The sequence below is a fragment of the Podarcis muralis genome, chromosome 4, assembly GCF_964188315.1.
Source record: "Podarcis muralis chromosome 4, rPodMur119.hap1.1, whole genome shotgun sequence".
NCBI lineage: Eukaryota > Metazoa > Chordata > Lepidosauria > Squamata > Lacertidae > Podarcis > Podarcis muralis.
In genome coordinates, this window is record NC_135658.1 from 50992454 (window position 1) to 51280811 (window position 288358).

Here is a 288358-nt window from a genome sequence, read left to right on the forward strand (position 1 = left end):
ATGATTTAGCAAGATAAAACTTAAAATGTAACAGTATTTCTTTATACCGTATGTGTTTGGTTTATTTCGTTTATTAGTAAAATATAATGTAAAAAAGGAAAGTAAGCAACAAGTTAACTTTAAGTGCCAGAATAAGAGTATCAATTTTTTTTCCAAATATCTGTATCAACTGCATCATGCTGCCTTTCTTGTAAGCGACTTTGTAAACTGAGTTTTTTAAAACCCCAAATAAATAGAAACAACTTGTGTGGACATAAAATGATTCCTAAATGCAAGCACATGCTTGTAACAAATTTATTTAAGTATGTACAGAGAGATTTCTTTCAGCTCTTGACAAAAACTGCCAAGGGAGCACTGATCCAACACACACAAGCTGTTTATCATCTTTAACAAGCTTGTTCTCTACGATATACATGAAAGATCTAACTACTGTTGCAAATGGACAACCAACAAATAGTATTAAATAGTCTGGTTGGGGGAAGTGGGGAACAGACCCCTTTAGGGAAGCATCCAACATCACATAAACGGAATTTCAATTGTGTGACAGGACTTCCCCTTCTTCTCTGCTCATACCCTCCCTGCCCACCCCCCACCCAAAATCTGCTACAGAGGGCATCTAGGTTAGGAACCTTAAAGAGGCTGTGCTGCTTTTTATTCTTCATTAAAAGGAACAGATGGTCTTCTACATCAAATTTATATTTATATACTGAAAGTGATTCAAGCTGTTCTTTAATTAATTAAATAACATTTGCACCCAGCCTTTCCCTTAAAAAAAAGAACAAAAACCTAACAATTAAATTAAAAAGAAATGTAATTAACATAAGAAGGCTCCCTATGACAAAACTCAAAAAATCAAGCCATTTAATGGGGGCAGGATGCTCCAATGTTGTTGGACTTCCATCAGCCCCAGCCAGCACAGCCAAAAATCAGGGATGGTGAGATTTGTATTTCCACAACAGTGGGAGGGAAACAGCACTTCTATGACTGCTGTATAACAATTTTTGGTTTCCTCCTCTTTGTGCCATTTATAATTTACAGGTTTCTAATGAATGGGTTTCGACTTATTCTACGAAAAAGAGTAGTGGAACTACACATTGGAACTAAAAGTGCTATATCTCATGTCTAACGGGATAACTGAAGCTACTAACGCACCTTATACTGAAGCCCTGAAAAAAGTAAGACAAACACATCCACATAACAAGCATCTTTTATGTTCCTTACTTCAATCACAAATATCTATAAGCAAATTGATGACTTACCTTTAAGAAAATTGGAACAGAGAGACCCTGGAATCTCCGCATAAGCTCAGACTCAGCACTTGGAACATTATGAGCAGCTGTCACCTCATACTGGTGACATAGGCTGGTTCTGGGAATCTGCGGGCCTTCACTAATGTCTACAAAGTCGCCTAACCTGATTGAAAGCAAAAACAAAGAAAGATTAATAACTTTAAATTTTTTTTAAGTGTATTTCCCCCCCAAAAAACATTTGTCTCATTTACTGCAAAACAAAAGCCCTGCCAATGCGATGCACCAATAGTCAGTAGATTTCAGAACTGTTATTTTAGAAAACCTGATGTTGTTTATAGGTGAAGCTGTTTATGGGAGGAACTAAGAAGTATATGTGCTATTATTTGTGTCACCTGCATTGACAGAGGAGATGCATCGTTTAGGACCCCAAAAGGGAAGGTACCAGATTATTGTGGTAACACCATAATAAACCTAGCCTATGGAATCTAGTAAATAGGACAACTGACATGTAGCAGTTTGATTTTTAAAAGTCAGTTTAAGGCATTTTGAACATTCTAGGCAGAAAAAGTCAAAGCCCGAGAGCTCCCTATCCTGTAAGCAGAACTTTGCTCTTGGAACTCTAGATCCAACTCACAAGTACTGAATACAGTGGTACCTTGGGTTACAGATGCTTCAGGTTACAGACTCCGCTAACCCAGAAATAGTACCTCGGGTTAAGAACTTTGCCTCAGGATGAGAAAGGAAATCGTGCAGCGGCAGCGGGAGGCCCCATTAGCTAAAGTGGTACCTCAGCTTAAGAACAGTTTCAGATTAAGAACGGGCCTCCAGAACAAATTAAGTTCTTAACCCGAGGTACCACTGTATTACATACAAACACATTTAAAATGTGATTCATTTCTATGCTGCTCTTCAATGTAAAATATCCCCACAGAGTCTCACTCCATGACTAGAATACGACTGAAAGCTGTTAAACAAGTTGCCTATTGGTACCTTCATTGTATCTGGGAAAGTTCAAATCATTTTTGTGACTTGATGACAGGTAGCTCACGGTTACAAGGAATCCTAGCGTGCAAGCGCGCGCGCTCTCTCTATATATATATAATCCTAGTTATGAAACAAAAGCAAACAGGATTTTGCTCACCTGTGCAATTTTACTATTCTTTCAGAGTTCTGTGAAGCTTGCTGTTCAATTAACTCCCTTTTGTACCTACAGAACCAGAAAAGAGGCTCATAACTCAACATCACAAGGCATAAAGTGGAAGATCATAACCAAACTGGAAGAATACACATTATGCCACACTTCTTTGCATATTCATAACCTTATATTTTCCTTTCTAACTACTAGGTTCAACCGCCCTCTTTCCGAGGAGTTCTTCTCAAGGAATTGCCAAAAGAGCATCTTTCTTACAGTCTGCCAGTCCTAGGTAAGCAGTAGAAGACGGCTTCCTTCTGTTAACTACTCAAATCCACAACAAACAGTGACAGTGGAGTTAACTCAGATACATTACAAGCTCCACAATATATATTATATATAATATTATATAATATATATTTAGGCATTATAGATACCTATACGTTCAGGCTTAAGCACATTGTTTCTCTTAGACAACACATCTCCCTTTACTTATATTCATTAACACTCTTTGTAGTAGATTAATTTAGACTATCTACTACACAGCAAAAAAATAAGTTACATATGTAAGCTCTCTCACAGATATGCATGGCATATATGGCTGCTTGGTTGACCTGAGTTGTTCCACATTCCTTTAATTACCAGCAACAGACTGTAGTGCCATCTAGTGGCAAAAATGATGAAAAACTTCAGGTCAGTACCTTAGTAACTGAAAATTAACATTACAGTGGTACCTCGGGTTACATATGCTTCAGGTTACATACGCTTCAGATTACAGACTCTGCCAACCCAGAAATATTACCTCGGGTAAAGAACTTTGCTTCAGGATGAGAACAGAAATCGTGCTCCGGTGGCGCAGCGGCAGCGGGAGGCCCCATTAGCTAAAGTGGTGCTTCAGGTTAAGAACAGTTTCAGGTTAAGAACGAACCTCCGGAACGAATTAAGTACTTAACCCGAAGTACCACTGTACAGTCCTGTTTACGAACAATTCAATTTACGAACTCCACAAAACCAGAAGTAGTGTCCCGGTTTGAGAACTTTACCTCGGTCAAAGAACAGAATCCAAACGGTGGAAGGGCACTGGCGGTGGAAGGCCTCATTAGGGAAAGCATGCCTCGGTTTAAGAACGGTTTCAGTTTAAGAACGTACTTCCGGAACGGATTAAGTTCGTAAACCGAGGTACCACTGCAATCGTTTAATGTAACCAATTGGACCAGCTTTAAAACTCACTTAAATTACATATAAAACTTATCTCGTGAAATACAATACACAATTTCAGCAGAAGATACGGGTGGCCTGCTTTTAAAAAACATGTGCTATTAAACATAATATGGTAATACTGACTTGTTATGCTGAAAAATTTCAAGTGCCACTTTTGCATCAACATCCAGCATTTCAAACGGAAGGTCTTTATGAATTAGCTTGTTAACGTCTTTTGTAAGAGAATGGAGACTTTCCTTGGAAAAGAAGAAAAAAATGTATGTATACACAGATCAACAAGACAAGAAAATACAGAATGAAAATTAGCTCAGATGACTGAAATCCATGCCATGTAAGGGTTAGCCCTCACCCTCCAGTGGATTTTCCAAGGCCAAACCAATTGGGATAAGTCTTGCCTATGCTCAGCCTTGGAGTAAGACAAGACGATGCAATATATGGACAACAGATAGTAAATATTAACTGTTCCCGGTGATTTTTCCTTGTTGTAATGTTTCATTCCCCCACCCCACCCCATAGACTGTAAAATTATTTAGCTTCTTTGGTTTTACAGCCACCCATGAAAAGTGCTCTCACTACTTTACTTCCACATAAGGCAAATAGTAGTTACTCTGGAACCAGCCTGAAACTGCATTTACGGATTAAATAATAGACCAGAGCTTTCCAAACTCTTCATGTTGGTGACATGCTTTTTAGATATGCATCATTTCGCGACATGGTAATTCAGTTTTACTAGCAAACCGGAGGTTAAACTAACCCCTTTCGAGCCCCGGGAGGAGCGTGGGGAGCGTTCGCACGACACACCTACACACTGCAGCCGACACAAACGTGTTGTGACACGACAGTTCAGTAAGCTCTGTAATAGACCTTCTCTATTATACAAGCTCTTGCATGGGAAGGTCAATCTCAGTTTATCAAGACTAATTTGTAGTTAATTAATTCTCATTTTCACTGTTGAAACGAATACAAATAAAAGGGGAGGAATCATTTCTAGAGAATCATTTTTACTGTGCACACTACAAAATGAGGCATAGCTATTTTGATCTTTATCTGGAGGCCTTTTCGTTGCCGCATTTATTTAGCTGTGTGCAAAAATGGTCTAAAAATCAATTTCTTTTAATGCTTAGAAGCATAGAATTGGAAGGGACCACAAGGGTTATCCTTGGGTCCAACCCCCTGCAATGCAGGAATCTTCTTTCTAACATGGGGCTTGAACCCACTACCCTGAGATTTTAAATTTCATGCTCTACTGACTGAGCTATCCACAGGGTTATCACTAATTAGAGAAAATACCACAGCAGTAACAGGAATAGGTGAGCCTCCCTATTCATCACAAGGTAACAGCCTTTCTCAGCTTACTCCAACTGCCCTCAGTCCCAGCCTCTATGCTCAATGGCCAGAGATGATGAAACTTCTGGTCTAAACTGCCTGGAGGTTGGGGAAAGATTGCAGTTTAGCATCCGACCAGTACATTTGTGTTTCCTTACATATACATACACACACTTCCTGTACGTGCACATACACAATACCCTGTACACAATATACTGCTACCCTTGTATACCCTATATATTCCTGTACACAATATACTGCTTTCCTTACACCAGGGGTCAGCAACCTTTTTCAGCCGTGGGCCTGTCCACCGTCCCTCAGACCATGCGGTGGGCCGGACTATATTTTGAAGAAGAAGAAAAAATGAACGAATTCCTATGCCCCACAAATAACCCAGAGATGCATTTTAAATAAAAGGACACATTCTACTCATGTAAAAACACGCTGATTCCCGGACCGTCCACAGACTGGATTTAGAAGGCGATTGAGCCGCATCTGGCCCACGGGCCTTAGGTTGCCTACCCCTGCCTTACACAATATAATACAAATGCTTGAGTAATTCCAGATGCCTGGTTTTGCTCAATTACAAGTATGCTGGAAAAGGACTAGCCTAAATAAAGTTTTGCCAATGCCAACCTAAATATCCCCAAGATGTGACTCCAAGCCTGAATGGATCTACAGGAGACTTCTGTGAACAGAAGAGCTTCTGGAATTCATGGATGGCACTGAGATCCAATAAAAGATCCCATGCGCTGAAGAGAAATAAGCATTTTTCACCTATTTCTTATTCCACCCTGCAACCTTCTGTGGGAGGTTTGGAACAGATTTTCAGGGAATGAGAGACAAGAGATGGAAGATGGAAATAGGCAAAAGTCATCTTTTCTGGTGGGAGCAAACTCAGGGTGGACTCCAACAATGCATAAGCAGCTTTCCTCTCACCTCTTCCTCTCCTCCGTCTTGAAGAATCCTATGTGTCCCCAAGATTTGTTTCAGAGGGTCCCACAATCCTCCAGAGCAGATTTTAAGGGCATGAAGAAGAGGAAAGGAGAGGAAGGGGAAATCCCAATGCACAAACAGAACTCTCTTCTGCTTTGGAACAGGCAATGTTGGATACAAGCTTTAGGATCCTAGCCAATGTCTATTGGACAGTATTTGCTGGCAAGTAGATCTGTGTTTGGTGAAAATTTCCCCTGTATTTTGTAACACTGAATAACCAAATATCCCCCAAATAAAGAGTACACTGGAACATGTCTAGGGAATCGTCATACTTACAGAAGTTGGTTTCCAGTCGTCCAGCCTGCTGTCCAAGATTACATCGTAGCAAAAAGCTCCCGATATCACTGCATGGCAAGTCAAGATCCAAAAGAAAATGAGTAATTTTTGAAGTTAAGTCTGAACTAAACCTATTTTGCAATCCTAATGGTAGCCAACATATGGGGCTTCCTACAGTATCGGAATGCTCTTATACATGTTTATGGTGCAGCCAATGTGGAATATTGGGTATGATTATGGTTGCACCATCTAAAATGGGTAGTGATAGACTAGAGTAGGAAAAGAGGAGAACAACCACAATGATTTATAGGGGTTGGGGCATTTTCTTTACAGGAAAGATAAATAAAACCTGGGTGGGTATTAAGGTCAACCTCTGACACCCTGCTCTGAGTTTCACCACCTTCTGGTGACTGGAGAAAAGGGTTTACACTTGCACTTCATCTTTGGAAGTCCTTTTTCAGAGAGGTTCTCCCAGTGTCAATGTTGTTCTCTTTTCAGCAAAGGTGAAAGCATTTTTATCTGCTCAGACCTTTTCGATTTTCTACATTTTTTATCAGAGGTAAGTTACACTGAGAATCCATGAAGTTGACTAACAGTAGATTCCAAACAGCTAAGTAGTATTTCACCATTCAACTTTTAACTAACTTACAGAATTGTCTGCTACAAGATATGGCAATGGCCATTAATGATGCAAACAGATAAGAATTATTTGATCCATTTGCGAAACAGGTTTTCTCTTTCCCCAAATCTCCTCACACAGGGCAAGGGGCCACTACAGGGCTGAGGAGAGGATGGGGAAGTCCACTCATACGAGATTAGAATTACTCTAAATTACCAAAGCTTTTGAAATGCATAAATTAAGCAGACCTTTAATCAAAGAACCTTCTACATGTGTTCCAATATACAATTGATCAACTTTCAAGAACAGTAAGTTTGCAACAGCAAAACATGTACCTGGCACTTCCGGAGCTCTAACAAGAGTGACAGGGTATTCATCTTTAAAGGCCTGTTCTAATACACAGCCCAGCATCATAGCACAAGAGCGCCAATAGGCCTGCAACAAAGGATTTCAAACAAACTTTATTTATTCTAACATCATGCCATGCCAGTTCAGTTCAAGTGAAAACAAAGTGTAAAAGTTTCAAAATATGCAAGAAGACAGCTGCTAATATTAATGGATATCTCTCCACCTCACTTCTGACATAAAGTTTGCTTGTGGTAGAGAAGTGGAAATGTGAGGAATGGAGCTGTCCTCCATTTTCATGTACTGTGTAGGACTAGTAATCGTTGAAAGATATGAAGCCCTCTAGAGCAGAGCCACACGTACAAGATTTTTCTAGAAATTGTTTGCTATATGGTAGGATCCAGATTTCCCATTAGAGGAATGGCCAGATTCTTTCCATTTTTGGAAGGCACCAAGATCCAACAGAGACTCTCTGATAGAGGAAAAGGAGAAAGCGACCTTCAATGGTTCCTCCTTTTTCCTGTCTCCTCAAGCTGCTTCCCACACTATTATAGAGGGTCTCACAATTTTCTGGAGAGCTTTCCAGGACACACAGGGTAAAGGAGAAATTGGGGGAGTTTCCTTCCCTGCCTTCCTCTTTCAGAGTAAAATAGAATTTCACAGAGCTATTCTGGATTCAACCGTTATTGGCCTGCATTTCTTACTGTTCTACTATAAACAAGAAGAGCATTGCTTATGCAGTTATGTGGAAAGAGATATAAATGTACTACAGAAGTGTGTGATTTAAATATAAAAGAAAACCAGGAAGCCAAATATTTTGAATAATACATAAAGAGTAACCATGTATGACTATGTAGCAATTATTTTCTGCCCTCATCTTTGTGCTTGTATTCAACAAACAAGATTCAAATCCTTCTCTTACTTAGGTTTTATTCGAAAAAAGCTTCAACTCAAAGGGAAGAAAACACTGAAGAAAAATGGTACAAACATACTTTGTTCACCTCCTCCGGATCCTCACTTTTGAAAGTAAGAAACTGAATTTCACAGGAGTGAGTCAAAGGCCTGTACATATCCCAGATTTGTCCATCTACAAGGGCAAGTACCGATCTTTTACTGTGCCATTCACTTAAATCTAGGAAAGGAGAAAAAGTACAAAAAGTACAGCAAAATAATAGTGATAGTATAGTTGTACTTTGTTTACAATAATCAGCCAGACAATAAACCATCAATTAAAAAAGAGTGAGCAGCAGCGGCATTCTCCATGGACCAGCTGTTGCTCAGCCTTTACTGTCAGACACTATCAGAGCTCAAAAACATTTGGGATAACAGAAGAGAAAAGAGAGGAACTAGTCAGCCTATTTATTTTTTTAGATCATCTTGTAGAATGTTGTAAAGAAATTGGATGGATGGAGCATACTTCTCCTTCTTAGCTTGTTAGGAATTCCTGATAGATGTGAAATTAAAAATCAGGCAGGCATCCTTTTGATGGCCAGGGAAAGGTGGAACTAACAATGTTGGAGATTAACAAGGGTGGGAAACCACTGGACCTCAGCCTAATTTTGAAAACCACCTGGAAGGGATCATTCAAGTCCTTGGAAGAGCAGTCTGCCTCCCCACACAAGCAACCTGTTGGGCAGGGAAGAATAGGATTCAGGAGAGAAAGACTGAACACCTGAAAGTGAGAGACAGAAAGAGTGGCTCTGTCTTCCATTGGCAGGTTACTCCTAAAGGAATGGGGGCCCATGAAAGGGGGGGGGACCTCTACTCTCAACATACCAGGTTGCTAGGCCCCATTAATAGATGATAAAATATAAAGGGGTGGGAGTAACCTATGGAGGGAGAGATTTCTGAATTGGATACAGGAGCAACTGGGTAATGGATCTGATTGTACTACCTTTGGAACAGTGAACTAGATTTACTTAAAAAAGGAACATTTATCACAAGGACATTCTTCTTCATATAAAATTAGCTGATGCACTGTCCGTCTTTTAAAAAGTGTGGTTTTGATTTGCCATTTGGCTTAAGGGTGACATAACTACAGCCCTCCATTTGCAAGTACTTACGCATAGCACAAGTGTAAGGAGTGGAAAGCCCTTTGTTCATTATTAAAAAAGTGCCTGGATTAGGTTTGCCAACATATTTAACTTCAATCTTCTCAATTCGTGGATAAAGTGACAATTGTCTCTCTTTCTCTTTTGTGAAGAGCTCACTGCGCATCTGAGCAATCTCAGCTACTGAGAGTTGAGGAGCGGGAGCTGTTGAAACAAGCCCTGAAAATAAAATAAGTCTCATCAAACAGCATATTGCTTCATTTTAGTAAACAAAACAATCCCATGCCAAAACAGTTCCTTGGAAGCAAGCTCTAAGGATCTAAGTGGAATAGTAGATAATTTATATATTATCAAAAAATGTTGCAGTAAACAAGATTTTGACAAGTTTTGAAACTATTAGGTAAGTTCATTACTCACCATCAATATCTATAATGAATAATCAGCATAAGAAAAAAGTACTTCATATATTCAGAAGTTCAAACATGTTCTTTAAATATACAATCCTATTAGACCTTACCAACAAGTCGGATCTAAAAGCAATACTGCTGTGCCAGTATTCAGGGGCCTTTCCACACATCCATATTTTCATAGCTAGAACTAACTTGATCCAGCTTAATAGCCTTATCACCACATGCTACATTAGGGAGAGAGCTATCAGTGTTGTACAGGAAATTACTATTAATATGTTCACTGCTGTAACTAAAGGAAGGGAGGAAATTTTCATCATGGTGTAGTGGTTATAGTATTGAACTAGTACTGAGGAGAACTAGTTTTGAATCCTCACTCACGTCATGAAGCTCACTTGGTGACCATGGGCAAGACACACTGCCCAACCTAACCTACCATACAGGGCTGTTGTGAGCATAATTGGGAAAGGAGAAGTATGTACCGGCTTGAGCTCTTTCGAAGAAATACATAAAATACATTTCAAAGTCCAAAAAATGGTGCAGGAGTTACGGCAAACCCTTTAAAAGTTGTGGGATGGAATAATCACAGTGTTTTTCCTCCTCCCACTTTAACACAAAACAAAAGGCATTTTTTAAAAAGGCAGGCGTGTCCCTGTAAATGTTTAGGGTGCCGCTATTATCTGTCCACTAATATATATGCCAGTCAAATTATTCATACCATACAAAAAGGATGGGCCCTGCTCACAGCACAAAGATTCTGCATACTGCACAAGAGCACGCCACAAAAGTGCCCTACCCCAGCAGCACACACTGCCCTAACCACAAATCAGACTTCCTTTTCGTCCTATTGAAACTTAGCAAAACATAAGGTTTACCAAGCTGCAATATCTCTGGAGAGAGAGAGAGGAAGAGGAAGGACCACGGCGCTACCCACAAAGAGCAAAACTGGATCCAAAGCTCACAGCCTCTGAACTCGTTATGAACCTTCAGGGTTCAGCTTGGAATACATGAGGCGCCTACCTCATTTGGCTTAAAAATTAAAGATACAACCAGGCCCCAGCGTGCAAAAAAAAATCATGCTTCCGAAGGGCAAAGGGGTGAGTGGGAAACCAGCATTCCTTCACTTGGGAAAGCAAAGCACTGCAGTTCCCCATGTGCTGAAATGGACCGTGCAAATCACTTGGGAATGGAAAGGGGCAACATTTCTCTCCCCACACCCGCCAGCCTGACCCAGCCATTCCCTGGCGCACTCACTCCGGCTGCAGCCTCGCCACAGTCCGCGGCTCCTCCAAAGAGAAGCCATCGCCAGGCGGATCCTTCGCCCCTCGAAGCCCGGCGCAAGCGGAGCACCAACAGTCGTCGCCTTCCGGAAAACAGCGGCTGCGAAACAAAGGTTCCGCCTCTCTTTCCCAGCGCGGCTCGTGACGGCTCCCCCCCTCCCCCCCCTCCCCCCGCAGCTTCTGGAAACGGCCCCTCGTGGGCTATGCGTTTGGAAGGAGCGGGCTGAGGCGCCTGCTCCTCTCTCGCCTGCTCGAGCGATTCTTTCAGCCCGTTTTGTCAGCTGCAGGTGGACAGGCAGAAATGCAAGAGGTGTAGCAATGGGCAGAGCTACTATGCCTATTTCTGTCCGCTGTGCAGCTGCTGCAAGGAAACTGGGCAGGAGACGGAGGGGTTGCAAACGGACCCTTTCTCTGTTCATACAGTGATCACCACCAACCAGGCGCCTTGGCACCCGCAAAGGCTTCCGCGGATGCCTCAGGTGCCCTAAACTGACGCTGAGCTTTCTTTAAAAAGAAAAAGTATGTCTCTAACCCTAGAAAGTTATAGGGCAAAATGGGCAGGTACCATCTAAGTCGGGCATCCCCAACCTGTGGCCCTCCAGATGTTTTAGCCTACAACTCCTATGATCCCTAGCTAACAGGACCAGTGGTCAGTGGTGATGGGAACTGTAGTCCAAAACATCTGGAGGGCCAAAGGTTGGGGGTGCCTGATCTAAGTCATTTCTGTGAAATATGAGTGTGTGTGTGTGGCTTGGCCACTTTGTGTAATTTTCCAGGTACTGGGGGATGCTGCCTATTGCTATTCAACAGCGACAGTGTTTGTGGAAATCGCCACAATATTGATTTTACATGCACAACTAGGACTAGCAGAACATAGCTGACATCCCATGGTAAGCACAAGGAGCATCAAGAGCAGCTGTCTCTAGTTTTGTGTTGTGCCAAGCTCCCCATGGCAGCCATTTCGTGTAATGCCATTTTCCCCAACAGCTATTTTGCGACTGGCGCCCCCAGCATTCAGTCAACCCCTGGCATATATTATATCAGCACTGACTGGTTTGTAGAGCTACCCCCTTGTGCCCCACCATCACCACCAAAAAAACACAGCACTGGTGGGGGGGGCACCAAATTTTGGCATCACACAGGGTGCTGCTGGAATTTGAGATCCCAAGGTCTGCCACTGTACATAGTGTGAATGTCTGCAAGGACAAAACCTTTGTACGTAGAGCTGTACATATGAAAACTTCCATGCTGCGAAGCCGGGCGGGGGGCGGGAACACATGCCCCAACCACCCCGCTTCGGAACGCTGCTCCATGTTATCCAGAGCATGAAGCAACTAGAAAGGGTAAAAATAAATATTCGGATGTAAATTCAAGCAGTTACATCTGACTTCTGCATTGTCACACGCAGCAAGTGAGATGACACCATTAATTGGATCGACTGCGCTGGACAGTTTTCGATACTGGAAGCAGTTTTTCAGATTGCACACAACTCTGTCAGACAAAGGCAATGTACTCATTAGCAGTTTAAAAGACAATGAGGTCATCCCATCCCGACCCACACAGCATTTAAATTTGCTTTTTAACATTGCTGTACATACCAGATAGGGGGGTGAGGATTTCTTCACCCGATGTGCATTACCTGATTGGTTGCCCTGCACCAAATTCCAATGGAGCTGTCATCTCATGCATAATGACTGTCTCAAATGTACACACTTCAGCTTAACTGTGGCTTAAGTTTTCAGATCAGATGATAGCTAGTTTGAGGGGAAACACATCTAAACACAGTAAACTACAGGATACATATGGATTGTGGCTAACATAATGTGTACTTGGCTTCAAACCCCAGTGGTGGGAGCGCATTGCAGCTGGAATAAATGTGCAGAGCCTTAGTTTAGGAGACCAAAATAAACATTGAAGATGCTAGATAATTGGCCTGATCATTATCCAGTTACAAAGGATTCCTGCTCAGTGCTGTTGGCATGGAGATATCCTAGACTAAATCAAAGATGGCATTCTAATGTCTTGTATGGTGTCACAAATGGAATATACTCAAAGTCATAATAATAATAATAATAATAATAATAATAATAATAATAATAATAATAATGATGATGATGTATTTATATCCCGCCCATCTGGTTGGGTTTCCCCAGCCACTCTGGGCAGCTCCCAAGAGAATATTAAAAACACGATAAAACATCACACAATAAGAAACAACTTCTAAAGGAATCTGAACACTGGGAAGATGGATAATCTTTGTGACAAGTGATATTGGATGTATATATTTTTTTCCATAGAGGAAGAGGTTTAGAATGATTTGCAGACTGAGTAGTCGGCTCATAACTCATCAAATTCAGATGATCAATAGAAACTCTGGTTATCTTGCCCAGAAAAGAGTTAATCTTATTTGGGACTTTGGGAGCTGATTCATGCTACTATCTTGGAGATGTTAACCCACCATATTGTGACTCTTCCATCTAATGCTTTGAAGGGAAATTCATATCATAACATTATTTTTTTTACTATTTTGCAGGACCTGGTAACTGTGTTACCATATGGAGACTTTTTCACAGGATCCTTTTTGCCATGTTATATATTGAGGTGCAGATCATTTGAAAATGCTTGTAAGAACCATCTTGGCCGACCTCGTTCAAATAAATGAAAGTTACTTGTGGTTTTAACAATAATTATGGATTCTCAAAAGTGTATCCACATTCCGTGAGGCTAATTCCTGTCACCCTCATTCCTCAACTTAACTTTTGACCACTCTAGTATGCTGGTTCAATGTTTCAAGAGTTTGAGAAGGGAGGGATTCCTGTTCTGTCTATAGATGAGGCACATCCTCAACAGGAGCCCACAAACAGCTGTCCAGAAGTTTTAGCTAACATTGCTAAGGAAGTTCTGCCCAAATGGTGCTCACATATGGACCTCACCCTGGATGAGAGGAGAAATGCTGAAGTATGGTGTAGTAAATCGGTGACAGCCTATATATACCAAGCTTGCAATCTTAACAAATAAAATTCATTCGGTTCTTACAATTGTTTAGGAGGAGCAGGCTCCATTTGGGTAACATCTAATTTTGTGCTTGTGCTAAAGTAGCAGCTTTTTTTCTTTCTTTTGCTGCTAGAAGGCTCCATTTTAGAAGTTGTTGCTGGTCTTAATTTCATTTCAGAAAAACACCTTAGAACACTTAAATGCTTTCATCAAGTTCCACTGAGCTTATCCTGCTTGTGACATCATACACGGCCTCAGAATTCCATGTTTGCTTTTAACCTAAGTTATCTCCATGCCAACAGCAGTGACCAGTAAACTTCTGAAACATAACCATCAGCCTGCCTTTCCAGCAACTGGGACATTTCCTTTTGCTTTTTTATATTAAAGTGTGATGGAAGAGTTCTGTGTTAGCTGGAAGCATTTTATGGACATTTCATTTCTCAACCCAACTCCAGTTGCTGTTGCTGCTGCTTTCTGTTTGGTATAAATAACAGTCTCTAAGAGGAAGATTATGAGAATCTATGAAATTGATCAGAGAGTGTGTCTGGATCAACCATGGTGAGGTTATGTGTTTAATTGAGGTAGTTAAAAAGATAGGCTTCTGCACTTGCTAAGGAACAATGGATGCTTCTTAAAGGACTGAATTCCTGCTCCTTAAGGATGGAGGCCATTTTTTTTGTATTTTGTTTCTTTCTGATAATGAGGATACAGCCAGCAAGATTGGGGCACAAGCATATGTATGTGTGTGTGTAAATCTTGCTGGCTGTATTTTCTTTTTGTTTGTGTGTGTGTGCACGCGCGTTATCTCCCCACCCTTTGCATTCCACTTTCCCTCTCCATTTCCCTCTCACCTTTCTCCTCCTTCTCCATTCTTCTTTCTGTCAGACTCATCTAGGGACAAATGTCTATTAAGACCAGGCTGGGAAGAGACTATACCTATAAAGATGTGGCATTCATTCTTTTGGATAAAAGTTGGTAGATCCACTGCTGGATTAAACTCCCTTCCTATTAATCATGGATAATGAGACCTTTCAAGTAGAGCTATATTTTTCTTCATCTCTTACAAAATTCCAGCCCCAATTCTGGAAGCTGTTTTGGATTCCAGAGCATTTTCTTTTTATGGAAATTACCCTTTCAGTCATTATCTTTTTTTTCTCACCTTTTGATTTGACTGCATGCCATGAGCCAAAGGAAGCCAATGCTTGCCCTAAAGACCACTTCTTCACAACTTCCATGAGATAGAACTGTTTTTGAAATTTTGGCTGCATGTCACACCAGTGTGGTGTAGTGGTTAAGAGTGGTAGTCACGTAATCTGGGTAACCGGGTTCGAGTCTCCGCTCCTCCACATGCAGCTGCTGGGTGACCTTGGGCCAGTCACACTTCTTTGAAGTCTCTCAGCCCCACTCACCTCACAGAGTGTTTGTTGTGGGGGAGGAAGGGAAAGGAGAATGTTAGCCGCTTTGAGACTCCTGATGGGGAGTGAAAGGCGGGATATCAAATCCAAACTCCTCCTCCTCTTCTTCTTCTTCTTCTTCTTCTTCTTATTTTATGTCCTGGACAACACTGAGGTGTTTTGTTTGTTTTTTATGAAGGACAAAGCTGCAATCATCTGTGGAGCAATTATAAATTGGCCTTTTTGTAGATGATGGAGAGATGTAACGTCTTGGATGGCAAAAGACAAACAGCCACACCAGCAGAAAAATTGATATCGTTCTTAGAGACATTGTTTCATTTCCCCCCCCAGCACACTTTCATTTAGGCATGCACCTCTTAATTCCATGGTACAAATTATCCTGGTTTCACTTCCTTTTTCATGGTTAAGAGTTTGTTTCGAATACTGTAGTTTGTTTTCATTATATATTTGGATTATATTATAACAATTGTAATGTTTGGAGATTTTGAATTTCTTTAATTAAAAAATAGAACTTGTTTTTTCTTTTCATAGACTTTTATTTTTGTGGGGGGGGGGATTAATTTGACATTCCCTCTCATGCGCATACACAAACAGTTGTTCATTATATTTGCTTTTTACCTTAGATTCGTATGCAGAAATTCTCCAAACACAATAATCTGTAAAATGACCAAGTTCCCACAGCCTTTGATCAGTTTGGCTGGTACCACAGTTGGCATATTTGACTAACCTCATAACAAAAGTCAGCCACTGATGACATGATGGAGACCACAATAGGAACCAAAATGGCATGGTTTGATATTTTAATGTGTAGCTAGGGAAGGAATGGCCTGCTAGTCTATGGTCTCAGGAACAGGAATAGATAGCTCAACATTTCAAGTATCCATTGGATCCATGCTGGGTAAAGATGATGGCACCTCAGGTGTTTGCAGGCAACAAGTAAATATCTTTATGAGGACAAATTCAGACAGTGACATCTCTCGTCCTATATAGTGTCCTTTCACCACTACCCCCAGGTTATCTCTCATGGCACACCAGGACAGACCCATCAGGGATCATAGCCTCAGCTCTCTTTTGCTCCTCCTCCTCTGCTGTTCTTTCCTAGCCTCTGGCTTTCTGTAATAAAGAGCCTAGTTCTCCAAATGTATGCATTTAAATAAATATAATCAGCTTTCCCGAACGTGCATTTTTATACCTTCTTTTCATGAATGTATAGAGTTTCATGCACACTTTACCCTACCACATGCATTTTTGTAGAGAACTGCATTGCCAAATTTGGAGATGTGTGAATTTCAAAGAATGGTTGGTCGTCTTTTCGCTGATGTATTGTTTTGGAACGTGTGAAATAGGCAGGTTGACCTTTAAATGTGAACTGAATCAAATTTCTCCCTCAAGGTTTATCTACTCCATAGAAGGCAGATGGGTAGCCTGTGGCCCCTGGCTCAATTTCATGTGGCCCCTGGCCCAATTTCATGTATATGGAAAAGAGGGAAGAACAAGGGGAAAAGAGATAGCACAAAGGGAGAGAATAGCGGGTGGCAGAAAGTTGGAGAGGAAGGAGTGACAAAAAGAGAGAAAGTGAAGAGGTTGGGCGGGGAGAGAAAAGGGGGTGCCTAACCCAGTTTTGGCTCTGAGAAGTTAACCCCAGGGGAACGGTGCCCTCGACAGAGAAGAGATTGCCCCCAATGAGAAGAACAAACATTGTTCTTTTGTTATCATTTAGTGCAGGAACACCCAATAGCAGTGAATTTCCTTTATTTCTCATCCAGGCCAAATCTTTTTCAAGTGGCAGACAATTGATGGCTTTAGGCATTTTGCCAAAACCTGATTCTTTAGCAAGGCCTTGAGCTGAAAAACTTTTCTTTCCTCGCTATGAATAGGTTAAGGCTGTTTTCCTTTCTCTCTTAAGTTCTGGGGTTTTATTAGTTGCTTTCAGCAGAGAGGGATAATTATTGTTTGGGGATTTTGTGCATGTGTTTCAATCGCTCTCCAGAGCAGGCTTTGAGGGTGTGCAGAAGCACATAGGCTGGAGGAGAGGCAGATGAATTCCCATTGCACAGGAAAAACCCTGTTTGTGCAGTGTTGGATTCCACCCTGTTTATATCTTATGTTGTTAAAATATTAACATAGAAACTTATTCATAATTAAATTATTGATTAAAATGGATTAAAGCACTTTGTTGCTCTAGTACAGGGGTGACCAATGTGGTGCCATCAAGATGCTGATGGACTACAACTCCCATCATCCCTGACTACTGGCTGGGGCTGATGAGAGTTGCAGTCTGTCAACATCAGGAGGATGCCATGGTGGCTATCCATGCTCTCTAGCACAACATACTCACTTTAGAGAAGAAACTTAGAGAAGTATTGAGGAAATGAATGAAAATGTGGGGAATGAGCAAATCAAACACTCTGCAAGCAAATCAGGATGCTCAATAAAGACCAGATATAGTCTAACTTCAGGCTTTGTGCAAGCAAATTGGGATGAACACTCAATGAACAAGTCATTGGGAGGAGCCTTGTAAGACAACTGTACTGTTACAGTATGTGATGGCCACCAATTTGGATGGCTTTAAAAAAGGATCAGACAAATTCATTAAGAAAGCTGTTGATGGTTACTAGCCAGAATGGCTCTGCTCTACTTCCACAGCTGGAGGCAGCAATGCTTCTGAATACCAGTTGAGGCATACTTGGGGGGGGGGGGGGATATGCTCTTGTGTTCAGACCCTTATTGCAGGTTTCAAACTGGCATCTTGGGTGGCCACTATGGAAATAGGATGCTCAACTAGATGGGCCATTGGCCCGATGATGCAGCTGGCTCTTCTTATGCTCCTAAAATGAGATATGTTCTCATGTTGCATTAATATAGCACGGGACTGAATCCAGCACCATCAGTCAATGCAGCACAGTGCACTTCAACTAGTGCCAGCACATGGCAAAGCTGGACAGCTGCCTCCCAAGAGCTGATGTTTGGAGAGTTAACTGAAGTGTGTTTCTGACATGTTAAAATCCCTAGCCCGTTTCTGATGCAATCCTGACCATGCCTACTCAGATATTGATGTCAGTGGAGCTTACTGCTAGGTGACTGAGGTTAGGATTGCAGCCGCAGTCTTCCAGGACCAGGGAATCCACTCTTGCTTTCTTTATTGAAGGACCACACACACACAGACACAGACACACACAAAGGAAAGGAAACTGGTGGTGTTCTAGGCAATAGGTATGAGATCATTTTGATGCAAGATGGGCCATCAAAGGGTTGCCTGGCGGGATGTACTAAGAGGAACAGCAAGAATGCTCACTGGAAACAATGGGATACAACTGAAGGTGCACAGGGGATAATGGGAGCTCCTGATCGTTTGTTTCAATAGATAACCTGTTGCTTTCTTTATGGGCCTTAGAAAAGGGGGGCTGACCTTTGGCCAGAAACCGTCTTTCAGCCTACCTCACAGGGATGTGAGGCAAAAATGTAAAGGGAGAAAGCATGTACACCACCTTGGAGAAAAGCTGGGCTATAACGACATAAATGAAGATGTGCTAGATAAAAATTAAGCCCCCACTGAACTGTAATACCCGATGGAATGGGAGGCTAGACGCCGCGTGGGGCAGCGGTGAAGAGTGTCGGGCTAAGATATGGGCGGCGGCGAGGGTTCAAATCCCCACTCGGCCATGAAGCTCCCTGGGCCAGTCACTGCCTCTCAGCCAACCTCCCTCGCAGGGTTGTTGGGGAGATTTAATGAGGAGCAGGAGAACCACGTGCGCCACCTCGAGCTCCTTCTAGAAAAGGGGGGTCTGTCGATGCAATAAGGAAATCTGGTACGGGCTTGTTGTCCTGCAAAGAGGCAAAAAGCTCTCTCTCTCCAGCGCCTTCAAAAAGCAGCGCGATCCCTTCCCTCTCCTCGGCTGCTTCTGGCCGCCCCTTCTGCTGAGAAGTTGCTGAGAAGAGTTAAAGGCAACGCCCGTCGATGTGCAAAGGAGAGGGGGGCAGAGGGGCGAGGGAGGGGAGGCTGAGCAGCTCGGGCCCGTCCCTCTCCGCCTAGGACCCAGCGGAAACCCCTGCCCATCTCCCCGGCTGGACGGGAGAGGCGCCGTCCCCCTCCCCTGCTCGAGGGGCCCGGGCGGAGGGAGGGAGGGTGGAGCCGGAGAACGCGACCGCCCCCCCCCACCCCGTCCAGCTGCGTCGCCAGGCTCTCTTTCCCCGCCCCCGGCCCCTTCCCTCGTGGGGGCGAAAGGAAAAGCGGCGAGCCAGCTGTTGCTGCGAAGATGGCGAGCCGCCGCGTCTTCTGGCTGCTCTTCTGGCACTTGGGCTTCCTGGGCTGTAAGTCGCTTCTCTGTCTTGGCCTCTCCTTCCCCGTAGGGCAGCGGCTCTCCCTCTTTCTCTCCTGGGGCGAGAGGGCGCTTAGCTCGCCTGGAAACCCCCAAGTCCTTCCTCGCCGCCGCGCAGCCAAGTTCGCCGCCGCCTTGCGAGGAGCATCTGGTTGTTTTTTCCAGGGAGCGACGCCAGCAAGTGGCTCGCTCTCTTTTCGCTTACAAAAGGTCCACCTCCTCCTGGTAGGGAAGCGCAACCTCGCCTCTCCCGGCTTCTCTGGTCTGTCTCCTCTTTCTGGCTGACTCTTCCTACTAGGCGGTACTGCCGCGAAGCAGAGGACGGGGCTCGCCCTCCCCCGCCCCAGCCGCCGCTCGATTTGATTTGATTAGCGAGGCCGGCTGGAAACGCGCGGCGGCCCCAGGAGGCAGGCGCACGCGGCGGGGAAGCCGAGGCTTAAAGCGGAGCGGCGCCTGCTGGGGGTCTGTTAACCAGGCAGGGCCGCAGGAGGGCAGCGGGGTCAGCTGGTGTCAATTCCCAACGCGCGCTTTAATTGAGAACGCTGCAATCTTAGGATGCTCATTTGCCCAAAGCGTTTAAGGTGCATGGGCGTCTCCCTTCACACCTGCCTTGCTTCTAAGCCTGTATGAGAATTGGTTGGAAGGAGACTGCTGGGCACACCTGCTGTGGAGTGAGACCCGTGGAATCTGGGGAAAGATAGCTATTATGAAGGAGGAGTTTGGGGTATTTGGGAGATGGGGACCAGGGGCTCTCCACAAGTGCTTTTGTCCGCCAACTCCCATGAGCCACAGCCAACATCACCTGTGGTCAGGACTGTTGGGAGTTGCAAGGGCCTCAGTTTCCCCAGCCCTAGTCTAAAGTGTGTGTTGAAAGTGGTTGAAAGCCTTGCTAAGCAGTTTTGAGACATAGAAATCTGGCTTTATTTTTAAGTGGGATTTCTACTTTGTTTAGGAGAGGGGAAATCCTCTGCATTTTTACTTGTGAGTTGGCTCACCTGAGCTCAGTGGGACTAAGTTCTGAGGCAACATGCCTAGGATCTGGCTATATATAAGACTTACTCCAGGCTTCCTCAGCCTCAGCCCTCCAGCTAGCAGTGGTCAGGGATGATGGGAATTGTAGTCTCAAAACATCTGGAGGGCTGAGGCTGAGGAAGCCTGACTTATTCCCATGGAAGATTGCAGCTGTGACATACAATCCTTAAGACTGGATTCACTCCGCTGATTACTGTGGACTCACAGTGTTTTCAGTGCTGGGTTGTAAATCCATATTCACACAAATTGAAGCCCAGATGTGAACAACTGGAGTGGGGGGAAGCTGTGAAAAGCACGGTCAGGGGAACTAACTTCACTGTACTCTAAGACTGTAAAGTAAGCACACCTGAAGTTCCACTGAGTTCAGTGGTGCTTTCTCCCAAGTACGAATAGGATTCTGCAGCCATGCACCATGAACCGAAACATCTCACTTGGGACTAAACCTAGAGTTTAATGGTACCTGCTGTCTGATAAATGTGCCTTAGGCAGTTGACTTGGAAGTAAAATACATTGAACAAGTGGGCTGTACATTGGTTGTATATTGTGTGAAGAAATACAAAAGAGACTCGTGGGCTTGGCAACTATATTATTTATTACTTGACCTAAACCACTGAGCCTTGGGCTTGCCGATCAGAAGGTCGGCGGTTTGAATCCCCGCGATGGGGTGAGCTCCCGTTGCTTGGTCCTAGCTCCTGCCAACCTAGTAGTTCGAAAGCACATCAAAGTGCAAGTACAGTGGTACCTCGGGTTAAGTACTTAATTCGTTCCGGAGGTCCGTTCTTAACCTGAAACTGTTCTTAACCTGGAGCACCACTTGAGCTAATGGGGCGTCCTGCTGCCTCCGTGCCGCCAGAGTACGATTTCTGTTCTCATCCTGAAGCAAAGTTCTTAACCTGAAGCACTATTTTTGGGTTAGCGGAGTCTGTAACCTGAAACGTATGTAACCTGAAGCGTATGTAATCTGAGGTACCACTGTAGATAAATAGGTACTGCTCCAGCGGGAAGGTAAATGGTGTTTCTGTGCGCTGCTCTGGTTTGCCAGAAGCAGCTTGGTCATGCTGGCCACATGACCCGGAAGCTGTCTGTGGACAAACGACGGCTCCCTTGGCCAGTAAAGCAAGATGAGTGCCGCAACCCCAGAGTCGTCCACGACTGGACTTAATGGTCAGGGGTCCCTTTATCTTTACTAAAGGAATTGTTGGAAAAAATTGCAAAAGGAAAGGTGCACAAAGTGAGATTTTGATGTGCCTGAAACTGAAACTTTTAAGAGACTTAATTTTTTATGTCGCAATTCACAAGATTATTCAAAATGATTTGTGTGCTAAAGCATTTTCTTTTGTGTTTCAGAAAGATAATCAAGCATTGTTGTGATACTTAATCTTGCAATTTAAAATAAATTCAGCAGTTTCAGATTCTGTGCTTTTTATCTTTTCTAGAAGAAACCTGTTTTTGAAAATTGAAGTTAGCCATTTGGGGGAGAGTTGCATGTAGTTAGTCTTGCCTAGGGTTCAAAATAACCTGGCACCAGCACATTAAAGCACATTCAAAGCACATTATTTCCCTCACAGAATTATGGACCCTGTAATTTACTCCTCACAGAGCAATTCCCAGCAACCATTAACAAACAACAGTGCCCCAAAGGACTGGTCTTCAACTCGTGGGTCACAGCCTGATCCAAGGTGGGTTGCAACAGGAGCACTACCACCCTGCAAATGTATGGTAAAAGATTAAGAAATGGGTCCCCAAGTGCATGTTTGGGTTAAAAGTCGGTCCTAGGTCTGAAAATATTGAAGATATGTTTTAAAGGTATAACAACATCTTCAAACATCCACATCAAACTGGTTAAGGAATCAAAACATTCATTCCTTTCTTAGGAGGGTTATGAAACATATGGGGGGTTGTTTTGTTTTTATTTTTCTTTAAAAAAGATTGTCAGAGCCCCTGAAAGCAAAAGTAGCAAGCATGAAAACAATCAAAAGCATGCCCTCAAAGATTATGTTTTCTCTTGATAAATATAACTTCAATGAAGATAAGAGGGGGGAAGTGGAGAAAAATGCCCCACCCAAGAACTGTGTTGAACACAGATAGGTGAAGCCAAACCACACAGCTGTGAAAACAATGTGTATTGAAATATGTCGGATATCTGACTAGTATGCTTGTTAAGCTTTAATTCCCGGCAGATTTGGTACTTTGTACTTGTACACTGTAGTGATTTCAAATTGATGTGATTATTGGAAGATTTGATATGTTTCCTGTTTTGATGGCTTAATATAATTTTAGAAATTGTTCCCCGTCTGCATTTCCCCTGTCCCAAGATCCTTCCATAAATCAGGATTACAACTATCAATGAAAGATATCTTCCTCAAAGCATTTTTAACACAAGATGCAAATTACTTTGATATTGTGTTGGGAACTGATTTTAATCTCAATTAAGCTTTGTATAGTAAAGAATTGTTCCAGAGCTATCCAAAGTTTATAAGCTCAAATTGTACTGTTATGAATCTATGGGTGCAAGACACCCTGAATTCTGGATTAAGTTGGTGTTAGAATTTAATTAAGGTTGGGCTGTAGGAACAGGGAAGTAGCAAGACCTGTGTGTGTTTTAAGATGTGTGTTAGCTGCTATTAATCCTCTGGAATTAGCGTATGCGGAGAGACAATTAACCTAGGCAAAGTACAGAAGTTGTGTATCAGCCACCCTCTTTAATCCAAGGCAATCAAAACAAAGTTAGTTTTGTTTGAGGCAATAACCTGGGGGGTAATGATCCATTAGCACAACAAAGCATCAAAGAACTAGGCGTAAGAATGCAAAGACCAGGGTTTAGGTTAGCAAGCGCATAACAGGTGGGATGTGGCAGGGCAGGGATGATGCTGCTGCCTTTGGAAGAAGCTGGCGTCCACTTGGGATGTGATGTTTGAAACCTCCACAGCAGGCACTGGTTTTATATGTGCGTAAATAAACCATATATCATAAAGACACCACACTGGAATGCATCCACTGTGAAACTTGAAACTCCTAGAGCTGTATCCGGCTAAGTTCTACTCAGAGCTGTTGTTGGCATCTGTCTGTCTCAGGAGACAATGGAGTGTGCCTCCGAAGGTGAAGTCAAACCACTGGAGAATCACAGAAATTAATGGACTTGCTACTACTATTTTTAAGAATGCTACCAACTTGATGGACACTTTCAAATCCTGCCACATATTTACAGAAAAGCCAGGCTGGTAGTTGCCAGGGACGTGGATAAATTGCATTGACAAGCCGTTAACTCTCAACCTCCAGTTTTTCAACTGTAAGAAATGATATGGATGATGGTAATGATAATAATAATAATGGTTGTCAAATACTGCACACTTAAAAGTGCTACATAAATGGTAAGCCAGGATAAGTCTTGCTACATTTGACTGCACTGTAAAGTGCAAATCTCTTCTGCTTTGTTGAGAAGCTTCATGGGCTCTCTTAAATACTAATCCTGAATCTGAACAAAGAAAAGTTCTCAGCATTTTTTCTGTTGCCCAGTTTTGTTGCAAAGCTGAGGTAATGCAATCTGCTGCAGTTTCCTGAGTCTAAAGCCCTGCAGAAAAAAAGCCACGAAGGTTGGGGTTCTTCTTCTTTGTAAGATCCTGGGTCAGCGTGCTAATATTCATGAATGGTTTTTCTACTTTACTGCCTTTGTAAGAGCTTGGAGCAGAGAGCTGCATAGCAACGGAGGCTTCCTTAGAGATTCACCTTCAGCGGCAGGCTCTTCCTTTTGTATAAAAGAAGGGAAGTGAAAAATGCAACAGTTGAGGCCACTTAAAAGTAGCACCGTTAACCCAACAAATGAGGTACAGAGCAAAATGCCGTGCTGCTGTGTGTTTTCCTGTTTGCCTTGCCATTGTTCTGTGTCATCTGTATCCTATCTGCCCTGTGTGCGTTTGCTTTTTGTATAAACAGTTGTTTTTAAAAAGACCTAAATAAGGGCTTGAGTTGAAAGTTTGCAATTGTTAGCTTACTACAAAAGGTGCCAGTTGATCTTTATCAAACAAACATTGCTTTCTGTTTTTAAATTATTATTATTATTTTTAAAAAAGGAAGATTACATGACATTGTTTTTGCATTATTATGTAAAACTTTAAGGGTTTAATTCTAGATTCCAACAGTAGTTCAGGGCACTGCAATGCCTGCAGAAGGCAAGCTGTAGCTCCACACTGGCTCACATGCTTTGTAAGGACGTAGTCCAATGCTCAGTCCCCCCATACGTCTCGTTCAAGGATAGCTAATGTGGCTTCCTCAGAAGTTGGCAGCAGGACCCGATGGTCAGGGTTGATGGGAGTTGTGCTCCAACAATGCTTGGCAGGCCACATGTTCCCAATCCCTGATGTAGTGGGTGACATATTGGTTGCTTAGTTATTTTATTATTAATTACATTTCTATACTGCCCTTCATCCAAAGATCACAGGATGGTTTACAATAAAAAAATGCAAAAAGCACATACAATAAACAAACAAACACAACAATAACAACAACACCCACAGTGTAAAAGGCCCTAGATTGTTTAATTAGCCAAAGGCCTGGAAAAAGAGGAATGTTTTTGCCTGGCACCTAAAGATATGTAGCGAGGCTTTGAGAGTCAGCTTGGCTGCAGTCTGTTTTGGAATTGATAAATTACTGGCTACCAGTGCACCAACAATATCTGAAGGGCCCCGGGTTGGCTAGCTTTGCTCTAGTTCATGGGTAGGCAAACTAAGGCCCGGGGGCCGAATCCGGCCCAATCGCCTTCTAAATCCAGCCTGTGGATGGTCCAGGAATCAGCGTGTTTTTACATGAGTAGAATGTGTCCTTTTATTTAAAATGCATCTCTGGATTATTTGTGGGGTCTGTCTGGTGTTTTTACATGAGTAGAATGTGTGCTTTTATTCAAAATGCATCTCAGGGTTATTTGTGGGGCATAGGAATTTGTTCATTCCCCCCCCCCCAAGAAAATATAGTCTGGCCCCCCACAAGGTCTGAAGGACAGTGCACCAGCCCCCTGCTGAAAAAGTTTGCTGACCCCCTGCTCTAGTTAAAGCATCTTCCATGGTGTAGCTGTAGAAGAGATGTCTGGTGGGTTGCTGCCTCTGAAGAAGCTGTTCTGGGTTTGATGTTTCCAATGGTCTGAGCAGTATAACGTGTACTGAGTCCAGTGTACTGTGTATGGAAGCCAGAGAGCCTGTGTGCCAGATGGCTTCCATAATCTAGTCAAAGGGTTTCATCAAATACTGCTGTTCCACTAGCACAGCAGACTACCCTAATGGGACTTTTCTCTCCTTTTCTTCAGTTTCCCATGCACCATCAAAATCTGCTCCAAGGAATTGGAGAACTCCCTGCCCCAGAGCTGAATATGAGGTTGTGCAGAGGAAAGTACAAGTAGCATTCTGCACACGCGCGCGCACACACACAAACGCACAAATAGTATCTGGGAGGTGTAGCAATCATGGCAGTGTGTAGGATGGCTGTAGTCAAATGAGGAAGTAGTTCTTATATCCGTAGCAGTTGTACAGGTGAGGAAATTCTGGCCACTCTATCTTTCCCTAGCACATCATGCACCAACACAAAATTATTTCCTCTACACAATTATCGTATACATGATACATGTGTTGTACAAAGGTGCAACAGGGTTTGCAATCTTAGTGGATCTTGCATTCCTGTAAAAAAAATTAAAGACATGATGCATTTTAGTTTTGCAGCCATTTGGACAACATTTGCATTTTTAGGCTTCATAAATTGGCAGCGTTTCCAACAATTTTGTTGCTATGGAAATAAACTCTGTGCAGCTCTTACAATAGCAGTGTAAGTCGATTATTTGTGAGACACTAAGCTTTTTTTAAGACGCTTGACCCCCATTTTCCTATTCATTGCCAAGAAACAGAAGAGGCAGCAAAAATCTCAAGCCTGGTTCAAAGTTAAGTTTGGGCATTTTTATCCTGTTGATGCTTACAAAAAGAAACTGAAAAAATATTTATTCAATTTATAAATCAAAAGCATTATGGGAAGAAAAAGGATATTTGTGCAGAATCTTCAAAGTTTTCTGTTACTGAATTGTGTCCTTAATTCATAGATGTATGTAGTAATATTGTGCTCAAGGAACTCAGTGCAACTCGCACTGAAAGCAAGTGGTTAATGAGGTTGGATAGGTCTTGAAATTTTAGTTTCTCATTTCACCTCCCCCCCCCCCCCCCCCGATTCCATCTTAAATTCAGTTCACCACATTCCTATATCAGTTTGTGGTGATGGTGTTTGTTTTTAAATTCTCTTGAAAATATGTCTTTATTTTAGTGCATATTTCTCTTAATATGCACTTTGCATGCAATTTTGCCTAAGGGTGTCTTTTTCTTTGACGTTTTCACTAATGTAATGCATTTTATGTACGCTTCCCCCTGATACGCACATTTTTAATACACTTTTTTGGGGTTGATGAACTGCCTTGCAAAATTTGCAGGACTGTGAATTACAAAGGATAGCTGTGCTTCAGTTTACTTGCTCTTTTGGGAAGTGAGAATTGGGTAGATCCAGATTAAAATCCAAACCAAACTGAATTTCTTCCCCATCCTAGTGGTTGATAATGTGTGCTGGTAAAGGTCCAAGTCTGCAAGAACAGTGTGCATACATCTCAGGTCCAGGATGCTTTTTAAATACATATATTTAAAAATGTGTTACCTTACATGTGATTTTGTGTGTGCATGTATTGCATTCAGAAAGGTGGTTCATGTGAGGTCTGCCCTACTGGATTCACAAAAAAACAAAACATTTGTTTTAGCTTTGAAAAGTTCTAGTCAAAATTTCCCCACCCCACCTTTTGTCTGAGCTTTCTTTTTTATTTAATTCTCAGTGATGTGTATAAGGAGTCTTTCAGTTAACGTTTTTATAAATGTCTCTGTTCAGAATTCTGGAACACATTCACAGTTCCTAAAAATGTTTCCAAAGTAACTGAAGACAAGGGTGAAAGTTTGCATGCATCTGTTTTTTCTCCTGAAAATGGCAAACAGTAAACTATTTCAAGGGGGGGGGGGGCGGGGAACAGTACTTACTAGCAACCAGCAAAAACAGTAGTAGAAAAAATGCTGACTTTTGAAATATATGTATATTTATTTCCCTCTAATTATACTGCCTATATTATTTAATAGCAGCGGTGGTAAGACTAACTATAAATTGCATAGTGGAAACACACATTTTATTTAATGCACAAACACATGCATACATTTCCTAGATTATTTATTAGTTTAAATCAAAGTAGAAAAATGGTGGGGAAGGGGTAGCCAGAAAAAGGTTTCATAACTTTAGATGAAAACGTGTAGTCATCTTTAGAAGCAGTAAGCTTTAGATGAATTGTGGGTATGTATTCAAAAAGCCTTATGCATGCAGCCCAGATTGGTTTCAGTGGGACTGAAATGAAACAAACTTGGCCTGGCTCCAACAGAGCTGTTAGCACACTCAGATGCAGAGTGTCATTAGAGGGAGTGCTTATATTAATATTCCATGTGGAATCACCACACTTGGTATGGTCTGACCTGTAAATGGGAGCGAATCGTAATATTTATGGAAGGGATCTGAAATGCAGCCCCCTAAATTGAAAGGTTCTCAAGACTTTCACCATCCCTATTGGATAATCCTCAGTCTTCCCTGAAAAGACCAGAGAATATCATTTCCAGTTGCACAACTTGGCTGCGCAACTTAGAATCATTGTTGAGCTGTAGTCATAACATGAAAATTATAACCTTCCCCTCCCTCTGCCTTCTTTGGCTGGTTGAAGTATTGATGTTGAGGATTGCGCGAAAGGATGTTGTAGTGCAACAGTACAAAAAACTGCTTATCCCTGGTGTTGCTCAGCTGAAACCTGAGTGATTCTTTTAAGGGCAATTTACGTTTCATCCGATCTGATGTTTAAATACTATAATCCAGAACTGCACCTAGAGTTAAAATACAGTGTACATTTGGCACTGATGCAGGTGTATGGAAATAAGAGTTGCACTTGTAGATTAAAAGAAGAAAAGGACTCTGAAATACATTTGCACATGCATGGTTAAAAAAAACTTAACTAGTTAGTTTGATCTCCTTTGCAGGCAACATGATTTAAGCAAACAGCCCAACTGTATGACTGCAGAGGACATTTATTTAATTTTAAAAAAACAACAACACAGTGAATGGACATTGCAATGTAAAGGATTTCTTTTTCATTTCAGATAATAAAGCGTATGGAATCGTCGTAGAGACAGACACGAAAGATGTTACAGCAAACGAATTTGAGGGTACAGTATGTGTATGACTGTGTACGTCTTATATCAATGGATAAGTGAAAGTCCTGAGATGAATTTTAAAAGGCTGTTTGATAAAAGTGCAGTGGAGTGATGCAATGGATACAGGAGCAACAAAATGAAGTTGGATTGTATATGAAAAAAAAGTAATCCCATATGTCCCCCTCAACTGAGTGTCCCCAAATCTATTCTATTCCCAAGCCTCCGGAGCAGATTTTGTGTGCATGTGCGGGGGGGGGGGGGTTTCAGAGAGAGAAGAGCAGGAAGAACTTTGGTTGCATAAGCAGAAGTCCTTGCATAAACAGGGTGACTTTGTTACATACAAACCTGTGGGTGCTTCCAGACAGGTGTTTGGTGTGAAACTGATGTTTCAAGTTTTTTGCAATGTCTGTACAACATCATTGGCATCAAAATGACAGCTTGTACTTCTCCCTATTTATAAGAGTTGCTTTTCCTGGGGCAAATCCAAAAATACTTTTTTAAAAAAACTAACAACATACGGTTGAGATTTCAGAACAACCCTTTTTCGCAGCCCATCAGATCCAGCAGAACTTAACAGTTTTTAAAGTTCCATTGATTTTAATGGGTGAAATTGCAAGATATGCTTAACCCCATCAGTTGAAACCATTGGGATTTGATAGTGCTTGACATGGACCATATTGTAACCACTTTGGGTAAGTGTCAACAGACGAGTCCATACCATTGTTCTTTGGGAGCATCCCACAAATTACAGAAAAGATTTCTAAGATTAGAATATTAAGAATCCAACCAATTTCTGGGGAGGGGGGCAGCCATTGGGAAGGCCCTAGATTTTTCTATGTCCCACCAAACTGTCCACTACTGAATTTACTTTGCTGGAATATTCAGATTCAGTTTGGCTTTTCTTTTTTGGAGTGTGTTGCTTTTTGTCCTTCTAGGCAACATGCACTGGGGACTCATGGTGACTGCTTGCTTCCAATGCTCTGGAGCCCAGGGAAAAGGGACTCTCAGAACTCTGTAATGGAGGCATGTTACTCCTCCCGCCTTAGGGGAGAAACCATTTAGAAACACCCTCTTTTATGTTCTGAATTTCAAGTGATCTAATTTTCTAATCATATAACTTTTTTTTTAAAAAAAATATATCACTATACACCTCTTCTTGATTTTAACCCACTCTGCCTAATGTCACTTAAAATTGTTATACAATACTGGTAAATGGATTCTTTGCGTTTGTGTGAGAGAAAGTGAGGCACGAATGCATTTTACAGGGCAAATTGGGGGGGGATTCATTAATTATTGGACATTAATTATAAGGACCTATGCTTAGGACCTACGGTTTCTGAAACTTTTGAAATACAAACAAAAGAACTGGTTCAAGCTGTGAACCTAGGGGGTAGGAAATACGAAGGCTTGGCTCCAGGCCTTCTGTACACATACTATTAATATTCTCTACCAGTGCACAGCCACAGTCAGTGTTCTTTAGGGTCACAATTCATGCAGTGTAAAGGTAAAACCGTACAGACTTGGCTGTTGCCCTTCGTGAATGGAATGTGCCCCTGGGAACGCTTCCAGAATCGTATGCAACATGCACTGCAGGGATGGGGGAACTTTTTCAACTTGGGGGCCACATTTCCTGCTGGGCAGCCTTCCAGGGGCCAGATGCCAGTGATGGGCAGGGCCAGAGGCAAAAGTGAACAGAGTGACAAATGTGAATTCTGTACTTGTACAGTAGGCTAGCTTCTTCACACACTCACATCCCCCCCCCCCGTCCTCTATTTGTACAAGCAAGAGGCATAACCAGAATTAAAGAACTTACTCTAGCCCAGCAAAAACAGTGAAGGAAGGTGTGAAGCAGGGCTGACAAGGGGTGTGGCCTGGGGTGTGAGGGTGTGGCTAGGGAGGGTGTGTGAGTTGAGGAGAATCCCATGGGCCAGATGCAGAGGTGTGGAGGGTCATATGTGGCTGCAGGTCTGAGGTTCCCCACCTATCATAGACAGACTCCATTGCAGATGTGCATGGATTCATTGACAGAGAAGTCAATATGAAAAGCTAGGCGATGACTCTAAAATCACAAGATGCCTTTAATATAATGAGAAGAAGCTATAAAGGGAATGTGTACTTGCAATGCATGGAACTCTGTACACAACCCTGTAGAGCTTTGGGTTATTGTCAGAATCATGTGCTTTGAGTCTGTTTTAACAATTAATCTCTGAACAAATGTTTTCTCGCTCTCTCTTTCTGTATTTTTCTTTTCATTTCCCACCCATGTGTGTATATCTCTCTGCATGTTTTGTTTTGTTTGAGTATCTTTATTGGCTGTTCTGCTGTGGACTGCCAAGAAAGGTCACTTGGCATCGTTTAGGCTGTTATCCCCTTCCACAGCATTTCCCCTTGCCAGAACAAAATGGGAACTAGTACGGTGTGCCAACTGTAACAAATATAGACGACCTGATGTGAAATAAAGAACATGGGTCCTCTGTGGAAGAGTCAGTAATTGTGTTAGTCTGATCGTTTTCTGAGTTAGTGGCTTTGCATTTGCTGTGATTGATTTGAAAGATACTACCGTAAAGCCACACTTAACGTTTGTCCCATGTTTTCTTCTATTTGTCCCATGATTTCTAGACACAGGTCTAATGAGTTTTTCTTTCATTCTGCTGCTTTCCCTGGGAAAACCCACTGTTTACTGCTGAATCAGAACAAACATCAATCCACAGAAAACCTTATTGATGTTTGTTCTGATTCAGCAGTAAACTGCAGGTTTTCATGGGGAAAGTGGTGGAGCAAAAGAAAAACCTCCCAGACTTATTCCTAGAAATCATATTACAAACAGAAGTGAAGATGAATCATTAGACATAATACTTCCTCTTGACAGTTTCTTTCTTTGTCTTTTCTGGATCTATTTGTTATTGTTTTTTCAGAAATATTTCCATCTGTCCTTATCCACATTCCATTTTATCTTTATTGCCAATTCTCTCATCCACACCCTTCTCAGATTTGCATTTTTGTTTTTCTTCTTGAGTGACCACCCATGTCAGCTATTCATTCGTGTGTGTGTGTGTGTGTGTGTATCCATCCCCCTGTCATCTACAGTTTTGTGCTTTTATCTTTCTCCCCTTACAAATATAAAAGTTTTCCCCCCTTGGAGAAATGCCAGGGAGAAACCATCTTTGAAAAGGTTTGTCTTTAAAATTAGGCTGCATGAACAAGAGCAAAATAGCTTCCCCACTGTGCAGATTTGAAATTCTGAAATCCCATATCCCTCCTCTCGTTTTTAATTCTATAATATTAGCAATATGAGAACCAGCCAAATAAAATACTTGTAAGAATAGAACACAGTGGTCTCGTAACTTTCTTTCTTAAAAGCATAATAAAACATTAAGAAAAGACTACTTGCTGCAGGCATTTCAGGAAAGACACCACCTATTCCGCTCAATCAGAACTTCGGAAACAAAAGCATTTCCACTGCTTTGCTGTGGAAGTCTGTCATATGAATGTTGTTTATGATTTCCTGGAGCAGGATAAGAGCCCATCATTAGAACTTCTTTTAACATGCTTTTGAAATGCAACAAATGTTCTTTTGGGTGGAGTAATATGGGGCTTACATGCACATTGCATGAGCAATATGGGGTTACATCTAATTGATTGAGAAAGTTTCCAAAACGGCCACAACAGTGCGTGTGTGAATAAAGTGTCCTGCTACAATTTGCAGGCATCAGTAATATAACACAATAGCTGGCCAATTTTACCACCTAACCTTGTAGCTGCTTTTATGCTCAGAATATGTAATTGCAAAGTCAGTAAGTATGCCTTTCATTCTTATTCTTTGAACATTTGCAACATGGAAAGTTGTAGGCGTGAATGAAGAAATGAGACTGTACATGGAATTAGACTTTAATTATAGGGAGCCAGGCCGGGCCACTGCTGGTACCTGCCGCCACTGCTGGTACCTGCCACTGTACACATACATCATGTGTGCATAAACAGGGAGGAAAAACTGTTGGGTACAAGATCATCTCCCACAATTACCTTTGCAGGTTAAGACATTGTGGGTTTTTTCCACACTAATAAACCACAGCCAGGAATCCAAGAACCTTGGCTTCACATCATAGTTTGTTTGGAGTCAAGCAAACTAAATTTCTTGGTTCTGACATAATCCTAAACCAGGGATTGTGGTTTGTTGCTCCTGCTTGTGCTAGGAGAGGGAGCAAACTGGGAGCTATCTGCATGTTCACATTACACATTAACCATGGTTTACCATCATGTGTGAACACAGCTAATCAGGGCTGACCCAAGACATTTTGGTTCCTGAGGTGAAGCACAAAATAGTGCCCCTTCCCTGCCTGGGAAGAAGTGGGGAGTGAAGCTGTATATTAGGAACAAGGGGTGAATAAAGATCTACATGTGATCCTTTTCTTGAAGGCCAGATCTGCTGCTGTCGATTCTGCTACCTGAGGTGATTGCCTCACCTTGCCTCATGGATGGGCCAGTCCTGCTGCCAATGAATTCCTTCAAATTCCTTGCTTCTTAAGTATCAATCAGCCTTTAGAGATGAATAATCATTATGGTCTTAGTGAGAAAGATGAAGACTGTAAAATGCTTGATGATTCACAACTTGTTTAGTGCTCTTGATGTTTAGCTTTTCTGATGTTTAGCAATTGCTTGGCTTCTTTGGATTTATTTTTGTACTACTGTAAACTTAGGGGCGCCTCTCATCCCACATGTTGTGTTTATACAGTGGTACCTCAGGTTAAGTACTTAATTCATTCCGGAGGTCCGTTTTTAACCTGAAACTGTTCTTAACCTGAAGCACCACTTTAGTTAACAGGCCTCCTGTTGCTGCTGCACCGCTGGAGCACAATTTCTGTTCTCATCCTGAAGCAAAGTTCTTAACCCGAGGTACTATTTCTGGGTTAGCGGAGTCTGTAACCTGAAGTGTATGTAACCTGAAGCGTATGTAACCTGAGGTACCACTGTATATGGATTCCTTTCTGTAAAATTCCCATGCCACCTGCAGAATCTGAAAGGCTTGGGTCCAGATATCTTAAGAGTTATGCACCAAAATCCCGAATAGGTGCACACTTTGGGCATGATGAGAAGTTTGTGCATTCTGTACTCCAGTGTATACACACAAAATGTATATGGACTGTTAATCTGTAGAGTCATTCTACAAAAGTTAGTTCTGAAAGTGTGCCAGTTGTTTGTAGTGTATTCCAACTCAGAGCAGAAACAATGACGTATTTTCCCCTCTGCAGAGGCATTTCTAAGCTGTAAACACAATGAAGGGAAGGAAACTACGAGAGTAGAATGGAAAAAAATTACCAAAACTGGAGTTACATTTGTCTACTTTGAAGGTTCCTTTGTTGGTAAGAAAATGCTTACATTTATGTTTGTGTGTGTGTGTGTTTACTGTGCTGCTGAGGGCTTGTGTCCTTCATGTGAAATGCTCCCATGTTCAGGATTGCATGGAGAAATCACAGGATGTACATGGATTTATTTTTTACTGTTCTAACCAATTCTCCTCCCAAGAAGGTCAAGATGACGTACATTGTTCTTTCCTTCCATTTTATCTTCGCTCAACCCTGTGAGTTAAGTTAAGCTAGGAGTTGCCAGCTGGCCCAAGGTCACCCAGCAAGCTTCAAAGCTGAATGGGCATTTGAACCCGAGTCTCATGGATTGAGCTTGTAGCTCTAGCAGCCATTTCCATGACTGTGAATCAACTGTAGAAATAGCTGCTGCCTACTTTGCTGAACAAGAGGATAGCCTGTTTGGCTCACATGTTCCTTTTAGTCATAGGCACATTTCTTAATAGATAAATCAAATAAAATTGATTTGACTGCCTGACGTAAGATTTATTTAATTAAGTGACATTCCCTATATGTGTGTGTGTTTGTGTGTGGAGTAACTAGTTAACAGAACATACATATTGCATTCTGCTGTTGTAGAGTTCCTGTGTGTCACTGAAAATCTCCCATCCTTTGTTTCAAGGGTTGCTCAAACACTTGAAAGGCAAAGTCGCACATATGTGGCTTTCCTCCATTTTCCATTCGTGTTCCTGACTGTCCTGACTAACCCTTCTTCAAACAGCTAACATCCACACTCAAGCATCCCATTCCATCTGTAGCTTGGCTTACTCTGTCTTGTAGTGTTGTCTGCTGTTGTAACAGTTTTGAGGGAGAAATGAGAAAAAGCATGCATCTCATGTGTGAACCTGCCTTTAAGTCACAAATTAGGTCTTGCACAAAATGGCTCCTCTGCTTTCAGTGGTGTCATTTTGAGTACGCTCTGAGCATCTGTATGGGGGAGAGAATGGGGTGGGAAATCGGGGGATGAGGAATTAAAGGGGGGCACTGCCAGCAGTCACAGCCCTGTAGCAGCAACCACAAAACGTCCTGATAGCCACTAGCTGCTATTTTGCTCTAACAATTTCCCCCCAGAAAAGGAGTTATATGATTAGGATATATAGCAGGAGTTGCCAACTCAGTGCCTGGGAGCCATGGCATCCACAAAGGCCTTCATTTGGATTAATAATGGCATTGATAATAAACAGGGTACTTGTGTCTTTAACAGCTGTATGACTGATAGTGGCTGATAGTTCTCATTTGAAAACATTCTGCTGCAACATATGAAAGCTTGCAATGTATCGAAATTGCATGTGAAATATGTGTTTGAGACACCAAATCCCTTAATAAACTAGCTCATATGAATGGAGTGTTGGAAGGTCTTAGGGAGAAAATAAATATCGTGGGGAATGGCAGGTAGAGAGCCAGGTAGAGAATGGCAGGTAGAGAGCCACTGGCATTGTATTCTGGAAAACCAGTCTTTTTTCCCTAATTGTTTTATACATTTATAAAGCAAACTTGAGGAAGTTCCTTTCTAGCCATTGCTCTCTGTCTTGATTGTTTTGCAGGTGATTTTAAAAAGCGAGGAGAAAGAGTGCAATCAAGCATCCGCATTAAAAATGTGACTAGAAAGGATTCTGGGAAATACCGTTGTGAAATTAGTGCATCCACGGAACATGGACAACAAATAGGGGAAGTTATAGTCTCTCTCTTAGTGTTGGGTAAGAATCTAAACAAAGCTATTTTGAGGTAACACTATTCAGTAGTACATTTCTTCTTACATTTTGTTTGCCACCCGATTACAGAAGGGGTACAATAAAATATCCAGTTTTGTCTGTGTGTGTGTGTGTGTGTGTGTGTGTGTGTGTGGTCTTTAAAAGAAACCCCCTGTAAAAATAATGTTTCATTTTATATCATCTTACTGTTATCTGAAATGTACACATCCATTGGGCCTGGGATAATTTTTGTTAAATTAATGGTATGAACCAGACTTTAAAGCCAACCTTTTTGTAAAGAGATAAGTAGCTGGGAACTAATTTTAGACATTCTGAAATAGATTATTTAAAATGTATGAATGGGGTTGTATCCAGAGTGGACTCACTGAAAATACATGATTAAGTTCATTGATTTCAGTGGGTCTGCTCTGAGGAGTAGTATTTAGATGTTAGTTTGATACAACCGATTATATTTTATCTCTAGTTGTGGAAGAGAAAGTCTGGACATAATGCACCTCAGATCAGTATTTTGTTTACAACTAAATTGTTTTAGTTTGCTGATTCATTGTTAAAAAATCTTGAGCACTGGCTTACATCAAACTTCCGTCGGACAATGCCAGAGGCGAGGAACAGTATGCATACAATGTGATCCATAAACCACTCAGTCCAGCTGCCTTTATTAGAGCAACTTGTGAGCAAATAGGCAGGTTTAGCCATTCAGATATTTTACTTTGAAACATATCATGTCATTTCCTAGTCCCACCAGCTCCTCCTGCTTGTGAAGTGCCCAGCTCAGCTATGACGGGGACAGTAGTGGAGCTACGCTGTAAAGAAAACAATGGTGTTCCTGCGTCAAAGTACAGATGGTATAGGAATGGCGTTCTTTTGCCGGAAAGCCCAGCATTGCGGAGCATTAAAAAAGAGAGACTTCCTTATATCATGAATGCTACAACTGGAACTCTGGTTAGTGAACCTCTGCTCAATACCACTTATCATTGGACTTTACTTAGCCCAAGAAAAGGCTTAACATTCTACTGAGGAAATTCAACATAGTATCAGGACCCTACTGTGTGGTTTTGGGGTTTTTTGCCTCACAGTTGCATAGAGATATAGTAAATAGGAGCTCTTTCAGTCACCTTGCATCCTACACATTGTATATCTTTTGATATATAGCTCAGAACCAGTATGATGCGTTGCTGATTCACCCATAGGATGATAAAATAGATTGACGAGTATGAGAAAATGTTAGGAAAATGGGATATATTTTACAAAGCGGAGATATGTACTTATCTCACCAAATGTCTGCTGCAGTAACTGAATTGGCTCATCCACGCTTCTGTTTGTCTGATGATTTCTAAGCATGGGTCCAAGAGGTTTTTCTTTTGTTTACTGCTGAATTGGAACAAATGTCAATCTGCAGAAAACCCAACTGATGTTTGATCCATGAGCACTTCTTATTTCTGCTACACCCCAATTTTCAGAACTGTTTCATTTCTCTCTCCTCCCCCTAAAAAGGTTGAAAGCAGTTTGGCCAAAAATATTGGTGTGCTGGCACTGCTTTGGCCACCCTCTCCCATCCCTTAGATCAGTTGTCACCGTCAGACTGGACAGTCATTTTGCATTCTGGAAAACTGTGACATACACTCATTGGTTTTCAAACAGCTTAGTTCTCGAACATTTTGGCTCCTGAACATCACAAACCTGAAAGTGACTGTTCCAGTTTGCAAACTATTTTTGGAAGCCAAATGTCTGACGGGGCTTCTGCGGCTTCCGATTGGCCGCAGGAGCTTCCTGTAGCCAATCAGATGCCACATTTGGGTTTCAGAACGTTTTGGAAATCGAACGGACTTCTGGAACGGATTCCGTTCGACTTCCAAGGTACGACTGTATTCTAAATCCACTTCATTGATGATGTTGGTGATGATGATGATGATGATGATGATAATGCAATGGAAATGTTGTCTCAGTTTTGACTGCTCACTCCCATTTTTTTTTTAAAGCTGGAATATTCTACTTCTTTCTCTCTTTTTTACACCAGCTATTCAATTCTGTTTCAAAGAATGACACTGGAGAGTACTACTGTGAAGCTGACAATAAAGTTGGACAGCCTCAGAAATGTTCTGTAAAGCGAATGCAAGTTGGTAAATGTCAAATTCCAATGTGACCAACCAACCTTGAGATGAGAATGTCTTAATTACAAGACAGAGTTAGGAAACTAAAAAGTGTTAGTTCACCTTCCAGCTTCAAACTCGGTTATGTGGCACATAAGGCCCAGTTTGGATGATTAATAAAAAGAGAAAATATTTTAAGCAAAAAAATACGTTTTACAGGACACTGCCACAATTTAAAGTAAGTTTTCTTGAAAAAATATACCGGGGGGGGGGGGACCCAAGAGGGCGGCCTGCACCTAAACCGTTCCCTTAAATAGGCTAGGAGTAAACCCCTGCCTCTGATTGGCTTAGCTGGCGCTGTCTCCCCCAGCTGTGCCACAAGATGGCGGCCTCCACAGATCCAAGTGGTCAGTGTGGCACCATTTTTAGAAAGAAGGATCCAGGGTAGTGAGGACTGCAACTTGAAATGCCTTTAGATGCACCTTTGCAAATGGAAACACAGGGAGCATATAATATTTTCACTAACTTCAGTTCTTGGACCAGCTGTGTAGAGTGATTATCTGGCCATAGTTATTATAGTTTAACAAACAGTCGCTCTTCCCAGGGCTCTACCATGCCCTATTTGAGAGTGTATATATATCATGAATATTGCCTTCTATACTCAACCTCCAATTTGAAATTATATTTGTTTTGCTTTCCATGCTAGATGACCTTAATGTAGGTGGCATCATAGCTGCGGTGGTCATTGTGGCTTTGATAATAGCTTCCTGTGGTCTCGGGGTATATTATGCACAAAAGAAGGGCTACTTTTCAAGTAAGTGAAACTTCTTCCTTCCCGGATTGATCAGCAAGTTCCCGTGCTTAAATATTTGTGAACTGTGTGTGGTTGTGGGCCGGCAGAAGCCAAGGTGGTTTCGGAGCAGAGCTAGCACACATGGAAGGGGGTGATAGGAAGGAGGGTGGTGGAAGGGGGCGATAGGAAAAGGGGGTGATAGGAAAATAAAAGGAAAAACAACTTTAGCCTTGGAAATAACAGCAGAACCAGCTGCCAGAAAGCAGTACTTCTGGCCTGCGTTGAAAGCTAATGTTTTTTCCATGTGGATGGATAATGAACAGTTCCTGTAAATAAAAGATGCTGCCTTTGTAATAACAGAGAGTTGGAGTCAGCGTTGCATGTTCTGTTTTCAACCCAGTTTTTATTAGAGGGTGGGTAGAGAACTTATGATATACAATCTTCTGAGTCTTTATTGGAAGGCTCTAATTTTTTTAACCTTTAAGCTGGTGGCAAAATGTCTAAATACAGTGGTGCCTCGCAAGACGAAATTAATTCGTTCCGCGAGTTTTGTCGTCTTGCAATTTTTTTCGTCTTGCGAAGCACGGTGTCGGGAAAGTTTTGGAAAAGCTTCAAAAATCACCAAAGTCTTTAAAAACCTCAAAAAAGGCTACCACACCACGTTCTATGAGTCACTCCTCGAAGTCAAGTCGCAACTGTATTAACGGTGTTAAGAAAAAGTAAACAAACTTGCAAGACGTTTACGTCTTGCGAAGCAAGCCCATAGGGAAAATCGTCTTGCGAAGCAGCTCAAAAAACAAAAAACCCTTTCGTCTAGCGAGTTTTTTGTCTTGTGAGGCATTCATCTTGCGAGGTACCACTGTATTGCAATTTCCCTCAGCAAATCTAGAATTGCTTTCTGACACCCCCCCCCCCCCCGCTTTTAACAACCTTGGGTATTTTACATCTGTAACTGTTCAGTTTGTGGTGAGATTCTGCTAAGTTTGATCCAGCCTATCGAAATTAATGCTCCTAACTTAGTCATGTTGATTAATTTCAGTGACTGTACTCTGTGAGTAAAACTTAGCTGACTCCCTAGAGCCAGCCCACCCATGAGGCAGGGTGAAGCAGCTGCCTCAGGTGGCAGAAGCACAAAAGGCAGCGTCCCGCCTGCCCCACCACTTCTGGTACTTGCTGTTGCCGCTTGTCTACCCTGCCCCTGGGTGGAGAAGATGAGTGTCAAAGCATTGTGGAATGCTTTTCCTTTTGCTAAGTGTTGGCCAGGATGGTGTTCCACCACCGATGGAAATTGGACGGGGGGCACCGCGGCAGGGGGACAAGAGGGGCACATTCCCATTTTGCCTCAGGTGGCAAAATGGGACAGGCTGCCCCTGTGACTACCATTCAATAACAAACAGTCATGGATTGGAGTACACTAAATCTTAATCTACACTAGACTGCAGAATTTTACCTCAATGGATTTTTCACATGGTGTTGAATTTAGGTACCATTTAAAGCCAAGATACCTGCAGCCAGTTCAGGCATCACTGAAACAGGCTGGGACACCTTTGTTGGCAAATGCTCCTGGGGGGGGGGGGATGGCAGACCCCCTGTACCTCCAAGCATCTCCCAGTAGGCACGTCTCTGGAATGGCATGTCCCTTCACTCCAGAGTGCCCCTCTGTGCCACTTCTCATATGAAAAGTGCACACAAGTCTTCTGGCATCACACAGCAAGAAGATAGAAACATCCGTAGATCTAAACTACGCTTTAGTCACAATATATACAGAGAATCCATAATCACGTCTGTGCCCTCCAAACTCTGACAGAAACAGAAAGAATACAGCAAAAGCGAAAGTACAGTCCAATAACACTCTCAGACGGAAGAGATAAGACAGTCTTCCGTTCCCACACTCTTCTCAGACATCTCATGTGATTTATACTAATCACACTAGTAAAATCCTAACAACCTATTCCCATGGTCTTCCTTCATGCCAGTTGGCCTATAACCGTATGGAAGATCCACATGGGAAATGAGATCAATGCAGCTCCCCAACAAAGAGATTTCTACCTGGCAATATTCACATGGAAAGGAAATTGTTGTTTTCACAATGGTTGCTGTTCTCTGTATCTGATGTTACTGGCGCAGTGTGGGACTGAAGCCTGGGACTCCCAGCTGCTGCTGAAGTTGTATATGAGGTGGTCTTAATGCAACCGAGTCAGGTTTAGTACGTTTCCACAGCCATTGTAAAAAGCCATCAGCACACAGAAAAGACAGCACAGTTTCTCATGGGTTCATTTGCGATATGCAACGAAATATATTTCAGTTGTCTAAAAGTCAGTCAGTACATGTAGACAATATTTCAGTAAAAGCTCAAGCACCATGGTTTCTGCCCTGTTATATCACATTGCTGATTTTTGGATGCAAGTTTTGATATGAAATTTCTGCAGAATTTGATTAGCCAGCTCCCTCTGCTGGGTAACAATGAGAGTGCATCTCCCTGTCCCCAAAATATTTCTTTCTTTCTTTAAAATAAAAGTTTTATTTCCCCAGAATCAGGGTTCATCCACATTCCTCTTTGCCCCGTGATTTCTAGGCATGGGTTTGAGAGGTTTTTCTTTCGCTAGGAAAACCCGCTGTTTACAGCTGAATCGGAACAAACATCAATCCACAGAAAACCCAATTGACGCTTGTTCCTATTCTGCAGTAAACCACGAGGGACAAAAATAGCCATCTAACTGAACAGTGAGCTGTAAGATAGGACAATTTTTTGTCCTAGGAGCAATTAAGAGGAAGTCAGGCATCTTCAGATCCCACTTAGACCAAATAATTAAGTAGTAATTTATTGACCATATATTACTTAGTAATTTAGCAACAAATGATTACTTAGGAATTTCTTGGCAACTTATTTTGTAAGTCGTCTTGACAAATTATTTTGTATTGCCCTATGTACTGTGGAATTCTTTTTTAAATATAATGAACTGACATGGCTTCCTTTCTATCATTTATAGAGTGCAAGCATGGTCTACAAAGAATTGTTTTAGAATCTTTATTTTGTTCACACATGCAGCAATCTAGTGAGGCACTTTGTGGGGCAGAGGAGGGAGTGACTGAACTTCTAGTCACAAGGCCACATCAGATCAGACAGCGAAGTAAACTACAGATCACATAATATAATTAGCTTCAAATTATTTAACCACATCTTTCTCACAGAGAAAGGAGGAAAAACATAACCAAACTACATAAAAGGTGGGTGGATGTATGGAAAAACCCTGCTTTAAATGGTCTTAAATATAACTTTTATTAACACTTAGCTGGGTGATCTGATTGGGAATATCTGGAAAACCTGATGTTTGTCTGAAAGTAAATCTCTGCAAGATCAGAAGGAAATATGTGATCATATATTTATGGCAGTTGTTCCAGAGACTGGTGTAAAGTGTGCAGTTAGGCAGTGTGAAGTATGGAGAATGACACTTGCTTATCTTTCTTTTCCTGTTTTTTTTATCCCCCAGAAGCACATTCTTCAGCGTAAGTATATTTACTTACCTTTCTGTTTGCCACTTTTGAACAGCTGAAACATTGACTAGAGTTGCAAATATTGATCCAAGGATCAGTAGTTCTGCACTATTGTGCAGAATCCCTTGCATTAGTTATATCAGGTCGGATCCAAACTTCTCCTTCCATCCACAGGTGATTTTTGATCCTGGATGGAAGGATCCTTCTGACAGTAGAGGGCGAGGAGGCAACTTTTGCCAATCCCCCTCCAGCGCCATCTCCCACACTGTTTCGCTTGTATGTCTGTCTGTTACAACTCCCTAAAGCATTGCCTCAGAAAGCACAAGGGGCTGTAGGGGGTGTGGGGGGAAAACTCTGTTTCCCCCTTTTGCTAGCCGGAGCAAAATCTGGATCCAAGCCATTTCATTTCCTAGCCTATAATACCTAAACCTGGGCTCAGTTGGCTAATATTTTAAGAGGGTTCCAGTCGCCCATTGGCTGCTAATTTGAAGAAGCAATAATGAGGCCTTGAACAGTCTTCCCTATAAAGGATTGCACCATAGAACCAGAGTTGAAAAGGACCCCGAGGGTCATCTAGTCCAACCCCCTTCTCTGAGCAGACTCACTGAAACCAGTGGATCAGATTTAAATGAGTGTATTCTCAGTAGAACTAAATACTGTATACATTCAGTACTTCCCTATGTATATATGCCGATGTTTTCTTTGTTAATAAGAACACAGTGCAACAGCTACTTTACAAGGTTGGTAAAGCAATATCGTCTATATTTTGAAACCCATGTAACAGACGTATCTGGATAAAATTACTTATGTTTAAATAAAAAATAAAAGGTAAAGGTAAAGGTACCCCTGCCTGTACGGGCCAGTCTTGACAGACTCTAGGGTTGTGCGCCCATCTCACTTAAGAGGCCGGGGGCCAGCGCTGTCCGGAGACACTTCCGGGTCACGGGGCCAGCGTGACAAAGCTGCATCTGGCGAGCCAGAGCCGCACACGGAAACGCCGTTTACCTTCCCGCCAGTAAGCGGTCCCTATTTATCTACTTGCAGCCGGGGGTGCTTTCGAACTGCTAGGTTGGCAGGCGCTGGGACTGAGCAACGGGAGCGCACCCTGCTGCGGGGATTCGAACCGCCGACCTTTCGATCGGCAAGCCCTAGGCGCTGAGGCTTTTACCCACAGCGCCACCCGCGTCCCCTAAATAAAAAATAGTATAGGGTTTAATTCAATTATAATATGATTTATAATGTGATCTTGTGGGTATTGCTTCGGTAACAGTCAGACAAAAATTAATTTAACGTTAAGCCCCAAATTTAGAAATAATACGATTAATTGACTTCTTACATGCAGGCAATTTCCCTGTGATGGGGAGCCTGTGGCCCTCCAGTTCTTGTTGGGATTCTATACTCTCACTGTCCCTGAACCATTGGCCATGCAGGCTGGGGATACTGGGAGTTGGAATCCAATAGCATCTGCAGAGCCACAGTTTCCCTTATCCTTGCTCTAAGCTCTGAATCAAACTTTAAAAAAAAACAAAAACCAAGCAAATTCAGTAGAAACATGAATGTATGGAAAACAAAACTCTATACAAGTAATGTGCATGAAATGCCCAGATAAAACAGTATACTTTCTCCCACTTTTGTTTTGCTAGCAGGAAGAACAAAGCTGCAAACAGTGAAAAGGTGAGCATTCTGTATCCATGCGGTAGTGGTACTGGCAAGATTAATTCACCCATTATGTCTGCTTCAGGAAGGGTGGATATAATGTACTTTCTCATGCCACAACTCTAAAGTACAGAACGGCTAAGAGCACAGCTATTCACCCAGACAACATGGTAAACTGGACTGCACCAATTCAGATGCAGGGAGCAAGGAGGGAATTATCTCTGAACGTTCTTCCGTATAAAAGTGTCCCATAAAAAGGTGGCTAGCATATTAGGGAAGAAAACTATGCTTGGCTACTATTTACAGAAAGTTGTTTTGAATTATGTCCCGCATAATGTCCCATCTGACCTGGCAGAGAATAGCAAGAGATGCATCAGGTTATTTCTGTTGGCATCTTACTCAGCTGTACGCTCCTCTATACATTATACCGGTAGTTATGGAAAGGAGCATTTGCCAGAAAGAGGCTATTTCCAGCAGTCTTGTTACATACTGAATACATACCAGCTCTCAGGAAGGTGCGTCTCCATCTAGTGGCAAGTTCATGAATTTCTATAGCCTTACCCAGATTGCATATTAAATACTGTTGTTTTCCCCCACTCCTGACAACCTTTAGGATCAGTGTTAACACACAAAGCAGTGGTAGATGGCAGCCATACTAAAGTTTTTCACACTGCATGACACCGTGAGAGCTGGCTAGATAGGATGGTTTTCACCAAACTCCCTTCTACATATAAGATCAAGGGGAGGGAGGGACTTCAGTGGGAATCAGTCTGTATACATGGAGGAAGCTTTGTTGTTATTTTTTACCATCATAATGACAGCATAGAACCACTGAAATGGCAACAAGCTTAGGATACAGTCCACATTGAGGTTTATTCAGCTGATCTTATGCTCAGGTGGGGATGCGTAGATTAGAGTGTTTGCTTCACATGTGAGTCAGCTTGTGGAGTTCTTTTCACAATGATATGGATGACACAGAAAACTGCTAAACCAGGGGTGGATAACCTGCGGTTCTGCAGTTGTTGCTGGACTTCAGCTCCCATCAGCCATGCGGATGGAAGTTGTAGTCCAACATTTGGAGGGCCGCAGGGGACCTTCCAGATGTCTCGGACTCCAATTCCCATCAGCATCAGCCAACATTGCCCATAGTTAGGGATAGCTGGAGTTTGCACCATGTTTGCTACTCCTGCTGTAATGCTATATAGGGTGCTTTAATAATTATTGGTGGTGAATGGATATTAGTACAAAACCTCCTACTGCAACTATCTGAATTATCTCAACAGTTCTTCTTTCTGTTCCTTAGGATTTCAAGCACACCAAGTCCTTTGTTATTTAAAAGAAACCCACCCTCTGAGGAACACCAAATGAGCATTTGCTGGAGCCAGAATATCAAAGGGATGCTTGGACTCTATTATAGAAATATTAAGAGTGGTACATGCAAAAAATAAACCAATGGCAAAGCCAAGGCACTATTGCTAAAAACTGAAGACACACGATTGTCAAAAGTTGTTTTAACGTAGTTTGATAGTGCTTTTCTAACCTGGTGGTTGTAGATTACGCAATTGTAAGGGGTTTCTTACTGTGTAATGTCCCCAAAAGGATAGGAGAGGAGGTGATGAAGTGCACAATTCTAGTCGCCACATCTCAAAAAGGATACCATGCAACTGGAAAAGGTGCAACCAAAAGATCAAAGGACTGGAACAACTCCTCTATGAGGAAAGGTGACAGATTAATAAAATTGTTGAGGAAGTGGCTGAAGTACCCCCCCCCCCCGTAACTCCAGAACTTTTGTGCCATCCAGTGAAGGTAACCAGAGAGTCTGAACAGAGAAAAGGAAATAGTTCTTTACACTATACATAGCTAACTTGTGGGTTTTGCTGAGTGCAACTAGTTTTGATGTCTTCAAAAGGGAGCTATACAAACTCATAGATGATAAGAGTTAGAATTGGCTATATACACTTTTATGATGCCAGTTGCTTGGGAGTAAGTGGAGAGGACAATTGCCTTCATGTCTTCCTTGTGGGCTACCTAGAGGTGTCTGGCTGGTGACTTTGGGAAACAAGATACTGGATTATATGAAGCCAGCCCTCTAGGAAGAACTGTCAGGAGTAAGTAGCCTGATCTGGTCATTACTGCCCTTGGCTCCTTTGGGAAGGGCAGGATATAAATTTAGTTTATTTTGGGCTGGGGCATAGATGCCTCTAAGGAAGATTTGTCCTATTCTCCATTGTGCAGGTCAAGACAACTGCAACTGCTACCATACTTGTTAATGTTAAGGGTGTAATTCTACCATCAAGCGGGCTGTGGGAAGAACTGTGCAGTAGGAACAGTCTTGACTTGTTGACCTTATTTTCTCTACTCCTGCATTCTGGTCCAGGATAGCTAGAGCCTCAAAAGACATCATGTGTAGAGTGAGTGAGGATTTTTCCTTGTTCTAGAGTAGAAGATCTACATGTGATGTCTTGCCCTATAAACAACTTTATTCCAGCCTGCTTGTAAGCTATCTTTAAAGGCCTAAATGGCAGAAAGGCCATATGAATCAATCAAATAAAGAGCTCTGCAGTTTAAGAGCTTTTTACTCATAATTTTTGTGGAACATGATAGGTTCCACAGCCAAGATCAGAATAATATTGTTCAAAGCCGTTTTTGCCTCCACTATTTAAATGTCGTGACTCTTTCAGTCTATCTAAACAATAACAAAATTATGCAGGTATAGGTCTGTTGAAGTGTAGTGCATTCTTACCACTGCTCATTTTTCTCCCCTTAAACCCTATTTATGATTTATTTTCTGAAGACTGTACATTTTGCCTGAGAAGAAATCCTTTTCACCACTCAATGCTAATGAGTGCCTTAATGTTTTTTTTATATAAAAATCTCTTGGATGGCATTATAAATAAATCACATATGCTTTGTTACTAGTGTGATCATGATGCTGATGTTTAAGACAAAACATGGGTATGAATGTTAGGTTTCTTAAATAAAAAAAAGCAAGACAAATTCCTAAGCCGGATTCTTATCTCCACCCAAGAACCTTAAACCTCACAGCTGGCTATAATTTCTTGCCCTAACTTCGTTGTGTCAACATTGTTAGCCTCACCATATTATAAGTATCTTATTAGAGATGTGAGAAATGTGATTACTACTCCTAGGCTAGAGATGGGGAGCTTGTGATGCTTTAGTTGTTGCTGGATTGTTGCTGGACCCAAGACAGCATGGCCAATGGGCATAGATGGGAGCTGTAGTAATGCAACGAAGTCCACAGGTTCCCCATGCTTCCTACAAGCATTAATAGTGTAATGTGATGCTTTTTGTTTCAAGGATAAAAACCTTGTATAGGAAAACCTTAGATCCAAGTATATGCAGTCAATTCTGATCAATGAAGTAATCAATTACCTGCATTATACGCATGACTACGACTAATTGTCAAAGGTGGGCCAAAGCTTCAGGTACTATTTACACAATTTTCCTGTGTAAACTACTCAATTATTTCAAATTTCTTTCCCAATATAGCAACTATTTTCAAGCACATTTGCTTGTACCAGTTGGTGTGGACTTTTCAGTTATTAATTTATTTTTTAACGCCACCACCAAACTTTCAAGAACAAGTATGGAGGTACAAACATTTACCATTAATCATGTGTCCCTCCAACCCTGTACACATTTCCTTAGAAGCAAATCCTACTCATTTCAGTGGCCTCCATTAAGTAAAAGCAAATATTATATAAGGGTGCCAGTCAACAGTAAATCAATGAAAGGCAAAGAAACTACCGTAACTTAAAACATTTTATATATTATTTCAACTATTTGAGGAATTTTATTTTGACAAATATAGTCTATTCAATAGTCTGATAGACCACATTTTCCATCTACAGTATTATATTGACAGGCTCCTGACTCTGCTTGTATGAAAGAAATGAGCAGTGTTAAATGAAATTAATTATTGAATCACCCTGTATTTCAATTCACTGAGTGATAACACTTATGTAACCAAGTGGAAACAACCACATACTCAGAATGTGCTGGTACCTCTTCTTGTAACTCCAGGTTTTTTTGAAGCACAAAACCCTTGAGTCCACCCCCTAAATCTGCCAGCAATACCAAAAGAATACAACTGTTGACATAGAAGCTGAAAATGGGGTGGGAATGGAATGGCTAGAAAAATATGATGGGAGAAAAGGATAATAAAAACACTAAAGCTGTTTTTGAATAGCCTTGGGACTGGAAAGCAGAAAGCATGCTGGCTTCTGCTACTGGCCAGAAGACCTAGGGCCCCTAGGAAGCTGCCCCCACCCTGCCTATGAGGAATAGCATCATGGTAAGAAGATGACTCACCTAGTCCTATCCACTAGCCAGAGGAGGAGGTGCAAGGCACTTGCCCTCCATCCACTGAAGAATATTCAGCTCCAACCACCCAGTTGCCCTGCAAAAGCAAGGGGACCTCATCCCCTTGGTCAAAGGAACAAGAGCTACCAATTTCATTTCAAGCAAGAACACCAGCAAGAGAAGACCAACCTGACTTGAACTGGATAGAAGTGCCCTCTTACAGCTCACCCTTTTCATCTGGCCTTGGAAAACTATCTTCTACCTTTCCCTGCTCCTACTCGCCTTTCCATGTGTGTGTTCTTTTAGTCTGTAAACCTGATGGCAGGGACAGTCTCTTTTTATTGAAGTGAGCCACTTTGGGAGACTGTTATTGTCTGAGAGGGGGATAAAAGCAGTAAATAATATTAAAGGGGCAGAAGCAATATTTTAATACAGCTGAGACTGGGCATCAACTATGTCTGCTGCCTAATCCTGAAGGAGGAAAAACCCAAAACTGCCCAAAGAAGTCTGAGAATGAAGAATGCAGACTGATTGTTGGAGGAAAACAAGGTGAGGGACAGTGGAATGAAGCTATCTTTCCAATGAGCAAACAAGGCACAGATTTACATTCAACAGAATTCAAATATTCACATTTGAACACTGAACTGTTTATTTAAATTACAACCGCGGGCCTATTCAACACCTCCAGCCACATTGCTGCTGCTTGTGTACTTGCTATCACATCACTTCTGCTCCTCTTCAAATTTGGGCTCTGTCATATGGGAAAAATGAAAGGAAGTGTCAGTTTATTTTCAAAGTGAAGTTTTCTAAATAGATAGTTTTACAACTCGATTCTATTGTCAATTTGCCAGAAATTAAGAACTGCAGCTTTAGCTACACAAATCTGCAAGAGAGGAGAGGGCCCATCAGCACTCTTGGAGCATAACACTTATTCCTTTTTAAATGCAGGTTCTCCACAGATGAACAGAGTCTACTTCAGTGTAAATGGTGCAAAAGCCACACTTGCTTCCAAGGCAAGTTCCTACTACATGTAAATATTAGCTGCTTTACAAAGAGATGCATAGAGAGTATATGTATAGTTTATTGTTGTTGTTTCAGCCATCATTTCCCACAGGGGAAATATATACACTAATGCAATATTGAGGAACAACATCAACCAAAATATCTATTTATATTAAAATATACATGTAACAACAACAACAATTTAATACACAAAATAATATACCAAAGGTTAAGAAATGATAAAAAATTAAAATACAAATGGTTCAAGGAATTAATAATTAAAATCATCCAGTTGCATAAACCCAGAAAACCAATAGGAACTAAATTGTTTAAAAATAAAGACATTACACTGTCTTTTTGCTTGTTGATCTCAAATTTAAAAACAATGTATGAATGCATAACGTTATTACTGGAAACAGAACCGACTGCTAAGATTACTATGTAGAGAACAAGAATACGAATGTATCGCCATAACATACATACATATATATATACATAAACACACACACACAGACTCTCACCAGTTTACTGAAATATGTCTAAAAGCTAATCCTGAATATATATCGTAAGTCCCATCCCACAAAAGTATGCTTAAAAATATGTGAAAATATCTGTGGTTACTGACTGCAACCAGTTAGTAAAGGTTTTTTTAAATCACTTATTTTATTTAACATGGCATTTCTAATATTTCAATTATCCACTCTCACATTTTTACATTACTAAACGAGTCATAAAACTTAAAAGCTTACCCTGAAATTTGAATTCTGGAAATTTGGTCATATCTCCACCACCATACACCCGCTGGAGCTTGACCATTTGTTCATGCAAGTTTTTTTCATATTCTGGACCAGCATCAACAGGGCCACCAGTTTTCCTACAAATGCAAGAGTTAATTGAGCTTTGTTAAAACCTCAAAAAAGGCTACCACACCGCGTGCTATGAGTTGCTCCTCGAAGTCAAGTCGCAACTGTATTAATGGTTTTAAGAAAAAGGAAACAAACTTGCAAGACGTTTTTGTCTTGCGAAGCAAGCCCATAGGGAAAATCGTCTTGCGAAGCAGCTCAAAAAACAAAAAACCCTTTCCTCTAGCGAGTTTTCCGTCTTGCAAGGCATTCGTCTTGCGAGGTACCACTGTAATGAGTTTTCACACTACGTGAATTGTAACCCTTGTTACAGTTACAATAACTTGTTACAGAGTACCATAATTTTAAGAAATGTTATTACAAAATGACGAATGATTCCATAGGCGAGAGACAGCAATGTGTAGAGGTGAGAGTATTTGACTTAGATCAGGGTGGTCCAACACGAGGCCCTTGAGGCCTTTTTGGGTGGCCTCGGGTGACACCTCCTGCAGCCCTTGAGCTGTCTTCCCAAAGCAAGGTGCTGGGCTTTGGGAAGGAGGTGTGAGGGCTCTGACGGGATCCTAGGGTCCTCTCTCTTCCTTCCTAAAGTCTACCTGGTACTTTCCCAGCTTTGGAAAGGCAGTGTGAGGTGTGTGTTTGTGTCAAATTTTGCTCTTATTCCATGCCCCCACATGACAAGAGTGTGCAGCCCCCGGGTTCTATGCGGAAGTATGCTTGTGCCCTACTTGGTATGAAAAGTTGGACCACCCTGACTTACATCAAGGAGCCCTAAATTCAAATCCCACTCAACCCTTATGCTGACTGGGTGACCAGGAACTGATCATATACACACACAGCTACTTTAGCCTACCTTCTAGAATGGTTGTGAAAATAAAATTGGAGGAGGATCATGCGGTCTTGGAGTAATTTCACAAAGAACATATAAATCAGGGATGTGATGTTGGGATTACAACTCCCATTGTCCCTGCTGGTTGGCCACAAAATATAAATATAAAACAAAACTAGGCATTGGTTGCATGATAGTTTTATAAGGTGGCCAATACTGTGACTGATGTTAAAAAATGCCAGAAAATGGCATGGGTTTGTATTCAGTTTACATGCGTTATGGAAACTATTTACCAACACCCTTCTGTGGAAGTCACTGAAGTCTAAAAGACAGAACAAAAATCTCAAACTGGAAAGGAGGCAGGAGCCAGAAAATCTTCCTTTTGATATTAGCACAGCTGCAGCAAAGCAAATATAAGCAGCTGCCCACAATGGAAGAGCATGGGGAAGATTTTCAGCCAGGTGCTATGGGTTTTTTGGGGTGGTAGTGGTCGAGGGTGGGTTAAGCTTTATTATTTAGAGCAACAACTCTGGTTAAGAGTGTCAGACTATGACCAAGGGGACCCAGAGCAAATTCATGCTCAAATCTTAAAACTCATTGGGGTAACCTTAGGCCAGTCACAATCTCTCTAATGTACCTCACAAGGATGTTGGGAACATGGAAGGTGAGGAATAACCATGTATACTGCCTTTAACTCACTGGAGAAAAAGTGAGATATAAAATGGGATTAATAAGTATGGCTTAATTTTCCCCCTACATATCACAGGGGAAAATGTTTCATTGCTGGGAAAACTAAATCCTATAGCAATAATACAGACAGCACAACTTTCATATTTGTACTTTATTGTTTACCTGATAATTTGTGAACTTTGTGGAACAGCAAATGTTCAATGTTGAATAACTTCAGCATCCCATGAACAGTTGCTATGACTGACTATAGCAACAACTGTGCTAGGTATGCAAGACCATTATGTGGGAAATAGCATTCTGTTGCTTTTATTATATGTCAGGTAACAAGTTCAAATAACAAGCTGTGTGGAAAATTGAATCTAAATCATGCCTGCAAACAAATGAAGTGGGACTCACAGAGAGCCCCTCTGGTGCTGTGTGTCACTGATTAGACAGTTGGCACTGAAAGCATGCCTTCAAAGGGGTTTGCATTCAGTACTGAGAGCAAGTGCCCTCAAATGGAGGCCCTCTAATGCAGCTGATCAACAAGTCCTGAATGCAAAGAAAAAAATTGGAAGCTCACTTTAAGCTGCCAGTTGTTCTTTTGCAACCATATTCTTACTTGCTCTGCAGCAAACTTCACATATAATGTTACGAATACTGTGGACGGCATTGTCATGTTCAATTAGGACCCCTGCCAGTCCTAACTGGCCCTTGCCTGCAGGTTCCTGGTGTCTCCTTTTATATATTTAAGAAGATTTACGCTCTTCCTTTCAATCTAAAAGATTTTTAGAGGCAGCTTAAAAGACATTGTACAACTCAATGTAGGAGGAGCTGCTAAGGGATATCAATTACAATATCATACTATGGACTAAAGGAATTTTAGGCTACAGCCCTAATATGATGTATATTATGTGGAGGAGGAATGGAGTGCTCTGTCCATTCTCTGTGCCCAGCATAGAAATACCACAGGCTCCTGGAGGAGAGACAGAGCTCTCCATAGCTCCCACCAGGCAAGTAACTTTTGAGAACTTATTCAAAAGTCTAATTTATGTCTCTGATTTAAAGCTTTAGATGAATTTACTCAACAGTTACCATATATTGCAGAACTTGATTACTTTCCACAAGCAAACAATTAACGTAAGAAATACATTTATATCCATATATACTTCATAGCAGGCTGTTATTACTGGGAGTCAAGTACTGTCCAAGAACCAACTTCCAACAATATAAAAATTAAATGGAAAATTATCAGAATGCCCACAAGATAATCAAATGACTGGAGCCTTGAAATTCTGCATTTACTACATTCACTTACTGGCTCTTTGTGTTATATTCTCTGATCTTGTCCAAAAAGAGTTTCTGCACAGGATCAAGTTCCTTTGCCTTATTAAAAGCAATGGCCGAAAAGCCGATGTTTCTATGCAAGTGGAAGGAGATTGCGGAACGGAGAACAGAAGAAAACCTGAAGAGCTGTTTGAGAATCATGATGTATTTGTAGAAGTTTCAGCTAGAAAGACAAAAGGATCTATCAGTTACATCTTACATACTTCTATTCCTATCTGAACCTCCCAACAGGGAGTTCCACTGGGGAAGCCCACTTTCAAGTTTCAGCTGATTGTGACACCACAGTAGTTTCGACCAGACGGAGGGCATTCTGAGTTAGCACTGCACCATTTTGTGGCAGGGGTGCAATGGAATATGTACTGATTTTTTGTTTTGTTTAATGTTTCAATATTTCTTTCTGAAACTATCTGGTGACAAGCAGCATATAAGATTTGATGAAGAATTTGTAAGATGCTTGACACTATGACAAATAACCTAGTCCAGAGGTATAGAACCTTTTCCAGCCTGAGGGCCACATTAACAAATGGGCAACCTTCTGAGGATGGGTGAGGCAGAGGTTAAAAGGGGGCAAAGTTAGAAGTATAAGTGGGCAAAGCAATAAAAGCAACCCTTAACCTAATATAACACACTAAAACACGACTCTGGGGTTGGCTGAGGGAGCCGGCGTACAGCTTCCGGGTCATGTGGCCAGCATGACTAAGCCGCTTCTGGACAACCAGAGCAGCGCACGGAAACGCTGTTTACCTTCCTGCCGGAGCGGTACCTATTTATCTACTTGCACTTTGACGTGCTTTCAAACTGCTAGGTTGGCAGGAGCAGGGACCGAGCAATGGGAGCTCACCCCATCATGGGGATTCGAACCACCGACCTTCCGAGTGGCAAGTCCTAGGCTCTGTGGTTTAACCCACAGCACCACCTGTGTCCCTTATAGAACACTCTACATTCCAACAATGGATACATCAGGTTTCCTTAGTTTATGGACACAATCCAGCCAGCCAAAACCATTTGAAAGGGTGTGGAGCAGGTCCAGTGATGGGTGTTGGCTGGGAAAGAGTACTCAGGGCCAGATGGGCCTCATTTGACACCTCCCTGCTCCCCAGGCTCAAGGTTCCCCACCTTCATCCAGCCAAAGTTAATGGGAAAAGTTAAATTTCCAGCAGACTGCTCCCCCATGCCCATTAATTTGAATGGAACATTTCCACCACAGCTCCTTATTCTAATGGCTAAAATGAAACATTTTTAGCTTTTAAAAACAATTGATGAATAGAAGTTATGAAGTTCTTTTCTTGCACTCTCCTGACTCAAGCAATACACTTTTAAAAATCCATAACCGCTTCTTAAGGGTACTTAAGTCAGGGGCGCCCACCCCATGCATTTGTATACACACAGAGAGAAGCTGGATGCCTCAATGGCACCCCTCTGGAGGCTTCACCTGGGGCAAAAAAGTGGCTAGCCCCTCCCTCCCCCAATAGCTATGGCTTTGCTTAAGTAAACATCTCAGTCTAGACTAGACTATGCTCATGTGCAGAGTGACATTCTGGTTCTTCTCAGGGATAGCGTTGTTTGGGGGCAGTTGCAGGTGGGGGACTAGGTCAGAAAGAGAGTACCAAGAAAGAGCTACAAGCAGAGGCTGGGCAACAGGAGCATTTGGTCTAGAAACCTCCCAGGGCGGCAGCATTGTCGGGCATCTGACAAGGCCCACTTTAGAACAGGGGTGTGGGCGCACTGTCAATCCCGATCCTGCTGCTGCCTTTCCTTGCCTGTTCATCTGTCCTCTTAACAGGATGCAGACCATGACAAGAAGGAGAAACCAGACTCAGCCATCCACCACCCGCTTCTCCTTTCTCAAATTGGGCCCGGAGGGAACGCAAAAGCGAATGGACAGTTCTGACCGCGGGGGGAAATGCATCCACACGCAGAGAGCATCCTTTATAAGCTAACCCCCACCTCCCAAAAATCCCTGGGGAATCAGCACTGGTCCGTCCTTGCCCAATCTAGTCTAACCCAGATAGGCTGGCCTCCTGGAGGTCCCGTAAAGCTCCCGGTCGACCCATGAAAGTACTGCAACTCTTCAGGGGAGCTGCGCTTATGGTTGATTTGCTGCCTTTCACCCTCCTGAGATACCCCAGAAGCCTGCTAATTCAAAGGCCCGGGAGGGCGGTTAAACGCGGGTTAAGCTCGAAGGCGGTTTCACACCGACTGAGGCGAACCACCAAGGCCCAGGAGAACGCACCCGCCCGCTCGGCCTCCTCACCGCCGCGCTCTCTCCCGTCCGGATTCAACCCCGCAGAGGAACCGCCGGTCACCTTGCCAGAGCCCGCAGTCACAGGGAGGGCCTGACTCGGCCCCGCCTCCAACAGGCGCAAAGAGCTTCGGGAGTTTTCTCTTTTGAACCCCCGGCCTTTCGACACAATTCTAGGCCGCCTCGCCGTACTTAAGCCTCAGATTCCCTTGCACCGGCCCTTCATAAAAGAGAAAGCAAGCCCGTTGAAAGGGGGGGGGGGGGAAAGCGCCTCAGAAACAGCGACGTACCTCCTTTGCTTCCCGTCCCCGCTTCACCGGAAACGGATGGATTCACTTCCGGCTTCAAGTAGGCGGGTGGGAAAAGAGCAAAAGCTAGTTTGAGTTTGACTGAGGCGCTTTCCTCGGGAGGCGGCGGCGGCAGTTTCGCAAGGGACGCCGGGAGTTGTAGTTTTCGCCCCGACGCGGAGGGGGGGATTGTGTGTGTGTGCGCTTTTCCCCCGCCAGGGCCCCGCGCGCAGCCTTCTCTGCCCGAGTGTGAGCGCGCTGCGGCCTTCTTCCCGCAGGGGCGGCGTGAGGGGCTCCGGTGGGGCTGATTCAGCCGCCGCGGCTGGAAAGTTTTTTTTTCCTTTAAAAAAAAAAGGCGCGGGGAGGGGAAGCGGCGGGCGCTGCTCCGCCTGCTTTGGCGGGTTAGCGGGGTTTTGCGTTTTGTTTTTTGTGTGACGGAGGCTGAGGTGGCGGCGGCTGGTAAGTCCTGAGGCGCGAGACTTCGGGGCGCGCGGCTGGAAAGGGAGGGCGGGGGAGAAAGGGAAGCGCCTCGCGCTGTATCCGGGGGGGAAGGGGGGGTCTCGTGGCTTCCTCGCTTCTTGTGTTTTGTTTCCGTTTTCTGCCCCGCGCGGCGCGAGCCTCATTTCCGTTCCGAGTTCAAACAACAAGGAGGCGCCGCCGCGGGCGGAAGGGAGAGGAAGGCCTGGGCTGAGGCGGGATGGAGCCCTGCGCGCCTCAAGGGCCTCCTCGCCGCCATCGCCACCGCGGCGGCGCCCTTTCCTCTCCTCCTCTTCTCAAACGGCGGGGCGGGAAAGAGAGACGTCCCCGCTCCCCCTGCTCGTCATCCGCCATGGAAGAGGCCGCCTTCGCTTCCCTTGGGAAAGAGACGGGCCCGGCGGCGGCGGCGGCGGCGGGAGGAGCCGGCGGACATTTCGGGACCCTTCCCGCCGCCTCGCTCAGCCGCCGCCCCCTTCCCTCACTCCGTGTAACCTGGCGGGGTCATCTCGGCCGTTCGGCCTCCTGTCAAACGTCGAAGAGGTTATTTCAAAAGGAAGGAACATCACAATAACTTCATCTATCTCTCTCCATGTGTATCTGAAGTGTGTACATGCGACAGCGAGGGTTATTCTGTGCGTGCCTTAATATGCAAATAAAAGGTACCAGAGATTAGATCAGGAGATCATGTAGCTCAGTTGGTTGGAGCAGGATAAAGTACGGGACGGCTACATATTCCTGCATTGCAGGGAGGATCCTTAGGGTCCCTTCCAATTCTGCGTTTCTAGGATTAGGTCTCTTCATAGATGTTTTGTTACATTAAGTGAAGCAGGCAGTACTGGCACCTGCTGAGATGCAATATTTCATTTTTGGAACGAATGAAAATATCTTGATCAGTGGCTTGTATCCTACTATGAAGTATACAGCATCCACCTTGCCCCGGTGCAGTTCCGTATGCACTAGTGTATACAGACTTCGAAAAGTGTTCCACCAATAAAACAGGAACTTACTTCCCTGTAGGTGTGTTTTAACATTGGAATGTTTTTACTCTTTTTTAAGCAATACCTTAGTTTGACATCATTATGTTTACTTTGGAACCACGATTATGTGACTGCAGGAAGAGATGGTCCAGGAACAAATAATCATAGTGTTTTGTTTTTGTTTTCAAGTGGCAATTAGAGCAGTGTGCATAACTAGAAACAAATTGCTTACTTTATTAAGAATATCTGTGTTCTTGCCCCGAAATGTGAAGGTTTTTACCACTTTAGCTATAATTAAATCATACTGTGATCATTTCCCCAAATCTTGCAGCAACTTATATTAAATGAAATAACATCTTGAAAGTCCTCAGCTTCTTGAAAGTTATATTTTCCAGTTTTCTTTGGAGAAAGATCCACCTGTGGCAAAGTTAATAATATAAAGTCTAATGATAAATAGTGTATCACTTCAGTGTTTCAGACAGAAACTGCTTCAAGCTGACTTCTAGACATTACTCATAATTCATAAGTTGCATGTCCTGCCTCTGAATTCAGCAGAGGAATGGAAAGATGAAAGGAAACGAATGATTAGCCTGCATTTGAGATTTACAGCAAGTTGAAAAAGCACTATTTTAAAAGAGACATCTGTTTTATACTGTATAAGCCTTTTTTTTAAAAAAAAGGATATGAATCCACAAGCTACCAAACATCAGAATAATTTTAATGACAGTGTTATTTTGATATATTAGTGGTCTTAACCATTAGCTCAGCACCCAGTTGAAATCTTGCTCCATATTTATGGCTTTGGATTGTGCCCTAAACCACCTATGCAGAAACCCCACTTGACCAATAGATCGTATTTTCAAGTGAAAAGTAAATGAATGAATAAAGTGTACTTATTTTGAACCTGTTATTTCTATTTGTATGTAATGTGTAAAAACAAACAGACACATTTTATTTTGCAGATTGCCTCTTGAAACATTTCAGCCATGACTAAAAGAGAAGCAGAAGAACTGATAGAAATAGAAATTGATGGAACAGAGAAACAAGAGTGCACTGAAGAAAGGTATATAATTTGAGTCCATAGGAGTGCATGCATGTATTGCTGTTTTGGGTTTTTTTGGAGCTGCATTTCAAATTCAGGAAAGAGAGCCGAGTGTTTACTGTACATCCAGTTTAGAGTGTTGCAGTAGAAGAACAGTGGCTAATCTGCTGTTTGTGGGGGCCCAATGCATCCATCCAAGCAAATTTTTCTGCCCAAACCCCACTGAATTTGGTATCAAAAAGTTAATAAAGACATTTCTGGGAAGGCAAATATTTAAATCCCAGCACCCTGATATTGATGCAAATCACCCACTCCCCAGTCATCAGATTGTTCATTTAATTAACAGGGAGGAGCAGTAATGCCCATCTTGAGCTGATCTGCGGGGGGGGGGGGGCGTTGTGCATGTTCATGTGAGTGTTGGGTGGCCATCTTCACCATCTTCATCACTGGCATGTGGCCCATGAAAGGTTGGCAAAGGGTGAATGCAGCCCTTGGGCTGAATCAGATTAGCCCGCCTGGGATAGAATGTTGCCATAAAGAGTCCACAGAAAGTGTCTAGCTGTAATTCAGTAACCCAAAGCGTTTTTCTTACGTTGGGTTCTATACGTTAAAATTCACCCACTTTGTGATACGTGTCTTGCAGTTCCCTTGATATCTTTCCATTTGTGTATCTTTGTTATAGCTATTATCTTGATCCCAGTTGTACTCTGCTAAAAAATTAGCAGATTTCCTAGGATTTTTTCATTAATTGCATGATTAGTCAGGTAGTATTCAGATATGACAATGACCTAGATGTCATTGCAACTTGGCATCAACAGTAAGATTCTTCCCACTCCCCACTATAGTCATGGTTTCTATGTCCCAATGCATTTTCAGTTCAGTGCAAGTTCAGATCACTGCAGAAAAAACACACAGAGCAGTTAAGGGAGTTCAAATCCGGCTTCAGATATGTACTCAAAAGTTGTTCCATTTTAAAACTTTCCAAATGATGTTCATGTCTCTTACTGGAATGTTTAGCACTAGCACATTCTAACAGTAGTTTTTGTTCAAATACAAGACCCCTTTTAAACTCTTTTGTTTTCAGCATTGTTGAGCAAACTTACACCACTGCAGAATTTGTGAGTCAGGCTATTGATATCAATGAACCGGTTGGAAATCTTAAGAAACTACTGGAACCAAGACTTCAATGTTCTTTGGAAGCACATGAAATCTGCCTACAGGATATACAGGTATAGCAAAAGCATTACAGTTAAAAGTTTTAATATAAAGGATGGCCTATACTGAGTAGGACTCCTTTGATCTTCTGCCTACATTTTCTATTGGCGGTTTTATTCTTGTATATATTTATCAATATTAATTGATTGGAACGCATTGCATAGAATATAATTATCTCTACCAGGGGATGCACATCAGTCAAGACTAAAACGGACATAGATACTTGGCCACCTTTTCATTTAACTCAACAAAACTTTACCTCTGTATCATATCTAGCATATTTTTCAACAACTGAGACTTTTGTTTAGATCAGAGTTTTTGAGTAAGTAAGTTATAACCAGATAAACATATTCAAGCTACAATTCGTTCAGGAAAACAAAATAGATTCAGGTTTATAAGCAAATATGGGAATGCTCAATTATAACAAGTAAGCTGGCCTGCCTTTTAGGTGATACATGCTAGAGGGCAGGGTAGAGCTGCAAAGAGACTGGTTTAGCCTAAATAACTGTTTTGAAAGGCGAGTCCTGTCTTTGCTGTTGAAAACACACAGTTTCTCTCTCAGGAGACAAAACTAGCCCCTGCCTGTAAAATAAAACCTTGCAATTTTCTAGGGATTTCCCCCCCATATAATTTTATATGGATAATTGCAATATATATATATAATGTTAAATAATATGTGTGTTTGAGGAGCAGGAAAGAAACGGCTATCTGGAAACACACCGGCCATATCCTCAGAAATATTAACTGAGTGGTCTAGAACAACAAAGCATGATCGAAGATATTGCAGAGCATACTTCCAATTGTGTTCAATAGGCCTCCCAAAACAAAGTCTGGAGATCATATCTTTGATGCATGTTCAACACTGTGGTTTCAAAAGTGCTGTATGATAAGGGCGTGTGATGTATCTACATACCATTATGGTGACCCATCAGGTGTTGTGTGGGAAGGATTCCACGAGAGAGGAAGGCCACTGAAGACAACCATGGAGCCCTATCCACCTGGAAAATCCCCCCGAGGGTGTTCTCCCATCAACTGTCCTGTCCTGATTGTTGTGAACAAACCCATAATAATAAGTTGACTACCTTTCTTTTAATTTCTATTTATCAAGCTGGATCCAGATCGTAGTCTTTTTGATCAAGGTGTCAAGACAGATGGAACAGTGCAGCTTAGTGTCCAAGTAATATCAAGGCAAGGTAAAAAACTAATTCTGTAGATTTATGATGTTTCCTGCATCTGGTGGAGATGTATGTTAAAAACAGTAGTATTTAGTGGCAGGGTTGGTATGCAGCCCTTGTTATTGACCTACAGTAATAGCTTTTTCTGTTCAAATATTATTTCTCAATGGTTGGATGTAAATATACACATTACAGCTTAGTTATTGTGAACTTACTACACAGGGTAAACTTTCATAGTAATACATGTCAGTGAGCAGATAAGAATGATTAATCTGGAAAATTGGTTTCCTTTTAGTGATTTGAAGGACTTTGTAGACTTGCAAATGCTTTTGCACAGCTTATTGATTATATAGATGTTGATGCTTAACCCTGCATATGATTTTTTAAATGATGAAACTATAAGGTCAAAGTCGATATTGGGAGCTAGTGGGTAGAAAATGAGATAAAGTAAAAGTTGGTGAGCTGAGTTTGTATTTCACAAAATATTAATGAATAGCATTTTTTAGAATTTTAAATGTTAAAGTGATGACAGTATTGGAATGAAGCCTTTAAAATTGAAGTTAAAATGCCATTTATAAAGATTTAATTTTTAAGAGGGCTCTGAAATAAAATTATTTGCTCACTGGTTAATGTATGATTGCTGTTATTAATTGCCTTCTACATATGTCCCAAGGCAATGTGCAAAATATAATAAAAACAGGACTGTATAGTTAACCATTTATCAGAACAGTATGGAGCAGAACAGAACAAATTAATCGAGTTCCAATTCAATACAATATAAAGAATTGGAACACGATTAATTTGTTCTGTTCCACTTTGTGTAGTTTGCATTTTGTGTGGTGTTTTCTCAATTCTCTTTCTCTGTACAGGAATAGAACCAAAGTTAAACATCCTTGAAATTGTAAAGCCAGTAGAAACTGTTGAGGTCGTGATTGATCCAGATGCCCACCATACGGAAACTGAGGCACACCTTGTTGAAGAAGCTCAAGTGATAACACTGGATGGAACGAAACATATTACCACCATCTCTGATGAAACATCTGAACAAGTAACTCGTTGGGCTGCAGCATTAGAAGGCTACCGAAAAGAGCAGGAACGTCTAGGAATACCCTATGGTAATAAATTATATACAATGGCACATGTATATCTTTATGGTTCTTTTCTCTATCTCCCCCTCCATTTGCAGATAGTTCTGCTTAGATGTCTGATTTGTAATAATGACAAAGTGATGTTGAATAAATATGGTGCACATTCAGTTTCTACTGTGAACGTTTCATGTTGCCAGTTCAGCATCATTGCCAAGGGAATGCCATATAAGCAGGGGGAATTCATAACCTCTTGTGCTGAGGTTTAGATTTGCATTTTCTCTGATCTCTGATGTATGCAGTAGTTCAGAGAAGGGGAATAAGCTGTGATAATATAATTATTTTCTAATTGTCAAACTGTAGTAGCTAAACATTTCTTTGAGAGATTGGTTTGGACCTTGTGATCATCATCTGAGGCCCTTCTTTGTGTGCCTCCTCCATGAGAGGTCTGGAGGGTCAGAAAACAAGAGTGGACCTTTTCTGCCATGGCTCCTTATTTGTGGAATGCTCCCCCCTAGGAGGCTTGCCTTTCACCTTCATTACATATCTTTAGGCACCAGGCGAAAACATTTCTCTGTAACCAGATGTTTAGCTGATTAATATTCTATGGCCTTTTAAATGCTTGTGGGAGCAGGGTTATTGGTTTGTTTTTGGTTGATTTGTATTTTGCGTTCTCATTTTTATGTTGTGAACTGCCCTGTGATCTTCAGATGAATGGTGGTGTACAAATTTAGTAATCAATCAATCAATCAATCAATCAATCCCTGAAGCACTGGATAGTTCATGTCATTCAGAGTAGACCACACTAGTAGAGAGTTGGATTGACTTGGCAGTCTGGTTCAGATGTAACACTAAATCTTAGTTTTACCATTACAAGGATAAGCAAGTGTGAGCCTTGGGGTTGTTTACTCTCCTTTCTTCCTGTATATAGAAGGGGAGGAAGTTTGAAAGTTTAATGTCACTAGAGTTTAACATTACCTCAGAATATGTGATATTGTAGTTTATTCCAGTGACACCTAGTTCAGACATACCAGGATCACACTCGCTTCAGATCCTGGTGTGTTGACCAACTGTGGATAGAATAAAATATATTTTCTTATATTTGGACATAAAGAGGAATGGCAATTTGTTCAAAACCATGCCAAGAAGCTTTACATTTTCCTCCTTTCGCATGGAAAGGGGAGACTGACGCAGTCGGAAGCGCTTTGTTGTGACATCTGAAGTTAGCAGCTATCAGTCATCTCCATAAATTTATATGTTCAACATAATGATGTAGTCATGGATCTTTGAAAAAAGACTACACAAGTCCATGAGTTACCACTATGTCTCTGAAAATGGTTGTCATAATAAAGCTATTTTCTGAAAACTTGATACTTAGTTAAGTATAGATCTGAAAGTAATTGGAAAGTAAGATTTTAATAGATAATATATCAGAATTCCTTTTCTTTATTATTGCTTCAGCTGCATGAACCTGCCATCTGTTGGGCTTTTATGTTCATTTTAAGAATACTTTGTTTGAATGTATGCTGATGATGGTCTAACATAGCCTGTTGCAAGATTGGGAAAAATAAGTAGAATATTTCTCTTCTTTCCTAGATCCAGTACAGTGGTCAACTGACCAGGTACTGCACTGGGTAGTATGGGTGATGAAGGAGTTCAGCATGACAGACATAGATCTCAATACTCTTAGCATTCCTGGGAGAGAGTTGTGCAGCCTCAGTCAAGAGGACTTCTTCCAGAGGGTCCCTCGGGGAGAAATCCTTTGGAGCCACCTGGAACTTCTTCGAAAATGTATGTGAGTTTTCTCAACAAGTATCTTGTTTGATTTTTTAAAATAAAGGTTTTTAAATAAAAAGTCTACATCATGGCAGTCCTAGTTACCAAGTAATGTATGCATTCAGTCAGTCACTATGACTTAAAATGCTACTGACACTTTAGGGCTCTGTGCACATAAGCACAATTCAAATTGTAAGGGTTCTGTATGTATCAGCTTCTAGACACGGATAATTTAAACACTATAGCAGTTTAGTTTTCTCAAGATGCAAGTATTCTTAGCATCAGGAGAAGAGTTACTGATAATTTAAAGTAAGATTTAAATCATTCTTCAATCTCTATCAGAATCTAAGTGCTTCTATACTTCCTACCCCTCTTTTAGTTAAAAATATATATGAGGCAACAGAAGGTAATTATTTAAAATTACCAGATATGAAAGAAATGCGAAATGCAGAATTGCCTATAAATCTAATAACATTATAAATTTTATAGATGTGTATTTCTTTTTTCCTTTCCCTGCATGGCTTTTAGACTTCAAGCATGTTCCTAATTCTTATATTCTTTATAAAATTAGCACTTTCCTTTGTTCTTTCCTTATTTTTTCAAGTGGAAATGTTGCCAAAGTTTAGTATTTAATATTTTTCTTGTATATCCAGATGTGCTGGCTAGCCAAGAACACTCTGGAGAAATAGCTACAGTTACTATTGATCAACGTAAGTTGTCATTCTATGATTTTGTTTTAAAGAAATAGTATTCTCAACAGAGTCGTATCATAGTCTGTATAAAAATGCTTGAACTTGGAAGCTGATCCTTAACCTTTTAAAGATGGAATCAAATTGAAATTAAGAACATTTGTCTCTAATGGTGCATTTGCACTGGCACCTGACCAGTGAACCAGGAGGTCTATTGCGAGGTTTATTCCCATTGCTGTGGGGCTTTAATATTGAGCAGTAGTTCAATATTAAATTATTCCTGGATTATCTAGCAGCAGCTTACTGGCGTTTCCCATGGGATACTTTAAAAAGAGAGTGCAAACATTTTGGGAGTAGAGAGTAATAAGGTCTGTCCTCTTGGGCAGAGCGAGTTTGGTAAGGTTATTATTTCTATGGTGCTTTCACCCACAGTTCTCTACTTTTATTGGAAAAGACTTTGGATAGTTGTTATTTTCTTCTTAGTTTGGGAGCAAATAAAGAGGAGCAACAAAAGTTTTATTGAAGTGGCACTACGAAAGGTACAGAAGCTTCAGTATCAAGCTCACCTGTTTGCTTTTCTTGGCTAGTAGAAGCAGAATACAGTCGTATCTTGGTTGTTGAATGCCTTGTGACTTGAACGTTTTGGCTCCCGAACGCTGCAGACCCAGAAGTGCGTATTCTGGATTGCAAATGTTCTTTGGAACCTGAACATCCAATGCGGCTTCCGCAGCCAATCGGAAGCCATGCATTGGTTTTCAAACCTTTTCAGAAGTCGAACAGACTTCTGAAATGGATTCCGTTCGAGAACCAAGGTGTGACTGTACATGCAAAATCAGAAGGTATTTGCATAGGGTAGTCCCAAAATTTGGGGTAACATTGATGCATACTTCAGATTTGTGGTGGCAGAGCCCTCAAGCTTTTCAATAAAAATACAAAAATGATAGTATAGACTGGGGTGGGGAATAGGATTTGGCTGGCAGGCGAGATGCTATGCTCCCCCATCCTCCACAGGACACTTTGACGGCTGACTGGGGCTGACTGCTATCACATCACCTGACATCAACATGATATCAGGTGACCCTGTTTCAAAGAAAAGAATCAGGAGCAGGCTCTTAAGAGTGGAGGCTCAGTGGTCTGCAGAAAGAACCAGAATTTTTAGGAATACTCTATGGTAATAAATTACATGCTGTGGCACATATATATATCTTTGTAGTTATCTCTCTCTTCCCTCCAAATAGACTTGAACTCAAGCTGGGTTGCAGAAGGTGATACTTGCTGAAAGAAGCTTGCTCACTGATACTGTCTTAACTCCATTTGGGATAAGCTGGAGTCTGCAGACTCTTGAGTACCCCTTATCCCAGCAGGGTTCTCAGTCAGTGCTGATTGGCACCAACTGCAAACTTAGCTTTTGTATGAGGCAGGTGGCCATGACTTTGGTATACCAGCTTTATGGGCCCAATAACGAACCTAGGTGGGCCTGATTTGGCCCATGAGTCAAAGGTTCCCCCTCTACAGACTAGTTGACAATCTGTCACTACTTCACAACTCAGAAATTCATTTTGTGTGTAATACAAACTCTTTAATTACACAGAGATTGGTCTCCCTAGTTATGCAGACCAACTGAAAGATTTGCTGTGCCAAAAATTGCTGTTTCTGATGCAGCATTGTAACTAATAATAATAAAAAATGAAAATACTTTGGTGTTCCAGACATATTTCTGTAGGGAACTAACTCTTATCACAAATGTTTATTTCCAAGTGCCAGGCAATGACACCATTTTTCAGATGACTTATTGATAATGCTGTTGGACGTTATCTAGTCTTTGGTTATAGAAAGGCTGAATAAAGCTGTTTGTATACTCTTCAGAGAAAATATTAAAACTATTCTATCTCCAGTTCAATATCCTTTCATCTGTATAGTGCAGATTACTGGAGCTAAAGTTTAAGAAAATGATCTCATAATGTAAATTCACCAGCATTTGTAATATTTTATTACATGTTCCTCTGTTCTTTAACTAGCTCATATGATTATATTCCGTGTCAAATGTCTGTAATATATTAGGCTGTTCCTGTGTCTTGGTGTCTGACATGGGAATTTCTTCTTATGCATCTAATACCCATTTTTAATCTTATGGGTATATAATCATATGTTTTCTTTGTAGCTGTGCAGATTATTCCAGCATCTGTACAGCCTGCTACTCCAACCACTATTAAAGTCATCAACAGCAGTGCAAAGACAGCAAAAGTGCAGAGAGCACCAAGGATTTCTGGAGAAGATAGAAGTTCACCTGGGAACAGAACAGGTATTTTCTTTTAACTAAAACCAAAGATTTTAAGTATCCGTATAGTATGAGTACTCCAGTCCATAGAGAGACTGTAGAATTTGTTAGTATCTTAGAAGAACAAAGGTCAGTTTTATTTGAATGAGCAAAGTTCCTATTTCTTAAAATAATTTATCTCAACCTGAAGACTCTTGGAGGGAGAACCATCAAGACAGAAAAAATAACGATTTCATAGCTGGTAGATAAAATAATGCCCATCTTGTGCAACAGAGAGAATAGACACAACAAAAATAGATTTTAAAATTTACATTAATGAAAGATACAAACTCCATAAAGCTATTTTTAAAATAAGGTTGGGATATGAGGTTTTTAATACACGTGTATTGATTGCAGATTTGCTTCAGGTTTAGGGTAATTTTTCTACAATAGTAGGGTAATAGGACCCATTAAAATGGAACACAATGTGAGCAAGCTTTCAAGTTAAACTTCTTTTTAATCAGTCAGGATATTTACTTTATCTTGAATATATTTTATGTTTAATTTCTTACCCCAAGGAGTTAAGCTTACTGGAAGGCTTATTCACTTAAAACATTTTAGTCTATTTCACAAGTGAGGCTCATAATGAGATGAAAAACATGGTTTTATATTTCCTTTTTAATCATTTCATTTTCAATAGGAAACAATGGCCAGATCCAACTCTGGCAATTTTTGCTTGAGCTTCTGACTGACAAAGATGCTCGAGACTGCATTTCATGGGTTGGCGATGAAGGAGAGTTCAAACTAAATCAACCAGAGCTAGTTGCACAGAAATGGGGACAGCGTAAAAATAAGCCTACTATGAACTATGAGAAACTCAGCCGTGCTTTACGGTAAGTTAAGAACATAAGAACTGCTTATGAGTCTGATTCTAACAGTAACTCCCAGTTGCCCACGAAACTTCACAAACAGAGCATGAAGGTGATGGATTTCCTGTTGTTTGTCCCTGGCATGTGGTATTCTAAGGTACGCTGCTTTTGAATATTCAGGTTCCATTTACATTCCATGAATTTTCTAATTCCCTTTTAAACTTAATGGCCATATCCACATCCTGTGGTAGCACATCCTGTGGTAGCAAATTCTTTATGTTATGTGAAGAAGTACTTCCTTTGGTCTGTCTTAAATCCAGTGTCAATTTAATTAATTAAATTGAATACTGCTCATCATATTGATTTAGACAATACTTTAAAGTGGCTTCCCCTTCTGAATGTGTGGACTTCAGTGAACTATTAACTTTAATTAACTGCATGCTGTCACATATATTAACTCTGCTTTATAGCCAGCTAAATACTCTAGGAAAGTCAGCTGAAGGCAAAATTTAACTATTGGCGGCTATTCAGTGTAATAAGGCTATATGTCTAGATGTTGAAAGTTTAACTAAAACCCATAATCCCTCAGCTTCCAATAGTGAATACACATTATTATTTTCCACAAAACTATAATGACAATGTACATGCAGCCCATCTCCTGACTGTGTATCCATGTTGTCCTATCACAAGCATGGTGATTCTGTTGTGCATTCAGTGGTGTTGAACTCCACAAGACCCAGTTTCATGCACAAAGCAATGGCAAAGTAGATTCTTTCTGCTGCATAGGTTAAATTGAGCAAACAAATATGCAAGGCTGCATATATCAGAAGACCCATTTGCACTGACTGTTGGTTTCTCTAGGTGATAAGAAAGTAGGCTCACGTGTCCCTCTGAAGCCTCCATTCAGATAGACATTCTCAAACAGTTGAGGCTGCACTGTAATTCAGGGCCTACAAAAGGAAAATAAGTTTGTGATGGTCTGCAAAGTCATCCTTACATTTTGCCACCTTCGAGATCTTGTTAGATGTGAGGCAAGGGACGTGCTTTAAGTTAGAAAGGCAGCTTATTTTTCCCTTTATCAAATTTTATAGTTATCATCCGTGTTAGTTATCATCAGTTACTTTTTCAAGGAATTTTTGTTCCCTTTTTTCTAAATGAAGGTATTACTACGATGGAGACATGATCTGCAAAGTGCAAGGCAAGAGGTTTGTATACAAATTTGTCTGTGACTTGAAGACTCTCATTGGGTACAGCGCAGCAGAGTTGAACCGGTTGGTCACAGAGTGTGAACAAAAGAAACTGGCAAAGATGCAACTCCATGGTATTGCACAACCCGTCACAGCAGTTGCACTGGCTACGGCATCTCTGCAAACAGAAAAAGATAACTGAGTACCAGGACCTAAAAGCTTGGGAGCATGAGGCCTTTCTTGTATATTGAGCAGTTTCTGGTCCTAAAATGGGAGCTACTTCATTCCTTGGCAGTTCAATATGATGCATGGTTTTTCTACGGAGAACTGAGACTCCCACAAATTTGGATCTTTTTCACGTAAAGGTATATATTTCATGTATGTTAAAGGCACTCCAGATTCTTCAGCATGAAGACAGACATGATGTGACAAGTTGCTGGATCGGTAAGAGAGCTCACAATTGGTTGGTGCCATGTTATGCCATACTATTTGTCCAGCGTTTCGAGAAATTGAAGCATATTTACACGATGTAAACCTGTCAATATTTTGAATTTAGTTCTCTGCACTTCCATTTCTAAGCTACCAAATTAAAAGTAATGCATTTCCAGAGGTAAGGCAGCTACTCTTAACCATGCTCATTATCTAAGCATGTCAGGCTGTAAAAAACACACTGAAAAGTACCATGCTCCTAAGATGATTTCTCATCGCAAAAGAAGTGTACTATAGGCAGAATTGGGAGATCACTGCTGAAGAGAAATCCAAATTTAAGTCCAGCAAGGTCAAAAACCAATTATGAGTATTTTGATAAAATATGTAGATAACGTGTATTTGAGGGAAAGTGCTTAACTATCTTGAGAGACATTGCTAAGCTTAATGTCTGGCACAAAAAAGTTTTCCACATTTTTCCTATTACGAGATTAAAAACTTGAAATGCTGTCTCTCATCCAAAGAATAGGTTTTGCTTTGTTTTAATCTACACTGCAGAGTATATCAGCTGATTCTGCTTATACTTGCAGTGTAGCTGACTTTGATCTGAAGACTTAAGTTAATCACAGAGAGAAGCCCCTACCTGTTGAGAAATAAAATGTAATCTGCAGGTAAATTGATAAGAAGTTTGACTTCTCAATGTTATATAGACCTCTGTATTAAAATACAGAAAAATGCAGTTTTCTTTAAATTACTTAAATTTCCAAGCTGTTGTTATGGAAAGAAAAGGGTGTGTATCACTCATAGTTAATTAATTTGATAACATTTTTTAAAAGATAACCAAATTAAATCTAGATGAGCTTATGCTATTTTTCTTCGTCTTCCCTTTGTTTGGTATAAATATCCCTTTGTTCTGAATGTAGGCTTTTTGTTGAATAATCACAATTAGAAGAACAAACTCGTTTGAAGTTGTGGTTTCACTTAACAATCAGTGAAAGTGCAGATGTTAAACAGGGCCTTCATCTGTAAGAGCAAATCACTTACAGTAAAAAGCACTGAACATAAAATGTAGCTTAGTCTTGGGAATGTAAGATTGTAGCTGTAGTTACAGCTCGACTCATTTGCTTATTTTCAGACTGCTTAGAAACGTAGAAGATATTCTGGTATTTAAACATCATTAGGCAAAGAAAGTGTTTAAACCTTTGGATGACATTTAATGTTTCTGATGGCCGGTTAAGTCCATTGACTCCAGTGGGACTTGTATTTAACATTACAGGATTGCAGTTTGTTACACTAATATTTTATGCTGTTAGTCAAGCTGGTTAAGAATATGTTTTCTCTCAAAGTCTGAATGATAATTATGGTAAGTGAAAAAACCCACTTTAATCATATATCAAGACTTTGAACTCTCCTATGCATCACTGGAGCCATTAGTCCATAGCTGGGGTGGGAAGGGGAGGGGAGAGAAGCTGCATTCCTAAAAATAAGGGTTTGGACATTTTATGTAGTGCTAAGTAAGACAAGCAACATAACTTACATTACTAGTTCATATGCATCTCTTTAAGATGTGTTTGAAATGTACAGGCATCTAATTTTTCCCTGTAAAAGAAGGCCACCGGTAAACCTTGGGATAGACAAGGGTGACCACAAATTACATATATTAATGCTGTCATAAATATACTCTCAGCTATGCACATAATTGCACATAACAGAATAAGCCATATTAGTAAACATGGCACATGGCCTTTTATTATATATACATTGCATTTGTTTTCTGAATTTTAAAATTTCATTATACTTCCTTTGTAAGTTTGCTGCACTTCTTGTAATATTTTCCCCATGTATAGAGTACTGATGTGTTTTAAAAACAGTACATACGTGTCAGATTTATTGTGGGGACAATCTGTGACTAATCGAGGTCTTCAGTAAGGTATGGATTATTGTATGTCAAATAGCATTGTGTGGCTGTCAGAAGAAAAATATAGAAGGTATATTCCCAATTTTTTGTAAAATGGAGGGGTTTTTGCATACATTTTTACTCTTTAAGGACACATATTCTGCTAATTATGTATTTCTTTTGTGTTGAATTTTACATAAAACAATTATTTTCTATTTTTACTCTAAAATATTTGTGCATAAAATTGTCAATATAGTAAAGTAAGAAAATAAAATTTTACACAACAAAATGTTTTGTCTTCTGTACATTCACAAAGTGTATATAACTTTTTGCAGTGTTTTCTTAGTAAATTTAGTAGATGTGACATGTAGTAGTAAAGGAAAAGAGAATGCAAATGATAAAAAATATCATTACTCCAGCATTTCTGCAGTTTGTTCATCTCTTAAATTCATTGGTAGACATTTTGCTTGATTGCGAAACAAATGTCAAGCTGTACAATGGTGCTTTCCTTTCTTCATCTGGGTAGACTTCCATAAAGCCCCAAAATTTGCTCTGGGAATTCCCCCAGACCTAAGAAGCCGATTTTGGGGTCACACAAATGGCTACAGGGAGGAAGAAAAAAATCCATTGTGCAGGTTGAAATTGTATGAACTGCCACTGGATGTCACCCAGTGTAACTTCAGCATAATTTCAGTGTTTGCAATAATAGTAATGGGTAATTCTTGCAAAATAATGGCACTAAGGAAATCGGTAAAGTTCCTAAGACAACAGTGCTTCAATTTGTGTATACAATGAATATATCTTAAGTTGGATTTCTTCACCTTTTTACTATCTGAGTTAGCATCATTATTTTTCAGTCTTATGTATATTGTCACAAATGCTTTAATCTGCTTCTGCTGTTGCTCTGAACCCCAGCAGAGCCCATCTTAGCTATTCTGGAAGCGTACCTGTAAAACAGCAGAATAACCTCTATTCTTGCTGGATTATTTCACTGCATGTATCAGTGGTACTTTTTCAGTCCTACAGCATCCCAAACTCACAGGAGCTGTATTTAAAAGCAGCAGGATAAAATAATAGGCTGTGGGGGCAGCTCTGCACAGCAGCTTGTAGATTTGAGCTATTTTTGTTAAACATCTTGTGCCTTCCTTTCGGCCTTAGTGAAACCAGGCAGCTGCCTCAGCAACAGCCAAAGGATGCAACCCACTAGTAACTGGCTGAGTTGTAGTTCAGAGGCGCACCCCAGAAGCCTAAAGATGAAAACTGGCAAGTTGCATTCATTTCTGCTTTGTCCTTGAGTGAAAGACAAGTGGATTTCAAATAAAAATCCTTCAGAAATCCAGAATTTGGCCCCCCTCCCCCAATGAAATCTGTAATTAGATCTGATGTGCTGACAAGGGATGAAAGGTTAATCCCTACATAGTCCTTTCTGCTTCCAGCTCAACATGTGCTCAAGTTTAATCTTATGCCACTCTCCCTATCAAAATGCACAGAAGTGGTATCAACATGACTGGGGTGTGTGTGTGTGTGTGTGAGATTTCAAAGACTTCACCAGGCAGGCCTCTTCCCAGACCAGGTCTCTTCCCAGGTGCTCCAGTATGAGTTTATATATCCAGCAAACCCTGTATCTGCGATGTATGTCTGTGCTACTGCTGCCTTAAGCTAGGGCCTTAATGACTGGTTGGCTTCTAAATTGTCCAACATTTCTTTAATTGCTGGAGCCTCAGTTGACAGCTTTCCTCTAGATTCAAGAGCTACTTGACAGTGAAGGTACCTTTCTGGAGCACTTGCCAAAGTCCTTTGGTGAGCCTTAACAACTTGTGTTTGGGATTCCTCAAGTACTGCCTAATCCCTTACATGCCAGCCTGGTCACTTAGCTCTTCTAGGGAGTTACTGTTTGTGGTCCTCCATGTTTCAGAATATATCCTTACCAAAATACTAAGTAATGTATACAAAGGACATTTTTTAAAAAATCGATCACCCAAATGTGGGTGTTTTCTTGCCACTGCTAATGCCAGAGATACCACTTGGACACTATAGTTGTAGTGTTCAGATTCACAAGGTAGCATCATTGAACAAACACCATGCCCCTTATAGGTTGCATGCATATGTCTAAAAGCACTTACTATTCTAAATTTTTGGTTTGATTTGCTGAAATAAAAATTACCATATATAGTAGCTACAATATGCCTGCTGAAAAACCGGGCTGACTGAGAGTCAAAGTGCCCTGAACACTTAAGTGGATCAAGGGTCCCATCTAATGAACAGTATTAATTATTATTATCATCATCATCATCATCAACAACAACAACAACAAATTTATATCCCACTCATCTGACTGTATTGCCCCAGCCACTCTGGGTGGCTTCCAACAAATTAAAACACAGTAAGGCATCAAACATTAAAAACTTCCTCTATACTGTGGTCTGGTTGTGGGGAAGCAGGCTGTCAAGGACCTTGCTGAAAGTCATACCTAAAGTCATTTGGCTTGCTTAGATTCAGAAATCACTTGCCAGGCCTTTTCATCCCCCTGCACCCTTAGGAAGTTTAAACAAATGAAAACAGAATTTCAGAAGGCCAAGTTCTATACCAGATTGCATATTTTGTCACAGAAAATGAAATAACATTACACTGTGAAATGGCAACTCACCACTTTAAGCTCAACGTCTGTGCAGCTGGATCTTTCCTAGGTCAGTTTGGATGTCATCACTGTCATAGAAACTGGGGATTGGAATTGTATAAGGTGGAAGAGGGAGGGCATTTTATAGAAGGTAGCCCCATCAGAATTGTTCGTACCTTGTTAAAACTTTGACTTTGAGCAGAAAATTCAAGGTAACTGCTACAAACTCACACCACTACAATGGAGCTCCTCCAGGAATGTATTTATTTACATTAAAACACTATTATACAAACTGAAAAAAAAGACATTTTAGAGGGAAGGCATGCCCAAGCAAACAGCCCTCTCACCCACCGCTGTTTTGTTCCACTATATTCAAAATGGGAAATCTATGAATCAGATCTACTTGGAAAGGAAGAAAAAGAACAAAAACCAACCACCACCCAACCCCCTACGTTTGAACATTTGATGGTCACTGTTAAAGTCACCCCCAAAATACTTAGTTCTTCATTCAAATAAAACTCTTGCCCATTGGTTTTATTTGTAATTTATTTATGTAACACAGTGTAGAAAGCTATCAATTCATAAGCAATGATTCTGTACAATCATCCTGCAGAAACGCTTGTAGGATCCCTGTTAATTTTTCAACCAGCAGGCACTTCCCCCCGCCCCCATATAAAAGTGCTCACAATTAACAAGGATTCCTTTTATTTTTTTTGAAATATGAAAAGATACATGGGAAAAGAAAGTTCATCCCCTTAATGCCTAAGGTGTGCACATAAAACAGGCACAAAGAAACAAACGTGTATTCCCATGATTTCTACATCACTAATACAGCAGAAGCAACAATCTGTACAATAAAATGCAACTGCAGAGGAAAATAATTTCAACTCATCTGGAATACTTTTCTAAAAAAAAGAAAGAAGAAAAATTCATCTTGACCTTAAAATGCATAGTGATCAGAAAAAGGAAAACTCAGCAAAGAGAAGCAGCTCAACCCCACGTACACAGAAAGCATCCCCCATCGATTCTTAAAGCATATTTCAATTAGGACTTAATTCCCCCCCCTTCACAAATCACAAGAATAATATACAACTGGCTAAAGGAGCTATATGATAAATAATTGGGAAAGAAGCTATTCATGCACTAGTTAAGTACAGCTAAACTTTACAGTACACAAAAAACATTCATTAATAATGTAGTGTAAAGACTGAAATGTAAAGAGAGAGAAGAATACATTACTGATTTTATAATTCAAGTTCAGGCATCTACTTGTGTTACAGCACAGCTGTCAAAAGGCGATAATGAGTAAATAATAAAACAAAGTGTTTGTTCGTTCTTGCTTGTTTCCACATTATTCTCTAACTGAACACCAATGGGCAGTGAAGCAATCATTTTGCTGTCCAACTCATGAGGCTGCTGTGGTGTTCTAGTTCTGCATCTGTTCAAAGAACTTGTAGGTTGGATTCTCGTAGCCATTTTGTTGCATCTTGGACAGGTGGCGTTCCTCTGGTGTCACTGCAGCGTCCACCTAAGGCAGGTAGAAGGAAGACCAGAGTCACGGTCCCACACAACTCTCACGTTGACAGTGTAAATGGAAGAAATAGGGTTGTCCCCCCCACCCCACCTCCTGGGTCAACTCTTTGAAGCTCTGTGGCTGTAGTTCAGTGGTAAAGCATCTGCTTTGCAAGCAGAACATCCTGGGTTCAATCCCCAGCATCTCTAGGTAGGGCTGGGAAAGAACATTGCCTGAAACCCTGCCTGTTATTGTAGAAAAGAGATGGACCAACTGTCTGACTCAGTATCAAGAATCTTCCCACGTTTCGAAACCAGCAGACCAGGGTCTCTGCTGAGGATCAGTGTCCTGACAGTTTGCAGAACAACCTCTTTCACAAGTCATGATGAAAGACTCTAGGGGTGGGGGGGGGGGAGAGGCAGTAGGTGTGTACATTGACTGTACATAGTACAGTCCCCAGTCACAGAATCTCACAAATTAGCAATAGACACCAATGCTGATGTGTATTCTGGGAGCAACACACTCAGTGCCATTGTGAAAAGGCAATGTGAGGGAGAACGGGATACTGGACTTCATGGGCTTCTGCCATGATCCAGCAGGGGCTCTTCTTGAGGTTAAGTCAGGCATAGGCAAACCTGCCCCTCCAGATGTTTTGGGACTACAACTCCCATCATCCCTAGCTGACGACCAGTGGTCAGGGATGATGGGAGTTGTAGTCTCAAAGCATCTGGAGGGCGAGTTGCCTATGCCTGGGTTAAGTTTTGAGGAGTCCTTTGTGTGTGAAGCACACCAAGAGTGTATGCATGCTGCTGACAGGCTTGATGCTGCTGTCCCCTTGCATGTTCACAGATTCAGGAGAAGAGTGGGTTCAAACCCTCTGTTCTAAACATAGCTTTTTATTTATAAAAGGATTTATATACTGCATGTTACAGTTGAACTGAGGTACCTTATCAACTATGTTAGTTTAGTTCACAGAATCACAGATTTGTAGAGTTGGAAGAGACCACAAGGGTCTTCTAGTCCAACATTCTGTAGTGCAGGAATCTTTTGCCCAATGTGGGACTTGAACCCACAAACCTGGGATTAAGAGTCTTGTTCATTTGAACTGGATTCATTAAACTTGTTTTAAAAGGATGGTATTCATATTAAGTGGGATGCGGGTGGCGCTGTGGGTTAAATCACAGAGCCTAGGACTTGCCGTGACGGCGTGAGCTCCCGTTGCTTGGTCCCTGCTCCTACCAACCTAGCAGTTTGAAAGCACGTCAAAGTGCAAGTAGATAAATAGGTACCACTCCGGCAGGAAGGTAAACGGCGATTCCGTGTGCTGCTCTGGTTCGCCAGAAGCAGCTTAGTCATGCTGGCCACATGACTAGGAAGCTGTACGCCGGCTCCCTCGGCCAATAAAGCGAGATGAGCGCTGCAACCCCAGAGTTGGCCGCAACTGGACCTCATGGTCAGGGGTCCCTTTACTTTTATTCATATTAAGTACTAAAACAGCAAAATCACAACAATATAAAATAAAATGCGGCAAATGGCCCCAAAGGCACCACCAATTAATTCCTAACATTTAACTTAAGAAAAGTCTAATTTCTATAGTCACTTGCATACATTCCCACTGGAATAGTCATTCTTGGTGTCCATAGAAAAAATGCAGCAGTTATGGTGAAGCACTGCAGAGAATATACTGCTCAAGGGTTAATTTTTATTGCTCACAAAAAATGACATTGTGATCATGTGAAATTCTATCGTCTCAGCAGTCTTCAGATCAGGTGTGGGGAACCTTTGGCCCTCCAGATGCTGCTGAACAACAACTCCCATCATCCCTGGCCGTTGGCCAGCTCCCGGCTGATAAGAACGAGAGTCCAGCAACATATGGAGGGCTAAAGGTTCCCCACAGCTGCTTCAAATGTTCATTAATTAAAAAAAAAAATAATAAAAAAAATCCTGCTCTGGGAAAATAATTTCTGCATACTTAGCACAACTGATACTCTCACTAACTGCTGAAATAGAGCAGGTATCTGTACTTCTGCTATGTATTCTATGTATGCCTTTATCAGCTTTATTTTAAAATTTTGAAATAGAAGATCCCTGGACGGTTAAGTTCAGTCAAAGGTGACTATGGGGTTGCGGCGCTCATTTCGCTTCAGGCTGAGGGAGCCAACGTTTGTCCACAGACAGCTTTCTGGGCCATGTGGCCAGCATGACTAAACCGCTTCTGGCACAACCAGAAAGGCTCCATGTCCCCACTGACCCCTACCCATTTCCAAGGAAAATAAGAACAATTATTACATTTTGAAGAAGGTCCCAAACCTGCCATTGATAGAATGTGCCCCCCCCCTTTTAAGCTTTTTCAAGAAGCAGAGGAATGCTCAGCCTAGCTATATTAGCCATTCCAATCCATCAAGTTTTGGGTGTCCTTAGAGAATGTCACGGCTTCCCAGCGCTACGCTCAAATCCCCTACATAAGAATGTGCTCAGCAGCAGCTTGAACAAATCTATATTGACAATCTTCAGCTCTTGCTCTGCCTTACCTATCAGTTCATAATGAAATAATCCATAACACTCTACAGACTTGGTATGGATCAGTCAATTTCTGCTTTCAACCCATTAGCTGTAGCTGGGGTTTGAGACTGTCTACAGGCCAATTGCTTGAATTGTTCCCATTTAAACATCCCTTAATGTTTTTTCCCCTGCAGATGCAAAAGTTAGCATGTCACTCAACAGAGTTCTCCAGCATATCCTTGGGACCTGCCAACAGGGACCATGTAAACCACACCACAAAACTAGTTATGGCTTCATGTTTGTATCCAATGCTGTGAGAGCAAAGTTCCAGTCATGTTACAGGACTGTCCCTTCCTATCCCACCCACTGCAGTGCCCCCCAAATTGCTTCAGAGAGTCCCTCCAGTTCTTTGGTACATGGATGACCACAGGGAAAAGGAGAGAAAGGGGGAGTCTGTTCTGGCACCGCAGCAGCATTTGATATAATTTTATAATTACAATTTGAAATCAGACTCACAGTATTATTTCCCCTGCGCCCCACCCCCTCCATAAGCCAAACTGGTTTTGCAACTGGAAAACAGAATCCAGTCAGAAAATGGAGCAATCCAGTTGACTTCATAGAAGGCAATAAGCTCTGTTTGGCTCCTATTGTCCATTCACAGAATAATTATTAGTAACTTTCACTTACCTCCACTACACCATGATGGATAGAGGTATATTGTTTCTTCTTAAGCATCACCAAAGTGATGACAATTACTGTAGCAATGACAACACCTCCCACCATTAGTCCAATGATGGCGCCTTTGTTCGAACCTACATCTTCAGCAAAGAATACCTAAAATAAAATTAAAAAATGGCAAGTTAGTTACTGAGTTAGGCAACTTGTTACTTGTGCATTTTACACCTTGCCAAACAAAAGAAAAATTCTCTCGACAATCCAATGGTTTGTGAGCAGTGCTCAATAAAATACCTAAACTTTGTTTCCATTTAAGAGGTAAATTAGTATTATGGTTTCTCTTCATGTAACATGGGAGAATGGAATCTGAAATTGCTAGCATCCCATCTGCAACACACAGAAATGCATATGTGAAGTTGGGATAATCTGGAGCCACAAAGCTGGTAGTAGGATGTGGACAGGGAAGTGGGAAAAGAAATTTGTTCAGCTTGCATTTTAATATGAACCTACCTAGTTTGCACCTCATGGAACAATACGTAAACCAAACCAAACCCATCTATCCTTCAAAATGCACTTTTCTCCCCATTTTGTAATGCAGTTCTCCAGCCAGGCAATGCATACAACAACAACAACAACAACAACAACAACAACAACAACAACAACAACAACAACAACGATCTTTATTATGGTCCAGAGACCCAACAAATCGTTACAAAGCAATACACAATTCATTCAGCCTACCTCCAGGTTAAACAAGCATTTTGTTCAGAATATAGGGATCATTGGTTCTTGCAACCACCGATAAAAACTTTGCCACTGCTAATGTTCTAGCATTTGTCCGGTCTTCCAATAGGAACCTGACATAGTGAGCCTCTGATTTTCCCGGGAAAGGTACCAGCAAGGGTAGTATCAGTTCAGCCCTGGCTTGCTCATATTTTGCACAGTGCAACAAAATAAGTTTTATGGAATCGATGTCTTGAGCACACGAGCAAAGTCTCCTTCTGCAGTGTTGGATGGCAGGTTGAGAGGAGTTCCCTACCAGGACAGACTTTGCTTGTGTGCTCAAGACATTGATTCCATAAAACATATTTTGTTGCGCTGTGCAATGCATACAAAGAAGCATATATCAGAGCAAACGTAAAGAAAAACAAGTGTGCCTGTGAAAACAACATTCAAGACACATTACATTAGGAGAAACTGCTTGCAAAAATGTGTCTATTAGGAGAAGGGCACGCAAACATGCACACCAATTCTCACCCAGGCTTTGCAAATTGATGTGGAAGCAGGGAGAACTGAACTTAAGATATAGAAACTGAAATGGTTGGCTCCGTCCATTCCTAGCTGCATTGTAGGAGGAACTCGGGTGCGAAGAAGGGAGCTCCCCAGGCCTTCTTCCTACTCAGGCTCACAATAAAGAACTCAATCTGTTCACTTTCAAAAGTCACCAAAAGAGACTGAACAAGAATCCAAAAACTTTCTCCTATGTCAGCCTCTTTTCTGGCACTACAGACGTCAACAAGGGCTATTCTCAACTGCCAGATATATCTGAGCAGTAGAGTCTTCATTACAGACCATTGGGATCCTGTCCAAAGGTGATGGACCATTAAGGAAATTGGTGAGGATATTTCTACTTCCCAATCTGACAAAACCCTCAACTGTGTGACCATCAATTGTCAATTAGGATAAGGGCCACTCTTGTGGAGCCACAGGCACCTATGACAGTAGATAAAATCGGTTCCAAAGATCAGCCTATAATGTGCTGAGAGTATGCTGAGCTCAAGTACTGAACTGCAAGGTTAACCAGCTTGCCAAAGAACAACAATACAGACCTATCAATAATCATAAGAGATTTAGACCCAGAACAAATTTAGTTGGTCCCTAAGGTGCTACTGGACAAATTTTTATTTTATTTATTTCATAAGAGATTTACGTTTCAGTGCTATTCTTCTACTTACTCCCTACCCTGCACTATGATTAAAACAAAAACAAAACTGGTGTAGAATAGAAACAAAAACACACAGATTAATTTATTTATATTGAGGGTTGTTACTGAACAATATTGTGCCTTCAAGAAGAGTGTTTGTTTTTAAAACTGTACAATGCAATTCTGTTTGAATTGCACACACACCCCAGCACAGTAGGGGGAGGAAACAGGTTTAAATTCTCTTTTTAGTGTTGTTCCCCATTGCATACTAGCTCCCATATAATTAAAAGAGAATAAAATAGAAGTAAATGAACTGAAATACACTTTCCCTCCTCTCCCCACGCCTTTTCAAAACAAGTCCTCCCTTAAATGACTCATAAACATGCTAACTCTTGTGAGCCTTGCAGGCTAGCATTTTACACAGGAGAGGGTTTTTTTTATAGCACTGGGAATTTTTGATCCCCAGAATCTAAGAGCTGATTATTATTATTATTATTGCACGGAACAATTATCTATCCCTAATGCAAATTGGATTCCCACGCTAATTTTAATTTTCAGCACCATTTAGCTTCAAGAATAGGTTCCAAAAAGAAAACCTTTCAAATTTCAGTATCTGAAGTCAAATACTCCAGTACACTTTATTCCTTAAGAAAACAAGAAGGCCGTTTCAGACACAGAGAATGACCAGGATATATTCTGGGTTGATTCACATTTGGCTTTAGTTCAAGTTCCAGGTACACAAGAAATGTTTCAAATTGCTTAGGTCAAATCAGTTCATATTGTGCCAATAAAAAGTTAAACCAATATTCATAGGCTTAATTTTTGTTTTTAAAAATGTAATGATCAAAGTGCTTCCCTGGTTTTTATAATATATTGGGAACAGCTCTGGGCAGGTGGAACAAGGAAATCTTTGTGAACTGCCATTTATGGAAGTAAAGCAGCAGTATTTGCTTTTTCTTCCTGCTCCCTAACAAAGGATTTTAGGGAATTCCCCCCCCCCCCCCCTTCTCCTGCTTTCTTTTGTGTTTCTGGCATTCCCTTCCCCTCTTTCCACTTCTTGCTCAGTTCCTGAGATATAACAGGGCTCAAACCTTCTTCTAAATTATACCTTTAGATTGACAAGCCCTGTCTTGAAAAGCCAAATTCAGTATGATGACAACAGACCTGTCCCTTTATAAGTGGCCTTGCCCCAGTCACATATAAAGGAGCGGCGTCCCCTGATTTGCAGCAGATGCCCAATGCGTTAAAAGAATATGCACAGTATTTCACTATTGGTGAATGAAAGATCTTGTGGGTTCTGAGGACAAGGATTTCAATAGTCACAGAAATTGGAAACAGCCCCAAGCTATTTTCAGGAACAAAGTTAGTGTAACATAAAATAAAACTAGTCTTAAGGAGAAGAGATCAGGATCCAGTTTAAGGAAAGAGGGCGCACTCACCAGTTTCTGATGGTGTACTTCGTATCCTGAATCATGTCTGTACTCTGCATCCATCTTTAGCTCTGCAGTCTCTTCTGTTTTGACATTGGTTAATCCAGAGCCTATATCAGGCCAAAAAGAGAGAGAGAAACAAGCGCCAGTTTTTGATTAGCTCTATGTGTACCCTCCACCACAGCTGCCAACAATCATGAATGCAAGACACACATATGAAGAAGCCTCTAATGAAAGTGTGCATGGTGAGATAATGGTAGAAGATGGTACTTTAAAAAAAGGGGTGGGTGGGGAGCAAAACCAAAACCAAGCAATTGCTAATTTTTCTACTACTTACTGAGAGACAAGAAATGCACTTTCATCGGTAGCCAAGGGGGAAAGAGATTCTTTAAAGAACAAAGGATGGCGATTGTTTCACAGCCTTGTTCCTGTGCTACTTCTGCACAGGGCAGAATCATAGAGATGAGGGGAAGGGCTGCACTTCCAGTCTCACCCCACCATCAGGCCTTCTTTCAATAACTGCATGTTGTGTAGTTGTCTGCAAAGGAGCTCCTGCTCACATGCAGGGGCTCCATACAATTAGGGGTCCAAGGTGCCTAAAGACCCTACTCACGAGCTGCAGCAACTGAGTTGTTGAAAGATGATGATCTGGTGCTGGGGGTGGGGCTAGGGCACAGCCCCACTACACAGGATTACGCCTTATGTGCAAGTCAATCATGAATAGGAGTAGGATGGCTTGCAAAAAAGGAGACATTTGTAATGGGCTGGCTGAGTGAGGAAAATGCAGGAGAACCCAGTGGGATGTGGGGGTCTCTGCCAAGACTGGGGCAGCTGGATAGTGAAGATCTCTGCTGTTTTATCCATGTCCATGATGAGAACCGCAAGCTCTTTCCACAGCTGTCAGAGCCTATTCCACTGCCTCCCGCCCTCTGCCTTCCCCAAAGGGGATGTTCCTCCATTCCCAGCTGCCTCTCAGGAGGCAGAGCCACTTCCACCGTCAAAGGCACCAAAGGAGAAGGAAACAGAGGTTTCCACCTACCAGGCCTAGTGTGATGGCAGAAATGCTTGCTGCACATAGTTGTGGCTGCCCCATTTCTAAATACAGGACAGCAACGGGGTGTGTGTCAGTGTCAGATCCACACCCACAGCTTGTGGGGTTTGAGAACCTGCCTTTGTTGTAGGTGTATTTGTGGCATACACACTAAAGTCTAGATATGCTAGCAGTTCATTAAAAAAAAAAAATGGTCGCATTATCTCAGGTATACTTGCACAAGTCAGCCAAAGGCTGTTTGATTAATAGAAAGACAACACATATTGCCCTTCACTTCTAAAATGTAGATACCCACTCAAAACTATCTAAGTAAATGGCGAAACAGCAACCATACCTGCAATTCATCTAGCCTAGAATTTCTGCATCTGAAAATTGCCAGCTGTAGTTATTAATAACACAAGCTACTAATACCAATTTAATTCCTGGCAGATTGCTCCCAGTCTCTGGGCATTCACAGTTTAAGGGACACCCTACTAGTCAATTGAACCAAACATCCTTTTGAATTGTTGTAAAAATTCTCTTTCAAGTTGTAGCAGATAATACAAGATCACTGAAAAATATTTCTGCCCCACAAATTATTGAAGAAGTCATTGTGCTATAAAATTGGCATATTTGATAACAGTACTGGAAATTGGCTGAAGTGCATATATGTTCATCTTCCTGAACATTTTAGCTATATGTAATACAATCGTGCATCTAGGACTGTAATTTTTTCTAAGAAAAGCTTGCATGATTTAAGAGTACAACTCTTTCTGGAAAAGTGTACATCTTTGGGACTGTAAATAGCAGAGCTTCCAAACAAAATTTGGAAGCTAAAAATTTCAGTAAGATTCCTATGAAATCTCTAAAATTTTAATTCCGCTCTCTCAAATGCAATCTCTTAGGTCTCTTTCCATAAGGCATACCATGGGCTTGTCACATGGGCAGCTTGTTATGTGCGTATCTCATAAAAAGCAATTAATCATTCCAGACACTGGAATGCCTTATGTTGTTTGTGCATAAAGTGCTTCAGACTTAAGTTATAAAATGGTAGCCAAATATGCAGGCATCTTGCTACTGGCATGCTACTGTGAATTATGGAAACCAGCCAATTTCCATAAATGAAGGTTTTGACAAAGCCCAAGAGGGGAGAAAAACACACACAGAGCCCATTTCTCTCTTTGGTATGAATCAGTACAACTGTTAAACATATGTCACACAAACTCTTCATGGAAACTAGCTATGCCCTAATATGCTTTCATAACCTAGCACTTTTATTTCGGAATGTGAAAAGGATGGCAAACCTGCAAAATATCGCACTTTCCGTTTTATTCTTGCGCGAGGAACCCACTGGTTTTAACACCAGGAAGAATTGATTTGATGAATTATTTAACTCTAACTGCGTAGCTGCACAGTGAGATCCAGATGCCACAGATTAACTCTGAAGCACACAGATCTAACCTTGGGACCACTGCCCTCTTTGGACATTACATCAGAGTGATTACACTATATTAGAGGGGTTCTTGCTTCTACAAGTGTACTTCCTGTGTAACTAGCACACCAAATGATAATACATTACAGTGGTACCTCGGGTTACATACGCTTCAGGTTACATACGCTTCAGGTTAGACTCCGCTAACCCAGAAATAGTACCTCGGGTTAAGAACTTTGCTTCAGGTTGAGAACAGAAATTGCACAACAGTGGCACGGTGGCAGTGGGAGGCCCCATTAGCTAAAGTGGTGCTTCAGGTTAAGAACAGTTTCAGGTTAAGAACAGACCTCCAGAACGAATTAAGTACTTAACCAGAGGTACCACTGTAATTGCATGGCAATTTTTTGTTATCAGCAGTCTCTGGACAACAGGTTAGGGAAGTTGAAGTCTTTTCCCACCTTGCAATGATTCTCACACATCTCCCTCTCAAACTATTTACATTTCAAGGGAAGCCCCTATGGCTCCAATGAAGGTTTCCCTTGAAACAGAAGCTGGAAAATGTCCTTATGTTGACACATCAACCAAATCTTTCTTTTCCTTCCTATTAATAAAATATGATATGAGCCAGATAGATTAAAGGGGTTGCCACCACTAGCAATCAACTGCAAGAGAGCAACAATTTCAGAATTTTTACTATAAAAGCATTAATTAGCCGGATTTTTGTGAGGAAGGCCTGTGAACTAAATGTGACTGTGGCTGCTGGACTTAATCTGAAAGCACATTTTGAAACAAGCATTGGAACGGTTTTGGATTATTCTCTTTGCAAGTGGCACTGAGTTAACTGCAATGTGCTCATTCCCATTATGCTAAATTTGCAGGAACCTCTGGTAGAATGACTACTGTGGCCAGATGCAGAAGACAAACAGGGCTCCTGTACCTTTAATAAGTCATATGGAGGGGGATTTCAGCAGGTGTAGCTGGTCATGTAAGCTATACCAGCTGAAATGCCTTTGTTAAGGTGCAGAAGACCTGTCTTCTTTATAGTATTGAGCCACCTTAAGGATTACTACAGAGTCATGAACTGTAATGAACTGTAATGTGCTTGCAAGCATACATTTTCTTAGCACTGGTTTGAAGGACAAAAATAATAATCCAGCAGTAATAAGTTAAAATTCATAATGTACAGGAGACCTTTGGAAGGAAAACACAGTATCAAAACAGCCCACTATCATCTACAATTTCTTCCTGCTAGACAGATGACATGTCCCTGTATGGATGCTATGTCATAATGTTCTATTGCTTCGCACACAAAACTTTGGGGAAAGAGAGAGACAAGAATAGATTCCTTTGACATATGTGATGATGACTAAAGGCAAGATGTGGGTGCAGAGGCAAAAGCATAATCGCTAAGCTGCATTTTAGATAGGCAATAGTAACATCACTTGTTTTTCCACGTGTGTGGTGTCATCAGTTGAATAGGCAAGTAACTCAGGCATTCTGTGATTTATCAGGTTCTATTTAGAAAGGCTAAGGGACGCGGGTGGCGCTGTGGGTAAAACCTCAGCGCCTAGGACTTGCCGATCGCATGGTCAGCGGTTCGAATCCCCGCGGCGGGGTGCGCTCCCGTCATTCGGTCCCAGTGCCTGCCAACCTAGCAGTTTGAAAGCACCCCCGGGTGCAAGTAGATAAATAGGGACCGCTTACCAGCGGGAAGGTAAACGGCGTTCTGTGTGCTGCACTGGCTCGCCAGATGCAGCTTGTCACGCTGGCCACGTGACCCGGAAGTGTTTGCGGACAGCACTGGCTCCCGGCCTATAGAGTGAGATGAGCGCACAACCCTAGAGTCTGGCAAGACTGGCCCGTACGGGCAGGGGTACCTTTACCTTTACCTTATTTAGAAAGGCTAATAAGCTACTTTTGTTCTAGAGTGATGTAATTTTGGTGATAAGCAAGACTTGGTCTTTGTGATAAAAGCAAGGCCTGGCAAGTCATGTAACCAGACAACTGGGTAGACAGAGATTCCCTGTCTCCTAAGGATGCCATTACATTTAATGAAGCCTTTCTGAGCACTCCGGTGCAGTACAGGTGACAGTGAGCTACAAACCAGAAATATGATGTGTCATTGCACAAGTAATGAGAGAAAACACTGAGCAGAGAGCTGCAAATTGATTGCCCTTTTGGCAGATGGAGGCTAATCTTTGGAGGGTGCTTATTTAGACTTTAGCGTTGTACATTAATTTGTTGTTGCTTCCGAAGTCTGGGAAAACAACTGGTGACATTTCTTTTGCTTATGGTCCCAACAACAACGAAACAAAATGTGATTCCGTACAGATGTCTAGGGAAAGGCATCGTACATATAATTGAACTTGCCATTTCATAGTGTCTTGTGAGTGAAATGTGCTGTTCTAGCATTAATTCAATACAAAAGAAACTCCTCTTTGCCCTGTTATGTGGTACAGAATATCTACCACCCACTAATTCCCTAGGCACACTCACTAGTGCAGATTACAGTCTCCATTACTCACAAGAATAAAGGGGGAGGCCCCAACTCTTTACCACCACTTAGGTAGTCTGAGGCATCATTTGCATGTTAGGTAAAGGTAAAGGGACCCCTGACCATTAGGTCCGGTCGTGGCTGACTCTGGGGTTGTGGCACTCATCTCGCTTTATTGGCCGAGGGAGCCGGCATACAGCTTCCGGGTCATATGGCCAGCATGACTAAGCCGTTTCTGGCGAACCAGAGCAGCGCACGGAAACGCTGTTTACCTTCCTACTGGAGCGGTACCTATTTATCTACTTGCACTTTGACGTGCTTTTGAACTGCTAGGTTGGCAGGAGTAGGGACCGAGCAATGGGAGCTCATCCTGTTGTGGTGATTTGAACCGCCGACCTTCTGATCGGCAAGTCCTAGGCTCTGTGGTTTAACCCACAGTGCCACCTGCGTCCCTTCATTTGCATGTTACGACAAGCCAAATTTAGCAAAAACAAGCAATCATGTGGGAACCCAGATCGAAAACAGGTCCTGCATGTGCCACACTACCCAGATCTCAGCCGTGATCTAGTTTAGCATTATGGCCAAGCGTGGATTCAGGGTTATTCTCCCCCAAACAAACCATGAACAAACCTTGGTTATTTGCTCACTTGATCTTGCTAAGCTATGGCTTGGGCTTAGTGTTATGTGCAAACTGGGCTTGCTGATGAGAATAACTATTATATGCACTCTGAATATGCACATTAGATTGGGGCATTACAGATACTTGTATTTCTACCAGCCAGCAAGGTTACTGTAATGTCTATATCTAGAAACCTGTCTAGACATTGTTAAAGCACTTCTGAAGGAGAATGCATTCATTATCTTTGTTAGAAGTCATTGGGCTCACTCCCCCCCCCCCATTCTGAACTAAATATACTGCACTGAAGCCCCCAAAATGAAAAGTTACCATTACCTGGCTCTTTCCCTAGAGCTCATATATTTGATGACTTTAACATTTTCAATTTCCAAAGCAAAGTATTTATTTTTCATGCAGAAAGATATATCACACAACACACACACACACACACTTTGAATGCCCCCATGGCACTGCCTGATGTTCAAGTTACAAGGAAAATATATATAAATGGGAAAAGGAGTTCACAAATCATCTAACCGCTTCTCTTTTAATTCCAGCATATTCCTGGAATAAATTATTATTTTATGGGTCAGGCAGACATGTTTCAGCAAAATGACCTCATTCAAGAGTTGGCAGGTAGTTACTGAGTTATAAATCATGTCTATGAGAAGACGCAGGAGCTCAGCAGAGGAGTATTACAAAGAAAAGGTGATCCATTCAGCTGAAGCCAAAGATGAACATGCAGGGCAAACACAGGTTAGGTAAAAGCCATGCAAATTATATACCTGGTCGTGTGGTGAGTCCTCTGTCTGCAGCTGGGCGGGCATCAACTGGCTCAACTGGGCACGTGCAGCCAAGAAATAAACAAATAGGAAAGAAAAAGAGCAAATAAAAAAATAAAAATAAACGAAAGCTTCCAAAATAAGTTGCCTTTGGTTTTGCCTGGGACAGTGCAGGAAAGTTATATGCCATAAACAAAGTAACATAAGCCAACAGTTGGAAAAGATCTGCTTTAAAGTAATCCTGGAAATGAAAGTAAAGGGACAGGAACTACCACGTCCATCCATTTCTGGTTACTTTGCATATCACAAACCACAAACAGAGTCTAGATGTTCTCCATCTATTGGAGAAGAAGAAAGCCTTCTTCAGTCCTTGAAAACTCCACCTACCTTTTGCTTTGAACTCTGTAACATAAATATCACGCAAAAACGGCTGCTTCTCATCTCTTAACCCCGTCCTTCCCCTTCTCCTTTAGAAGAATGGTTACATTTTAAACACCACTGAACACTATAACTTTAAAGGCAAGTTATGCGGCAGTCTGGCTTCTCTCAAAATAACTGAGGGAAACTTAGGGGATAAACATTTATCTCTTATATAGTCACAGCATTTTGTGTCTTAAAAAAGGAGATGAAAAGGACGGGGAACTTCTGAATTGTAGAAATGCTTGATTCTTTAATATTAAGAGCATGTTCCCTGAAACAAGCTTTGAGGAATTGCAGGACAAATGGAAGAGACCGATTCTGCAGAAGCACATCGCTCTCTAATATGGTACAAAACTTCACCTGAAAGTCTCCAGAAAGTGGCATATAAATACTGACAGATGACAGAATGCAGGACTCTAGCTGCTGATGCAGAAAGCCATGAGTCTGAGCGTATCTGAACATCAACCATAACTTTGCCAGCAATACCTTCTGTACACCATCTATGAGCCAAGATATTGTAATAGGGATTCTCATTGTTGGCTGCATCTTACTACTAAATCCCTCTTTCTTGGATTTTTTTCCTGACTGTATTTCGAATGACAATAAGACTCTTTATTTAACTAGGCACCGAGTAAGGTTTTTGAAATAGGGAAATTAAATTAATTTTAGTAAGTTTCTTAAACATTATTTTTAAAAGCAGGTTGTTATCCAGTTTATGTATAGCATATTCATTCAAATAAATACACAAATTGGGGGCGGGGGAAACACAACAACACATGGAAGAATCATATTTCAAAACAAAAATCACCACCACTTTGAATGCCATGTTGGAAGGAAAGCCACTTATCCAAAGAACATATCCAAGTACAAAAGGTATTGCCAACCCAGATCTTTGTATGCTAGGTATTGTAACTAGATTTTCTAAAATAACGATCCCCCTGAAAAGCCAGAACCCTCTGACATGAGTAAGACAATCTGCATGGATTTCCTCACCCCCTCACAATATGCTTAGCAGTGATTTATGTTTGTGGAAGCAGGTGGACTTACCAGCTAACCTGTCACACACTCATTCAATCCAAGCAGAACATCCCACAGCTGCATAATGAGAAAAACTCAAAAACATGATACTACTTGTCCCTTTTCCATGCTAGAGGAGGAGGCACAGTCTCTCAAACCGACATATGCAGGAGCCAGAAATGCTGAAGGAATGCTAAGCTTCCATTAGTAGAATGCAGTGAAGACTATTTCATAAACAGCAGAGTCAAACCCCAGGTTGCCTTATAGTGTACACTAAGGATAGATCTGCAGCCAACCAGCCCTTGGTGACTGCATCTATGTTTTATTATAGACAGACTAATTTCAATTTTATTGCACCTTTCCTCCAAGAAGCTCAAGGTGGCATACATAACTCATCTTCCACGTTTTATCCTCATGGAAACCCTGTGAGGCAGGTGAGTCTGAGAGGCAGTGACTTGCCCAAGGTCAGCCAGTAACTTTCATGGAGAAGTGGGTATCCCCGGTTCTAGTCTGACACTCTAATATACTGCACTGGCACTCAGGGATACTCTATACAATACTATTCCTGCAAGCATATGTTGGTTGCATTCAAACTTCACATTTTTAGTTTGGTGTTCACTTAAAGCATCTTAATGTGTACCTCTGAAAACAAAACAAAACAAAACAAAACAAAACAAAACAGTGAAGTTGCTGCAAGTTCTGCATTTATGACACTTATTTATTCAGGCAGCAAAACCACATTTGTGTATTGCATTAAGAGGACCAAAACGAAGGTTTTCTCTTGAATCTGCAAAGGTAACCTCTGTAGCACTGCTGAATGCACACCAATGAAGTGGAAAGGTAAAACAGGGGCAGCTTTCAGGAAAGCAGAGGAAGAAAAGGGCACTCTAAGCTAGAAAGTTTTTGGATCCAATCCACATCTCTTAAATATTCTTTAAGTGGGGGTGGCGAGCTATTTTTCCTAATGATCTTTACCAGGCAAATGCAATGTGAAGCCACAGGATTCTAATATCAAGTTTATGTACCCAGGTTTGCCAGTATGTGCCCTAAAGTCTGTTAGATAAAAAAAATGAATATAACTCACAAATTCAGCACAATCCACAATAAAATAAATGGGAGTTTCTCACTGCACAGCTGATCTGTCACACAATGCCTATTTTCACTGGTTGTTCTGAAGGAGAATCTCCCAACTGACTGTGCTACTTTTTATTTTTTTTTATTGTTGTGTAGTGTTGAGCAGTATCCAGCAAAGTCTTCCTGTTTGCACAAGGACTTCTACTAGTGCAATTGAGCAGATTTTTTTTGGGGGGGGGCGGGTTGCAGGGAGAAAGGGAAAGTTCACAATAGCATAAACCATTTCACTTCCTTTCTACACTGTATTACGATTTTCAAGAAGTGCCAAATTTCTGTAACTGATGTCATTTTTGCATGCTTTATAATACATAAAGGAACTGCATATGAAGTTTTTAAATGTCACAGTAAGGCAATCATCAACCTTCTATGCCATCATTAATCCAGAAGTTACCTGTGAGTCTCACTAGCAACAAATAAATCAAATACAGTATAATGCCATATATTCTTATATATGTTGCTTTGGGGAATAACAAAAAAGACATAATAAATTAACACATTTTCCCCACATTAATCTTGCAGGTCTTTCTGATGTACACATTTTACTTGGATGAATTCCTTTTGACACTTAAAAACAAGAAGACTGCCTTTAAAAAAAAGGATTCTGATATGGCTAGAACCAAATAAAAGCTGACTTTCCAGAAAATTATTATTAAGTTTATCCATTTATCAACTTTACCTGTTACTTTACCCAGAGGAAACTGTACATATGACAAGTTCAACAAAGACCACAATGCTTTCCTAGCTATTTGGGAGGGGGGAACCTTTGGAGGAATATAGTAATATTGATCACTTATCAAAGAATCTTTAAGAGCAGTAGTTTTGAAATAAGACTACTGATAATGACCTTGTTAGATGTAACACATTCCCAACATTCTATTTCCACAGAGTCTCCAAGGCAGTAGTTCTCACTCATTAACAGCTCAAAGCACCCCTTTTAATTAGACATTATTTTGACATGCTTCCAATTCCTACAAGTTCGCCACATTAATTTTTTAGTGGGGGCAGACATCTCACTTAAATTTTGACAGCTTCTCTGTTTCAAGGCAGTATGTGAACTTCTGAATCTCAATGCATTTGCAGTCTATCAAAAATAAAAGAAAGGCAAGTGCTTCTGGCAGACCTTTCGCCACTCAGAATGAACCATTCTTTGCTTTCGTCAGGGAGGCCAAGACCTTCTCATAATACATCCAGCTACAATCCCACACCATCTCCATCCAAGAAACTCTTAAGTCATCTTACATTACCTTCGTTTTCAGTGTTGGCTGGGACTGAATCGACTGCAAAGGGGTGCCATGGCTGAAAGTCATCTAGGCTGATTTCCCCATCGACTGGAAGGAGTTCAACTGTTGTTTTAGTCTCTGTCAAGGAAGGCATGAGGGCATCATTTCCATAGCTGATTCTGGGCTCACTGATCATATTTGCCAAGATATCATCTGAGTAGTTTTGCACTTTTTGAAGTAGTTCATCTGGAGGAAAAAGAAACGAGAAACCGGCAATTAATACACTTCAGGCGACTCTAAGCACTCACTTGGCCCTAACTGGTAAATTATTACAATTGGGAAAATGCAGAAATGGTTTTAAACTTAGTTTGCAAAACAGAAACAGAGAGGCTGATAACCACAGCATCATTGGAGGTAGGGAGGGAAAGAGAAAAAGACAAAGAACATATTTGTGGTACCTTGCAGTAAAGCTGCAGAGCAGAAGAGAGAAAGGAAACAGGGCTATTCCATTGGCTCTGCTGAGACTCCAGTCAACACAGACGGCCTTTTGATGAAGCAGGGTGAAGCATACTGCATAGGTGGCAGATCTAGACTCCTCCACTTCCACCCTTACTTGCAGGTCTCCATTTTGAAAAACCACACTGTTACAACTTTGGCATAATTTTCAAATGGGAGACTCTGCAAGATCCTTTAGTCCAAATTCAGCAATTTACAGTGCAGTCCTATGCATGTCTGCCTACCCAACAGTACGTCTCACTGAATTCCCAGGTGAGGAGGAAATCTTATACACATGTACCAGGGAGTAAGCCCCATTGAACGTAGAAGAGTTTGCTTCTAAGTAGACATTCATAAGACTGAATTGCTAGAAGCTATTCCGAAGTTATCTGAGAATGGGAGGCCTGAGATTTTGTTTGGTAGCAGTTTGCTAATGCCTGTTGGTAGACAGGAGCAGTGTGCACATTTCCCACCCCCTGTACTGATAATGTCAGTCAGTTCTGGATATTCCCACTTCCAGTGAGTGCAGACTACAAATCACAACATGAAAGCGCCAGTTTATTGGTAGATTAAAAAAACAACAACATCCTCACCTTTAGGAAGTGTTTTGAGACACTCTCTGAAAGGTTAACAATTGGATTGCTAGTACTGGCATACTTTTAAGATACTGAAGCTCTGAAATGGAATCTGAAGCCATCTCATTTTCCCTGAGTTCTCTGCTCCCTCAGAGGGAGAAAAAAAGAAATCTCTCTCTACTGGAGAGTCCCGGCTGGAGGTCTGTCTCTCTGAAATAAGGCAGCCATACATTGCGAGGTCTTCTTGGAAATCCCTGCTCTTAAGAGCAAGGAGGGCAAGAGGGCATGGAGCCCAGCTGGGAGGCATTTTGCCCATAGCAGCAAAATGTACTAGGCAGGCCCCGCCAGTAGCATCCCTCCCCAAAACTGACCTAGCTGCAACCATACCATCAGGCAACTGTTTCCAACTCAGCTGGTCTTTGTAAGAGCTGTAGCTTTAAGCACTGGTGCTTCTTAGCATGCTTCCCCCCCTCCACCCCCCACTCTTTGTTGCTTTGTGTTCCATGTCTTTCAGATTGTAAGCCTGAGGGCAGAGACTGTCTTATTATTGATTTTTGCAAGCTGCTCAGAGAGCCTTCTCAGTTGAAGAGTGGGGTGAAAATATTTTACATAACTAAATGAAATGTGTACAAGCATTGGACCCTGCAATAATTCACTTTTGGTTAATGAAGCTACGCTTGCGGTCCTGTGCATTCCTATTTCCTCATCACCCTTAAATATGCAAACTTACATAGGGAGGAATTCAACGATGCAATATTATGTTCGTTTCATTAGTGCAAGCATTTCAGCTTGACAGATGAACAATCTCCCCCCCCCCCATGCTGTTCTGGGGTTCTCCCAACACTCTGAAGCCAACTTGGGGGGGGGGCATTTTTTTTTTTTTGGTGGGGAGGGCCAAAAGTCCCGTTGCACTAGCAGGACGCATTGGACTGGCACCTGGTAGCACAAACTGTTTATCTGAATCTGAGCCAAACATACACATCACACACACACACACACACACACACACACACACACACACACACAGAGAGAGAGAGAGAGAGAGAGAGAGAGAGAGAGAGAGAGAGAGCCTCCTCTCCAACTTCTAGATTCTATTACTTTCCTGATTTCCACTGCGAAACTACAGTGCAGATAGTATATCCACAGGGCAAACCTCTATCAACGAGCAAATGATATTAAGTCAGCTGTGTGGATTGCCAGTCACAAGCGTGACCCAATATGAACCATAGCATGTGTTGGCTCGATGCGCTGTGATTATCACAGGCATTGACAAAGACAGACATATCCTCCTGGGCAACTCACTTGTCTCTGCATTATCCAGCTTTGTTGCAAGGAACACATGGAAGGATCAAATTTCTCACTGGCATCCAGTGACCCCAGGGCTGGCCCAAACCAGCAGCACACATTCACATTTAGCATCAATGCCAGCGCTCCCTTCATTTTCTAAATTGGGATAGATGCTGCACTACGTGCATGCCTAGCTAGCTGGGATATCACTGTAACATTTCATTATGTAGGTAGCTAAGCGGTGAAAAGGGATACAGGAAGAAGCTGAAAAATAAATCCTGTCAGCAAGAACACCCAAGGAATGGATTGTTTTATAATCCATTTAGTGATAAGCTGAAATGAGCAGAAATTATTTGAACTACGCCATAATTAAGTTCTTGATGCTTTCTTGGCTGCACATGCTTCTGACTATTATATTTCAAAATAAGCTTTTAATTTTGCAATTCTTATCTATTTAAGATGCTTCCTAGAATGTCAGAGACCAAAGTAGCTTCCCAATTTCAAGACAAAAGATGTTTCTATACGAACAGTGCAATCCTATCCTGGTCTGTTCAGAAACTAATGCTCCTGGAGTTCAAATCAAGGTCATTCCCAGGTGCACAGGGTGTAAGATTGCAACCTAACTCTCTTACATTCTCAAATCTTGTACTTACCACATTTCCACATTTCTTAATTGTTTTTAAAAGGCACTGGTAGTGATCCAGAGCTTTTCTGTGCATTCATCACGGCGTTTTAATTAGCACTTTTCACCCCTTCATTTGCCTACCCAGTTTACCAAATAGGCAATACCTTTTTAAACCAGGACAAAGTGGCATTTCAGGAACCAATATGTAAATAAGGTGGTACATGGAGCTTGCGTTTGCAGGGATCTCCAAATTGAGACAGATACCTTTTCACCAGCTCCACTTCAAAGCCTGCTACACAATGATCCACTAACTTACTCCTCATTCCATTACAAATCCATCCGACACGGTCTGCACTCTTCAAGATTGTTTAGAATTTTCACCTGATGGTCTTATTTAGACACACCAATTTCCCCTTCTAGGCACCCTTATCATCTCATAACCAGTTCACGTTATTAAAATCCTGAGACATGCTGAGCTAAAGAAAAGACTTGCTACAGACCAAATTCACAGAGAAAACTGGTTTACTACCTCAGACTGCAGCCTTTCCACCACATTATTTTGATGACACTGCCACTGGCTACAAAGGCTACCATTTCCATGTCTTTCTTTATTCCTTTTAAAGAAGTCTGGCTCCAGTTTTCTTGGAAGAAGTCTCCCTCTTGGTCAAGGTGGTCCACAAGACCCTAGAGTCTCTTGAAAGCAGCTAAGCAGGGGTGCCTGCAAATCCTTTGTGCTGACAGACTGTCAGTCCAAGAAAACAGGATTTAGGAGAGGGAGGAAAGCGTGTGTATTTTCGTGTGCATATCTGTTTATCTGGGTCAGTGCAGATAAACTATTTATTTTACCTGTACTTTTATTACCAGGGAGTTGAGCAAGACAAAAGGGAGGTTTAGAAATGGCTGCTCTGCTTAGAAGGTACAACGCTAGGATGTTCATTTCAGAAATGGTTCCAGGTTCTCCAAAATCCCACAACCAGGCTTGAATAAGCCCCTTATAAGTAGTATAGCCTGGCACGCTGTTTTGCATTTCCCTGAAGGTTTGGTTGAGCCTTTCTCATATCTTGAGCCTCTCATCACTCATGCTAAGCAGCCCAACTCCAGAGAAAATTGGAAAGTCAGATCACGGTGCCTAACTTGCACTGTTAGGGAGGTTTTTAATGTTTGATGATTTATTGTATTTTTAATATTTTGTTGCAAGCCGCCCAGAGTGGCTGGGGAAACCCAGCCAGATGGGTGGGGTAATAATAATAATAATAATAATAATAATAATAATAATAATAATAACTATTATTATTATTATTATTATTATTATTATTATTATTATTATTATTATTTCAGCCCCTCCAGAAGTCATTAGATTACAATTCCCATCAGCTGCACTCAGATCGGTCAGGATGATGGGAACAGCAGTCAAGCAATATATGGGGGTTAGAGGTTAGCCACTCCTGCTTAAAATGAACAGGTTCATGTCAACATTATTCCTCTGCTCTTGCTCTTATGTAACATAAACTTCCCAAAGCACTTTTAAAGAAAGATACAATCCCTGGGCTGAACACACATTTTGGTTTGTTTGCTGTGTTTTCACCCCTTCACAGATATGGCATCTGTAGAAGAAATCTTTTCTGAATATGTGCAGGCAATTTCCAAAGGGCAGAGTCATTCATCATCTCAGAGAGCACAGTAGAATTTGTAAGTATACCAACACTTCAGTCTTCTATAATGTCAGAATAGATTTAATAAAATAAAATCATCCTATGAAGGTAATGTGTGATATAAAAACGTCATCAAGAAAAATCAATTGCTTGGATCCTAAAATAAATTCACTTGAGAAAGTTCAGGAAAGAAAAAAAAGTTCACCTGTACCCATGAGAAGCTTCTCCAGAGCGTCAGCGGGTCTTCTTGAGCAACGTGGGAATGGAGTGTGGGGAGGAAAAGATGATGCACTTTCCTTCCATGAACTTTCTTAACTTTAGATCCATGCCTGATTTAGAGAGATTGTCTTATGGCATAACCTCCCCCACGACCATCCAACACTGATCAGGAGAGCTTCCTGATCCTCAGAATAAGTCTTTCAGAGGGCATAAGTGGGAATGCAGGGAGTAGGAAAACTTCCTTCCGTGAATGTTTTTAAGTCAATGGATTCAAACCAGTTTAAATATTTTTAAATGTTTGCATTTTCTAGCCTCTTTTCTGAGGTGAACATCCCTCAAAGTGCACATCTCCCACTGCTTGCACCAGTTCTGCCAACATGCCCTCCTTTTGTCCTGATTTGAACACACTGTCTCTCCCTGCACTTTTTACCAACCTGAAAGAAAATTGACTTTGCAGCAGTCAGAGACAACCACCCCTAAATTTCATATCAGTTGAGTTTATTTGATAAACTCAGTTGAGTTTATTTGCTAAAGATTAACCCGTGACTACTTATTAGTATTAGTAAAGGTAAAGGTAAAGGGATCCCTGAAAGGTAAGGGTAAAGGGATCCCTAAAGGGGTCCAGTCGTGGCAGACTCTGGGGTTGCGGCGCTCATCTCGCTTTATTGGCCGAGGGAGCGGCATACAGCTTCCGGGTCATGTGGCCAACATGACTAAGCCACTTCTGGTGAACCAGAGCAGCACACGGAAATGTCATTTACCTTCCCGACAGAGCAGTACCTATTTATCTACTTGCACTTTGACGTGCTTTTGAACTGCTAGGCTGGCAGGAGCAGGGACCCAGCAACGGGAGCTCACGCCATCGCGGGGATTCGAACCGCCGATCTTCTGATCGGCAAATCCTAGGCTCTGTGGTTTAACCCACAGCGCCACCTGCGTCCCATTAGTATTAGTAGTATGCAATAATTCTGACACCTTTCTCTTGTCCGTGACCACACTGCTTTCATGCATTTGGGAATAATTCTGATTCTTGAATAGCAGATCATTCTCCCAGCTCAAATTAAGTATGATAGCTGGGATAACATAAATCAGCATTCCCCAACCTGGCATCCTTCAGATGTTTTGGGGGGGACTGCAGTTCCCCTCATCCCTGACCACTGGGCATGGCTGGCTGGCATCAATGGGATTGGCAGTCCAAGACATCTGAAAGACTCCAGGTTGAGGGATGTTACTGAAACTGTTTCTGTTAATATCTATTAATGAACTGCTCATGTTGTTCCTTTGCTACCAACTCTCCCCTAATTTTATAAGAACATAATTTTAAACTTTGCTTGTGGTGACTTCACCTTTAACTAGACGATATTTCAAATACTTTAAAAAGGCGGGGGGACCCCAAGGTTTAGCAGGATTACCAAAGATAACCACCACTGAAGTGTTTAAGCTGCAGTAACAAACATACAGTTTGGATAGCAATTCTATGAAGAGCTGAGTAATGGAGCGAAACCCAGCATCTGTTGAGACAAATATACTCAGCAACCAGATGCAAGACAGATGTTCATAGTAGTTCCAACCATCACTTAAGTACAGAAATCATATATCCCAGTCATTCATTAATAATATAGTATTGCTTATTGCCAAAAATTAGCTACCCTAAAGTATGGAAATGCCTTTGGAAATCCATTTGCATATTTTGAAATGAAAGCCTAATTCATACAACATTTGCTAAGAACTGTCTAACATTTGACTATAAGGGATTAGGTCCTGTTGAAGGGTAGCTTATTACCATCACTTATTTAATGCATTTTATCCCACTCTCTGAGCGGCTTACAAATGACCAACAACCAGGTTTGCAATCTAAAAGGCAAGTCACACAAAAAAGGAAAGACTGGGATGAAGGAGGGAAATAAGTCATTTCAAGCACCAGCTCTTTGTTAATATAGTTTTATATTTTAAAAAAACCCTTTCATCTGCTGTAATGCTTTTAAGCTACAAATAGTTTTTTATGGCTGTTTTAAATAATTTTAATGTTGCACTTTAGTGAGGTGTTGTAACCCAACTCAAGAGGGCAGATACCCTGAATGCTAGTCTAGAAATCCATTAAATAATTAAAAATGTGTACCATTTTTCTGTCCACAGCAGAACCCAGTTCACTTTAAGAGTTTTGCATACTTAGGGAAGAAATATAGCAAAAGTATTCCTGATTTCAAAGCACGACCCATTCAGGGTGGTTACACAGATAGCAGTTATTTCTCTTTCCACATGGATTCCCTCCCAGCAAACCAGGCACAGAATGTGTTGCATTAATTTTTCCCCACTCACAGACTTTTATCACCATTTTAATGTGAAAGCTACCATCCACTCTTAATACTAAAGGACCAAGTAGTCTTTAACTCATCCTTCTCTTCCCGCCACCCACCTGCTACAAATGAAAATTAACAGCCGAACTATTTTCAGGACAACAGACCTCCGAGCAAGAAGTAAAGCAACTTACCGACTTCATCCTGAATCTCCTCAGCAACCGCTGGCACATTGTAAAGCAAGGAAAGAGACTGGTTCATGCGTTCATATGTCACACGTAGGTGTGTCATAACCTAAAGAATTTTTGGAAACCCCCCCCCACAAAAAAACAAAATCAGTTTGCAGTCATGTGTCAAGGCCAATGAATCATCATGCAGTCCCCAGGGCAAGTTGCATATTTCTCAGTGTGATTAAACTATGTAGCATCTTCCACTCCAAAAGGTCTGTGCAAAAAAGGTGTGCCTTGATCAAACGTCAAAATATATACAAGTGAAAAACCAGATGAAACTCAGAGGTTGGCCATTCTACCACTTACCACCGCCCCATGAACGCCACATGGCATTGCAACTGCCAACAGCGCCTCCCTTGCTCAACACCTGACAGGTCCATATGGGAGATGCTCCTTCAGGTATTTTGGGATCAAATAGTTCCTCAGGTCAGCATAAGCACTTTGAATATGCAGGCCTTTAAAAACTGGTGTAATAGGGTTAGGGTGCTAACCAGCACCCTGGTGGCTGCATTCTGCACAAGTTGCATCTTCCAAACTGTCTTCAAGACCAGCCCCACACAGAGTGTGTTATGATAGCCCACTTTTCAGGTTATTAGAGCAAGGATCACTGCAGCCAAGCACTCTCTATCCAGGAAGGGCCATCGTTGATGAACCAGCCTGAGCTGGAAATAAGCCACCGGAGCCACCTGGGTCTCAAGGGTCAATAGCAGGCCAAAGAGCACCTGCAAACTACTAACCCAATCTCTCATTGGGAGTGCCACATCATCCAGAACAGGTTGTCTCCTCACTTCCCAAATCCGAGAACCCACAACACATATAGAAACTCCATCAAAATGCAGGCATCGCCACTCCAACTCTATATTTTCAGAGAACGAGACAATTTGCGGTCCTGTCAACCTTATTGATTTTGTAGTTGAAAATCCATTAGGAAGTCACTAAGTAATTCACTCCTGTCATCCATGTCACAAAGAGGTGCGGTTCTGTGGCAGATGTCTTCAGTGGTATGCTTTGTAGCTGTCCCCACCCATGTCAATGAGGATTAACTCTCATTAAAATTGCCTACAAAAACTAACGTCAGCATGGCACACAAGGTTGGGAACAGGCAGGTGAAGGAATTCCTAATCCATGTTCAAAAGGAACAATCACTTGCATGGGCTGGATCTGCCTGCCTCGCTCTGGGGACTGAAGGGAAGGTGAAAAGGATAAAGGGGATGTTCCCAGATAAACAGGAAGCAGCAAGACAATTTTAACCAAGAAAAGACAGTTCTTTCCTTGCGAGAGCAGGATGAACTTCTGCTTGTACGGAGGGACTTTACCTCTCTCCTCCTCCCCACACACCATCAAAATCTGCTCCAGAGGATTAGGAGAGCTTCCAGAGCAGATTTTTTTTTGGGGGGGGGGGTGTGGTGGCTGCAGTGGGTGCAAAGAGGGATGTAAAGTCCCACCGCACTAGTGGAAGTCAACTCACACATTACTGGATCCAACCCAGAGTTTTATCTTCCCTACCAGTGACTGACAGTTTGCCGAGACTGAAACTTCAGGTGATTCCAGGTCGGCAGAATCCTATGCTCCCATGGTTATTTTTCTTAAACTTTACGGATTCTAGGGATTGAAGCAGAAGTTCTTAAGAATTTTCAGACGCTGTCTGCTATTTTAATTCTTCTATATTTTCTTTGCCAGTTTTTAACTCCTGCATAAATGTGCGAGGGTATTATTAAATCTTTGGCACACAGTCTAGAAAACTCCCTGTTAGGAAGCATCTAATAAGAAATTACAAATGGAAAGAAAAGAATTTTCTCAGCAGTACCGAGGTGTCCTTGGCTGCAGAGATAACTGAATGGTAAGCCTCATTGTTCTACACAGTATGCCACCAGGCCGTCAGAAAGCCCTTATTCACAGCACTACCACATACTCACAGAGATGGGAATATTTAAGTAGTCCCTACTGCACAAGTTGCTCAATTGCATGCGAAACAGATAGGCTATGGCAACACACCCCTGGCACCAACATGTGTTTTTGCATCCAACCAGTTCACCCATGGAGCAACATGCATCAAATGATTATTGCTTTAATATGCATAGCCTGGGATTTTTGGCAGCCTGCTAGAAATGTCTAAATCGACCCAGAGGGGATCAGAATGCTGAACTGCTCCTAGTTTTCCCCATGGAAATGCCTCTAAAATGGGGTGTCCTGTAAAATGGGATGCCTCATGAGAATACCATTACAATGCAATAATTACTGGGGTGGGCCACATATATTCATAAGCGGTGCCGAGAGTCACAATAATGAATCAAGGAAAACTGTTGCACAATATAAGGACATATACAAATATATATATAGTCAGAGAAATTGAATGCAGAGCAGCGTGCAGGTAACTCGCAACTTACACTTACTTTACCTATGCAATAGCAGCTATGCATGGGTGGGAACAAGCAAACCCACTCTCCATTTATTTATCCCACCACCACCAACACCAGTGCAAAGCTGTGGCTGTGGGCATACCTGGCTTTGAGAAGGTGGTGCCTAGTAAGGAGGTGCCAGGCTTTTGGGAAGGAGGCAGGGACTCTTAAGATCCTGCCAGAGCCCTTGTACCTCCTTCGCAAAGCTGGGTAACCAGCCCTCCATCTTGCAGAGGGCCTGGTTACTGGCTTTACACAATTTTGTTTACACACACAATGGCCAAGGTGGTCACCCCCGTGTAAGTTGTGAGTTACCTGTACTACAAAATCTATGTACAAAGCCTGGCCTCTTAAAAATTGTTATAAAAACTCCATGATCCTACGACCTGACAGAGAGTATCAAATATTTAGCAGGTATCATCATACAAAAAGGGATACTAGTTGACATTAATTGACTGCAAGCTTTGCAAACTTTTTTTTTTTAATTCTCTGCTTCTTAATTTATGTTTTAAGAAATCAGCATGCACACACTAATAAAAGTTGGGGGTCTCTGATGGACATGTTACCTGAGATCTGATCTGGGCGGCTTTTTTGGGATCCACCATACGGACGTGCTCAAAGTGCTTGAGGGTGTGCTGCCTATCTTTCTGCTCCGCACGCACGTACTTCTTCAGCATGTTAAACACGTGTCGAGGCTGAGGAAACAAAAATCAAACAAACCCACATATATAATTCACAGACCTCAGAGCAGAGTGTGATTCAAAGTCATCTCCAAGGAACACGTAAAGCCTAAATTCTAAGCGCTAAGGACACTCAGCCTGCTGAATTAGACCAATGGTCTACCTACTCCAGCACTGTCTTCTCGCAGTGGCCAAACAGATCCCTGTGGGAAACAGACAAGCAGGACTTGAGCACAACAGCACTCTTCTCACGTATTTATATCTATATTTTGCATTAATGTAACATTTTTATATGCAACTGTATTTTTATAATGTTTTGTTTAAGCTGTCTTTGTTGCTTCTTTTTTGTATAGTGCTTAGAGAGAGCAAAAATTATTTACCAGAATAGTCGTGATTCAGGTGACCAAGTAGCTTCAGGTGACCAAGAAGCTTTTGTGAACTGGGAAATATATATATTTTTAGGTCATCTGCTGTGTTAGAAATTAGCTAGGCGCCAGGCGCGTTTTGCAACTGGCATGGGTCCACTTGCAAAATGTCAAGAGAAAGGATCTGAAATATTTTCCTTGGAGCTTGAATTTGTTGTATTCTGGGTTGTTTCATCTGGTGTTTTAATGTGTTGTAAACTGCTTTGAGATTTGTTCTTTAAAATATAAAGTGGTATAGAAATTAAAATAATAATAATAATAATAATAATAATAATTCCCAGCAACTGGCATTCAGAGGCATGCTACCCCTGAAGAGTGGAAGCAGAGCACAGCCATAATAGCTAGTAGCCACTGATAGCCTTATCCTCCATGAATTAGTCCAATCCTCTTTTAAAGCCATCCAGGTTTGTGGCCTTCGTGGCCTCCTATGTAAGTGAGTTCCATAGTTTAACTATACACTGCATGCAGCAGTAATTTCCTGAATCTTCTAACGTATTTCAGCTTCACAGGATGACCAAGAGCTCTAGTCTTATGAGACAGGGAGAAAAACCTTTCTCTCTCACTTGCTCCATGCCATGCGTAATTTTATAAGCCTTTATCATGCCACCTGCCTTTTCTCTAAACTAAAAAAGTCCCCAAAAGTCACATCACTGATTTGTTAAACAGGATTATGATATCAGCAGTTTTATTGTGAGAGCCAGTGTGGTGTAGTGGTTAAGAGCGGTGGACTCGTAATCTGGGGAACCGGGTTCGCGTCTCCGCTCCTCCACATGCAGCTGCTGGGTGACCTTGGGTTAGTCACACTTCTCTGAAGTCTCTCAGCCCCACTCACCTCACAGAGTGTTTGTTATGGGGGAGGAAGGGAAAGGAGAATGTTTGAGACTTTGAGACTCCTTCGGGTAGTGATAAAGCGGGATATCAAATCCAAACTCTTCTATTTTCAGTTCCTTTCCTAATGATCCGTCACATGATTTTGACTTTTTCACAGCTGCCACATACTGGGTTGACATCTTCACTGAGCTTTCTATTTTGACCCAAATGTCTCACTCCTGGTCACTGACCACCAATGCAGACTCCATGAATGTATATGTTTAAAATTAAGATCCCCGCCCTCCGCAACATGCATCACTTTATACTTGTTTACACTGAATTGCATTTGCCATTTTACTGCCCATTCATTCAGTTGAGCAAGGTCCTTTTGGAGCTCTTCATAATCTCTTTTTGTTTTAATGATCCTGAATAATTTATAATTTTTGTTTTGTTTTTTTAAAAAACTGGTGTTACATTGTCCACTTTCCAGTTTTCAGGTATGGAAGTTGATCTTAGCGACAAGTTACATATTTCAGTTAAAAAATAAGCAATTTCATATTTGAGTTATTTGAGTAATGATGAATTCCACCCAATACATATAAAATATTAATAATCCAAATCTTGCAGTATACAACAGCTGGAATGTATTTGACAGAATTATTTTGTAAATTAAAATAAAATGTCTGTTCCAGGTTGATATCTAAAAAGCCTTTAGGATAGCATCTGGTCAAGTATTCTCAGCTCTGTCCTGTCATATCCTCCAGCACATTCAGTTTCCACTGCTTTTTGTGCTGCATAACTGCATTAAGTAATACAATTACTCCTTTTTTGAATAAGCACCACAGTTATTTACATGTGCAATGTTAGATGTGCTACTGTTTGATCTACAATGCTTTACTCTAAACAGCTCTGAGAGCTTTGTTACAGACAAATAAAGGCATTTAATAGACAGAATTACATGGTAAAAGGGATTGCTTTGGGCACAGCAAATAACTCACACTATCCAGGTTGATTTTCTAGGTTAGTTCACAGCAGCAGCACAATGCCACAAGCTGCAGTACCATGCATTTTCCTTGGAATGAAGGACAACAACTGTAGTTTTGTCAAAACAAAAACTGTTCAGTACATTTTTAAAAGAAGTTTCATTTGAGCAATAGCATAGAATTTTAAGCTGTACTGATGTCTCTCATGAGCAGATAAGATTCTTGAAATCAGAACTGACTGTGCTTACATATAACCAGATTGGGTGGGCAATTAGCAATTCAAAGATCCAAGAAAGCAGAGGAACTTCTGTGTGTAAAAGCAACCCAAATTCAGTTTCTCAAGGTTTATTTATGAATGAGATCACTCAAATTCAACATTTTTCAAGAGTCATCTTCTGCTGCTTTCATTACTAAGGAACGTATTTCACGTAAGTTTCTAGTTCTACAGAAGGTTACTTCCCACAAAGAGGAAATAATACTAATCTAAATTTACAAGATAGGTAATTAATTGTCAGTTTTCCTAGTTATTCTCAGTGAATACTAGGATTTGGATTGTGTGCAATGTAAACATTTGATTTTAACCTGCAGCTATGGAATTTAGGATGCCAAGGAGGAAGCTCTGATGGTGTTTCCTGCTTGGCAGGGGGTTGGACTCGATGGCCCTTGTGGTCTATTCCAACTCTATGATTCTATGATTCTATTCTATCATACAGGAAAATGTATAGAGATGTGTTGGATTCATACAGAGCTGCACCTATAATCTAAAATCATGGTTCTAGGATCACTTTATAAATTTTGAGATTTACCTTGTAAAGTAACAAATGCTTAGTCCTCTTTGATCTTTGCAAATTGCATTGGTGGTATTAAGGTTAAAGTAAGGATTTGGAAGATAAGACGGCAACCTCTCCAAAACCGGATATCCATTTGTAGTATAGAAGATTAAGTTGGTTCTTTTCTCAGGATAACTTGTGGATACAATGGAACCTTGGTTTTCAAGCATCTCGGAAGCCGAACGATTTGGAACCCGAACGCCAAAAACTCGGAAGTAAATGCTTCTGTTTTTGAATGCGCTTCAGAAGTCGAATGGCTTCCGAGGCACGTTTCTCCATTTGCTCCATTGAAACTGCCAACCTCTCATTGCACCCCAGTTGTTGAACGGTCTTCCAGAACGGATTACGTTCAACAACCGAGGTTCCACTGTAATATATTTTCTGTACAGTGGTATCTCGGTTTACAAACTTAATCTGTTCCGGAAGTCCGTTCTTAAACCGAAACCATTCTTAAACCGAGGTGCATTTTTCCTAATGAGGCCTCCCGCCGCTGGTGCCCTTCCACTGTTTGTATTCTGTTCCTAGACTGAAGTAAAGTTCGCAAACTGGGACCAGTTTTGCGGAGTTTGTGAACCGAATCTTTCGTAAACAGGACGGTTCTTAAAACGAGGTACCACTGTATACTCATTATGTTCTTTTCCCAACCTGCTGCCCTCCAAATGTTTTGGACTCCCACTGCTATCAGCCACAGCCCACATGTCCAATGGCCATGGGAGCTGTAGTTCAACATTCCTGGAAGGCACCAGACTTGGGAAAACTGAATTAGAGTACAGTTTTTCAAGTACAAAGATAAGGTTAACTACTGATAAGGTTAACTACTGATGCTAGCACTCATTGCAAGAATTACACAACACCAATACCTTTGTTCGAGTCATTGACCTTTGTGGTCAAGTCTTTGCTGCCTGATGAAATAAAATGGATTTAATAGCAACCCCACCAGCTGCCTTTCCATTTGGCTGCCGAAGAGTTCTGTGTTAATTTTTAAAGGCTGGAAAGAACACACTAATAGCAGAATCCAGCTCTCCACAATGTAGCTGAAAGTGAATAGTGAAACAACCTTGCTGAAAATAAGCAAGTCTTGATCTATTCAGAGCTGGGATGGGAAAGATGGCTGCCTGCCACGGATGCATTGCAGGGGGTTAGAATAGATGACCCTTGTGGTCATTTCCAATTCTACAATTCTATGAAACTGGTTGGGAACCCTATTTATCCCACCTTGGGTCCAATGATAGAAGGCAGGTAGGATGCAACCACCTGGGAGACCATGACTGCTGAAAGAGAAGTATTTTAAAATATACTAAGCTATTTTGGATCTCTTATTCTCCAAAATGGATAACTGCATCAGCCTCTATCAAAGATTAAGTATGCAGCATCTATAATTATTGGATCAATATTGTGTTTTAAATATTTATAAGCACATGCAAAAAATTCCAGATATGGTTTGTTGCTATACCACCTGTATGTTGTGTGTCTGTGTGAATTAAACAACTGGGGGAAAAACATTACTCATAGAAACCAGCAGGGGCTGTCTGAGCTCTATAAAATAACTTCCCACATATACAGAAATTATTTCCACTCATCTTATTAATCTTTGTCAGAAGACATATTCGTTTTTACAATTCTGACTTTCCTTGTTTACACACATTATACACTATGCTCATCAATTGTGATAGGTATCCTAAATTATTGATTACCGAGACTGACAAATTTCTTGCCAGTCTCACATCAGACAGAATCGTAATTCTCAACTAAATACACTATAAATAGCAATAACACCCCCCCAAACCCACATCTTTGTGGGCCTACAACTTCTACCTACATATTTCTACCTCTCCTTCTATAGCCTAATGTATCTTCAGAAAATGCAGAATAATTTTGAAAATATATTTAAGTTCTTGCCTCTCTACATTAAGCTGTTTGGTTCTGACAGTGCACAAGTATTCCACTCTGCAACTCTTTTATTTCTATCCTAAATATCTGTGCTTGTGCTCTGTACCCACAAAACTAGCATGACAGGCTTTGTAACACCATGGGTGCTAAATGTACAATGCCAGGTTGTTGCATTATTATTTTAATCTGGAAAAAGCAACTTGGGGGTGGTGGTGTCCAGTCATGACCCTTTCCTTATCTCACCATGGTCCTGAGGGCAGCCCTCCCAATTAATACCAAAGGGTGCAAATTTCCAGGTGTAACAGTATCTTTGGAAGGTGATTCCATCAGCACTACGGACGGGAGGAATGGAGCATAAGAATGCAACATCAAGTCACATGTACTTTGGGTACAGCAGTTGGTATGCTCCATCCTAAAACAGTTCTATACTGGTTCATCAAGTCGCTGGGTAAGATCAGCTTTTCTCAGAATTTTTCATTTGCAAACCACTTGAAAATTCCTGGGAGTCTCAGTGGACTATTAACAAAACTTTCAAACCAGATAAGAAACTGCAGTTGCTATCAGGATTGTCCTCACAGGTATGACTAGAGCACACACTGGCAGAATTTTCAAGAGTTGCGCCACTTGTCACAAACACTGGTTAAGATTGATTTAACCCTCAGGTTCAACCCCCGTAGCACTTTTACAAAACTGTGTGAAGCAAGTAGTGAACTGGCACAGGAAATGATTGCAGTCACATTCATACCATGTCATATGAGGGAAAAGAAAACAAGCTTGATTTGTAGCACATACTGTATTTTGGACAATATATTCTAGTGATTTCCCAACAGCAATAGCACTGAACTTTTAAATCCATGCTGTATGTTTAAAGGAATGGTACCATTGTGTGATCTCTGGTGACTTTTAAGAGATCTTTAAGAGAACTTAAGAGAAGGCTCTCAACTCCATACAAAAGTACCAGGTGTACTTATAATCCCAAGCATGTTTACTCAAACGTAAGTCTCAGTGGGTTCAATGGGGCTTTTCTCACACAAGTGTGCTTGGATTCGCTTAGGTGGAGACTAAGCCCCACTTGGACTCAGTGGAACTTACTTCCAAACAAACATGCACAGGACTGGGCTGCTGACCTATGCTTATGCCAATCCTTATTTTGCTTACTTTGGGAGGGACAGCCTGCAGAGCGGTGATGTAGTTCTCCAGAGCAACACGGCGACGGTCATTGAGCATGGCTTCAACTCGTGCCATGTGAGTCTCCACAAGCTGCTGTCTCTCATTTGCAGCTTCTTGTTCCAACGATTCCACCTTCTCTTGGAAGTGCTGTTGTAGAAGAAACACAAGTTGTCACAAGACAGCAACAGGAAACTTGAAACCAGCAGATGCCACCCAACTGATTCTAAAATATCCCATTTTTAAACTGACTTGTAATTGCACTGAATAAACTGGGAGCTTCTGGCATTTAGCGTTTCCTGCATTTCTTATTATCGGGTGCTGCCAATCTTTCCCACTCTCTAAAAATCATGGAAATGACATTTCCGCATGATCCAGTGATGTGGCTTAGTTTCCACTTGGACAGCCAACAACATAAAAATTGCTTGAGTGTGCATAATCAAGGAAAGAGAACCCATTCTTCACCAAGCTAATGATCAAAAAGCACAGATATCTTTTTCCTTTCCTTTCAAAAAAAGCAGGTAATTCTAAACTGAAGGGTTTTTAAAACAAACAAGCAAGGAAGCAAGCAAAAAAACCGAAGAGGTCCCAATGAACACTCAGCTACATCTTAAGCATGCTGGGCACCAGTAGCTGGACATGTCAGGCACTGACAAGGGCCCCAGAGGTTCAGCTCAACCCCTCACAGGCCTGACTTGCCTGTGTTGCCACTCACTGCCACCCCATTGGGCAGCTGTTTTAGCAGTGGATGAGTGATGGTACTCCTTCTGGATGGGAACTGAGGCGTGTTGCTGTGTTGTGGCAGCAATATATAAAAATAAAACCATGCAGCTGTGTGTGTGTGTGTGTGTGTGTGTGTGTGAGAGAGAGAGAGAGAGAGAGAGAGAGAGAGAGAGAGAGAGAGTGTGTTCAGTGTTAAGGCCCCATCAGTGTCACTGTACAGATGCTCGCCCTGATCTTAAGTTTGGAACCCAAATACCCAACAGGCACACAGAGTTTTGTATGCACAGTGGTTAAGCTCAGACTTCTTCACAGCTACACCTCACAGGTGATGGGTACCATATCATCTTCATCACAGAATTCAAATAATATGTAAAGCATCCATGTTAAGATCACAAGGAGCCTCCACCCATGCTTCCTTCAAACTATAAAGATGTGGCAAATTGCACTGACAGGGCTGCAGCATGACTGAACATGGAAGTCCTGACTCACACATTTTTCAAATTACATGGAGAAGATGTAGCAGTATCCATCTCCTTTTCTCAAAAGGACGATCAGCTGTATTGGTATCGTATGACCAGGATTTAAGCCACCTAGACTTGTGAAGGCAGATTCCACATTGTGTTGAGGGAGTGATCTCCAAATTCACAGGACAGAACAAGTAACCCTACATTTCCAAACCTCAAGGTACACACTGGAACTCAGTTTGGCTACACATTTATTTTTATTTTGCAATCCTAATTGGTATGGAACATTCCTTTTTCTCCTTACCTGGATGACTGCCTTTTTATCAGCCTTTGGCAAATTCTTTGCTTGGTGTTCTGCCTCCTCCCATTCCCTCATGACCTGCCCAGACATAAAACACAATACGAGCAAATTGTATTAGGTTCATACTCAGAAGGTGATTTGAGATTTTCTGGTGGTTGGAAAAATAAAATTAATCCAACAAAGCTATTTTGTGCTGGCACCCACAACACTTCTATCAATTTATGATTACAGGCACCCGATTTTTATTTTTACAAAAAAAGCAGCATTGTTTTAGGGTATAAATTTTTAATTATTAGCTCATGTATCCTCCCAATAATGAGCACAGAGCAACAAAACTAAATGTAATGTCTACACTGCCTCTCAAGGACAGGTTTCAACCCTGCTACTCTGTCCACCCCACCAAGCTAACTATGACCAATATGAAAATAAGTCAGGTTTTAAATGGAAAGCTGGAAAACAAATGGGCAAAAATTGAGTTTCCCTTCAATATACCACTTGCTGTGAAGTGTTTTAGTTTTTCTGCAACAATGGCATATGGCTAAGATCAAACTGACAAGCAAAATAACACACTTCTGAAACTCTTTCCCACAATTAGCGCTCTGAATTTGAAGGTCCTTCACAACAGGCCTTTTCTTTTTTGAGGGGGCAGAAACTGAACAGTTATATGAATTAGTGAGCAGATTCTATTACATATTATGCTCAGGGATTATGAAACACAGAAGGCAGATGATTTGTGAAACCATATATTAAGAGATCAGGTTCTTCATTCCCTAAAAACCCCTCCCCTTCCCCGCTTAAAGACCAAAGTACCTTGAACATTATTGAATCTATAGCATTAATTTAAATATATGTGTGATCTGTGATTTCATCTAACATACTTTTTAAATATAAAAAAGAAAGCTTAAAAGCAGCCAAGGCATAGGGGAAAGAAGACTGAGACTGTGGGTCTGCTGCAGCTTTATTGTGTGTGTGTGTGTGTGTGTGTGTGTGTGTGTGTGTGTGTGTGTGTGTAGATATGTATTTAGATGATAGAGATAGATGATAGATAGATAGATGATAGATAGATAGATAGATAGATAGATAGATATAGATATAGATAGATAGATGATAGTGTGTGTGTGTGTGTGTGTGTGTGTGTGTGTGTGTGTGTGTGTGTAGTTTTGGAGGGGAATGGGGAGGTTGCCTGTTTTTTTGCAGGGTTTTTTTTTTTAAGGGGGTACAATATTTTGCCTGTTGTTCTGGAATGGAGGCTGTAAGCGCTGGAATTTTTTTTCTTCAGTGAACCTGCTATTTTGTGGTAGCTTTGTTACTTTATTAGCTGTGCCTCCAAAATGGGGGAGTCCTGAACTAAGAATCCATGCAGCTACATCTTTTGTTTTTGTTACACTAATTACAGACACTGCGGGTGGGGGTGGATAACTGGGCTCGCAGTGTGTGGTGTTTGCCACAACCAGCCCAGGCACAACACACACAGCTAAATGTCACTGGTGCCAATGGGTACTTTTTAAACTAAGCCTCATTGCTGTGCACCTCCAATTTTTGTGGTGTGTGTGTCTGGGCAAGGAAGAGACAAATCTCCCTTCCCTTCCTTGCTGTGAATCTAATAAGAATCATTCCCTTGCGGCTATAATTTTTTAAAAACTACACAAAAGATGAGCTGAATGCTATGAAATTAAGCTTAACATACGGTTCAACCTTAATTTTTTCCTTTACCATGAATTATGATATTTGCATTCACACCCACCAGTTTTGCTTGCAAATGCTTTATGTACTGTTGCTTTAAGTACAATTCTTCACACAATAGGTTTTTCCTTTTGTCTTTTTAACCAACCTTCAAATCTAAAGTGCACATGGCTAACACATTCTGTGGAAATTAGCATTACAGTGGTACCTCGGGTTACATACGCTTCAGGTTACAGACTCCGTTAACCCAGAAATAGTACCTCGAGTTAAGAACTTTGCTTCAGGATGAGAACAGAAATCGTGTGGTGGTGGCGTGGCAGCAGCAGGAGGCCCCATTAGCTAAAGGGTGCTTCAGGTTAAGAACAGTTTCAGGTTAAGAAGGGACCTCCGGAACGAATTAAATACCACTGTATTGCCAATGTGATAAGACAGTATTTGGCTTGAGCAAGTTTTCAACATCTCTCATCCGCTCCTCAAACATTTTAACTATGAGGAAGGTGAGATTATAAAATGGCAGGTCATGAGGCTGGTCTGAAGAGATGCAAATTGGGAGGCCCAGAGTTCACTCTGGTGCAGGGATGATAAATACCTTGCAGAACTTGAAGAGCATGATTATCTTTAAAAAAATAAGACACTGGCCCAAGCTGTTATTTTAGCAGGCTATGTTTTTGTCATCAGTTAAATCTGAATGGTCTATTTACTCTAGCTGGTCAGAAAAATTCATCAGCTTCTGCCAGACACCATCCACATACATAAGTGTCGCAAGAAAAGGAAAAATAAATACATTTTGGGTTTTCGTTTTTTGAAGGTCACGGATTTAGAAATAATCTATTTTTTCAAAAAATCATCTGTGGGGGATGGACAGACCCAAGTGATAGAAACAAGAATAAAAATCACTAGATTAACATGCATTCATTGAAGAAGGGCTCCCCAAGAACCATGAAGTTCTCCTATAAGTGCTTATAAAGCTATTCTCCTTCACTGAAAATACAAAGCTATCACAGCCATACAGATTTATGATACTTCAAAGACTTGGCTGTTTCATGCCGAGAAAATGACAACTTCTGGGCTGAGATTTAAAGAAGGCAGCCATTTCAAAGTCAAACTGTTCTCAGAATTCAGGACACACAGCATGATATAATGCAGGGAAATGGATGGGGAGAAGAGTTAACACATGCCATCCATTATTATCAAGGCATATTCTAATCACACCAACCCCATTGTACTTCAAAAAGGAGATTTTAGATTTTATCCTGAGTAGGTGTTCTACACAGCGAGTTTTACGATTATCAGCAGTTCTGATATGTCTGAGGGAAAGGGCATATGGAAAACACCTGCCAACCATGAGGTAATTCTCAAAAAAGCAAAACAAAACCCCCCGAATGTCTCTACTAGTTATATGAAGAACACTGTAAAACCTAAGCAAGTGTTATGGCATGACTGCCAAGAGATTGGGTATTCTGCCTGCGCCCGGACAGTTGCTACACGGCCAGTCCTGAGAAGTAGAGAGCTATTTGCTTCAGACCACAGAGACAGCTGTCCGGAATGAATTTGTATGAGGACATGTTAAAAGAAGCTACAAAGCAGGCAAGCTTGTATGTCCTAGGAATAAAAAACTTAAGAAACTGATAAGGTGAAATCAGTGTGCATGATAGGGTTTTACTGATGCTTTCAATGAGGATTAAAAACAACAACAAAACTCTATACGAAGATTTGAAAACCCACCACCACAAACCCGTAACAATCAGGATCTCCTTACCCCTTTCCTAGAACAGCAGTGCACACATAACATTAGAGCTGTAAATGTTTCAGAAGAGGACAACCAAGATGGTCAATGGGACAAACCAATTCCCCTTTGAGGAAAGGCTAAAATGGGGCTTTTCAGTTGAGAGAAAAGGTGAGTGGAAACAGGTGAGTAAGATTATGCAATGTGTGGAGAAAGTGCACAGGCAATGAAATACAGTCGCACAAACATTAGAGGGCATTGTTGCATGTTTCCCACCCACCCAAACATCCTTTCAGCTCCAAATGTCTCACTGCACTTTGCACAGAACCATAATAGAATTCCTGCCCACCCACCCACCCAAATTGGTTCCATGAAAAATGCAAGTCTAATATGTACCACTTTTCTTTCACTGCATGTCAGTAGACTGACTGTCAACAACAACAAAAACTTGTGCAGTAAATTATGCAAGGAGAGGTCTTCTGACCCATTTTAGGGAGGAGAAAGGATATCAAGCTCCAATAGGAAGATCAGTTTATAACACCAACTTGCAGCTCACCTGAGACATTCTTTCACGGTGCTTGGCTTCAAGCCTCTCTTTTGCTTTTTGGAAATGGGAATGCTCATTCTCATCACCAGGTGTCTCCAAGTACTTGTCAACAGCATCAGGAGTGCTGGCAGCTGTGGTGGGAACTATGGATGGGGATTTACAAAAGGAATAAAGAGGCAAAAGGTTCACTTTAAAAGTGAAATATAGAAGAATATAGAACTTCCAATATACAGCAACTATTTAAAGCAACTAGCTACTAGAGGAATATAAAAAGAGGATGGTTCATAAAGAGAAGATTTTGCTTCATAGCGGGGGGGACCCCACACAGATAAAAGATTTTGCCCACATTAGGAATTAAGAAAGCATGCAAAAATTCAAGTTATTCCAGTTCACGTAAAATATATAAACAATCAGAAGAGGCAAGGATTTTAAAACTAAGTACAGTACTGTGTTTTGAAAACAAACATGTGCCCCAACACACATGCACATATTTCAAAAACATCTCCGGAGGCAATTTAACTCCCGAGCCATACTGCCAGTCCAGAGGGAGCATATTACAACTCTGTTCTACAAAACCCTTTTCTTACACATAACTTCCAACAACACATTTGCATTTTCTGACTGTTCTATACACCTAACCATTTTTATCATCATGTTAGAATTGCTGACATATACTTTGGTTCTATGTTTTCTATTTTACTGGGAGACGGAAATAGTGTACTAACAAAGATTTGATATACTGTATGCAGCTCCACAAATTTCTAACTTCCAGAAAAAGGCCACACACTTCTGTTTCTCATTATATGACTGACATTAACAATTCCTAATGGTCAAATGCCAAACTTCACTGCTAATAATTTGGGGTTTGACCAAACTTTCTTTTAGATTTAAGTGGAATTAGGAACAGCCAAAGCTGCCTTATAGGCTACCTATGTTCCCAGGAAAGGTCTTTAAATTCCCCTGCTACCTAACCCTTTCAACTGGAGTACTAAACCTGAGAGTTTCTGCAGGGAAAAATATGTTCCTGACTACCACTACACTACAATAATTTCCCAAAATACAGATAAAAAAATCAAAAGCTTATTTAAACATGAAATTGTAATGTGTACACATGCAGATAAGCACTCAAAGTGTCTTCCCTGGAATTTTATTTCCCTATATTATAGTTTTTCCAAAACTCAAAGTGTATTTTAAGCCCTTTTGCAGCTTTCTGAATTTTCAAGAACTGATGGAGGAGTAAATTTTCCAAATAGAAGAAATGAACATGAAATGCATTCGACAATCAATTAATAAAATGCATTTCCAAACTGAAAGATGCTAAATATTTCACATTTCAGTGTTTCTGCAGAAGCTATTAGATAGTTGTACGTGGCACAACCCATATATGACCATTTTAGAGAACCTCTGAAGGCATAGGACATACACAAATTAGAAAAGTGTACATTCTTGTGAGCATGCATATTTGAGTACAACTTCACAGTTTTAGTTTCGAAGACAATTAGTACCAAAGACTTAAGGTACAACTACTTGTGTGATGGCTATTTCTTTAGAAAGACTCAAAATTATCTGCAGAAAGTGCCACCCAAATTACCTATCAACAATAGAAAAGATCACAGAAACATCTCTCTACTGTCACTATTATAGGTAGGATGACGACGCAGGTGTTGTATCCTGCAACTGTTGACAGAAAGGTTATGAGTTCCCTGTTAGACAAACAGCTAGTTTCAGCATAGAGTCTATGTTAGGAATGGTACCAATACTAATTGAACAAGTGGGACTGCACAAGCTGTAGCCGTGTCCAGCAACGGCAAATTTCTGTATGTTGCACAAAGCAAACCACATCGATTTGAGGCATGTCCAATTTGTACTGCTAATATTTTCCCACAAGGCAAAAGAACCTGTTTCCAAACTGATTTCTGAGAGATAAATGCACAGCCCCGGCTCACCCCACTGGGGAATGCAGATGGCTTCTTCAAAAGAAAGCACAGCTGAGGCAAAGCTATCACATTTTGCTGACATCCAGACTACAGTACTTTGCACCCGGAAAAATATTAAGTCCCCTTGACCAAAAAAAAAAAAAAGGAAAAAAAGAAGTTGCAATGAGAAGTGTTTGCACAGCAACCTTAGGCACTTAGCGGTTAGTGCTTGCAAAACTCGTGATGCAATGCTTTCCATTTGGCGGTCATGCCATTTTCTGACTTTTAAATTTCAAACTTTTTTTAATTAATAAAAGCTGGCTGCTCCATTATCATCCCTGAAAATAGAGCACACTGCAAGTACAGCTGCACCGGGGGTGGGGTGGGGAGGTAGAGGCAGTTGACCCCAGGACACTACTGTAGGGTAGCAAGATGGAAGGACTGGTGCAGTTCAATACTTGACTGCTGCCTGGGGCAACTGCTGTTCACTTTAGGCAACATATTGCATAGCTGTGCCAGAGAGCAACGTAGTCCTGACAAGGAAAGAATAAGAGGCAAACGAGATGTGTCAGCAGCAGATCAGATTGCTTAACTTTTTTGCTTCCCCATTCACATTTAAGGAGGAGAATACAGGGCCATAAGAAGAAGAAGAAGGAGGAGGAGGAGGAGGAGGAGGAGGAGGAGGAGGAGGAGGAGGAAGATGGTGACGACAGGCTTGCTTCCAAGTGGCCTGCTCTCCTACTCCCACAAATGTCTTTCTTCCGTATGAGCTCGCTTCCAGCACCAAAAACTATGTGTGGGATGTGGGGCTGGAGGGTTGGTTGGATGAAAGGTAGTTTAGCACAGGGATGGGAAGCAGGTGACCCTCCATATGTTATTTGACTACAAATCCCATCATCCCTGACTGACAGGTGGGGCTAATACCAGTTGGAGCACCAACACCACCCTAATCTACTGTCTCAGAATAAACATATCTTTCACATCACCAAGAACTGGTTCACATAGTTGTCCTTTACAAGGTGAATCTGGTTTGATACCCAACAAATTTATTCTGTCCTTCAGATTAGGGATTAGGAACCTGTGGCCCTCTAGATGTCAATGGATTACAGCTTTCATCTCCCCTGACTGCTGACTGAGCTTGATGGGAGTCCAAAGCACATGAAAGTTCATGGGTTCTCCACTCCCAATTTAGCGTCCCTAAAAATATCAGCTAAAGGCAAACAGAAAATTGGATTGGACAATGTGTGTCCTGAGGCATGCACACCCCACACCCCCAACTATTCACAGAGCACAGGATGTGCACATCTGCATTATGCCCTAGAAGTAGGGCTAGATGAACAAGCTCACCTGGAGTCAAATCAACAGAGCGGTTGAACTGCAAGAACAGGGAAGCCCTGAAATTCAGCAGCCTCACACAATAGCATTTCTTTCAAAGCTTTCTTTCCCTGTCTGTTTTCTTATCTTACATGCTAGCATTAATTCTGCATCCTTCTTAGCACCAAGATGCTAAGGAAGCTCTAATTTGGGACATGTGCTGGGTTTTTAATACAGATAAAAGGTAAATGTACCCCTGCCCGTACGGGCCAGTCTTGACAGACTCTAGGGTTGTGCGCTCATCTCACTCTATAGGCCGGGAGCCAGCGCTGTCCGCAGACACTTCCGGGTCACATGGCCAGCGTGACGAAGCTGCTCTGGCAAGCCAGAGCCGCACACGGAAACGCCGTTTACCTTCCCGCTAGTAAGCGGTCCCTATTTATCTACTTGCACCTGGGGGTGCTTTTGAACTGCTAGGTTGGCAGGCGCTGGGACCGAGAAATGGGAGCGCACCCCGCCACGGGGATTCGAACCGCCGGCCATGCGATCGGCAAGTCCTAGGCGCTGAGGTTTTACCCACAGCGCCACCCGTGTCCCTTTAATACAGATAGAGCACGTTAAATACATGATGTCTTCTTATTGCATGACATTGATTGTAGTTGGGTGGGGGGGAAGCTACGTTATGTAAATCTTAAGAGGTTGCTTCAACATCAATTCTGTGAATACATTCCAAACACAACACAATACATTCTTGCTGTAAAAATGAGCATGTTTATGCCCTATGTAAAACCCAAAAGAAGCCAAACAGACAAATGTATGTTACTTCTGCCCACCTCCTTTTTAAAAACTGGATTAAATTGCTAGTTTAACCTCAGACTAGCTCATATGTCTGTCTCGCTTTTTGACTTTACCATGCTTTCCATTTTAAGGGTGATGGAACAGGATTTTAATGCAGATAAGTCCAGAGTGATTTTTATTCTCAGCCTAGCTAGTTGTAAATTGGCTTGACTGACTACTTTTTGTCACCTGCATCCAGGGATCAATATCAACTCACACACCACGGGGCAATTTCAAACTGACATGCACTTGAATCATTGCAGCAAAAGGATTTACTACTGTGTGGATTAATTACAGCTCCTCGTTCTGCCACTGCCATGGCACTAGTCCACTGCAGAAATGTGCAGACTAGAATTAAATGCTGTAGTATGAGGCTTAACCTTCAAGCCTCTCAATGAAAGATATTTTAGCACAACTAAATGCTAGGTTAACTACTACAGTTGAAGAGTCCATTTTCAACAGATAAACAATACTCAAAGTGCTTTATGATCGTATTTGTCAAAATGACACTGCTATATAATCATTACTGTTTGCTTGTTACAATCTTTTCCTGGGAAACAAAAGTAGGGACGATATATTTCAAAGACAATCCTGTGATCTTGAACTCTGAACCTAGGTTTTCAAAATTCAAGTCTCTTATTCTTTTCTTCCCTGTTCTCTTAAAACTATGTGCATGAACCAAAACAGTTATTATTATTATTACTGCTGAAACTTCATAAAATAAAATGTTTAAAGTTTTTAGCCTCTGTAGCACTTCTGGGTAAGGAGAACACACTCATAAGCACACTGTTAGAGAGGGTAATTACTCTTTAAAACAATGCACCTGCAATTTAAAAAAACAACTGTTATACAGACCTAATATTTCCAAGCAAGAATACTGTCTAGACTATTCCACTATCAGCTATAAAATGGTTAATGCCAACAAATTTTAAGATATTGCTAAACCACTCAACTCACTAATGAGACTGGCAAAATCCCCCAAAAATTGTGTTTCATTTTCTGGCAGCTTGAGGAAAACATCCGAGCGCCAGAGATAAGGAACATTTTCTTTTAAATAGTTTCTTGATTTTTCTGGAACTGGATGGTGCCAATAAAGCAACAAAAACTGGCTTGGTTGGATTCTCGGAGGAACAAAACTAAAGCAGAATGCAAACCTGGTTTTGCTGAAAATTAACTGCAAGGAGAGAATCAGGGAGTTGTCTGTGAAATCACTAGCCAGGATACACCTTGATTTGGCCAAGAAGCAGTGCCAGTTCCTCACTCCATCAGTACACAAGAGGTGATGTGTTCAATGCTCTTATGTTGCTTGCCAGTTCTTACAGACAGCAGATGCATTTGGGACATTGTTAGAATGAAGGGAATAAGCAGCAGTTCCAGGCTGCTCTCCCCCTCCTTCAAAAGCTTTTAATTCAGTTTTTAATTCAAGATTGCATGAGGGGTGGTTTTCCTTCAAACAGCATTTTACTCTGATATAAAGTTTATTATGTATGATGGTGTGTTCTTGATTAAATGGTTACCATCTCACTCAGGAAAACTTTGCTGAATAAGCATCTGAGGTGAGAAACTGTCTGAAACTGTGTTGGTTTCTAGGCCTTCTTCTTCCCAAGGGAGAAGGAAGTACATTGAGCTGACAAGGAAGCAACTGAGGGTTCTTTTGTTAATCCAGTGGCTTGGAAACCAAGAACTCAGTCTGTCATACATCAGCTCCAGTAAATGGACCTTTGAGATTCAGGGCAAATTCACATTTGAAAAAACATTAATTGGTGCAGCCGGTCTTGAATGTTACCAGTTCATACTACAGATTGGATGACTGATGCATGTTTGAATTCTCTCTCTAGTTTCTGCTCAGATTTGACCCAATAGTGCAACTATAACTCATTTTCTTAATGAAAACTGGTTTGGTTGAATTTAATTTGATGTGCTTCAAGATTTGGAGTCTCTTCAGAGAGTCCACCTGAGGGGGCAACTTATCAGGATTTCCTTTGTCACAGAAGGCATGAATTAGTGTGACATGTGAGAAGCCTTAACCTTTAAAGTTATCTCAGATGAAAATGAGGTGAAATATCCCTTGCTAGATAGAAGACAAGAGAGAAAGAGAAGCGGCCTATATTTCATGTTGAGAACAAAAGGCTAGAATTATATCATATGTTTATGAAATTTGATTTGCTCTCTCTCTTCAGGTCCCCCCGCCCATGGGAATTCTATGAGGCAGAGCTGAGACAACAGGACAGTTACATCAAAGCTATTATATACCTTATTTGGTTCAGACCACAGCTCAGTTTTTCAAACTATAAAAACTATCAATTTTTAATCAATCTCCCCACAATACTATATGACGTCTGCTGTGTAGCTACGTTAAATATATTTCTCAAATGTACGTTTTTGTTTGTTTTAATCTTGTATAAATTTCCTGTTGGGTTTTTTGCTTTTGTCTCATAGAAATATTTTTAAAAATATATCCTAGGACCTTTGGTGTACATCTTTGGACAGATATTTTCCAGGGCCACCCTAATGGTCAATATTTGAACAATTTGAGACCTCTGCTAGAAATTGGGGTGGGGGAAGGATGGTGTCAATAGACAATTGTATTGAAAAATGGGACATACAACTTTCCAAAGAATAAAGCAGTCCAGGTGATCTGAAAAGTTAGCACAAATAGTCCAACAAAGCACTATAGCTAATAAATCCTTGATGTTTCTGCAAACCAAAGACTTACCACAGTTTAGGGTCTGGGCAACATACTAAACTATGGGTAATCAAAAGAAGTAGTGGAAGTTTCCAATCTCTTCCTTGTGACTGTATTGAAAGAGAGGCGAGGGAGAATTCCATGAACCAGAGGCCTGTTCCCAGTGTTTACTGCGACGTCCAAACACAAACGTTCAATTGTTTGCTAGCTACCCAATGTACAAAATAACAAAAACAATGTGCACACATGTGTGAAATAGACTCTTTCCTTATCACCACCGGTGGGGGGGGGGGAGAGAGAGATCTGTTTTATAAAAGGAAAAGGAAAGATATAAGTAAACTGAGTAACTTTTTCCACTGGAACCAATTTGTTGTTGTTCTTTATAACGTGAATATATGCATCTTGGCATTTTGATGCATGTCTAGTGTTTTCCAAAAAGAGGACAGCAAACAATTATAAAACAACCAAAGGCAGCTTTACAGGCTTGTGGGCTGTTTCTGTTTTAATCATGCATTGTACGTGCATGAGAACAAAGGCACAGACACACACGAGCAAATGCACTTCCAAAGCAAGTCCTACAACAGAGACTCTCATTCCAAGTGCCTCATCTCCCTGCTTCCATTACCTTGTGCCTATAACAAGTCACAGATGGGAAAACAAAAGTCGCCAATTGTCAAGCTTGAATAGAAAGAGAGAGAGACACGTACTAATGGCCAAACACACTCTACAAGATGTGAGCAATTAAGAGAAGCTGACAGAGGGATGTACGGTTAGTGGTGGTAAAAGCCCACTCCCAGGGGAATTAAGCAGCAGAGCCAAAGTGGCACAAGAGAGAAAAGAGAGAGAGAGACTGCCACAGGCTGGAGAGGTCCACTTACTGACGCTGCCACAGACTGCCATGCAGTATTCCTCAGTGTCAAAGTTGTTTCGGTTTCCACCGCATCCGCCGTAAAAGAATGGTGCACATTTTCCTTCAGTCACATCAAAGTACCAGCGGGAGATCATTGAGCGGCAAGGACCAGTCTCAGCTTGTTCAGAGCACACCTCTAATTATAGGAGATGTGGAGGAACTATATTTAGCGTGAAAGTGGAATTGTCAATGCTCTTCTGCATACCTTTATTTGTAGTTATATACATAGCCCTAGGAGACCAGGAATTACCCTAGGAAGAGGTTAATCTACTAGGTGTCTCTCTACATGTTTGTTACATCATTCAAAAAACAACTGCTTTTAGTCCCGCAATTCAAATCAGATTCAAACCATTCAAGCTATTGGTTCTTCTCTCAGTGGAGAGCTGAAAGTCCATCAAGGAGGACCTGAACAGTACACTATTTACTTTGGAAATGCTCATGCATTGCCACATTATAAAATCACCCATCAGAAGACAAAATTGAAGTATAGTGAAAGCTATTTCTCCCTATGCCGAAAGGACTGATACACCGATGAAGGCAGGACAGCTGAAGTTACTCCCAATATAGTCCCATTCTCAATAACGACCCTTAAAACAAGAGGTCTCCAATTTTGTATGCTTCTTTGTATGACAGGGGGCCATGTCCTAATGGAACACATCACACATCTACAAGCTTAAATAGATTTTGTTATTTAGGTTAGCTACTATATCTGCCTCTGAACTAAAAATGTAAAAAAATAAAATAAAAATCTATATGCTCATCTTAGAATCCCATTATGCATCAGTGTACATATCTGTAGCCCTTTACCAATAATGTTCCAAACAGGAAATATATATATACATATATATATACAGATACACATACTCCTTTGTAAACCTGCAGAACATTAAATGGCTGAACATAAAATGGCAGTTCTTCGGTTGTCATTCCTTTCCCCTTTCCTCATGGAAGCAGAATTTGTCATGATATTTATCCAGAACATTTTTAGGAGCATAATTTTGTTATTATTCCATCCTATCACTGCATGTTTCTACGTCATAATCAACCTGCTAGCCAGTATGTCTTTCAAATCACTTAAACTGTAAATAAGCCAAATTTCCCTCCCCACTTACAAATGGTTGCTGAGACTTTCAACGCACTTTTCACCTAGGATATTTATCTTACCCCATACAAAATGCATTTGATCTTACATTTTTGCAAAATTACAAACATCTTTACACTATAAGCCAAGTCCTTCCACGTTCCTCCAGTACGCTGAAGATTATCTTGGCAAGTCTGCTCACATCAACTGGGACCAATGGTGAAGGGCTCCTGTGTCTGCTAAGATTGTGTGTGTTCAGGTTCACACGTAACAATAAGCAAAGAACCTTGGCCTAAGGTTAAACCCAATTACTGCTTCCCGGCTGAGTTGGCAAACAATTTAGGAAGGGGATAGCTTAAGAGTTGCATCCAAATCCAGGAGGGTGGCTTGTTTCGCCTTAAACTATGATCTATTGTTGGCTTAGAAAGCTTGGCTTGTTAAGGCAGAATAAACACAATCCCAGGTTCAGACACAACACTAATCTATCCCCCTCCTAATGGTTGGTTTATTAATGGATGGTTTATTACGTCAAGGTTCTTGGCTCACTGCTACAAATACTAGGAAAACACAGAACACTTGTGTGCATCTCATATAAAAGCAGTAATGTTATGCCACCTTTTTCTGGTGTTGCCCAATTGGCACAGGACCATGATGGGGCCTTCTCTGTGGCCATTTCACACTTCTAGAATGTCCTCCTTAGTGAACTGCACCTGTCTCCCTCATTATTAACTTTCAGGAAGAATTTTTTAAAAATCCTGTTCACTCAAGTGTTTTATGACTGTTCCTAACAACCCTGAGATTAGCAGCTGTGAGAGTATCTGAGTATCTTGCATGTTTTTAGCCATTCTTAGTATTTTTAGATGTTTTGGTTTTTAATTGTGTGGTTGGTGGTGGTGTTTTTACTTTTTTGATGTTTGCTGCCATGGACTCCCTTGAAAGAAAGGTGGAAAAGACACAGTCAAGAAATAAAATTAATATTGGAATATTCAGCCTTAAATGGTATGAGGCACCTTTGGCACTTTAGGGTATATCGGGTACTGTACACGAAAGACTGCAATTTGTAGAGCAACTGTGTCTACATCTGGTCATAAGAACCATCACACTGCTCTGATGTTTTATTTACTGATATTTTACTGAAATGTTTTATTGACAGATTTCTGTTTAATTCCTTTGTTTCTTTGGTTAGAAAATTGTATCTATATATTTTTCTTTTACATTTTTGTTATGTGTAAACTGCTTAGGGGTTTTGCAAATGAATTGGCATCGATATATTATGAATACTTTATTTGGAACATCCAATTGGCCTTGTGTTACGTATGTCTAAATGTACAACACAAGAGGACAAAAAAAATGTAGATGTCTTAGCAGAACCACACAACAGTTTTGAAAATATATAAGCCCAAGTCTCTTAAGTTGGAAAGCTAGTACCTGACTGTGCAGGAATTTTATATGGTGTATAGTACAGACAGTTACCTGAGAGTAAGTTGGTTTGAACTCAGCAGGAGTTATCTTTAAGCAAAAATGCACAAGACTGTACTGTGTATAATTTAGAGCACAATCCTATACATGTCTACGCTGAACTAAGCCTCCCTAAGCTCAATGGGGTTTCCCCTAGGTAAGTGGCTATAGAATTTCAGACATATTCCCAGAACAGAACTCCAAGTTTAATTTTACCAAGAAGAAAATTAGTTTTTCTAAAAATACACTTAGAATCAGAAGCCAAATACTAATTTTAATACCCAAAGACAAAAGCTAATTACACAAGAGGCATTTTCGAATTTATCTGGAGACAGCTGTGAAGCTGGCACGCATTTTTAAGAATAAAGCTTAGGCATTAGCTACACCATGGCAACATTCTCCCAGCAGGCAGTTACAGGAAGGAAAATTAAATTATTCGTTCCGAATCCAGTCCAATAGAACAATCATTTCTATGATGGTAAATACCTTAAAACTGTAATCTGTACCCACAAATAATTAAAATTAATGTTCACTTCCAAATGTTTATTTTTAATTCAGCGAAAAAGAATAATTAGGACATGAATTTAGCAGTTAATATAGTGCACCTGGAATATATAGGGCAACATCCAATTAAGTCATACTTTCAATCAATCTGTTTGTATGACTCACTTTGGCTATCACCCATGGCCTTCTGGTTAGCATATTATATTTTAAGAACTTCTGTTTTATTTTCCTGAAATATTCATTTCAAATCAAGGGATCAAATAGCTCCAGGCAGCAAATGTTTTGCATGGGGGTTCTGCTCCCAGCCCCTGCGAGCATTGTTGGTGTGCATCCTGCCCTCTTCTGGGTCCAAAAGGACTCGCACATCCACAACCATGTGTCGACTGGATGTGCCTAAAATGAGTACTGCCTGCACTGCACAAAGGAAAGAGCACTACTTCAAAGGTTCTTTATTTTACCTAAATCGGCAGACTTACATAATTTAATGGCCAGGAGCATTACATTCATAAATTGTTCTCTTGTTAATGGATTGTATACACCCTGTTTTTTAAAAAATACATGGATCCAGTTCTGCCCATGTCAAACTTTAAGATGGTAAGTGAAATCTCTCCCTCAAGTTTGATGGAAATACCAGTGTCTTTATGTAAGCCACTTGGGATACGGACCAATTGTTGCTGCTACTCTGTAAAGTGCCCTGTAAACTGATGGCACTACAGTGGTACCTCGGGTTACATACGCTTCAGGTTACATACGCTTCAGGTTACAGACTCCCAGAAATAGTACCTCGGGTTAAGAATTTGCTTCAGGATAAGAACAGAAATTGTGCTCCGGCGGCGCGGCGGCAGCAGGAGGCTCCCATTAGCTAAAGTGGTACTACAGGTTAAGAACAGTTTCAGGTTAAGAACGGACCTCCGGAACGAATTAACTACTTAACCCGAGGTACCACTGTATATAAAAACAAGCAACAGAAATGACCTTCCAAGTCAAACTGTATAGTACTGCTAACAGCAATCCCATTTGCTCTGACAATATCCATTTCCTAATGTTCCCAACAGTCATACAAGGACAAAAGAATGATAGTAAAAAAAAGGAGAGTATATAGAACTCTATTTACAGTCGTGAGAATAAAGAATAATTCACAAATATCAAAATACCATATATAAGCACCAACAGGTGAATTAAAAATGACAGATCTATAAAACTAGTGGCATTAATCAAGGATAGCCCAGTAAATACAAATACATGACTCAGACCTTTGTGAAGTCTCCCGTAGCTGCAAAATGGTTGCTTACAGGCTGTTGTCTTTACAAGACAGCTGGATGTCCTGTAGCTTCCTTTCAGTATCTCCCTTTAGGTGAGAATTAACCTTAAAAAAGCTATTTGCATATATATATATATATATATATATATATATATATATATATATATATATATGGAGAAAGGAAGCATCTGAGTAACAACTATCACGAAAGAACAAAAGAACTCAGGAAATGGCTGCACCAAGACACATTCCTCAGCTTCAGCCAGACCTTATAAAATGGCATTCACTTTTTTCTCTCATCAATATTCCTATACCAAAGTGACATGACATCTAACAAAGCAGCTGTGACACACAGCAGACCTTTTATAATGGCTGGTGATTAAAGTGTGATCAGAACACAGGTAGGCAAAAGTACACTAAATAGCCCTAGAATCAGTATGAAAGATGGTCATTCAGTATTAAAAAATGTCTAATCTTCTGAGGACGCTTCCTGTCATTTTTCTTCCTTGCAAACCTATCTGTGAACGCATGGGGAAAAGAGATCGTCTCTGGAAATGTCATGCCAATATGACTTAGATCTGTGGCGAGAACACTGTTTCTCAGCATGCCCCTCTGCTTCCTTGCTTATCATTTCTCTAGGTCTTCTTGCCTTGTCACTTTCAGGTCCTTGAAAAGGCTTCTGAGGGAGTGACAAGGGCTGTGGGCAACTGTGTTATCTGCCATAGGAAAGAAATCAGCAACCTGCAGCTCACAAGCAATAGCACCTGTGCAGACTGAATGCTAGCTAAACGTACAAACCTAAAAGAAAACCACTGCTTTAGCAGCAGAGACTCAGTCCCCCGATGCTATTGAGAGCCTCTGAAAACAGATATACGCTTGTCTCATGACGATGCTTATAGAAATGAAGAGTTGTACTACTAGTCTCCCAGGAAAACATTCTTACGTGAAGCCATTCTTTCCTCCTCCACCACCACCCCTGCTTTCCTGAAGCAGAACAGCTGTTAAGAACACACCTTTCATATAATATGTTTGCCGACGGGCAAGAAATAACAGGCTGCCACCTGTCATTCTCCAGGCAGGATTTAAACTGCAATGTTCCTGGAAATGGAAGCATTTTGTGTGTGTTCCATGCTAGCATGAAGAGGTTTGGCTCCTGCTTATTAAATATGAGGAGAAATTACAGTGAAGAAAAATATACTGGCTACAATCTTTCCCTGCGTGAGTGCAGCAGTTATGGCATGCAGAGGGATCTCCATTTGAACAACACTTTTGTTTCCCCTCCTCTCTTGGTGCTCCCATGTGGAGAAAGAGAGGCCTGTGAGCACTTTCCTTCTTCAATATCCAGCCTACCTTCTCCACTCTGTCGAGGAAGACAAGCTCAGACCCAGATTCATTGATTGAGCAAAGGAAGAGAGACTGTATGGGCGACACATACAACTGTGTTTTCCACTGAGGTCTCTCTAAAACGACTTTTTGATGGGAATGAGGGAAAGCACTTTCTCTGTTTTGACCCCCAAGGTGCTGAATGTCCTTTTGCAGGAGATCTGCATCTGTCCTAATGGAATATATTTTTGTTTATGTCAGGTCCTTAGCCTGATCACTGGCCAAATACAGTTTTTGCTGCATTTGGAGTTTAAAAGTAGGATAAAAATATATATCCACCAACAAAGCAAATGAGGAGTTCCATGGAATGTTCTGCTAGCCACCAGATGGTTCAATACACATAGAAGTAATAAAAGAGGTCTGAATAAGTAATACTTATTTGATCGTTTTTCCACATTTCAACTAAGATGCAATTAGGATCTCCTCTGTTCAAAGCATACTTGTTGTAAGTTACTTTCCCATCACTGCTTTATTTAATTGGCCTAGTGCAGAGGTAATGTTGCTAAGCTCAAAACCTTGGCTAAGTGACTGGGAATAGACCAGATTCAGAAATGTCTTCCTCCATTCCCCAGAATCGATCTATCGATTCCTTCCTTTCTCAGCACTAGTTGTGATTTATCAGCACACCTGCATCAATGCTAACTTCAGTCTTGAATCTTGTTTGACAACACCATGGAACCTGGTAATTTATTTGTCATGCCAATTTGTATCTCTGCTCTTCTCCAATTATGTACTCAAGGCAGTTAATAACAATGCATTACAATGTAATAATACACAACATAGCAAAACATCTATAGGAAACATATTCAAAAGCAACTAAAACACTTGAGTTCTTAGGTAGCACAAACCATGATTACCATTGATACAGGTGCAAAGAGAAATCATGGTTAAAGCCAACAAGGAAAAGGAAGGAAGGGAGGAGTCTGTATGCTGCCTTGAGCTCTCTATGGCGTGCTTTCGCCCTCAAGATGTTGCTAAAACACAAGTCCCATCTGTCTCAGCAAGCATGGCCAAAGACCAGGGTTGGTGGAAGTTGTAGTTCAGCAACATCTGCAGGATGGGGAGGGTAGGGTCCCCACACCTGAGCTACTTGAAGGAAATGAAAGAGATAAATGTGACTAATAAAATAATAATAGTACTGAAAGCTCTCATTTCTACATATGTGTTCATCCCTCTCTCATAAATACTCAGTATCCAGAACACAGAATAGGTTATTCGGTTTTGGAAAATATCCATGCTTCTTCAACTTTCTAAGCATCCTATGAAGTGTAAATCCCCAAAGTTGTTTTTTTTTACAATTGAGTGCTATACATATTCTGCTAACAAAATAAACACCGCAGCCATTCTTGTATCCTATACTTGTTTCTCACTATATCCTGTAAATCTAAATTTGTACCATCATCTGGCTTCTAAATGATGATAGCTTAAGAAAGGCGGGGGGGGGGGAGTCATTAAACCACCAATCTATTTTTGTTACCCCCAAGAACATTTTTCATTCTTAATATAAGCTGATGACCCAGCAAGCTAACCCCCTCTTGACATGCATCCTTTCCCAACTCATACCTTACTAAAACTGTTCACCACATGGTTGACACTATTTTAAATTAAAAGTTCACATCTATTTTAAATCACTTTTTATCCATGCGCACAGAGATGACAATCATCAAAACATGATTTAGGTTGTTACTGGGAGTCTGAGGGGAGCAAAAGGGGGCGGGGAGTAGCACACAAATTTGGCAAATCACAATGGAAAAGCATGATTGGTATAGCAACTTGGAATATTTTGCTGTTTGGAACATTTTTTGCAGTAATGGGCATATGCACACTGTGAAGATCAGTTCCTTAGACCTCATGCTCTATAAATAACAGCTTACCTCGAACAACCTCTTCTACAGACTCTGTAGTTGTGGTAGTGGTGGTGGCGATACTGGTTGTTCGTTCGGTGGCTTCCTGAAACTGATCATCTGCCTCTTCTTCAGCTTCATCACCATCTTCATCATCGTCATCAGCATTTTCATCCTCCACATCTGTAATGTCCTCTTCCTCTGTCAACTGTTCTTCTGCTATCTTGTCATAACTGCAAGCAGCAATGGATTCTGTTAAACTCCTCACAATATGTTTTTTAAAGCAATTAATTCACAGCTTTATGCAGCTACAGCCTTTATTAAACTGATCACTGAGAAAAGAAAAGAACTTTTCTACACTGAGAAAAGAACTTAATATGTAATAATAGTCATGCTAGACTACGTGACCTCCCATTGCATGGCTGACTCTATGACCTCTGCTTCACTATTATTTACCCTGGCTGGCAACAATAGGGCTAGAACAGGCACCTGCTCTTAAGGAAACAGTGCTGACTTGCCACTAAGCCAGGAAGCCAGAATGTTTGCATTTTTAGCATACAAAATCCAATTAAGCTATAAATATTATTTATATTGAAACAGAAGATGGGCTTTTAGATACAACTGCTCGATTTTTTTTTTTTTTTAAAAAGGGGGGGGGGTCTGAAGAGAAGAGACACCTGGACAAATATACAGGAAGCATTACCAGGTTTTCCAAGATTCCTAATGCCCATCATCCCAGGACTCAGATCTTTAGGGTAATTGCATTACACAAGCCATTAAGTGCATCTCTAAGTCCACTGATGTGTCTATGTTATCTGTCAGCTTAATCCATCTGAAATAATAACACATTATCTTCTTGTTTACTCAGTTAACATTTGTGCATTTAGAAAAACTGGAGAGGACTACTCCAAATATAGCATCTTTGCGTGCTTCCTTTCAAAAGGAGCTTATTCAGATATACTCTCAAATGCATAATGGCACAGGACATAATCCATTAGAGGTAAATCTATTGGTCCTTAAATGGCGCAGCAGTGAGCATTCATACGGGAGAATACTAACCTAAACTTACATGGTGGCACCTCTTCTCTTGAAGTAAACAAAAGTGGGCATCCTTCTTCTATGAGATTTCTCAGCTATGGCAACAGCTACTTCCCGTACATACATAAACCAGTACAGTTCCAACCCAGGAATGCCCTGTGGAGTTTTTTGTTGGGGGGGGGGGTCACACTGGCTGGTAGCTTTCACCGGTGTTTTTCATGCTTTCAGCAGGTACAGTGGGATCTCTGTGGTGGCAAAGACCTTCTACTGGCGGAGTCAACTCCAAATCCCCTCCACCAAGGCAGATTGGGGGTTTCAATTGCTCTGTTAAGTGCTTCATCTGGAGATAAATTCCTTTGGCAGATATTCCTAAGTATTCACTCTCCAGCAGATAATAATCACAGCTTGGATTAAGAGTCACAGGCAACCACATCTAGTTTACAGTAAACTGGCTCAACCTGCTGGTGCTAGTAATTAGTTTTCCAAAGCCTATTAAACGTATTAAATGATGCACGGGGCAAATGCTCTCCTCATTCTTGAGGGGAAATAAGAAGGAATCTCAAGTATCAGCAATGTAATGACAATGGACCCTATGCAGCTTGACTATCCAGTTTTGTTTTTGTGAGGATCTTTTTGCTTCATAGAAGTCTTCCCTCACAATCACCTCAGGACTGATTAGCCTGTGAGTAAACTGGAGACTGTGGGGATGTGGGGTTGCACACACTGGAGGAAAAGTCTGAGCAGGCCAGATGCAACTTATGGGCCTCATTTGCTAGCCTGCAATAAAACAGTTCCCACTTCTCATACCACACAAACTTCTAAGCAACCAATATATGCAAGATCAATGCTGATCTTTTTAGGGTTCCAAATGGCACAGGAAGCCAGAAAGCAGCAACGAGAGGTGAGCAGGGCTGGCCATGCTTGCCCCCACTCTTGCTGAGGGATCCAGTAACTTGCATTTCTCTGTTTTCCTGGCACTGAATTTGAAAGCTAAAGAAAAAAGGAGGGGAATAAATATAGCAGCAGGAAGCTACGTAAAATGAATTATATGGTCTATTAAATTACCAAGAGGGGTCTATAAATGGATTAGGCCAGTTTTGATAATCATCAGAGGTTGCTATGTCAGGTGACTTAATTCACTCATCAGAGCTTCAACTTTTCTCCTGAGATTGGGGTGGGAAGGAGTTCCTGTTCGTCTCTACAAACACACCGTGAGGAATTTATGACTGAGGAATTTATAATTCCAGAAATGAAACCCTCCCCAATCATTCTGATAACTCTTTCTAGAACTTTCCCCAGTCTGCAAATATAATTTTCTAGTGGGAGTGTAAAGCAAACGATAGCAAGATTGAAGGACATGAGGTAAACATTATCTTAAGTATCAAGCCATCAGAGTTAAACACTGTTAAATATAACATCAAACATCTAACACCAGACAGGACATAAAACTCAGATCTCTTAAAATATCCTGCTATGACTGAGGACTGCAGTGCAAATATAAAGTCCACACTTGAGTAAAAGTCTATTTTTCAACCTCTGAGATGATGAAGCATAGACACAAATCAAGGTAACGTTCTTATGAACATTCCATGAGAGCATTCCTTTTAGCATCTTTAATAAACTGCCATCACAACATCCCTTGTGCTACGTCACACTGAAAGAGCCATATAATATAGCCAAGCAACTCCTCTCTAACGGCATGTTCAGAAGAATATAGCACAGCACAGGGAATCAAAGCCCTTTACCATTCCTCAATTCAAGCCCAACTTCTGTTTCTTAGAAGCAAACCCTGAAACAATTTCTCCAAATGTGCAGATCAAACACAAACAAAATGTCAAATTTAAGAGCTTGAGCACATTTGTCTGGCTAATGACAATTCGCTGTACTGAAGCTAAAACCCAACCCTAATGAACTGTATCTTAAGATTCCATTATGAACATAGGTTAGAATCTGTGTTTTTTTTAAAAAAAATAACTGTCAACTTAACAAAAAATAAATCCTAAAGCAGTATGTTCCTTCAAAGCTTTTTGCATCTTAGTACAGTGGATCCGTTCCGGAGCCCCGTTCGCATCTAGAAGCAAATGTAACCCGTGGCTGCACGTCATGTTTCGGCGCTTCTGCGCATGATGTCATTTTGAGCGTCTGCGCATGTGCAAGCGGCGAAACCCGGAATTAACGTGCTTCATTACTTCCAGGTTGCCGTGGAGCGCAACTCGAACGCGCTCATCCCGAAGCACATTCTGTTATGTACTGAAGTTCTCACCCTGGGCCAGCAGGGGGATACTGTAGATAGTTATGCAAATGAAAGATCGAAAGTGACGTTCAGTGATTGGATAGTTTTAGAAAATGGCAACAGTTACATTGTTCTAGAGCTCTATATAAGCAGGCTGACTAAGCTCCTCAGTCCGTTCTGTTCCAGCTTACAAATAAAGAGCTGCTTTGGAAGAATTGCTGTGTTGTCTGATATGTTCGCCCACAATTTAACACATTCAACCTAAGGTATGACTGTAATTGGAATATATTTTAAATCACACAGCAAAAAGTGATAGTTTTTTTGTAAACCGCTTTGAGGTTTTTTTTACAATCAAGTAGTGTATAAATTTTATGAAATAAATAGAAATAAATAAGATGCAATGACTCTCTAAGAAACGGATAGATGTTTTCAGCTATTGAGCTGGAAGTATTAGGGTTGTATCTGGAATCAATTACCCCTTCTCCAAACTTCTGATCACTTGGCATGAGGCAACAACGTAGAACTAAGTCACTTCAAACATTACACCAGCAACATGAATACAGTTCAAAATTCACTTTAAAGACAAGAATTCTATGCCTTGCCTATTCCACTGAACAATCTACTTACTTCCAAGTAAACATGATGTGGACTGAGCTGCATGTTTGTAATTAAAAGATCACAATCTTTCAGTCAAAGACTTTCAGCAAAGGATTCCTCTGCTGAAGTTTCTCATGCAAACTTTTTCTTCAAAAGAACATCTTGGCTTAATAAACTGCCTAACGATGGCAAGAGTAGCGGCCTTACCTGCCATCTGCATAATCTGCATCGGCTCCTCCCCACCAAACATCAGAGTCATCTTCTTCAGCGTCAGCTGAATCTATGTTGTCACTTTCGTCTGCTACCGGGCAGCAAACAAACTCCACACCCCGGAACTTGTCAATCCCACACGGTAACAGCATACCGTAGTCATGCAGATTCATGCCCTTTTCGCTACAGGACTAAAAACAAAATGGGGGTGGGGGGGCGGGAGGAGATAGAATATATGGTTACACGATAAAGAAGCTATTTAAAATATTTATTAGAGAATGGCTAACAAATTGATTCAGCGTGTACACTTAGCGTTAATTCAACTCTTAGCACCAATTCAAACCTTAGAGCAATAATCACACAGAAGCCCAGGAATTTGCTCTACATTGTGGTGGCTCCATGCAACGGTGGAGAGTAACTCTGACTTCACTGACATTCAGTGAGAACCACAAGGCGTAAATGAATACTAATATAGAAAGGTTTTATCAGGACGACATTCCCATGTTAAAGGGTTACAGATAAACCACACAGAATATAACATACTTTGCATTTGTATCTTCTAAGCAAGTAGATGGTGCATTGCAGATATAATCTTGAAGTCAAGAGCACTTGGAAGTCAACCTGACACAACACTCTCCAAAATATACGGATGTGCCTTCAGATATTCACAGAAGAAGAAAGCACCCACTTGTGAAAGGAATTAAAAATGGGACAAGTGGCCTTAAGATGTTTAAAAGTTCCCCTTCCATGATTTAAACCTGCAGTATTTCTCACTGACAGAATTAGATAAGAACTACAAACAGCAAATGTACACAAATCAGGTGCGGTAGGAGTGGAATTCAAATTTGGACCATCACTGAAAATCCCCGTTGTATTCGCACTTGTGGAATCAAGGACGGTGGGTTTGTTTGTTAAAAAAAAAGATGTTTGGTCCACTAAAAATGGACTTTTTAGTTTAAGACAGTAGATTACACAGTCCATTTTTCCAGATGTTGAAAACAAGCAACAACAAGCATAGAAGAACAGCGGTTTTATTTACTTATTCTTAAGTTCTCCATGCTTTTAACATAAAAAAGGAATCTATGGTGCCTGTTCAGACATCAGATTACACAATTACCTATTGTATTTATTCTTCTTCTGCCATCTCATTTTCCACCTGAATTACCGTATTTTTCGCTCTATAGGATGCACTTTCCCCCCTCCAAAAATTAAGGGGAAATGTGTGTGCGTCCTATGGAGCGAATGCAGGCTCCTTGGCTTCAGTGATAGCAACACGGAGCCTCCGAAGCGCAGAGGGAGCACTCCCTCCGCGCTCCAGAGGCTTTGTGTTGCTTTCGCTGAAGCCTGGATAGCGAGAGGGGTCGGTGCGCACCGACCCCTCTCGCTCTCCAGGCTTCAGGGATAGCCGCCTGAAGCCTTCAGAGCGCAGCACGAGTTACCGCTGCGCTCCGCAGGCTTCGGGTTCCTTTTGCTGAAGCCAGGAGAGCAAGACTCTCCAGACTTCAGCAGAGAGGGAGACCTGCACAGCGCCCTTTCAGCCAAGCGGGAGGAGAAATGGAAGGGGCTCAGTTTCTCCTGTCGCTTCGCTGAAGGGGCACTGAGCAGAGAGGGGGAGATTTTTCTTCTTCTTGTTCTCCCCCTCTAAAACAAGGTGCATCCTATGTTCCGGTGTGTCCTATATAGCGAAAAATACGGTAATTTGTTTGAAGACAACCACTTTGAGGTCCTTGATGGCCAGATAGGTTAAAACGTGTTCCTCCATAAATTGATTGTATTCCTATTCTTTTTGTGCCTGATGTTTTTATTAAGCAGAATGTTTTTCTTGAACAGAAACTGCTCTGGCTTATGTAGACTACAGCTGGACAACACTGAGAAGATGCAAGAACCATGAATATTGTAAATGGCATTGTTAGAATGATGTAGCCAATGCTAATCAAAGGGCATAACTGATATTTTGGTTTCTCGAGGATCTTGTCCCGTCTGCAATTTGTTTGCAGCATGCAGTAGTTTCAAGAGCTCTCAGTAGGCTGCCTGTTATATCCTTCAAGGTGCCATTACTCTCAAGAATGGACTGTAGGTCATCAGTAATAATTTACTGCCGCAGCACCTTTAGAGTGAACCTGAACACAGGAGCCACAGAAAGTCATTATGTTTTGTTGTTTGTCTTGTATAAGTTGTTCCCAGAGTATTTTGCTGGCCTTTGCGATTTGTTTGGCAACTGTTCTAAGCTGGTAGCACTGAACTGTGATTTTATTTTCCGTAAGATTTTCCAAGTGTTTGTCAAAGCCACTAAAATCTGACATGGAATATAACTGAAAAATTAAAATATTTGGCTCCCAATTAAGGCTTCAGGCAATAAAGATGAACACTCAGCTGTGCCCACAGGCTTACAAAACAATAGATAGGAATATTTTCCCATAATACCTTGTTGCACTTATTTTTATTCATAAGAGAAACATCAAATAAGCTTCAAGGTACTGATTATAAACATACCTCCTTAGCTACTGTGTGCCAGTGCAGGTGAGTTTCACATATATCCATCCTTTCCTGGTGAAGGAACTTGCACTTATCTGGCACCAGAAGAGCATCACTCACGAATTCCCCAACTGAAAGAAAAATTACGTGATATCTTCATTTTATTATCACCTTGAATGGATGCTTTTCAGAGCAACAGCTTATAAGCAGACATCTTACAAACTGGTACTGGGAAGAAAATGTTCCCTGTGGGCCAACTCACACCTTAATTAACAGCCAGATTTAAAAAATAAAAAATAAATCCTCACTGAATTAAGTAGATTTCAATTTGTGATATTATTGCATAGTGCCTGTGCTTTAAATACACAAATCTAATGGCATGGTATCTCTTTTGCTTCTGCGGTGCCAGTACTTACAAGCCTCACTTCTGAAACATCCCCAACTCGCTTATCTTTGCGCCCAAAGGGTAAGAAATTTGACTCTTCTAAAATGAAAACTGGTACTTTCAGGTTATCAAATTTGGTTCTTTTGACCTTGTGTGACCAGAACACAGTGGAATATACAGCCCTAATGGATGGTGGATCCAATATCCCTACTTTAAGATTAGTTGGCTGAAGTCATCCCTTTCACTATACATTAAAAATGATGAAAATACAATCTGATTAATACAGGAGTCAAAATGATGGGAAAACTCATATTGTCTAATGCCAAGTCAGATGTTTATTTCTTTATAAGATTTCTCACCCGCCCGCCATCAAAAGGACCCAGAACAAGTTAGAATAATAAAATGCACAATTATAAAAATAAATCCATTATAAAAACATGTAAAACCATTTCAAACGGAACTAAGCAATAAAAATTTAGCAAAATGGGTAAATTATAAAAACCCAGGATACGGGTTTGCCTATAACTGGTTTTATGAAAGGGTAGTCAATTCTAAGCATCTTAATTTAGTACTTTTCTTGTAATGAAAAAGGCTTGCAGGAGCACTTTCAAACAAACATTGAGATGGACCAAAACAAATTGCTTCTACAACTGATGGGCTAAGTTCTGCTCATGAAAGGGGAGGGGTTATTCTGTGAGCAGAACTCTCTTTCCATCACCAAGAACACTGGAACACACAACATGGACCCTAACAGGAGACTGATATGATTTAGCTCTCATCAGTATGTTTCTTGATGAACCATTTATAATACAATAATTAATAATAATTTATTATTTATACCCCTTTAGTTGTCTTTTAAAAGTAAAATAGTTGCTTATTGCCTTAACATCTGCTGGGAGGGTGTACCACAGGGCAGGTGCCACTACCGAGAAGGCCCTCTGCCTGGTTCCCTGTAACCTCAATTCTCGCAGCAAGGGAACCGCCAAAAGGCCCTTGGAACTGGACCTCAGTGGACGATGGGAGTGGAGACACATTTACTGTCTACTGCACAACAAGAAACACTTCAGTGCAAAAGTATGGCTCCCAGCTCCAGAGTGTGGTAAGAGTGATGCCCTCTCTTGAGCACTGCACTTTTAAATGGCCAAAAGAGATCCACATACTTAACTATAACAATGCCAATATATCACCTGGGAAGAAATGTTTACTTTGCTTTGCGGTTGTAGAGATTATTCATTGATAAGCAGTATGATTTATTACCTGACAACTGCTGTCATTCTCTGGCAAGTTTGGCGTTTGTGAGCCATCTTAATTATCCAAGTGATAAATGGTGAAGAAACAGGCTTATAGAAAGTTTACATGAAGAGGAAGAAAAAACACTATCTACACGAGCATTTGAGGTTAGGCAGTAAGAACATGACATAACTGTAATCCACACCTCTTTATGCAGCGTTACGTACACCTGTTATTCATATTGTGTAGGATGCCACATTCTGATTTCAACTATATTCATTTCCACCTAGTCACACTGGCCTCATTTGATGCAATATTAACCTACCATTTAGAATTATGTGAACTCAGTTTTTCCTCCTCTCTGGCATGGTCACAAGATAAAATAAAAATAAAAATTCTTCCATTATTATCTGTCCTTTGATTTTTGTACACTCCAGAGGAGGAGATTAAAAGCATCAACTTCCTGTTTAAATTAACTATTATTTGTTCTTATAAAATTTGTTTTAAACCTTTTGGGCTTGGTCCTGACTTGTTCCAAGACATCATAGTTTAAACTAACCACTGTTTGGCCTGTCTGCAGTTCTTGGCATTGCATTTTTATATTCTTAGTCTCAATTCCGATTGCTTAAATATCTGCATCACAACTAACTTCTCCTTTAACTCGTCTGGAGCATAAGATACAGCAAGTTAGCATCTGATCTCCCAAACTCCTGATTTTGCATGCAGATGTGACACATGGGTGGCAGACTAAAATAGTTTCATTTTTCATTTGTATCTAGCCAGCCTTGTGAAATTTTTACATGCAGCTTTCTATTCTGCCTGAATAAAAGTTGTGTTTAACCCAAAAGTCTTTGTATTCTTGCAGCTGTACCACAGCATCAACTGATTATGCAGGGCATTTTGATTATTTTACGATCATCAGTGTGCTTCAATGTACTTCAGGTTGTGTTTGGATTGGAGTCCTAGTTATTGACAGCTGAATAAGATCAAAATTCATTTATTTTGAAGTGTTGACTTGTAATGATAGGGAATTACATCAGAATCAACTTATTGATTTAGGTATAAAATAAGTGGTCTTGTGAAACCATTAACAAAAACGTTCTCTCTGCTAAGAGGCATTCCCATTTTCTATAAGTAGTCCTATAACTGCTAGCAATCAATGACTTCGTCAGGCCACTGTTTCTCAACAAAGGCCTGATTAAGACATAAGGCTTAACTACGGTTTAACATTACAAGAAGCAGCCTTGGGTTTGTCAGCTCCTGCTTCTCTCATCTCTATCAGCTTGGCGGTGAGGAGTTCAGAAGCATTTCTCCCTAAAGCCGCTAGCATATTATGCTTTTCAGGGCTGACTATGCAATCTGTAACATGGCAAGCTTCTCGTGGGCACATGCTGACAGAAATATATTTTACAATACTTTTCTGCCATTAGACAACAAATAAGCTAAAAGCAAATATATAATGTTTCAAGTAAACTAAAACAGCTTCGGAGGTTTTGTTACATTTTCCAAACACTCAAGCGCAATTATTTTGTGCCTTGGGAACTGTAGTACTTTTATGTTCATACCAATCCCACTTTGAGGTTATTGATGATCTGTATATTTGAAGGAGCATCTTCACTCCTTCATTTTTCTTCTCTCCTTCACTCCTTCATCTTTTTCACTCCATCCTTTTTTTTCACTTTTTCCTTCATCATTTTTTTTTATCACTTCATCACTTTTTTCATCATTTTTTTTTCATCACTTCATCACTTTTTTTTTCACTTTTTCCTTCATCATTTTTCACTCCTTCATCTTCACTCCCTCATTTTTCCAGCCCGGACACTGAGATACAGCACCGAGAGGCTTTTGGCAGCTCCCTCACTATGAGAAGTGAAGCTACAGGGAACCAGGTAGACGGTCTTCTCGGTAGTCGCACCAGATGTCAAAGAGATAAGTAACTATACAACCTTTAGAAGACATCGGAAGGCAGTCCTGTACAGTGAAGCTTTTAATGTTTAATGTTTTATTACGTTTTTGTATATGCTGGAAGCTGCCCAGAGTGGCTGGAACAACCCAATCGGATGGGCGAGGTACAAATAATAAAATTGTTGTTGTTTCTGTTATTGCATGGACAACTGTGGTCAAACTATCCAGGAATGGCTATAGCTGTCCTTATCACCCCTGGCTGGTAAAAGGCACTCTGGGCCACCAAGAATACTTGTTCTTCCAATGACAAGAGCTGGATCCAGAAGCAGCCTTAGCTATGCGGAGAGAGTGTGACTCCCTGCCGCTCAGGCAGACAGCTTCCAACTACCTGGATGCAACCACTCACCCACACAGCCTTCGTCTTGTCAAGATTGAGGCTCAGTTTTTCAGCCCTCATCGAGGACCTGCAATTCACTATTAAATTTCATACTGCTCTGCAAAAGTTTACAGGAAAGCACAATCTATAATAATTTTAATAAATAAAAATAAATGCATTGCCCGATTTATTAAACCAAATTCACTTCATAATTAAATCTGCACCTTAGGGTCATTCACACCGCCCAAATTTAGGCAATTTGTGGCTCTCTATATATTTTGGAGCTGGCTTTTGTTCTCAGTGTAAGAGAATATTAAGGTTACCATAGTAAGCTACTTAAAACAATGGGAGTGATATTAATTCTACATAGGTTATGAGCTCTATGGAAAGAACTGGGAAGCTGGCCAGAGAGTTAAGGAATACAGTCATACCTTGGGTTAAATATGCAGATGCTCAAAATGACATCACGCGCATGCGCGGAAGCGGTGAATCGCGACCCGTGCAGATGCGGGTCGTGTTCACTTCAGGATGCGAACAGGGCTCCAGAACAGATCCTGTTCACATCCAGAGGTACCACTGTAACTCTGTGCTCTCCAGTTCACCACAGCTTGAACCAAAGAGTGGCCATTTTGAAGAGAATTGGCTGGTTTTTATTGCATTTTTAAAAATAGGCTGGGACTCTTTCTGCTCTTTGCCCTGAAGCATGTAACTGAAAAGGAAGGATAAAGCAGCACTCCTTTCCCAAAGCAGAAGGAATCCCTCCACCTCCAAACATCTAGGTTTTTTTTGTGGGAAGGATGTAACACTATTGGCATGGACTCGCCTGCAAGACTTTCTTTCAAAGGATACATGTGGTTGGAAGAATGCTTTTGACTCAGTGTTTATTTTAGAAGGCTCCCAGAGACAATATTAATGATATTAAAGGACATGTAGCCAGTCAACTGTAGATAATGTCAGGCCCCATATACACCACTGGATCCATTTTAATGCATAATTCAACAATATAAATTTCTCTCAAATTAGCTAAATTGACAAAAACATGAAACATAATTAAGATACACAGGAAAATATTATAAGCAGCCACATGGATCACTTAGCAATTTAAAACAGAAACAACTGAATGCTGTTTGCATATTGCTATATAGTCTCTGTGCAATTAAAGCAGAAATCTAAATGTATCCTATTCATAAAATACTCTTAGCACTGTTTAAAATGGCTGTGTTTTCTAGGTTGATCTTGCTTATTTAGACTAATCTAAACATTCAAGTTTTAAATATAGAAGAATTCAGCAAATGTTGCTGCTTTTCTGTCTGGTTACATCTTATTTATTTATATTTAACAAAATGTATAGACCATGTATTCAGCACAGAATAATAATTTCTAAGCAGCTTACATTAAATGGTATAAAATATTTATAAGGAAACACCAGTAAAATAAATAGACTTTATAGGAGGAAAGTTAACATAATAAAATTATCAAAATATATAAAACAAGCAGCGTTTAAAAACCAGTATACACAATAGAAATTACATGCCTAGGTAGGCTTGCATAAACAGAAACCTTTTTAGCAGGCATCAAAAACAGAGCGGAGGTGGCTGCCGAATATTAATGAAAACACATTATTTTTCCAGACACACTAAGTGTTATTCAAATCTTACTCATCATGCATATAAATATGGGGGATGCATTTGCTTAGGAAAAGCTTCTTTAACATGCTTCGTTACATTTGCAGATGCCCATCTAAAATTCCCCTGAAGTACTGTATCATTTTCTTGCTGCTTATTCAGGTTTTGAATAAAAACCTTTTCCCAGTATTTTATTCCTTCATGGCTGGCATTTCAAGTCTAGGTGTTTACCTGAAACTTTGGATTAATGGGTGCAGCAAGAGAACCACATCACCATGGCTTCTGATAGTAAATCAATATGTAACACCCTAAACATTTATTTCCTGGAGCACCAAAATTCATAAATGGATATCATTAAATCTTGCAGAAAGTGTGCAAGCATTAAGTGTTTCTTCCATCAAGCAGCACAAGGGTCCTTATGAAGACACTTCAGTCCTTCCCCAAGAGTTGTTTTGGTTGGCTCAGGAGACAAGTACCAACACAGTTGGAATCCTACCAGGCCAATGGGTAGAACGGCATCCCTAAAAAGACTAGACACAACCAGTAAAGAAACATCTTTGTCAGGTCACCTTACTGTTTCTTTTTCATCAGAAGAACTGAAAGCATGCTATGACTCAAGCACAGATACACTATTTTAACCTGCACTTCCAAAACCATAAGCTGTTGGCCCTTTGTTAACATTACATGATGGGAGGAGGCATTAAAAAATAGGTTATGGTATAGCTGAAAAGCCTCTGTGATAGAGGAACTGGGTTACTCAGCACCTCATATCGTTCCAAAGCAAGGTGACTGAAAACTTGTCCAATAAAAAAATGTTTCTCAAAGGAAACACAAATGCATAAACTGATTTTAATATCGTATTTTTTATATTGCTGGAACCTATCCTGGAATATTGTGGTTTGTTTATGGACAACAAACAGGGTGGGAGGGGAGACAACAAATGAACATTGGTCTGAAACAACCTGCAGTTTCTTTGCTCGTCTGGAAGACAAATCCTGCTTGTCCAGCAAGCCATGGCTAAAACAAATGGTTTGTGTTATGTTCAAATGGGGCCTATGTCAACCACACCCACAATGCTACTGAGCAATGCAAAAATGAACAGAAAGGTGTGTGGGGCTGGATAAGAGATTGGTCTGTTGTATATGCACCTGAAAGCCTATTGGTCACCACAGAGCCATGTTTAAATAACAAAAGGAGTTTAAGGTGTTTTGTAGCACTTTGAGTGACTAATTATTATGTCAGGCTTTGGTGAAGTACAGTTTACTCGATTGGATCCTCAGTTTGTAAGCGTTTCTACATAGGCGTAGAAGGAATAAAAAGTTGCTGACTGTGGAAATGGTGAAGATGTGCAAAATTGTTTGTAACAATTCAATTAGAGCTTAAAGTGTATGCAAAGTCAGTGCAGCAACCATTCACAGCAGTAGTAGCTGAAGACAAATGTGTTAAGATTATAGTGCTAAGCAAATAACACCTATAGCAGACCAGAAAGCCACTGCACTTGCCTATCTTAGTTGAGACATCTGCATCTGGCTCACATACTGTAGCAAAAGTGTTATAATGGGAACACAGAACAACACATACAACATTTGCCTTGAGTAAGATGATTCTCTGGGGACACCGACAGAAACAATCCGAGATGCATATTGATGAAACTGAAGTATATAACAAAGCCTGAAAGTTCCTTCTACAAATGTCAATTCAACTAATTGCTCCATCCAAATCACCAGTAGAAAAACAAAGGATCACATTACCTTTTAAGAACTATCCTAATCGTATTAATCCCATAAACAAAGAGTAGTATTTTAGAGCATCTTTTCCTTTAGTATTCCCAAAAGGTACGGTGTAAAAATGGAAGTCAGTGAGCTATGAAATTAGCACCTTGCTTGTGTTTTTGTTGCCTTTTATTCTGCTGCCTTAAAAAGGAAGCTTAATTCTTATACCCAGACATCAATATTAAGTCAGCTTGAAAAACACATACATATTCCCAAAATGCATGCATATTATGCATAGAACATATCGTGCAATCTCAGGCAGAGCAGAAATTAACAGCTAAAGAACATGACTTATTTTTGAGGAATCACCTAGCTGTAGACCAGTGGTCCTCAAACTATTTACTCTGGGCCACACCAATTTTTTTATTGATAAGAAATACTTTGGAAATCACAACTAGGATTGTCCTCAGTATCACTTGATGCTCTTGCTCTCATTCTGAAAAGATCCTTATCCATATTTTGCAAAGAAAAAAAATGATACTTGTCAGGGGTTCAGGAGCAGAGGGACAGGAGAGGGAGGAAGTAGAGACCGAGGGAGAGGAATCTGAGGGAGAAGTCAGCGAGGGTAGCCATCCGAGGTCTCTAAGTCTCTCCAGTGAATCAGAGGATTCACAGAAAGGGGCCCCAGTGGTCAGAGCCAGGGGGTTGCCAGAGGGAACACCCCAGGAAGGAGGGGCCAGAGGGGACTCAGAGAGCAGCAGCTGGAAATCGGGACCAACTTTCCCACCGGAGAGCAGTAAGGGGGAGGAGTCCCAAACATCGGCAGCAGGCAGCCTTCCGTCAGCGGAAGGACATGAGTCAGGGTTAGCCACGCCTGCATCAGAGAGCGAGGTAACGGTCAAAAGGAAGGTCAGGGGCAGCGCACGCGCGCCAAGTTCAAATGTACAGGAGGGGGGTGCAATGGGCAGTCCGGAGAGAGAGCCGGGTCCCAAAGCCCGCCGGAGAGAAGGGGAGGAGTCCGAAGGGTCCGCTTCCGAGGCATCCCGGAAAGAAGGCACCCAGGGGGGTAGTAGGACCCAGAGGAGGAAGGAGAAACGTAGAAGGTGGAGTAAGGCTAGAGTCTTAAGCTGGTGTACAGGGGGCGGAGACTCAGACGAGGCTTCGCTGGTCTAGGGTTTAGACGTAGAGACGCACGCTAGTGTTTGGAAATGGAAACTAAATGCCAATAAAGACTTCTGTACAGTTCTAATGGCTAGCGTTGGTCTTCTGTGAGCTGAGACCGGGAGGCAGTCTCTGACAGTAAGCCTCGTCTCAAGTTACCATCGGTTTTCTTCGCCTCAAGCATCGCTAAGGAAGCGAGGCAGGGAGGGTGGAAGACTGGTGCCTTGCGAGCTCACAAGAGTCAGGCAAGATGACTACAGAACAGAAAATAGCTTCCCTGCAAGAAGCGGTGACGCTACTCAACGCTGAAATAATCGCATCCAGGAAGAGAGAGGAAGAAGCGGCAGCTGCATGCAGAGATCTTCAAGCCAGGTTGGAAGGGCTTGTAAAGCAGGGGATCCCAGCACCCAGGTCCGAGGGGATCGGTTTGGGGAAGAGAGGAGGCAGCATTGTATCTCATTTTGATGGGAATTTGCAGCAGTACCCCAATTTCCGAGCAGATGTGCTGTTTGCGCTGCAGCTGCTGGAAAGAGACTTTAGAGACGAACGGGAGAAAGTGGGGTTTATTTTGTCTCATTTGCATGGGGACGCGAAATCATGGCTGCGCAACCTGTGGAGAGATAAGGATTCAGCGCTTCAAAGCGCAGATGCGTTCATTAAGGCGATGGACTCCTGTTTCTTATCCAAAATAGACCTGGACATTGCCCGGAGGGACATATTTGGGCTAAGACAAGGGAAAGCCAGCGTAAGGCAGTATCATTCCCGGTTTTTTGCATTGGTCAACGCGCTGAATTGGGATAAGGATTCTCCGCCGGTTAGAGACCTTTTTTGGGAGGGTTTGAATGCACAGATCAAGGATGAGATGGCAAGGGGTGAGAGACCCACCACCACTCAGCAAGTGGTTGAAAGAGCGTTGTCTATTGGGGTGAGGCAGGAAGAACGTCCGTGGAGCAAAGAAGAAGGGCATTGGGGACGTTCACCAGCGAGAGTGCCCTCCCTCTTGCCCAGAGAGGCAGCGCGTGCGCAGTCCACGCCTCCACAGGGAGGGGGCGAGGAGCAGATGGAGATTGGCGGTGCTAGGGCTCACTCAGCTACCAGAGCCTTAACACCGGGAGCAGTAAAATCGAAGCTGCCTAGAAGGAACAGGAAGTGTTATATATGTGAGAGTGCAGAGCACATCGCGAAAGAGTGTCCCCAGAGGAGTTTCAAGCACACTGCAGCTTCAGTGACAGTATTGGAAACAACTCAGCAGAGAGCACCACAGCAGGGAAACGACCAGGTCTGGCTGGAAGAGGAGGCACTGGGGCCCAGCCAGACGAGTCAGTGAGGAAGTCCCCAGAGATTTTGCAGCCCACAGACCCCCTCCCGCCCAAGCCAGTGGTGCAGCTAACCGCATCGCTTCAGCTGCCCAATGGACTCACATTAGAAGTGCCTATTACAATTGACTCTGGCAGTAACGCAGACTTTATAGGATTGGAGTTCATTCAACAACACAACGTAGCATTACTGCCAGCCACACTGCCCCTGAAGGTTGTCACGGTGGATGGCAGGGAACTGCTAGGGGGGCAGGTGGTGCAGCAGACGCCGCCTATGGTGATGCAAATTGGGAATCACCGGGAAGTCATCAGTTTCAATGTCACCCAGCTGTCCGACACGCCTATAGTATTAGGCATGAGTTGGCTGCACAGGCACAGCCCAGCATTGGCGTGGTACCAGCGCCACCTGACTTTTGGCTCCTCCTACTGTGCAGAACACTGCATTATACCCAGCCCGGAAGGGGAAGAGGAGGACCCGCAGTTGCAGTTGGGCACGCTGCAAGCAGTACCACACAAGTATGCGGAGTTTTTGGAGGTATTCTGCGAGAAGGAGGCGGACAAGCTACCCCCTCACAGACCCTATGATTGCAAGATTGACCTCCTGCCGGGGGCGACGCTGCCCACTGGAAAACTGTACTCCATGTCTGAGGATGAACTGCAAGAACTCAGGGAGTTCATAGATCACAATTTGAAGCGTGGGTTCATCCGGGAGTCGAAAGCGGTGGGAGGCAGTCCCGTATTCTTTGTGAAGAAGCGGGATACGCCCCAAAAAAGATTGGTGGTGGACTTCAGAATCTTGAATTCGAAAACCAAGCCCTCAGCCTTCCCCATGCCCAAGATAGACGACTTGCTCGCGACGGTGCGGAAAGGACGCGTTTTTACCAAGCTGGATCTACGTGGCGCGTACAACCTGATTCGCATGCGCGAAGGAGACGAGTGGAAGACGGCCATGTTCACGCCACTGGGCACCTACGAATACAGAGTTATGCCCTTCGGATTACAAAATGGCTCTCACACTTTCCAAGCCTTTATGCATCACGTGCTGGCGGGGCTCCTTTACAAGAAGTGCGTATGCTTCCTGGACGACATCCTGATTTTTTCAGAATCGCGAGAGGCGCACGAGAGGGATGTCAGGGAAGTTCTGCAGAGACTGAAGGAGCACAGGCTGTACGCCAAACTGGAGAAGTGCCAGTTCGACGTGACGGAGGTGGATTTCCTGGGCTACAAGTTGTCGGACAAGGGGCTCGCCATGGACAGCGCCAAGGTTCGCGCAGTTTTGGACTGGAAGAGCCCACGCAATCGGAAGGAAGTCCAGCGGTTTGTCGGCTTTGCCAACTTTTACCGCAAGTTCATCAAGGGATTTGCCATGCAGACAGCAGCCATCACCGACACGCTCAGCTCCAAGAAGAAGAAATTCATCTGGACGGAGCAAGCGGAGCAGTCCTTTCAGAAACTCAAGCGTCTCTTCGCGTCCGAAGAGCAGCTGCTGCATGTGAATCCCAGCAGACCCATGAGGGTGGAGACGGACGCCTCAGACAGAGCCGTGGGAGCTGTCCTGTTGCAACAAGACCAGCAGGGGGACTGGAGGCCGTGCGCCTTCTACTCGAGGAAGCTCAGCAAGTCGGAGCAGAATTACACTATCTGGGACAGGGAGTTGCTAGCCATACATGCAGCATTCAAGGCATGGAGGCACTTCCTCATCGGAGCCAGACATACAGTGCAGGTCCACACGGACCACAAGAATCTGGAGTACTGGTGCACGGCTAGGTTCCTCAACCAGAGACACATTAGATGGGCAGAGTTCTTCGCGGACTTCGACTTCAAGATAGAGTACATCCCAGGCGACAACAACGTGATGGCGGATGCGTTGTCCAGAAAGCCGCAATACCTGGAGGAGGCGGCACCGTCGGCGGCCAAGCACATTTTCGCACCGGAAGCGTGGGCATGCGCGTCAGCAACCGTGGACCTGGACGCCGTACGTCGCGCGCTGCGGGAAGACCCCTTCGCACGGGCCAAGATGGAGGAGGTGCACAGGGGCACAGCGAGGGCCGACGAGTTCCAGATCCGCGATGGGTTGCTCCTCCACAAGGGAGCACTCTACGTGCCGGGAGACGACCTCCGCGCAAGGGTCCTGCAGCAGCTACACGACGCTCCCACCGCAGGGCACTTTGGCAAAGAAAAGACTGTCGAACTCGTAGCCAGAGACTTTTGGTGGCCCAAGATGCGGGGGGAAGTAGCGGATTACGTCTCGAGATGTGACACCTGCCAAAGGGCCAAGTCAGTTCACAGACCGCCGGCGGGTTTGCTGGAACCGCTGCAGACACCGTCTGAACCGTGGGAGAGGGTGGCCCTGGACTTCGTCACGGATCTGCCCAGCTCGAGGGGAAAGACAGCAGTGCTAGTGGTGGTGGACATGTTTACTAAGATGGCACACTTCATTCCGTGTGCGAAGGTAGCCACGGCAGAGCAGACCGCCAAACTGTTCATAGACCACGTGTTCAAGGTCCACGGTCTGCCACGGTCTATTCTTTCCGACCGGGGGCGACAGTTCATCTCGAACTTCTGGCAGAAGCTGATGGGCATTCTGAACGTCAAAGTCAATTTGGCGTCGGCAAGACACCCGCAGACCAACGGACAAGCGGAGAGGGTCAACGCCGTCATGCAGCAGTACCTAAGATGCTACGCCAACCAGCAGCCCACGACATGGGTGGACTACCTGCCGCTCGCCGAGTTCGCTTACAACAACACGAAGCACGTGTCGACGGGGGTGACGCCGTTCTTCGCCAACAACGGGAGGCATCCCAGAACCTTCCCGGGTTTAGAGAGAGTGGGGGAGGGGGAGCCACAGGCAGCGGAAGCCTTAGCGTCAGAGTTGCAGGAAGTCCACGAACAGCTCAGGAGGCAGCTAGAACTAGCAAAGCACGCATACAAGGTGCAGGCCGACAGACACAGAAGAGTTGGGGAAGACATACAGGTGGGTGACTGGGTCTGGCTAGCAGCGCAAGCAGTGCCGACCAGATCATTAGCTAAGAAGAAGCTAGGACATAAGCAGCTAGGACCTTACCAAGTCCAGGCGCAGGTCAATCCAGTGGCCTTCCGGTTGGCTCTTCCGGAGGGTTCCAGAATGCATCCGGTGTTCCATAGATCGGTGCTCACGCCCTACAAAGCACCTCATAGGTTTCAGGAGCCAGACACAGCACCAGACCAGAGCAGTGAAGGGCCCAGAGTGAGGGGGCCGCCTAGGAAGGGACACATCAATGAGGTCACAGAGATTTTGGACTCCAGATGGGGGGAAGAGGGAGTAGAATATTTCCTAGCCAGAGAGGGTACCCCGGCCAGTGCCAACAGCTGGGTACCGGACTATGCCTTGGAGGAACCGCTGCTCAAAGAGGAGTTTCATGCCCTCTTCCCGCACAGGCCCATGCCAGCAGAGTATTTCGATGACTGGCTTTTCACACCCACTCTTTCAGCCAGCACATTCCTGGGGTTCGACTCGGACGAGGAACAGGCACCAGTCCCCAGCTCTCAGGTGGGTTCGCCACCGGGGTCTGCCTCAGACCACTCGTATTGGTGGGACGATCAACCAGAGGAGCAGTGGCGCAGGAAGTGGCTGAGGGGTCCTTGGATGGGACCACCCGAAGAGGGGGAGAGGGGCGAGACGGACATGGATGTGTTGGGGGACAACGTGGGGTTCGAGCATGAAGACAGAGAGATGGAAGCAGAGGAGAGCGACGTTGACGAGCACATGGGGGATGAACTGTATCCGGCAAGCACCCCCGCGACGACGGAGCACCCAGTACCCGCACCGGAAGGAGGGGAGGGGGGAAGGGGGGGCTTCGAGGGGGGGATGGATGTCAGGGGTTCAGGAGCAGAGGGACAGGAGAGGGAGGAAGTAGAGACCGAGGGAGAGGAATCTGAGGGAGAAGTCAGCGAGGGTAGCCATCCGAGGTCTCTAAGTCTCTCCAGTGAATCAGAGGATTCACAGAAAGGGGCCCCAGTGGTCAGAGCCAGGGGGTTGCCAGAGGGAACACCCCAGGAAGGAGGGGCCAGAGGGGACTCAGAGAGCAGCAGCTGGAAATCGGGACCAACTTTCCCACCGGAGAGCAGTAAGGGGGAGGAGTCCCAAACATCGGCAGCAGGCAGCCTTCCGTCAGCGGAAGGACATGAGTCAGGGTTAGCCACGCCTGCATCAGAGAGCGAGGTAACGGTCAAAAGGAAGGTCAGGGGCAGCGCGCGCGCGCCAAGTTCAAATGTACAGGAGGGGGGTGCAATGGGCAGTCCGGAGAGAGAGCCGGGTCCCAAAGCCCGCCGGAGAGAAGGGGAGGAGTCCGAAGGGTCCGCTTCCGAGGCATCCCGGAAAGAAGGCACCCAGGGGGGTAGTAGGACCCAGAGGAGGAAGGAGAAACGTAGAAGGTGGAGTAAGGCTAGAGTCTTAAGCTGGTGTACAGGGGGCGGAGACTCAGACGAGGCTTCGCTGGTCTAGGGTTTAGACGTAGAGACGCACGCTAGTGTTTGGAAATGGAAACTAAATGCCAATAAAGACTTCTGTACAGTTCTAATGGCTAGCGTTGGTCTTCTGTGAGCTGAGACCGGGAGGCAGTCTCTGACAATACTATATTATGCTATATACTACACTGAAATGTTTAAATGTTTCTTTGATTGTTCTAGAATCTTCCCACCACACTTGCCATCCTCTCCTGCCACACCAGTGTGGTGTGCCACACCCTTTGAGAACCACTGCTGTAATCATTGTGATAACACAGGATTTCTCTCTTTTATATTGCTTCATTCTAAAATAGATGCTTGAAGAGGTACCTGCAACATGATACTATTTAGTGGTATTTTTAAAAAAAACCAATAGAAACAGGTCTAAAATTACACAGCGCAGCTCCAGTTGATGAGAATCTTCACCTTACTAATCATCCAGACCATGTCACTAATCACATCTGCTCAACAACTGAAGAAGCAACCCTAGCATTTAGCAGCTGCTGCGGAATTGAACAGTTCATACTACATTCCCAAGGGGAGGGCTGGCGGAAACTGCATTCCCACTGAGCCTAGGGAACCTTGAACAGGAAGATCAAGAAAGAGATAGGAACAAACAGTTGCTCAGCTCGCACTTAACATTCTTTGAAGCACTTAGAAATTCCTTCACCTAGTGCTTGGTGTTCCATAGTTTTGCATTGTTTTAAGCCGGTATCTTACTATGCTGGGGCTGATGGAAGTTGCAGTTCAAAACATCTGGTAGGCATAGAGGTTGGTGAAGGCTTTAAGAACTGTATTTTGTACACACATCGAGGCCTTTCCTGGAACCTGTTACACAATAAGTTCTACCCTTCTGTAAATGTAAACCATCCCAAACAAGAACTGTACACAGTATTTGCTCAAAGTCAAACTAACAAGGACTGCAATCTTCCACATGAACCTGTCTGACTGCTTAGATTCTACTGGTGCCAATGGAATTTTTTTTTTTAAAGTCTTGTAGTTGCAAATTGAGGGGGATCACAACTGAGAAGGGGTGAACCTCCCCTCTCTACAAACTGGGATCTGATGACAATCACTCCCCTCCCCAACACACATGAAATTAAAAGAAAACATGAGACCTAGCTACATGCTATGCATGAAGAGTAACATGTAGTTTGTCTGCTCTCTGGACTTTGCACAGGTTGCCCCTTCTATCTGCTTTTGACTAAATTGCTTAAGCCAATTTGCTTAATTAGTTTTTGGCTTAGTGTTGTGTCCAACTGCAACCACCGGGCATACTATATTGTTATCCTGTTGACTCATAACACAATGACCAACACACAAATACTGCTTTACAGTTTGAGGTTTGAATTTTTTTGTCAGCAAGGAACTCTCTTGACATCAGTATTTTTTTGCAAAGGTAGTTGCTTACTCATAAAAAGGTTGATTTTGCAATTAATGTATAAAGTAAAGGTAAAGGGACCCCTGACCATTAGGTCCAGTTGTGACCGACTCTGGGGTTGCGGTGCTCATCTCACTTTATTGGCCAAGGGAGCCGGCGTACAGCTTCCGGGTCATGTGGCCAGCATGACTAAGCCGCTTCTGGCAAACCAGAGCAGCACACGGAAACACTGTTTACCTTCCCGCCGGAGCAGTACTTATTTATCTACTTGTACTTTGACGTGCTTTCGAACTGCTAGGTTGGCAGGAGCAGGGACCAAGCAACGGGAGCTCACCCCATCATGGGGATTCGAACTGCCGACCTTCTGATCGGCAAGCCCTAGGCTCTGTGGTTTAACCCACAGCGCCACCCGCATCCCATATTAATGTATATTTTGCAGTTAATGCAGAAACAAAACTGAACATTGAGATTTTGCAGCTCTGATACCACTTGCATAAATGATTCGTAACATGACTAATTGCATGTTACTTTGAAATAATTATCTTGTTCTCTACTTTTCTCTTGAAGCTCCAACCATGCCACCAATATTGAGATGGACTGGAAATTTAACAAACCATCTACTCCATTTTCTCCAGTCCGATGTTACACCATTTCCTTTTTCCACACTAAACCAGTGATGGGCTAAGTGGCCCTTCAGCTGTAGCTGAAATCTAGCAATCTGGATCTTGCAATTTTTTCCAGGTCTATCTTATTAACATAATTATTATATTATCCCACTTTATAGATTCCCAGTAAGAAATGTTAATACTGCACAAGCCTAAAAAGAAATATGACTGGTCATACAGCTCGGTTTTGTGCAAACAACTGCACAATTTAACAAATAGTTCTCTCACAAGCTCTAGTTCCTGTTCCATCTCTATTCTGACTGGCTCTATAACCCAGATACAATGACTGACACCCCAACCAGCCATGACACTAGGAATATACCCTTTCTGTAGAAGCACACCTGCCACCACTGCAAAAACATACCCTAGAACCTGTGCTGAGAATGTTACATGTGGATGAATGAAAAAAGAAGTGTTATTGTATGCTTGACCTTCAAACGTCAACATATCCATCTTGTAAAAATATTGCACATTTTCACGTCAACCAAGTGCTGTAACCTTCCCTGGGGAGATGTTCTGAGCTAAGCGATCATATCAGCTGAAAGCTGGCAGGTGCCATCATTGTGCTTTATGGAAATCTACTAAGAATTGCCAGATTCCAAAATGTGTCATTTCACATAATGCAGTCCTGCACAAAACCATTCCATTCGTTCTCCGCTCTTTTCTCTCTCTCCAAGTGTTTCAACAACAAGAGCTGCTAAGCATAAAACATTAGCTTTTTCTATTGCTACTCCACCAAGGCACAAAGAGCCATCTGAGAAATCTTTTGTCATAATGAAAATGGAACGGACGGTTTCAAATATTTGATCGTAATCCTAACTTGTGACGAGGAAGAGCTAAATTCCTGCAAATCAACATTAATGAACTGGTGCTTGCAGGCTGAATGTGTCGACTTTTGAAGGTCAAGAGCACAAACAGCCAGGCTTTCTATAAAACTGAAAAAGGGGAAAGCAAGTAATACAGAAAAAATGGTGTCCAAAATTTCACATTGTGTTTAAATGCATAGTTTGCACTTGCATCTTTTTAAAACAGGAGCCACTAACTTTGGGTGGGGGGGGGGCGTGGTATGGGGTTAATGCCTTTGACACTATGATCCTGATTTTTAAAAATTGCCTCCTCCAATTGGCTGGGAAGGAGGTGTTAACTGGGGCCAACAACAGCTTCTCTTTTCGCACAAGGATATGATGGGGCAATTTTCATTAGGTTGGAAAGTTCAGGCTTTTCTCCAGCCCTACCACAGTCCCAATTATCACCACCTTGCTCCACATGGCTGCTGTTGTTCTTCTTAAGGTGCAACTGTAAGCCATGCATTTAATGTAATGGGAGGGATTCAACGTCACGCTAAGTTAAAGCCCCTTAGCAGTGTGCCGGTTGCACAAGAGACATAGCTGTCAACTTACAGATTTGAAAACAGCTTCGAAAATAAGGGATCAGCAGCCAAAATAAGGGATTTTGGTTTAGCTTATACAGAAATCCGCCACTCATGGAGCCATGCTGCTTTTGCTGCGACTGACTGTGTTTTGCAGGGGGTTAGACTAGATGATCCTGAGGGTCTACAACTCCAACCAAAGAAGAGTGGCAGACAAAACTGATGAACGACGTCAAGATGACAGGCAGAATTAGAAACCAGGAAGAGGACATCTTTAATAAAGAATGGGGAAAGTTTATAATTTATTTGAAAAGCTATTGTAAAGAGTTACATACATTGGTAGGTTTGACAGAAAACTTGTAGTAAAAAATTGAACTATGGATGGACAAATGATTTATAAAAATAGAGTTATGAAAGGGAAACAGAGGGGGAAATCACTACATTAAGATGCTGCACTGGTTGGAGGGTATGCTAAGCAGCACATCGGGGCTGCCGGCATCCTGGTACGAGGAGTTCCATCGGCGCTTCCCCACCCGAGAAAGAGGCAGGCAGGGAGAGAGACTCTCGCCCACACCGCCCACGAGCCCGGCATGAGGCGGTTGTAGCGCCATGGCAGCCGCTGAAGTGCCGCCCTTCTGCGTTCCTCTTCATCCCCTCCTCTTCCTCCTCCCTTAGGCCACCTCCTCAGCTGCCGCCTCCAGCTTCCCCTGACAGCACGGCGGAAGTCTCGCAAGAGAGGGGCTGCCTGCCCACCTGCCGCCACCCGTCTCCTCGCCCCTGAGGGGGAAAAAGGAGAGACGGAGACACAGCAGCTCATGCACGCGCTCTCTCGAGGCAGAGGACCCCGAGCCGCTGCTTCCCTCCCAAGTCGGGCAACCATGAAACCCGAAAAATTTAAGGGACATCATCAATCTGGGACAGCAGCGGTAAATGGCTCTGGGATAAGGGAGTTTCCCGCCAAATAAGGGACGGTTGACAGCTATGACAAGAGAAGGAACAGGAAGCCAGCGTGGTTTCCGTGACTGGTTGCACAACAGGTATGTTGCAGCCATGATACAACCTGTTGCACAGCCAGCTTCTGCTAGTACAACTGTTGCACTGGATTTCAGCCTGCAGACCCATTACTCTTACTCTAGTGCAACAGCTCTTGCATTAGCAGTCATAGAACCAAGAATCTGGGCCTAAGTAGTTTCATCTTGAACCTAAGTGTACCGTTCAGAAGCACTTTTCTATTAAAGCCCCACTGATATGAATGAGACAAAAAGAACACCTATTATAGGTGCTGCATTTGGAAACATGACAAGAAGGCTGCCAATCTAGCTTTCTTCCTTTCTATCTGCAGCAAGAGTTTTGACAAAGCCATCTGCTGGTGTGCATGTTACATCGTACCAGACAGTGAAAGGACCATATCAGATGCAGTTTGTCTGAAAGGACCATCTGGTCAGAGAATCTGAAACACTTCAAAGGACAGAAACTTGTAGACCTCCATCTTGTCAATAGCTGAGGAAAAGTGATTATGAACCTTCTGGGTCATTCCTGTAGGCCCCCTGCCATGGTTTGGCTAATGCTGCCCACCTCCCTGGCATGTCCCCACTGCCATAATCTCATTGGACCAGTGCTGTGTTCACTACCAATACTAGGTTATCCCATAACTTAAATGCAGTTCTGTTGACCATGCCGAGACTTAATGCATTCTTTATTTAAAAGCAAAATGGAGCTCTGTAAGGCTTGTCTCTCTCAATCACACAGCTAAGTGGAGACAGAACCAATTTATGAGAGCACGATAAGCTAAATCCACAGTGACATTAAAATTCTGAGACACAATTAGTTAATCTTGTCTCATCGATCAGGCAGTAGATAGGAAAGCTACTATCCGGATGTATGGCTCTTCAGAGGGAAAGCTCATTTGAAAGGAGAGAGGCGACTCCAACTAAGGAGAAAAGCCAATAATTGCATCAAGAAACAAGCTAGCAATAGCCACATCTGAGCTGCATGGACAACCATTAAATGGAATATCCTTAATGTGGATTTATTTTTTTGTTTACACCTGTGTTTTTTTATGCCCAGAGCACATATTAAAGTTGATGCCCATTTTTAGGTTTTTGATCCCAGGTAAATTTACTTGGAAGGCTGGCGGTTCCATTTCAATCAATGGGATCTTTACATGTAAATATTACAAGGTCCTTCAGCAAAGCTACAGAAATGCCTCCATATTTGGCATTACACTTCATTTGTCCCAATTAGGAAATTAACATTTCAAAACATTACAACACAGGCATGTTAATACTTAGTAGGTGATTTGAACTTCAAAGGTGAATATGTGTATGCAAGTGTTTTTCTAAGCTACTCATTAATGACCATCCTCACACTGATACTACATGTGAGGACTAGCCCCACCCATAATAAAGGAGATGGCAGCAAAAACCATTCTGAAACTTGGATATTGAATGAAAAGATTAATGGGGTAACCTTTAAGAGTATCTAGCGTAGAGCTAGTTCTGTCTTTGAATCAGAGGAAAGTGAAATACATTCATCATGTGAAATGACCTGACATTTTACAGTACTAGCAATTTTGACAACATTGCCGCTTGTATGAATGGCATATTTTAAAACCATAACTGATTTTATCTATAAAAAAGGGAAGAAAGAGAAATAATCTCTCACCTTTTAGCTGCAGCTAAAGCTAAATATTGGAAACAAAAAACAAGATACCACAAGTACCTATTTCTTACTAAACGATTGGGATCCTACTAGTGCAGTTTCTAAATTCATTATTCAATTTAGAGATGTATCTACAAGAGATTTAGGCTCCAAGCTTACACCCATGTACCTGGGAGTAAATCAATATGGTCTGACTGTGATGTCAGGTTCATGAGGAAGATACTATTCTTTGAAAGAAAATATTAAAGATTACAAGTGAGATCAAAGGTTATGCTAGTTGATGCAATGGGATTTTCCTTTCTGCCTGTAATTCCACCTTCCCTCCAAATCTGCTTGAGGGCTCCCCAAATTTCCATTGCAGAGTGTCTGGGGGAGAGAAGGGAGGGAAAATCCCATTGTTGAAGTGTCTGTTGCACAAACAGAACACAATTACTGCATGCCACCCATTCTATTATATCAGGAAAGCCTTGCTAGACAAGACTATTGTAACAATGTGTCAAATTCAACTTAACAGTTGCATTACCACCCAGCACAATGGGACTTCCCCACCCCCCACTACCACCCTCCCAAATTGGCTTGGGGAGGGGAGAGAGGTTCAGGAGAACCCCCAGAACAATGTGCAGGGGCAAGAGGGTGGATGTTGAAGTGACAGAACTGACAGAACAATTGTAATAACATGACATGGAATTCTACCCACTGCTTCCAGGTGTAAAGCAACGCAAAACTGGCATTTCTCTTCACTGATACAAATCAGGATCTCTTATAAATGCAAAATAGTCACAGAATTAGTGTACAGTTTTCACAGATTACAGGTTTCGATTTTTAATGGTTTAAAGAATTTCTAGTTTCCATGCTCTAGCCCCATTAACTTTAAGCAAAACCTGTAATCTAATAAACTCAATCGATATTGCTGGATCTTTTGCTACGTGCAAGATGCCTGTCATACTGTATAAGCCATTTCACTAAGGAAAAGAGCTAAGGAATCAGTCAAGTGTTGAAGGGCTTCTCTGCAACAAATCCCAAAAGGGCAATGCTGAAGGCCAGCACAAAAACGGATCATGGATATTCTCTGGCATGAGAGCAGACATATGTCTGCTAGTCAAATAGTAATTCTCACCCCTGTGAAAAAGCCAAGCATCTAACTGCATAAATGGACTGAATGAACTTCAGCAGCTCTTGAACTAAAATGTAAATGTAGCTGAAAAACTAATTTTGATGGTGGGTAATGTGCCTAAGAACCCTCACAAGCATGCCCACTAACTAAACTTTCATTAAATTCTTCCATAAAGTCAAGCAAGCACTGTGCTTTCAACAATATCATTACATTCCTAAAGTTCATCTTCTGCTATAAAAGTTATCCACCAACTCACCATTCTGTACTGCTCTGCTACAGTCACAGCATGGACCTAGCAGCCTATGACCTATAGCTATTCCATGGAAGCATCAAGTGGGGGTGTCTTCCTTTTCCAAAGATACTTCCTAGCTGTGCGCCACAACCTGAATTTCAGGGACTTGCTGTTGAGTCAAGAACCTGGACACAACCAAGAAGCTGATCATTTAACCACACTAGAAAAGGAACCTCTATAGCGATGGAAGAGGGGAAAGGTATCTTCCTTTCAATCTTCAGGCAAGCAGTTGGGAGGTAAATGATGCAACTGGTGATTGATGAGCAAGACAAAAGAATGAAGCGAGCGGGCATAACCATTTTGTAAGTAGAGGATCACTGGAGAGTAGCCCCATTTGCACACATATGATTTTTATTCCTGATAACTTACTACTCTCAAAATCATCTAACCCACAAGACAACTGACTCCTCCAGGCATCAACTTACATCCACTACTTTCCATCTCACATTTTCTAGAAGCTGAAAAGCAAAGCAACGTGAGAGATGAAATAATGTGAACTAAGACCATGGCAAGCAAAAGTCTTACAATTTATTGCACAGAAAACTGCAGCAATTAATCTCACAACAAGCCTACTTGTCAAATTAGGCTGAAAAGATTGCAACTTGTTCAAGGCAATTCATTGCACTCCATAGCTGAATGGGGCTTGGAATCTAGTTTCCCCATGTCCAAGCCCTGGGACGTTATCTAATGCAGGGGTAGGCAACCTAAGGCCCATGGGCCGGATGCGGCCCAATCGCCTTCCCAATCTGGCCTGCGGACGGTCCAGAAATCAGTGTGTTTTTACATGAATGTGTCCTTTTATTTAAAATGCACCTCTGGGTGATTTGTGGGACCTGCCTGGTGTTTTTACATGAGTAGAATGTGTGCTTTTATTTAAAAAGCATCTCTGGGTTATTTGTGGGACATAGGAATTCATTCATATTTTTTTTCAAAATATAGTCCGGCCCACCACATGGACTGAGGGACGGTGGACCAGCGCACGGCTGAAAAAGGTTGCTGACCCCTGATCTAAAGCATCATGGCTATGAAAGTACTTCTTAGAACTCCATACAGCGAAATGTGCATCCCTCTTAATGGGAGAGAACCAAGATCTTAAGTGCTATTTTCAAACTGTTTCCTTAAAACAGTTTCTAAACAAAACAAAACTAATGTCCCGACAAAGTCTTTTCAAAATCTACATAACCATTAACAGTTCCTGAGTTTCTTTTCACTCTCAATATAAACCTTTAGCCCTAAACACATTCTCTTTGAAGCAAATGCCAAGGGAGATCACTAGGGCTAACTTCCAAGTAAACTGTTCAATGACTGAGGAGGTCAATGAATTTCCCATTTGTCACCGTGCTACACCTTTCCCAAGTCAGAGCCTGAAGTTTTTGTTACATTAGAATCAATGTGGGACTGTTTCTCAGTTTCCTCAGTATAAACCTTAGGAATGATGTGATGCCATGCTCAGGGGCTTCCAGTTTATTAGGGAGAAGGTAAGCAGAGCCACTGCAGGAAGACGATGGAGATCCATCTGCACCACAGCATAAGCAACACGTGTGCTCGTTTCAACAGACAGCTCTGAAGGTAAACCTGAAAAGAAGCTGGAAATGCCGCACTGCATTGTGAGTTGTCACTCACAATATATTAAGTTACATAGTACTGACACAATCAGAAGATAAGAGGACAGGAGCCCTAAGCTACATGAAGATGTTGGAGGTGTAAACTCCATCGTTTCAAGATGACCAGGACACTGAGAAAGGCTGCTTCTCAGTGCATTTGCTCATTCTGGGGAGGTAACCTTTTCACTGAACCCACATGGAGCCCAGTTCCACGAACCTCCCCATAGAATTTCAGAAAACAAACTGTAACTCCTGTCTTTTCTCCGACCAAAGAAAAAAGCAAAAGAAAAAAAGCAAACCTAGCATAGAGATTCACCCTAGAAAGAGATACTATATTTCCATTCAACTGTCTTTGATGTGTTAGTCACACAGTTGTTCTTCCTGTGTCAAGGAGTGTTACGACTTCTCACGGCATACAAACCACAATATTGACTGGCTGGGGAAATAAAATCCTCCCACAAGCTCACATATCCATTCCTATAGATTGTGTTGGTGGAATGCATCCATTTGGGTGCTGCAGGACCATATTGACCAATGCCTGTGACATCACTGCCAGTAAGAAACAGTTCCCCACGATGATGTTTTGTTATTTGCCACACACATATCACACCATGACATTCCACTTTGGTTTAGTCAGTTGCACCAATCGTGTTACAGTGCAAGGAAAGGTGATCAAATTCAGTCACCAGTTTTGGTGATAGGGAGATAGTGCAAGTTTTGTGCTTGTGATTTTTTTTAGAGACAAGAATAGTATAGTTATCGCTTACAGTTTATTTATATGCACGATTTATTTTAAGCTGCTTTGAGGGAGAAATGGCAGAATGCTCTAAACAAATAAATCCTCAGCCTAATGCATTCTGTGGAGGTAGGATATAAAGTTAAAATGACCTGAAAGACCATTGAGAGTTAAATCTGAAATGTGACTGAGGAATGCCTTTACAAAAACAGGAATGCCACAAGGCAATTGGTCCATATGCAAAGGGATTTTTAGAAAAGGCAGACACCAGGAACACTTGAGAACTAACATGGTTAGAGTTTTCTTTTATAATCACAGCTAGGTTATAACCTCTGTAGACTAAAAACAAAAGGAAAGATGGAATTAAGGCAAATATACAAACCTCAAAATGCATATATGACATGCATGCAATCCAGCCAGAGTTTAACACCTTTAAGGCCCACTGATATCTATGTAAAAAGTTAAGCAAAAGTTTGAATTGTTCCTACCTGAAACTGAAACTAGAAATGCTTGATTCTGCCTCAATCCTTCTCCAGATTAACTGCACAGGGAGGTAGTGAGAACATTGTGTCTCGGGGATTTTCTTGCTGGTTTGTTTAGGAGTAAATACCACTAGTCTACACACTATGCAATTTAATTATTATTTTTCCAAAATGCAACACTTAAAAGGGACAAAAAAATCCCTGGTGTTATTACATAAACTATAGCTTGCTCAGTGGAAAAGCGGGACAGGGGAGTGTTTGTGGAGAAGGATATATGCAGTTAAAGCTCATAGAAAATATTCACAAAGTATTTGACAATACTCACCTAAGCACCTATATGGAACTACAATGTGAGGGTGACTTCTGCATTGCTTCCATCCCCGCTTGCACCAGTTCTGGATTGTTACAGGTTGATTGGCTTCAACAACATTGGTAATTTGCAGTTCAGGGTAAACCTATTAATCAAAATGCAAAGAGCAGTTAATTAAAATAAGAGACACATTATTATTATTATTATTATTATTATTATTATTATTATTTACAGGTATGCATATTTATTTATAATAGAATGCTGAAAAACATTTCCTTAGTTCCTCCGTGCAAACACTGCCTAAAATTTTGGAACCTCTTTTTCTTGATTATTTTCAAGGGAAGATTAGATAAAAATTCATGCAGGAGGCACTGAATGCAGGAAATGAATGAATAAATGCGTATTTGGAGCTGGAGGTGGCATGGTTTTGTTTTGTTAACATATTTTTATTAAAAATTCCTTGGTTTACAAAAGCATATGTGCAACGTTTCTTTTTTCAAGTTACATTTTCTACAGATCAATTTCATTTGTTGAGACATTAGTGTTACATTAAGAAGAAAAGGAGGAAAGAGGTGGGGGCATTTTTACTGAGGTTTGTGAAAACATATTAACATTCTAGTACACACCAGCCTATCCATAGTGCATTTTGCAAGGAGGGAGTTGTGGAGCTATGTTTGCAGGGGCGATTTTCCTGTACTTGTTTCTGAACACAGGGGCAGTCATTTTATTGAATTTACATACAATTTACATGCAACAAAGAAAATAATCATATACCTCCTCAATGAAATGTTAATTTATGGCTAAATAAATTTTGTCCCCAGATTTAGATACTTAATTCCTTGTACCATCTTGTTGTAATGACCATGTCCATACATTAATGATGCTGATTTCTTGTAGTTTTCTGTAAGAATGATCCATTATGTTTACAGCTTGTGTGTTCATAAAAGTCCAATAAATATATTTCCAAAACCACAAAGGCAGTCAGTCGTGTTTCACATATCCAAGGAAAGCAATGTTATTCACAGCATCAGCAATTCATCTTCCCCCCCACAATCAAAATTATTAACCAGCGTAATACATCTCTTCCTTTCTTCATCCCATGTTTTGGTTTAATAACTACAAAAATAAGAAACTCTCCAGTGGGACTAGCAAACAAAAAGGCAGAAGCCATGTGGATGCAGTAGGGTCACATAGGAGGAACCAACATGAGCATCAGAAGTCAGGCTGGGAGCCCAACCTCCATATGCATATCCAAGATATTTATTCTGTGAACCGCCCTGAGAACTCTGGGTATAGGGCAGTATATAAATTCAATAAACAACAACAACAGTGGACCACCATATCAAATCCCAAAGAACTGGGCTGTAGGAGTGGCTTATCAAGTGGTTGGTTACAAGCACATCACAATTAATTACCACTCAATAAAGAGTAGTGTGCCCATACCTACTGTGGTATAGGCACTGGATCAAAGGTGCACTTTGATGATAGAGATTACATACTGTCCATCTGTTTCAGTGGTCAAGAAATGGTTTTAAAGGACTAGCAATCTATACAAAATACTTCAGGGAAAAAATGTTGCCCCTGATTTTGTGCACAAAATGAACAGGTTTTGTTAGAAGGAAGACTACTGGGAACAATAATTTTTAAAAAAGATTTTCTTACCAAAAATTTGAAGAATGTTTGGAAGATACAGCATGCCAGCTGTTGACAGAAGTGAATTATGGAGCCTGAATTTGCTTCTTTGTAGTGTTCCAAGCACAATTCAAGTGGCTGCTATTAATCTGTGAAGCCCTAAATTGCTTGGACTCCACACACCTTCCGTGTACTTAATTTCTGAAATGGGAAATGCCCAATTCTAATTTTTCAGCATATGCTTTATTATAGTTCCTTCTCCTATTACTCATTTTCCATACACAACAATGTATCATCAATCACACAGACGCACCTACTTTAAGATGCAGTAAATATACGCATTCTGCCATTTTTATTGCACGCCTTGAGGAGGAGGGGGTTACCCAAGATCTCATAAAGAACCAGCGTTATGTGCTTAAATGTATTTTCCACTCTGTATACATATAGCTGACTTTGGCTATTAGAATTAAATTTCCCACCCCCGTGTCACCTTTTACCATTGACTGATGTAGAAAAACAAAACAAAGACAGGCTCCATGTTGCAGATTGAACAAAACAGATGAAGGGAATATATTCCATTTCCCTGTAAATCACAGGTCTACCTGCTGTATGCTGTTGGAGTAGCCTTCTCTCACCATCCACTGAATTAACATTTATGGGATGGAGAGCAGATTCTAATTCTAATCCAAACTTCTTGTGTAGCATGGAAACAGAAAATCTATGGCACTGATTCACAGGGTAAATCATTCAATATATTAACTAAGGCAGGGTTAATCTCCCCACAGAAGAAATAGTTGTTGTTTTTAATGTGTGCCTCTGTGTGTGTGTGTGTGTGTGTGTGTGTGTGCGCGCGCGCGCCATACACTCCACAACTCTAAAATCTAGCTTGGGTAGCTAGTCAAGCAAGTCAATTATTCCACAGCAGCAGGAGCATTTTGTATATTTCAGATACAACTCATCTCCCAGATGTTGAAGCAGCTGTTGTGATTTCGAAAAAAAATAAAATTCTCTCCGAGGTGCAATCTCTTAAGAGCAGCATAGGGGCTGCATTTTCCTACAACAGACAGTAAAGTGCTTGAAAAGATTACTACTCCGTTAAGAAATCCCTGTAGACTACTGATGCACTGCTTGGTTCTAGCATTCACCATTTAAACTAGCACGAATCAGAAGTCTGTATGATGTAATATTTCTGAAACACATGATGTCATGGCAGCACTTAAAAAAGAATCCTGTTTACAAATAGCAAGGCCCATCATGAGAAGGTTTAGCTGCCAGTTTTAAAAGCTGTGTAATAACACTAAGGAAACAAGAGTGCATATTCCAGAAGATCTTAAACCTAGGAGAGAGAAGGCTGTGAGCACACAGATTCCCTCCATCTTGCATGAAAATTCCCCTGTTATCCTCAATTCCTAACCATGGTTATGCTGGCACCAGTATTAAAGACAACAGATGAGAGGCAGGTAGAAGCCACATGCATGAGGAGGAGGAAATGGGATATGACCCTGAGGCTCATTTCCTCCAACACAAATAATTCTAAATTAATGAATTAAAATAGAACCTGAGCCAAGATGACCATAACTGGCAAAATCAGAGGTCAACACGACTGGAAGTAAACCTTACCTATGTCACCCACAGTATATATTCTTTGCCTTGTGCTGGCAAGCAAGATTATTCCTGCATCTTACATGGATCATTTGATGCAGCCGCTACACCAGGGATGGGGAACAGGACCTCCCACCTGTCAATCCCCTAACATTGCAATGGCACCCATCCTGAGGAACAGCCAGAAGCAATTTAATGCTCCCAGCTGGTCCTTGGCAGACGAGTTGCCACCTGCCCCACACTCGATGTCACACAGGTGGGCATGGTTTGGGGGAAATGGCCTCATGGGTGGAATTATGACCTAATTAGGAAGTAGGTTCTCCATCCCTGAGCTACATATGACTATATAGAAGGCTCTCTTCACATGTATTGAAAAGTAGCAGTTCAATGAATAAAGGTCTCTTCCAGCCAGCCAGCCTTGAGGTTCTTAGGACAACAGCATCTCCTACAGAAAGCAACTGAACATTCTACTCCATCATGTCTATCTTATGAGTTTGGAAGAGGGTTAATTTTCTGCCTGTACTACCTTGTCTTATTACGTGACCTAAGTATTTTATCAAGGTCATTTTAAAAAACGGAATCTTTTCTTTATGGAACTTAGCATTTTTGGCCCACACAGTCTCCCATCACCTGATGCATACTGAGGTCATACTGTCCTACCATCTCTGTAGGCACAACCATCTTATTTCACTCTATTAAAGCAAGTGAAGATGGTGCATCTTGACTTGAGCACAGAATGTCAAGTGGCAGGCATTTAACATATATCCCTTATTTGGTGCTGAAAGTCCAGCCCTCATCTAGCTTAAAATGGCTGTATGATGGGTTCTTCACTATGTATTACAACAATGCCACCCACAAATATCCTTGGCAGACACAGAAGCTATCCAAGGAACAAAAGAGATCAGTGTGGTAAGCAACACTGTTTAACAGAAGTGGAATGACAGCGTCACAACAGAGATATTGTTCTCATGAGTCACCACATCACAGCCATAACATGTTGAATATGAATAGGGCTGGGCGATATTAGGTTTTCAACATCGCGGTATATCACCAGCCAAACAGTTTGGCGATATCCTGCAATGTTGAAAAGAGCTACATTGGCCCCAGCCTGCGAGGCCCTGGGTGAGACTGCTTCAGCTCTCATTGCACAGGAGCTGAGGTGTTTTCACCCCAGTGCCTTGCAGGTGAGGGGTGCGAAGGCTCCCACCCTCTACCACCCAAGATGGAGGCAGCCCTGTGACGGAGCCTGACAGGCTCTGTTTGCAAGGCTCCCTTCGCCGGCAAGGTATGAGGGCGGATAAGTGGCCTCCTTTTCTTGGGAGAAAGAGGCCGCTTGCTCTCCCCCGCATGCCCAAAGATGGAGGTAGCACCGTTACGGAACCTGACAGGTTCCGGAGTCAGGGCTCCCTTCGCCTTCGCTGACACAGTCCTCTCAGCCAGGGAGCACAAAGACACACCCCCAGCAAGACTCTCCGCACTGAGCCTCCTGCTCCCCAGCTGAGGGAGCCCAAATCCTTCTCCTGCTTGCATGCTGTCAGGAGGAGGATCGGGGCTTCTCAGCTGGGGAGCACGAAGCCCTCCCCTCAGCTGAGGGAGCCCGGATCCAGATCCTGCTCGGATGCAAGTGGGAGAAGCATTGGAGCTTCCCCCAATTGAATGGAGCCCCCACCCTGCCGCTGGCTCATGCGAGCTGGTGGCGGGTTGGGGGCTCCATAAAACTGCTTGGCTGAGACGAGCCAAGCACTTTAAAGAAAAGGAGAGAGGAAAAAGCTGTATTTGCACCTGGCTGATGCAGCTTGATTCTCCCTCTGCATGAGGGGCAGACTGCAATGGAGGTTTCACTCAGCAGTATATTGCTGATGATAATGAAGTGGCTCTGAGTCCCTCTGCCCTTAGCTGCAGCTTGTTTTTCCCTCACTGTGCTGGGCGCTGGAGGGACTCAGGAGCAGTGGTGGTTTCACTAGCAATATACTGCTGAATAAAATCACCATTGCGGTCTGACCATCATACCAGTCCTGGGTGATATATCAATATATCACCCAGGCCTAAATATGAGTGGCGGTCATAGCTTCATGGGTAATTTTTGAGGGGCCACATGTCAGCGGTGAGCAGGCCCAAAGCCACTCAACCCCCCCCCCCCATTCACCCTCATACACCCATGCCACATTCACACATACAACCACACACACTGGAATGGCCTTTAAAAAACTCTGTGTTCTTTCAGGATGTTCTTAGTCCCTTATGCATTTTGTTCCTAGTTTCCCCCACCTTTTCTCCTGGGAAAGAGTGATAAAAAAGGTAGTGGAGATTCATAAATATAGAATTGCTACAAGCCAGCAGTTTTTGCAATTACAGCAGTCACCACTGCTTGAATTCTGAAAATTCAACATCTTCCCTCTCATATTTCTAAGTCTCCGCCTATGAAGGCTTAGTTAAAAGAACAGTAAATGGAAATAAAACAACCAAACACAAATTCGTAACATCTCAAGGTTTTTGTGGAGCAGACTTATGATTCCTACATATCTGTAATTTGGATTACCAGTGCTTTTTATTGCCCCAATAAATTAGCTGGCAAACGCAGCTGCAAAGAGAAGGCTTTTTTCAGACACTTCCCAAACGTTAAGAAAATTGCTCATGAAAACATCATCCAGGGAACTTCTTCAAAGACACTCATATTGGAGAAACTTCAACCAGAGCTTGAAGGGAAAGTTCTCTACAGACAGAAAGGCTTGTAGTTTAAAAGGAGAAAACCACAAGCTCTATTCTGGTATTCAAATCTCCTCACATGTAAACACAAAGGAGAAGCAAGGCTGTGCTGCCAAACCCCACCCCCTCCAACAGTTTAGAGCCCTCCAGGAAGGTGACAGTGACTGAAGGAGAGAGCCTCCTCTTCTTCTGGAGGCTTCTCACACAATTAAGAAGACTGCACAGTGAGGGTCCTGTACTTTTTAAGTCCTTCATCAAAGAAATGAGATGCATTTCATGGACCTGAAGTTTCTTCATATGAGTTCTAGGGACAAGTTCATATATGCAAACTCCTGATCATATACACCAGAACATCAGCTTAAACTGGACCCTGAGACTACACCCAGAGACAGCCTTCAGCAATTTCCGGGGCTGCACTTCAGCTAGCCTGCTTTATCATCTCTACACTGGTTCACACCAATATTTCTCCTTTCAGAAGGGTGCCTATTGCTATACTGTGAGGAAATGAGATTTTTGGTGGTCTGAGAACTCAAATGAGCAGGAGTAAGACAGCAAATACCTTGTTCTGATTGTCTTTACCTTGCAGGTTTTCCTCAGAGTGCAACACAAAGATCACAAATTCTGCCTTGTTTAAGAGATGGCCACACACAGGCATTTCCAAGCCTGAGCTCCCTCTCTATGAAAGGTTCCAGAGTCCCAGCTTTGTTTTGTCACTTCCTTCTTAATTTAGAGATTCCATGAGCCCCCTTCATATGCAAATCACTTGAAAGGGGCATCACACAATTACTGGGAAAGCCTCTGTGATGCATCTGCATTGAGAATGCCAGCAGAACATTTCCCCTCCCAGTAATTGCATGAAGGGAGCTATAGTCACTTGGCATTCCCTAGTATTCCAGTGGGACAGCACAGAAGTGGGTCCAAATCTATTACGGCTTTATAGAAACCATTGGTGAATTGAAAGAAAGATAAGCATAGCAGAATTGCAAATTATAAAGATGTTTGCAGCTAACCATAAGTGCTTCTCACTGGAGGAATTTTAACAGGTACCCCAAATGCTCTCAGCAAATCCTCGCCCACATGGGGATTGCACAAACCCAGTGTTGACCCTCATCACTCAAACTAGCTTACGTGGCTTTAACAGCAAGTACTGAAAGTGGAAAGGATTTTACTCTAGGTGGTGGTTGGAAGCCCATCTAAAAAGGGCTTATGTAATGAAGAAAGGCTCAAGAGCAGGGGTCAGCAACCTTTTTCAACCATGGGCTTGTCCACTGTCCCTCAGACCATGTAGTGGGCTGGACTATATTTTTATAGGGGGGAAATGAACAAATTCCTATGCCCCACAAATAACCCAGAGATGCATTTTAAATAAAAGCACACATTCTACTCATGTAAAAACACCAGGCAGGCCCCACAAATAACCTAGAGATGCATTTTAAATAAAAGGACACATTCTACTCATGTAAAAACATGCTGATTCCCGGACTGTCTGTGGGCCGGACTGAGAAGGCGATTGGGCCGCATCTGGCCCACGGGCCTTAGGTTGCCTACCCCTGCTCAAGAGTCAACCACTGCCTACGGCCCAACTTAAGTGGGAGTGATACTCTGGGTAGAGTCAGAGATCTTCAAAACCTCTCCTCTTCACTGTACCAATCAAGAGATCTGAGTACTGTAACTTTATTAGGCACCTGAGCCCCTCACTCTGAGGCCTGATGTCTACATCCATCAGAATGGGAGTAACAGAATGGATTGTATAACATCAGCATAAAGTAAAAGGGGTGGAGTGTGAGTTCTCAGAAATGCTAGCAGAATAAGGGATGGTTGCTCACAGAGCCTGTACCCAACAAGTCAGTTGTTACTGTTTTGATTTAAACCAGCAAACTTTTAAAAAAGACGTGGAAGAGTGATAAAAACTGGCATCCTTCACCTGCAGTCTGAAGGGGTATGGAACATGCTGCCAACTCAGGATTCTAACATTTCATTTTGTTGCAAGAAAGTGGGGTGTTCTTTTTTTCCTTTCCCCCCAAAGCACCTCAGCTACTGTGAAATTTGCTTGTTTTGCCTCACAAATGGAATGAATTGCTAAACTGCAAAATAAAAGGAGAGTCTTCGAGTTTTGAAACTAAGATGGAGGTCATAAAAATAAGTACCGTAAGTTAAGCTCTCAAGGTGCCAGTTTTCTATTTCTAATTTAAAGTGGTGGGAATTCTCAGTCCTCCTATGAATTTAAAAGCCACTTCAATCAATTGTTTATTATACAGTCACAGACCAGTTTAAAAAGAACAAAGAATAATAACACAATAATTAAAACATATACATTGAAAATAAAACATAATGCAAATAATAAAAACAAAAAAATTCAAATTGCAATTAAAATGAGAGTTATAAGCGGCTTTTGCACACATCTATGAAAGGTCCGATTAACCTTGTCTGCAGCGGAGTGAGTGAGTGAGAACCTCTCTGGTTTTGAAAAGCATTTTCACTTTGCTAAGGTCTTTTTGGGCCACAAAAAAGGAAAGAAACTAAAACCTGGATGACTACTAGAAACATCCGTATGTTACAATGTAGGACAGCTTCAGCTGTTTAAATTCTTTGAATTTTGTTGCACTAAAAATGATTAAAACATTAAATGATTAAAATGATTAAAAATGATTAAAAAATGATTAAAACACAATATTTTTGGAGGCAGGGAGAGGAATTATTAGAAACAAAGTTTCCATGAAAAAAAATCCTAACAAAAATGCATTTTAACCTACTATTTCCATTTTAAAAGGTTACATCAGATTGCCTCCTTCCCTCCTATGTAGACTGCTTCTCTCCCCTCCCCATGTCCTATTTCTCAGGCCTTCATGAGAAAACCACAACCGCTATCTGCTATGTAAAGATTCTCCAACAATATCAGAGGGCCTTATTACATATCACTTCACTTGTACTTGCCCATCGTAATTTAATAAAGTCAACCTTCTATTATAAACAGCAAAATATTCTTACAAAAAAATGCTGATTGACATTTTCCCCCGACGGTCTTCCTGACGAACACATTTTTTTAAAAAAACCATCCTTTTATGTCTTCTTCCATCAAAGCTTAGCAATTAGTTTATGTATCAATCCACACATTGTCTAAACGAAGAATTCCTGAACTAGTTTCAGTGCAGAAATGGCCTCTAGATACTGTTGGGTAATGTATTTTTTACTAGGTCCAATAGCAGAACTAGCCTACTTTGAACAAATGTTGCATAATGACAAGAGAAAGCACAGAGTATAAAGAACCCTTCTGTTCTATTTTGTTTCAATGACAAGCCTCCTAATTTCTTCTGACAGGGCATAGAAATAAGGCTTTGTGCAAGTCTACAACAGAAAAGCAGTTTTGAGTTTCTCAACTTAATCAAATACCAGTAGCACAGATCTTGGGAAACAAAGGTTCCCATAAGGCATTTCAACCTAAGTGACATTAGGTCATCACGATCACAGTTTGTAATAAAATCAAATCCCTGTTTACAGTCAATGGGATTGGGCTGGCTAAAAGACTCGAACTTTTGGCTTGGCAAATCCCAAAAGCTTTATTGATAAAATCAGCACTGTCTCATCAGCTCTAACAACAGGATACATAGTTCAATGGTTCATGTAGACCGCTAGGAAACATGGCTAGCCATAAGCACAGATGTTGTCCTAACCACAGTTCGAAATTAGAAGGGTGCCAGGCGCACTTTGCGCCTAAAGATTCTCCATTTGTGAGCACCTCCAAAAGTTTGGGCGCCATTTTTGGCGCCCTACTGACACTCAAGGATTACAGAAATGTGTGTGCTTTGAAGTTTAGGTTAAGGATAGACAATATGTTAAGGAGTTTAACAATACAGAGTAGTGTTTTGAAAACTGGTATGGTACCAATATTTTTATTAAACATGCAAATTAAACATGCATTAACAATTTCTGCTAAAAATGTGATATTAACAATGTGTCAATTAAGAAGAGGAGTTTGGATTTGATATCCCATTTTATCACTACCCGAAGGAGTCTCCAAGCGGCTAACATTCTCCTTTCCCTTCCTCCCCGACAACAAACACTCTGTGAGGTGAGTGGGGCTGAGAGACTTCAAAGAAGTATGACTAGCCCAAGGTCACCCAGCAGCTGCATGTGGAGGAGCGGAGACGCGAACCCGGTTCCCCAGATTACGAGACTACTGCTCTTAACCACCACACCACACTGGCTCTCTTATGTGAATTGCTTATCAAAATGATAGTATTAGTTCATGCTTATCAAAATAATAAATAAAAAGTGTTGCCACACACCCCCAGTGGCGACTAGATATTCTGTTTTGGCACCCACAACCCATGTCCCACAAGCCATTTGGCTCCTAGCTTTTCTATCCCAGTTTCTAACACTGACTCACAACACTCAACATGTCCCCAACCCCGTCCCCCCACTCTGCTTTTAAAGACCGGGGTGAAACCAAGCAGGTGTGCAGTTCTTGTCCCAAGTGGGAAGTCAGTGCTTGCAAGTGAGCACTCCTATGGAAAGGAGGGCATGTCCTTGTGATGGGAACAAAACCCAACCCTCCGACTCCCGCTCCAACAAAGACTTAGCCAACTCTCACCAACTGGACAGCTGCCTCTATGGCCAGGAACTTCATTCTCTGGAGGCGGAGAAGAGACTGACTGAACCAACTCTGAGTAACAACAGGCACTCACCATGTTACAACAGCTGCAACGCAGTGCCGGGCTGGGTGCAAGGTGTTGTGGCACAGCAGCTTCCTGGCTCCTAACAGCACCTGCACCATGCCATGCTGGATAAACATGCTGGGAGTGGAGATACATGGTGGCTAGAGCATGGCAGGGGCATTGTTTCAGTAAAAGGTAAAGCTAAAGGACCCCTGGACGGTTGGGTCCAGTCAAAGGCGACTGGGGTTGCAGCGCTCATCTCGCTTTCAGGTCAAGGGAGCTGACGTTTGTCCGCAGACAGCTTTCCAGGTCATGTGGCCAGCATGAATAAACAGCCACTAGCAAATGGAACACCATGCTGAGTAACAGAGCACACAGAAATACTGTTTACCTTCCTGCCCTTCCAGTTGGGAGCTGTAGTTCAGCAACACCTGGTGGGTCAAAAATTCCCATTCCCCATTCCCAACCTAAACAAATCAAAGCAAAATGTTTTACACACATTCTCTCTCTCGCTCCATATATATATACCTTTTCCCTTCACTGATACATCATCAGCACAAAGAAGCAAGAATGTGAGCAAGTTTTAATGTTGCTTTTAAATTACATTTAGTAATTTAGTCTAACCACAAGGAATCATAAACTGCTTTTGATCCCTGAATTCAAACAATCATGAAGAACAATTATATATTTTGAACTTTTTTAAAAAATTATTCATCTGCTATTCCAAAACCTAGACTGTTTTCTACTCTATCACTAAAAGAAGAAAGGAGCATCAAAGACTTTAAATGGAAATGAAATCAAGGTACCCAACAGATTGAAAACTTGCCATGTTTTTTGTGGGTTTTTTGCAAGCACAGTCTTGGAATCAGCTCTGCGAAATGTATAAAGTTTTATTGATACAGGCATTTCCTAACTTGAGATTGCCTCAGCCACTTGATAGCATGATAACTTCCTTTAGGCCTTTACTCTCTCTCTCTCTCAACTTCCCTCTCTTGCTAGTCTGGAACACAGCTGTTCAATTAATCAGTCTGTTTATTTGAGGATGCCAGCCCTCAGAAAGCAGGAAAATTGGGATCTTTTCCTTCTAACTCCATATGCAATTTTACTTTAAACTCCTCATAAGCACCATCATATGTACGGCTTTCTATTAATATGTTAACCATATGAACATTTTCTCACTTTCTTGTTTTCATAAATTGCTCATCTATTAATGGGGGAAAAGAAAATTATTTACAAGAAACAAATAGCCTTCCATTTTTTCCTTCACTTTTCCTTCCTAATACACTTTATGCATTTACTAAGTCTTAACACCCTGTCTCCCAATCAGAATTTGATTACCCCACGGCTGACTCTGCACATAATGTTAAACCGTAGTTTAATACCATGTGCACAGTTCTTAAGCACACATGTTCCCCCTCTCCCCTGGCAGAATATATCTGAGCTCAGACTAACGATAGCTAATGTGAACTATAGTTCTTCACGGTAGGAGTGGCTAACCTTTTTCTTATACAGGGACACACTGATCCATGGTCAACCCTCATGTCTAAGTGGGTGTAGCCATTAAAAATAAAATAAAATAAGGAGAACATTTTAAAGGCTTGGGTGGAAGGCTGTCACAAAACACCTTGTGGCATCACAACCTATTGGGCCAACAGGAAAGGCCAATAAATAAAAAAAATTTGAAAAATAGTAATATGGTGGTAGTTTTGAAGGCCACTCTGTGTGTGTGTGTGTGTGTGTGTGTGTAGCATAACAGGATGCATACAAAAATAGTCTGTTGGGGAGGGGCGGCATTTTTTGAAAAGAAAAAAAATTGGGCCACACCTGGTTAAAAGAAATAAGTCAGCATCAGAAACCATGGTATGAAGTTAGCCTGTTCCCCACAGTTTGCAAACAAATAACACTTAACAGATTGGATTAATTACTTAAACTACTTAATTGCATTGTAGATTGTAGATTTTATTTTAATTACCATTCATAAATAAAAACATTGTAATATCTAAAAAATATTATACTGGGATGTTGATGTATCTCTAGCTGAGAAGAGGAAACCTATCTCAGGAATATGGAATCTGCAGCCTCCAGATATTATTGGATTACAATTCCCACCATCCCTGCCTATTGGCCATACTGTCTGGGGCTCATGGAAATTCAGCAACACATGTATGACTGCAGGTTCCCCATCTATGTCCTATTCCTGGAGAGGGAGAAGAGTTAAAATGCATGCCGAACCTTCTATCAGTGAAAACAATTTCTTTAAAATAATAAAGATCACTAGGGTCTATGGGTGCAAGATGCTGACTACCACCTCAGCAGTGAAGACTCCCTTGAAATACCTAGAGGGGATGGATGAAATTAAATTGGGACCCATAACTGAGTCGTGTGCCAGTGGTTCCTCACTTCCGCTGTAATGCCTGATACGATAGCTTAAAATGGACATTTTTGCCAATATAATCCATGCATTCAAATATATGTGCTTGTATATATAATTTTCATGCAGTTTCACATACTTACTTTCTCTCCTACTTTTTCTCTACATTTCTGCTATATTTACATTTCCCCCAGATATTTATTGCAATCTATGCATTATATCCTTTGTGTGAATAGACATATTCTGTGTAGTATTCAAGATGTGCAGTCGGGTTAAGTACTTAATTCGTTCCGGAGGTCTGTTCTTAACCTCAAACTGTTCTTAACCTGAAGCACCACTTTAGCTAATGGGGCCTCCTGCTGCCACTGCTGCACGATTTCTGTTCTCATCCTGAAGCAAAGTTCTTAAACTGAGGTAATATTTCTGGGTTAGCGGAGTCTGTAACCTGAAGCGTATGTAACCCGAGGAACCACTGTATTTAGCCTAAAAACAAACAAACCTCAAAGCACATACTATTGATATATCAAGTTAGAAGTTAGTGAAATTAAAATATCCCTCTCCTAAATGACATGTTTGGTAGATCTTCATCTAAAGAGAGAACAGCCACTTGATAATTCAACAGCTGTTCCAAAATCACCATTTTATACAATGACCTACTTTATGTCAACGTTCCCCTCTGGGCCTTGTGTGAGCTGTCACAACTGCACAAGCCTGGGAGCTCTTTTTTAAAAATCATCATCATCATCATCATCATCATCATCATCATCATCATCTAATTAATTTATGCATTCCTGGTTTTACTACAGAAGTTGCCAAAGGCAATTCACTAATCTAAGAAGTTGGATTCAGTTTAAAGTATCACCTAGGCAACAGAAACAGCTGTGATTTCCCCTGCTTCTGAAACCTACTTTAGGGTCTAACATCAAAAAATATGAAGCTTCAAGATGTAGCGACACTCAGACTTTGAAACGGTGAACCAAATAATTAAAAAATGCATTGATAAATTCAAAACCAAGGCTGTATTCTGTATTTGTCTTCTATTTCAAATAACCTAATATGAATTGCACAGAGTTATGCAGCCTGGCAAGAGAAAATCATAGGCTAAGTGGGCCAAAACAGCAGGGGAGCTGTCCAGCCAAAGAATGCAACAAAAGAGGATGGGCATAAAAAGATGTTGCACCAGCAGCCACTAAGCAGGAACTGAATGGTTTTACAGTCGGACCTACTAACCCACACCCTTCCAAGGGCATAGCTTGGTCATGATCCAGAACATCTATTAGCTTTTATCTCTTCTGTGCTGCCAAATGGACTGTCTCTCTGTTAGTGGGGCAGGAGAGCTGAAAATTTATTTCACATCTGGCAACCAATGTGCCCCTTTGGTTTCAGATAGTACACAGGTAGATAAGTCTAAAAAGCCTGGTACACACATTTTTTAAGTCCTCTAGCAGCTATGCTGGCTCATTTACGAGAAGTAATGTATTGTTAACTCTGGAAGTGTATACTTGATTCTGACCAAACTAAGGACCAAACTCCTAGGACTGGATTTGATCCTGGATCCATAATTGTCTCTGGTCCTGGTGAAGAGTCCAGAGTTGTGTAGAAGTTGGTGGATAATACATCCCCTAATTCTGCAACCTCCCACCAAAAGGGAGACTCTGCCTTCTAGAGTTGCAACCTCAGGCTATCCCTCAGGGTTTGACAACTCCCTCTGGTCCCAATCTCTGCTAAGGCCAGTGCTGGGGGTTAAACACATCTGGGTCACAATATTTGGGTTTAACAACACACATCTGTATTGGACCCAGCATGTGACCAGACCCTGATCCAGATAAGACATGTTCACATGTGTCCTGTCCTTCCTTGAAGAGCTCAGGATGGTGTGAATGATTGCTTGTTTTGTTTTAATTCACACAATCCTGTGAGAAAGATTGATAATAATTTTATTATTTATACCCTGCCCATCTGGCTGGGTTTCCCCACCCACATTGGGCAGCTTAAAGTACATATAAAAACAAAGTAAACATAGATTGAGAAATAGTAACTGGCCCAAGGTCACCCCGAGAGTTTCACTGCTGAGTGGCAATTTGAATTCATATCTTTCTAGCACTCCAGCCACTGCATTATACTGGTTCCCAGGCCATGCCTGATCTTCTCCTAACTGTTCACCTCGTCTTGAGTTCTTGTTCTGTGCTGCCCAGTCAGCATTCCCTGCCACTCAGTTTACACTTCTTTCCACAAAGGTTTTGGTTTTGATCCCAGTTTTTACTGGACTCAGATAACTGACTTGGCTGCAAAGCTCAGTTACTTCTGATTTTGTCACCTTGACTGGGCTACTTACCCAGTTCCCAACTCATATTTGCAACCAACTCTGACTTAGTATACAACTTTCTCTAGATCTCCTCCAACAATCCATCCAAACCCAGTCCCGTTCATGTAGAGACTCACTCTTACAGTTCCCTTGTACTGATCTGTCTAAGGCAAAGCATTAACACAGGACATGCAAGACTGCTTCAACAACTCTTAGGATCCATTGCAAGAAACTGCAGGCTGTGCAGTCAGACAGAACGGCCTGAGGGCAAACAGTCACTGTGGACAGTCACTTAATCCATGAGCTGTCGTTTTACCACAACCTCTCAAAATCTCAAGCTGTGTTTTAATCCAAACTGTGAAGAGTCTGGAATCCCTGAAGCAATTAAGTGTTGCTGTCATATTCATTAACAGTTTGCTCAGAGTCCCAGTCTTGATGGGAAATATGTTGACGTTCATGGTTAACATCAACTTGACATTCTGTCTTAATTTCAGCTCTTAAACACTGCTCAAAGATTTCTAAACACATGTACCACATTAAGAATGTGCATTTGGAATCACACATTCTGACAACTGACCCCTAAAGTATAAACCCATTTATAAGCTCATTTATCTTAGGCATGCCGGAGGTAGCTCTTTGGATTCTGACCCACATTTTGGAGAAGTAATGGTTTAGAGAGTAACTGGTTTAATCTCAATGAGCCAGGAGGAAGAAATAAGTTTTAAGATTATACAGTATTAAGGTTTTTTAATTTACAGGGCAGCAGCTGAAATGCTTTAAGCATCTATGCACCGATGCAACTTGAATATCAGAAAAGCGGTGATATAAGTCACTACCCTTCTACATGTTTTGCTTCCTTAACAGAACAGGATGCCTCAGGGTGCACAAGCTATAACGATTACATATTCCAATCAACTAAACATCACAACGGAGTATTCCAGGGTTCAGACAGTGCTTTATTAACCCACAATGTGTGTCGGAAAGTCCTAAACTATGGTTTCACTGTATACAAATGAGTCTCAAGCTAACAAGCTTCCAACTAGACAAAATTTTATATATATATATTATTCACTTTACTGGAGTTTGTTACTGCCTAGCTGCTTCTATATTCACCAACTTCTATATTCCTCACAAGAAGTGACGTCCTGCTAGGGCTGAGAAAGACCTCTGTCTGAAATTCCAGTCAGTAGACAGTACAGAGCTAGCAATGGTCTGGCTCAGTATAAAGGCAAGGCTTCCTAGCAGCACAAATAAATACAGAATGTGTTCATATGAGCACGATACAATCATCTTGGGGCATGACTTATTCTCAGCTGGGGTTGTTGATGAATAAGCACAGCAAGACCAATTGTGTAGAAGATCACACACCTAAGGAGGGGAAATTAATTTCTTTAGTAATGTAGGCATTCTAAGGATTTGTCAAGACCCTGATTCCACAGCCCTTAATTTGCTATAATCAATTCCAATTCTGTGGCTTCACTTTGCTTAGAAGTATGGCAAGTTTCAGGTGTGAGGTTGAAATGCTCTTCCACTGGATTCTCCATGCATTTGTACTCTGCCTAGTGCTGGGAAATACTCGCTGCTATGCCTTGCATTGCTTGATTTTTTGACCTCACCTAATGCATATGTATGTATTTGTAATACATTTTCTCCTTCTCACAATGCTCAGGGCATTTATATGCCTCCAATTGCTTTAAATGTGAAATGTGTTATGGCAAATGAAAGCTTATGCCATTAGTGCTTTGTTAGTCTTCAAGCGCTCCAAAACACTCTGCTGCAATTGCTGCAACAGACTTTGTGGCTACCCCCTGGTATATTTCACCCTACCCACCCCCCTGAACTTAATCAGAGGTACTTCTGAGCAAGTCTGTCCATTTTTATTGGGCGATGTCTAACTATGCTATACTCAGAGCACACCGATTTCAGTGGCTTTACTCTAAGTACAATATCTGCCACAAATTGTTTATAGCTGATGGACATCTACCATACAGTGGTACCTCTGGTTACGTACTTAATTCGTTCCAGAGGTCCGCTCTTAACCTGAAACTGTTCTTAACCTGAAGTGCCACTTTAGCTAATGGGGCCTCCTGCTGCTGCCGTGCCGTCGCCGCGCGATTGCTGTTCTCATCCTGAAGCAAAGTTCTTAACCCAAGGTATTATTTCTGGGTTAGTGGAGTCTGTAACCTGAAGCGTATGTAACCCGAGGTACCACTGTATATTGGTTCGTCTGTCCATCTGCTTGTTCTCTATACTGTTTGGGGATCAGAAAAGTAGCACATACCTTTCTTGCTGCTAGTGCACATGAACCGAACCTACCCTACAGGAAACAAACCTGTCTACACAGGCCAGCAATCATCTAATTAAAAAATTGTCTGTTTGACCTAGAAAATTCAGAAATGAAAAAAAAAAATCTATTCCCAAGCGACTTACAAAAATACAGAATATAGAGCATAATGTATTCAATCTGTTCTGATCTGCACACAGAGAGATGGTAAAAAAAAACCCATTACCAGCCAGGAATTTCATGTTTGGAGACAGAGGCCACAATCCTGTGCCCATTCAGCTGGGCGTACACTCCACTAAACTTAATGATGCTTACTTTTTAGTAAACACATCTGAGATTCCACTGTTACTTGGTCTATTAACAGCACAATCCTAACCATACCTATTCAGAAGCAAATCCTATGGCTTTCAATGGCGTTAACTCCTAGCAGGGTTAGAATTGCAGTTTTGGGTATGCGGAGCTGTACATACTGAGGCCCCCAGAGCCATATGAGTCGATCTTCTCCAACAACATTTGTGTGGGCAAGGTATAGATGCTCTGAAAACAATCACTACCTGCCTGTCTGGCCAATCTTTCATTTATATTAGCAGCAGCCCTCCGTGTCATAGAAAGGAGATGAGACTTGGTGAGAAATTATTGTGACTGAGGTGAGGAGGGGTGATTTTGTTTGTTAATACAAAGTTGGGGGCGGGAGATACATTTTATGCCTACAGTTACTCATCTGCTTTGACGCTATCACGCTCCCTGCTAACAGGAAATTTGAAAACTTGCACAAATGTCCCCATCTCTGATCTGCAGCACAGTCCTGCTAGCTAGATAATAATTGGCAGAATGAAAAGGACAAAACTGGGACAGGATATAACATTCCTCCCTCCCTCCCGCTACTTTCCAGAATACAAAGCATGTATGATGTGCGTCAAGCTATGAACAAGAAGACATAGGTTGCCTTAATGTTCCTGTTTGTTGGTATCAGTGTGGTTTTTTTGATGTCATTTAGGCTCCCGGCTTCCTATTCCTATCAGTAGAAGCACCCATCAGTTCCCATGTTCAACCAGCTGTCTCCAATTACATACAAAATAAACAGCAAATAATACGCCATGTGCTGTGTTTCAGTAAATGGAGCTGTGGTCTAAAAAACTGAGCCTCTTGGAAGGTCAGCGGTTCGAATCCCCGCAATGGAGTGAGCTCCTGTTGCTCTGTCCCAGCTCCTGCCAACCTAGCAGTTCGAAAGCACGCCAGTGCAAGTACCGTATATACTCGAGTATAAGCCGACTTTTCCAGCACATTTTGTATGCTGAAAAAGCCCCCCTCGGCTTATACTCAAGTGAGGGTCCTTTCGGGCTGCTCCTTCCTCCTCCACCACCTTTGCCACTATCAGTGGCGGCAGAGGAGGAACGAGCAGCCCAAAAGCAGCCCTTTGGGGCTGCTTGTTCTTCCTCTGCCACTGCCGCCACAAGCCTCTGGTGTGGTGAACCGGCTTATACTCAAGTCAATACGTTTTCCCAGTTTTTTGTGGTAAAATGAGGTGCCTCGGCTTATATTCAGGTCAGCTTATACTCAAGTATATACGGCAGATAAATAGGCAGCAGGGAGATAAATGGCGTTTCCGTGTGCTCTGGCTTCCATCACGGTGTTCCTTTGTGCCAGAAGCGGTTTAGTCATGCTGGCCACATGACCTGGAAAGCTGTCTGTGGACAAACACCGGCTCCCTCAGCCTGAAAGCGAGATGAGCGCCGCACCCCATAATCGCCTTTGGCTGGACTTAACCGTCCAGGGGTCCTTTACCTTTTACCTTTACTTTAAATGTAGTTTTACTTTTTAGGGGACTATGCACAGAGGCAGAGCCCTCCCCACAATCACTGCAGCTGGTCCAGAAGCTGCCTATGGTGCAGGATGGAGCATGTTATCGCACACATCTGGCACATCTCTTAAATGAGCTGCACGAGCTACCAGTGAGCTTCCAGGCCAGGCTTAAAGTTCTTAAACAGATTTACAAAAGCCCAGGGGCAGCAGCAGGGCTAGAGGAGGAGTGAATGCTTGGCTTAGTATTGTGTGCAAACCAGGTCACTGGCTTTGTGATTCTTAAATGAAAAGCTATATGCCCCCACACACACAATTTTTAAAGTATCTATAGTTCCATAATCTGGGACTTCATTTTAAACATATTTATGATTTTCACACCTTTGGACTACAGAAACATATGAGCAAGACACAAATTAAGACATAGTTGCCTGTTCCATCTGCAGCAGGCATAGGGAATCTGTGGCTATCCAAATGATGGTGGGCTACAGTGCCAACCATTTTTATGTATAAAAATACTTATAAACTAAAATTTAATTTTAAAAAAGTATGTATCATATATACAACAAAAACTATTTTTTTCTTCTTTAACTGTCTGAAAAGGTTGCTGAGAGTTGCTAGCTGACCCTATTCCCCTCCCAAAGGTACAATTCCCAGAGTATACTAACAACCAATCCTTCTTCACAGGAAACTTTGGGAATTGCAGTTGTTAATGGAATAGGGGGCCTCTAACAACTCTCAGCACCTTTATCTAACTACAGCTCTGAGAATTCGGCCGGGGGGTGGGGGAGCCATGACTATTTGAAGAGGTTTCTTAGTGCTTTAAAGGTCTAGTGTGAACATGGCTCTCTGGGATGTAAAAACTGGTATAGCTACTATCCATTTCTTAGCATCAGAAATTCTCACAACATTGTTCATAATTCATTGTTTGGCTGCTGTAGACAAATTGCCCACCACATTGCCATTCACTCCTGCTGAGAATTGCTTGTAGCTGAATTTAGGAGATGTACCTTTTCTTACTTAAGCCTACGTTAAGAATGCATGATTCCAGTTCCCCATGGACAGAGGCAGCAAAGACCAGAAAAAGAAGTGGATTTCCTAGGGCTTTCTAATCATTACTGCCACAAACCTGTCTGACACATATACACACTATGCTTTTGCACTGTGCCAACTAAATGTAATGCTACTGCCATGAATTTAAAACCTTAGTTTTTTTGTGTTGTACTCATACGGCTATAAGGCCACAATGTGGTTAAAACTGAGAAGTCTTGGGGGATGATGCTTGTGGATTTCATTAAAGTCCCCCTTACCTATCATCTCATAATTTGAGCATGGTTTTTGCCTTTTCCCCCCTTGTGCTCACTTCTCCCATTCAAAGGAAAGCATCGGATGATTGGTTATGTTACCATAATTTGTACATAGGTTCTCAACCTCATTGGTTTCTTATCATTACTTTTAAGAAAGGTTCTGTTTAGAAGTCTGCAAACTTTTTACACAATTTCATAAACATAGAAAAGAAACAACAACAACACCACAGGGCATGAAGGAGGCTGGCTGTGCAGTACAAAAAAGATGAGGCACAAAACAATGAAAAAAATCACTCATTCCCAAAATTAAATTACAAACCAAAATGGCTATTAATACTTATACTGGGAAATCACAGTCCTTCGTATGAAAACTAACTGTCAAAGTGACTAAATCCATCCTTTGTTGCTTCACTGCCACAACCAAATTATCAACCACCTGGGCTCTAACAGGATACAGAATCACAGAATTGGAGAGTTGGAAGGGACCCTGAGGGAAATCTAGTCCAACCCCCTGCAATGCAGGAAAATATGGATGATAAACCATTATTTTTCTTGGCCTGCTTTGCAAGGCGAACATGCTGTAGAAAAGCAACACAAAGCTCTTTGTAATGGAGAAAGCAACAAACTAGGACTTGACACTGTGTCCTGTTATGACATGAGGAGCAACTTATGAACTAGGGTCTTGATTAAACAAGCACCCTCCTTATCCTGAGGAGAGCTGTGCAAACTATTAGCCTGAACAGACTGAATGCCTTTTGTTAGCTTCAGGCAGAACTCACTGGCCACAACTTGAAAGCTAGAGAAACCTTCATTAAACTGAACAAAAGGACAAGACAATCCAGAGGATTGGGAGGGGGGAGAGTAGATGACAGAAGATTCCACTTTGAAGCTGAAAGATTTGCATTCTTGGTGGTTGTTAAAAACTATTTATGTTCAGGCAGAAACTTACATGCTGACAGTACTGCAAAATCCCTTCTTTTGTCGCAATGCAGCTCTTGGTTCCAGAAGGGTCAGATTCCCATTTTCCGTTCTGAACATTCATATGCATATTCAGCTTGCCACAGAACATGGCCACTTGGGGCTCCGCCAACAGGCCAGCATTTCCATCAGTAGGCACCTAGAACAGAAAAGGCAGACAGTATTACTTCATTATTGAAACCACAACAACCTAAAGTAACAAACCTCTCTGTGTGTGCGTGCATGTGCACAGACACGCACACTTAAGAGCACCTGCAAAAGTTCAAAAAGCGTGAAACAAATCATCACTTCACACATTAAGGCTGGCAAAACATGCATTTCAGATTTACTACAGCTGTTGTCAATAGGCCTTTTGTGCCATGGCAACTAGAGAAAGCATGGATCTGGCTGTGCACCCACCCACTCATATGCATATGGCAGTCACCCAGAGATTTCAGAAGGCAAACAGCTGACTCTGGTGTCATAGGGAGAAACACAGAAAGAGTACCTGGGAAGGTGCTATCAGTATCTTAGCAGTTACAATACTATAGGGAAGGGCTGCACCTACAGCCAGTTGTTTCCTAGCCAAAGACAGTATTACTCCTCTCCAAGAGCCATTTGTCATGCTGGCTGACACTGAGTAAAAAGCTTACCTGTGCCTTCACATATGGGAGATGCCCCCTCTTTTTTTACCGGGAACTCCCAAATGCACAGATAGTTTTTTCCAGATACAGCAGCTAATGTTTTGGCCTGCACTTTGAAACCAAAGTGTAGGTAGAATACGCTGAATATGCAAAAGCATCTTGGAAGCCTAGGAGCTTAGTGACCTTGAAATGTACTGCTAGCAGAATCTGTGCTCATTATTCAGGGTTGGAAAGGAAAAACTCACAGGCTTTCAGCATCTGAACACATCTGAATGTTTTCTCAAATGCAATGCAATACATGTTCTACAACCTTCATATATTTGGCATAAAGGGAAGAGCCATAGCTCAATGGTAGAGCATTTGCTTTGGGAATCAAAGGTTTTTCCATTCCCAGCATCTCCAGGTTGGGGCCGAGGATGTCCTGTATCAGAAGCCCAGAAAAGTCACTTCCAGTCAGTGAAGATAATACTGAGCTAGATGGAGCAAACTCATCTGACTCAGCATAAAGTCACTGCTGCTGTTTCTATGAACTACACAATTCCAAGGCAAAGAATGCACCTTGAATGTAGAAAGTCTCAAGTTCAGTTCCTGAGATCTCCAATTAAAAATCTCAGGTAGCAGGAAAGAAGTTTTTTCTTACATTTTGGGTGCACCACTGACAGCAAAGAGTGAAAAACAGAATACAGGCCCAGGTATACCACTGCACAACTTCAAGTACAGCTGTTTGCACAGCTATTCTCACATGTGAGCAGTTACAATCACAACAGCATTCCTCCTTCAGAAGTCAGGAAGGAATAAAAATGCTTCAAAGTCCATGCAAATCTGATGGGATCAGTTTGTGATGTGAACAGGAAACATGTGCTTCCAACTTTCCATAGTCGCAATTTTTTACACACTTGACCTATGCTGTGTCTGTGCATGAACAGAACTTACTTATGCTTGTGCAATAGGCCTTGACCTCCTTCTCCTTCTCCCCTCTTCTTCCAGCAGTCCCCTACACACCTTCGAAATCACCCACCCACTCCAGATCCTCTGCAGAGACTCTGAAGGTGTGCAAGGAGGAGAGCAGCAAGGTCAAGTTAGTTCACCCACTAGTTATAACTTTTAACACTCACTTTGCTAGGACAGGCTTACATATTATCTGTTGGTACAGATTGCTTTGTTTACATTTTCATCTCTAAAAACACATTCATTCCACCTAACCCCACGTTTCCATATATCTTACATTTTTTTGAATGAATCAGTTCAGGTGGCTCAGACAACATTCACTCAGATTATTAAAACTGGTCACATCTTCAAAGGCTCTTAGAATGCAGCATCTGCTTTCAGGTGCCTTAAAAGGAGCTGCCATCTGACACAAAGGCTTTTGGTAACTTAATATTAATCCTCTTCAAAAATCAAATTAGCCTCAAGATGCTTAGTGGGCAACAATAAAGCCATGTAACAGTAGACTCATTTGCTTGAAGTGACAGCATCAGCAGATACGTGAAACCACAATGATTCTGACTGCAACTGGCATAAATACAATGGAAACATGTGTTATACATCAGTATGTCAAAGAGTATCCATTTCCAGGAGAAAGCGAGGATGTCTCATGGAAGATGCTCCATGTAACTTTAGAGAGAACATCTGAATATGGTAGGAGACTAAAAGGATAGTCACGTGAATGAGTTTAGCATATAAAGGCAAAAACATGCAGCATCCTGGGCAACTTAAGACAGTTTTTCCAGACAAGGGCTGGATGGAACAACTATCATATCATAGTCCAAAATCCACATACCCAAAACCGCATTAGGTTTTCAACAGCCTTGCCAATTTTTAATCAAGGGCTGTTGAAAAGATTGCACTCAGAAATATGCTGCCATAAGGAAAGAATAAAATTTGGAGGTCTCTTATAAACCAAGAGAATGCCTACCAAATAAGCACACATCACGGTAAACCACAAGCAACAGTGTACCCATAAACACACAGTGTACAATAAACACATACGCACCACAAACTCAGCTCAATTTATATCACATTTAGCACAACTTAGATGTGACATGCATGTGAGAAAACTGTTCTAGTTTATTTTGTCAGTTCATCAGAAGGGATGACATTTGGGAGTCCTTTGAAGGTAGTAACCAATGTATTTTCTTCAGCATCACACAGAAATGCTGAATGAGAATGTGCTGCCTGATGCCCTAAATTCATTAGAACAGAAATGTTACACTGACATCTGCTACCAACAGCTGTAAATATAGGAAATTCATTAGCTGCTTGTCCAATACACAAGAGCCGCATAAGAAAACACATCAACTGTGGAAGTTATACATCTATATTAATCATGATTATGATCTAAACTTTTCTTACTGTTTAAAGTGTCCCTTAATTGCATCCACAACTCCATATGACAAGAAACATTAAACTGTCTTCAACAAATAAGTAATGTGGAATACTAAATATGCTGAAGGCTTAATTAGCAAACGCCTGTCAACTCCAGTGCTATGAAGAAGTCTCAATGTGCTCATGACTTGTCTTAATAATTCAATAAACCAGGGAGTGGAAAGAAAATATGATATTGCCATGATTATGGACGATGGACTATTTAATAACTAAGTCAATGACTAAATCTTTAGTGGCTAATAGCCCAATTTACTCAGAAGTAAATTGAGATTTGCTGCTGGAGGAACATGCATAAAAGTGCAGCATAACAGTACAATGCTTTATATGTCTACTCAGTAGTAACTGCCACTGAATTCAATAGTATTTATTCCAAGTGGTATACGACTGCCGTCTAAATAATCTAAGCACTGATTTTCTCATATGGATTCCACTTAGTTTCTCCCCCAGCATAAAGAGGAGCAACAAACCAAGATTCCTGACTCAGCCTGACATCTGAACTGGACATCATGGGTTATTGCCCTCCAAACAAACCACAATGCAAAGCCAAGGTTTATTGTTGGCTTCCCAAACTTGGGTTAGCTTGGAGTGAAACAATCCACAAGGCACAGTTAGACAGAATGTTAAGCCAGGGATTGTTGCTCTCACTAGAGCAGAAAAGCTGGAGATATCTCAACATTTGCAGGGAAGCATTAACAATGGTTTACCATGATGTGTGAAGTCAAAACTGTCTACCCAACCTCCTCCCTCTGCTCTTGTGCTGATTATCCCAAAAGAGTTACTAGATGAACATGGGAGCTACAGAGATTGATGACTAAGAGTAAGATATGCATATGGATATGGATAGATATAAGGGACGCAGGTGGTGCTGTGGTCTAAACCACTGAGCCTAGGGTTTGCTGATCAGAAGGTCGGCAGTTCGAATACCCGCGACGGGGTGAGCTCCCATTGCTCGGTCCCAGCTCCTGCCAACCTAGCAGTTCGAAAGCACGTCAAAGTTCAAGTAAATAAATAGGTACCACTCCAGCGATATTTTAGGAGCTTGTTCACTCATAGGACAGAGGATGGCCCAGTGGAAAAACTCACCTTCACATATTGTTAGTCTCACCCTTACTGTGCAAGGTTGCTAAAAGTTAATCATTCCAACACAGGCTGTAGACATTCACCTCTAATGAAAGTTTATACAGACTCAGATCTTATTTATTTAGCGGAGAATCAATTTGCACTCTGCCTGCTGCATACAATATGCAGCATTACCTTAAAAGGGATTAAACATGGGTCACTTAATACAGCCTTATTAAATTTAACAGGACTACCACAGTGTTGAGCGGTCACCTAACCCTTGAGAATTAAAGAAGCGGAAAAGCGAAGAACCTTTGGGAAAAGTTAGTCAAGGTGAAACATTTTACTCCTGAAAACCCTAAAACGCTTGATGCCCAAATGCTGACAGCAATGTAAAAGGGAAGGGATCCTTGAAAAGGTCAGCTGATTCTTGCAACAAGGATAGGAGGTGCTACTTCTGTGTTTTCCCCAAAGCACCAAATGAGGCGCTAAAGAAGCTCCATTGGTTCTCAGATAACTAAACATTTCTGTGGGGTGTCCTCTCCTCTCTCCAACAGTTCAAATCTGTCACCCCAGAACACTCCAAGCTTGGAAACCTGTGTCTTACCTGAATATCAGATAAAAGGGTCACCAGACAAATACTGCACATAGCAGTCACAGAAACATAGAAAGCCCCCTTATACAAAGGCAGACCACCAGTTTACACACTGACTAGCAGCTACTCTCCAGAGTTTCAGACCAGAGTTCTCTCCCAGCCCTAGCTGGAGATGTTAGGGATTGACCCTGTGACCTTCTGCACCATCCTACTTACAACTTTGTTTGCACCTAGTCCATTCTGGATCCCAGTATCCCCAAGATAAGAGTTCTGAAGCAAAGTTCCTCAGAAGAATATTTGTGACCTTCCACATGTTGCTGGATTACACCTTCCATAATCCCCCGCCACTCATCATGCTGCTTGGTGCTGATGGAAGCTGGAATCCAATAGCATCTGAAGGGTCACAGGTTCCCCCTTCCCTGCAGTAGGTACTTGAAGCTTTCTCATGCGGTCAACCTGTCTTCTGAGACTGAGCATGGCCACCCCCTCCACTTCCAAGCACCCACAAAGAGATGCAAATGGGTGATTACTTCCTCCCTGTGTGACCACCCATGCTATACAGTATGTCTATAAAAGAATCTATCAAGCATTGCCAAATGTTTTGGGGAAGTGGGTTTATTCAGGTATCTCCAAGTTTTGGAGCCTCTGGTTTAATTCAGGGCCAGGCGGTTGGGAGGAAGAAACAGCAGCAATAACAACCAGGGGTCTGGGTTTCTTGGTTGTTGTTTTTTTAAAAAGTAGGGCATGGGCTTATGGTGGCAGTGGTGAAACAGGAAGTTTGCAAATGGTAAACCGTTTGGTTGAAAGCCACAGCATTACGTCATGCAACTGTAAATAAGCACAGATGCAATTTTATGCATATTCTGGGGCTTTCTGAAGCCTCGGAATTGTTTGGTTTCGTGCAAGTAATCCCTCAGCATGTGTCATCCATCACTTCTAAAGATAACTTTCTTTAACCAAGAAACTTTACACATCTCTGAATCATCAGAAGTACTACCACGTGGATTGCAAGACTAAGTGTCCCCACAAATTCCCACAAGTGTAGACTGGCTAGGGGAAAAAATATGGGATGCTACATTGTTAATCCAGCTAACTTGTTTTTCTAACAGCTGATCAAGAAAAACAGACCAATCCATCGAAAATGTGTGTTTATTAATTTTTAGAACACATCTCAATATAAAAATCAAGCCTTAGTGTGTGTTTTTCTTTGCTGCAATATTAGTTTAGGGTTTTATTACGGTTATATCAAATACATCATACTTGCAGTTTTTATTAGATCTTATATTTTGTTTGTAAATACTTCTAGCTCGTTACATTTCTTATGAGTGTAAATTTCTCTTTTTATAATAAAAAGCTGTTTTAAAAAGTGACTAGTGTGTATCTTGTTTATTGTTTAATTGCTAAGGGCTTATGCCCCGCTAACTCCACTCTCACCAACCTGTCAATCCCTCCATATTAAACCCCTCTTCCAGGCTTCCCACCCCATGCATCCTTTATCTCTGTCACATATTATTTCTTACATGTGAGGAAGCTGAGGAGCAGAAAAGAGGGGGACTTAACTTGCCTCTTCCTTGCATTATCTACAGTATTTCACAGACCAGCTTACAATTTCTTGAACCACCAATACTTTTTACCTAAACTAAAAATGCCTCTCTCTCTCTCTCTCTCTCTCTCTCTCTCTCTCTCTCTCACACACACACACACACACACACACGATTAATTTATTCTGCTTATCAGAGACCCTTGAAGAGGTTTTCCTGCAAAGCCATTTGATAAAACCAAGCACACAACGGAATTAATTTGCATGTCTGTCCTATTATAAGAAACAGTCACACTCACACCTTGGAATGGCACTCGCTTAGGGCAAATCCAACGTGTATTAGTGTAGGATGTGGGACAAGGTTTAAAAACACATCTTAACAAACTTGAAAATATTATGTGAAAAACAGTTGCTTTATGTTTCGACCCCCTAGCTCTAGTAAGATTTGAAGATGTGCAATTGCTACAAATAAAAGGTATGCCCCACGCCCAGAGAGATGCAGTTCAGTTGTGTCAATGGATGAGCCAAAGGATGCCAAGCAACCTGTCAGCTTTAAAGGAGGACACAGGCTGGATAAGGAGCAAAAGGTTGAATCAATTAAATAAGTGTCTGCTTACTTTCTTTGCTGCCTTGCCACGAAGCGCAACCCGAAAGCACTCAACCTGAAGCGTATTTATCCCGAGGTATGACTGTATCAGCACTAGCCCTAAAAAGATCCAACTGGCAAATCAAATTTCCTCCAACAAATTCATTGCAAGCTGTAAATCCCAGGGATTTCAAAAGAACTTGCCACAACACAGTGAGGTTCAAATTAGCACACAAAGCACTCCAGATGCCCTTATGTCAATCGTTTCAACCGAAATACGCCCATTTAAAAATGCATTCCAAATCACACCATGCTGTTTCCATCCACAAAATAATTGTCATCTGATGTACCTCAAACCAGCTGAAGCAAGAAGGTGTAAAGCCCACAGGAACTGAATATGACCGTACCTCAGAAAGCTACAGAGTTAGCATATATAAAAGGAAACCACCAAAAAAAGCTTGCATGGCAACCCACCTACCTGAAAGAAATAAAAACCCAACCAAGAGGGACAATGACTCTTTGAAGAAAGGCGAAATCATGCACCGGTGGGGTAGGCGAGGCAGATCATTTCCATCTTCACTGCACCAGGTGTTTGTTCCCATTAAGAGAAAGTTATTGTCTGCTAAGAATTCTTTTCTTCAACAGAAAAGAGTCAAAATTATAGGGCTGCACCTGTATAGCTCAGCAATCAACCCTCCTCTACCTGAAAAAAGCTACTGTGGGGGTTACAAACTCCACAATTATACGTTGTCTCTCCCAGAGATCACAGCAACCTGCTTTTTTCTATCAAGCGCAATCCTATATTTCTATTAACCAAGTGGCTGAGGCTCAAGGCAGGGGGCATTGTGAGTTTGGCAAGAATGCATGCAAGACTCAATTGTTCAATGTTTATTAGGAATAAAGAAGGCAAGGAAGAGAACAAAGGGACAAAGCAGAATATTGAAAAATAAAAGGGGCTCTTTAGCTCAAGTCTTTGTATCCTGATCTTACTACAGTGGTACCTAGGGTTAAGTACTTAATTCATTCCGGAGGTCCGTTCTTAACCTGAAACTGTTCTTAACCTGAAGCACCAATTTAGCTAATGAGGCCTCCTGCTGCCGCCGCACCACCGAAGCACAATATCTGTTCTCATCCTGAAGCAAAGTTCTTAATCCGAAGTAATATTTCTAGGTTAGCGGAGTCTGTAACCTGAAGTGTATGTAACCCGAGGTACCACTGTACTTTAAAGCCAGTTTCTGGTCTCCTCATGAGTAGCAGAGGTGATCAGTCCCCATGCATGTCACAGTTCATTTGACTGGTAGATGGCACCTTTCAGCCAATTATCTTCCAGGTCACATTTGCCAGAGAGTCTGCAAACACTTTCAGGGAAGTGGGGAGATGGGGAGATGGCTGTTATTTTTGCAGATCTGGGAAGTGGCCATCTGGTGATAAGCATCACCAGCATTTTTCCATCTTTCTGTCAGGCAGCATTTAATATTTTCCTGCTAAACAAGATTTAATGAATAACCTTTGGGTCTGAGAAGGGGCCCATGCCTTATTCAGCAGCCATGGTGGTGGGCAAGAAACCAGTTTTAGCCACACCCTAAAACAAACACTGGTTTCTCTCATGCTCAAAAATTCAATCCCACTAAAAAGAAAGGCAGTTGATTATGCAATTACAAGGTGCTTTCTCTTCCTGCTAAGTTGTGTGGCATTAGAACAAGTCTCACCAAGGGTTACACAAGTTTCTCATCAGGAGTACAGTGTCACATACAACAAGAGTGTTGAGAACAACAATAATCACAGTAGCAGTATGGTGGACGCCTCGTTTCACCTGAGATCATAAAGCAGTATTTAATGTTTAAACAGCTACTATAAACATGCAGGCATAACACAGAGGTTATCTGCTGTAAGCACAAAAGCCTCACACTTAAAAGAAAACACAAGAATATAATGGATTGAAGAAATCCTCTCACTAGTTAGAGATGTGACCATGTGCCTCAAGGCAGAAATCTCAAACCGGGTAGCTAGAAAGCAAAGTTATCTGAAGGGGATACACAAACGAGCACTTCAAAGCACAGGCTAGTTTAAAGGAACAAAACAATTTAGAGCACAGTAGCTCAAAGGTCTTTTGATACATGGCAACTCAATTTAGCTGACAGATATACAAAGAAACCAATTCGCATGACAGGCCATTCAGTGGCAGATGGCTGGGGGCTATTTCCCTCATCTGACTGCTTGTAGCTGGAAGGGAAAAACAACACGGACACAAAATCCAAATCATGGATAGGCAAGCTAAGGCCCGGGGGCCGGATCTGGCCCAATCGCCTTCTTAATCCGGCCTGTGGATGGTCCAGGAATTAGCGTGTTTTTTACATGAGTAGAATGTGTGCTTTTATTTAAAATGCATCTCTGGGTTATTTGTGGGGCACAGGAATTCGTTCACCCCCCCAAAAAAAAAATATAGTCCGGCCCCCCACAAGGTCTGAGGGACAGTGGACCAGCCCCCTGCTGAAAAAGTCTGCTGACCCCTGATCCAAATCTTGAAGCTCCTACAAGTCCTGGAATACCCAGCAGGGACCATCATGTTTCAGGCAGGATTTGATCGTGAACATTTGGGTATTAGAAGGACGTGGGTGGCGCTGTGGTCTAAACCACAGAGCCTAGGGCTTGCTGATCAGAAGGTCGGTGGTTCGAAACCCTGCGACGGGGTGAGCTCCCGTTGCTTGGTCCCAGCTCCTGCCAACCTAGCAGTTCAAAAACACGTCATAGTGCAAGTAGATAAATAGGTACCACTCCGGCGGGAAGGTAAACGGCGTTTCTGTGCACTGCTCTGGTTTGCCAGAAGCAGCTTAGTCATGCTGGCCACATGACCTGGAAGCTGCACGCCGGCTCCCTCAGACAATAAAGCGAGATAAGCGCCGCAACCCCAGAGTCGTCCGCGAGTGGACGTTACAGCCGGGGTCCCTTTACCTTTATTCAGCAGCCATAATAGAGGGCAATTTTGTCACACATGTATAGACAGACAGATTAAAAGTTTATATGTAGATGTCTTTTTAAAATTGGGGGGGGGGGAGATAGCAAAGGATAGAATTGTTTGCAGTCATATTTACAGGCTGCCAGTTCATTCTGTGGGTGCAGCCTGGTTCATGCTAACCTTTTCTCATGCAGACAATATGCAATCATGCGCAGGCATGCACATACAATCAATTGCATATATTATGCAGTGTCTGTCTATCTGGAGACAAGCAGTGTATCTACAAGAGCCCTGTCACTCACACTGGTCATTCAGAAGTTTATGGGAAGCCCACCTGACGGCAAGAGCTCTTGCTTGTTGCTGTTCCCAAACATCTGATATTCAGTGACATTACTGCCTATGAACATGGAGGCTCCATCATGGCTAATAGTTATTGAAGGATGCCTTTTCCCTGAATTTGTCCAGCTCCCCTTAAAAGAAATCTAACCAATGTCCACCATGACACCTCGTGACATTCAATTCCATAAATTAAATTACAAAAGGTTTGGACAATATTCGAGGCATCATGAAGCCATTAACAAGCTTTGGAACAGAATGCTCTGTTCTTGTCCTTCCCTTTCCTGTCACACACTGGCTTCAGTGAAAGATCCTGGCTCCTATCAAGTCAGAGTTCCCTGGTTCAGGCGTAACAGAGAACTCTGGTTTAATACAAGCTTTCTCTAAGCATGATAGGAAAGGTGAAAAGAGGAGCAACAGGAGGACCTGTCAACCCCAATGTTTATTCGTGGCTTTACGAAGCCTTGCATAATTGTACAAACAGGCCACATTGTGAATACGTATTTCCTTTGTTTTTCCTGAAATTTGTGCCGATCAGTTTTATCTGCTAACCCCAAGTTCCACTATTTTAAGAAGAGGGGGGAAATCCCTTTAATCACTTTCCCCTACAAAATGCTATCCCTCCCTCCCTCCCAATCTCCCAATGTTAGCACTACCTTCCCCAAATTCCAGAACTAGAAATACCCAAACATAGCTTGAAAAAAAGAAGCATTTGGTGTGTAGGAAAGAGAAAAAAGTATTTCCAAGAGTTGGAATTGTTGGCCTGAAAGAGAGCAAAGAATAGAAACGGAACCTTGGGAATTTGCACAAAAAAAGTAGCGAAGCTAAGATTTCTTCTCAAAAGACTTCTAGCTAACATGAAACACGCTAACTTGAATGAAAAATAGAGAAAGCTTGGCTTTTTCTACTGAAGAAGTGTAAGACAGGAATAAATTACTAGGTGTCTATCCCTCTTTGCATAAAATTACAGAGACGGTCCTTTGCCAGTAGTCAAGTGAATATTCCCAGGAACAAAATATTAAGCTTAAGAAGAGAACTTTAGGAGAATGGGCTTGTCAAAGTGAAGATCAATAATTTGTTAGCAGTCGTGAAAGCAAAAGTTTAACTTTGTTTTATTACAGAGTACAGTGGTACCTCGGGTTAAGTACTTAATTCGTTCCAGAGGTCCGTTCTTAACCTGAAACTGTTCTTAACCTGAAGACCACTTTAGCTAATGGGGCCCCCTGCTGCCACCGGAGCTCGATTTCTGTTCTCATCCTGAAGCAAAGTTCTTAACCTGAAGCACTATTTCTGGCTTAGTGGAGTGTGTAACCTGAAGCATATGTAACCCAAGGTACCACTGTACAGCTTTCTTCCATTGGGGTTTAATTAAAAGAAATATATCATAAAGAGGTTAGATTAATTTCCCTTTATTTTTTAAAACAACGGAGCATGAACCAAGCAAAGTTTAGTCCTTTTAGGAATCACTGGTTTTAGTGGGAATTTTAAACATATGGGCATACGTTTCCTACTGAAATTAAAACAATGTAAGAGTACTTAACTTTAGAGGATTTTGCTCAGTTACTTTTTCAACACCACCGAATTGTCAGCAATAATTAAAATTTAGCAATTCTGCATGTTAGCACTAAACTTTTATATTTCACTAGGCAATTAGGAATACATCTTTCCACCATGGTTAACTGACGTCTGTTTTCAGTTTTTAAATATGGTTTTTCTTGTATGTTTTTGTTCTCTCACTGCAAAACACTTTGGTTTTTTATGACCAGGGAGGAAGAAAAAGGGCACCTTTTTTCAATTCCCTTCATTTCTGACCACTGGACATGGTAGTTACGACCAATGGAAGTTGGAGTCCAGTAATGTTTGGAGGGTCACAGTTTTCTCATTCCTGTCCTTCAACATTCCTGCCCTAGGGCACTTATTTGTTAGACTTCTATTTCAGCCACTATTTCTCAAGTCAGAGACATCATGCGAGGACAAGGCAATCTGATGCACATCTACTCAGAAGTTAGTCCTCTTAATGAGGCTTCTTCCCAGAAAAGTGAAAATGGGATTGCAGACTTAGGGAGAAAGTGGGCCTTGTCTGAGATAGTGCCATTAACCACACATTGGTTTTTCCCCCAATTATATGCTGGAACAGCAAAGACAGACAGGTGGAAAGGATTCACAGCAGAGATTAATGACAAGCTGTTTTTGAAGGAGATTTATATGTTCATGAAAAGCTGCATAATACATACACCACAGCTCATTTGTGTGAAAGTGTTCAGCTGTGGCATTCTGGCAGCAAAATTATAAATAGAACCCTCCACAGTTCCCTGATATATACCCTTTTTTTTTTGTTTTCTTATTAGGACCTAATGAGATGCAGTCACATTGCGAAAGGGGTCATGAATTCCACTATCAGCCAGGAAGGAAATGTCTAGTCCATTTTGTCTCCAGCAGTTCATGTTTCATTATGTAGAATTCCAAAAAACCCTAATGACACCACACAGCAAGAGTGCAGCAGCCGGAGCATCATTCACTAATGATGAGGTGGTGGAGAGAAACTGTAAGCAGAGGGGCTCATGCCACTTTTGAATCCATCCATTTCATTTCAGGTTATCAGACATTCTTTTCCACATTCAAGAGCAATCTAAGTTTCCATCTCTATCAGGGTAAAAAAGGTAAAAGGTAAAGGACCCAAGGATGGTTAAGTCCAGCAAAAGGGAACTATGGGGTGCAGCACTTCAGGCCAAGGGAGCCGGAGTTTGTCCACAGACAGATTTCCGGGTCACGTGGCCAGCATGACTAAACTACTTCTGGTGCAACGGGACACCGTGATGAATGCATGGAGCACATGGAAATGCCATTTACCTTCCCACCACAGCAGTACCTATTTATCTACTTGCCCTGGTGTGCTTCCGAACTGCTAGGCTGGCAGAAGCTGAGGCAGAGCAATGGGAGCTCACCAACGCCGCACAGATTCAAACAATGGGGGAGAGAACACTTTCCCAGGTAAAATTCCAATGCTGAATTTTTCCATAGCAACAAAATATCCATTGCATGAGCTCTTTAGCAACAATAAGTGTATGCCAACTGCTAACATGCTATCAGGCAAACTTGGCAGTTTCAACTTCATTGGTTTGCTTAGTAAACACAAATCAAACAAAATGCAAAATTAGATCACTCTCTGGGACATCAAAAAAATTGCCAATGCAAAACTGTCCAAAACATTACTGAATTCTAAATCACAGAGGCTGCATTTCAGGTGATTTTCTAAGCCAAGGATGTAGAACCTGTCAACAGATGGCCTCCACCCATCCCCTCTATTCACATACAAAAGGCTCCAGTCCTGACATCCTGTTTGAAATATAGCAACACAGAGATTTGTGCCATCCAGCCCAGTCAGGAAGGCAAACCATGTTTTGTTCTTGTTTTACATTCCAGCTTTGGGGGATCACTCAAACACAGCATGTCAATTTGGACACCATGGTGAACTATGGCTTGGGCTCAACAAGAAGGGGAATTAGGTCCTGTGTGAGAAATAAGGAGGAAAGGGGAAAGAGGGAACACCCGAGCACAGCAATCACCACAATCCCCTAAAAGAGTGTTTGAAGGCTTGTCTGAATATGAACACTGCGTGTACGTGTTTGTACAGACACTGTACAAACTAGCTAGAGAATTCCAAACTCCGCATCACTACAGGTGAGTATTCCCTCTTTTTAATTACTTTTTCGTGCTGTAGCTAAAAATGTTTTTCCCCTAATCTTTCACTGTCTCAACCATAGACACTGGTATTACAATACGCAACAGTAACAAAGAAGCATTGTTAGTTGGAAACAAAGTGTGTATGCATTCTACGAAAATGAGAAAACAAAAACAACAACATTTGTATGCCACCCATCTGACTGGGTTTCCCCAGCCGCTCTGGGTGGCTCCCAACAGAATATTAAAAACATGATAAAAGATCAAACATTAAAAACTTCCCTCTACCTACTTCCATTTGTGAAAGCACAAAGCAACTAAAACTGATGGCCAGTAATTTCTTCATAAACTATATGAGAAGGTCGTTTATAGACCTGACAACTGTGTACAGTTTACCTTTATTTCTCTCGCTTGCCCAGGAGTGGTGATAGTAGCACCTCAAAGCTGAAATCCTAAAGCACGAGTTAGGGAATTAAACCCACTGAACTCAGTGGGGTTTATTGCAGAGTAGATGTGGCTGGAGGCTGTGTCTTTTCGTTCATTCCGCCTAACATTTGTTCTTAATTGGCAGTGACGTGTCATCTCATTAATAGAATTGGGGGGGGGGAGATGCAACTATATACACATTGTTACTATACAGAGGTTTTGCATGTGTATTAATTTATCCCTTCTGAAGGGAACAGAAATAAGATGCAGGTCTCCAACCTCTGTATATCACTAGCTGTCATAGAAGGGTGGGAACCATATGTATGCAACCTTTGGTCCCACGGCAGCAGAAAGGCGGAGTGTAGTAAATATAGGAAAATGAATTTCTCAACATGCATACTGTGAGCCTGTCACATTCAGAATAATTAGAAATTTAATATGAGAAGGTATAATGTCCTTTATAAGATGGGTATTTAGTCAACCCAACTTGCAGAAAATGGATGTGATCCTATACATACTTACTAGGAATAAGCCCCATTGATCACAGTGCAACTTACTTCTAAGTAAACATGCACAAGATTGTAGATCAGCCACTGTTGTCTGGCAAGAACCTCCAAGTAGACAAAATAGGAAGGAAGAGTCTTAAAGTAAAGCACTAAATACTATTTTCATTTCAAATCCAAGCAATACTCATGACTGGAGGATATTTTATGGCAGTGGTACCTTGGGTTAAGTACTTAATTCGTTCCGGAGGTCCGTTCTTAACCTGAAACTGTTCTTAACCTGAAGCACCACTATAGCTAATGGGGCCTCCTGCTGCTGCCGCGGTGCTGGAGCCCGATTTCTGTTCTTATCCTGAAGCAAAGTTCTTAACCTGAAACACTATTTCTGGGTTAGCGGAGTGTGTAACCTGAATCGTATGTAACCTGAAGCGTATGTAACCCGAGGTACCACTGTACTAGATAGGGAACCCTTCTCCAACCCCTATCGATCTCAGCAACTGTGCCCCTTGGTCAGGAGAGATGGGAATTGTAGCCCAAAACATACAAGGTAAAACTGACAAGGTAAAACCAAAATGGGGAAGATCATGACCCAGTTGTGCTGCTTATAAAAACATTCTTTTCATATCATAAGGTTCATCGCTTGTTTAGACTTCATTTTGATTGCCAAGACATGCATTGGGCAAATTACTCACTTAAATCGACTTAATATGTTTCTTCTTTTCATTCAAAAAGAAAACTGTCAAAACAGTCTAGCCCTCTGGAGCACCATAACACCATTTACTATCAACATACCAATATTTCAAGCACAGACAAGTTGATACGATATTCTGCACCAGTTCTTCCTCAGAATGACAGTTTGCAATAACGGTCATATAAAAGCACAAATTCTTCAAACTGATGTGAAGGAGAGAGAGAGAGATTGAGGGTAGAGAAATAAATCTACAGTTCCTCTTCCCTCTGCCCCAACTGCTTAAGGCTGCTGTTACAAAAAAGAGAAAACGTCAGCTTTCATACATTCATTTTTTAAAAATTCAGAACAAGTGAATACAAAAACAAACACACTTTGTTTCCTCAGGTCAGAGTATTGCCTCCAGTATGGCGGGGGGAGTGTATCCCTCCAGGTGGTGTTAGACTACAACTCCCATCAACCAAAGCCAGCATGGCCCATGGTCAGGGATGATGTGATTTGTAGTCCAGCATTGCCTAAAGGGCCACAGGCTCCCCACACCTATAATACTGAATTCTCTCTAATCCCTGATTGTTTTACATACATACATACATACATACATACATCTTCAGATTGACTATCCCTGCAATAACATTCTTATTTTCAATTCAACTCCTTTTCTTGGTGACGTTTGAACAAAGATACATCTTCCTTTACATTAAAGCACATGGCATGCAACAATTACATAAAAAAATAAACACTCAGATAAACATTTCTGAATTTATTAACAAAGTTGCAGCAAAGTGTATTTACCAAAATTATTACAAATATGAAATGATGCGTAGTAACATGAGCTCATCTTCCTCTATCCACCATTAGCTTCTCCCTTTCAGCATCAAAAACTTCCTAAAATCCTCATCCTTTCCCTGGACTCTTCTGTCTAACTGCTGTTCTTTCATCATTGTTTGCTAAAAGGAAAATAAAATTACCCACACTGCCAGCCTATACATGTCTACTCAAAAGCAAGCCCCACTGAGTTCAACAGAACTTACTCTTGGGTCAAGGTGTACAGAATTCCTGTCTAAGTAATCTTCACCTGCTCTGTTCAAGATGTGAACAGCTACAGATTAGCCACCTACAATTTGTATTATGAAAAATAGTGTGGCATATTAAGCTATTCCTCCCCAAGCACCGCTGCTTCAGTCAAATTAGGAATCCCGTTCAACTGCTTTAAAAAGAACATTAGGCGGCCTTGCGGTTTCAAAGCCTTTTGTTTTGTTCACTAAATGAAAGTTTAAAGAAAAGCTACATGACTATCATGGGTGGGGATCCAATCTGTTTCCCACAGATGTTGCTGAACTACTGCTCCCATCAGCCAAGACATAGTACATGCTTGCTGGGGCTGATGGGAGTTGTAGTTCAGTGATAGTCTGGGTACGTTTAGCCAAGAAAAGAGGAGAGTGAGAGGAGATATGATAGCCATCTTCAAATAGTTCAAGGACTGCCACATGGAAACTTGTTTCTTTTCCTGCTCCAGAGGCTAGGACCCGAACCAACAGATTCAAGACACAAGAATGGAGATTCCAACTAAACAGCATGAAGAACTTTTTAACAGTTAGAGCTGCTCAACAGTGGAACGGACTCCCTCAGAAGGTGGTGGACTCTCCTTCATTGGAGGTTTTTAAGCAGATGGCCAAGTGTCACGGATGCTTTAGCTGAAATTCCTGCATTGTAGGCGGTTGGACTAGATGACCCTTGGATACCTTCCAACTCTACAATTATGATTCTGGCAGGCCAAAGGATTTCCACTCCTGTCCTAGTGCACTGAAATATTTTCTGACGCAACCTCAAAATTACCCATTAAATTTACCAGGAAACCCACGCCAACAGATGCAAACTTCCTGGCATTTTAGAAATCTCTGTACTGCACTGATAGCAAAATCAATTGTCCCTTGTTAGCAGAGGGCCTAAGCAAATAAGGTTATTTTCAGTTTATTTCACCAGATTAAAAATCATAATATTGAAACAAAATGAAAAAATGACAACGTACGTTTGTTGGACATACTGCAGGTCTTTGACAACAGTATTGTTCTTAAATTTTAAAATAAAGATACATTGAGTTAGCTGAAAAACAGCATGTAATGTATATATAATAAGTAAACAGAAACAAGGCAGCTACCAAACAAAACCTAGGTACATTTGTTTTCATTTCCTCTCCTTTTTCCATTCATTTTTGGCAACACAGTTTGAAGTCTTCCTCTCCAATGTAAAGTCTTAACTAATTTTTCTTTTATTTACATTAAAGACAAAGCTTTGAAACTTCCAAAATATTAGCTAGCCAATATTGGGGGGCGGGGTTTGCTGTTGAGTCCTTTTACTCTCATTTTTCTTTTTCAAAGTGGAGGTGGGAGACTTGTTTTGAAAAGTAATACAAGTTTTCCCCACCTTCCACCAACAGACCAGATTACATGGATGCATTCTGGAGACATTTTACTACTGCAATTCAGTTCTGCTGCTTTCAAGAGTGAGACTGAGTGAAACAAAATATTTCCTCGGCCACAATACGCTTACTGTTTCCAGAGGGAAGTAAGAGGCCCTTTCAGCTTCTCTATTGTCCTATCTTTCTTAAAGATCACTGAAGAGACTTAAAAAAGTCACAACACAGTACAATATTAGTTAGTTCAGATGAGTGACTAGTACCCAAAATTCCACTTCAATTTAACTTATAAAGGAGAGAATACAGTAAAGGTTCTTCCTGGTCATTTTACAGCCCGGCATGCTTCTAGAGTTCATAGCTCAAATAGAAGGATAACATAGGCTCTGCCTGGGTTCAAACCCAGTATTTAAAGCAGGCTAACCAGATGTTAAAAGGGATGCGGGTGGCGCTGTGGATTAAACCACAGAGCCTAGGACTTGCCGATCAGAAGGTCGGCGGTTCGAATCCCCGCAACGGGGTGAGCTCCCGTTTCTCGGTCCCTGCTCCTGCCAACCTAGCAGTTCAAAAGCATGTCAAAGTGCAAGTAGATAAATAGGTGCCACTCCAACGGGAAGGTAAACGGCGTTTCTGTGCGCTGCTCTGGTTCGCCAGAAGCGGCTTGGTCATGCTGGCCACATGACCCGGAAGCTGTACGCCGGCTCCCTCGGCCAATAAAGCGAGACGAGTGCCGCAACCCCAGAGTCGGTCACGACTGGACCTAATGGTCAGGGGTCCCTTTACCTTTACCTTAACCAGATGTTGAGCTCCTATCATCCTGTGCTGGCAGGGGCTAACAGAGTTGGAGTCCAACAACATCTGGAGGGCCACCGGTTTGTAACCCCTGCTCAACCCCCCCCCTCCAAAAAACACACACACAAAAACAACAACCTCAGGCAGCAAGGCTGGCAAAGATCTCCACCTGAGACCCTGAAGAACCACTTCCAGGCAGTGTAAGCCAGGGTTTCCTAAACTTGGGTCACCAGCTGTTGTTGGACTACAACTCCCATCATCTCTAGCTAGCAGGAACAGGTGTCAGGGAAGATGGGAACTGTAGTCCAAAAACAGCTGGAGACCCAAGTTTGGGGAACCCTAGTGTAACAATTTTTAGATAGGTGGACCAATAGTTTGATTCAGTGTAAGACAGCAGGTTGATAAGTTTGTATCCTTGCTGCAATCAAAGCCATTAGTGACCCACTGAGGATTTTCCATTCTAACTTGGATGACTTGGGAGCGGGGAGATGAACTATTTGGACAGGTGAGCCCATTCTGCCTACCTCCTCCTGCCTCAGATTTGACTGCTTAAAACTATTTCAGACAATGGCCTTTCATTGGCCTTGGTTTTCAGTAGTCAGACATGGTCAGAGCTGGGGGGGGGGGGGAATTCATGCTGGTTACGTTCTTAACAAAGTAATGGAAAGGCAAAAAGCAAACTTCACTCACAGAATGGCAAAATATAATAAGCAAGTCTCCTTTTGTTGTGTATATGCAAAACGGCTTTGAAATGATGAAACTCCTCCAGTGACAGTGTGTGAATTGTGGACTCAGCTATTCACTTAATTTAACACAGGAATATGCTATTCATAAGCTGAAAGCTCAAAGTAACACAGTACGCTCTTTTTTGTTTTTTAAAGTGCTGATCAAATCCAATATGTCTAAGCATGCTGCATGGGGGAAGGAGGAAGAGAGAGAAAAACCACCTCTGTGAAAACTGCACGCCACTTCAAGTTTTCAATGTAATCTATCACAAACAAAACTAACGAGAGCAGCTGCTAAACCTACCGGTATCAAATGGGCATCAAAATATTTGGAACAAGCTACAGGATGTGAGTAGTAGAATATCACACAACTCAACATCTGATATGGACACAGCCATGCAGAGTTCACCAAGAGGTCTGCAAGCTTCCCAGCATGGAACACAGCAGCCATAGAAAAATACTATAAATGCAATGGCTCAGCACAGAGTTGCCTTGCTGAAAAGAGGCATTGTGAGTTATTCTGCATTACCGGACTAGATTAAACAGATGACATTAAACGCTGTCTTTATAACCGCAGCCTGCATCAATTCACACCGACAAATTCCTAAACAACTTGGACCTCAAATAACTGAAGGAGCACCTCACCCCCAAGGTGCTGATACAGAGGAGGCCCTGCTGGCAGTTGTTCCACCCTGCAAAGTTCTGTCAAATAAACATGCTAAATCAGATCCCAATCAAGTTAGGGCTACTGGAGCATTTTCAAAAATGTTTCCCAATTCATAATTTGCCAGAAAGCCAAGATTGCTTCTGGCAATGGGAATGTAAGGTCGCAGCTCTAAGCAGTTTTATGGCATTTTTAGCTGGCAACTCTTCTGTTTTGCCTAAACTACAAAGTTTTCATCAGTTGTATGGCATTATGTCTGTTATAGCACCCTGCCCCCCCCCCAAATAAACAAGTAGATAATACTTGGTACCTCCAGTACTTTTTTTCTTTTTAAAAAAATGTTTAGGGCTACTCTTATTTTCCTACTCATATTGAAATACTGTCCCACAATGAGGCCAAACTTAGATTCACAATATGTTTAGGGGTATGCGAACCCCTGAGTCCCCCCCCCCCCCGAAAATAAGCACTGGTTACCTCTATCCTCTTCATCCCTACCTCTGAGAACAGGAAATGCCCATTTGTCTTTAGTACAAATATGCTCCTGAAGAAATTAGACATCAAAAGAACAAGTGTCCATTGAGATGCACTGAGCTGGATTCAAATTCCTAAATATTAAATCCCTGGTGGGCAGTGTGTACTGCAAGATTTGAATATCACTGTGCAAACTGCCCCACAAATTGTGGTTGATATTAGCCAATAAAAGGAAACTGTGAGTGTAATGTATTTCCAAATTTTCTTTTACCGTCTGTTTTAAACATGTATAACTGCTGATCTTCTACATGCAAACAGTTTTGAGAGGTGACCTACCTTTGTTCTGCATAAAACATAGTACACAATAATATTCAAGTCAAAATAGGATCAAAACAAGGGAAATCAAAGAATTCCGACACTTTCCCTTGTCAGCTGTCTCAAGACAGATGGAGAACCCATGCGGCTGTCCAAGCATAGACGCTGTTCTAAGAATTCACCTCCTACAATGCAATATTAAGTCACTCTTGTATGCCTGCCAAGTCATTCCACAAGACTGTGGATTTTGGTAGGTATTCAGTCACTTCAGAAGTACAGCCTGCACATTATAACTTATGCATTGGTTGTCAAAGTGAGTTCAACATTGAAGTTTTAAAACCATTTCACACATCTTGTATTCTCACTGATGGAAGGGGTATTTTCGGAGGGAGTACAGAAATCATATCTATCTACGGATACGGCGCAGGGCGAAGAAACTAATACAGGACCTAAGTGACATGACAGGGAATGGCATGACCAGGCGCAGGGGAGCAGCATTCTTAGCACACTAGTTTTCCACACAGGATAAATGGCTATGAAAATAACACCCTGCTATTACCTCAGCTCTGCCCTGACTCGCTGAGTTCAGAATTCAATGAAAGCACAAAGGGAGACCGAAGACTGCACACCCAAAGATATCACTGAGACACCCATCCAGAAACTGCTAAACCGAGAACCTGTTATCTTAGCCACAAAGCAACAAACATCTCTTTTCCAACGCACACTTAACTGTGAGAGCACAGCCCCTGCTTAAAAACAGCTGAATAAATGGCTCTATGTGAACTGAACGCTGGAATCTCTTCGTTTATGTGAATACACTTCCCCTATTCAATAATAAACAACTGAAATGTGATATATGCACTGGGACCAAAGCCCCAAATAATTATCACTCAGGGCAGAAAATTACATACGCGTTGGATTCAGGCTAAGTGTGCAACAATGCCCCTCTCTGCCATGCTGATGACTGGGGAAGGGGGGGTGCATAGGGTGCCTTTCTGCTGGACTGCACCAGAAGTGCAATGGGGGGGGGGGCTCAGCTGCAGCAAAGGTCTGATCTGTGACCAGGTGGGTGGAAAGCTAATGCAGACAGTTTGCCTGCCAGTGCTAGAGAATGGGGCGTCTCTGGGTTGTGGATCCCAATCTCCAGGCCCTTTAGCTACACCAGCATGGAGCTGCCGTTGCACCTTCCACTCTGGCCAGAGGGAGCCAACAGAGCTTGGCACGCAGCAGTGGAACCGAACCAGTTCTCGCCAGCCCCACACTATTGCTCTGCTCAGGACTCAAACTTAGCTTAGCCATGGGCTAACCTGTCGCAATCATTTCAATGGGACTGTACATAACAAGCCAGACTGACAAGGCACCTCTCCCTAAGGAAAGACTTCATTTCATTTTAAAAAGCCGTTCTAGTGATCGCCTTGTACTATTTTTAAATGATGTTTTATTTCTGTAAACAACGTTGATGTTGCCTCACATAAATGGTGTCATGTAAATACTCTTATATAAATAAAGCAAACACATTTCACCACAGCACCTTCTGCTCCACCTACATCACTGCAGGAGCCAGGATAGGAGGCGGGGGTGGGGGGTGGATGGGCTGGAGAACAGCTAAATTGCTCTCAGATTAGACAGTGCTTATTTCTGATTCTAAGAAGCAGAGAGCATTCTTGGATGCCAAAATTTAAAATGCCAGAACATAAAGAATCAGCGCATATATAGGATATATATGTGCATGTATTTCCTATAAGCATAATTAGCACTGACTTACAAATTGTATTTTTCTCCCTCTTCAGGATAACACCATCTAATTACCGGTCTGCACCATCTGTAACAACACCGAAACCTTTTTCTTCTGGAGGAGGAATCTACTCAAGAGCAGTTATTAAGTTTGGGAAAGCAGCAATTGTACATACAGGGAGTGGAATGTAATTTCACCGCCAGGAGAATTTATATGTGAGTTAAGAGCTTGGGGAGGGGGGAGATGGGGGGAGCAGAAGAGAAACACAGTCTTTGCTAGCTCTGCATCTGACCTGAAAATGCCAAAAAAAAAAAAAAAAAGGGAAGATGCCTGACTGCTAAGAGCTGAGCAGGTGCATAAACTGCAGGGGACTTTTCTTTCAACGCTGCAGCTTTCAAATAAAATGGCACCTTGAGGCATCGGTAGGTAACAAAACAAAGCTGTGCAAACCAGCCATATGGTCACGTTATGTATTTGTTTCCCCCTGCAAAGCACAGTTCTGCTTCCAGTGGAGGGCATTTATTAAAAACATGCTTCCAAATAACATCAAATAACAAGTTTCCAGCAATGCACATCTGGGGCAAACGCTTTATTACTCTGAGTCCTTTGCTCTCTTTGTCTGCCTCCCAGGTAAGAAGATGACAAATCTCCCTACATTCCCTGTCGAAGCAGCTCTGATAGCTTTGGACCTTTAGCCAGTTTCTGAGCCCTCCACCTGACGGACAGTAGCACCGGCAAAATTGAGGAATGCATTGCAGCAGCAAAGGAATCAATGGCTGCATTATGTTCACAGTATTCGTAATAAAGGAGTTCATTTAAAACGATCATAGCACTAAAAGGTTTTCGAAAATCTGTAAGCAGCTCTCTTCCATGTTCTTATGTCGATATGATTATAAAGGAATATTAAGTTACACAACATTACCCTGAGATTGAAGCCCAAATTTCAAAGGAACCAGCATTCCAGGGCTGGCCAAACATTCCCCAGAGGCAACTCAAATCGCTTTAACAGATAAAGGGAGAGATCCCTCAAAAACCCTTAAAAAAAACACCAAAAAACACTACACTGTTCTATTCTACAGTCTTGCGTCCTCACACCCCCACTTCCCCCTCAGCATTCAGCTGCTCCATTCAGAAGCCACTTTGTCAACTGAGACGGTCTCCTAATGCCAAGTTATGCCGTGGGATAAGATGCCTGGAACTCAAAGCATCTGGAAATATTCCCTCACAGACACTTAACACTATTCAAGATGGTAACGTCCTCTAGACACTCCACTATAAACAGAAAGAAAGATGAGAAAGGGGGCAAAACAGCAGTTTGCTCTTAGGTTTCTTGGTCATACGGGGGCTCCAGAGCATTGGGGAGGGGCAGAGGAACACACTGAAACAAATTTGGTTGCCATAGCAAACAACTCACTCATTTTTGGCCACTTGCATGAAAGCAATTGCCACTCAGCCTCGATGCTCCTCTTTCACAAGAACCTTTTAAACCCAGCCTGTCCCTAGCTATGCTCACTGGGGCTGACAGAAGTTGACTGCCAAAACATGTGGAAGGGACCTGATTGCGGAAAAGCTGTTTCAGCCTCTTGTCATGCTGCAGAAAGGAGAAGCAAACCGCTAGAAACAAAGCAAGAAGCAAAAATAAACAACAAACCATGAGGGCAAATAGTTCTGCTTTTCTGTCCCGCTGACTTAAATAACCTAAAATACAGGGTGGGGGAAATCCAGTTATTTCAGCTACACCTGCCCCCCCCCCACTTGCAGAGACTCACTGATGTTCCCCCAACTACTAGACTGAAGGGTCTCTGCCCAGCTCCCCCTTGAAAGCTGTGCTTGGACAAAATGTTGGCTCCAGATGTGTAAAAAAAAAAGGGTAAAGGACCCCTGGATGGCTAAGTCTAGTCAAAGGCAACTATGGGGTTGCGCTCATCTCACTTTCAGGCCAAGGGAGCTGGTGTTTGTCCATAGACATCTTTCTGGGTCATGTGACCAGTATGACTAAACCGCTTCTGGCACAAGGGAACACTGTGATAGAAGCCAGAACGCACAGAAACGGCATTTACCTTCCCGCCAGAGCGGTACCTATTTATCTACTTGCACTGGCGTGCTTTCGAACTGCTAGGTTGACAAGAGCTGTGACACAGCAATGGGAGCTCATCGCGGGGATTTGAACTGCCAACCTTCCGATTGGCAAATCCAAGAGGCTCAGCAGTGGAGTTCAAAGTCCACCTGGCCCCCACATATCAAACATCTCTCAGCCCAGGCTTTCCACAGAAGGAGCCATATGGTGCTTGCATCGTGGTTAGGCAGGAAGCTTCTTCATTGAATTGAGGCAGAAGAACTCCAAACAAGTCATTTGGGACACGATAGCTTCCCCCCCCCCCTTTTGATTCCCAAGAGCCTCACATCTGCGTGGTCTCTTTCTGTATCAACAGCTTAACATTTAATAATTTGAATTATTCTTGCCTGTGTGTGGCAATGCTTGCCCTCCTTGGCCAAGCCAGCTGCTTTACTCTAACAGACTACCATTTACAAAGCCCTCTCTGTGTATCCTCAGCTCAACTCCTCCTCTATTCAATAAGACTTAACACAGAGATCATTTTACGGAGAACTTCAAAAGAAAAGCGCCTATACCTTACACCCTCCACAACCCTCATTCCTGTTCATGCTACCAGAGGTTGGCTACCGGAATAATCAAGAACAGATATTCAATTAGAGATGGAATTCTTTTCTTTGAACAGGAGGTAGGAGCCACTAATACGGAAATAATGGATTTGACAGAAGGTGCGGTGGCTTTAGACTCTAACGAAACCTTGCTATCAAGACAATTTAGGCTGCAAAACTACATATAGCATCGGAGTACAGATCGGCTGAAAACAGAACTAGCCTAAGGATAACTTCAGCATGTAAGGTGACAAGACAGTTTAGCGATTATAGAGTAAACAAGGTTAGATATGTTGGGAGCGCGTTCAGATCAGACAAACAAGAAGTGCTGTTTATGTCACACTCTCTTACAAAACAACTCTAACTGCGGTATGAGACATTTCCTCGTTGGCCCTTCTCTATTAGAATAAAGTCACAGCAGTTCAAGGCAATGGTACATCTCTGCATTCTTCCCAAAGTACAACTTGTCTGGTCTCAACCTCAGTTGTAACATCAACAGCTGAGTTGAGGGCCAGCTTGATAAAGACTATGCTGTGGGGGGTGGGCACTGAACCTGCAGTCCCCAGATGCGTTGGGCTCCAATTCCCATCAGCCCCACCCTGCATGGCCAATGGTCAGGGATGATGGTAAGTTGTAGTCCCACAACCTCTGACAGGCCACAGGTTCCTCATCCCTTCTACATAGTTCCAGAGGTGGGAAGACTTCTTGCTTGTGGGATCTACTTTTATTCAAACCCCTAGATCCATCAATCAGGGATCAGTGCAACCACCATTAAAGAATTCCAAGCTGGGGAATATTTATTTAGTACCAGAACTGAGCAGACCATACAGTCTTCCCACAGAAATTTCCACAAATGTGTGCTATTAAAAAAACAACACCCCACATGTTTTGTTACTCCAAGCTTTCTTCATTTCAGGAGTATAATAAACAGGCCAGTGCTGCTATACAATTGTACATCATAAATCTCCTACAGGCTGCCCATAGATCTACCAGTACACCCAGATCTGCTTTTGGTAAAGACTATATGAACATTCTGGTTTCTTAATTTCAGAATAAACATTTCAGGAAGATGTTCAGTTCTAGAACACATGAATGTACATACATAACCTGCCAATAATTTTTAATTCAAAGTAGATGTTCACATGGCAAAGCAGTCAATACAATTCTTTGTTCCTTAGTGTGCACACGTGTGCAAAAAAACTACATGTTTTGTTACCATATGCGGTGATGTTCAGAACTGCTATCTATTATAAACCCCAACCAGTTGGAACTTAGGTTATGTTATGTGGAGTACACAATTCTTTATCACAAGCTATCCATACATCAAGGGAATGACTGCAGCAATGCTGTTGATACTTTTGAGAATTGTATAACAACTATATACATTAGAAATATTCCATGTCAATATAAAAAACCAACAAACCTTTGCAAGGTAAAAACCACTAAGCCTCTGACAAAGCAACTTTTCTGATTCTGAATATTTAACTATTTTTCTGATCCTTGTCTGAGAAATCTTCAACTTTTGCCAGTTATGTGGTTCATACAAATCTATTCAAAGTAATTGTGTTTCTTTAGAATGCTAGAAAGTGTAAATTGAAGAGTCAAAATGATTTGCATTCAAATCCTAAATTAAGATATGCACTCTTGGGTAATTTACTCTGCCCAATGCTTTATTCTATTTTCTTTTAAAAACCCAGTAACACACATTTAACTAAAATATAAATATAGCTCTGGGTGGAATCCACACAAGCTGTTCCTCCAATTATATTTATAGTTATAGCAATTGCAACAGAATGAAGTAAATAAGGAATTAATACAGAAAGAAGCAAATCCTTAGCAATCCGTTATTGCTATCATGAGCCATTTGCATACAAAAATTCAATGTAAAAGTTCTACAAGAGTGTCCAGCTGCATTATTGCTAAAAGTGAATAGTCAGTGGTTTCTAGGAAGCCTACAAACAGATTGTGAAGACAACAACCATGTCCTTGTGTTTGACTCTCAGCAACAAGGGTTCGAAATTAGCAGGGTGCCAGGTGCATTTTGCACCTAAAGATTCTCCATTTGCGAGCACCTCAACAGGTCTGGGTGCCATTTTTTGCACCCGGCTGACACTCAAGAATTACTGATATGTATGTACTTTGAAGCCTCAAAGTATATGTTAAGGACAGACTATATGTTAAGGAGTTTAACAATAAAGAGTATAGTGTTTTGAAAACTGAAGTATGGTATCAATATTTTTATTGTAAACATCAAATTAAACATGTATTAACAATTTCCCAGTTTCTAACACTGTCAGCAACCAGTATTTGGAGACTGAAACACTGAACGTTCCATTTTGCATCATCAATGAATCTGTCCAACCTTGTAGAATTCGAAGGTGATAATATGGACTGTTCCAATTCCAACTGAAAGGGGGCATTAATGCCCCCTTGCATAAAACCTCCTACAAGTATAAACTAGCACATTAGAGGCAAAGCAGCCACTCCTTGTTGTTCTAAGTTTCTACTTACAGAGCAGTATATAGTTTTTATGCCGGGAGCCCTTTATGAATTGACCTAGCATGTCCACCCAACCACCTGATTCTGTTCCATGTGTGAACCAAGCCTAGGAGAAGAACATAAGCAAAAGAAAATCAAGCAAAGCTAACAGCTAACCTGAAAAGGACCATCAAAACCTTCAGATAAATAATATATTTAACAAATGTAAAACATTTGGTTATCCAAACACTTAAGAATCCATAACACACATGCTATGACTATGGAGGTTTGAAACAAACAACCCATAAGCCCTTTCAAAATACGCATACACAAATTGCTCCACATTCGAGAGAACCAACGAACTAACTACCAGCAAATCATAAAATCATAGACACACAGAACTGTAGAGCTGGAAGGGACCATGTAGGTCATTTAGTCGTGCAATGCAGGAACATTTTGCCCAACATGGGGCTCAAACCCACAACCATGAGATTAAGAGTCTCATGCTTTACCAAGTTATCTTCATATCACATATTCATGTATAACTGGTAAGTGGGCACTGCTACTAAGCAGGAGAGGGCCAATAAAAGGAAGTACCCATTCAAGATATTTTAACAATTTAAAAGTATTGCATCACACTGAAGCCAATATAAAAACTCACTATCTCCACTACACAAACACTTTCCTCAGGAGTTTCTTTATGACCAGCATGGCAGAATGCCTTGTTTTTAAAAGGATTGCATGCTTATCCCAGAGTATTAACAGCTCCATCAAACCCAGTGAGTGATCAGATGGCTCCAACTTTGAAGACTGTGCATGGTGTTTCAGCTTTCCCAGATCTGGTGTTTCACGAGCGGCCCCCATCATCCCAAATGCATTTACTTGGACAAGCCCAGGCCTGGCATCGGCTGCGCCATGCGTCACCCGGCTCACTGCCAGCAGGAAGCATGAGACTCTCCCAACAGGAAAGGGACTTGCCTTTCTCCAGAACACTTTTCGCTCCCCAAAATCAACATTACAGTGCACAACTGGCAGGGCTGAACCAAAACACTTTGCCATTCCCAACAGCGCTTCAACACAACCTTACAGCATTGCCAAGGATGGCAGGGCAGATTTCTCATATTATTCCCTTCTTCCCTGGGACCTCTAAAGTTATTTATTTTTATTTGCATTTCTATCCCAGCAATTTCCCCCCTCCCCAGGAGCTCCAGAGGGTATTTATGGTTATCCCCTTCTTATTCAATCCCTACCACAACCCTGAGCAGTAGGTTAGGCTGAGGGGCAGTGACTGGCCCAAGGTCACCTAGATGCCCAAGTGGGGATTTGAACCCTGAGTCCCAGCAGTGTTCAAGTTTGCGACTGGTGCGGGTCCAATTACAACTACATGGAGATCTCTGGATGCCAGGTTGGCAACTGACATCTCCATCTGGATGGCCCCTCCAGCTTTCTTAAGAAGGTAAGCAGAAGAGCTTATTCATTGTATTAATCTCCCACCTTTCTTTCCAAGGAATACATGGTTCCCATCAGCCTCACAGCCAATGGTCAAGGATAACAAGGCTTCTAACCATGTGGGGAGGGCAACATCTGAGAAGGTTTCATTTAGACAAGGCTCATTCTCAACTCCCCAGGGGGATTGAACCTAACGCCTTCTGCATGCAAAGCACATGCTCTATCACTCTTCGTCTGCAATCAGACCACCAACAGGGAGCATGTAAAACTGTCCTCCGACACATTAACCCAGCTCCCAAGAGTCCCTCTTTTGAAGCTTTGGAAATTAATGGCAATCCTACATTCTCAGTATTTAATTAGAAGGGGCGTTGGAAGACACCAAACAGCAGGTGGAATACAGCCTTATGGGTCACTTAAGACAGGTCATGCCTGCAGGTTTGAACCAAGCAGGGTCTGAATTTGTTTTAATCAATCACTTTGGCAGTTCAAATATTTCAGACCATGAAAGGAGATTGCCATTTATTTTTTTTAGTAACTATGCAAAAACAGACTCGGAATTAGTGGGACAATGCCTTTATTAGGCCAATTTATCTTAAAAATCAGGGATGTTGATTTCAATGTTATACAGAACTCTTTTTTTCTAGGTATTGTTCTGAAGAAAAGAAATAACCTGAGCACCGCCTGTCCAGCCTTTGAACATAACCAATGAATCACACTGCCATCTCTGAATGCTAACAAGTCACCACACAGACTTGACTGGCACAGACAGCTAGTTCCCAAACACACAGCAGATTCTCAGCCTACGCCTGACCTCTGGGGTCTGGGATATCAACATGTGGAATCAGGGTATGGGCACCAGGCTTCAGTCAGGGCAAATAGGAATCAAGAAAACCACAACTGATGACCACATAACATAGACCTGTATCAACATGTCGTCAGATGTAACTATATAGTCCTGCAACCCGAGGCAGTAGTAAATGTACGTAAAGTATTTCATGAGGAATACTATGAGGAACATGACCACATACACAGGCACTCAGAGTCAATTTAAGAGCAAGACCCATAAATAGCAAGATCATTCAGAGTGCAAATTATACACTTAGGAACAGATAGTGAAAGATAGGGAAGAGTGACTTTTGCATATCCTGAACAAGAAGTAAAAACAAACCAGCAATGTCTTTGGTCCATCTTGAAATCAGTCAGTTCTGTTGAATACAACCAAGCTATCCTGAGGATTATGGATATGTTATGGGTTCTATTTATGCAATCGTCCAAACCATGGTTTGCAAAATTGGAAACAAGCAAAGGTTTGTCTGTTCCCTCTTCCCCTCACATGCAACTTCCTCCTGTTTCCTCCTTAGCACTAACCATAGTTTGCTGGAACGTTCAGGTCAGTAACTATAGCCTTTGTGACCTGGGATATATAAAAATGAACTGGAGTAGGAAGTGACATATAAAAGGGTAAGAGAAAGGAGTACAGATTCCTGATTGTTGGCCATGGGATTTTAGTTTTAGACCACAAAAAAACTGTATTTAGCATTGTGCCAGCAAATATACCCAGTGCTAGAAATAGCACACTTTGGACTTCTGCAACCCTATACTACCAAAGAACATGTATTTTAGTTTCTGACATCCGAGAAGCAGGAAAAATTAAAAGTTGAAAATAGAAACCACCAATTTTGTAGTAAACAAAAGAAAGTGTATCATTTGGACACAAACAGTTGCATACAGTCACAATACTGATGACTAGCTGCATATTTGGATATTGAGTCTGGTTTTATATTACAATATTAAAACCATCAGGCTCATCAAAAAAACATTAAAAACCCAACAGGCAAAATATTGCTATACTACAGCTATTGTTGCCGATCAAATAAAACTGATGCACTTCACGTCTGTAGCCAAGTTTATTTGTTGTGTCAACCTGTAACTTTCCTATTCAATAAGCAAAGTACAAGACACCATTTCATAAAACTGTAAGAAATATGGTCATGTATTCAGTTTGTTAAAATATGTAACAAAGAACACTCCGCTAGCTAGTACAAAAGTTCTACTTAGTCAACATGTTTGAATACTTATACCATATAACCGATAAACATTTTATTTGGGAAATAAAGTGCAGGCACACGAGTAGCAGAAAGAATGGCCAAGGCCTTTATCTCTTGGTGACTTAAATAATTCTATCCTGCATCTTAAAAATAATCACCTAATGCACACCACTGCATAACATATCTTGTATGAACACCAAAGGCATTTTAAGAGGCATTCTTGCAGCAAGCTACTCTCAGTCACTGGAGGGAACCTGCAGCTCCCCATACATTGTTGGACTACAGCTCATATCATCCCTGACCACTGACCATGCTGGCTGGGAGCTAGGGAAGCAGTGTTAGAAACTCAGATTTATAAGCTAGGCGCCAAATGGCTCCTTAAACCAGGGTCACAGTCACCAAAATGCAATGCCTAGTTGCCATTTGGGAGCCAGACAGCTCGAAAGTCTTATCTTTTCAATACAACTTTTTGGTTCCTGAAATTCATTCTGATTGTGCAGATAAAATATAATGCATAGAATTCTACAGGATGTGAAAACAGGCAAGATCCAGGCACGCACCACCGGATGGTGGAGATGTCAAGTGGCAAATTTCAAACAAGGTAGGGAATTTGTAATCCATTAAAATCTGGAGGCCCACAAGGTCTTTATCCCTAATCCTGAGTCTCACCAAAGCTCAAACCTGAGCAGCTTCCACAGACAATACATTTTATTTTGGCTGAAAGAAAGCACTCAGCAATACCTATACAAAAGTCCCATACTCAAGCCTCAGGTTTGGAAATTAAATAAGCATCTTTATTTTCTACATGCTTACATTCTAAGAGTTACAACTTCCTTTGTAAACATTGGCCTTGGAATGATTTCAACATTCAATGGAAATAATAAATCTTCAGTTAAGGCTGTAATTAACATCTTCAGCACATAATTTTGTTTTATAAAATGAGTTTCACAAAGACAATTTAATTATGTCCAAATGGGTTAACACTGAAATCTGACAATTTGCAGCAAATGATGCCAGAGGGAGTGAAAAGAAAATCTATCCAAGGCCATAACTGAAAGCGGAGGCGGCTTTGCAACTGTAGACAATATTGTTCATCGCAACACCCATCCTTTCCTAATGAATGTGACATTCTTCAGAACAAGGCCATGTAAATTAGTTCAGTACAGTAGGATGGTTTCATTTTGTAAAACGAAAAGCAAGTGGGATGCGCAACAATACGTTGCAATGTAAATTCTCCCCCTGGGGAAGGTGTGGCTCTCCAGATGTTGTAGTACAATGTTGTGTTTTAATTGTTGTAACTCTTGGAACACGGGGTGAAGGGCGGGTAATAAATTGTAATACTAATAATAGTAATAATAATACAACTCCCATCATCCCTGACCAGTAGCTGTGCTACCTGCTGTCCTGATGGGAGTTGTCCAATAATATCCAGAGGGACAAAGACTCCCCAACCCTCCTCCAACAGGACTACTTCTGTCCCGGATGACATCCAGGTAGCCATGCCTTCCTCCAGGATCCTATAAGCTGTCAAAGGGTCAAACCAGGCAATTCACTTTTTTCTCTGGTACTTCTGCAAACCTCTGAGCTTCCTTGAGCCTGCTGATTTTTTTCAAAATGGCATTATTTTGGCTCCATTTCTCTCGGTACAAGGGCACCAAGTTCACCATGAGAGGGACTGATGTGTCCTTTGTCTTAATTCTTACCCACCCATGGAAAAGGGGTAATAATATTGCTGAGGGTTCAGTTTGAACTAAGGTACATGCCAGAGATGGGCTCCGTCACATATGAAGGAAGCTTGTAAACAGCTGCTCATCCCGGGGCAGGTAAAAATAGGGTTCTCCAAGACAGCCCTGGCAGGAAAAAACAGTTCTCTCCATTTCTGAGGCCAGCAGGGACTAACACTGTCACCTAACCCACCAGCACACCTTTGTGCTGGGCAGGGTGTGTTTCTCACAACCAGCCACCAACTTGGATTAAAGGAGCAGATTCATGAAGGATAAGGCTTTCAAAGGCTACTAGCCCTGATGTTCAAAGGCTACTAGCCCCACGGTTTGGAGGCAGTGTGACTTCCAGTTGCTGAAACCACAGGTGGAGGAAAATGCTGTTGTGTTCTGGGGTCCTGGGAGAACAGGACCTGGACTAGAATCAGTGTTAGAAACTAGGATAGAAAAGCTATTCATCACATGGCTCCTGGAACTTAAGCTATGGGTGCAAAAACAGAAAGTGTAGTCGCCATTTTGTCTTTTTTACAAAGGTGGCTTGCACTGCGGCAGGGGAAGTGGCACTTTGCTGCGTGGCATTGATCCTACTTTGGAGTCAGTAAATTAAATAAATAAAACACACTGTGCAAATGATACGATTTATTTGAGAGGGTTGGAGTAGATGACCCTCAGGGTGCTTTACAACCCTACAACTCTATGTGTAAGACAAACATCTGAATTGTGAGCTATTCTGGTGGCTTAGTGACTTGACGTAAGCCTGGTTCACTATAGGTTTGTGAAAGCAGGTTTGGGCAAATGACTTGCAGTGACTGCTCAAGTTGCCCTGGGGGTGGATTGCACTCCTCCTGGAAAAGGCAGGCAACTCATCCCGCCTTAAAAAAATAGCAATCAGAAGATGCTCGAAGGCATTCCTATCTTAAAGGTGACACATGAGGCTATGACTCCAATGCTAAAAAAAAAGGATCAGTGGATTTCTGCCTAGCTGCTCTTTTGCAGATTGCATTTCGTCTAGATGTTCCACCCACTCCACACAAGTGAAGTATCATCCATCAGTTTGCACAGGCTTTCCCTAACCCATAAGAGTGGGCCCTGCTAGTACTGAATTCCTGCTTTAAGATAAGGTTTTTTATGCTGCACAGTATCTGTTTTAGGGTATATTTTATTGTTTTTAATGTTCCATTTCTGTGTGGCACTGAGAAATTCTAAGAATTAAGCAGTTTAGAAATGCTTCTAATTAAGCAAACAGACAATACTCTTACAATGACTCAGAACTGAGGATGCAATCCTTGCCTCACTGAACTCAGTGGGACTTACTTAGGAGTAGGCACGTTTAGGATTCCACCGCAAGTCTCAATAATTTCACTTGGACTTGGCTTGCGTAGCATAGGATTACAGACTACACCCTGAGAGTAAATCCAATCGAACCCTAGGAGACTCACTTCTGAGCAAAAGCAGACAGAACTGCACTGTGAATTGCAAGGAAGGAGAGGCAGCTAGCCTGGAAGAAGAAAGGTTTGCAAAAACAAGCAAAGAAGATCAAGAGATAATGGCTAACATCCCTCCCTGCCAAAAAAAAAAAAAAAGGCAACAGTATTCCTCCTTACTCTATGTGAATGTATTTTTCTTTTCCCTATCTCTTCAGGACTGTCAAATACAGAGATTTGCACATTATTTTTAATGAGCAAAAAAATTAAATCCTAGATTCTTTCCCCAACAGTCTCCAAAAGAGGTGTGGCATATTTAGAGCGTCTTCTGCCACTCCCCTAATCTCCCCCACCTTTAAAATAAGAGGGGAGCAGGCTGGTCAAAACCGCAGCCTCGACCACTGAATGATGTCTGGACCTAACAGATTCTTTCTGAAAGCGCAAGTAGAAGAAAAGCAGACAGCCAAGCCAAGCACAAGGCAGACCCCAGTTTAAGGAAGAAGGGGAAGAGCTCCCCCCCCCCTTTTTACACTGCCCAGTCGTGTGCCCAGGCTCCAGTACGTCGCACCCAGCCGTGGCTGCCTGACGGGCAGTGAGATGAATGGGAAGGGAGAGTTGTTTCCAACACCTAGCGGTGAGAGGGTTGCTCCAGGCTGCAGCTCGCATTATTACAGCGCTGCCTTGCTGCACTGCAGAGGCGCCATCTTCTTGCTCTTAATCTTCCCCGCCAACCCATTTCCTTTCCATCGGCTCCCTAAACGCCCATCCTAAGAGGAGTCCACCCCCCCTCCTTGTAACGCGTGGAGGTGCCTCTGAAAAACACGCGCGGCCAAGGCGATTTCCTCCCGCAAGACGGCGGGAGGGGGGAGAGAGAAGTCACCCCCCAGGACACCCACACCCACCCCTCTCTCTCTCGCATCCAAACAAAGTCTGCAAGGCGCTCTGGGATCAATGAGACGGGGGAGAGTGGAAGGTGCTCGCTCCCAGAAGCAGGTCGCGCCAGTTGTGGGAACAGACGGGGCGGGGAGGCTGTCTTCTGCTTTCTTTTTTAGGAAGTGGGGGGCTCCCTTGTGCAAACGGGGCGGCTGTTCCGCAGGAGCCGCCGTCCGCTCTCAAGTTACTCAGAGGCACCTGATCCAAAAACTTGACCCCCCCCTTCTCCCCTATGGACGGCTGGGTAGACGGATGGCCCTTAACCGCCTGCCTGCCGTTTGTTTTCCGCACTGGAGCGCAGAGAGGAGGAGGAGGAAGAAAAACGAGGCTAGGCTACCAGGAGAGGCGGGAAAGCAGCGGGATGCCTGCCGTCTCCTCTCCCGATCTTCCCCGCGATGGGTCTCTCTCTCTCCTCCTCCCCCCGGCCTTCCCGGTTCGGTTCCCCACCCCCAGGTCCGCCACACCGGACAATCCGGATCTCTCTCTCTCTCTCTCCAGGAAGGCAACAAAAGCCACGCAGCGGCCAGGCGACGCGATCGCGGCTCTGGCGAAGCCAAACACTCGGCAGGCGGATCGCCAAGACGGCGCACCTCGGGGGGGGGGGGAGGGAGGGAGGGGGCGGCGGCGCCCTCCTCCTCCTACTCCCAGCTTCCCGGAGACTGTCGCTCGCGAAATCCAGCACCGAGGAGGCGCACGACCCGGGCACCCCCTCCCTCCAAGAAGGCTCCAAGTCGGCGCGTCCCACCTCCCCGCCCCACCTCTCGGCGGAGCCCATTGTTCAGGCGGGGAGAAAGACCCCCGTCCAGGCGGGGGGCCGGGGACTCCCCCTCCCATGGAGCCCATATCCCGGAGGGCAGCAGCAGCAGCAACTGGGAGGGCAGCCCCACCCCGCGCCCCTTCATTATGCCGTGTCTCCCACCCACCCCCGGCGCCCGCCTTACCTCCAAAGCGTCGGCGAGCCACGAGGCCGCGAGCAGCAGCCCGGCTAAATGCGGCAGCATCGCGGTTGGCGGGGAAGGAGCGGAAGCTCCCGCTAGAGAAGGGAGAGCGGCGAAATCCAGCCGGCGGCTCGGCTTCCTCGTCCCCGCCTCTGCGCTGCTGAGGAATGGAAGGGAGCTGCAGCAGCGGCACCAGCCGAGCTCCGCCGAGGAAAAGGCGAGTCAGCTGATGATATCCCAGCCCACCCAAAGCAGCGGCGGCGGCGGCGGCAGCAGCAAGGCCGGCCCTCCGCAGAGACCCCTAGCGGAAGCGGCGCGCAACTACAACCGCCCTCCGCGCACGCACACAAACACACGCGCGCGCACCCCTGAGGCGCCTGCGATAATAATGGGAGCGAATGTGGGGCGGGGGGAGGAAGGAAGGAAGCCGAAGGAGGGGGCGCAGGAGCCCCGGTGGTTGTCTGATGCCTGTCTGGGTGGGGCGGGAACGCCGATAGGGCCGTTTCATCCCTCGCTCTTCCTTGGTTGTTTTTTTTTATAACTATTTTTAGAAGCCACGCCGCTTGTCTGTCGATTCGCGTCCAGACCTGGCGTCTCTCCTGCCTTTTGCAGGTTACCAGGTGGTCTGTTTTCTTGTTGGACTTGGGGGGAGTAAGATGCGGTTGAGGTTTGGTTACAAACAAGCAGGGTATAAATCTTGGGAAATAAAAAAAGGAAATAATGTAAGAATAATATTGCTGTGAGTTTTTTGGGGGTGGGGTCATGGGAGTAACCCCAGGAGAACTGCCCCCCCAAATCAATACAAATCTGAGGTTCTGCCCCCCCCAACAAAAGCCTGCCCCCTAACATAAATCCTGGCTACGCCCATCAGTGGGGTGGGGTTAGACTGTATGATGCCCGCTGCCCTTCGAAACCTCTGGATCCAGCAAGTCAGATGAATGATCTCATTGTTCATGTAGCCAGGCAAGGGACACAGTGCCCCCTAAGTATGAGTCGTTAATAGAAGAAAGGGATTTCCTCTCTGCCATAGGACATGGAGGTGGGCCCCCTCCCTCACCTGGCTGGTAGGAGATGGATAAAAGCCAAAAATGTGAGAGAGCTTGCGTAGAAGCCAGAGAGTGAGAGCCATGCTTGATTTCTGTTTGAATCCTAGGCTGCGGCTGTGGGAGAAGCAAGACCTTATTGGCTGTTAATGCTGTGAGCCCCTCCATCATAGGCTCAGATGGTACATATGTGTAGATAAACCATATACTATAAAGACACTACAGTCTCCTCTGCCCCTCATTCCAGGGCAATGGATCCCTGGGTAGTGTCTGGAACGCCTGGAATCACTGCTCAGAGATTGGGGTGGCATGCCACAATATAAACCCTGCAGCATGTGCGTGGTTGCAGTGGATGCAATTTCCTTCAAGATAGTTTGCTTTGAAAGGCTTTCATCCTACCCCATATTTCCATACCCCCCCTTTTTTTAACAGCTAGCTTTCTTAAGGAAAATCTGTGCCACTATCCGTATGCTTGTATGTGTGGGAGTGACAGGATTTGATGTGGAAGAGGAAATGGTGCTTTGAACTTGTGGAACAGCATTTTGAGAGTTAGATGTTTCTAATTAACCCTATTGTTTGCCGTCTCTGAAGTGAAAACCCTCTAGATGCAGCCAAAAAGTGTTAGAACCATGTCAATGTCATGTTTTATTCACTTGAAAGAGTATTTAAAGGACAAGATGTAATTACTAGGTATGATTTTTTTTTATTTTAGTTCTTGATGCAGGTTATCCTTTTAATTCCCCAGGAGAATTTCTCACGTATCCAGAAGACTTTGACTGCTGTGTCTGATCTTGCAGAATGACAGCTACAGCCGTCTTGGAAAGCAGGCCACAGAAGTCAAGACCCAGAAGTATTAGTGCAGTTTTAGTGTGTGCTACAGTAAGTATAGGTAAAGGTAGGAAGGCGGGTGGCGCTGTGGTCTAAACCACTGAACCTCTTGGGCTTGCCAATTGGAAGGACAGCAGTTCGAGTCCGCACGACGGGGTGAGCTCCCATTGCTCTCTGTCCCAGCTTCTGCCGAGCTGGCAGTTCAAAAGCATACCAGTGCAAGTAGATAAATAGGTACCGTTGCCGCAGGAAGGTAAACGGTGTTTCTTTGTGCTCTGGCACTTGTCACAGGCCTGGAAAGCTGTCTGTGGAGAAATGCAGGCTCCCTCGGCCTGAAGCGAGATGAGCGCCGCACCCCATAGTTTCCTTTGGCCGGTCTTAACCGTCCAGGGGTCCTTTACCTATTATTTACAGTACATATGCAACCACGCACTTGTGCCTTGTGTAATTTTGCCTCTAGTACAGCCAGCCAGGGAGTAGACAACAGCAGCAAAGTGCAATAGATATTTGCAGGAGCACAATCTGTTTCTTTCACGAGTGACATTTGTTTATTTAATATAATTTATATACCACTTGATCGTTTTTAAAAAAAACCAACCAAAGAAACTCAAATCTGTTTATTTATTTACATGTATCTATTTCTGGCTTTTGTTATTTTGTTCTTTGTTTAAAATATTTATAGTCCGGTCAGCAGCAGTGTTCTCAGAAGGAACTTGTAAGAAATGCAAAATCTCCATTGCCTCAATCGGGGTGGGAAATCTTTGGTAGCCTAAGGGATGTGTTCCAATAGCCTTGAGTAACATGGGACGTGGCAGTGATGGGTGTGGCCAGAGGCAAAAATGGATGGTGCAACAGATACATTCTTGCTATTCAGAAGGAAGGAACTTATACACCTGTATCTGCTTCCTCCATCTAGGCAAGCAAGAGACATGGTCACAGGTCAAGGGCACATTGCAGGCAGGCAGGCAAGAGCATGGAGCAGGGACTATGAGAGCTATGGCTTGGGGAGGGAGTGTGGTCTGAGCATCCATCAAGGGATCTGGACAAAGGGGCCCAGGTGGCTCCATAAGTGAGGTTACCCATGGATAGTATAGATTGTGAAATATTTTAAGAATGGCTCTGGTGTGCTTTCTTTTCCACGTGAACAACATGTGGAAGTCAGAACATAGGATGAGTCTGCTGGATCAGCCCAATGGCTCATCTAGCTCAACATCCTGTTCTCCCAAAGGCCAGCCAGATGTCTGTGGAAAAACCCACAAGGAAGATTTGAGTATAGCTGCACTCCCAGCACTTGTAATTTCCAGCAAATAGTATTCAGGGGCACTCTGCTTCTGACAGTGGTGACAGAGCATGGCTTCTGTTGCTAGTAGCTCTTGATGGTCTTATTCTCCATGAATTGGTCTAATCCTTCTAAAAAGCCACCCAAGTTGGTGGCCATCACTCCATCCTGTAGGATTAAATTTTACAGTTTAATTATGCACTGTGTAAAGAAGTGATTTCTTTCATCTGGCATGAATCTTCTGACATTCAGCATCATGCTACAGGCTGTAATGGTTTTCCCATAATGCAAAGTATAGGTTAGGACGCCAACCAGTGGGAGCCCTTGTTAAGGTTTGAAAGGTTACAAGGATTTCAAGAAGTCTTACCATGGCTCTCTCACTGGGCTCCTTTTAAAATTCCTCCCAGTTTGTAACATTTCATAGACTGGTCTGATCCGTGGCCACCTATCAGCAAATCTCTGAACTGAATTGGTAAATTGATTCGGCTAGCCAGAAACAGAGCCATCATTTTCTAAACTAATGCGTGAATGTTCTGAGAACATGATGGTTGCTTACACTCTATATGCAAAGTTATGCAAGTATTGGTAGAAGGTGCAACAAAATGCTGCAGTGTGGAATGCTCCTGCTCTGAATACTCCATTGCTTCTCCCTTCCACTCTTCTTCACCTCCCCCTGCCAGCCCAATCAATCAATCAATCAATCAATCAATCAGCATTCTGTAGCCACTGAGGAAGCTAAGTCTTTATTGAGCTGTGCTTGGGTCTCTCTTGCACCCTCTACTTCTGGTGCTCTTGCCCCACAAAAATATTGCACCTTTACACCTGCAAATCTGGTAGTTTCCCCAAGCCAGCTGTTACTTCCTGCTTGTGCATGGATAATGCCATTTTGGCTACAAAGGAACCCACACTCAGATCCTTGAGATCATTCTGGGTATACATGATACATAGCTAGCCTCATTTCCTATCCATATCTGATCACATTATACATTCGATAGAAGAACCAGTACCCCAGTATCTCCAGCTCAGTTCTTCTCAGTTGCTTGCTACTCTTAACAGCATGTCTTAAAGATGAATAGATTTGAGGGAATCAAGCAGTGAGATCTGATAAGCTTCCGTAAAAGGGAAGAATAAAATGGCAACTGAAGGAAGATTGCTCATCTGTTAAAATATATACTGCACAAGATCTCAGATCTTACAGAGACGCTGGATTTTTCTGTTTCAGTTAATCGGCTTTGTTGTGCCTTTGATGTCTTTCCAAGGCTCTTTTTTCCTATGGAGTGTATAGATGGAGCTAGATAGAGTATCTGTGCCTGTTTCCTAGAGGCACTTGAAAATACCTTTAGACATACTTTTCCAACCTTGACATATGCAGAGTTGCATTGCGCGTCATTTTAAGAACATGATGACGCATACCTTCTGCTAATGAATATGATTTACTCTCATTAAGCTAAGGTTGAGTTTTTATTTAGTTATTCATTCATTCTAGAGTTTCTAATCCACACTGTGCAAAAGAAAACCCAAGCCGGGATCGAAAACACACTACAAATCATAGAGCAATGTTTAAAAAAAATCCCCATAAAACTAACAATAATTCAAAGCTGCAGAAATAAGACAGACTAATTTGGCGAGGCGTAAAGGGAAATAAAAGTTTTCAGCAAACATAGCCATGATAGGGCTTGCTGCGCTTCCAGAGTACTCTAGTCACATCATTGTATGGCAGTAAAAAGTCACTGCTCTATGATCATTGATGACAGGGAAAAGGCCAATATATATATTTTAAAATGTTCCCATCCTATGAATTTCTTCATTGAGACAATTTAGTGCAAGGTCCCAGTGTTGGCATGAGGATGCTAGTCGTCGTAACTCTAGCCCAGGAACCAGAGCTGGATCTGCTTTACAATCAGATCAGTTACTGGTCTCAAGCTGCACAATTCCAGGAGTGCCTACTCTTCTGGAAGTTGTGGGTGGGCCTCTGTTTTGGTGGCGCTTCCAGCACAGCTATTCCCCACACAGATGAAGATTCCTCCCCTTTCATTCATGCAGGGATGCCTCTGTGCACCTAAAGAAGAAATACTGTCTTTGGACTGGACCTGACACCGTTGCCATTAGAAGGTCCTCCTGTGTGTCTTTTTACTCCATTTTGTTTCTCGCTGGGCAATGCAGAAGTACTTACACTGGTCTTTAGGGGACAAAAGAGAGGCTTGTTGCCATCAGCACCTTGGAGAGCATCCTAACTTGCAGTGGTGGCTGGTGTTCAATGGGATAGGTAGGGTGCAAGGCAGGCAGGCCAACAGTAGGTGGAGTGAGAGCCAATGACAGGACCTCATCCTTGCTGAATTATACAAAGGCAGCACTGAGATGGAGGGGGGGGTGCTGACAGCCAGTGGCCATCCCTTGACTGGCTGTAAGTAAAGAGGGAGGCTTCTTAAACTGGCCGAGAGCAAACATCTTGGTGGGGTAGATGCCCAATTGGCCCAAATAAATTAGCCTCCAGTGATCCTAAGGTGGCCTTCTTGATGAATGGAAATAGGGGACAGCAGGGAAGATAGTGTTCTGAGTTTAGTAATGCATATTATTGCTTGCTCCATTGCAGCTAAAACCAACCTGAAGAATGGGCGGGTGGGTGGTTTGCCTGTTTGTCTCTTGCATTTGTTTTGGAAAACTTAGCCTATTTGCTTGTTAGCTCATTTGGAAAACCTTCTTATGAGGCTTGACTTGTTGCTGGGTTTCAACTGCTGTTCTGGTGGGGGTGGGAGGATATTTTTAAACCAGTCTGGCTGTTGCTCTTACTCTTTTACATATAGTATTTCAGAGATGCACCCTAGCCCACAACTACTACTTGTTGAAATTGTGAGCAAAAGTCTGCAGGACTACAGCCTTACACCCCAAGCCTCTATTTTTTTTTTTTATAAATATTTTTTATTGAGTTTCTTTTCTTAGGTTCATAAACACAAGATATCAATAAGAAAGTGCAAGAAACAAATACAAAAAGAAGTAATAAAAAAAAAAGGTTATTTCTATTCAACTTTCAATGGTTTTTTCAGTATTCCAGGTGGACTTCCCCACATCCTCCAGACCCTGCGTTCTTTGCAATAAAAGTTTCAGCAATTTGTTACCTTATTTCTTAACTTACTGTATCTTTCAGTTATTATGTTTCCAAATTCACAATCTCATATCCCAAACTTTGTACATTTAAAATTAACATAATAAAGTTGATTCATGTTACCACCTCTTTTTTCTTGTCTTAATTTTCAGTTTACCTAATCAAGTTGCTAAAGCAAAAATTTCCTAATCGTGCATATTTCTTAACATTCATACAACTTATAATGTTTTTGCAAATAGTCCTTAAATTTTTTTCCAATCCTCTTCCATTGTTTCCTCTCCCAGATCTCGGATTCTGCCAGTCATTTCAGCTAGTTGCATATAGTCCATCAACTGCGTCTGCCACTCCTCCAGCGTGGGTAGATCTTGAGTCTTCCAGTGCTTTGCAAGAAGAATTCTTGCTGCTGTGATAGCATACATAAACAAAGTTCTGTCCTTCTTTGACACCCTCTGGTCCACCATGCCCAATAGGAAGGCCTCTGGTTTCTTAGGGAAGGTATACCTAAATACCTTTTTTAACTCATTGTGAATCATTTCCCAGTAGGCTTTCACTCTTGACACCCCAAGCCTCTAGAAACAAGCTGTTGTCATAGCTTGCACTGAGGGAGGTTCCTCTGGTATCCTTGCTTGTGGATCAGGGCAGACCTGGAACACCATTTTATAATTCTGCTGTTTTGTTTTTCATAGAATCATAGAATTGTAGAGTTGGAATTAAAACCGCTATTGTCAGAGCTTCATATCCAAGAGTAGGCTTTCATCGACAATGTGTCTTGCTGGCCTTTTAGGATGTCACAGTAAATGAATCCTGCCTTGGACGGAGCCCTGGCCTATCCCCACTCCACCAAATTCTCTGCTGTACAGTGCAGTCTTTTGACATGCCACCATTCATCTGGTGAGGGTGGTTCTTCCCAGGGCTGACTCCAGGTTTTAGGGACCTTAGGCAACATGCCCTGAATGGGACCATCTTCACCTCTGTTGCCCAGTCAATTCCCCTCTCTCTTGTTTCCACTTGCATGTTCAGAGAGGGAAGCAGACAGGCAGTGGCAACCAGGAGGAGAGCAGGAGGTTCTGGAGGTTGACAGTGGGCTCCCTGCCTTGACAGGTACCTGACAATGCCTACTATAGGCAGTCCTGTATCGGGAAATTTTTAAGTTGTATTTCAATCAAATTGTTTTTATTATTGGTTGTTAGCCGCCCTGAGCCCGGTCTTGGCTGGGGAGGGCGGGGTATAAATAAAAATTATTATTATTATTATTATTATTATTATTATTATTATTATTATTAATGTCTGATGTTTTACAATTTTTTATATGTGCTGTAAGCCACCCAGAGTGGCTAGGGAAATCCAGCCAGATGAGCAGGGTATAAATAAATTATTATTATTATTATTATTATTATTATTATTATTAATTTGTTATATATTATTACCGACTGATGCTGGTCCTGGCTGTTGAAAGCATCCACCCCCATATAGCAGCAGGCCATTCTGCTCTTGGTTTAGCAACTTTTATAATCTGGGCATTCATGTTGATTAAATACAGCCCAGCGTGCTCTGAATCTTCAGGATAACATACACATCCAGATTCAGTTGTATGCATGTCATTTATTCATGGCAGACAAATGAAGGCATAATTTGTTTTCAAAATAAGTCGAAGTGGAGACTTGCTGCATTACAGACCTGTTATATCATGTTAGCAGACAAATAGCTGCTCTCAGCCCGTCTTCATAATTGGACAAGAAAATGCATACCCACCTTTTCTAATGCACTGAGAGAATGGAAACACGCTATAACAACAGAGAATGCAATCCACATCTCATTGAAGCCAGTAGCAATTTCCCACTAATTTTAAATGTACCCATAATACCCTTATTATTTCTCATCCACAAAGGATGTTTTAGCGGCCTTGTACTTCAGGAGCGCTACACAGTTTTTCTTTAAATAAAAAAACACAAGTTTATTGTGCTGCATTTTGAAGTATAGCAATTATAAATCAATCTAATCTCGTACCAGGTAATACCAATTTATCTCTTTGGTGCCAGAGGACTGGGAAGAGTAAAGTGTTCCAAACTTTACTGCGACGGATGGAGAAAAACTCAATGCTGTACTTTATCCCACAAATGAAACTTTCTTGCTTGGGGATCAAAGTTGTTTTTATTAAGGATAGAGTTCTGAACAAAGAGCAGAGAATGCTGACCTCAGTTCTACAAAAGAACTTTATAGTTTGGTTCCAGGAAATGTAGGGGGAAAAACAGGTAACGTTGTCATAGCAACAAGAGAGAGAAGTTCTCTTTCAGAAAAAGCTGAAATAGTCATAGCCTCAAATAATACAATGTCCATATAGTTCTTCATGTCTTCAGGAGTGGGCAGAAGGTAGACCGGGATCTACAGGTAGATCTGTGGATGTTTTGCTATAGATTGGCAACAGGTTCTGACTCTCAATTGTTCAGGAAAACAATTCCCCTCCTGTCAAATTTAGGCTGATGAAGAAAGCTAACCAGGGTTGGGAATGGTGAATTTCTGCATTTCAGTTTCTCTCCCTTTTTCATTTCCACAATCTTCAGTTCTCCACACTTCTACACCAGTTTGTAAATTATGTTTTTTAAAGTCCTCATCAAAATTTAGCAGCATTTTGGTGTGCATTTCTCCTAAAATACATATTTGTCCATGTCTACCCAATATACAAGTTTTTGCAAAAGCAACTTGCCCCTAATATAATGCATTTTTATGTTATTTCCTTTAAAATATGCATTTTTATGAACTCTACCCTAGTATACGCATTTTGTACCTCTTACTTGGCAAAATTCAGAGAAATATGAATTTCAAAGGCTGGCTGTGTTTTTGTTCACATGCATGGTTTCAGAATGTGTGAATTAGGTAGATTCACCTATAAATGCAAACCGGCTCAAATTTCTTCCCCATCCCTAACCAGAAGTGGATTTTTATGTGAAAAGATTGTGACCACAGTTCAATTCTAGTACTGAAAACTAATGCATAGTTTCATGTCCTTAGAGGCACCCTGCTCAATAATTCTAGCAAGGTAACTTACCAGATTCATCATGGTTTTCCAATATGAGATACTGGTTGTGCTTTTGCTATACAGTGGTGCTTCTGCACCAAAAGGGCAGAACATAGATGTTTTAATAAAATGAATAAATATGGAAAATAGATGTTCAAAATTTCTCATGTCATTACCAAGTCAAGAGGGTGAGATGACATTGATGTGGTTCAAGCCACATGTTCCTCTGGATAAGATGCAACAAAATAAACTGTATCTTCTTTAGAAGGTCAAATCAAGGGGTTTCTTAGTTTTTGGATTAGGTTCACCAGTTTGGCCTTTCTAGGTTACAGAATACCTTTCATAACTAGCTGAGTGGCAAATTTTGACCTTATCTGAAGTCGTTGATATTGTCAAAGTGACCTTATGTGGATGACTTTTATGGTGCTTTTCCTGGTCACTAATTACATTTTCAACAACAACAACAACAACAACAACAACAATATTTGGTTATGCTTGAATCTTGATCCTTTGTGATTTCATCATTATGTGCTATAACGGCCAATTGGCTGAGCTATAACTTTGAAACATAATCCAGTTACTAAACTTGGGAAGACCTTAGTTAATATAATAATCTCAGAGGGCTGGGAAAGTAACCTCAAGTTATGGCAGGATGCAAATGTATACTGTAGACATAAATAGCTCATTTATTCCTTTTCATGAAAATTTCATAAAAGAAAAGCAAACTGGATTTATTGATCTTTGTGCCAATAAAATACTGCAGTTGGCAGATATTCTAGTGATCTGTTTCTTCAGCAGCCTGGTTGTGCACAGATTAATAAAGCAGTGTTCTCATTACATTTTATTTCATCAGACACATATGAGGCCAATGGGGAAGCTTGCTCTCTCCAGCTGTAATAAAAATCTGCCCAGTAACAGCATCTGGTCCTGCACTATGCAAGCCTTTTATAAAGTATGTCTTGTGTTAAACATGTGATACATAAATGCATCATCTTGTACTTTATACATATAATATTATCTGTGCATCTTAATAGGCATTAAAAGTAAAACACTATTGTCCATGCAAGTCAATCTTGTTATTGATGTCTAGCAACAGGGGCCAAAGTAGATGTGACATTAATTGGGTGAATGCAATTGACATGCACATTTTTTCCTATGTAAATAGCAGCCCTGGTGATATCCAAGTAGCCTCAGGATTGTGGAGTGGGGCTGGATAGGCACATTTTAACTATTTCTCTCTATACCACAGTCCTGACAAAAATCTCCTCCCTGAAAAGCTGCTATTTGCATTTCAAGTGAAGCATCCATTGGTGTCAGCAAGAGCTTCCATTAGAATGCAAATAGCAGCTTCACAGAGAGTTCTTCTTTTGGACCATGGCAGAGAAAGTTACATTTTCTCTTTCTCTGCCCCACTCCTCATGGTAACAGTGATGATCAGACTTTCCTGCATTCACACAACCAACATCACATCTAGTTTGGCCATGAGGATCTCACCCATGCCTTTTAATGGACCTTCAGCATTGGCCTGGTATGCTTTGCATACCACAGCAACATGCAGAGAGACTCCCATTGACATGAGATTCCCGGACATACGTCGCTCACTGCAATCCTGTCTAGCAATTGTCATTTGTACCTTCATAACTGCACAACTAGACAGCTGCAATGTACTCCATGTACATTACTACGGATGATTGTTCAGAATTTTCAGCTAGTACAGAATGTGACAGACCATTTCCTTGAGATGACTGGCATTGGAAGCATATTATATTATGGTTCTGGTAACTATGCTGATTGCATATTGCTTTCCAGGGATAAATCAAGATGCTGGTTTGAGACAAAAAGTCTTAAGAGCTTAAGACTGTCCACATGCGGAAACCAACCAGACTGGAAGCTAAATCTTACTGCAAATGGGAGATGAGGCAGGCAATGTTCTCTACTCCATCTGAGGGCAGGAGGCTAGCTTTAAGGGGTGCATGTGGCACGCACAGCTTTGTGTCCTCTAGCACCATGCTCCTACTCAGTATACATACAGCTGCCTCACTATATAGTATGCGCATAGGGCCCTGAATGTGGGCTTTGTGTAGGGTTGCCATACATCCAGGTCTGATCTGAAGCCTCCAGCTTTTCCTCACCTCTTCCAGGTAGCAGGTGGAGCACTTGAATCTCCAGGTAGGCAAGAAAGCCTTTAATTAAAAGAATATATATTGAAAATGCACACAGCTTGCAAGCTCTAGCCTGACAGGAGCTGGATGCAAATTATCGGATAGACGCTAAGGGAGGATGTCCTACTCTCCCCCATTCTTCTCTCCCTCCTCACCTCTGTCTCATTGACCCACCCAATTACATCACTAGGAGTCTCCCCCCATGACATCACCACAAACTGCCCCTAGTTCTTGGGTTTGGTCCCTCAAATCTCAAGGATCTGGGAATGCTCCTGACCTTTCAACCCTAGCTTTATAGAATACAGGCGACATAGCTTTCAGCTGTAGGCTCCTCTCCTCTGTTGTGAGAGGAAGGGTCTAGACCAGCCTTTCTAAACCTTGGGTCCCCAGATTTTTTGGCCTACAACTCCCATCATCCCTGACCACTAGTCCTGTGAGCTAGGGATCATGGGAGTTGTAGGCCAAAAAACATCTGGGGACACAAGGTTGAGAACCACTGGTCTAGACAGAAGCACCAGCTCACTGCAACTGCTTATCTATCTAGGCTTGCCATACATACAGAAAATTCCGGACAGGTCAGGAAATCGGTCACCTAAAACGGCGTCCTGAGGGAAAACTTGAATTATAAGAGATGTCTGGAATTTCCCATACGTATGGCAACCCAGGATTTCCCCCCGGTTTTCTGTGCCCCCCCCCCCCCGCTGAGCAGCGGAAGGAATGTCCACCCTTCCATGGGAGACCCAAAGCGTGCTCCTGCCTCCTGCCTCCCCTCATTCAGCAGCCCCAACTGAGGAGGAGGAAGAGGGAAGCGTGGAGGACAGTGGCAAGAGGGCAAGAGCAGCCCCAAGTGTCCTCCAGCCATCCAGAGAGGAAAATAAAGACAACTCAGTTATCCTGCCCCTACCTTCCTCCCTGCTCAAGAATCGCTGCATTACCTTCTCGAAGCTGCCACAGCTGCTGCCTTGAGGAGGACACTTGTTCCCCTTTCCGGGAGGCGAGGAGCCCGGCTAAAAAAGGAACAGGGTACCTGTGGCTACTTGCTTGGGAGCAGGTCCAAAGGAACTCACCCCTTCAGTCCCACCCTCCCAAAGGGTGGGGATATCAGCAAAGCATCTCCCTTTCTTTCCCTGCTAGTAGTAGAAGAAGAATTGGCTCTTGGAGACACTGGAGGGGGGGTGTTGATTTTTTGTTTGCTTGCTTTTGGGGAGGGGAGGCTGTGCCTTCATTATACACCTTTAGGCGCCAGGCAGATACGTTCCTTTTTAACCAGGCCACTGGTTGATCCAATTTACATCCTATGCCCTTTTAAAATGTGTGGGTTTTTTGGGGGGGGTAATTGGGTTGCTGTTTTTATTTTATTAGGTGTTTTGTAGTTTCATATCTTGATTTTATTCTGTGAACTGTTGGGGGTGTCAGGAATTTGACTTTTTGAAATATTGCAAGCCTACTGCCCTCGTACCAGTTTACACTGCTGCTTTCAACTTCCTGTTAATTCTCTATTTTTTAAAAGTCAGGAACAGAACATCAAAACACATCCAGAAATTAATTCAGAATAGAAAAGCAGATTAATCAATTATGCACACTGAGAATCGCTCTTGGTGCTGTGTTGTTAGAATGGAGGGTCTGCACTTAAGTTTCAAATGAGTGCATCCATTGTTTACAAGTCAGTAAGTCTGAAAGGGAAATAATGAGAGCTGATCAGAAATAATATTGTATTTATTACTGCCTTTTATGCATTCATGGTCCCGGCTTATTTTTATGCGGAAGAGTGCAACTTTGCCAAGCACTTTTGAAACATAAACTGGCGAGTATTTGGAAATCAGTGATTAATAACTATTAGGGACAGGAAGTTGGATGACAATTGATCATAGTAGTTACTTTATTAGAGTGGTACCCTCAGTTCTCGAATGTCTCCGTTGACGAACGTTTTGGAACTCGAACTCCGAAAACCTGAAAGTAAATGCTTCCGTTTTCAAACACACCTTGGAAGTTGAACGGCTTCCACTGCGTGTTTTTCATTTTTCTTAATTGAATTTGCAGACAGCCCTTTGCGCCTCAGTTTCTGAACATTTAGGAACTAGAACAGTCTTCCGGAACAGATTACGTTCGAGAACCGAGGTACCACTGTATCATGTTACAATAGGGGCCATTATCCCCAGGCTTCTTTTAGGTATAATCAGGGGCGGATCTGCTATGAAACTAATGAAGCTTAAATTAAATTAGCTTAAAGCCCAGAAGTGACTTTAGTCCATATTGCTTAACCATTTTGCTTCTAGAAGACCCAATTTGAGTGGCATGACTCAAATTGATTGTTGATATTATATATATATAAAAAACAATTTCAAAGTTTGACAGTCAGTAGCACAGATGTTGTAAAGATGTGGCGATCTGTCATGGAACAACTCCATTGAAGAAGATAACAGTGGTTACCCAGGCCTGATGGCTGGCTGCGAAGAGGCCCCCATAACAGTTCAAGCTCCCAAAGAGTAAGTGTCACCTGTCACAAGCCACCACCTCACCTCAGATAGCAACATGACTTGTGGAAATGCTTCCACTGAAGATCTTAACAACCAAACAGGTTTGTATGGAAGTAAGTAGTTATTGAGATAGTCTAGTCTTAAGCCACTCGGGGCTCTAAAGGTCATGAACATGTTGAATTGGATCTGGAAATAGATTAGGAGCCAGGGAAGTTGATGTAAGATCAGTGAGAGTCTTGCTCACACTCAGGATGAATGAAGCTGTCAATTAAATTTCTATCAGCTTCTAATGTTTTCAGTCATAAATTCAATTGACCAGATTTCCACAATCAATGTGTGATTTTTTAAAAAAATCAGCATTTTTGTGCCTATTTTCCCTAATACAGTATACATATTCATGCATGCAAATTTGCCTTATTGATAGATTTTGTAAGAAATTTCCCCATATAAGTCCATTTTAATGGACACTTTCCTCTAATACCTGAATTTCTATACACGTGTTTGGGTTGGAGAACTACATCCAAAAAAATCGGAGAAGAGTGAATTTTGCAGGATAGTTCCGCTTCGGTTTGTGTCTTGTTTCAGGAACTGCAAATTAAATTTCATTAAAATGTGAACTAAACTGAATTGCTTCCCTATCCCTCACTCATACCCCTTTGATTTTCAATTGTTCTTCACTCTTTCCTCCTAGGATCACTTGTGTGTGTGTTTTCAACTTTGCATGACTAGATCCTTTGCGTTGTAGGTTTGGATTAATATGTTCTAGCTTAGATTGACATTGTGGCTTTAGAATGCCTCACAGCAGTATCATAGTTGTGTAGTTTGCTATACTGGAACAGCATGATTGTGACAACCATTAGATGACAGCATTCAGATGATTAGACATGAAACTGCAACAGCCAAGCAAGGGAAACAATTCATCTTGAATATGGAGAGCTTTTAGTGCTATAAATGAGCAGCCGCACCAGTTCCTGGCTGTGAATGCACACAGGTATGCTGTGCATTAAATAGGCATTAATATGCAGCAAAAGCATCAGGGTAGAGAAGTATTGAGACTCTCACTATCACACTACTGGTACTTGAGATCATTGTGATTCCAAGTCAGGCAAGGACTCATGTCTCAAGCTAATAATGCTAGTGGCACCCCAATGATGTTGCAATTAATGTGAAACAATTGGGTTTATATAGTGCCTTGATGATGAGATGATGAATCATCAAAAGAGCCTCTTGAAACAACAACAAACAACAAAAAACTATCAGGAAGACAGCATGCCAAGTGACGGTAGCTGTTGTGTGCGAATAAACAAAATTATTCCCCTTTGCTGGCTGAGACAGAAACGGTAACTTGATGTGACAGAAGAGTGGAGCTTTTCAGAGAATGATGACATGGTCACAATGATGAGTAAAGTAACCTTGACAGCAGCATCTTGTATGGGTTACAAAAAGTTAAGGAGTAGCAGAGGGCAGGATGAAGGGATTCAGAGAAGACAAGATGGGCAACAGCCAACATAAAAGATAAAATAGGACTGCCAAACACCCGGATTTTCCCGGACATTTCAAAGGCGGAATTGATGTTTCAGGGGATCTCAGGCAAGTCAACTAAAACAGTTCAACAACCTGAGGTTTTTAAAAGTCAGACCAATAATAAATTCAATCAGCAACAACACAAAATTCAGTTTTTGTTGTATTGAGGACTTTCCATGTTTGCACAAGCTCCAAGATGCTGTGAAATTAACAGACATATTATTTTGGCAAAATTGATATGCCCTGAAGCCAATGGTTCTTTGGTGACAGAAGGCGGTGTCTGAGTCACCTCAACTGACACATTAGGAACACACAATAATCTGAAAGCACAAGTTGAGGTTCATTTCAGATTCTGGTTTGTTCCGAATGTGGAAATAATATGTTCTGGGTCCAGAACAAATTCATGCAGGAGGACTTACTTTGTTGCACACTGAGAAAGGAGGAGGGAAGGGGCAGCACGGGCAGGCACAAAACTCATGCATATCTTTGCCTAACAAGCTTTATTTACCAGCCAACTGTTTTCATGCTTTCTAGCCAAAGAACAGCATAATGCTTGCAGTGTGTCTCAGCAAAAACAAGGAAACAGGCCAATAGCCAAAAAGGGTGCAAAACACCTTTTTATGTGTTGTATTAAGAATAGCCAGCACCTCAGTGCTATAAAAATAAGCAGACTTCACATTCTTTTGAGATGATTAAACAAGCAAAGAGATCTGAACAAACCAGCACATGGCCCCCCAAAAGAAATGTTTTCACAGCGGGAGGAAAAATCACAAAGACATCCAGTGAAATAATAACTGATTTGTACAGAACATTGCTCCAGCTCTGATTTAAAAATAAAACTGACAATCTTGGGGTCATTTAGTATTTCAGGTAAGAACTTTGAAACCTTCAGTGAGACTACTTTCACTACAGAATTGCCATCAAATTAATAGCTAGTGATGACCATGAGTGATATCTCTTTCTCCTTACAAGCAGATACAAATATAGTTACGAGAGCCTCACAGTGGATTTGCCATAAATCTAATCATTGCTGTGTAGAAATGCAAATGAGAATAAAAATTCAAGAAAATGCAAGGTGTGTTGATTTCTAATGTTAAGTTAATGCATTTTAACCACAATGGACACATGGCTTGTTTGTTAAACAGATAACTTAATTGCTCTAAACTTCTATACACACTGAAGGATATCGATAGGGACCAGTTCATAAATTCAACCATCTGTGTAGGAAGTTGCAAGAGACACCATTTTATGGAGGCTGCTCTATGTGGTGAGCCATTGTCAGCAGCCAGGTGGTTCCCTGGGCAGTTGTTTTTCAAGTAGCCTGTGACTAGAATTATGTCTGTGCCAATCCCTAAAATGCCCCTCTACCCTTTACCAAGTAGGCTGCAGAGGGCTGAAGTTGCGGTAGGGCATAGAAATCAGGTTTTCCACTTTGGTACTCATCATGAATTGTCCTTTCTCTAAGGGAACTGCTTACTTCATTAAATGGAATACTGTAGTACGTGGTTATCCCGTGGCATGAGGTTAAGTTAGGCCTGTCAAGTTAAACAGTCCACCAGCTATGTTTGGTGACTCCTCGAGGCAAAGGAAGGGTAATTTGGTGGGGTAGCAAAGGGCAGATTTCCTGGGTAGAAAGACACATTCCAGGGCAGGGCAGGGCTTGCTTGCTTATTTATTTATTTAATACAGTTTATATACCACTTAACTGTAAAAAACCCCCACATCAAACCTCAAAGCAGTTATAATACCCCCCCCCCCCATTTATGTTGTTAGTCATAAATGGGGAAAATATAGCTGTGGCCTCTTAGGAAATATCCAGCATCCACAATTTGCATTTATGCCCACAATAACTGGAAGATGTTCAACAGCATCCCAAAGGACATGTCCTCTTGAACATTCAAAATGGAATTTGTCTTATTTGATTTTTCTGGTAATTTTAATGAATTATCTTCCAAATCTGCTTCCTTGTGTGCAATTATTTAGAATGGCGGCAGCATCCTCAGACAGTGAACATGCTTCATATTTCGCAATATTCATCAGTATTCCCTTGGATGTCTTGAAATCAACAAGGAAGGAATAATTTGTAGTTGTATTAATGCAAACAGATGGCATCTTCTGAATATCAAAAAATATTCCTAGTCTCCCAGGTGAACTCAAGGAAGACTGAATGTTCAGGATTTCACCACAACAGCTGGTGGGTGGTGGGTGGGGAGTATCAGCATCTGAAGTATGTGCTTGATTTGCTCACAGTGAAATATCTCTCCTTGCCAGTGTTGATGAGATGCCCATAAAAAGGGGAGAAAAGCAGAGTGGGTTGACTTCTGCTTTGCACAAAATCAGATTGCTTTGACTCATCACAAGGTTAGTTCCCAATTTGTCCAGTGCAGAGATAATGAAATTCACAAACATCCAATGCTCATTCTGTTCAGTTTCATGGTATATACTGTTGGAAGTTGGGGGGGGGGGTTGGTTGTTTTGTTTTGGTGGGGGAAAGGTCGGTCCAATTGGTGCATGAGGCCCCTCTAATTCATCTTTTATCCCCAATTATTTTTATTAATTTTCCAAATTACTGTATTGCAAATCAAACCAAATTTATTTAATACAATTTCTTAAAATCAGGTTTCCTGCTCCTGTTCCGAACATATGTTCATCGTCATTTCCTCAAATTGCCACATCAGTTCTTATTTAGAGTCCAGTTGACATCCTTTACTTGCCATTAAACATTCTTCCAGCTGGCCGCTTTTTTCACCTTACAAACAACACCTCCGTTACACAAGGCCCCTCTAAGTCTTGGAGTCACGTACCCAAGTAAGGATTAAAATCTAGTAGAGGACTCCATTGTTGAACCCGTCAGGGAAGTTTCTTTGTGAGATAATGGCCATAGATGCCACCTAAGTACTGACCTTCTGTTTAGGCAAAATGGCTGTATGGCCAAAGGTTAAGTACCATAATCACAGGCTACTGTGTGGGCCTCTCACCACCACCCTCACCTGACTGAGACCTAGAATGACAATGGCAAGGTGTGTGTGAGAGAGAGCTGAGCTGGAAGCAGGCTGCAGGCAGAAGCTGAGAGGCAGGCCCATGCATTATTAATGTGTGATTCCAATACCTTTGGGGGCACTAATGCTGTGATCTGCTCCATCTTAGGCTCAGGTTGTATATGTGTGTGAATAAAACTGCCACAGTCTCCACTTTCCCTCATTCCAATGAAACCTAACCCTGGAGAAGTGACTCAAACCCCTGGAATCTCTCACTACTCAGAGATTGGAGTGGCGTGTAACAAAACATTAATATGTTCTCTTGGGTAGCTCTTGTTAGTTGAATTTAGGACACCGATTTTGCACTGTGCAATGAGAAAATTTAAAACTCAACAAGAGTTCAAATCACACTGATCCTGCCTGCTCCATCACAGCTGTACCTCAGACCACCTGCTACAAGATTGTTTAGACTCCAGTAGTAGTGCCACCAGGACAGGACTTTAGGGCAGACATCCAAGGCACCACTCAGCTGAATGAGCAGGAAAGACCCCAAGCACAACAGAGCTGGCTTGCCACATTTTGAAGTAAAGGAAGTCATACACATCTCAAAATTGAGACCCCCAGTAAGATCATGAAGTCAAGAGTCTAAAGTTACCTATCTGCACCACTAGGTTCACATACAAGTGAATCTCTAAGAAAAGAGTTCCATTTTGTGGCTAGTTCTGTGCATACTCTCCGCCTGTGCACTTGGAGAATGAGTAGTCAGTATTTCCTTAGGTGCTAATATATTGCTATGGAGAAGGTGGTATCTTACTTGAAAATTACAATATAATCTTACAATATTAAAACATCTATTGAGGAGGAGGATGAGCAGAAATACTTCGGCCTTTGGCACTTGATAATAATCAGCTCTAAATCTTAATTCCTACAAGAAAGAAAGAAAGAAAGAATTCAGAAGTGGTGCTGTTAATATGATATTGTGCTTGTAAGAGACTAATTTCATTGCGTCCTGGAAGGAACTAGGCTTCATCATAGTAGATGACTCACAGATGCAGCAATATTTTTGAGACTAACGGTCTGAATAATGAAATGCATATATCAGGGTGCCGCATGTAAAACTACTGGAGCATATTTTGCTTAGTTCTCATCAAGATCAAGCTGGCACTGCAACCCAAACCCCAGTCAACCAAGGATGGGCCTTAATGGAACTGCAGAATTACTGCCACACCCCCAGGCCCATGCCAGCCAGGGGGGAAGGTGGGGGCAGGCTGTTACAGCTGGGAACTGGTGCAGCAATCAGACCCGTATTGGGCCCAGTGTGATCAGACTCTGATACCCAGTTAACGTCTCTCAAAATCAAATTCCAACTCCACACAATAGCATGAGAAGAGGGGAGTAGCATCTGGACGGTGCAGCATGTTCCTGATCTCAAGACAATCGGAAAGATGAAGGGAACAAAAGGGACATGCATAAAAATAATCCCCTGAGAATTGTCCAAGGGTATTACTTGGCAAACATCTTATTCAAAACATGACAAACACACAAGTTCAAAGTGTGCTGAGAGTTCATATTACACTACTGTCAGCTTCTGACATGTAGATCTTTTGAAGGTGACTATTGATTTTCTGCCTGATCGCAGAGAGATAAACACAGGGAAATGTTGCTTATTTTTGTTGATAGAGGAAATGCTGGTTTATATTTTCTTTCTTTCTAAGGAGATTGTGAAATACAATTGGCTGGGAAAAGGCACAAATATTACAGCAAAATGTTACAGTGAAATTAGTGGAGGCTGGTCCATTGGGACAAATGGGGTTCTGCCCCACCAAGACTATTCTGCCCTCAACTACCCCCTACCTCCTTGCCTGCCTCCTTCTTTACAGGTAGTTTGGTACTGTGTAGAATTCAGCAGGGAGGAGCATAAGGCCAAAACTAGAATTAATTGGCTCTCCCAAACATTGGCTCTCGCTCCATCTCCTATTGGTCTCCCTTACTTCAGCATTACCAGTCACACTGGTCCCTGGTCTCAAAATGTAATGCTGTAGCATGGCTTCTTAAGTCAGTGAGTGGAATTTAAGCACATGTTTTTGCTCTCATTTCAGTTTGAATGTGCATATGTGCATTCCTTAATTTTCAGAACAAGCAACTATTCTGTGCATTCAGTGTAAGATTCAAATACTAGATCTCCCTTTCTCTTTGAAGAATGTTTACTTCTGTATCCAGCAACTCTGAATCAAGATGTTGGAGGCATGTCATAATTTTAAACTGAGGCGAGACGGACCTTTTATTACTGCAGATAAAAACACAATTCAAATAGCATATGATTCTAAAACCAAGCCTTTATTTTCATTTAGCATACAGTAAAGGTAAAGGTGCCTGCCAACCTAGCAGTTCGAAAGCACCCCCGGGTGCAAGTAGATAAATAGGGACCGCTTACTAGCGGGAAGGTAAACGGCGTTCCGTGTGCTGCGCTGGCTCGCCAGATGCAGGTTGTCACGCTGGCCACGTGACCCGGAAGTGTCTGCGGACAGCGCTGGCTCCCGGCCTATAGAGTGAGATGAGCGCACAACCCTAGAGTCTGGCAAGACTGGCCCGTACGGGCAGGGGTACCTTTACCTTTAAAGGTAAAGGTAAAGAGACCCCTGACCATTAGGTCCAGTTGTGGCCGACTCTGGGGTTGCGGCGCTCATCTCGCTTTATTGGCCGAGGGAGCTGGCGTACAGCTTCCAGGTCATGTGGCCAGCAGGACTAAGCCGCTTCTGGCGAACCAGAGCAGCACACGGAAACGCCGTTTACCTTCCCGCCGGAGCGGTACCTATTTATCTACTTGCACTTTGACGTGCTTTTGAACTGCTAGGTTGGCAGAGATAAGGGTAAAATAAGCAAATTATCCATTCAAGTGCTAAAATTTTATAGAAGTTCACTGCTTTAGTAAACCAAGAGTTCAACACTATAGATATCAGGCCTTTCCACGTACACTGGCTCAAACTCTCACCTTTTACCTCATTTATTAAAACAAAAACAAAGGAAACCTCTGTAAGTGCTTCCAGGCGCTATGTTGGAAGGAAAGGCTGGATATAAATTTAACAAATAAAAAATACTTGTTTCATATATGTCCCTGTCCCAAAGTAGAATCAAGGAATTGTAGCGTTGGAAGGGACCCTGAGAATCATCTGGCCCAACCCTCTGCAATGCAGCTATATGTCCTGTGTGGGGATTAAACCCACAACCTAGGTGTTATCAGCACCACACTGAGCTATCAAAGAAGAAGAAGAAGAGGTTTAGTGGTAAAAAAACAGGTATTGCAGTGTGAAAGGGTGTTTAGAAATTAGAATAGAAGTGCTACCATTATAATCAATAAAACTAGCACAGTAAACCCCCCATGTGAACACATCCCTAGTCTTCTTAGCAGTGCTTTTTTCCTGGGGGGAGGGACACAGGGGGACACATACCCCTAAACATTTTGTGAATCTAAGTTTGGCCTCATTGAGGGGCAGCATTTCAATACGAGTACCACTAAACATTTTTTTTAAGGGGGAAAAAAGCACTGCTTCTTGGGCATTCTGTGCAAACTGGAAATGGTACCATTGCTTGAGCAGTGGGCCCTCTGCTGGTCTTTGGGCACCGCCAAATGCCCAACACTGCCGCCCTCTGGAGCTGAAGCTGGCTCGCACATGATTAGCACACTGCGGGTAGAATAAAAGTCTGAACATTGGATGCACTTACTATTCACCTAGAACACTGAACTTCAGCTGGTGCTTTAGGACCAACTACTGGGTCACAGCACTATGACTATACAAACTGAGCTGTAAAAATAAGAAGTGGGTCCTCAAAATAGTGTTTGAAACTAAAGATGGTTCATAGGTCTGAGAAGGCTGAAGTAGTAGCGGACACCAAGGCTGGGATGGTGACTCTCACCTGACCTCTTGTCACCTGCTGGTGCATTTGTCTTGTGCTGACCTTGCCGTGGCTCTCCATCTCTCCATTCTGGAATGCAGCAGACAACACAGACTGGAGGCCAGATCACCACCTCCGTCCCACCTGCCACCCACTAATGGATACTAGGCAGGGGAGGAGGAAGGGGGTGGTGGGGGCGGACTGCCCCGAGTGTCATCATTGAGGGGGGGTGACATTTGGTGTGCCACCCACCCACGACTCCCAAGCCTACCCCAAGCCGTTGGGGAAGCGGACAAGCTGCGCCACCTTGCCGGCAGCCTTCCCCCCTTCGCCTTTTGACAGCTCAGGGGAGGCTTGGGAGTTGCAGGCGGGTGGTGTGCCATTGCCCCTCGCTCCCCGGCTGCTTCTGGGGGGGGGGGGGAACCTACCCCAAGCTGTCAAAAGGAAGAGGGAAAGGAGGAAGGCTGCTGGCAAAGCGGCGTGGCTCCCTCTCCCCGCCCCCCGCCCAGGAAGCGGCCTGCCATGGGCTCGCTCCACCCCCATGAGTGGTTCGCTCCGCTCCCCTGGGATGCTAGCTGTGGGCGGCGCCCCCCTGGGATGCTCGCCCCACCCCCATGGCCCCGCCGCCCCGGGCGCACAGCATGTGCGCTGTTCCAGGTGCCAGAGCAGCAAGCTCCACCTCTGATACTAGGATCTCTTTGTGCCTTTCCTATGCAGTGGTACCTTGGGTTACAGATGCTTCAGGTTACAGACGCTTCAGGTTACAGACTCCGCTAACCCAGAAATATTACCTCAGGTTAAGAACTTTGTTTCAGGCAAAGGCAGCAGGAAGCCCCATTAGCTAAAGTGGTGCTTCAGGTTAAGAACAGTTTTAGGTTAAGAACGGACCTCCGGAACGAATTAAGTTCTTAACCTGAGGTATCACTGTACTTAAAGAAAATGTTGAGGGGAATGCATTGCCAGTTTTGACTCCTGAGTGTTCTTTTCCTTCCTGAAATAGAATTTGAAGCCATCTTCATGGCTTAATCCAACTGCCTCCACTAGTCTAATTAGGAACTATCTAGTCGTGAAGAGAGAGAGACAGAAGAGCTGCCCATCATCTAGCTCCTAGCATTCCAACTGAGGTGCGCTTCTCCCTTTCAGCTGCCACCACAGAGCTAATTTGTGGTTAGAAGTAAATCCTGGGAGACTAGGGTTCAAATCCCCACTCAGTCATAAATGGGTGCCCCCTAGCCAGTCACTATTACTCAGCATAACCTACCTCACAGGATTATTGTGAGGATAAAATGGAGAGGGGGGGAAACATGCACATCACCTTGAACTCCCTGAAGGAAAAGTGGGATATAGATATATATACTGAGGGGACAATAGATTTAGTTTTCAAAACATTTTTCCTTGTTGTTTATCTATGCTATCTTATTGTATAGTTATCTAGATTGAGACTTAATAATTGTAAATTGTTTTGTGAGTCCACTTGAAAAGTGGTATGTAAATATACAAAGTTTACTTATCTTTTCCCTTTGGGAAAAGCAGTTTTTTTGTCCTGGATATGGGTAGATTTGTCTTCCCACACACACCGGCTCTACTTGTATACAGCTGCTCAATTGCATTACATTCAGATAATCTGTGCAATTGACCAAATAATTAGGAGACCAAGCAATCCCCAAAGCAGCCCTTATGTTTCTTCCAGTAATGTTAGATGGGGCAGAAGAGCCACAATCATGTGGTAATCTGTAGCTCTGGTTGTCAAATAACAAGATATATGAACATGGAAAGCTATTTTACACTGAGTTGGCCTCTTGGTTCATTTGGTACAGTGGAGAATATTCACCAACAAAAGACTATTTCAACTTCTTATGTGCATGCAGTCCACCTTTGGTGCTTGAGTTTACTAGACAAGAAGCATGGCACAAAAACTTGGGCGGGGGGAAAGGACCTATCAAGAAACCCTGTATTGATTATTTCTCAGCTAGTTCAGATTATTGATGTCTATCTTTCTGAATCTTTTGAAGAAACAAATTATATTTGAGAATCACCTAAATATCTTTTTTAAGCCACAATATTTTTTTAAAATAAAAGGTAAGCATATATTCTTCCCCTTGATTTGTTATATCTCCTTCTGCAAGCCTTTGCTAAGGACTTGCAAAAAAGTTAGGAATAATGAACAAATTTAATATGATGCAACAGATCTAACAACAGGATCTCCCACAAGTATTAACAGTAGCCATGAGGTGTGGCCCAAGTTAGATTAGGTTAACCATTCTCCCATGCTACCACCATTAAAATTGTCACACACACACACCCCAAGCTGCTATTTGTACCCATATTTTCCCATCCCTTGTGGGGCACACAGAAGTTTGGAGAGAGAATTTTAATTGCAAAAATGGCATGGAGCAAATGGATTAACCATTTCTTCTTTTCAAGTTTTTGTTGGTTCATCCTCATAGCTGCTATTCAAAACTCTGAAAACCCCTATTCACCGACTTCTCATATCATCCTTAGGTTTGATCTGAATTTGTGTATTGCAATTATAGTTCTCTTTTTCTTTTCTTTTTTCTTTCCAGCAGATAACTTTGTTCCACAAAGGGAATTTGGTCATATTCATAGACTACTGTAATAATAATAATAATAATAATAATAATAATAATGATGATGATGATGATGATGATGATGTTATTTATACGCTGCCCATCTGACTGGGTTTCCCCAGCCACTCTGGATAGCTTACAGCATATATGAAAGATAATAAAGCATCAAATATTAAAATCTTCCCAAAACAGGGCTGCCTTCAGGTGTCTTCTAAAAGTTGTATAGTTCTTTATCTCCTTGACATCTGAAGGGATTGTGTTCCATAGGGAGGGTGCCACTACCTAGAAGGCCCTCTGCCTGGTTCCCTGTAACTTCGCGTCTGGCAGTGAGGGAACCAGCAGAAGACCCTCAGAGGAGGATCTCAGTGTCCAGGATGAGGGATGGGGGTGGAGACACCAGGCAAATGCTTTGGAAAGGTACTCTATGATATATGGCTTTATTTATATACCAGAGCAACCTGCACCTAGATGGATAAACTGCCAGAAGGTGCACTCTTCCAGTGTCTCCTGAGACAGATGGGTGCCAACCAACCTAGATGGAGGGATTGCAGAGCATTCATATCCTATGAGGATTTGGCTTCCCCCTTAAGGGGGAAAGGTTCTCTAGGGAGTATGTGGAACATGTGAAGTAAAAATGGAATAAAATTTCCTGTGACCAGAAACATATAAGAAGGCATCAGAACACATCTTTGGATAGCAATATTAAATCAACACAATTCAGTCCCACTTATACTGGGATTTTTTGTTTGGTTTTGTTGCCTTCTGAACACATTTTATTTAGTAGCTAAATGAGAAGTGGGGCTTTGTGCAACTTAAATAATTAAAATAAGACTCCAGATAAATTACTGTATTGATTTTTTCTTTGTCAGGAGTATCACTGTAAGAAATACACTTTCTAGACCAAACTTCATTATTTTACCTAATATTGCTTTAATAGGATTTTACTCCTGTGTTTATTTTGTTTATCCTACTTAGAATATCATTTATTTTACTGCCTTAACCATTAACTATCATTTATCCAAGCCTTAACTATAATGAAGTCAAGATCAGTACCTTGTAACAGAACTTGAGTTGCATCAAGGCCAAGTACTTTATTGGCATTATTCACTCTCATCTTTTACACCAAATACGTATAATTTCAGGACCCACCCTATTTCTTTTGATTTCCTGGGACTGAAAGGCAGGTAATAAATTAAAACAAGACAACAACAGAGGGCTAGACCCAGAAGTGGCCAATCCTCCATGGGGCAATTTTACAGGTGAGTATGGCCACTCACTTGTAACTTGTCAAGCTCTAGGAAGAACCGCAAGCCCACTTTAAGTGCATTCCTAAGTGCCTTGCAATCTCAGTTTAAATTTAAAAGAATTCAAGCCAGGGTTCCAAAGATACTTCCTTTGCAATTCAAGCCCAAATCTTCCTAGGCTTGAATTCCAAAAGGAATCCTTGCTTTTGACCTTGGATTTACCTGTTTTGTGCCTGATGTCATGTAATATCAGGTGATGGGGAGGTGGGGATGGTTTGGGCTAAACCATGTCCTGGGTTAAATGCCAAGGCCTATGAACAGATTTAAGGAGGAGCATCGTGTGATGCAGGAGATAAATTACCTTACATTCCAAACTTCATATTATTATGAGTTTGTGGGTGCCAGAGTGACACACATAATTCCTGGATTTAGTAAGTGTAAATGCTTGTAAAATTAAACTGGAAGTCAGATATATGTATCTTAATAACTGGACTCAACTTTCTGTGTTCAGGAGATGCCTGAGAGGAGGGCCATTAACAGAGAACAAAGACAGGGGAATGGGCCACCAGACTCTGTGCCAGCTGGCAAATGGGTGGAGCCCATCCCTGAGCTCTGAGATAGCAGACCTAAAACAGAGTGGAGAGTTTAGGATTGCAGTTGGGGATGATATGGGCTGGAGGAAAATAGTTGCAGTCTGTAAAATGCTGCAAGCTGGAGAGAGGCTGAGCCATAGCTGGTGACTTTTTAAATCCAGTGCTGCTATGATGGAAGAAGCAAGAACCTCTTTGGGTGTCAATGCTGTGAGACCCTCCATCATAGGCTCATGTTGTATATATGTGTAAATAAGCCATATATCAGAAAGACACCACAGTCTCCGCTGTGCCTCATTTCCAAAGCACGATCACCTGAGACATGACTGCTGGTAAAGGTTTTATTATCTGGAAAACTTGCAGCCACATTTTCAAGTTAGATAGCAGCAGGAGACTTTCTCCTGCCACTCCCCCCCCACCCCCTGCCAAAGTATTAAGTCTCATACATTTTAAGAGCTGCATGAGGCCAGAACTGAATGACTGTATCCAAATTGCATTTTCACTGCTAGAGCCTGCTAAAAGGAGGAGAGAGTATTAGCAGATTTTCTGCTGTCTTTTAAATGGCAGAAATGCAGTGAAACTAGGGGTAGGGCCCATATCAGTTGTTGTTCAGTGTTGTACAAAAACGGAAGTAATAGGAAAGGGCACATCGAGAAGAAGGAAGTTAAAGTAGTAGCCATGGTTTGTGTTTCTCGTTTTTCCAGTCTTGTGTACAATTTGCCCCATTTCTGTATCAATTTGCCCCCATTTCTTTTGAAAACTCCACATGAAAGTCAGCTTGCATTTTTGTGTGAATTTCCCTAAAGGTACACGGTTTTGTCATGCATGCATTTTTTTTGGGGGGGGGGGGAGGCAACCATTGCCTCTAATATGCTGCAGGATTGTTTGTTATGCACACTAAATTCTCATTTCTGTGTTTGTTCTGGGATGAGGAAGTAGTGGCCCTATAGATGTTGTTAGGCACCATCTTTGACCATTGGTTATTCTGGCTGGGATTAATGGGAGTTGGAGTCCAACAATATCTAGGAGGCCACAGGTTCCCTATCCCTGTGCTAATGGAACCTAATTGCTTGTAGCACTGTGACACTGTGAACATGAGCTAGATAAAAAGGTAAAGGGACCCCTGACCATTAGGGCCAGTCGTGACCGACTCTGGGGTTGCGGTGCTCATCTCGCTTTATTGGCCGAGGGAGCCAGCGTACAGCTTCTGAGTTATGTGGCCAGCATGACTAAGCCACTTCTGGCGAACCAGAGCAGCACACGGAAACGCCGTTTACCTTCCCGCAGAAGCGGTACCTATTTATCTACTTGCACTTTGACGTGCTTTTGAACTGCTAGGTGGGCAGGAGCTGGGACTGAGCAATGGGAGCTCACCCCGTCGTGGGGATTCGAACCGCCGACCTTCTGATCAGCAAGTCCTAGGCTCTGTGGTTTAACCACTTAGATAAGTGTGTGAGTGTGTGGCAAATTCCAAGTACCCACCAGGGCTGTCTATAGCCATTTCTGAAGTGTAGTTATACCCACCCCACATCTCCAGGGGCCTTAAGAAAAAAGGGGGGGAGCCTCGTGCACTGTGTATAGAGGAGATAGCCTGTAGTTTTGGAATGAAAGTTTTTTAAAAAGTTTCCTTATATGTGTTGAAATCTGTACATTCCTACTAAGGATGTATTGGAATCAGAGCCCTTAAGTCTAATTGATTTCAGTGGGAGTAACTATAGAGGATTGCGGTATAAAAGACAGAAATAGTTTGCCTACTTACTTATGGATAGGAAAGACACACATTGTCTTTCAAACAGCCAAATAAATGAAAAGGGAGGTCTATTAATATTAAATATATGTATCATTTTGATAAAGTAAAATGAAATAGTTATTTGCAGAGACTTATTTCCAACTAGGTGGTTAAATAAATCCACGGATAAGCAAACAAAAGGAAGCAGAAAGTAATTGGAAAGCCACACCACTGTTTGCAATAAATGGTCACTTGTGTTAACGTTTATAGTCAGTTTGTCTTCCTGAGGGCAAAAATCCTGGTGCTGTGTCCTTCATTAATATTAATGAAACCTTTAATTAAAAAAAAAAAACCCACACAAATTTTCAGTGGTGGGATAAAAATTACTGCAGAATTGTGTTGTATGACTAATGGTATGGTCAGAAAACTCACTGGTTTGGTGAGCGGGGGAAGGTGTTATTGAGGAAGCTTGAGCAAGGTTCAGAGAACATCAGTCAGTTGGAGAACCAAATTGTGACTTTTCATTGGAAACAGCTGCGTGGGAAACTGTATGAAGGGCAAAGCTACTACCAAGCACCATGAACCGGGAGGTCTGGGCCACCATGCCAAGTTTGATCACCAAGTAAGACAGTTTAGGGGGCGGGCCCTCAGTCTTTCTGCTCGCCAGCAGGACTGCTGCTAATGATTCCAGCAAATTCCCCCAAAATAATTCATTTTTGTATCTTATGTGACTACAGAACTGCACCGCAAAATTTGTTGAAGCATGAATTTTGAAGGATGGCTGTGTTTTGGTTCACATACACTTTTGCAAAGTGTGAATTAGGTATGCTCACCTTTAAATGCAAATGGAATCAATTTTCTTCCCATAAGCCATAAGCTTTTCCTTACTGTTTTGGCCACCCGGAGTCAGTTTTTCCTCCTGTTAAAACCAAATGTTCACGTCCTATGCCAAGGTCAAGATCTGTTAAATATGTCTCTGTTGCCTCAGGCCTATCTCTCCCCCTCACATTTAAAACACACAACTGCACCCTTGCATGTTAATTCCTGTGTGTGAATCAAAATATGTGCAAATGTAATGTGAACACGGGGACAACTACCTAGAACCTTAAAACTGTGAGATTCTGAAGGTCAATGCTTGAATTGTTTTCTGAATTTCATATATTTTATTTTTGTCTGATTAAGTACAAAGTCATTAATCTTGGTGTCTTACTATTGATTTTTTTTTTTTTTTTTTTTTTTTGGCTGCAAAGGTGACTTGCAAGGTTTCCCTGACTTATTTCTCCACATTGAGATATACTATAAGTAATGCTTAGTTAGGGTTTCTGGGCCTGAAAGTATTGCTGCCAAATATAAGAAGCAATAACCTTTTCCCTGTAGCCATGGAAAGATGCCACACAAAAGAGAGATCTACATTTATCTCTTGGGTGGAATCTACACACACACAAAAAATGCTGTGAAAATGCTTTTTCTAAAAAATGTTTTGAAAAATACATTGAATTTTGCATAGCTCGTTGTCACCATCTTCTGCCACATTTGTATATTGCACTTTACAACACATTTAAAACGTTTTATTTGCAGCTGTGTAGCTGAGTCCTTGCACTCTAGATTCTCTGTGATCTTCTGTCATCTCTATACCTTTTCCCCATTGCTGAGAAATCAGCTGAGAGGAGGCAGTTTTACCAGACAAATGGCCAGAAGGGAAAGAATTAGGCAATTCCCCTCCCACAATTCTTTCACACTGAAATGCAGCCTTCTAAGGCTATTTTTCAGGAACTCATCCAACTCCCCTCTCTCAAAACCCAAACCATCAGAAATGCAGAATTTCACATCACATTTAGTTTGGCACCGATTATCTTGGAAATGTAAAAACTTTCAAGAATACAGTGGTACCTCGGGTTAAGTACTTAATTCGTTCCGGAGGTCTGTTCTTAACCTGAAACTGTTCTTAACCTGAAGCACCACTTTAGCTAATGGGGCCTCCTGCTGCTGCTGTGCTGCCGGAGCATGATTTCTGTTCTCATCCTGAAGCAAAGTTCTTAACCCGAGGTAATATTTCTGGGTTAGCGGAGTCTGTAACCTGAAGCGTGTGTAACCTGAAGCGTATGTAACCCGAGGTACCACTGTATAAGAACACATTGCCTAAGCAACCACAGGACATTATTAAGTCTGTCAGATGACTAGCAGTAATGCTTTTTTACACATAGAAAGAACAGGTATGTCAGGGGAATTTGTGTGTTGTTTTAACTGGAAAAGCCAGCGACTTGGCTGTGACACAAAATACATTTACCAGGGAGTAAGTCCTGTTGAATTCAGTAGGTCTTGCTTTTGAATAAACAGACTTAGTAGGACTACATCCATGTAATCTATTTGAAGTGCTCTACAGTTACCTTCCATAAACTAAAGCAAGTTGAAAATCTCACTTGCTAGCATGAAATCTTTCCGCTAAAATGATTATTGGAAGAACTCTGCTTCTATCCTGTTATCAAATGGACTAGAAAATGCTTCTACCGAAAGATTGCTTACTGTTTGGAACAGAAAAACATGGTTTCTTGAAATGTATGTTTTATCTCTCAGCCCAAAACCATAAAGCAAGATAACTGTGGGAGTGGAATGGTTGCATGATATATATTTCCCAGCTCCCCAATAAAACATGGGTTAATACTCCTTATAGGTTTGCACAATGGATTATGAAGGGCAGAGTTTTCCATATGACTCCAATGAGGATTGCTAGAATAATAATGGTTTTAATTATTCAGTCTATTTGGCCAGATGTCCAAATCCAGGCAACCTTTCTGTGTATTCTCTCTCTCTCCTCTTCCCCTGCCTTTATTGTTCTCTCACATCTATCACTTCTGCCCTATTCAGGGGTCCTAAATCACAAGATTACAACTGTGTGAAGTGGAAAGTGGGGTCATGGCTGCTGCCCCCATCTTCCCACTGCCCACACACTGAAGAGGGGAGGCTGCCTGTCACCCACAGCGCCCTCTGATGACTTGGAATCTGCATTGCACACAATTCCAAATTACAGTGGTACCTCGGTTTTCAAACGTAATCCGTTCTGGAAGACTGTTCAAGTTCTTAAACGTTCTAAAACTGAAAACTCAATAGCCAACAGCCAGGCCTCAGGATCTTGCACTCAGTGGAAGCCACGTGACATGTTCGACTTCCGAGGCGTGTTCGAAAACTGAAGCATTTACTTCTGGGTTTACGGCATTTGAAAACCGAAATGTTCGTCAGTGGAGATGTTTGGAAACCAAGGTACCACTGTATTGTGGTGGGGAATCCGAGTGTGTAGAGCAGGCTCCCTGCTTCTGACTCCCCCCAAAGTGCAAACAGTGGCAGAGATGCCAACTTGAATAAAATACTGGGGATGGGGAGCAGGTAAGCCCTGCCCCACATAATCAATCACATAATGTGGTGCAGGCACACCCTTTGAATGGAAATGCCCATCAAAGATTTTATGGGGGGGGGGCGGCAAAGCCCCCTCAGCCCTTAGGAGTTGACTCCTATGACCAGTGGGGAGTTAGGAGATGTGAAAGTAATGGTCCCAACTTTCCTAATTTACTATCTGCATATTCTGGAAACAATTGAAGACATTTTTGTTCTGATAAGCTTTCCAAGATGGACGAATAGGTCTCTGCCTTGAGTGTCCATTTTGAATTGTTTTTCAAATTCACATTCTGTGGTTTTTAACAGGGCTTTTAAAAGCCGTTTTTATTATATTTTCTGCATGCTCTCTCACACATAGTGATTTATAACATCTGGGCAAGGCTATTCTCCAATAACAGTATTTGTGAATTGATTTTTACCAGTATGTGTTGGACAATGAACTGGAATAAATGCATCTCAAAGTGATCCATGAAAACCTAATTTTCCTAAAGAGTATTGGCTCAGTATTGATTTTTTCCAATGAATCAATTTTGTGTTGGGAACTATATTGGCCAACTAATTCTTCCTGATTGATCAGCTAATTCCTTCTGATGGTATCTTGAATGTATCTTGAAAACGTTAATAAACATTGGGGGAAAAGATTATTCAGCAAACATGGGCCACCTTCATGTCAATGGACTAAGTGTCGCATCGCTCTCCTACACTAGACTTTCTTGAGCACTCAACTTCTGTGCAATAGAAAACCAAACCTCTGGATCAACAAACATGTGCTTGTGCCAAGCCACTGTTTTTATTATTTAAACTGCCACAGTTCTGTGACATCACCAGTGCTGAGTGCAGCTCACCATCACAGATAACTAATGTAGTATAATAATGATTATAGACTGGGAAAGTGGGTGTGGTTTTTTTACAGAATCATTCTTGTTCATTGTAAGAAAAATAGCTGAGTGTGATCAACATAAGCATAAAGCCAACCTGGTGTCCGAATGCAGTGGTGGATTGGATGAGGGACAATAAACTGTGCTTGAATCCTAGGGAAACGGGGGCTCTTTGGGTTGGTTGCTCCCATGTCTGGGAGATTAGCCTGTTTTGGACAGGGTCACACTCCTCTGAAGGAGCAAGGATGGAGCTTGGGGGTATTCCTGGATACTTCTTTTTCACTAGAGGCCAATGGCATGCATTTTATTGGCTTTGTCTGGCTTGCCAGCTATAGCTGTTCCTGGAAAGGTACAGCCTGACCATTGTAGTCCAGGTGCTGGTAACCCCAAGGCTGGACTACTACCATGCAATCTTTGAAGCTGCCCTTGGAGCTTGTCTGGAGACTTTAACTGGTGCAGAATGCTGCTAACCTGCAGCTCCATTGTTACACCGTCCACATTGGGTGCCCATTTACTACTGAGCCAGGTTCAAGGGACCTTGGGGACTTCCTGAACCCTTCCTTTCCAGCTCCAATCATCTGCAGGAGTGTTGCTGGCTGTCCCCCTCAGTCGGCAAGGCTCATCTGATTCCAACAGCAACAAGAAACAGCCTTTAGTGCATATTTGAAATGAATAAAAGGTGATCATTAATCTAATGAAATCAAGAGGCTTATATCTGACATTTCAGTTACTGGTCTGTGTTGTTTGGGATATAAATTAGGAGAAAAATACATGCATTTTGTTTTCCTAAAAAGGAGGAGCATGAGGCCTGTTTGCTCTCTTGAGAGCTGGAACATAAAGTAGACTGTCTTGCAAAGCAAAACCTTTAACTAGAGTCTATGAAAGCCGATTTTAGGTGATGACTGGTACTTTAGAGGATACAGATTTAAACAAAACAGAAAAGACTCCAGCTCTTTGCAACAGTGGATTCAATTTTCTCAGGGAAAGATTCCAGCAGGGCAGGGAAGCCATTACATGGATCATCTTCTTTCATCCCCTTGCATAAACTTAATACTCTGAGATTGCAGCTTTTAAGATTATTTTAGTAATTTCCATTTTTCAATGTCATGCAGCATTTCTTTGAGGAAGAATTTCTTCTGTGAGCTTGCACCAAATTGAGTTTAAGATTTTACAATAATACCACACATTTCACTTACTCATTCCATTTTGATTCATTAAGGGTGCTTCAGGAAAATGTTGTCTAGCTTTAGATAATATATTGGGTTTTTTTTTTTTTTTTGCATTTTGTGTTCTCATGTTGCATGTTTATGTCGTGAACCGCCATGTGATCTTTGGATGTAGGGTGATATACAAATTTAGCAAATAATACAAACAAATAATTTGGGATGTTTCCTTTGGGATCATCAGTACACTGTAGCTATTCAGAAAGAAGACCGAACCCTATAACCACAGAGCAAGCTTGGTAAGTTGTGAAAGGTAGTATCAATTCATTTTGCTTATCAACCAATATGTTGATCAACTCTACCTCTAAAATTCTAAGCAACACACTGTTCACCACAAGCCCCCCCCCCCCCATTATGTACCAGTGTCATTGTATCTGGTAGGAAGGCATTTGAGGTCCTCTTGGCTGTGGGGTCCAGACTTGGACCCTGGAAACCACTCCAGCTGGACCACTGTTTAGGAAGAAGGACAGTGTGAGCTAACCATCCCATGCCTTTATTGTTTCAGAGAGCTAGATATCAAAGTATGCACTCTCTAGCAAAGAAAACCTGTTCTCCATTTTTAATAGGTGTGAATCCCAGTTGAGGAATTAAAGTGAAAAAACATTCAGAAGCAATAAATCTTCCTAAATATAGGCGTACTTTCCCATTATCTAGGTTCAGTGTTTTACCTTCTGTACAACTCCAATAAAGATTTCAGGCTATCCCTTTGGATTATGTTTATGTCCTAGCAGGATTGAAAATTCTGTGTCTGATATGCATTGGCAGTTTTACACAGAGAGTAGATAAAACTTATTGCTAGATTTAAGGAAATTATTGCATGAGTTAATGGGATGTTTTATTTCTATCAATGACAGGTATCAGTCCTTATGTGTTAGCACACAAGTGTGCAAGTAAGCATGTGCTATTGTATTATACTACTGGGTATACTTGTAAGTAAACATGTGTAATTGTATTATAGATAAGCTACGTGAATGTCATTGCTCTCTGCAATTGTACACACATCTGGCTATCTGACATCTGGTCAGGCAACCAAGCAAGTTGTGTCATAGAAGGGAGCAAACATATGGTAATCTAGAAAATAGCCCATAAAGAGAAGGCAGCAGCATCTCCCTTGGGACATGCATGACAAAGGAAATAGCATCTGACTTCTTTTTTCAAGATCAATTTATATTTCCAAACTGAAACACAGATCCTAGTTACTCCTGAGAGCAAACACTTAAGAAATATTTAGTGCTAAGTTCTGACTACAAAGTTTGCTTTAATGGTTTCATTATTACCTGCCGATGCAGCAGAGCGAACACTTTCCACAGCAACCAGTCAATAACAATAATTCCATATATTTTAATGAGGAGCTTTTGTGATCTTGGCAGATATTTGCTTAAGACTTCAGAGTGTTACATTGACTATCTCATAATGTTTAAGAGCTCAGAGACCATTTTATTTTAGTCTTTGCTTCCGAAACAGAAGGCCAGACTTCATATTTTCCGTAAGGCAATTAAGCAGTCATTCCAGTCATAGCTGCTAGACCAAGGAATTACGAAATACATACCATAACGTTGGTGAGAATTAAAGAAACTGTTTCTATGTGCTCAAATGCCTGCTATTAGCAGCTATCAAACTGGGACTGCAGATGGCAAAAGTTTCCTTTGATATTTTTTTTCCTACGTGAAAGTAGGTCTCCTGGTCTTAAAAATATAAAAGTCAGTTCAAAGTTATTAAGCTTAACAAGAGACGTTTAGCTGAATGCAGACTCAGAAAGATTTATTACCACTTTTAACCAAGAGGTCAGGAGCCTGTGACCCTTCAACTGTTGTTGGACTCCAACTCCCATAAGACCCAGCTGCCATTGTCAATATTCAGGGGTGATGGGAGTTGTAGTTCATCAACATCTGGAGGGCCATTGGTTCACCATCTTCTTTTTAACTTCTCCCTCTGTCATAGAGCTTAAGAAGCTGTTTGATACCAGGTCATACCCATGAAGGCAAGTATTGCCTATGCTGATCAACAGCAGTTCTGCAGCCTGTGACACAAAGGTCTTTCATATTACCTTCTACCTGATCCTTCTTTTTAAAAAGACTGGAGATGCTATTGATTGAACTTGGGACCTGCATACGCTCCATCGTTGAGCTATGGTGCTTCCCATTGTTACATTAATCATATGTGGTACCTGTCCCCCTCCCCCCATTGTCAACAGATTAGGAGGGGGTGCAGGCAAACGGTCTACCCAGTCATTCTTACCTTTGAGCCAGTTGCCAGACATTTCTGTTTCTGTTTCTGAAACAGTTTCCTCCCACCGGGATCTTTGCTACGCTGGAAATTCCATATATGTGCCATGGTACAAGGAATACACAGTCTGCTGGACTGAAATCCAGTAATGTCCAATGTGCTAACTCTGACCTCATCACCACCCTGCCTTCCCTTAGCTCTTTCCTGCTAAGCTGTAGCAATGCTGGTTCTGGGTGAGGCAGATGATCTGTGGCTCTAACTCACCACACCAGCCATTCCTCCAAGAGGCTTGTGATGAGTTGGCACTGAGATATAGGAGACGGGGGGTTTGGCACAGAGGCTGCTTTCGTTGTTTTGGATCATTGTGTTCTGGAGCTAGACAGGGCAGCAAGACAGTGTTGACTGTCTTTGCCCTCTCAGCTTGACAGGTTATGTTGGCTTTCTATCCGCCTATTGAACAGGCCTTGTTATGGCATTTGCAGTACAAAATTTTTTTTTTTAATAAATGGGGAAAGTGTTACAAGACAAAAAAAACACACAAAACCCTAGTTAAAAAGCAAAACAGCAGCCCTTCACCAGCCGTTTGGGTATAATTCTCTATTTTGTGCTACGAAAAAGAAATATATCCTTAAGTGACCAACAGTGCAATGTTTCAATCATAGGATAATGTACAGCCCACATATTTGTGTTCTGATTTTTTTATGGCAACTCTTTTAAGCTGTTTTCCAAAGGTGACAAGGGAGGCATGGTTTTGCTAAATTTGGGGGGTGGGGGTGGGCATGGAGAAGAGGTTAGTGGGTTTTATTAAGGCTCCAGATCCACCCCACTCTCAAATTCAAGCCCTGCCACTGATGATGTCTAGCAGGTTCACATCAAATATTGTTAACAATCTGCCTACCCTTCTATCGCCAAAGGCATTCAATGTACTTTTAAGCAACATGGAAAAATCAAGCTTTTAATTTATGTTTAATGGTGCATGGAAGTAATTGAAGGCCCAGTTCTATTTGATTGTCAGAACATTAAGGCAATGCAATGATAGTGGTCTGGAGAACAGGTAAGTTCACATTTTGAGCCAAGGTTGTCACCAGCAATCATTTTCTTGTTCCACCAGGATGATTTGCAGAGGATTTCAATACCCTTTTCTTCCTAAATGCCCATTTAGGGGAATTTAAACCTGGTGAGACCAACATAAGCATAGATCGGAAGTCAGTATTTTAAATAACGTTTATTAAAGATCCTGCATTTTCCCAGAGAAAGGTAGATGGAAGAGCCTTGCTGCATCCTCTCTCTCCATAAAGTCCTTACGAACTCCAGCTACAGAAGTTCTTCATGTTTCTGTGCAGAGAGTCATTGCCTCTCCTTTCCCTTCAAGAGCCTTGCGATACTGGATTTAGTATGTGATAAATAACTACCTGACATTCAAGAGACATCTTAAGGCAGCCCTGTTCAGGGAAGTTTTTAACATGTGATATTTTATTGTATTTTTGGTTTTTATGGAAGCCGCCCAGAGTGGCTGGGGAGGCCCAGCCAGATGGGCGGGGTATAAATAATAAATTATTATTATTATTATTATTATTATTATTATTATTATTATTATTATTATTATAGTATGTGCAGAACTTCTACAGAAAAGGATGGCATACAAAGATGAATTGGTACTGGCAAAAATGGGAAAGGCAGATAGGGCATGTAGAGGGGGTGCTTGCCTTTCCACTCTAGTCTACAGGCTGGGGGCAGACCAGAGTGAAGCCTGCTTCACTCCAGTCCACTCCCAAGCCCCGCCCACTCACCCCAGCCGGATGAGCCAGGATTCAAATAGTTGGATGGTAGGAAAGCCTGCCAATCCAAGCTGCCGGCCTGGGGGTTCCCCAGCTGCTGTCCACCTAGCCCCAGCATTGCTCCCTTGGTATCTGAACCTGCTATGGTGAGCTGCAACAGCCGCTCACCCCATGACTGGGTAAACAGCCATTGTAGTTCATACAAAAATCAGTATCTGGGTGATTACGCTTTGGACTGATTTAGAATTTGTAGTTCACAAGTAAAGCCTACGGGCAGTTTATGGCCAGTTCTAACTAATGAATTACCTTAAGTGTACACCTGAGAAGAATTTGCAAATATTATTCTCTCTCTGACAGCAAAACTATTTGGAAGGATGCCACATGTCCTAAATCCAAAAATACTTTCTATTGATCTTATTTTGGTATTAACTTTAGAGCTTCATACTTCTTAAAATAAATATATTGAACATTTGTTTGACAAAAATCTCTAATTGGCTCCAAGTCATTTTAAAAACCTGTTTGGTTCCAAAGCAGAAGTTTACCTTGGAAATTATTGTGGTTATTTTGATGACTATTCTACTGGAAGATCTATTTGTTATATGTCCAAAAGAAGCTAACTCAGTGAAGTTGTTTGTGTGTGCATGGATGTAGGGAAATGAAGTATACCACCTTATGTAGCAGGAACACTTTTCTCCACCGAGGTGTGTTTGAATGAGAGGGCTTTGGTTTCAATGCAGCCCCTGATCTGCTCTTGACATACATCTAAGAAAATTTTCTCTCTCTCTACATCATCCAAGCACTGATGGTAGAGGACCAGCATCAGCAGTCCTCTGAGGGCTTCTATTGAAGAGATAGGGGAAATGTGTCACACTGATTTTGTGGTAGAGGGGTCTACCCAGCTCTGTTGGAATATCAGTTTAACACAGCAATCTTATGCACACGTAGGTTTCAAGACTCGTTTGTAGATATTATACGTATTGGTAAAAAAGGGAATAAGTCATCCTAGTATCTTGCACCATGTGTATGCAAAAATTCATATTTCTATATGTTAGAGAAATAGTGCAATAATTTTAATACCTGCCCTCTGAATGAGTCAGCAGGTGAGCAGCTTTATATGTATAATTTGCTTCAGGGTAAGACAGTATCTAGCTTTACACAACTTAATATTTTACTTCTCCACTAAGGTGGGTGAGCAGAATGGCCAGTTACAGGTCTATTTTTGGTGTGCCCCCAGGTGGGCTTTCTGAAATGATCTTGTAGGTGGCTTGTAATTCCACCTCTGGAAACATTATGTGAAAAACATTTTCTTGTTTATACAACTTACCTGTGCATTTACAATGTCATTTCAAAAAGGCATTCTTTGAGTGCCAAAGGTTATGTCAAAATAAATGTTTTTTGTCCTACTTTTTCAGACAAACTTAAAGCCATTGTAACTAATTGATGTGCTTAGCATCAACCAGGATCACACACAAAACAGAAGCAGAAATTAAATTTTCACTTACATTTCCAACCCCCCCCACCTGCTATTTAAACAGTAGACCATTCAGTTTTGCTTATTGTGTTTACTATCTGCATCTTGGTCTTAAAGAGAAGACTATTTGACTATGTGATTTGTTAAATCATAGGAGGTATTTGGGGAGGGGGATACATTGTCATCCTTCTAAGGTAGTTTGTCTGCCTTTGGGCCACACCCTGCACTCAGATTTCCTGGAAGCTGTCAGCATGCAAAAGTGGCCAAACCCTAGAAATGGCTTCAACTGGCTGGCCAAACCAGGTGAGGGTAGCCTCTGGGTCTCAAAGTCTCAGTGAGTCAGGGACTTTCCCTGCATGAGAAGAGATCTCCAGTGGATTGAGCGGATGAGATCAATGGTGGGTCCAACAGTCAAGGTGGCAGTTTCTGCACATGCTGTAAAGGGAAGTGAGGGGCAGATGGCTTGGTCAACCTGGGAAAGCAGCTCATCCAGGAGAAGGAAAACTCTGATCCTAAACCCCAGCTGCCTTGCAGGATATCTCTGCGAGAAGAAAAGGATAAAGAATAAATGCTACACAAATCTGGATTGGTGTCCCCAAGATGGTTGGATGGCACCTTGTACACCTCCTTCCAGCAACTCCTGCAGCCAAGCTGGTGCCCAACATATTACTCTGCTTTCCTTTGTACCACATCAGCAAGACTGAGAGGGGAGTCTTGTCATCTGGGCAGTCCAGACCTTCCATACATAATGCCCAGGCTTGTGCCCCACTTTGGTGCTGCTAATGCAGCAATTTGACTTGACCCTGGGGGCACACTCCACTGTCTCTTGAGATAGATGGATGTCAACAACAATTGACCAAGGACTACAGTAGAAGCCTATTGTCTTGCACCTGACCAAATAATATCTATTAATGCTTTGAAAAATATGGGCAACCAGAGATTGAAAACAAAGGGAAGAATTCAAAGTCACACTAATTTAAAATTGCTTAGCTGTGTATTAGTTGCAGTAGTGGAATGACTATGCGCAAGAGAAGCAACAGGAAGCCACTGTGGTTCTCATCACTAGTTGTCCAACAGCTTGCTTCTGTGGTCCCAGTACTTCCTGTTGCACAAGGTCCCATTAGCGCAACAGTTGTGCTGCATTTCATATTTCACAACCTTTATTTGTCCTTATGCTGGTGCAAAAGCCCTTGCACTGGTGACCCAAAAACATTGAATCCCGGCCAAATCTTTTATCTTAATGCTAGTATGAACTAGGTTTTCATTATCTGGGTTTTCTGTTTGTCTTGTTTTTTACAAAGATCTTAGCTATCTTCTTACCGCTTCCTCTGAGATATGACCTTCCCTTTATTCACAGCTGCACAAACTGTATTCCTGATTCAGTCAGACCCAGCTTAAACAGGCAAAGGATGAAATACCCATGCCCCCTCCCCCCCACCAATGTTGTTTCAATTTTTATAACCCGAAGGCAGAAGAAACATTAAAAAGTACTTTCAAGGGCAGCATCATGTGGTCAGCATCATTTGTATCCACCAGTCAGAAGAATAATGTTTTATCTCATGGCCATTAATAAAATATTACAAACTCTATATCCTGCGCATATTTAGTATTTCGTGAATCTACATTTGCAAGTTTGGTTTTTAGGAGTGCTTGTCATATCTGCATAGCAACATGCAAAAATAACAAAAATGCTTACTTTTAAAAATCCCAACTTGAAAAACACTGGAAAAATATAAATGACATAGTTAGTGGAGGTATATGTATCTGCATATGGGGCAGTGTTAGCTAAATGTGAAAGGAGGAGGATCATGAAAACTGGCAGTTAACTGGGATGCTAGGACAGAAAGCAGGATTAGTGCAAAGCAGCACCCTGACAACTCATTCTCCATGTGATTTATAAAGCCTGGCAGGAATTAAGAAAAACATAGGGCACTCCCAGGGCTGTTGCTAATTTTGGTTGGGATTCAATCACATATTGGCAAATTCAGATGGCACAATTAAATTGGGAGGTGTGGTGCAAAAAGCCAATTGCCCTCAAAGACTGGACTTTTTGCAATAAGTGGCAAGGAAATGCTCTGAAATTGTGCCACGATGCTTGCTTTTATGCATCGTCATCTAAGTTCCCCACAAACATTTATTTATATTAATTAAATTTGTATACCGCCTTTCATCCTCAGATCTCAGGGCGGTTCTCAACATAAAATTACAATATAAATATGACAAAATACATAGTAAATAAGAACCGGAGGAGGAGTCACAGGCAAGAGAGATGAAGTAGAGAATGAACAAGCTGACAGACTTCATACATGACTGATTCGCTGGCATCCTTGTCTGTCAGTTTAAATTATGCAACCAGGAAGCATGAAGTAATCAGCTGTGGAGGTTAGTGTATTAGCATGAATGGGGCAGTCTGTTAGATGTGCATAGACCCCTTTTTCACCAGTGCTGAATGCCTAGAATATTGGAGGCAGGGCCATCAGATGCAACCTCACTTCAGCTCCATGTATTATGTGTGGCAGGGAAATGTGCATGCATGACATCACAGTTTCAATTCAGTCTGGTTTCTTACAAGTGGATGTGTGTGAAGGGACAAGCCTCAGGCTTCCACTATATCTCCAATTACACATAAGCCCAGTTGACACAATCTGTGTGCTCCAAAAAAGGGACAGGGGGATCACATGGGTGGCATCTAACTCCATATGCCATAGTAGTTCATACTCGAGGTTCTGAGCATCCTAAGAGAAGGTGCATGAGCATAAAGTACACTTCCTTTCTCCGCTATATGGAAAATCTAGACCCTGGAACCATTTATGAATCAAGGCTCATTGTGCCAATCTGGGTGTCATGCCCAGGTAGATGGCCTAAAACAAGCTCTACACAAATTTGGATTTTTTAAAAAATATTTAAAGCTGAGATTCTGTGCTTTAGATTCTGAGATCTAAAGCTTCTCAGAATCTAAAGTACAGAAGTTCAGCCACTTCAGCAAAGCCACTGATCAAAAACTGTTCTTTGCTCACATGCAAAGAGGGAGCATACATATAGAGGGAAAACATTAAATGTTCCGTAATCCCCAGTTCTTCTTTAGAAAGGATAATGGCTGAAATCATTTCTGTTCCCTTTTCACATTTACATTTCTCTGGCGAGAAGGATGGAAAACAGCAACAACTATGTACTCAAGTTTCCTCATTCCAAGCAGCCATCGTAATATGGCAATGAAAGTGGCAGGCTGTAAGCACTGATCGGAGCATTTGAAATGGCATGCTGTCTTATCCCCTGAAAGCATGATAAGATACTGTTCTAAATAAGCAGCCAGTCCCACATTGTGCTAATGCAATATTAATTATTAGAGAGGCATAATAAAGGAAATTCAAGTCGTATTATTAAGGCTTCCCTGCATCACAGCTGAGAAGACAGAGGGCGGCTTCTAAACAAACAGATTATGTGGCCCAGGGCAGAGCTCAGCAAGCAATCTGCAATTATGTCTGCCCACAAGAGTGCTGTATTGAGTTATTGTGGGCAGTCCCAAAGGGAAAGGCTCTAGTGGCATAGTGATTATTACAGATGCATTATTAAATATCCACATTTTGTTCATTTGATCAAGGTGCCAACGGTATACTTCCATTTCTATTCTGCAATTAATATGTGTTGCATGAAAGAAATGGCAGATGAAATGTACAATTCCTTTCAAAAGCCGAGACAAATAACCATGAATGGGGAAAGACTAAACATAACTAAAAGTATTCAGCTTTTTCTGTTTTGAATGTGTACAAAGTGCTACCTGAATAGATCAATAAAGAGTATTTTTTATTTTTAAAAAATGAGGGGCATTTGAAAGACACTTTGTTAATGTTATAATGGACCACGGCTTTAGCATACAGCAAGGTATAAAAACAGATTGTGAAAGAAAATTTTGCAGATTTATTTGCAGGTAATGAAGAGCTCTGAAGAGTTTTGTGTGTGCAGTTAAAACAGAGCAACAAGGATGTTAAAAATAAATAAAAGGAAACTTAACTTTTTTAAAAAAATAATCTATGTTGCTGTGCTTTAACAAAAGCAAAATAAGAATTCAGTGCTCATCAATGCTCCACAGGGGACAGTCTCACTTCTTGCAAAGCCTATGGACCTAGAAATACACCTGATTGATTTTGGTGTGTATGTGTTAATTGACATCATGCTTTGATTTAGGAGACGACAAACATACCACACCAGATCACCCCAGTTGGCCTTATTCAGCTCCCATACAGAGCTGAATCAAATCCCTGGGTTCTACTAGCAGAGGAAGCCTGGAGACTGGTTGTACTTAAAGTTAATTCTTTCTGCCTGAATGCAACACAGTTCTCCTCCTCCTCCTGTAAATAAGCCACAAAGTGACAGAATGAAAACCTCACTTTTAGAATGCTGTATTCAGTAAGCTTTGGGCTGCTTTGGTCTGGTTGCCTTGGGGGTAAGACAAAATAAAATAAAATATTCACATATGATTCGTCCATATTGTAAGTGACAAGGGTGTCCATTAGGAAATCAAAGGCATAAGTATACACATCTTACACCCTGGAGAGATGTCAGTGTCTCAGCTTCCCATCATAGCATTATTTTAAAGTCTCGATTTAAAAGCGGGCACCATCATGGACCCATTCCAGTCATTTTTTTATAACAAAAGAATTTTGAAAAGCTTTATTCTTTTCCAGACCCTGTTAAATCTTGGCTATTATCATACCCTGCAAGTGTTCCAGAAAATCTGGGATATCCCTTTTTTTTTTTATAGTGAGAGAATGGTGGCCACTGGTTTTGCAGGCAGCAAAACCAACACAGCAGCAATGGGAAGATTCTCATGTTTCTTCCTCCCCAGCCTCCAAATTGTCAAAAAGTTTCTCAAGCAGGTTCCTGCTGACTGTTCCGTATAGCCGGCAGGCAACAAAATGGGGGACAGACAATTCTTGCATTTCTTCCACTACTTCCACAATGGGTATCATTGAGCCACTTACTATGGTATATCTCAGCCTAAGCCTGCCTCACAGGATTGTTTTGAGAATAGAAATGGATCCAGGGGAAACCCATGTATTCCTAGGACTGGATAGAAATGTTATAAGCAAACAGACAACTTCTGTGGCTATATATTTTGCTCTTGGACCTGTCTTGCTGTCCCCGGTCATTCCCCAAGCTCTGGAACCTTATGAGCTATCTGCAAGTGCCGTAAGAGACTCTTGTAAAAAAAAGAAGGGAGCTTAAAGTATCAAGGTGCCTTTTAAATTCAAGATCTCTTAAGATATGTTGTGCCTCTGTGCATGTTCTTACAGTCTATATTTACTTCCATTTGTTAAGGATCTAACCCCATGGTGCCTATTAAAGGGCTTCCTAAAAGCCCAGAATCACATAAGGATTGCTTAGTCCTACCTCAAAGCAAATAACATAAAAAGGAGTGTGCATTTTGACTGAATTTCCCCTAATGAATAGGACCCATAAAAAGGAATTATGTTCAATGTAAATTATTCATACTTCAGCAACTAAACGATGCAACCTCAAGTTATGGCTCCCATCCACCAGCAGCCATAAACAGCCATTTCGGTAAGATTGCAATGCATGTTTCTCACTGTCAATTAGAATATAAATCATGCACAAAGCAATAGAATGTGACAAGAAGAGGCGATAAGGCACAGTAGCCACGAGGGAAATGCATAGTCAAGACAAGGCAGGATTGTGTTGCTTTGTTTTTTTACAGGACTCTTATCTACAAGCTGCTTGTTTTGAAACAGTGACCTCTGAGGGACAATGAAAAAAGGCAAAAGGAGAGCCACTCTGTCACTGCTCGTTAAACATATTTCTGAAGTGACTCAGAGTTTTATAACTGAACATAGTAAAACAATAACAACAACAATGAACTGAAGATTTGTCCCATGTGGGGTTCTGAGGAAAGACTTCCTGTGTCATTGTCTTGTGCCGTAAAGCTTGATTGCTCATTATTTTGAACATGGTCAGATAGGAACATTGGAAGCTGCTTTATACAGAGCCAGACCATTGGTCCATTGCATATTGTCCATGCTGACTGGCTCTCCAAGACTTCAGACAGGAGTCTCTCCTAGACCTACCTGGTGATACCAGGAATTGAACCAAGGACTTTCTGCATAAAAGTATCTACTCTATCACTGAGCTATGGCCCTTCCCCAAGGATTTCTTCCTTTACCATACTCTGATGCTGATGGAAGGAAATACTGAAGTGATTTCAGGAGAGGGAACTTTGAATTCACTGAAGTCTACCTCACCAAAGATCCATTGCAGATTCTGTTAAAAATAATCAACCTCTTGCCACACTATTTCCTTCCACAGTGCTGTGAGTGGAGAGGAGGAGCAGGCTGTATATCCAAGACCCTTCCAATTCCTGTATCCAGCAAGGACTCATTTGCTAGAAAGGTCAGACAAGTTTCATGATAACAGCCCTCTAAGTATGGACCTTTAAGGTAACAAAGGAAGTGGCTCTGTACAAGAGAACAAATAGGTAGTCCCCCCTTCCTCAACTCTCTAGCAGTTAGAAAGATCAAGGTCACCAATTGTGACTTACACCAATGTTAACTGTGCTAGAACAACAACTCATAATAACAGGCTATTATTTAGAAAAATGCATTGATAAAAGATGAGGCATAAATATTAAGAGTGCATAAAACATGAACATATATTATGATGATCTGAACATATAAACGGCTTCAGCCCTGTATACCCCAAAGAGCATCTCCACCTGCATTGTTCAACCCAGACACTGAGGGCCTTCTGTGGTGTAGTGGTTAAGAGCGGTAGTCTCATAATCTGGGGAACCCGGTTTGTATCCCCGCTCCTCCACATGCAGCTGCTGGGTGACCTTGGGCTAGTCACACTTCTCTAAAGTCTCTCAGCCTCACTCACCTCACAGAGTGTTTGTTGTGGGGGAGGAAGGGAAAGGAGAATGTTAGCCGCTTTGAGACTCCTTCGGGGAGTGATAAAGCGGGATATCAAATCCAAACGCTTCTTCTGGCAGTTCCCTCACTGCAAGAAGTTGTTGCAGGGAACCAGAGGACCTTCTTGGTAGTTGTGCCCACTGTCAGGAGCACCCTCCCGTTAGATGTTTATTTCCTTGACAACTGTCTGACTTTTAGAAGACATCTGAAGACAGCCTTGTATAGGAAAGTTTTTCCATGTTTGATATTTTACTATGTTTGATGTTTTAATTTGATGGAAGCTGCCCAGAGGGGCTGGGGCAACCCAGTAGGATGGGCAGAATAGTGATGATGATGATGACGACGGTACACCTCTGCTCTTCATTCACCCAAGGACCTTAGGGCCATTAAACATTTAAAGTTATTTTAAATAAATTATGTTATGTTTGCAACTTTACCTTCTGCTTCACACAAAAAACTGTTATCACTGAGCATACTTAGAGACAGGTTTTGTTTTTCAAAATGTTTGGAACTTTTAATGTTTCATTTATTTTTCTTTTTTACAGGTGTATAATTACCTTAAATATCACTTTATGATGAATGGATCATTAAATAATGATGGTTCAAGGAATTAACTTCCCTGGATTTTGCCTAACCCCTTTACCTTTCTTGCCAATCATTACCAGATTGGTAAAGCCCCTCAAACGGGCCATTAGAGATTCAACAAATATCTTTTACTGGCTCCTAATGTGCTTTGGGTATAACAGGCACATTAGTAGCTAAAGACAGGCGTGTGTAGCAAGTGGCTCACTCATTCTGAATGGAACTCTTGAGGAAGACCTTGAGAAGCATCCGGGGGGGGGGGGGAATGACCTTCATCACTGCTATTCAAAATAATCTTATCTGAATCCAGCTGAACACATTCATCTGCCCACATAATATTAAAATACATTTGGAAGTCCTCCTACTTGCTCTTAATCTCCCAACCCTCCAGGACAAGATTTGCACCTTCAGTGTTGCTTCAGAATACCAGATCAGTCTCTGACAGCTGCTGTATCAGGTCTTTGAAAGAGGGACTAGAATTCTCCACTGACAGATGACTGATGAAGAGAACTGCATGTTCTTTCCCTGTGGCTAGATAGTTCTGTGGTGGTTCATGGGAGAAAGGTGCAGGAGTAGAAGTAGAAAACAAGTCATTAGTCAAAAAGACCTAGTACAGGCAGTAAAGGCAATAGCATCATTGGCAGATCAAGTATGAAGACCCAAGATCATTAGTGGCATCAGTAAATTCAATGCCAACTGGAAATAGAGGCATTGTCCACAGCCAGATTAAAAGGCTAATTTTGAATTGCAAGCCACAATGCCATGTTGTATTATTCTAGTTTAACAAGCAACACACCATAGGATAGGAAAGCAGATGTGCCTGATCTTTGGAATAATCTATCAGGTGGCAGATGAATCTGAACTGTTGAATAATTATTTCTAAAACACAATAGCAAAACTTGAAGGACTTGGCAATGGAGTCAGAAGATATAGTCATTATCAGCATAATAAGCTCCTTGACTGCCCCCTAAGCCTGCCCCCGAGGCCAGCTGAAGTGAAATCACACTGGGGTAAAATACCCTCTTCTACCATTCCCTAGAAAAACAGGTGGCAAAGTCATAGCTTTCATCTACTTAGTAAAACTTAGTTGCATACCAGCTAATACCAATATGTTCAGAACTGAAACCTGACTCAGTATTTTTTTCTTAAATCTTTTATTTAAATCCCAAAATATTCCACCTTTCTTATTCTGACCACCCCTTTACACACACACTCGCTTTTTTGACACCTGTTGTCACTTTCTAGAAAATTCTCTAAGAAATCCAGTTGCTATTTTATACTAATTGTCAGGGGAAATAGTTCAACCATGACTGACTATGACTCATGTATTTTTGTCTAATTCTGTTCAGCCAGATAAAAGGATACAGTTGAAATAAGTGACTGACACACTGATTAAAAAGTGCCTTTAGAACTGCAATCTGAAACATACCATTTGCATATGTAGGAAGGGGGGGGGGGAAATTCCAAGAAAGTGGGCGGAGGGATTTTGTAGTTAATTCAGGGAGACTTTACTTTCCCAAGGGCAGCCCTCTTGGCACAGAGGTGTCAGTAGGCTTAATCAGCTGTAAAATGGCATGTGGCGCCATTGAAGCTGTGCTGAGGTTCTGCAGGGACTTTATGCACAGAAAATGAGGCGTGCTGCGTTCCGCAGGCTGACCAGTAGTTGAAGCTGGCATATTGGCAGAGGCACAGTCATTCTAACAGATGGCCAGAAATGTTTCCAGACCAGACTCTATAGTCAGAGCATCTGACGTACAATCCCAGGATGGCAGTCTCTTGCGAGAATATCCATGTTAATGCCTAATGTGACATGACATCATTACTCGAGCCTGTCACTGGATTATAAACAAAACAGTTTGGATTAGATTTCACATAGCAGGAGCAACGTGAGATAACGGACGTACCATGCTTTCTGGAAGGCTCCAATAGAATTGACTTCGTGAAAGGATGGTCCGTTTTCTGTTTACAGGTTAATTATTGCAAACTAGTGTTTTGCCTGATGAACATTTGGCAGAGACCTTGCTGACTATTTCTAGTGCTGCATAAATTCACCCTGACAGGGTATGTTTTTTTCTTCCTACCAGTCAGCTTCATGACAAAAATGTAAAACTCAGGTTGCGTGACTTTTAAACATAACTACACATCACAGGCTAACATACTTAACAATGCTCTGAATCCCTTATTTAAAATAAGAAAGAAAGAGGTGCTTTTGACTTTTAATAGTAAATGCTTGACCACTAAAGTAACTATATCAGTATTGGAACCATAGTAACTACATCCTTACTACCTTGGTATCCCAGCTAATTTTGTTTCCTTGCCAGATATGTACTGTGAGTTCAGTCTAATGGAAAAGCATTTATCTACTCAAAACTATTATTCTTTTAAAAAAGAATACCAGAACCATAGGATTGTAAGGTGCCACCAAAAGTCATCTAGTCCAACCCTCTGAACAAAAATTCTCTAATCACTTGCCAAAAAGTGTAGTAATTATAGTTTCTGAGCAAAACAGATTAAAAGAAATCCTTTTGTATTGATGTGCTTGATAGAATTCTTAATGAATGACATTTACCACAGTGTCAGAAAAGTAATTCCAAAGGAGGAGGGAAGAGCTGTTTGTGCTTTAGTGTCAACTGAAAACTCTTAAGCAGAGCGGCAGATCTCATTTCCATATTTTCTGTTTCCTTTCTTAATCTAGGGAAGCAAATCACTCATATTGCCAGAGAAAAACAATCCTATATATATCCGGTTGACAATGATTTCAGTAACATTGTGGCACAAGATAGGACTAGAACTAATTCTAGCCTCATCTTCAGAAAGTGGCTCATCATATGCAACCCATTTACATTGTATAACTTGCGTATCATTCAGATGGACTGATGTAAAATTCGGATAAAGAATGCAGGAAGTACTATTAGATGTCATTTAAAAAAATGTAATCTAAATGTGTATTCAAAACCTGTTTTGATTTATGCAACATGAATCCACAGTTGCATCCTATGGCTGTATAAGCAGACAGAAGCTTGCAAAACCACTCCCTTCTCCTCCCCACAGCATCCACGGAATGACCGCTCCCCGCATAAAATGGGGGGCGCCCTTTGCGTGGACGCACGCAGCCCCTGGATCTGGAGCGGCTCCATCAGCATAGGCTTGGCTTCGCCTTCCCTCAGGTGGGATACCTGGAGGTCTCCGCCTACCTCAGTCAGTTGTCCAATCCCACCTGGGGGAAGCGTTGCCAAGGAGATCAGGCCAGGTAGGGGAGGGACTACCTGCCCACACAATAGAGGGAGGATCTTACCTGGGAATCCTCACTTGGCTCCAGAGCTTCTCCCACCCTACCCACCCTCAGTTAATGTCTTATTTTGCAGGTTAACTTTTCTTCACAGGTTTTGCTGGTTAACTTTTCTTCACAGGTATGCGGGCGCTGCTACAATAAGGTCGCTGTTAAAGGGCCGGAAAGGAATTTCCCTGCATTGGCAGGTTTTGCCTTTCCCGTAGCAAAACGTTACAACTTTGGCGGTATCAGGCCTTGGGCGGAATCCTTTCGTCTATCTTCTTTGCAGTGGCGATACCAGAGTTCCCCATTAAAGGGGTTTCTGCAGGGAGGCTTTGACCGTACGCTGAGAGGTCGTCATTGCTCTCCCCTGCGGTGGCGGCGTAACATTTGAAATTTAATAAAGTTGTGGCCAATTTAATCCCTTAGCTCATTGTCTTGAGTCATTATTCCACATGACGGGGGGGGGGGCGGGATCTGGGGACTCCGCCTGTCCACGCAAAAGGCTCTTTGGAGACCCTGTGGGTCATTCAGAAGAACAGGTGCTATGCTCCAGAAGGCTGTAACAGAATGGTGGGATCTCCTAAAAGCAGACATAGGCACAAGATGCTTCTATGGCATTTTGAGCAATTCTCCCTTCTTTCAGCAGCCTTTCACATAGCAACGCCTGGACCCCCTGTCTATGCAGAGTGGGGGTTTGTTATGTCTTAAAGACCGTAGCCATTCTAGATTACTTAATTCATATAAAAGTGAAAACTTGAATATGTGTCACCACAGTGGCTACTCTGGAGTGGGGAAGGAGTGAAAGTCATTTTGTCCTCTGGTCAAGGGTAGAAAGTTCTGACAATTCCTACACATCTTATTTATAGAAAGCAAGGGGAAAGCAACTTCCCTTCGACACCTCCTATGGGAATCTGGAAGAGGAAGCAGCATTTCTTCCTGAGACATTTTTTTGCCCCTGAGATTTTTGGAGCCTCTTTTATTCTTCAGCTTGCAGCTTCTGGTGGCTCTTGGGATCCTAAAGATGCTTCGTCAGCAGTTTTATGGTTGTGAATCCTAATGACTTCTCTTTATTGCTCGTTCTCTAACTGGCAAAGTAATGCTGCTGTAATGAGGATGATTACAACCAGGTTTACCAGAGTGGGATTGTAAGAGAGAAGGAGGGAAAGATAAAATAAGCAGAGACATAAGAGTCGGCGATAAGGTTGCAAATGGATATGCGAGCTGCATAATTGAACGGGAAACTTGCCCAAAACGTATAATACTGACTGGGGCAGTGGAGACAAGACTTATGACCAGACATATTTTTATGGGTCAAACCTAATATGCCTTGTTATTTGAAAAATAACAGCTGGTGGGCAGTGGTGGTAGAATCAGAACTTTATTATTTATTCTTGTTAGCAACTCTGAGAACTTGGTTGAGGGAGCTCATATGCTTTATTTTTTATTAAAATTAAAATTCACTAAACATACAACAACAATAAAATAAATCCAGCAGTATTAACAGTCAGTACAAAATGTAACTTAAAAAGTTATGGCAAATGGCTGTCAATTAGTAGCCAATAAAGGCCTCAGTAAATACTTAAAACTGTTGTGTTGGAGGTATATTTTCCCCATGCGCAAACAATAAATAAATAACAGACAAATATCTTCTGTGGCCCTAAATCCACATCTCATCATGCTTTTTCTATCCTACCTATTTTTTTGCCATTGGATATGTTTATTAAGATACAGTTGTACCTTGGAAGTCTAATGGAATCCATTCCTGAAGTCCGTTCGACTTCCAAAACATTTGAAAACCAAATTGCGGTTTCTGATTGGCTGCAGGAAGCTCCTGCAGCCAATCAGAAGCCGTGGAAGCCGCATCAGACATTTGGGTTCCAAAAGAACATTCACAAACCGGAACAATCACTTCCGGGGTTCTGGTGTTCGGGAGCCAAAACGTCTGAGTTCCAGAGCATTTGGTTCCAAGGTACAGCTTTCGTTTTATAACAGCCAGTTCATATATGCACATGTAATTTAAACATGCAAGCCACCACTTGATGTGTGTGCATATGTGAACTGGCTGTTAGATTTAGCATCCTTCATTAGGACTAAATTGTATTGCAGCCTGGTGCTACTGGTTAAGCATTTAAAGGATTTGTAGTTAGAAGTACCTCCACTGTGATTTAGAGTGTAATATATGGGATCATCCTATACATCAGCCTTTGTCTGTCAAAATGCAGTACAAATGAGAAAATCCTCTGTATAGGTAGGAGTCTCAACTGAGCTACCTCTACTGTAATGCCAAGAATTGCTGCACTCTCCAGTAAATAGCAACCAGTATGTTACATAAATTACCCAATGTTAAATAAAGTAACAGTTATACTATGAAGGATGATAATCAGTGACACTCTTAAATTAAGTGATTGTCTGAAATTTGCTGTCATAGATAGGTGAGTAGTTTATAATATCAATCATTCAATAAATTTACTTTATGCTAATTGCATGGTCTGTCTAGGAAAACAAGTTGGCTTTGAGCTCTTCATGTGGCATAGAGAGTGATCATTCTTTGCAGCTTGGGGGAGACAGGCTTTCAGATACATGCTTACAAATGCAGTGGACACTTGGGTTGTGAACATGATCCATGTGAGATGCACGTTCGCAACCCACAGCGGCGTGTCTGCGCACACGCAGGTTGCAATTTGGTGCTTCTGTGCATGCACAAAGTGCAAATTAGCACTTCTGCGCATGCGCGACCGCCAAAACCCGGAAGTAACCTGTTCCGGTACTTCCGGGTTTCAGCGGTCCATAACCCCAAAAAACGCAACCTGAAGTGTCTGTAACCCGAGGTATGACTGTACAAATGCCACAGGTGCACAGCCCATAAGGAACCTCTCTCTTTCAAACTATTCAGGAATTCTACAAAGTTGAAAACCCCTCTATTGTCAGATTTCAGAAATGTAATAGAAAGAAGAGCATGACAATACAAATTCAAAAGACAGCAAGTCCGTTGTTCCCAGCTAGAACAGTTGAGCTCGGCTGATCACAAAAGACAGGGTATCAATTTCAGTACCGAGTCGCTAAAAGAGCAATTTGCCAAGGCAGCTCCTCCTCTGTGTTGTTATTAGGAGAAGCAGGCAGGCTGCAAGTTACTCTCAGTGAAGCTCAGTATGAAGACTGACAGGGCTGTGTGTACCCCATTAATCTATGTACCAGCTGCAGTTTGTGTGTATTTGTAGGGAACAGAAACCTGCTACTGTTGCACCGTAACTGGAATTGGGTAGAAAGACTGGGTTCATCCTAGGCATGCAGAAATACTATGCTTAAGTAAAAGTATTCTGCTCATGTGTGAAGGTTTTACCATAGAAAATTGAGCAACATAGATTTTACATTTACATGGTATGCACATAGCTAAGTCTGGCATGAAATTTGCTATATTGGTATATTGAAAATAACAGAAAATATAAATAGATATATAGACGGTGCTTTTGGCATATTGGTATATTGGAAATCACACACACACACAGTACTTTCTTGGGGCGGGGGAATGAGGTGCTGCTATTCATATCTTAATAAATTGTTAAATGCCCTCCCACCACTCCCCTCTTCCCACACCTCCCACCCTTATCTACTGAACAAGCACTTCATTGTTGCTCATCCTGTATTCTAGAATAGTATACTATCACCCATTAGTTCTACCCCAAAGATTTTCTTTCAGACCTGAAAATATAGATTTAAGAACCTGGAAGCTGAACTTTGGAATTCTAGTTGTCATGCAAAAAGAAGGCAATCAAACTGAAAGCTAAAGGCGAGGACTCTTATTTATATATATAAAAAAAGAAATTGCTGTAACATTTCAAGGTACAACTGACAGACCTTGCAGTTTATATATCCATCCAATTTTTCCTCGGGTGCAAAGTTGCCAATCCATAAAACAAATGGTGCAAACAGTAAGCTTCTAATGGTATGGAAAACTGTCAGTGCAACAGTCTCTTATCTCTCCTGAGCTCCCTTTTGACGCTACCACAGAAGCAGTACAATATAATGAAAGCTTCATCTATTATGAACGATTGCAGAACTCTTAATACTTCCCTCTTACATAAAGAAAATGAATCACTGTGACCTTCCTCAGGGAGTGCAGTAGTGGAATGCTGCAGAAAACAATGTGGTGATGCACCAGAGGATATCCTCCTAAGAAAGCGTGAATGAAAATAACCCCAATATAGAGAATTGGGGTAAGCTATCAGATTTCCTCCTCTAATTGTTACTGTGCTAAGTAGGGATGAATTATGGTGCTGGAGGAGACTCTTGAGAGTCCCATGGACTGCAAGAAGATCAAACGCATCCATTCTTAAGGAAATCAGACCTGAGTGCTCACTGGAAGGACAGATCGTGAAGTTGAGGCTCCAATACTTTGGCCACCTCATGAGAAGAGAAGACTCCCTGGAAAAGACCCTGATGTTGGGAAAGATGGAGGGCACAAGGAGAAGGGGACGACAGAGGATGAGATGGTTGGATAGTGTTCTCGAAGCTACAAACATGAGCCTGACCAAACTGCGGGAGGCGGCGGAAGACAGGAGTGCCTGGCGTGCTCTGGTCCATGGGGTCACGAAGAGTCGGACACGACTAAACGACTAAACAACAACAACAACAAGTAGGGATGGGTAAGCTGTGGTCCTGCAGATGTTGTTGGACTACAATTCTCCTAATCCCTTACCCCTGTCCGTGTTGACGGCAGTCCAACAACATCCAGAGGGCCACATGTTTCTCATGCCTGAAATAAACCAGTAATTATTAAAAGCAAAGGGGGATTTTTAGAGTTAAGAAGCTGGAAGAGGGTACTAAACCCTTTCTGCCTCCTGTCTCTGCCAGAGCTGATGACCTCTCCTCTGCCTCTGCATTTGAGGGGGTGTCAGGACCCATAACATGCAGCAATCAAGTGCTTAGGCAAGGTGGTGCTGCTTGCCCACCCCATGCCATGGTTTCCAAGAAGCACTGCAAGAACATGAGCATGCCAATTGAGAACACCATAAATAAATGTATCTATTAAAGATGTTTATAATTAATGACCCAAATACAATTCAAGTGGCAGGGTGGTGGTGGCTTCACACATTACTAGCATTTCATATGCCGAATTCAACTTCCTTTCATAAACAGGAAATAGAACAGGGATTGCTGCAGGGATACAGGAGCTCATGGCAAAAGGCATTCCTAGTCTCTTCCTAACTTCCAGTTTCCGATTGCTATGTCTTGCTTGCTGCTCTCTGCAGACCAGCTCAGTTTGCAAGCCAGTTATGTTCTTGGTGTCTCTTGCCTCTTTCTAAAACCATGTTGCCTTCTGATCGTGCTTCCCCTTCCTTGGAGCCCGGTTTGTCCACGCTGGTTCTCTCCAGTCTACTTTTATAATCTTGGTGGAGCATGTAGGTATACAACAGCTGGAAGCTATTATATCAGGGGTGGGGAACCTGTAGCCTTCCAGTTGTTGGACTCCCATCAGCCCTAGGAAGCATAACCAATGGCCAGGCATGATGGGAGTTGTAGTCCAGCAACATCTGAAGGGCCACATTTTCCCCACCCCTGAACTAAAGTAAGGTCAAGCAGAGCCGATATTGACCTGAATGTTTTAGGTGATCTGCACTCTTGCCTGCTACCTCTTAGCAATCCTCATCTTCTCTATAATCACAACTCAGTCTGATTTTGCCCAAACCTAAAACGGCATACAACACCTATTTTCTCCCCTGCCATAGTTCTTTAGAGACTTTCCTCTGTTTCAGTAGCCTTTTGCCTATTCTGTTGTTTCCTTATCCTCCATTCTGTTATCCTTCTTCACTCTAATTCTCATCTGATTTAAGTGTATTTTCCCCACACTAAATTTCTGTGTTCTGCTGCCTTAAGGGCAAAGGAACCCATAATGGAATTTCTGCTTTTGAAAGACCATGTGTTCTGCTGCTTTATGAGAAATGTGATCTGGATTCTGAACTTATACTAGGGAAAGTACAATCTTCCCTGATTGGTTCAATCACTTTTTCTTTGCTAAGGGAATGGTCTCATTTTCTTCTAGGGGAGAAAAGCTCGCCTCAGTCAGCAGTCAAGAAAAGATATAGTGAGTACAAGAAATGGAGAAACTTTTCTTACCTGGTATCTTTTGAATAGCCCCAATCTCTCTTTCATTTTCTAACAAAACTCACAGCCAGTCTGATATGATATGGTTCTACAGATTATTTTTCAACATACTTGGGCTCATTTATTTGAAATGTGTCTCATAGCTTCTAGCTACTGTTGTTTGGAACATCTCACATAAGTTTTACTACATGAAACTCAACCCAAAGCATGTACCATACTAAAACAAAATAAACCCCCCCCCAGCAAATACAAATGTCTATGATGAATGCAGCTGGAAAAGGAATGAACTGACAAGAGGAATAAAAATGAAAGTTTTAAACACAACAAAAAATAGTTTTAGACCTGAAAAGGTTTGTAAGAGTGACTTTCACATTTATTGTTACTATAAGGTCACATATGGACAATCTCATAGTAAGAATTGCATTTAATGACATACGACTTGCATTAAACTATATTTCATTCTACTAATGTTCTGGAAAATCCGGAATCCAGCATGGGATATGTTTTCCTTCTCTGTGGAGAAGGAACAAACAAAAGCCTCCATGAAAAAGTAAAACCTCTCTGTACAGAAGCCTTATTCCAAACCAGAATAATTTTTCCAGTACACTGTTCCTCTCTACATAGTTATGTACTTAAATCACCAGAAAGATTTAAAAAGGACTGCCAAATGTATATTACCTTGCAGATTCAAAAATGCAGAAGAGACCTCAAGAAATAAACACCACCAATGCAAAATAGAATGCTTTATAAATAAAAGTCCCTATAGACACATATCTTAGTTCCTTACTTTTCCACGGAAGCAGTTAGGATATTGGAACCATTAAAGGTTCAACATTAAATTGCCAAAAGCAAAGGGCAAAACCATTACTTAAAATTCTAGTAAGAAAGACTGGAGATCATGGTCTCTATATATACGAACACAAGACATGGTGGAATTGTGGCTCAGGGGTATAAACCTGGTGCCTATGAAAGGCATCAGTGTTGAATTAGGAGAGCCATGGGCAGCGCTGAACAAGCACCCTGTAAGTAGTTGTTGCTTCACATCCTAGTAGCCTAGTTTGTTAAGCTACTGGCCCCTGGAGTCAACAACAAATTGCCCAACCGAGGCTGACACAATGAGAATTTCTTCGGGGAGAGCTTGAGGGCCAAATTAATGCGATTCAAGCTGTCAAGTGATTCAATGCTTCTAAAGCTTTTCAGTGTTCTGCTAAGGAAGATGTCAATCCAAAAACACCTTTTAAAGAAAGTAACAAAAAAAATCCAGCCTGATTTCTGTTGAACAGACCATGAAACAAATCCACATGTTGCTGCTTCATATGTGAACATAATACAAGTCTTGACCTTTAAATGCAACCAAATTGTGTCTTTAAACATGTAGTTTTAAAATCTCTTGAAATTAAAGCAACTATTAGCGATCTCCTTTCACATTGTCCTCCCCCTGCTTTGCCTAGAGAGAAACTAGCCCTAGCACTGACATACTTGATGTAGCAGCAGGACACAATTAGACATTTTGAATGTGCCATTGCATCTAATATTTGCAGGTGTTTAATTCTAATAACACATGCCATGCTTGCCATGTAAAAGTCGATGCTGCAAGTCTATATCCCAAGTGCCGCTTGTTTACTGTAACAGAAGCTATGCTACATTTTTTAAAGTATTGTATCTTTTTGCAATTTAGAAATTGAAACAGTAGTTTTGGTTTTATCATTCTATGTTAGAATCAATTATGAATGTGTTTCTTTCTAGACATGGGAATTTTAAATTTGCTCTGGTCCATGGGGTCACGAAGAGTCGGACACGACTAAACGACTAAACAACAATAACATTTTTTTCAAAAAACAAATTTAAAATTCCAAAGTGGCATGAAGCAGTGGCGTAGCGTGGGGGTTGCAGGGGGGGCCGGCCGCACCGGGCGCAACATCTGGGGTTAGGGCAAATCCATGGGTTAGGGGGTGCAAATCCACGGGTTAGGGGGCGCAAATTACTTGCCTTGCCCCGGGTGCTGACAACCCACGCTACGCCGCTGGCATGAAGACTTTTTAGGATAGTGTGTATAATGAGTTTAAAAAAGATATTTAGGTACACCTTTTATTAAAAAACATTTTTGCTAGGAATGGTTGGAGAGGACATTAAAAAGGAAGATCAGAAATTCTTCCTGTATGCCACAACAGCATGAAGACTACTCCTTGCACAGAGATGGAAACAACAGGATATTCCGACAATTGAAGAATGGCAACAGAAAGTATTGGAGTATGTGGAAATAGCAAGGCTAACTGGAAGAATCCGACAGCAGGACAATGAGAAATTCCAAAAAGAATGGTCCAAATTTATGGTATACTTAGAGAAAACTGGACATAAATAAAGACACTCACAGGACTAAAATAAAACTCATAACGTTTATTGTAAATATTTGGTTAGACCACAAGATGTAATGCTGTATTATAATAAGGAATGTATGTCTAAAGTATAATACAAAAATTTATTAAGGAATTATAGACACTTATAGAATGTATATATAGTAATCACGCTTAAGCAAGAGCAATGTAGAGAAGCCAGAAGAGGGGTGGAGGGAAGTTAACTCAGGTAAGATATAGATTTAACGGAGAATAATATTGTTAAGCTGTATTATGTTTAAGATATTTGGAAAAAAATAATAAAAATTATGAGGGGGGGTATGATTTTTTTTTAAAAAAAGAGAGAATTTCTTCACCACACTTGTTAAACACAGTGGCAGGGAAGTCAGTTTGCTGGTCAACTTGACCACCTAGTATTTGACTACTGACAAATATCCACAAAGGCACTGATGCTTGAGGAATTGGCTCACTGCCTGCTTAGCACAACTTAGCCTGTACAAATTGACTTCAGGATTTTTAACATGCCTCCCCACACCTCCGGAGTATGTTTGTAACCTGCTTTGAGAGAGAATACTGCTATATGCGTAGATATAGGAGAGATGTATAATGAATGATCCCTGCATCTTCCTTTCATACTTCAAGTGCAAAGTCCAAAAGAGAAACTCATTCATATTTCCCCACAATGGAACGTGTGTACTAACATCAGTGCCCAAAGCACATGAGTCCAAACCATCTGTAGGAGAGAAAAAACTTATAATTTAGCTAACAGGACAGAAAAATAGTTTTGAGTCTAAAACAGCACTGAAGGTGAAACATGACTTCTATAATATGATAGGAGCGTAATGCAATATTGTTGAAGCAGAAAAACACGCATCATAAAAAGTAAACACCACTTCTCAGAAGCGTAATCCTGTTCATTTTTCTAAACTTATTTAGAAAGAAGACTGTAGGTGAGCCTGGAATTTGCTTATTTAGTATTTGATTTTCTATATTTCATGCTCTTAATGCAACATTTTGCCAGACTTGATCTCTGATTAGTCATCCTCCCAGAGAAGGTGGAGAGGAACAGCTTTGAAACTGTATTATTTTTTCTTTTTTTGCACTTTTCATGCAGCCACTTTATAATCACCCACTTAAATCCTATAACATACTCAAGCCTGGCTGCTTTTCAGTTGATCTGCCCTTGCTCGTATTTGTAAACATTCAGGGGCAATTTCAAGTATTCTGTTAAACCAAATGTTACATTGCATAGATGAGTCACCACCAACCACCACTAGCAAACACTGTCAAAATATATCTTTCCCCTTGGAGTTAATGCTTTGCTTGAATAAGCTGCTAGGCTGTCTGAATAAGTGAGGATTACTTGTTCCACTTGCAAAATGAGTCCAGCAGGAGGAAAAAGGACAACCGAGGCACAACTGTGACCCAAACACAGCACATGACCTGATAAGCTCAATCCATTAGAATCAATATAATAACCATTCCTATCAATAGTACCATAAGCACAACACATTACAAAACAAGTACCAGTCTTTCAAAGTCCATAAAATGCTATTAAAAGGAATTAATATACAAAAATTTACACCGATAAGCAATGGAATTCATCAGCAGCAAATAAACCAATACGTAGGAGAGGAAGTCTCAACGAAGATGAAAAACATGAGATTAAGGTAAAAAAAAAAAGTCAAGGAAAAGAACAAAGCATCATCCAATATTTCTCAACCAAAAATAATTCACACCTGTCCAATGATTCTGCCTCTCACTCAGAAAGATAGCCATGTTCCTCTGAGTTGTAGCCCCATCCAAATCTCATTGCCGAGCAAGCAAGGACTAGGAGTCTCCAAGGATCACTGACCTGAGATCAGAATCCACATCTGGAGAGGAATCTACATCTAAGGATTGGGCAGGTGGCAAGCCACATAGTCAGACAGTCCAGATGATCACAGAGCCAAAGATCCTCATGGAGAGCAGGCAGCAGCAAGGTGGGGCTGGCAACCACAGACATAGTTTCCAGCATCTGGCTGCTGCTGAGAGATCTGTCTAAGAAGGCTGAAGCCAGCTTGTTCTCATCAGTGTCTTCTGCTCTGTGTCCTTGAAGGCTGATCGGCTGCAGTCTGCAGGTGGAGTCATTCCACCTTTCTCCCCTTCAGGCTGCTGTTCAACAGGAGAAGCGGACTCCTGACCCATAATACTCTGTTACCATAGCTTTCCATTCCAATCTCCTTCAGGATTCCCACATTAAAACAGGTGGTATCTCAGCCTTACTGCAACCTAAAAAGGCAACCGCAACAGGAATAAGCCTGTGGAATTGTCACTTTTGGAATCACCCACAACAGTCCATGGGGATATCATTTCCCTCTCCCTGCAGCCAGACATGGTGGTGATAGCTGCTCCCCAGGCAACAAGAGATTGATAGTCCTTGAGATGGAGGGGGCTTCTCAGCCAGCCTGGCAGTGGAAGAGGTGCACACCCTTTGAAAACTGAAGGCTGCTAAGATACATAGGCCTGATACATGCACGCAATCTCATCATGACTGATATGAACGGATGGCTTGGACACAGGAATGTGCTATTGGTGACTGCAATATCACAGGCAGAACTTCCATAGCATCGCAAACACAATGCTTTTTGATGGGAGTTCACTCACCCATTCAGCTTCTTATAGGAAACTGAAATCATATACGTGTAATATGCAGTATGTCACCTGTTCCCAACTGCAGGCAGTGCTCTGATGTGCCATATTTGAGGTTTAGCATGTAATCTAAACAATGTTGAACATTTATATCTCTGTAACGGAGAGTATCAATTTGTAAATCATGAGTGTAATTATCAACTAATTTTTTTTAAAAAAAATCATTATCTAAAGTCTTTCCTCTGGTTTCCTCTGCTTAGTTCTATCTTTCTTACAGCATGTTCAGGTGAATGCTCAAAGTATGGATAGCGGAAGGAGCATTTGTGCAAACCCCACCCCATAAGCCACCACACATGTCACACACTCCTCCATCCCTGACAGAAGCACCATCTTTTCAAGTTGATTGAGGGGGCCTGCCACAACATCCTGATGCCACACGCACAATGTTCAGATGGCATGCACACAACGTCCTGATGTTGTGCACGTGACACATGTGGCTTTATGACATTGTGTGTGTGATGTTGTAAGGAACCAGGGGGTGGAGCCAAACACCCTCTGAACATTGAGGGCGGCAAGCCTCCTCAAAAATAACCTGGGGGGCCACGAAACTGCCTTGACTCCCAGGAGCTGGAATGTATGGTTGCTGACTAACCTGAAGTTAATGAAGAAAAGTCTACAGGAGCCTTTAATATGCATTTGCTTGAACATGAGGAGACCTCTCAACATGATCAGGAACCCTGATGCAGGAGGCTACTTATGTTCAAGCAAATGATACAGAGATTATGTGATAGTAAAATGACAGAACTATCAGCTATACAACTATACAAATACTATCAGGGTTGCCACACACAATATCAACCATCTTACTACCTAGTCCCATAACAATCTCCTTTCCTTCTTGCTTGAGCTTGGATAGGATATTTGGCTCCTTCACAAGTGTTGGAAATCTATTAAATGTAATTTGCTTAAAATCAGTGACAATGGCCTGATCTTGGAAGGCTAGTGAGAATGGCAACAGAATAATTAACTGCTAATTTCATTAAATTTTAAAATGGGGAAAAATCTGTGCTTAACAGAACTGCACAAATATACAGTTAAGTTTTATCTCTTGGTGAAGAAACCCCATTTGTACTAAATTACTCCATGATTTATATTTTCCATTTCACCAGGTCATGAAAGATTCAGCAGATAGCTGAATAAATTGTTTAAATATGCAAATCTTTGGGGCATTTAGTAATATTTCTCCAAGGATTTCATTCCAGTGCTTCTTGCCTCATCGCTCAAAAGAACATGAATCAGAAGAGGAAGTATATTGCATTTTAATTTACTACATGTTTATTTTAGCAGCAGTTAGTGCATATAGCACATTCTCATTTTCTCGGGAGATTCTCAGGAACATGCAACACTTTGGGAATAAAGAAGGAAACTGAGATCATTCATTCATGAGTTGGCAGGGACAGAATATAATATGAAGACGGTACATTAATATCGTTATTTGTGGCTTGATTTACTAAGTGCCTGGGAAGCTACCAATTCCACTTAAGTCAATGGGAGCTGCAAGTGTTCAGTACTCCAGAAAAACAAGTCATTATTGTATGTAGTATTATACAGTAAAACCTATTAAACCTTCATAAAGTTGCAATTAATGAGCTGCAGCACATGCATGTTATAAGTGCTGAGCACCTCTCTCTTAGCATTTCTGTATAATAAGGTACCCCTTAAATAACATGCAGAAGATCTTGAGATGCTAATGAAATACACCTGTCAATGCAATTTTAAGTTAGAACTCAAATGCGGTTTATTTCACTGCTGAAATTTGGCAACACAAATAGTCAAAACCACACTTTGTGTCACAATGTAAAAGACAGGCAACGCATGCCAACCATGTGTTTAACGAGGGACACACAGGACTGAATGCAATTAAGGTTTACTCTGAGCCAACCCACTGCAACTAATGCACCTAAGTTAGTCATATCCATTTATTTTAATGGGTCTGCTATGTGTACGATTAGAATTGTATGCAACCTACAGTATATGCTTACTTTGCAATTCTACAGCCCAGCTCACTTTGCTTGCCAACCCCATCCACCCCTCCTTTTACCCCTCACCAGCCTCCCTCCCTCCCTCTTCACACCTCACCAAACCCCATTTTATACCTTACTAACCCCCCTCTGCACTTTACAATAATCCGTGACTGTTGGCCATGCTAGCTAAGGATGATAGGAGTGTCACAGCATCTGAAAAGCACAAAGTTGAGGAAAGCTGCTTTATTCAATTTGCACTTGTGAAACGCCCCCTCCTCAGAAATGTATTATAAATTTCATCTAAAAAGATGCACTTAAGGAAGAGGGAATATGCTGTATTGTTGCACACCAACCCAATCTCCAAGTGGTGTGAGATTCCAGGAGTTTCAGATGATTACTCAGGGTCTGTGTTTCCTTTTAGGAATGAGGCATAGCAGAGGCTGTGTATACCTGAAGGAGCATCTCCAAGGGCCTTCTGGCGGTTCCCTCACTGAGAGAAGTGAGGTTACTGGGAACCAGGCAGAGGGCCTTTTCGGTAGTGGCGCCTACCCTGTGGAACACCCTCCCATTAGATGTTAAAGAAATAAACAACTATATGAAATTTAGAAGACATCTGAAGGAACCCCTATTTAAGGAAGTTTTTAATGACTGATGTTTTAATGTATTTTTAATCTTTTGTTGGAAGCCACTCAGAGTGGCTGTGGAAACCCAGCCAGATGGGCAGGGTAGAAATACAATGGTACCTCGGGTTAAGTACTTAATTCGTTCTGGAGGTCCATTCTTAACCTGAAACTGTTCTTAACCTGAAGCGCCACTTTAGCTAATGGGGCCTCCTGCTGCAACCGCGCCACCGGAGCATGATTTCTGTCCTCAATCTGAAGCAAAGTTCTTAACCCGAGGTAATATTTCTGGGTTATTGGAGTCTGTAACCTGAAGCATATGTAACCTGAAGCGTATGTAACCCAAGGTACTACTGTAATAAATTATTATTATTGACCTGAGTCTATGACAGAGGGGTTCACAGCATTAACACCAAAAGAGGGTCTTTTTTCTCACATAACTGCTTCTTCGGATTCAAACAGAAATCAAATATTGCTCTGACTATCCCTCCAGCTTGCTGCTTTTACCTGGAGCTCACATCACTGCCCAAAACTCCCTACCCTCAACTCTAGCCGTGTCCATTCATGTGTTGGGGGAGGGGCCCCATCCAGGCCCCACCCCTTTGCCACCTCAACATACGGCCTGCTTCCCCCCGCCAAACTCATAACATTATGTTGGAAGTGCCACTTATAATGCTACAAACCAACAGTGTGTTTTGATTGTCCTCGGAACTCAAAGAGCATTAGTTGATTAAAACCACAAATGCACTTTCCAATGCTTAAATCTTAGAAGAAAAATAGTATATTATGCTTGAAGCCCATCAATAAACATAACTCAAAGCCCTATCGTTACAAAAGATTTCTGTTCGATTAAGGAGAAAACAGCTTCAGGATTGGCTTATGTGAATGCAAAAGCATTTCCTTGTTCATTAAATAGGACAACAATGCCCTATAGCTACGAAGCTCCAAATATGTGTCCAATATGCTACAATGTCTGCTGAAAACAAAAGGAAATACTATTAATCTATATTTTCCTCTTACAGGTCAATAGTATGTATGTTCCACTGTGTACAGTGGTGTTTACCTTCAGGTAAATGTGTACAGGATTGCAATGTTTCAGCAGAATCAAACACATGTCTACTCAGAAATATGTTGCACTGAATTTTCAATAGGGATTACACCTAAATAAACAGGTATAGAGTTCTATATCCACTTGTCTTTGAAAAAGCCCAATTGAACTAAGCTGGATTTTCTTCGGAGTAGACATGTTTAGGATTTCATTGCTAATCTTTTGCCTTCATATGCTTAACAACATAAAATGTTTACAATCCCAAATGATGGTTAAATATTTCTATACAGCTTCTGCAGTGTGCTCTTCCTTGGAGTGGGGAATGGAATTTGATGACTCCTTTACTTTTGTATAAAAAAACCAATTTGTGCCTCCTTAAATCCTCTTACCTGAAAAATCAGCACAACACCTTCCTAGTTTCTTTTTTTAAAGGAAACAAGCTTAGTTTAAAAAGCACTTCAATAGCCCAGTTCTCTGTAAGTGCTTCTTCCTTCTGGACTCTGTGTTTTCACATTTCAAGAGAAAGAATATAAAGTGTGAACTCATATTAAGTAACAGAGTTGCAGACTGCATTAAAAACACCTAGGGGGAATATAATTGATTCTGACCAGACACAAATTGGCTTAGCTTCAGTAAAATGGTGGCCTCATGTGCCTTGCAACACAAGGGAGTAGGGAAAGTAAATCCCTTTTTCCATCAGAGCAATGCTTAATGATAATAACTCTTATTTAACACTGAAGAAAAAAATGGGAAAGAGGGCCTTCAAAATAGTACAATCCCAGGCAAGTTCATTAAAACTAAGTCCTGGTTAGTTCAGTGTGGTACTTTTTATTAAAAGCATCTTAAATATACACACTTACTGCCAGGTAAGTCATACTGAACTCAATTTAGAGTAGATATGCATAAAATTGTATTGAACTTTTTTATGTACACATGTGATGTGAAAGTGTGCACTTTTTAAAAGGTTCTATTAATTTTAAAGCATGAATATAAGATTTAGTATGCACACATCTCAAATCAATATTTCTTGTATATATGCCATACAAGATAAATTTAACTTTAATTAAAATTAACTGTACTACACCAATTTTCATATTCCGCCCAACCACTCAGCTTTTCTACTTCTTCCAATGGGAAGGAACAGAGAAAACTCTCTGATTTGCCAATGTTTCATATGACTAGATAACTTTTTTCATTTCTGAAATGCAAATTTGCTCTCATGAGTATTCACAATCACAAGGCAAAGCATTGACAGGAGCTTATGATTCACCATTTAGACACTGCTCTAAAACAGTTGTTTTGAAGGCGTGTTCAAATTCACTAAGCTCTCACCCTGTAGAGTGACACCATATATCTACAATCTATGCCAAGTATACGTAAGTCCATATGAAATATCAAATACCTGTGACTGAATCACATTTAATGCTTTTTCTATCATGTTGGTTAAGAGACAATGTTCAAAGGTGTTTGGTTCTTAGATAATTCAGAAGGTACTTCCTTTTACATCTGTATGATGCAATATATTTGATCCTGGTTAGCACAGGCAAACATTAAAAGCATCATATAACATGGTACGAGATAAAAATAGGTATATCTCATCATACAATATATCATAACTCATGACCTCAGGGGTGTAGCTAGCTGCTCTGGCACCTGGAGACAGTGGCGTAGCGTGGGGGGTGCAGGGGGGGCCGGCCGCACCGGCCGCAACATCTAGGGGTTAGGGTTAGGGGGCGCAAATCCACGGGTTAGGGGGCACAAATTACTTGCCTTGCCCCGGGTGCTGACAACCCACGCTACGCCACTGCCTGGAGAGGCAGGGGTTGGGCGAGCCCTCCATGGGGGTGTCGCAGCAATCTGCGCATGGGGGCGCCACAGTGATCTGCCCAGGGGCGGCGGCCCAGTGATCCACCCAGGGAGGTGGCATGGCGAGCTGACCACAGGTGAGCTGTCCGCCTGCCGGATGCAAGCCCCATGCTGCCATTTTGGGCAGGGCCCCGAGCCACCGCATCACTCCCAGGAGAGATGCGTGGTTCGGAGTGCTGCAGGCCAGGCTCTGCAGTAAGTGCCCCCCCCCCCGTGGTGTGCCATTTTGTAACCCCCCTCAAGGATGACACCTGGGCGGGCCACACACCCCTTCCTATACCCCTGCATGACCTAAACATATTTTGATCTAAAGTTCACCTGCTCCATTACACATGTCTACATTAGAGCAAAGCCCTGGATGATACTTTTTATTATATGTATTTTCCCTTCAGATGTTGACAGTATAACCTGATTTTAGTTGAAGTTCACTGTTTTAAGGGAAAGTAGATTGCTTAGAGGATTTGTAATTAGATGCCAAGAGTTATAGCTCTAGAGAATGCATTTAAAGGTTTCAGTACCAGGTCCGAGTCCTGAAATAGGGGAAGGAATATGCCTCTGAACATGTGCAGAGTTCCTTTCTCCCAACACTGTACTTCCTGGCACACTTAGAATTCAGAAGCAGGTTCCTGTTACTTAGGCAGGATTTTCAGCATAAGAGCTAAACTTTACTGCATATATATATATATATATTCCATTTTCTCTCTCACTTCTCCATCAATACATCCAATTCAGAAACGTTTTCATTCATTCTTTTTTAAAACAACCTATTAGGATAGTAAGAGAAGGCACTTTTCATTTTCCAGCGTTCACTCTGATGCTTATCAATGAAAACGAAGGAAGTGGAGGTCACGAAATATTCCATTGCTCAAATTGCTCCTTGCCATCTACCTCTCCTCGCCATAAATTTCCAGCACAGCTCTGGGAGAAGCAGAAAGAGCTAGCCAGGAGCAAATTGAATTGATTTGCATTTCACCGAAGGCTTCAAGGAGGAAAGTTCAGAAGGGTTGTGGGGAGCAAATGCATTTTAAAAGAGGTTGTATTGCCATTTCTTAGCTTGCCTCAGACCACATGACAGTTCTGTGGTAAAAGAATTATGATTTTAGTATCACTATAACCAATGGTATGCAAGAGATAAAAAGACAGAGATATGCCATTTTGATAAATAGCCTATCTGTGTTTCATAGCCAGGCTTCGGCTTTTATTATTAATACGAATAGTACAAAATAAAGCAAGCAAGCAAGCAAGCAAGCAAGCAAGCAAACAAACAAACAAACAAACAAACAAAAAGTGATGCCAAAAGCAACAAATATGGTTGCTTCCTGAAAAGTGGGACATTTGAGACCAAGTGTGGGTGCTCTGTTTACTCGTATGAGCACAGAGAATGTTTATCAGATCAAAACTTTGCTCTCTTGCTTGGTAGATGCTCTTGCTGTACTTCATGTGATTGTCTCCATCTGATTATTGTAAATGGAATGGTACCTCGGGTTACATACGATTCAGGTTACATACGCTTCAGGTTACAGACTCCGCTAACCCAGAAATAGTACCTCGGGTTAAGAACTTTGCTTCAGGATGAGAACAGAAATTGTGTGGCAGCAGCGGAAGGCCCCATTAGCTAAAGTGGTGCTTCAGGTTAAGAACAGTTTCAGGTTAAGAACGGACCTCCGGAACGAATTAAGTACGTAACCAGAGGTACCACTGTATATGTCACGTTTATATACTTGTCATGAGTCATGACACAAGTTGGTAAGAATCCACACAATGTGTTGTATCCAGTGCTGCTATTCTGCTCACACAGCAGACTTGCATAGGGGAACTTCCCTCTCATCTTCCCCGCAGCCTCCCTGGCACATCCAGAGAAGATATGGGGAGTATTCAGGGAAGAGGAATAGGAGAAGTCCACTTGCATGAGCAGAAGTCCATTTGTGCAGTGTTGGTTACAATTCGCTACTTTCATCAAAGAAATATCAGACAGTAGAATTCTATTCTTATATTTCAAGACTCTCCCACAACCGCCCACCAGCTATTCAATTTAGCAATGGAAATGTTATAATAAAATACAGATCTCACAAAAAATGCCTTCTCAAAACTGGAACTAAGACTCTGTTCCAAAACGGTTAAGTTCTCATAAAACCAATTATGCAGAAGCGAAACACTACAGTATAAGTTTTACAAATACAAGGGAAATGTTTGTTGGGAGACTTAGCTGGGAATAAGTCAGACTGAATTCAGAGGGACTTACTTCTGAGTAGACATTTGGAAGCTTGTGCTGTTACATGATCTAGCTTCTTATTTGAACAAACTAATTTACACACATGATTATTTAATGAAAGTTAAACGGCTGAAAAATCATAAATGCAATCTAGTGGAGGGGGAGTTTCAGCTGGAAACATTTAATACATTATTAACAGCAAACAATCCTACAATGTTTATTGCTGAGACACAATGGATACATCTTTGAGCGAGTTAAATGGATACATCTTTGAGCATCAGTATAATGAACACCAAGTATTGCTATTTCTGAAACCATGTAAATACTTACAAGAGTACGATAGTATGCTCTCAATATCAGCATAGTAAGGGCAGCAGTAGGGAGCAGTCCCATCACAGCAGTATGCCTTGCATTTATTATCACACTGAGCAAAGCAATCTTCTGCTGGATAAAAACAAATTTAGGAATATAAAATTGAATACCACAGTGATTAAAAATGCATTTCAACTCTTTGATGCCTCACTCCATTATTTAAATCAGACTTGGCTACAATGCTATACCTGCTTACTGGCAAGTAAGTCTACTGAATGCAGGGAGATAATTTTAAGTAAACATGTCTAGAATTGTAATGTCCATCAGAGGCGTGACCTGGCCATGTAATCCATATGCAAGCAAATTCTCAATAACTTAGAAAAGATATGCAGAAGCAGGGGCAATTCTGAAGTTCATTACATGGATCTCTTCTTCCTTTCACTAAACTCATAAATAAGACCTATATTCAATCAAGGCAGTCTTTCTTACTGTTGAGATTAATTCAGAATGACCGCTCCCCACATCAAATGGTTTCAGGCCTTGGGCGGAATCCTTCAGTCTATCTTCCTAAATTGGGGGGGGGGCTGAAGTGGTGACCCACGCCCCCCTTGCGGCGGTGATCCCAGGGTTCCCCGTTAAAGGGGACTTGAGGGAAGGCATTGGCCATACGCGGAGAGGTTGTCATTGCTCTCCCCACCAACGGCGGCAAAACGGGGCAGGCTCTCTTCTTGAACATATATTCTCCAGAGCCAGCCCAATTCCCACACATTCTGGATAACACTGAAGTCTCCCAGATCCCCGGCTGGGGACTGGGAAGGATAAACGCCCAATGCCTGAGCCAAGGTCTCCCTACATCTGAAACTTAATAAAGTTGTGGTCAATTTTAATCCCATAGCACGTTATCTTGAGTCATTATTCTGCTTGGGGGTCGCCTGGGGTTGGGGAGACTCTGCCTGTCCATGCAATTTACCATTTACTGTAAAGCCAAAAGGACTATAATGAGATAGAAAAGTAGTAATTTGTTCTGTTGACCTATAATGATCAGAAATACATGTCCAAACTTTCTGGATAATGAGCATGTGTGATAGCAAGATTTTAGCGAGAACATTATTTCTCTTAAACAAAACTGCATTATAATAAAAAGTTTATCCAGCATCTGTTTCAGAAAGGATTTCTACAGTA

At 41.9% G+C, this 288358-nt stretch overlaps 5 protein-coding genes across 23 annotated transcripts in view; 2 read left to right on the forward strand and 3 right to left on the reverse strand.

Moving 5' to 3' along the window:
- The window catches only part of MRPL39 (mitochondrial ribosomal protein L39), a 12035-nt gene extending 1004 nt beyond the window's left edge, over positions 1 to 11031 (reverse strand). The window contains exons 1-8 of one of the 3 annotated variants that reach the window (XM_028726957.2): positions 10878 to 11031; positions 9229 to 9435; positions 8158 to 8297; positions 7156 to 7255; positions 6202 to 6269; positions 3727 to 3839; positions 2392 to 2457; positions 1260 to 1413 (exon numbers count right to left, since the gene is read on the reverse strand). In XM_028726957.2, the coding sequence (XP_028582790.2) occupies positions 1260 to 1413; positions 2392 to 2457; positions 3727 to 3839; positions 6202 to 6269; positions 7156 to 7255; positions 8158 to 8297; positions 9229 to 9435; positions 10878 to 10926 (897 nt within the window). In that variant the 5' untranslated portion in view covers positions 10927 to 11031. The remainder of the gene's footprint in view (positions 1 to 1259; positions 1414 to 2391; positions 2458 to 3726; positions 3840 to 6201; positions 6270 to 7155; positions 7256 to 8157; positions 8298 to 9228; positions 9436 to 10877) is intronic. The other 2 variants (XM_028726958.2, XM_028726959.2) reach the window with 2 other exon arrangements.
- An 8393-nt stretch (positions 11032 to 19424) lies between these two features.
- On the forward strand, positions 19425 to 47369 carry JAM2 (junctional adhesion molecule 2). 6 transcript variants are annotated; one of them, XM_028726965.2, is made up of 10 exons: positions 19446 to 19623; positions 28862 to 28927; positions 34165 to 34275; positions 35820 to 35972; positions 36724 to 36929; positions 38005 to 38107; positions 38784 to 38891; positions 42362 to 42377; positions 44009 to 44039; positions 45325 to 47369. In XM_028726965.2, exons 1-10 carry the CDS (start codon positions 19569 to 19571, stop codon positions 45355 to 45357), a joined length of 882 nt encoding a protein of 293 aa, XP_028582798.2. In that variant the 5' UTR covers positions 19446 to 19568; the 3' UTR covers positions 45358 to 47369. The 6 variants fall into 6 exon arrangements, with proteins under 6 accessions (XP_077783417.1, XP_077783416.1, XP_077783414.1 ...); XM_028726966.2 differs by having other exon boundaries at positions 19447 to 19623; positions 44012 to 44039; XM_077927288.1 differs by having other exon boundaries at positions 19442 to 19623; positions 44009 to 45403.
- A 1576-nt stretch (positions 47370 to 48945) lies between these two features.
- Positions 48946 to 55714, reverse strand: ATP5PF (ATP synthase peripheral stalk subunit F6). 5 transcript variants are annotated; one of them, XM_028726968.2, is made up of 4 exons: positions 55584 to 55714; positions 53023 to 53214; positions 50096 to 50220; positions 48946 to 49095 (listed from the first exon to the last, which is right to left on the reverse strand). In XM_028726968.2, the coding sequence occupies exons 2-4, from the start codon at positions 53190 to 53192 to the stop codon at positions 49067 to 49069; spliced, it is 324 nt and encodes a 107-aa protein (XP_028582801.2). In that variant the 5' UTR covers positions 53193 to 53214; positions 55584 to 55714; the 3' UTR covers positions 48946 to 49066. The 5 variants fall into 5 exon arrangements, with proteins under 5 accessions (XP_028582801.2, XP_028582805.2, XP_028582804.2 ...); XM_028726972.2 differs by lacking the exon at positions 55584 to 55714 and adding an exon at positions 55358 to 55522; XM_028726971.2 differs by lacking the exon at positions 55584 to 55714 and adding an exon at positions 55248 to 55521.
- Positions 55715 to 55862: 148 nt separating this feature from the next.
- GABPA (GA binding protein transcription factor subunit alpha) lies at positions 55863 to 70941 on the forward strand. 4 transcript variants are annotated; one of them, XM_028726960.2, is made up of 10 exons: positions 55863 to 56039; positions 57997 to 58097; positions 59161 to 59305; positions 60400 to 60484; positions 61336 to 61581; positions 63148 to 63342; positions 63981 to 64037; positions 66178 to 66318; positions 66974 to 67166; positions 68303 to 70941. In XM_028726960.2, exons 2-10 carry the CDS (start codon positions 58021 to 58023, stop codon positions 68529 to 68531), a joined length of 1368 nt encoding a protein of 455 aa, XP_028582793.1. In that variant the 5' UTR covers positions 55863 to 56039; positions 57997 to 58020; the 3' UTR covers positions 68532 to 70941. The 4 variants fall into 4 exon arrangements, with proteins under 4 accessions (XP_028582793.1, XP_028582797.1, XP_028582794.1 ...); XM_028726961.2 differs by lacking the exon at positions 55863 to 56039 and adding an exon at positions 56223 to 56716; XM_028726962.2 differs by lacking the exon at positions 55863 to 56039 and adding an exon at positions 56223 to 56659.
- A 2575-nt stretch (positions 70942 to 73516) lies between these two features.
- Positions 73517 to 218058, reverse strand: APP (amyloid beta precursor protein). 5 transcript variants are annotated; one of them, XM_028726974.2, is made up of 17 exons: positions 217811 to 218057; positions 181634 to 181801; positions 160038 to 160167; positions 135232 to 135344; positions 132736 to 132929; positions 128691 to 128893; positions 121098 to 121265; positions 113476 to 113609; positions 109514 to 109588; positions 108014 to 108172; positions 101804 to 101932; positions 98803 to 98902; positions 91483 to 91704; positions 87671 to 87724; positions 81323 to 81423; positions 77972 to 78118; positions 73517 to 74797 (listed from the first exon to the last, which is right to left on the reverse strand). In XM_028726974.2, the coding sequence occupies exons 1-17, from the start codon at positions 217868 to 217870 to the stop codon at positions 74696 to 74698; spliced, it is 2259 nt and encodes a 752-aa protein (XP_028582807.1). In that variant the 5' UTR covers positions 217871 to 218057; the 3' UTR covers positions 73517 to 74695. The 5 variants fall into 5 exon arrangements, with proteins under 5 accessions (XP_028582807.1, XP_077783419.1, XP_028582808.1 ...); XM_077927293.1 differs by lacking the exon at positions 109514 to 109588 and having other exon boundaries at positions 217811 to 218058; XM_028726975.2 differs by lacking the exon at positions 87671 to 87724 and having other exon boundaries at positions 217811 to 218058.
- Positions 218059 to 288358: the final 70300 nt, after the last annotated feature.

Coding starts and splice junctions, on each gene's coding strand:
- JAM2 (XM_077927288.1), top strand. CDS start 19,569: ATGGCGAGCCGCCGCGTCTTCTGGCTGCTCTTCTGGCACTTGGGCTTC. Junction 34,276..35,819: donor CTTTGAAGGTTCCTTTGTTG/GTAAGAAAATGC, acceptor ATTGTTTTGCAG/GTGATTTTAAAAAGCGAGGA. Junction 35,973..36,723: donor AGTCTCTCTCTTAGTGTTGG/GTAAGAATCTAA, acceptor GTCATTTCCTAG/TCCCACCAGCTCCTCCTGCT.
- ATP5PF (XM_028726968.2), bottom strand. CDS start 53,192: ATGATTCTCAAACAGCTCTTCAGGTTTTCTTCTGTTCTCCGTTCCGCA. Junction 50,221..53,022: donor GAATATAACACAAAGAGCCA/GTAAGTGAATGT, acceptor TTGCATTTGTAG/GAAAACTGGTGGCCCTGTTG. Junction 49,096..50,095: donor TCCAGAATTCAAATTTCAGG/GTAAGCTTTTAA, acceptor CCCATATGACAG/AGCCCAAATTTGAAGAGGAG.
- GABPA (XM_028726960.2), top strand. CDS start 58,021: ATGACTAAAAGAGAAGCAGAAGAACTGATAGAAATAGAAATTGATGGA. Junction 63,343..63,980: donor CCTGGAACTTCTTCGAAAAT/GTATGTGAGTTT, acceptor TTGTATATCCAG/ATGTGCTGGCTAGCCAAGAA. Junction 64,038..66,177: donor TACAGTTACTATTGATCAAC/GTAAGTTGTCAT, acceptor TTTTCTTTGTAG/CTGTGCAGATTATTCCAGCA.
- APP (XM_028726974.2), bottom strand. CDS start 217,870: ATGCTGCCGCATTTAGCCGGGCTGCTGCTCGCGGCCTCGTGGCTCGCC. Junction 181,802..217,810: donor GGCTCGCCGACGCTTTGGAG/GTAAGGCGGGCG, acceptor TTTCTGTTCTAG/GTGCCTACTGATGGAAATGC. Junction 135,345..160,037: donor AGTTCCATATAGGTGCTTAG/GTGAGTATTGTC, acceptor TTTTTCTTTCAG/TTGGGGAATTCGTGAGTGAT.